General features: G+C 46.4%; 2 protein-coding genes and 1 long non-coding RNA gene across 8 annotated transcripts; 2 read left to right on the forward strand and 1 right to left on the reverse strand.

Annotated features, from left to right (window-relative positions):
* Window positions 1-5,168: 5,168 nt before the first annotated feature.
* SURF1 (SURF1 cytochrome c oxidase assembly factor) lies at window positions 5,169-152,379 on the reverse strand. 6 transcript variants are annotated; one of them, XM_069609346.1, is made up of 11 exons: window positions 151,949-152,020; window positions 115,438-115,518; window positions 115,011-115,086; window positions 85,686-85,825; window positions 83,214-83,296; window positions 39,347-39,538; window positions 39,191-39,263; window positions 37,629-37,791; window positions 31,747-31,828; window positions 10,540-10,582; window positions 5,169-5,743 (listed from the first exon to the last, which is right to left on the reverse strand). In XM_069609346.1, the coding sequence occupies exons 2-10, from the start codon at window positions 115,504-115,506 to the stop codon at window positions 10,573-10,575; spliced, it is 888 nt and encodes a 295-aa protein (XP_069465447.1). In that variant the 5' UTR covers window positions 115,507-115,518; window positions 151,949-152,020; the 3' UTR covers window positions 5,169-5,743; window positions 10,540-10,572. The 6 variants fall into 6 exon arrangements, with proteins under 6 accessions (XP_069465447.1, XP_069465444.1, XP_069465443.1 ...); XM_069609343.1 differs by lacking the exon at window positions 151,949-152,020 and adding an exon at window positions 151,559-151,700; XM_069609342.1 differs by lacking the exons at window positions 10,540-10,582; window positions 151,949-152,020 and adding an exon at window positions 152,244-152,379.
* On the forward strand, window positions 152,311-222,376 carry SURF2 (surfeit 2). Its single transcript, XM_069609347.1, has 6 exons — window positions 152,311-152,446; window positions 169,144-169,298; window positions 172,112-172,215; window positions 185,533-185,721; window positions 186,736-186,899; window positions 222,220-222,376. Exons 1-6 carry the CDS (start codon window positions 152,369-152,371, stop codon window positions 222,301-222,303), a joined length of 774 nt encoding a protein of 257 aa, XP_069465448.1. The 5' UTR covers window positions 152,311-152,368; the 3' UTR covers window positions 222,304-222,376.
* LOC138473532 (uncharacterized) lies at window positions 189,679-190,913 on the forward strand. The gene is made up of 3 exons (XR_011268768.1): window positions 189,679-190,141; window positions 190,253-190,331; window positions 190,442-190,913. It is a non-coding gene; the product is annotated as an uncharacterized lncRNA (long non-coding RNA).
* Window positions 222,377-288,358: the final 65,982 nt, after the last annotated feature.

Genomic DNA, 288,358 nt, shown 5'->3' on the forward strand with positions numbered 1-288,358 from the left:
GTTTCAATTCAAGAGGTTTCTGCCTCTCAATTCTTGGCATTTCTCCTGCTGTGTTTCCATTCTGGCATGTCTACTCCACAACTGCTTGCAATTTAAGATGTTTTTCTGGTATATTTAAAAATCTAGGTTTTCTATCCCATTTACAGCTGTTTCAATTTGAGGTCTTTCTAGGTATTTCCCACCGCTGGCATGCTTCAAATCTGGGTTGTCCCATTACCACTGTGCTTCGACACTAGGTGTTTCTCATTACTGCTAGATAAGTAATCTAGGCACTCTTCTCTTTACTGCTGCTGTCACACAGGGTGACCTAGCAGCCCTGTCCTTTACCCCTTCACTCCGGTCACCCACCCAAGCCACATTCCAAACACCACAACTGCCAAAACACTCAAGCTTGGCACACAACAACCAATACCCCTCCCCTCCCCAATTCTAACCCATCAGAACCATCATTGCAGAGCCAGTCACTCCCACACATGGCCACACCCTCAAACTCCCAAACAAGGGAAGCTGTTAGGCAATTCAAAAACACCACATCTGTTCTGCCTCCTTAACCCTCACACTGTCATTCAAGAACCCTCCTGAAACAACACGAAGTTCATCTCCTGCCCCAACCCTACCAATAGATGACCACCCCAAACTACCTTCTCTCACCACACCCTCCATTCTGACAAGTCTCTGGTGCACCTAGACATACCCCAACTCTGCCCCTTACCTCCGCCAACATCTTCCTATTCTCCAACCCCGCCTGCCCTCCTCAATCATGCTTAACCTACCGGAAGACCTACACTCACACACCGCAAAGCTTCTAACTCTCAGAACAAAGGAGCTCTCTGGCGCACCAAGAAACCCCAACCCTGCACCTTACTCAGCTACCTCCGCCTACCCGATCAGAAGACTTACACCCCCACACCGTAGAGCCAGACCAGATGCGCGCCCAAAACCACGACTGCCCTGCCACCCGCACACTCCTTGCACCAACTTTAAGGAACTAACCTTCCACTTCTTTCAAATACCCCCGCCCCGTCCCTCTCCTCCATAGCCAGAACCCCAGGGACCTCCTTGCATCATGTTGTCAAACTCTCATACAAGAACCTGGCACCCCAAAAGACCCTAAACCTCCTCTGACCTTGTACCCACTATGCTGTTTACTTCTGACTCGTCCCCCAGTCTCCAACCCCACCCGGTCCCCCTCCATAGAATCCTGGCAGTGCTGAGTCCGCCAAAGCCCACTTCTACTGCTCATCACTGCTGCCCCTACCAGCACAACTTGCAGAACATCCACTTCCCCTGCCACACCTCCATCGACAAACATGGCCCATCAACCACCACCACCCCCTCCGTCACTCTTTCCCCTTCTCTCAGAATGGCACGTCTTGCCCTTACCAAAGCATCTTAACCCCCTTCTCCGCTGAACCCCCCACCCTCTTGCACACAAACACAAAACTCAAGAGGCAGGGACCACCCCCAGCTCTACACACCTCTCCTATCCTGCATCAGTCTATCACACCTTTCCTACCCTCTTTCACACGTTACCTATGCATTCCGCTTCCCTCTTTGAACACAACATCTCCCACCACCACCACCTCACCCATCCTCCGGGCACCAAACACAAACAGCACCAAGCACGCCACCACTGAACGCCCCCTCTCTCCACCTACCCTCTGTCCTCCAAGCCAGGCACTACCAACCTAACCTCTCATCCCACACCAGTCCTCTCTAGGGCCTGTGATTTTCTGCTCTCGATCCACCACCCTCACTCTGTGCTCGCACCAACAGAATCCCACCTGCTGACTAACGCCATCCCTTCAATCACACCGACTGACTCAGTCCGACCAACCCCACCAGCCAGGGAAGCGCAGCCCCCGCTACTTCTCTCAAACTCACCTGCCTCCTTAATGCACGCTCTGTGGCCATAAACAGATTTATGACCTCCAATAATCCTCATCTCAATCACTGAAGCATGGTTCTCGGATGATTTCAAACCAATTGCACACAAAGCATTTCAACCACACTACTCACTCATCACCCGCAACAGACCCTCTAGGGGAGGTGGAGTAGCCAACTGCCACAAACCTCACATATCCATCTTCTTTACTGAAACACAGCCAACTACGAATCAATAGTCAAACTCCCAATCTCTCCCACAACGTCCTACTCATCTACAGGTTCCCCGAATTCAGATATTTCAGCAGCACCCTATGCGACTCGCCATCAGCCACATTAGCCACCCAGCCCTTACCCTAGTGGGGGACTTCAATATCTGGTTTGATGTGCCCAATAACCCCATGACTCGACCCCTGGTCGACAGCCTAGAAGCACTCAACCTTACCCAGCAGACAACAGGATTTACCCACAATGCCGGCCACACCCTTGATGCCATTTTCAGCTCATCCAACGACTCACTCCTTCCTCTCACCCCTTCCTGTACTGCACTGTCCTGCAAAAAAGAAACCTGCACCTGAAGGCATTCAAAACTTGAAACCACTCAACCAAGCGCAAATGGCGAGCCTCTAGAATCTCACAAAGCAAATCGGTGTACCCCCACCATCACCAAAGCTATAAATCAATCTGAAAGGCCAAAAAAAAAGCTATTACAATAAAAGAATCCCGAGCTGCTGAAGCAGCAAAGAGCTCCACAGGATCATTGAGTAATTCTGGAAACCTTCTCGCACCTCTGCCCTGACCACCTCCTTGCAAACGCTCTGCAACTCCCTCTGGACACTTCCACAAAACTGCACTAGACAGGATGGCCACCTTCAACGCCCAACTTTCCAACCTCACCGCCCACCCAACACCCACTTCCCAAGAATCAACCCAAATAGATTGCCGATCCTCACTCTGACCTAGCAGCTTGTCTTACAGACATTGACCTCTGGATGACTAGTAACCATCTCCTGAACCCAGAGAAAACGGATCATGGTGTGCAGCAAAACAACCCTATTCCCAACACCATCTCCTTGGACACCCTCCCTTGCCCCAACCACCACCATCAAAACCCTTGGCTGCACAATGGACTCTAAACTAATGGTCTCACCACATTAACAGAGTATACAAATCCTGCCACTTTCACTGTAGGCTTCCCTTACTGCAATAGACTGGCAGCAATTATGTCCATTGTCATGTCCAGACTTGACTATGCAAGCTCCCTTCACCGGGATGAACACGTCGAATGTGTTTATCCTATACTTGTCTGGAAATGAATGCCTAAACACAGGGCATAATAGCACTTATGCTTGTACACTATGACTGAGCTTTATCCATCTTCCACCAGGTATGCACTACACTCTCAGACAAGGCAATTTTTGCCCTGGTCTGGAAATTAATGTGCAGAACTCCAAACCCAGGGCCTAATAGCTCTTATGTTCCAACGCTATGTTTGGGCTTGATCTTGTCTTCCATCAGGTACTCCCTGTGCTCTCTGAGCAGGTATTGCTTACCTTTATTTGTCTGGAAATCAATTACCAGAACCCCAATACCGGGGCCAAGTAGCACTTATGTTCTGAAGCTATGATTGTGCCTGGTCTTTGTCTCAATCGGGTAAGCACTACGCTCCCCGATCAGATGAGGTCTCTAGCACGTTTAGCTCTTGCAAGGCACAATGATGTGGTGTAACTCACAACTCAAACCATAAACCCAGTACGGGAACACCTAACCACTCGCCTTAAACAAATAACCGGGACTTGGAGAGAAGAAAATAAAATTGGCCCACTAGCACTTATGCTCTAGGATTAGAAATGGACTGACATTGTTTCCCCGTCAAGGTACTACACCTCTTAAATAAGGTTAGGAATCTGGCAAAACAAACTCCTGCAAGGGACAACGATGTGCTGTCACCCGTTATTAGTACCCAAACCATACCCTAGACCTGTAACTCCAACCTCTGCTCCAAGTTGCCAGATGGGCACAGCACCAATATGGCCTGATTTTGATGCTTGACCTTCAGGTTCACTGAGTAAGAGCATGCACAACTGAACGTAGTCAATCCAGACAACAAAACTGGATGTAACTGCACATCAAGAAGGTCAATTGGACACATGGATAACCATAGACCTGCAATTGCCTGGCCCAGTAAAGGTCTGGAATTGGCCAACTAAACAGAGGATACTTTTAAGCTGGGAAAGATCCAGCCAAGCGTGTTCTTTTATGTTAAAGGATATATACACCACAGGAACGGTTCCCCCGGCGGATCCGAAAACCAGGAGGCAGGATCGACTAGTAGGGTGTAGCAGGATAAATGTAGAGCAAGATTTGTGATGTTCTGTGTGTGCCGTTTACGGATCTATGGGCTCCCATCTGCTGTTGTGCGAGACTAAGTGTGGTCTGGCCTGTTGCTGCAATGCAGTGAAGCACCTGCAGTGCAAGAAAGTGGTTTTGTTTGTCTAGGTCCCGAGAGGCGTGTGCATAGACTCGTGGTTTTAGCAGATGGGTTAGTGGGTGATCTCGTTCTTTCGGGCGTCTGTGTTGGGTGTCTTTTGGCCTTGCTGTCTGCTGGAGCTTTCCTCTGCGGTTCATTTGCTTGGTTCTGCGAGGCAGTGGCGTACCCTGTGGCTGTCTAGTTATCTGTGAGCTGGAAAGGAGGCAAGGGCCACCCCCACCCAGGGTTGAGATTGCTAAGGTTATGGGTTGCTCTTTGGTCATAAATGGGTTTGACAAATCAGATCATTTGAAAGCATACTATCACCATTTCCACTTCCTGTAAGAGTTTCATCTATGTACACAAGATGAAACTAACTCTTGCATCTACTTTTATCAAGACAAGCTAGAGAGTGACTCAGTGACAGGCATGAACAGTCACTGCACCTGGCATGTATGGAAAATCGGAGACCAAGTGGTTGAGATGGCACAAGAGCACATGGATAGATTGGGATATACAGTGGGGCATTGTCATGGCCATGTCTCACGCCAGAACCGTTTTTCTCGCGCATTAATTTGTGAAGGCAATCAAGAACTAGTCCAGGATCGCACTGGAAGGTCTAGGGCATTCCCACCACCACCACATTGAGTCTATAATAATGGCAAAAGGCACTATATAAATGACAACTACAATACAAACTCCAGATGAAATAAGCCAACAACAGATAAGAATCAGACAGGCTAATCAACGTAACTATGTCCATCTGGCAGTGTTTTCCAGTGGGTGCAGCGTGAAAAATGTAAGGCTTCATAAATCATATAAATGGAGATCTTTAATATCCGATCTCCTCTTGGCTATATTTTGTATTTTACATGTTTAATTTCCTGTGTGATTAATCCAGTAAATCTTTACAGATATATGTGCAATTACAAAAAACACACAAACGCCCCGGCTTTTTCCGCAGATTCATAAAAACACCACACAGCGAATCTACATTAGCAACGTGACCTGTCAGGTCGTTTCAGCCCAAGGAGAACACCCCAATGCGTTCTGCAGGTACTTTTCCATAGTCAAATCTTCATAAAGTCCAACTGTATAGGGACAGTGTCTGAAATTTAGAAAAATGACTGCTTGTTTTTGTGGCCAGGGCAGAGAGAATCGTTGGTTCGTAATCTATAGGTTTCCTTTGAACAGGATTCAAATCTCCAAGGGGAGAAATTTGAGCATTCGCATCTGCACGATGGTGCAAGCACACTTGCAGTGTTTTATCAAAGTGCAGGTTTCAGTCAAGTTTGCCCCCACTGTGGTGTTCCATGTGCCTTCTATACTGGTAGCCTCATCAGGAACTTCTTGCACCACATGTAGGATGTCGCAGCACACAGCCCATACCTGCAAGACAAAACAAGGGGCGGTCAAATGACAAAGAAATGGGGATAGTGCATTTGAAACAATTCCTTTTTTTACAGTTTGTATTTCTAATTTACACCAGTAAAATGACTCCGAATGGAAGTAAAAGGACACCCATCGATTAACAGGCCATTATAAACTGCATTTGGTGCTTGAATAAGTGAGAAATTAAAAATAAACTTGATTCCCATACATTTGTGGACAAGAAAACATTGTAAAAGTGAAGCATACAACTGTACAGAGGTAGCAATTCTGACATACCCATCCTACACGAGTTTGATCATCAGCATGACCTGGGCTTACCATTTCTTTTATAAAACATTTATTTTAAAGTTTTAAACCACAGAACAATAACAGACACTCTTCTTAATTCTCTATAACAGCCCCTAAACCTCTCAATGAAACAGATGTCCCAAATACCATTTCTCAAAAGACTTGACTGGCAATGAGCAACAGTAGACCAGAAAATGTTTGCGGGGCAACCACTTAGTTCATAAGTCAGTCTTTAAAAAAGTTATTGTGACGCATCCACCCTCATGCCCCATTCTGAAACCCCTTGGGCCATCTGTTGCTCTTCATTTCTTTGTAAATTAACTCTTGGCTGTAATCAAAACAATTGTAAATAAAGGTTTGCCCTGCCCCTTCCTTAACTCCTAGTTCAAGAGCGTCTCTTGCTCAGGCATCCAAAGTGAAGGACAGATGAGGAAAGGGGGCAAATCCGGTTTGGACCAGAAGGACCAAATTTTTTCTTAGAAAGTCTTGTTTTGAATTTTTTCAAATTCAAAACAAGACTTTATAAGAAAAGAAAACAATTTCTGCTCCTTTAACATCAGCTACGTTCCCTACAATATGTTTTTCACCCCTCTCTCCAAACAGGCCACCCCTACCATCACCAACCACACTGCCTCAATCTCCCTCACATCACCATAGACCACACTAGCACTCCACAACTACAAGAAAATGAATGCGCGCCAATGTCCATTCAGCAACCAACCATGCAGCAGACATCACTGATTTCCCCTCCCCCTGCCCCACCCCATTGGCTACAGAATTCCACAAAGAGACCGTCTAAACAAGATAGACTGAGGCCTCGCCATCATTCACAAAGCTTCACAGCCATGCACCCAACTGTATGTTGTCACCACTGGGTCTTCTGAAAACCTTTCCTGCCACTTCCCACTCTACCCAACGGACACAGTCACTTTTCACCTCATCCACAGACCACCCAAGCCCAACACCTTCTTCGAAGACTACATAGACTTGGTCACCACCATGTCTCTCACCCATGCCAACATCTTCCTCGGATATATTTTATTTGTATCGCGCTCGTACGCAGGTGTTTCAGAGCGCGACAAGGGAGGGGAGGGGAACAGGGGAGAACAAAACAACTAGGCCCAGTGACATTGAAAACGTGCAAGTGCACGGGAAAGGGGAAAAGTGGAAAGTGCGGAGCAGAGGCTAGACAGATAAATAATAATAAATACAAAATGAAATAGATAATGGAGCAATAAGCAGGGGTAGTGCAGCCGGCAAGTGCTGTGTTTATGGCAGCAGAACTGGGTAAGTCTGATCAGTGAATAAAAAGAAGAAAGTGTGGGGGACTGTATGGGTACGGAGGCAGTGCAGAAGGGTGGCAGGGTGAGCAGGTACCTGGGCCAAGGGGACAAAGGGTGACCAGGTGCACAGTGCCGAGAGAGAGCAGATCAGCACAGGAGAAAGGGAGCAAAGGCAGATGCAAAGAGGAAGGTCTTGAGGTGCTTCCGGGACCGGAGATGGTTATCCTCAAGTTTTAGAGTGGCAGGGAGGCTGTTCCAGAGGGAGGCCCTGGCCGAAGACCGATCTACCCACAGCTCCCAACAAATCTGTGACTTAAAAATCCAAGTCAATGAAATAAGATCTCCACTGCCTACTCAACACACCCACCATCACAGCTCCCCAATCCCGCTCCACTGGTCAGACCGTGTGGCAAACCTCTTTAGTCACACCAGTCAAGCAAACCCATTGGAAACCCTGTGAACAAGCCTTACGATCATTCAAAAACATCTCAGTGGAGGGCTCACAGAAAACCTTGCCAAACTCCACTTGGGTCGATTGTACTCGGACAAACCAGGACTGTGACTTGCTCCTCCAAGAACTGAACACCACCCTCACAAGCAACATCAATCACCATGCCCCAGTGAAACAACCCACCATCAAGCCTAAACTATCTGCACTCTGGTACACTCAGGAACTCAACTTCAATAAACGAACCATCAGAAAACGCAAGACATGGTGAAAATCCTGCAGTGCATCTGACCTCACACTGCTCAAGGAACTCCGTGCTACACACAGACCACCTGCAAACTACAACCAAACTTCCATAGCTAAGGGCAACAATGAAAGCAGAACCTTCTTCAAAGCCATCAAGCACTGCATCAACCTTCTGCCCGACCCACCCGTACCTCACTCTATTGAGAAATCCACCACCATCAACTCTCTCTTCTTCAATAAGATTAGCATGAATTGCCAACACAGACACCAGTGCTACAACTGACTGCACACTACACATCCCAACTACCTGGACAACTTTCACGACCCCTCACTGCCATTCTAGCATCCCTCAAGGCCACATGGTATGCAGACAACATCCTCCCTGCCTCCATACTCGAGACACTTCCGACAGAGGCACTCCTGCTTTACCCGACAATCATCAACAGCTCCCTAACTTAACGTACCTTTCCCTTGACCCTCAAGACCGGACACATCCTCCTGCTTCTCAAGAAACTAACACTGAACCCTAACGACTTCAGCAACTACTGCCCCAGCACAGATCTTCCCTTCCTAGGTAAAATCCCTGAGAAGGCAGTAGTCACACAACTTCTATAACACATGGAAGCAAACAACCTCCTTCAGTCCTACCAATCTGGCTTCAGACCCAGATGCAGCACAGAAACTGCTACCATCAAGATGATCGACGATGCCCCTAAAATCCTTGATGATGGCCATCCTTGCCTCCTGGTTCTCCTTGACCTCTAAGCAGCATTTGACATAGTAGACCACCAGCCACTCACCGACAATCTACAGCACTCCATGGGGATCAGTGAGCTCGTCCTCGGCTGGTTCAAATCCTACCTTGCTAATCGACATCAGTTTGTACAAATGCATTCCTCCAGATCACCAACTCTACCCATCTCCTGTTAGTATCGATCCTCTCCCCCCATGACCTTCAATCTTTACATGAAAATGCTTGGAACCCTCCACACACATCCACCAATACGGGTTTATGGTAATTCCATTGAATTTATACCATCAAAAGGACCATTCCATCTAAAAGAATGAATCTAAAAAATTACCATCAAATGCATCTCTTTTCCTTTTTGTTTTTAAATTGGGGTCCCCCCTACCCCCTTGTTTTTTACCCTTTAAAACCCATTATAAATAACACTAAACCCTTTACCTTGAAAAAACATGCATTCAATGCATATTTATTCAATGCAATTTTGTCAATGGAATGGCATTCAATGGTAATGTTTTAGATGAAATGACCAGATACCACCAATACGCAGATGGCACACAGGCCTACCTCAAGATACCCTTTATCAAAGACATCCACAGGTTCAAGGCCTCCCTCTGATTGACCCAGTCATGGACGACCAGTGTTTACCTGAAGCTCAACCCATCCAAGACTGAATTTCCTACTGCTAACCAACAATACAAACACCCAGAACTGGCACTCTGCTATGCACCTCGAGAGATTCACAACCCAGCTGCCCACCTATGCCAAGTCCCTTGTTTTGGAAGGAGAGGTGTCTGTTGATGTCAAACAGCACATAGTAGGGAAGACTCAAACGGCTTGGTACCGACTTTCTCTCCTCTGGAAAATCAAGCCCTTCATCCCAGAAAACAACCTCAGATCTGCTGTCCAAGCCTTGGTCCTCTCCCACCTAGATGGTGACAATGCCCTCTTGGAAGGCCTTCTGGTGACTACCCTGGCTCCAATGAGATGTACCCTGCATCCTGAAACATAAATCAAAGGACTCCGCAAATTCGACCACATCATAGTGTATTGGCTTCCGCTGCAAGCCTGTATAATCCACAAATCCTGCTGCATCATCTACAAGGGGGTCACCCTGAAATCCCCAAGCTACCTCATTGAGAAACAGCATCTCCAGAGCCTTATAATCCACCAGAAGTAGGACACGTGCAGACTTGAACTCTGCTGGTGCAGGAGGAAAGAAGACATGCCTTCTCTGTCTAAGCCCCAAGACCCTGGAACCTCCTCCCCGTCAGCATCCGACTTGCCCCCTCGCTTCTACTGTTCAGGAAGGGGCTCAAGACCCTCCTCTTCAAGGAATGGCTACTCCCTAACACCGATGTCCATACACCATCCATTCCCAACCATACCCGAGACTGGGTGATCTGATCCCTACTGTTACCTCCCATGGTTACCTGCAGATCGTTGCCTGACAATTCCCTACATCCCCTGTTCCAAGATCCCCACTCCCTTGTTTCTATGCTCCCTAAACTTGTCCCCCCTCCCTACCCCTAGGATTGTAAAGCGCACTGTTGCTTCCTGAAGCTAGGTATGCGCTCAATGACTACCCTAATAATAATAAAAGTTTCTCATAAACGGTTCACGTCAATTCACCCCAAATACCTATAATGGCCATCTTGGGGTTACGGTCCAACCCCTATGGAATCACTATAAATGTAATTGCGACATTAATTTTAGGCCCCTTACCTGTCTTGGCTTTCCAATTGTCTCGTTCCAGAATTGTCTGATTTTTTATTTTATTTACCTGTCTTTTTGTGGCGCCCCCGATGCCTGCGGGCTATCGGCGCCTAAAAAATAAACAAATTAAGTAAAATAATGACGAGACCCGAGCAAACTAAGAAAAGTGCTGGTCAGCCTCGTGCACTTGCAGCAGAAGTCATCAGCTCTCCTCCCACCCTATACAATTTAACAGGGGGAATAGTAAACCCTAGCAAGAATTTTAAATCTGATAAGTCTAACATTAATAGCCGTCTCTCTGTGCACCTAAGGTGCTTCTAACCAACCCTATCTTCCAATGCTCCAAAATCTTTCTCCAATGTAGCCTGAAATGCCGAAAAGGAGCCCTTGTTGTTATTCAGTAACCACTAAAATGAGGAATAATCTGGCGGTGTTGGGCCTCCGCAGTGAGGTGAAACTGAGCCTTTCTAAAGCACAGTGAGCAAGGTGTCCATGTCTGCATTACCGTGTGTGACATGGAGTGAAACCACAAGTTTCACAAGAGTATGGCAACTTCTCTACTGAAAAGGAACATTGTTTAAATAACCTATTCTATGGAATTTCTTCCACTCAGGAGGGTCTAAAACCACATTTGAGCTCACTGCACTCATCACAGAGGAGAACAACAAGGCCGAAACACAAGTCTGGGGTTGCTGTTGGTACTCTTGTTCAGAGGAGAATTGTCTAGCATTTCAGTGCTTGACAAGCCCAAGTGGGTGGGACCACACTGATATGCAAATGGTTATTTCTCCTATGTGAAAGGTACAGTGAGCTAAAACATGGTTGTAGACCCTCTTGAGCGTGTACCTTCCCATAGAACAGGTCATTTGGTCTTGTTAGTTCTCAGTAGAGTGGCTCCCAGACCTCTTTGTGAGTGCTCATCATAGTCACTATTGTACTCCTGGTCCATAGTTCCCCTGCCTCCACACTAAGATAATACTCCTTAAAGGGGACAAAGCACCTTTGCTCAGCCTGGGCCCATTTATTTTAGAAGTTTGAAGCCTGGCCGTGTATAGATGATTGGTCCCCACCACCAAACATGCCCATGGCTTCCAGAACTCAGCTTAACACCTTAATGTCAGGGTGGTCAAGGAGGGTCCCTTTTATTACGAGGGATTCATGTTGCGCACACCCTATAGATGATGGGGGGGTGACAGCAAACTGGTATAGTGGTACAAATCCATATGAATTGAATGGAGTTCATTATGTTACTTCTAGTATTACAAGTATTTATAATTCATATATATTATATCTTCACACACATAGAAAGATACAATATTAAAACTGCAAATGCAACAGGAACACAAATCTATACAATGGGGTGCTTTTCTCCACGGTTAGCTGTTACACATGCATTCTAAGTAGCAGGGGCATTCTTGATGGAAAAGAGAATTAGCTATCTAGTAATAAGGTTGTACGAACAGGGCAAAGTTCACAGTCCATGCAAAGGAACAGATGTTATCTTGACCTTTGTATTAAAATCTTTAGAGGGGATTAGTCATTTGTTTGGTGGTAATAAACATGAGGCCCGAGGCCAGGGTCCAATGGTTAAGTATTTTTCCAGGTCATCAGGTTGTATGTGGCCACATAAATTAGGTATTTTATTAAGGCACCAGGAGTCTGTGGAATGGAAATCGCAATCTGTAGTTGAAAGAAAATCCTGTGTATGCAACCTTCCTCTATTTGCCAAAATACGTCAGCAGGACCATGTGCAATCATACTTAAAAGTCAAAAGGCTAAGGCCAGTTATTGCTAGCAATCAATTATGTTTTCAATACTAATGTTTAACCATGCACCAAGGTCATGACCTACTACAGACAAATCCCAAGAATTTGATCCAAAGATAATAATGAAGCTACTGGCCAATGAAAATTGAAGAATTCGGAAAAGATGGGATTTCTTTGAAGGGGTTTTGTCCAATCATATTTGGCGGTGGATGCTAATAAAAGTATCTAGACGTGTTTTAAATTATTGCAAAAGGTATATAAAATGTCAACTGACGTATTGTTGAGACTTGGGGGTTAGTTTGGTCCTGCAACACCATCTAACCGCTCCCCTGGAGCATTTGTACAATAAACTTTATGCACAACCGTGTACTCGCTTCTTTACTGGTGGGCCTGTCTTGGGTTAATGCAGGGGTCAAGTCCTAAAAATTCAAGTGGGGGGGGACTCCTCAACAAATGCAATGGGATGTGACGTTGCCAGAAATTAGCATATCAAGGTGAAATATGCACATTTAATTAAATTGGCTTTGCATAACCACCCAAATTGAACAGGACGAATGGCATTTGCCTTTCATAAAATCAACACACACACAAAACCAAGGCAGGATATTTTCTTCCAATAGTGTTTTTGAAAACATTAAAAGGTGTGCATGTTTTAAAATCCAAGAACCAATACAAATAATTTCCCTGGGACTTGCAGTAACGAAATGGGATATTTCACCTTTAGTTGTTGTTATTTTTTAATTTTTTATCAGGTTATGTAGTGCAGTGGTGAAGTGTCTGGGCTACAAACCCGACGACTGTGGTTTGATCCCTGAGGTCTGCATAATTTCAAAGAAGACATCCAATGTTTCTCTTTTAGCTGGGGGGACTGCGTCCACCCTCTGAATAAAGTGAGTGGACTCCCCCCCTGCCCCCCCCAATCCCCTTGCGTGTACTCTCCACTTGAGCCCTGGGTTAATGTGATTAAAGACCCATCCCCACACTACCCACACCAACGTTCAAAATTATTAGACCGAGAGGGAGGGCAGGTGTTGTTTAAAGGAGGGGGTCAGTAATGCATTAATCAGTACAAGGAGTGAAATGAATTTATATCCAAGTTCCTCCTGCCTTCCTTAATAGCAGTGGTCTGCAACCTCTAGTTCGCCTAATGTTTTGGACTACAACTCCCATCAACACCGGCCAGCATAGACAATGGTGAGGGATCGTGGGAGATGTGAGATTATCTCAAAAGAAAGACCAACTTATCCTGGCTTGCCTACTCCCGTTGATAACATTGATGTTCAACATAAGTGAAGTGACGCTCCCTAGCATCACAAATACTCTGGTTGGAGCAGACACACAGCCAGTTACTGTTAAACCAAGTGAACAGAAGACACTGACCTCTGACAAAACGGCTTCACAGAGAACAAAATCCATTGTGGCGGACTAAAGACCAGGTGACTAGATGTCACAAACCAACAATGCTGGGGAATGGGGAGATGAGAATTCATGGGACACCCCAGAAATGGGCTGGAATCACGACCCTTAAGAGAAGTGGATGAGAAAAAGCAGATGGATCAAAGCTATGGAGACCTGCAAGAGGTGCAACACAGCCTATAGGAGAGATTAGCACAGAGTGCTGTGAGAAGCGGCGAAATGACCGATTGGGTTGTGCTTATATGGCAGAATAGAAGTCAGCAATCTGATGGCGGAAACCCGTGACAGGAAGACAGTCCAGGAGAGAGAATTGTCTGAAGCGTAAGGGACGTTGGAAACACCACCGCAAGATTTGCGGGAGCTCTTGTAAAAGCTGGAGATGTGAAGGTAGCCATGACACCATCAAGAAACGTCTTGGTGTAAAAATGAGGTCAAAGGGTCACAGTTTATATTGGCAAAGCCCTGTCCTTCTAAAACACAAATGAGGAAAAACCTATGAGGTTGCTAGATTTTTGTCAGCTACTAGGCAACCTTTCCATTGACTTAGAGGAGCCTACTTTGGCCCGAGTTCTATACCAAGAATTCTGCATATGATGCGACTGTAAAGGCATGGCATTTACCCAAGATGCCGACACAAGCACGATTATGCCAGCAGATCAAATGGTCTAGACAATATTTTGTCTAAGGGTACACACTATTTGCTACCCAGCTTCTTGGAGACTGATCATATTTGTGTTTTACCACATTTCTTTTGCCACATTTAGTACTTACTGCAAGTGGGCCAGAAATGAAGAATTGCCATTTGAATGGAAGTCAGAATCTCTTTCTTGGTAGGAGAAAGCTTTGCTGGTAGTAGTTTAAAGCAAACTATTATGTTTTTAGCAGGGGTGTAAATATCCGATTGTGCCCAAGTAGTCTTCTTCGATACCTCCCTCTGTACCTTGATGAGAGATCAGTGTCCCTGGCCACATCCATATTTGGAGTGGAATAAACTCAGTTCCCATGAGGTGTCTGGGGTGGACTATGTGGTTTGCATGATTGGTGAGTAGCAGAATAAGATACCTAGGAACATTAGCAATGAGCAGCGACTCAAAAGAAGAGGCCACATTTTAGACATGTGTTCTTAGAAACAAACCTCAATGACAGGGCTCTATAAGCAGGTGTTGAGTTTTTCAGATAATTGTACCACTAGGCAGTAAGCCATTGAAGTATGATAAGCTTTGGTGTCCATGGTTGGACAGCACCAACTCTGAATGACCGACTACTGTTAAATATGTTGCATATGACTCCGGAAAGGGCAGGGACCAGCAACCTCTTTGCTCCTCATCGGTTTCCAAATCTCTTCATGGTAGTCTCCCGCTGTAAGAATTGGGAGCACCTGGAAGGGTGTCCCCAGTGTATCAGAGCTGCTGCAATACCTCAGACCCAAGGCAGGTGTAGGGTGGAGCACCATATTAGGGCCCTAGAAGCTCCACAGGCCTACAACACCATGGACTTTGCCTGCATCTTGCCAGGAGACTGGGAGCAGCCTCGAGCAGTTTGATTGCCTCCAAGAGTGTCATGCGACATGCTTGGTCACTTATTATGGAGTCCCCAGTCAGCATCCAGCCCCAGTGTTGGCAGCAAAGGGCCAATAGCAGTTATGGGCAACTTCTGGTTAGGGCCATGCTTGTGCCAGGACCTTTAACTGTAGTCACCTCCGTGCAACTTCTGCTCCCCACACAGAGGGATCCTTCAACGCAGTGACTCTCCACTCACTCTGCCAACTGTCTTTTGGTTGCCTACAAATGCATTCTCTAGCCGAACTCAAATGTTATACCTGCTCCATCTCAGCCAGCCCTTCTCCTTTCCTTTCTGCTCACCCACCCACGTTCTCCCTCTTGGGCTGCACCATTCCTCCAGACTTCACTTGCCTTTTTATTTTTACCCTTCCATCGTGCCCCTTGACTTTGCTCCCTTCCTCCTCTTACTCTTCTCCTCCCGTTCTCTTGTAACCTTAAAGCTACACATTGGTCTAAATCTAATCCACTCTTCCCCATCTGCCTCCCCCAAATCAGATGCTCCATTCTCCCAGTATCTTCAACCTCATCTATGCCGTTGGCATACGGCAAAACGCAACTCTTATGTTGTGAATCTAGGTGCTTTTTAGGTGTATTAGATGTTTTGAATCCTGGTGCATTTTTAGGTGTATTTAGATGTTTGAAATCTAGGTGCTTTTTGGGTGTATTTGGATGTTTTGAATCTGGGTACATTTCTAGGTGTATTCAAGGTTTAAAACTAGATGCATACTAGATACAGGAAAGTCTTGAATCTAGGTGCTCTTGGACACAGCAATTGCTGTGAATCTGGGTGATATGCAGGTGTAGTACATGTTTACATCTAGGTGCATATTAGGTACAGGACAAGTTTTTCAAATCTAGGTGCATTTACACATATACCATTCACTACCCAGACACTTTGCATTGCATCTCTGCCGCTAGAATGCAGCTATCCCCACAATAAAATTTGGTCTGGTTGCACACGTTAGGTCTTTCCTGTGTGATGAAGCCGATGATGTCAACACTCCTTTCTCAGAGGTAGCCTCCCCTCATGTGGCCAGGGGATGGCAGCCGCTACTTGATCCTGACCTTGGGGATGTTACAGGTTTCACTTTTTCCCACCTGTTTTCGCTGCTTGGCGGAATCCTTCGCCGGGGTTTTCTTCCATGCTGTTCGGGTCTTGTATAAACCCGCTCGGCCGTCTTCGGATTCCAGGATTCGTTCACCTTCTTTGCCCGGGATCAAGGAACTCCAGGAAGACCAGGAAGGAAGCCAACCTTCGGGGGCGGACCGCGTGGAACGCGGAAGGATGAGGTACAAGGAGAGGGAAGTAAAAGGAGTAAAGAATGGGTTCTGGGAATTTGGGAAGCAACACAGTTCCAGGAGCACGAACTACGACACACGTCAAGCCACAACTAACGGTAGCGTTGAGACGCGCGGAGCCGCAGGGGAGTGGCTAATTTATAGAGCGTTTATAGAACGTGCTGCCTAGGATGTAAAGGTCGATAGACCGCGTTCCGTGTATACGGCCATGTTGGGTGTACTACCGCGAGTAACCACCAACGTGCTAGGGACCAGGAAGACCAGAAAGGGTGTGATCGATGGATCATGACAGGGGGTGGCTATGCGAGGGTGGATCACATGGGGGGGAGGTGACCATTAAGGGGGGGGAGTGAGACATTGACAGATGAGTCATGGTATCCCCCTTTCCCCTTTAGGGATATCCCCCCCATTCCTCATGCATTTACCGGAGGCAGCAAACACGACCGATTGTTCCCTGGTTGTTGACGACTCTAGCTACATGACTGGGACGAGGAAGAGGGATAGAGGGATGAAGATCTGCAAATCCAGAAAACCCACAACATGTTCTAGTTTGAAGAAATGGTGCCGTGAGCTTTAAATCCTCAACAGCTTTTACGGAGGAGAGAGAAACTGAAAGGAGCAGGAAGCTACCATTGGAAGAAGGAATGGCTCGGCTAGAGCCCCGCTGCACGGAAGGCCAGCGGAAGAGGGCGTAGCCGACCGAGTGCGGCCCAACTCTGAAGGGTGCGGCCCAACGCTGAAAGACTGCCAATACCACAAAGGAGAATCAGAGCTCTCGTGTTGCACAGGTAGTGACACCAGAATGCTGCCCACACACCTCGGAAGGCAGACGAAGAACGTCAAAAGGACGGATGCTTTTCTGACCTACAAGCAAAGTGCAGTAACCAGGGAAGCTCGCGAGGGATGCCGAAGCAGCCGCACAACCGGTGAGCCAAGCCGGGACACTGGGCGCTTCACTGCAGGTACTGTAGCCGTAGAGCTGTAGAGATGATGAAAAGTAACAAGCTGTTGAGAGCAGGGTCACGGACCCATTGGACATTAAAAGTATGGCAAAGGCTGAAGCCTGAAGTTCGGTGCGAGTCTAAGACCTGCACCCCAAGTTGAGCGACTTGTGAATCTTTGTAGAGAAGTGCTGGCAGGATAATAAACAAGGCACCTGTGAGTCTTTGGGGGAAGAAAAGTCCTGACTGGAGAGTATACAGGCATTTGCGAGTCTGGGACCCGCACCAAAATTGTGTAAAGGAACTATATGAAAGAACCTGGCAGGGGAGTATACCAGGTGTTGTGTGATTCATGCCCTTAGGATTCCGAATTGCATTCCATGTGGAAAGGACCTGGGCAAGGGAGGCATTTCCCTGGGGGTGAATTGCAACACCAAGAGGAGAGGGTTATCCTCCTGGGCTACCAAGAACTTGGTTATTCTTTTGGCACTTTTGAGAAACCTGGGGTAGTGAGCCATTCCCTAGAACTGTGAGCACTATCAATTTGAAATCTCTGTTGGATTTATACCTTTTTGTTGAACTTGAAGATTTGTGCACTTTTTGAGCCAGACATTACCCTTAGCACCTTATAGTTACTGTATAGCATCGAGTCAGGAAATTGCCACTATTATCAAGCAGCTAAACAAATCAAGAGCAGCAGGGCCTGATGGCATCTGCAATGTAATTATACAAGATGAACCTGACAAATGGGCGGTATGCCTACACCGGCTATTCTCTACGATCGAAACAACCGGAATACTTCCTCCCTCGTGGATAGAGCGCCATATCCTGCCAGTACACAAAAAGGGTTCCTGGAATTTACCGGTCAATTAGCGCCTATTAGCGATGCTAGACGTTCCTTCAAAAATATTCACGAAAGTACTATTAACAGAACTCAATAACAAGATTGACACAAACAAGATCCTCCCACCAATACAGATGTGATTCATAAAAAAATAAAAATAAAACACCATTCATAATCTTATAATAATAGAATACGCATGGACCAGACGGAATTTAAAAGTATATGCAGCATTTATAGATTTCTCTGCCGCGTTTGACACGGTCATAAGAGGACAACTATGAAGAAACCTTTATCCTGGAACATACCACTGGGCCTTCTCAAAATGCTGATGTTACCCCACACTGAAACATCAGTAAAAATAAGGCTTGATGCAGACGGAAGGCTAACAGCGGCTTTCCCAGCCAGTCAGGGCGTAAGGCAGGGATGCTTAGTTGCTGCAAAACTCTTCAACCTCTATCTCTCTGACCTCAGTCTTGAGTTTGATAGTCCTTCCCTATGTCCAGTAAAGCTAGCTCGTCTAACCACTAGTTGGATAGCATATGCTGACGACCTGGTTTTACTGGGCCACACTCCCCGTGGGCTGCAAGATCTGATAAATGACCTGGATAAGTTCTCTGAAAAAAATTGATTACGTATGAACATAGACAAAAGCAAAACCATTATCTTTTCTTCAACAGCTGACAAGAAGCGCAAATCCATCTGCTACCTAAACAGCAGCATTAAGAATGTGTATTGCTATAAGTACTTAGGCATAAGTGTGCAAAATAATCTAAAATGGGACACCCACTGGTCAGCAACTAAAATAAAATGCAACACAGTAGTAAGAACCATTCAGAACTTGATTAGTAACCAGAGTGGAATGTCAATTGAAACAGGGCTGCTATTGTACCATACTAAGCTATGATCTATGATGCTCTATAGGGTCAAAGTATGGGGAGGAAAGCTGGGGCATTTGCTCCTGCGATATGAGGCTGTCATATTGCGGCGATACTGTGCCTTCCACTGTCACTTCAAATCGAATACATTATCTAGAATTCGATTTAGCAGGAATAGTATTAGATGTAACATTGAAAATCATTTTATTCTGCGACAGATTGATGAAATCCGACCCGGAAACCATGATAGGCTGTTTTGCCAATGCTTTCTGCTCAATAGATAGTTTCCAAAAAATGGGCGACCTTTGGCATTATGCAGAATCTACGCTTAAAATGGCAAGAATGCTGCTGCGGCCTAACCACGAATGGTGCAGTGTACGTGAGTAAGTCACGCTTGAAAGCTAAAGTGTCAGAGTTTAGTAAAGAACAGAATTGTATCGACCTATTCTCTAGCAAACAAAGCCCTGATTTTTGCTGATGGATACTTAATCGGAAAAGTAAACCACTGTACATCACGGCATATCCCAAAAGTGCAATTATTAATCAATACCTTAGACTAAAGTTCAACTAACAGTGTAGCACTGATGACCAAGGTGCCCATTTAGGAAATGCACGGTGCGACCATAAATGTTGGTTATGTGGCACAAATGAAATTGAGACTATTGAGCACCTATTACTAGGATGTGAAAGTCTGAACAGCCTACGCATTAGCTATTTTAAAGCATTTAACAATAATGCCAACGTGGATGAAATAATAACTATCTGGGCTAGGTTCCAAAATGGTGATGACATCAATTTGAGATTTTATATTATTGGAAAGTAGTGGACATTTTTAAAATATTAGCTTGATACAGACTTTCTAATTATGACTGTATTACTTGTGTGATTTTATATCTTTTCCTACAATGAGTCCTATTTTAGAAAACATTTCCGTGCATACGCCGTTGTAATTTTTAAACCAATTAATTGATATGAAATCTATCTTTATCTCTACCTGTGGTGTCCCCCAGGGGTCTACCCTCTCTCCCCGGCTGTTCAACCAATACCTGGCACTTCTTACCCACCGCATTGCCGCTCTCTGCCCCAATTTTCAGTGCTACGTGGATGACATTCAGCTAATTTTCAGGCTACCTTTGGCCACCTCTTCTCCGTCTCTCATCTCTGACTGACTGTCTGCTATTCAGGAGTGGTGTGCCGCCAAAGGATCTCTGCCTCAATGCCAGTAAGACAGATTCTCCTCATCGGCACACCCGCTCCCTCCTTTCCTGTCACTCTCTGGCCGGCCTCTCTTGGCACTCTTCCTGCTCCCACCTGCGAGGCGGGGTCCTCTTCGACTCCACACTCCTTCTCTCCTCACATCTCTGACGTCTCCAAGAAATCACACTACCAGCTGCACCTCCTCAGAGGTTTTCTTCCCTTCCTCTCCTTCCCCCAGAAGCTCACTGTCTCCAGAGCTCTGGTCCTCTCTAGGCTGGACTATTGCAACAGTCTCTTTCTTAATCTGCCTGCCTCTACTCTCCACCCTCTGCAACTCATCCAGAACAGGACTGCGAGACTAGTCCTTGGCCTCAAGCCCAGGGATCGTATCTCTCCAGGACTGAAATCTCTGCATTGGCTCCCAGTGGCTGCGAGGATTAAGTTTAAAACCCTCTGCATTGTCCACAAGGCCTTCTGGGTCCTGGGGCCTCAATACCTTCAACTCTCTCTTCCTAAATATCTTCCTTTCTGAGCTCTTCGCTCATCTGCCTCCAGCTCCCTCAAGGTCAGTCGCTTCTGCAAGCAACGGGTTGGTGGTAGATCTCTTTATTCGGCTGGGGCCTCCCTCTGGAACAGCCTCCCTGCCACTTGAGGAGAACCCCCTCCGGTTCCGGAAGCACCTCAAAACCTTCTGCTTTCTCTCCTCCTCTCCCCTGTTGAATTCCTGGCTGAAACTGCACTGGTTACCTGGCCACCCTCTGATCTCGGGCCCAGGTTCCCTCCCCCACCAGTTACACACCTGCACTGCCTCCCTGGCATCCCCCGCACTTGGAGACTGTTTCTGTACGCCTACAGTCCCCCACCAGCACTTGACACCTTATGTCTGCACTTACCCTTGCACTTGCCACCAACTGGCCATACATCTCTTATTTTTTTATGTATTCATATCCCATGTACTGCACTGTCCCACCCCTCTCCCATTCCACACTTTTCCCCTTCTCCTGCACTTGCGTGATCAGAATGACACTTGACCTAGTAGGATTGCTGTCACTGTCTTCCCTCTGTTCCTCCTCCCTTGCTGCATCGTGCCTTGTAACACTTGTGTATAGGCGCGTTATAAATGCCTGGATGCCCACGGGCTTTGGCACGATAAGCTCAACAACAATAACAACAATCATATCATCGATATCTTGTATTAATATTATGCACATATGTCATGTATTGTTTGTTGATGTCTTGTTTTGTCATATATACAAAGCCATGTGGCTGATGGTATATTAAATAAATAAAATAAGGGATACATTACTCACCGTAATCGTATTTCTGATGCTTGTATCTGCTTAGATTCACATGCTGTGCATAGGCCGACATCTAGTGGAAGCTGCGGAGTATTACAGTTTGTCGAAAATGGGCGTCGACACAGGGCGTGCCAGTAATACTATCCCTAGTGTGACGTCCACTGTACCCATGATCCCTCACGCGTCTAGGACCCTCAGATTGTATTTTTCCTGACATGAGGTAGCATGAGGAGTAGCGCGAGTACAGATGATCCAAGCAGATAGAAGATAGATAAGATAAGACTACAAGCATCCATGCGCCTTCTCTCAGAGGGGAGGAAGGGTGGGTCGCATGTGAATCTAAGCAGATACAAGCATCAGAAATACGATTACGGTGAGTAATGTATCCCTTCTGAGGCTTGTGGAATCTGCTTCGATCACATGCTGTGCATAGATTAGCGAGCAGTGTTAGAAGGAGGTGAGATTTGAGAAGGGTCATGAGCAAATAAATGTCTTGTCCCACTTGGGTATCTGTCTTGGAATGGGTGTCAATGCAGTAGTGCTGAGTAAAAGTGTGAATAGAGCTCCAAGTAGATGCTTTGCAAATGGTGTCAAGGGGAACATTTGCAATGAAAGCCAGAGTGGTCCCAATGCCTCTTGTCGAGTGGGCTCTGGGCGTAAAAGGCAAAGTTTTGTCAGAAAGAGAGTAACACAACTGGATACAGTTGACAATCCACTTGGAGATTGCACCCTTACAAACGCGATCTCCCTCTTTGCCTGTGGCTACGGAGACAAACAGTTGATCTGTTTTCCTAAGCGGTCTGGTCTTGTTTACATAGTAAAGGACCGCCCTATGCACATTTAGGGTGTGTAGTTTAACCTCAGCCGAGCTTTGTGGGTTTTGGAAGAAAGCCGGAAGCTCGATGGACTGGTTTACATGAAATTTAGAAATAAACTTAGGTGAGAACCTAGGGTGTGTCCGTAAAACCAGTTTATCCTTATGAATAGTAAAGAAAGGATCCTGCACTGACAGAGCCTGAATTTCACTGACCCTTCTTATGGATGTAATAGCTACTAAGAAGGCAGTCTTATAAATCAGGTGTTTGAGACTTGTCTTATGCATGGGCTCGAATGGGGGGCCCATGAGTTTAGATAGCACCACGTTCAGGTCCCATCCTGGTGGTGGGTTAGATATAGGGGGATGAAGTCTCTTTACTCCCTCCATGAAGGCTTTAACCACGGGTACCTTCCACAACGACACCTTGCTATGTGAGGTGGTGTACGCTGACAGTGCTGCCAGGTGTACCTTTAGTGAGTTGAAAACCAAATCTGCGTCCAGCAGGTGGAGCATGTATGTCACGATTGTGGAAGGAGTGCAATCAACTGGGTTGATTTGTTTATTCTGGCACCAGATAACGAATCTCTTCCATTTGTCGAAGTAGCAATGCCTTGTGTTCAGTTTCCTAGACTCTTTTAGGATGTCCATACATCTCTGTGGTAAATTGAGATGTCCAAACTCTATGACCTTAGGAGCCATGCTGCTAGGTTCATGGAGTTGGGTAGAGGATGCACCTTCTGACCTTGGTGCTGGGACAAAAGATTATACCAGCCCGGAAGTTTGATGGGATCGCACACCGAAAGTCTGCGTAGGTGTGGAAACTACGGTTGTCTCGCCCACATGGGTGCAACTAGGACAAGCGTCATCGACTCTTTGTTCATCTTATTCACCACCTTCCTGATGAGAGGAGTTGGTGGAAAAGTGTACGCAAACATCCCTGACCAGTTCATCCACAGGGCATTCCCCAGGGAGTCTGGTTGGGGAAACCTGGATGCGAATCCTGGGCACTGTCTGTTTTCGCTTGTGGCGAATAGGTCTATAGTGGGGAAACCCCACTGAGAGAAGAGATCTTCTACGATATCTCTGTGTAGACACCATTCGTGTTCCTCCGGAAGGGGATCTCTGCTCAAGGCGTCCGCTAGAGAATTGAGATCCCCTGGAACATGTTGAGATGACAGAAAAATGTTCCGTCTGAGCGCCCATATCCAAATTTTCTGGGCAAGTCTGGACAGATTTGGCGAACGAGTCCCTCCTTGCTTGTTCAGGTAGAACATGGCTGTCGTGCTGTCCGTCCGGATCTGCACCAACAGGTTCAGTAGGTGGGGCTCGAACGCTTGAAGTGCTCTGAAAACTGCCAGAAGCTCTAACAGGTTGATGTGATTCTTAGCCACTGTTTGAGACCAGAGACCCTGAGCTGTGTGGTGGAGATGGTGAGCTCCCCATCCTGTCATGCATGCGTCCGTCGTGACTACCGCCTGTATCTCGAGATCGTAAAAGGGTTTCCCCTTGGATAGATTGTCTCTTGTCCACCAGTGGAGGCTTTGTGCAAGTGTTGGCGAAACAACCACTAGATCGTCCCACTGACCACTTGCCTGAGACCACAGTTTCGCCAACCATTCTTGGCGCGCGTGGGGGACCAGGTAAATATATGACACCATCATGCCCAGCAAACGCATTGCTTTGCGTACTGTTATCTGGCGACCGGTTTGATGTTGCGGAATTTGCAGTAGTATATTCCGAATTCTTTCCTCTGAAGGAAAAGCCAACCCCTCTTGAGTATTTAGAACAGCTCCTAGGAACTGCTTGGAGGTGCTGGGCACCAGGCTTGATTTTTTCTCGTTTATGGAGAAGCCCAATTCGAAGAGGAGGTCGATAGTTCTTTGAATGTTTGTCCTGCAAATTACTGGGGTCTCCCCCGTGATGAGCCAGTCGTCCAGATAAGGGTACACTGGATTGCCTCCCTGCGTAGGTGTGCCGCCGCTTCCACCTCCAGTACCCTTGGTGAATACCCTTGGAGCCGAGGCTATCCCGAAGGGCAGTACCTTGAACTGGTAGTGCTGACTGTCCACCTTGAAGCGATTTTCTGTGCGCTGGGAGCATGGAAAAATGAAAATAGGCATCTTTCATATCCAATGTTGCCATGTAATCCCCCTTTTTTAGGAGGGGAATTACCTCTTGGAGAGTGGTCATGCGAAATTTTTGGGGCTTGACATACTTGTTTGCAGGCCGTAAATCCAATACTGGGCGCATTGTCAAATCTTTTTTTGGCACAAGGAAGTAAGTTGAATAAATACCCTTGTTTACCTGGTGTCCCGGGATAAGTTCTATTGCGTCCTTTGCAAGAAGAATTTTGATCTCTTCGAGTAGGATCTTCTGGTGGTCTAAGGAGTGTATTCTTTGTCATGGAGGGTGGTTTCGGGGACGCTCTAGGAGTTCTATGCAGTATCCTGCGGACACTGTGGACAGCACCCATCTGTCTGATGTGATCCCTTCCCAAGCTTGGGTGAAGATGGAAATGCGTCCCCCTACTGGGGATGCGTGAGAAGGGACCCTGAACGGAGCGTCACTGTTTTGGTGGAGGCGTGCCCCCTCCTTTATTGGTACTGCCTCTACCCCTACCACGACCTCTTTTGTTACCCCTGCCATAACTCTGGGTAGACTGCTGGTTAGTGTTCCATGTAGTACCCTGGCCTTGGGAATAGTTTGAGCCTCTTTGGGAGTTTTGTCCGCGAGGCCGACGAAAATTGCCATTCCCTCTCTGGTTTGGGGGTTTGTTGGTTAGTTGCCCTAGAGACTTGAGTGTCTTGTACTCATCCTTGGTATTCTTTAGCGCGTCCTCGACCGCCTTTCCAAATAATAGATCCGGCTCCACCGGCTTATCTATCAATGATACTTGGGTCTCGGCCTTGAAACCAGACTGCCGTAGCCAAGCATGCCTCTTGATCACCGTGCTTTCAGCAATTAATCTGCCGGCGTTATCCGCAGCATCAAAGGTTGATTTTAAAATGCAACCTGACATGGCTCTCCCCTCTGCCGAAACTCGTGCCAATTGACTTTTTAAGGGTTCTGGGGCAGAGTCTATGAGAGCCGCGACTTCTTCCCACTGGTGGCAGTTGTAACTAACCAGCAGGGTGGTGGAGTTGGCAATCCTTGCCTGGTAAGCGGAAGTGGAGGCTAATTTCCTGCCCAAGCCATAAATCCTCTTGCTCTCCTTGTAGGGGGGGAGCTTCGGACGATGGCAAGGGTGTTCCCGCCCTCTTACGGGTGTTTGTAACAACCAGGGAGTCCGGTTTGAGATGTCCCCTTATGTACAGTGGGTCAGCATGGGCTGCCCCGAAAAGCTTTTCAATTCTGGGGTTTACTGCCCTAGTGAGATTGGGGTTAACAAGGGAAGGGTCTATCCCCTCCTTTGTTTTGACTTAAGGATAGGGATGGCCTGAGCAACAGGTCTCTTTTCTCCCACCAATTCCTCTGCAAAGTCCCTCTCTTCCTGAGCACCTTGGGTGTCAATGTGGAAGTGCTGTGCCGCTCTGGACAGGACCTCATTCAGGAGAGGTTGGTTGTCGACAGGGGAGTCGGTAACCGCGGGCTCTTTCTCTACCGGGGAATCTACCCTGTATGTATCAGGGTCGTCCTCCTCCTCCTCCTCCTCCTCCTCCTCCTCCTCCCCATAATAGCCTGTCCCAGTTTGTTCTTCGAACATACCCACGTCTGGATCCTCACCAAAGGATGGATCTTCCTGATATTGAGAATAGGGCTGTAGATAGAAGGGGTCTGAAGACTGAGTAGGTGCTTCAGCCGGGGACTTCTTACTTGGGGGTATTGGATCCTTGGAGCTTGAGGGAGTTGACCCTTCTGGGGTATAAGAGAGAAAGTGTTCCAGGTTTTTGGCGTAGAAATCTGCCAATGATGACATCCTTGACATTACTCTGTCTATGCCATCACTGGACCATTCCCTTGAACTGGGAATAACTCTTTCCTGGAGTGCTTTACCTGTTTTATCCTGACTAGACCTTCTGGCCTGAACAGGGGCCTTATGGACAAGAGACTTGTCCATCTGTTTAGGTGGAGAAGAATGTAGTTTAGGAGTGGAAGTAGGCTGGGACTGCTTACTTCGTTGTCCCCCTCCCTCCCCGCAGGTTGAAGAGTGTTTCCCCGATTTTTGGGCCCCATCAGAGCTTTTCGGTGCCTGGCGCTGAAATTCGGGGGTAGAGTCCCTGTCTCTAGAGAGTGTAAGGGATTCGGTAGCAACCTTCGCGCTGCCTGCAGACGCCGACTCCTTGAGTGCGGCCTGGGGGTAGAGGTCGGCGTCGTCCTCCGATGACCGAACCTCAGTCACTAAGGGGAGCGAGGCGCTCTTAGCAACAGTGGAGGGTTGCCTGGTGTCATGCGGCGATCTCGAACGCGAATGCCCAGAGGACACTGACTCGGTGGACCGTTCTCTTCGTGCCTCTTTCCGAGAACTCGACGTGCGCGTCGAGTCTCGGTTGGACCTTTGTTTGCTGGAAGTGGTGTGGGTAGCGCTCGTGTCGCCGGGGGTCTTCCCCATAGCTGCCCTGCCGGACAACCTTCCGAGGTCGGGGACTTGCACTTGGCTGTCCATCGACGCCACATTGCCCTCGCCGTCCGAAAGTACGGCGTCGCTGCCATCGCTGAAGGCACCCTCCGCGGCCATGGCCTCTTGTCGCCTGGCGTGGTGGGCCCAACGCTTTGTCTAACGGTCCTTAATGGTCTTCGGTTTAAACCGACTGCACGATCTGCAATTCGCCTCAGGGTGGTCCCTCGGCAAGCAGAGGTTACACGTGGCGTGTCTGTCAACCCAAGGATACTTGCGGTTGCACTTGGGGCAAAATTGAAAAGGGGTACCCTCCATACGCACCATGTGGCAGCGGGCTGGGAGTGTAGGAATATAAGTAATGTACCTTTATTAATCAGAGTGTAGGATATGTGCCACCCCCCACTCTCCCTACTTGCAGGGCCGAGGCCAGAGGCCTCCTGAGGCCCAAATCCGTCGCTGTAGTCCGACGGTTGAATTTTCTCCGATCCGGCGTCAAGTGTCGATGTTCAGAGACTCGACGCATAGGTGGAATAAACGGGGAAATATATAACAATATTTGCAAAATCTGACTAAGACAGGGAACTCGGCTCAGTGCTTCCGACCAGCATGGCGGAAAAAAACAATCTGAGGGTCCTAGACGCGTGAGGGATCATGGGTACAGTGGACGTCACACTAGGGATAGTATTACTGGCACGCCCTGTGTCGACGCCCATTTTCGAGTTTCGAAAAACAAACTGTAATACTCCGCAGCTTCCACTAGATGTCGGCCTATGCACAGCATGTGATCTAAGCAGATTCCACAAGCCTCAGAAATATAGTTACTTTTAGAGAGGGCTAGGATAGGATTTTGGACACAGGACATTTTTCCCTTGGACATCTTGACACAGGACAGACCCTTTTGGTTGAGATAAGGAAATACCTCCTAGAGTAGGGACAATGAGGCATTTCCCAACCCCTTTATTTGATTAAAGGTTTGTAACCACATACATGAGTACTCTGTGTCTGCGTCTCATGCCTGGTTCCTCACACCAGCCTCACATACTTTGCAAAGCACCTCTGGCACTAAAATGCAGCCATTCCACACGATAAAATTTAGCCTAGCACACACAATCTCTACTGCTACACGCACTTTGCACTGCATCTCTGCCACTAGACTGCAGCTATCCCCCACAGTAAGATTTGGTGTAGCTCCACACATAATACTCTCGAGGCTACCTCTCTGCACCCACCAAGATGCCTGCCTACTCAATATGGGTGACTAGCAGGGATTTGGGCACCCCTACTAACTTTCATACTGGCTAAATACACACTTGCACGCTATATCTCTCCGACACATTTTCCCATACCTGGACGTCGGTCCCTTGAGTGCGTTCATCCTACAGCGCGTGTTGAGGGCATACCAATAGTGAAAGGCGCTATATAAATGCCCATTACATTACCTCCCATCACTCATCTGCTTAGCCTCTAGAATGGACACGCCCTCTGCAACAAGTCTTCTTACTTCAGTGACCACTTCAATTCTTGCACCCTCAACTTTCAGTTCTTGCTATCACCGAAACCTGGATCTCCTCTAATGGCTCGGCTGCATTAGTGTCTCTCCACACTGACTCTGTTACATTCTTCCAGACCTTTTGGGAAGGTGATGGAGGTGGTCCCTGATCAATAAAGCCCTAGCCACTGCCCCCTCTTCCCCCCCCACCGGGACATCACCTCCTCCGTATTTGAATATACCACTATACAACTCCTGCCTCATAACTCCTCAGTCGTCTGGCTCTCTATCGACCCCCTTATCCGCTAAACCTCTTCTTTCCTGGCCACAACCTTCCCCTAGAGTCAATTCCCAGTGACATTGTCGTGCTGGGGGAATTTAACCTCCCCAAGCCCTCTGCATCCACCTTCCATGAACTGAACTCCTTCTGATCTGACCACTCCCTCTACTCACTCGATGGCCAGGCTACCCACACTGGTGGAAACTGTGGCGACCTTGTTTGTCTCTACTTCACTCCCTCCTCAGAACACACCCACTCTCCCTCTGATCACTCATAGTACACCTTGCCTCAGTCCCTCCAATTCCTCCTCTCCCTGCTTCAATGAGCAAGGGGAAATTCAAGCAGGACGCTCTTGCCTCTTACCTTGATGATGTGAGACCTCCCCCACCCCCCGTCTCTCACCCCTATCCATGCATCTTCCATTGGCCCTGCTTTTTCTCACTTTCCCTATGCACTTATGACTCTCTTTGACCAACACTAAACTACATGCACATTAAAAGCCCTTACTACCCCAGTTCTCAGCCCTCGATTACATCGAAGATACAGACCCTCAAAACAAGCACTGTGACCTATAATAATTGTTCTTTTTTTAATACAGGAGCCAAGTTTCTAAGCGCAAGACCGGGATTCGAACGGTGTTGCTATCCATTGTCTTGCTTCCAAGACGTAGGCGTTGCTCATGGGCTATCCTTCCTGCCCTTTATGATGCTAGTGTATATCCCGAATCCCCACCCTAGTTTAAAGCCTACAAAAATATAATTGCTGCCCTCTGCTCTGACCTGGACTCTGCCAAATCAACCTACTTCACAAACCTAATCTCTGCCCTTCACAATTATCCCCACAAACTCATCTACCCTCCCAAGCCAATGTCCACTGCCTCTCTGTTAATGACTTTGCTTACTACTGTCCTCCAAAATCTTAAAAAGGTTCTGCTCTCACAGCCCTCTTCTATCTCCATCCTACCTTGTCCACCACCTCTCTCCCTACCCTTTCTACTCTCTACTGCATCTCCTACTGAATTAGCACCCATCTTTCAAAGCGCTAACTCATCTTGTGCAGCTAATGACCTGTTTGCTTATCAAACAGGTCAAAGAGATTAGAGGTTAAAGAGCTCTAAGGGCAGGTGATTCGGACTCTCTCGGGTGGACTCTTCCCCGCTTCCTTCAAATCTGCAAGGGTTCTACCCCTTTTAAAAGAAACCCTTTGATGACTGAAACATATGTCCAACTGTCACTTGGTTTCACTTCAACCACATTATTCAAAGGCCCTTAAACGGGTGGTCTTCGAATGGATCACCTTGATGATAAAGGCCTTTGAGATCCACTTCAATCGAACTTCCATAGTGAGACCACCACATAGATTGCACTCATGCATGTCTCCAACTTTCTCTCTGATGCTCATTGCGCCAAACTCTGTTCTTGTGGACTTCTCAGCCGCTTTTGACACTGTTAACCACTCGTTCTCCAGGACCTTGTGTTTCACAAATTTGCCCATGCTGGGATTGCCTCCAACCAGGAAGGTGGAACTTGTAAACATCTGTCCCCAGCCCTCACCCTGTCAGCATCCCCCAAGGGTCACTCCTTGCACCTATGCTCTTCTATCACTATACCTCTTCCCTAGGAAGACTTCTCTTCCTTTGACTTTCACTTTTATCTCATTGCTAATGACACGCAAATCTTTTCCTCCTACACCTCCTTCACCCTAACCCTATTGGAACGGATTGCCAACTGTCTCACTGCAATCACTCACTGGATGGCTCTCTGCTGCCTCCAGCTGAATTTTCCGAAAATGAATGTCACAATTCTCCTGCTTTCAACACCACTCTCCCTTCTCCTACCTCCTTATTGCTCCCTTGCCCAAAGAGCTCTCAGCCTTGGGGTTCTCTTTGGAAGCATCACTACAACCGCCTGCTCGAAGGAACTTTCTCAACATTCGACAATTTGTTCATTTCTTACACACCACTCTATGAAAACTCTAAATCGCCACGCCAGTGCCCAGTAAACTAGACTACTGCTCATATCTACTGCAAGGCCCGCCTCTCTACTCCTTCCTCCCACTAAATATCAGCTTCACTACATGCATGCTCTAAAACCTGCCCAGATCATCCCCTGCTTCTACGTACTGACACCATGCTGTTTGGCTCTCCATACACAACTGCTCCCATTTCAGGTTCCTTCACCTAGTCTACAAAGCTTTCAATGGTTTTGTTCCTCAGTACCTCTATGGCCGTATCTCTGTATACTCACCATCTCGTTTCTCCTCTTCATTCAATCTCACTGTCCCATGCCATCCTCGCCCAGGCCTCTTCACACTTCCGCTGTCTCCCTACTCACCTCATTACATTGGAATCAGCTGCCCACCACTGACAAAGCCAGGCAGTGGATCCCTTTAAAGCCAGGCTTAAACTTCAATTACTTGCCAAAGAGGGAGCACCTCCTCCCGCCTCCCCATCCTCCTCACCAGACTCCTCCACTGCTGAGTAATGTTGTTTAGCATTTCTGCAACGTACTCCTCTTTAGTTTGAAGCACTTGCCCTCCCCTCCCAGATGAATGTTACCTTTGGAAGTCACTGGTTTCTTATATTTTGTCTTGCCCCTGGTCTATGGCCCACTTTGTTCACATCCTCAAAAAATGGCTCACCACTTGTCATCATTGTGCCATCGTAGAGGCACCCTTCTAGGGAATGCTACTGCCGTCTGTAAATGTGTTATTGCAAGCCATTTCTGATCAAAATGGATATCCCAGTTCTTCAAATAAATACAAATACAAGGCTGCATGGGCACCAAGGGGAATGTTCCAGGTCAAAGCCCTATGGAGCTTCCTCCATCACCCAACTTCACCTGTTCAGTGCCTGCGTCATTTACTGTCAGCAAGTCAAAAACATGCACTACATTATAGTGGGGGGAGGAGGGGGCATATAATTCTAACATACCAAGTTATGATGTACTGCATATGTTCATTCCTTAGTGTCACTCTCGTCTGACCCCCAATCGGACCTCCTGGAACTGTGCTTTCTGCAGTGAAAGAAACACAATTTTAGGGGAATAACTCAAGCACTGGTCGCAGCAACCGTCTATGTAGGGTGTTCATATGGAACCCACAGTGTTAACTTACAATTCAACATACGGAATGAAAACTGAACACCAATAATCACAACGTGGAAAAATGCAGAATAACTAACCAGAAGATGACGGGAAATCGCGGTAAAGCAGAGAAATAGTGCCGTTGGGCAGGGTTTGGGTAAGGACAAAAGGGCTATTCCCCCCCCATTTGTAAAGATTTTGATTTTTAGAAAGTTGAACAACAAAAAAAGAGTATGCTAGAAGTAGTGTGGCGTAAGGGGTGTTAAAAAAGTAACAGAACAGTTTGTTTCCGGTTTTGAAAGCCAATCAATTTAAACATTTTCATTTTATTGCACTTATTTGGAATATAATAGACATATCATGTGCGTCCACCTTTTCCATTACATATCACACCATTGCATATTTTTGCCTTCATGAATGTGAAGCAGCACTCCTCATAGGTAGTGAGTTTGCATAAACCACAATACAGCTGTATGCAAATGAGGAAACAATTACTTATCTGAAGTCAGCATTTGTTAAATAATGCTAATAATGGCTTTAATAATTGTGACATGATGGTTTTGCAAGAAACCTGGTTGACGGAAGCTCCGGTCTGGGATAGTCATGATGTTCAGCTGGTTCCAGCATTAAGAGGGCCAAAGGGTCGACCAACTTCTGGACTTCTTACGGGAGTCAATGTTAACTCAAACCGAACATTGACTCCATGGGTCTCCCCTAATGCTCATATCCAGTGGATGAAAATGGCAGATCACATGATCACCTATGCATTAGTCAACTTATATTAGAATCCCAAGGCAATTCCCGTCGGTCTCTTTTTCCACGATTTGAATGATGTCTTTGATCAAATTTCACTCTCACCGGATGTGTGTCACACTATAGTTGCTGGCGATTTGAATCTGCATTGCCTAGACACACCTTCCCTTCAAAATCAGCTCAGAATGTCTAAATGGAAACACTTTGCAACAACACATAGTCTGCACATGGTGAATGGAACATGTATGGATGATATTCCACCCAAATATACGTGTAAAAGAGGAAAATCTAAAGCTATCATCGATTTTATATATGTAGACGCCGACTTATTTTCCAAAATAACAATTTCAAGTACTTCCCACCTTGCAAAGTGATCATAACATCCTTAGGATGGTATGGCAAGTATCTAACACCAAGTGTTCCTCGCACCAGCTACAAAGGACTATGCATCTAAATAATGCTCTGAATTGTATAAAATGGTCAGAAAGCACACTGGTACATTTTGATTCCATATTGGACAAAGCTTTCTCCCAATCCGACCCCAATACAAATGGGCAAATTACAAACTATTACGATCTTATGCTACTGTTTTGCAATTATAGATCTGCACATTCACACAAGCACAACCCTCGGCATACTTTTGATCCTGAAATCCAATACAGAAAGGCTAGCTTTCGTGCATTTAAAAGGAGGGCAATGAAGCTGCCAGCTAAATTAAGGGCTGGTGCATTAGTTGCAATCAAAACCAAGCATAAGAATTGGATGAGAGCCCATGAAGCTCTCATGTATCAACAAGATGGGGAAAGGATGTTGGAACTAATTCAAACTAAAAATACAGCTCGAACATGGGCGACACTAAATCAGTTGGGGGTTCGCCTCTCAAATTAGTATGCAAATAAATGGGGTTTCTGAATCTGAGTGGATAACTCATTTTAAACATCTTTATGCCAAACCTGGTGATTATATCCCTATTTTGGAAAACGCAAAGTCCCAGCTGTTTAGTTTGAATTTTGACAAAGATGATATTCTCAATTTCATACAAAAGGTGAGCAAATCCAAAGCCCCAGGCCCTGATGGACTTTCTATGGTACATTGGGCCAACATTTTATTTAAAATCGTTACCCATATAAAACAAGACACAGCAACTACCACATTCCTGGAAACACTCAATTGTAATACCTATTTATAAAAAGGGAGACCGTACCACACCTCAGAGCTACAGACCAATAGCTCTCCTTGATGCACCAGGGAAAATCTATAGTCGTATTATGCTGAAACAATTAAATCAATGGACCATAGATTCTGGTAATCGAGACCCCTTTCAGACAGGTTTTGTGGCAGGACTCGGCACCATTCCCAATATCATAACATTGAATATGCTAAGAGCAAAAGGGGCCACGTGGAATCAGCCACTATACCTGGCTTTTGTAGATTTCTGCGGGCCTTTCACTCAATTGACCGACAGAAAATGTTTAATAAATTAACTTCCTATAAATGTCCTCCCACACTGTTCACCCTGATAAAATTATTACACACAAACACTTCTATGCAAGTGCGTCTCACCCTTCAGAGTTTGCGGTCTTCCTCTGTACAAACATATCGTGGTTTGCGCCAAGGTTGTATTCTGGCATCCACGCTGTTTAATCTTTTCCTACGGATATTGGGTGGAAATTAGATGAGGCGACAGCAGAAGCTCCCAAACTTGGTCAACAAAAACTGGCCTGGCTGCTATACGCAGACGATTTAGTCCTGTTGTCACAAACACCTAGGGGTTTGCAGAATCTGCTTTCAAAACTTGAGGAATATGCAAAAGATAACAATCTTATGATCAACATAGAGAAAACTCAAGTTGTCATATGTGGGGCAAAAGTGGGGAAGAAAGCACACACATTTCAATGGAAATTACAACATTTGAATTTAATGGTCGCAGAGCAGTATAAATATTTGGGTGTGCTCTTTAGTGGTAACATTGCAAGCTCAACTTTCCAGACACCTGTTGAATTAAAACTTACACACGTAACCTCACAAGCTAAGATTCTAGCCTTTAAATATGGTAAATTCTCATTCTCCAACATTATGATGTTTTTCCAACAAAAGTCATACCCACTATTACATATGGGGTGGAAGCTATGTTGCCGTGGACCCCTACTAAATGGGAGTCAATGGAAGCTTGTTTCTGGAGGGCCATTTTGAAACTTCCTAATTCTGTACCCATGGCCTTGGTGAGGTTCGAATTAGGTTCAATCTCCTTAACTACGCAGGTGGCCTGGAGAATATGTGCCTTTTTCAGAAAATGCATGCTGGGTGTTGAATCACAAACGGTTTTAAGTACTGTGGCTTGTTATTTGTTGACATCAAGAGATAAATGTCCATCTACATGGAGAAACAATGTGATAGATATTATCACTTCTGCCGATCTATCTATTGATGAGCTATTAACTAGTCCAGACAAATTCAAGCTCAAATTGTACAGATATGACTGGGTATGTACAAGAGAGGAATGTACTACATACCGTGATTTTAATGCCCTAATATTTGGTCATAAAAGGCCAGGAAAGATGGCGGATTATCTAATGCGATGCCCGTCTTCACATATTCGCAGTCAGTATTTGAGACGTAGGATGAACATATGGCCCACAAATGAAATGCGTGCCAGAAGAGGACTAATACCCAAGGGAATGAGTCATTGATGCTTTTGTAAAGACCTCAAATATAAAGAAACCATGCAACATTTGGTAGTAGACTGTTTGGCATTGAAGACAGAATAAGAACTGCATTTCAAGAATCTCATGGCTTTGACATGCATTGATAGTAGTGATGCCATTTGGCAAGCTCTTTTCGCCATTGTAAGAATGTAGGTCAAAATTGCCCTACTAAAGTTCTTGGATATGGTTCTACCACTAACAAGCAATCAAAATAACTATCAAAAGACTGCAACCAGTGGCAACCTATCTACTTAATCGTTGTCTGGCAAACTCACTCTGTTGTCTCTTACCCAAGTTTACATTCTCACTTTTCTTTCATTTGTCTTTAGCTTGCCTGTTGGTACAATGAATTAATGTACTTTTAATAATACATGTGAATGTTTTAAGAGTCATCAAATTATTTGTAAATATGAATTGTAAGAAAGTATTTGAAAGGTTGACTCGGTCAGCCAAACAAATAAAAAAAATTTAAAAAAAGAAGTCTGCATTTCAACCAGAGAAGGAAAACACAACCCCACCCATCTAAACCTGTCTTCTGCAGTCGGAAGGAAAGCAGATTGGATGGGGTTGACAGTTCTTCCCATTCATTAATTTTGATATATTAAATCTAGCACCTTACACAGAAGAAAATATGTTTTCGCTCAGATATCAATAGCACTACACTCTCGCAGCTAGGCCCTGACGTTGGTCAGATTCTTTAGAAGCAGAATGTGTCTGCTAGAGACCCTCCTTTCTCAGGCGTTGGGATGCCTTCCTGCAAGGGGTCTTTCCTCTAAGCAGAGGACTGCTATAGGGTTGCATGTTTATCTGATTGATGCTGGGAGACTAATTTTTCGTTAGACAAAGGAGGCTGTAAAATCACTTGAATATCACGTACATTCTGGTGCAGGTCTGTCCACGAGACAGGATTTAAGCTGCCCTCAAACAACCCTTCCCCCTTATTCTTCAATACAGGTTGAAGCTCTGTAGTGGTGTTGCAGTGCACAGATCTTCAAGCTGTGCCAATTTAACCCATACTTACATTTTAGAAACGCTTTACAAGCCACATGTTAGCAGCATTTGTAAAGACGGTTCTCTACAGAGTAAAGGCAATTCTTCGGGCCTCTTGTATAGTCAAAATCAGGACAGGCTTTGCTGTGCAAGATCACACCGGTCACGTGCAGCGGGTCCAGTGTCTGGCGTAGCACGCTACAAATATTACTATTAGGGTATTTGAGCACGGACTTAGCTTCGGGAGCAACAGAGTGCTTTACAATCATAGGGGGATGAACAGTGCAGGAAGCAGAAAAAGAAGCAGTGGGGAGCTAGCGGGGGGTGGGCAATTGGCAGCATGGGGCGTGAGGGGAGTCAGCGTCAGTGGGGGAGCAGATCACAGTCTCACGTATGGCAGAGAGTGCAGACTGACCGCAGACCCAGAGTCAGCCCAATCCAGGGATTGTCAACTCTTGGGGGACCGCCTATTTTTCAGGAGCTAATAGGGGTACTATAGATAGAATTTCTGCCGCCTATGACTCCATTCTAAACCCATTCACCTAGTTGTAGGTCTGCAAGTAGTTTGAAGATGTATCCGCCAATGTCAGAAATGATCTTGTGCCCTGTCTCTCCAGTTAGATGTTCTGCGAGACACTGTGCAGGCTCTAATAGGTCCAGAATGCCACTATGGAGCAGAGGGCCCATGCAAAGCATGACATTTGAGTTGATGGACTTGGTTCATGTCCAGTGTGTATTTCTGGTCCGTTTCGTTTCATCTCCAGCAGACTTTGCAAATGCTTTCCCACTTGCTACATGGGTTTGGAAAACACTTGTGGGTGAAGGTCTGGAGTTTATAAGATATGCCTACTCCTGACCGTTATGTTTTTTTTTATCTGAAGATATTGTTTACAGAGAAAACAAACGAAATAAATGCAATAATAGTGATCGTTGACAGGTGGAGAGAAAAGGCAAAAGTAAATGTTAAAGTTTTAACAAACACATGAAAATAAGTAAGGACGACAAATAAAAGAAGGATTTCAGGAGGGTGGAGGCAAGAATAAATGCATGAACTTGGAACGTTGTATCGCACAGGAGTAAAGGCTGATACAGGACAAAGACACAGTAGAACTACAGCAAGATGGGTCATTAATTAAGTGGAATATACAATTAAGGGTCATTGGAACCGTAGGTAGACTCTAAAATAAAATGTACATTTGTAAAGATTTGGGTGAAGTTGTAAACAAATCAGCCAGCAGAATGTTTAAAGTCCTGATAGAATTGTGTAATTCTCTGTTACTTACTCAGGTCTGCGTCGATTAATATGGGCTCTGCCCCTGTAACTCGCCCCATGGCTTCCAGGTCACGGTAATGCCAGTGATTCCTCTCAATGTCGTTCTTGGGAACGAAGGGCTTGCGGGTTTCCGACAGTCTCACAATCCCAACAAGCTCAATTTCATCCTCAATCTGTGGAAAATAAAAAATATGATTTCAGTGATCCTGTTAGTCTACAGAGTGATATGATTTCAGGCTTAAGAAACGGCTAATCAATTGGATCATAGAGTATGGGAGGGATGTTGGGAAGGGAAAAAGGCCATAGCTACAGCAAGATACAGACATATACGTGACAGACAGTTTTGGTAGTTCTCCATTGGACTAAAGCTTAAACAACGTTCCTATGGAGAGATGATCAAAAATGAATATATAGACCGGAAGATGAAATATGGGATAATAGACGCATTTGGAATGCTATTGGAATACACACAGTACAAGATTAAAACTGCAATAGTGCTACTGACAATGTTACTATCTTAGACTAAACATAGAGGTATATCACTGTATAATGTTTAGAAAAAAATGTTTATCATGGTGTGTGGTTGACTTGAACACAACCTTAAATTGAGTCCAGGCAGCTTTAGAAACTGAGGAGCAAAGTAACCAGAAAGCTAGGTTAATTCTAGGGACAATGTCGGACCTATGGAAGGAATAGACAGAGGACTGAACATATTGGATGGGCCTCATGTTCCTCCTCCTTCATCACACTCTTTCTTTGACTGTAGATTGTCTTCCTTCATACTCTTGAAGTCATCCTTAACTGTAGCCAGACTGTGATGAGCCCCTTTGCTTCTCAAACAGAAAGCTGGCCTCTGCTCAGCAATGCAGCCTCAGTTGCCACAGGATGCCAGATGAGCAAAATGCTTTTCCACCGATACAGCTTCATACTTAAACATTTATCAGAGCCTCCCCTCCTGGATCCTACAGCCCCGTAGCCGTCACTCACACACTCAACTGAGTTCCACCAAACTACAGTCTCCTATGCCCCAGACTAACTGAGCAAACTTACCTTGGTGGTGCAGGCTCATGGCCTCTCACTCAATGCTACCAACCTGAGCTTGCTTCAGTGGTACAAGCCCATGACCCGTTCACAAAGCAGGACAAAGCTGAACTTGACGCACAGGTCCCAAACATATTGACGCCAAGCTGATCTTGCCAGAGTCCTGCTGACACCAAGTTGACCTCTCCTCAGAAGCCCACTATAAAGGCCCCACACTCACTGACATAAGGTCAAGCTGTTCCTGTACCAAACCCTTATGGACACTATCTTACACCAAGCTGATCTCTGCCAGTTATAGGCCCCAGGACCACATGCCTACTACAAAAGCCAAGGTTGCCTTACCACAACACCCATTTATGGGCTCCGGCCCCCCAAAAAACCTTAACTTGCCTCAATGCCACTGTCCTATGACCCTTCACTAACTGAAGACCTGTAACGCAACCTTAAAATGTCAGACTATAAATTAGACTTGATCGGGAAAAAAACAATTCTTTCAGGAAAACAGTCCATTTGTCAGTGTGGTCGTCCTACCTGTCCTCTACTTCTCGTGGCTGGATTCAGCTTCCTTCTTGGAACAAACCCTCTGTTGACGAGAATTGTAATTCTGCATGAAAAGAAACCAAGATTACCAAAACAACTTCTCCCTCACAGCCCTATCTTGCAGCATTTAGTGTAAAGACTCCGTACCCAAGATCTGTGCAGTAAAAAGGTGTGATGACATTGGCACCACTCTCTGCACTGGATGCCAGTTTTCCTGCTTCTTGAGCCTCTCGCTCAGGGTCAACCATTGAGCGAGGCTGAACGTACAGCTCCTTGCTGTGATCAAAGCGGCCTCTGACCGTCACAGGCATGTACTCCATCGCCTTGAGTTCTAGGGGACTAAATAAAGACACAACACCATCAGAAACAAGATATTCTTAAGGTGAGTTGTTGGGAGATTTTTGCACAACCCTCTACTGAGGGGTGTACAATCACTGATCCTAAGGGGTTTCAGGTTTTCATCCCAAAGACAGACCCAGACCCTCTAATTCTGGTAACTGCAGCAGAGCACTCCGGCATCACTGAAAGAAGGAAGGTAAGAATGATGGCAGAGCGGTACAAATGGGCTCCCAATAGACACACCAAGAGAGTACGCCACACATACATATGAAAATATATACTCTTTTATACACATATGAAAATATATACTCTTTTATACACGGGATACACATGAAACAAATATAATGAGCATGTGAGTCCTACATTCACAGAGCGGAATAGATATATAACAGTAGACCTTCACAGACCTTTCCCATTCCTAAGAAAAATAGACAATGAATGCCTGGTGGTAAATTCAGTATATTAGTATTAAGGGATTGGGAGGAAAATGGGGAAATCCCTAGAAAGACACGAGTGACCTACATTATTGAATTATTCCACACACAGGAGTTCCCCCAAAACTGCTTTTAGACTAAAATAATGTATAGGAATGTAGACCATAGCCTCAGTACAAGGTACAAGGTTGGGGGGGGGGGTAATTCACAACAGAACCCAGGGGGAAAACCAAGATGCAGAATTATCTTACAGTGTTAAGACTAATTGGTCTCATTAAACCCCTGGAAACAGTTTAGACACAACGTAACCATAGGCTGATGCAGTATCCTAGCTCATTTCAATAGGCCTAGGGGGAAATCGAGTTCAATGTCACTAATAAGGCAAAACAACCAGCTCCAATTCTAGTCCTTGGTAATAAACTCCAGGTACCTCAAGTGGACCCATGAACATTTCACTGTTCAGGTGAGTACCTTTAAAAGTACATCTTCTAGAAGTTCAGTGTTGAAGAAAAGTTCCATAGGAAAGGAAATGGCAAATCTAATGGGCAGAACTGAATTTATGGGATACAGTCTGATAAGTCAGTATCCCACCTCACAAACGCAGAGGGTGTGCAATGAGTAAAACATCCTAGATTAGGCCATTGGACATTTGGTAGACTCATTTTGCGTGAGTTGTCCCAATACATAAATAATAAATAACACAAATAAATAGGCTAGGATTTAGGGGCAGGGGTAGGAACATAGGAAAAAACATCCTCCATAAGAGAATAAAAGGGGCGTTCAAAAGAAGTTGACCAAATGGAAAATTACCTAATGAGGGTCATTTTAATCACTTAGCCCATGTGGAGAAAGGTGCTACCAACCCCAAAGTACTTCAGCCCCACAAAGCAGCTGTGTAGAGTGAGGAGTGTCTCGACTGACGTAAGGTCCTTTGCTCTAATCCTCTTGTGAGGAAACGCAGCGCGAGGAAGGCAGCGAGGAGTGTGTTGAGCGAGGGGGCTGTGCCTGCAGAGCTGAGCTGAGGAGCTGTGGGCAGCGCTGTGCTGGAGGTGCCGGAGATATTGCAGTATTGGCGGCATACAATTCGCGTCAGATAAGTTTTTCGCCTCAGATACGTTTTTCAGGGCTCTTAGGTGGTGTAGGTGTTCCTTTGATGCTCTTTGAGTTTTGGAGTCTGGAGTACTAATGAGTACTAAACTAAAGTTTAAAAAAATACATTTTGAAAAAAAAAGTTTAAATAACACCCCGCTATTGTATCAACGAGGCATTGGTCCTGGTTGAAGTCGCCACTGGGGGTGAAGGTGATTGCTAGCCTCTCAAAGGGAAGGAGGGACTGTGTAGTTTGCTTTTATAAACACCCTGGCCCTTTCCCTCAGCCTTATATTGGGTTTACTGCACCCCCTGACTGACAGTGATTGGTAAAGGGAAAGGAAAGGGTAAAGGAAAAGCTTTGAAGAGCAAAGAATTGGGTAGTTGGCTCAATTGGTGGTTGGTTTCAAGTTTCCACCACTGAACTTGATCGCCCTTAAGCGCTCAATTTGTCCCCCATTTAATTGGAGTTTAAAAAGGGCCCACTAACTGGTATACCCAAAACAATAAGACATCAAGAAGAATGAAGCTTCGCAGTACACTATTACAGGACGACCTCAGGTCCCCAGAATATGATGGGGCTGGAAATGTTTTTACAGGATCATTAGTAGTTGAAGGCCAGGAAACTATCATGGAATCTCGGGGAGTAGATAATAATCTAACTGTCCCTTCCACCAAAATTGTTCAGGCCCAACTGCATTCAATCCCATCCCCTCAAACACCTGCAAGGTCGCGTATAGATCATGGGCAGCAAACCATTCTACATTCCTGGAAACGTTGGTTGGAATACACATTAACAACCAAAAATATCCAAAGGAAAATAGAACATAACTTTGGAAGAGAAAAAAAAAGAAGTAGGAGTGTGAACGGGGAAGTGGTCTTACTTGCTAATTTCACAAACACATTGCAGTTAAGGGAAGAAAGAAAGGCTTCTGGGGAGGAAGGAGTTGTTAATCCCTTACTGGAAGAACAAGGTGAGAATGTGCTACACAGGGACCTGGTCTCAGGGAGTCTTTCCCAATCAGATCCTATGGATGCAATAAGCCCTTTTGAAGAGCAAGAGGAAACCAACCCTTCATTGGGATCCCCACAGACCCTGGTTGGCCCCCAGGTCAATGAAAAACAGTTTATCTGCACTTAATTTTGTCTTGAACTCCCTGAGGTCTGTGTTTGAAACCCTACGAGTAGAGGCCCAATCTCAGGCTGGGATTATGTTGAAACTAACAAAGGAAATCGGGAGACTTGACTTGTCGGTAGTGGGTTGTAGCAATGCTATAAAGTCCCCACTAGATCAAACTCTGAAAGACCTCCGGGTGGAGATAACTAAGCAAGGGTTGGAACTTTCGGCTGTACAAATTTCGCTCTCCTCAAAAAAACCAGAAGAAGCCACAGGAAACGCACTTATGCGGGATCTTCTAACTCAATTGAAAACCGCAATCTGTGGTAAAGTGGAAATTGGAGACGGCGATAGAGTAATTGAAGTAAATTCCCACTTTGATGACACACCTCTCTCGGATTCAGTCCTTGAAGAGTTATGACGAATGGCCAACGTAGTAGAGGGACTTCAGGATGGAGATATCCATATGAGACAGACAGCAGGAGAACTGTCTCAACCAAATCTGGGCCCATCCAAGCAAATCTGCTCTGAAAATCGACATTGCATTTCCAAAGGTGGAATAATAAGAAGGAGAGAAGTGAAAAGGAGAAGGAGGAACAAAACCTCTATGCCATCTCGGGAAGAACACCAAAAAAAACCAAAAACTAAAAAACACATAAAAATAAAAAAAACATACAAATAGCTTTTTGAAGTTAGTAACCAAATCCGCTTCAATGGTCATAGAAGAGGAAGAGGACGTCCTAAACTCCACCATTACTACAAAGAAACGCCAAGAGAATAAAACAACAAATGAGGCACAGTTGGCACAAAGGAAGAAGATCCCCAAGGAAAGAGGGAAATTTCGGAGGAATTGCAGAGGGACGGGATCAAAGTTATCAATGTAAGTGTGGGGCTTCAGACAGAGGGGCTAGGGCTGGAGGATAAGAATACAAATAAGCAGTCAAAAGGAAATAAGATAACCGGCCCCATTCGGATACAGAAAGACGTTTGTTCTGGGGAGGCCCCTGAAGCTCGATGGGTCACCAACAGTCAGCCAACAGCTTGGGCTCCGATCTTGAAGAAGAGTAAATGCCAACTAGTAAAAGAAGGGCCCCGCTCTACTGGAGACACAGTACCATCATCTGGGCTGAAAATGAAAATTGCTCCCATTTTTTTGCATTCTGTATCCAAAATGTCTGAATTAACATCGACTATGGAAGAGGCGAAACTGGACCAAGGCAAGCATCAGATGCTGGAAATGATGTGCAATGGAGCGTGGAAAGCCGCAGGAGCAGATGAAAATGAACCCGCTCCAGCCTTGACCCGGGAAGGCCAACCTCAGTTGCAGGAACAAGAAAATCAGAAAGAAGAATTGGAGTCAATCTTTGCAATGCCAAAGATTTGGCTCACCCGGACTGCAAATAAATACAAAATAAAGTCTCTCTGCAGAAGTGAAATCCTTTCAATTCTTAAAGAAACCTCAAGCCTTTACCTCCTGAACTCACACGATATTGACCCTGGGAATGAGGGTGCAAAACGGGATTCAACAACAATAGAAGGCAATGTAGAAATGCAGGTTGAAGGGGACCTGCAGAACCAAGCAGCCACGGGGACCGTTTAGGGTGTGCATCTTGAATAATCCACCAGCTCCTTGCCAATAGGTGTGCACTAACTAGGTTGGATCCTGAAACACTGGTTCCAGGAAGGCAAAACAATCTGGCGAGTATGGCTCTCCTCTTTCAGGTCAGGCTAGCGGGTCTGACCATCCTGGGATTTGAATTCCAGACAAGTGACCCAAATGAAGTACAAACGGCCTTGAATGTGACCACACCACCAGTCAGGAGCAGAAGCAACAATGGAGATGGTCCACAAGAGGCATGGAAAAATAAAAAAGGAGCTAGCCAGCAAAACTCCTTCAGAAATTCCAGCAGAAACAAGTTGAGAATTGAACGGGGTCTCCCCTAAATAGGCTGGCCTAATAGCTCTTCAATCGCACACAGTGGCACCTAAAGGTTCTTGGTGGGCATACAATCAGGTTAGCCCCAAAAACTACCGAAAACCCAGGACCGCCTAAGCAGCTTCAGGCTTGGCAGGTCTGGGAACAGGAACCTATCCAATCCACTTCTGGGGTGCTGGGTTGGGCCCAGAGTGAGGCAAGTTGAGCACAACTGACACTTTAGACCAGGCTTGTGGTTTCCCAAGACAAAGTAGAAGCCTAAAAACAAAATAGAGGAGAGTAGGACTTAGTAATCCAATGGCTACCAAACTGGTACATTGGTTACTTATGCAGTAAAACAGATGGGGCAAGTCAGACATAGGAGACGGACAAAAAGATGTGATAACAACTTCAAATTTATGAAAGGAAAGCAATGCCTATCCTATCCCTACTTCTAGTGTTGGTGGTTCCCCATTCCAAAACATAACATAAATGGCGCTCGTCAGGATGTCTTTCAAAACTAACATTCATCCTCTTTCCTAAACCTATTCTGTCCTATTGCCAGCCCTGCCACTAGCAACACATTTCTATTGTATTTATTTAACATTTGTATGGCGCCTATAGAGCAGAAAGTGTTTCCAGGCGCCACAGGACAAAAAATAAAGGGGGATCGGGGGGGAGAAAACATTAATGACCCTACTACGCCTTGTGATATTCGGATCGTGCAAGTGCAGTAAGAATACAGGGGGAGGGGGCAGATAGGGCGAAGGGATGGGATGAGGAGAAGAGGAGGAAGTGCAGGAGGAAGGGGGGGGGGGAACCAGTGGCTGGGAAAGTGCCAGGGAGGGCAGGGGTAGGGGTAAATAGTGCAGGGGTGGACCAGACTAAACGCTAGTCAGTGAGCATATCCGAGGGCAAGTGCTGGTAGGGGACAGGGGAAGAGTGGTAGATGGAGGGCCTGGCTGCAGTAAGAATCATATGGGACACAGGCAACCAGTCACAAGGCAGGTGGAGAATTAGCAAGGGAGGAGAGAGGGAAGGAGGAGGAGAAAAGTAAGGTCTTGAGAAGCTTCTGGGACTTCAGGAGATCCAGATCAAGTCTGAGAAGAGCAGGGAAGATCCTACCGACTAAAGATCTACCCCCACTCTCTGCTTAGAGAAATGTCTGATCTGCAAAGAGTTTGAGCTAGAGGACCGAAGGACTCCAGCAGGGAGGTATTTCGGGTGAGAAAGTTGGATGTAGCGAGGTCCCAGGTCCCAGAAAGCCTTGTGGATGATGGAGGGTCTTGAATGTGATCCTTGCAGCCACTGGGAGCCAGTGGAGAGCTTTTAGGGCTGGAGAGATGCGGTCCCTGGGTGGCTTGAGGCCAAGGATAAATCTTGCAGTCATATTCTGGATTAGTTGAAGGTGGCGAAGGGAGGAGAGGCAGATTAAGGAAGAGGCTGTTGCTGTAATCCAGCCTGGAGAGAACCAGAGCTCTGGAGACGTGGAGATTCTTGGGGAAGGTCAGACAGTCTGGAGTGGGGGAGGTACAGGAGGGAAGCTTCAAGGAGAGCTGTGCGTCATCAGCGCAGCAGTGGAAATGAGAAGAGCAGGTGGAGATCAAATGGGCCAGAGCTGTGTAGAGGTGCAGTCTGGGCAGAGCACCTTTTTGTTTCGCTGTTGCTGCTGTGTTATTGCTTTACAGTGCGGAAAAAACATAAAATGTCTTTCTTTGCTGGCTCTGTAGGAGGCTCACGGCAGGAAGGAGGAGGATAACTTTAAAAACACCAGCATACCGCAGAGCGACACGGAGCTGCGCAGAGGTGTAGTTAGTCTGGGCAGTCCAGGCCAAGGGGTAGCTCTGTTGTGCGACGAGACCTCCACTAACTTTATGCAATTCAAGCGAACCCCTTTGTAGATGCCTCCTCATTCGCTTTTATACAGATTAAAGACAAAATTATTGCAGCAGTGAATCTACCACTGCTTCCCTTGCCAAATACAAGCACCCTTCCTTTTTTAGGTTTGAACCTTTAAAAGGGGCTTGTCGGGAGGCTGTGATAATGAGCCCTGAGTTTAGTAAGAGACGGCCACAGAGGGGTCCATCACAAAAGCATTACTTATTTTCCTGCAAAAGGAAGATCAGTGTCTCCTGTATCAAGGCTAGACGTCCCCTCTCTGGTAACTCAAGATATAGCTAAGAATTTAACTGAGTTGGAGGACATCTCTTTCACACAAAATCTCTTTCACACAAAATGAGTAATTAAGTGGATCAAGTTTTGAAGATATTCCGCCGGAGATGGAACCTCTTTATGTTCCGGATTTTGAATCATTTATGTCCTCGGCTGGGCCCTTATCCCCAAGGGTGCCCCTTTAGACATACTGTGAAACCTGTGCTTTTCAATAACGATCAGGACACTTCGGCTGTACAACCTCTTGTGGAGATAAACCAAGTACTATGTATTTTGGTGTCCCTCTACAAGGGTTTGAAAGCGCAAACAAAGGCCAATTCGGTTCTCCTTGGTTTAATTTTGAAAATATCAAGCTACATACAACTGTGAAAGAGTTTTTGTTTAATGGTTGTTTAATGAAGCAGGGGCCATCTTCTGAGGGCCATGGTAATCTTAATCCAGACTTGGGAGCCCGCCCCTGTGACTTGGGAGAGATTTCGGGGTCAGGGAGGGGTTGCATCGATATGATGACGTGTAAAGGAAAGTTATTCCTAGGTCTAATGCTGCGATGAAGTGCCCATGGTGTGGATGCCCGATGTATCTATGCTTCATAATATTCCCTGTATGGTAAATGCTCCAGGCTCTGCTACTGCGGGGGACAGGGTGACGATTATTGTGCCGGACACGCCAGTTGAAGGAGATGACTTGACTCTGTGTGTGAAGCATGGAGGTAGAAAGGAAAGATGTATGAACTACAGGAAAAAAAAAAGGTTTGGGTTTAAAGCGGAACAATTGCTTAACTCATCAGTTTTTGAAAAATCTATTTAAAACTGTCCTGGTGAGATAGGTCGATAAATATCTGTGTACATTTACCCAGAGGGATTGTAAAAGGAACACCCTGGCCCAGGAGCCCATAATTAATATTGCTCAGGAGGCGAGGGGGGGAGGTTTCAAATGGAGTAAATTATTCTATACTGGCAGTCTCCACCTTGGCACGAAGTTGCCATTCAGAATGTGTCTCAGTGTTCCACTGCTGCAATGGGTACCCAGTTAGACTTGGTCCCGGCCCTAATAGTGGGACAGCGTGGGATTGAATCTTTAAGAACCAATTTCACTCTGTCTGGCCCATTCGTTACGCCCTGCTTATTGGACAATGGGTGCCAGCACGCTGTATCCTCAAATCTTGTTCAGGGCTTGTTGCCCTTGGGATTGACTAAGGGGGATGTGGAGGACGGGGGTGTGTAATCCTGTCCCTGGTGGGTGGTTGGGAGGGCAATGTGGGCTTATTTAAAAGCTGAACTATGGTAAATGGTCCTGCTGATAACTTTCCCCGGGCCTTGGCTGGGGCATCGAGTTTCAATAAGAAATCTACTTGAGAGAAAGATAAGGATGGCTGCAATATAATCCTCCTTGAAAATCTACTTGCCGAGAATAGGTCGGTGATCTTGAATTGATCGAACATTATCTATTCTGGGGAGTACAGGGGTTGGCACTTGGAATCTTCAGTTTGGTGTCCTGATCGTGCATGTACGACTTAATGGCAGACTCCCTTGACAGCTTCTTATTCTTAACAGCTATTGGCACAATGGTATGAGCGGGTTAGGGGATTTGTTGGGAAAGCTTGCAATTTGTATTGAGGATTGGAGTGGTGAGAATAAACATGGAAGGATTACTGTTGTGGGAGAATTGAACTCTGAATGTGTAGATCTGACTGTTCTACAGGGTTGTGATCTTATAGATCCTGTGTTTTCTTTTAAACAGCGATACAGACGTATGTGGCTGGGCCATCTGGGAGGACTGGATCTGCATTCCATTAATGGTAGTGTTTTGGGGGACATTACTGCCTCTCTCACATGGTCAATGGTAGAGCGGAGTCAACCATTGATTATATCTTTGTGGATGTTAAGACACATGAAGATTGCTCGGAATTGAAGGTTGTCCATTCTGCATTCAGTGATCATCGCATGCTACAGGCCACTTTCAGAATAGATTGTGAGCCCACTACTGTGCATGAATAGGAGCCTAACGATTTGTTGGTCAATCCTTGAGGTAATAGAATCTCTTGGAATGTGGTATCGGCAACAAGGGTCAATAAAACCATGGGTGACTATTTAAATTCCACTTCTAGATAATGGAAAATGAACACCTTCTCGGCTGTGCACTTTGAGGATTTTGCTAAAAACTGGTGTTGGCCGGCTTAGGGGGGTCAGACGGTATGCAAAAAAAGCAAAGCCACACGCATGTATGCAGTCTAGAGGTTGAGGAAAGAAAACGGGAACATGGTTCTAACTCTGTCTAGGAATAATCTTTTGATTAAAAAAGTGTGTTTGGCATATCGTAATTGGTCTTGACAGGATCGTGCGAAAATGAGCCAGGCTGATGCAGAAGATATTACAAAACAAAAATGCACAAGCATTTTGGAGGGTGATTAATAACCTGGATTCCCCTCAATTTCATAGACAGCTGAATGTTGTTGTAGGAGACAAATGGGAGCTACACTTTAATACCTTGTACTCGCTTTCGACGGGTGCTACCAATAACACGTGCGTTGATGGAGACTTTGAACACGTTTTGGGTTTCTCTAACTTTAAGGAAAAAATAGTTTTTGACGTGATTTTTCGCATCATCCTGTCTCGTGCCTCCGGTAGCAATTCTTTATTATTTTTTTTAAACGGTCAGAGCATGAAGCATAATGCAATTCTGGTCCATACATTACATGTCACTGTAACATTCTGGTGTAGGGGGTTTCGGATGCATTTGCAATACAAACCAGTTCTTAAGAGACATTTGGGGACACAAGCTCAAATTTGGCAAGAAAAGATCTGAATAGTGACCAAATGTCTTTCGGTCGGGTAGTGGAAGAAACAGTTTGGATAAAGCCTTCTTCGTATTCATTACATATATCATGTCCTTGATCCACCAGGTCAGAATAGGTGCAGTTTTAGATTTCCAGCATTCAAGTGTTTCTTTTTGCCACAGCGCAGGCCCTATTGAACAACCTCCAAGTAGGTATTTAATAGGAGCAAGAGGAATGGGGATATCCAGGATGTTATTCACAACACTGGCCACAGTCACCCAGAATTCAAGTATTAGAGGGCATGCCCAATACATATGGAAAGAGTATGTATGGTCGGCCGGGCACTTAGGGCAGCTAGGTGATACATTGGGGGAGAATTTCACCACTTTCGTGGGAGAGAGGTGTAAATGGTTCAGGATCTTCAATTGAATCAATCTCATGTTAGCAGTGATTGACACCGATTTGGTAAGTTGGCAGCATTTAGCCCACTGCATTTCATCAATAGACAAGTCCAAGTCCCGCTCCCATATACCTTTCATGTAGTTGCGAGAGGGAGTATGGGCTTGTATAATTTAATACAATTTAGAGGTTCCACAGCTAACCCCCTGGGCCGCCAGGATGGCAAATATGAATGGGAGTGTTATTGGTTCTTCTAGAAAGGAGGGCCACCGACTCCATAATGCTGCCCTCATCCGATGGTATGAAGGGACAGAGGGTCTGTGGCCCAACTTAGCAACAAAGTCAGCCAATGACACGTACTTCCTATCCGGGAACATGTCTCACAGTGTTAGTTGGGCATGGGGGGTCCCAGGTATTCCTAATGGACAGGTCATATATGATATGATATATGTTTATTTATATAGTGCCTGTACACGATGTGTTTCAAAGCGCTTCAAGGCAAAGGAGGGAACAAGGGAAAATACAATGACATTCTTTTTTTTAATATAAACTTTATTTTCTATTTTCTTCTCAAGAGCCTAGGTTACAAGCATGCTTAAGAAAACCAGTGTAGTATCCCAAGCATTCTTCTTATGGTCAGTGTTCATTTCTTTTACAACGACATTCTTACAGGCCATGAACAGTAAGGATGTGAAATTAACTATCGTACTCGGCCTGACGACATTTCAGATAGTGCAAGAGCTAAGACATAGATAGGGAAGGGAGGGGAAGAGTGGGAAGGAAATGGGAACAAACAGGCTACTACCGTACTAGGCCCAACGACATTTCTGGTAGAGCCGGAAGAAAAAAAAAAGGTGAGGGAGAGGGGTGCAGAAAGGGAGTGGGGGAATAAAACAAGCGACTATCGTACTAGGCCCATTGACATTTCAGATAGTGCTGGAGGTGGTTTGGGGGAGGGGGAACAAGTAAGGGGAGGGTGGAGGAGACAGACGAGGTTGCTATCATACTAGGTCCAGGGACAATTCTGATAGAGTAAATGCATAGAAAAAAGTAAGGGGAGGATGGGAAGATATAGTAAAAAAGGGAGAAAGGGAGAGGAGGGGAGAACAGAGAGTAAGCAGTCAAAAAGAGTGGGGGCTATCCCAGGACAATGCCACAAGGCAGAAGTGCTGTTATAGGGGGAAAACAATGCCAAGCCTCTTAAATATTCTGGACCACGCATTCACTGTGGTCTTAACCAGGTCAAAAGAGCTAGACTCTGCATAGCGTTCAGTAAATAAGACCGAACAGAGATCAGTGGGAGATGCAACATATCTCTCCACCCTGACACTGGGGGGGGTGACAAAGTCAAACATATTTTAGTGGAATGTCCAGCTGTCCAGGGGCAAAGATGTAAATATTTGGGGACATTTTTTGGCTAAAGGTTTGGGGGATGGTGATCAGATGTGGACGCGTTGTCTGGCTGGCCATAACACCTCCACGGGACCTGTAGTTGTGATTTCTTTTTTAAATCTTTGCACTTGGATGCTTTTCAAAAATAATTTTAGATGCCTTTTTTTCCTCTCTTTCCTTTTTTCTCTCGCTTTAATTCTTTTTTTGAATTTGTATTATGTACACAATGACTGATTTTATATTGTGTATATTGTATATACTGTATGTAATATTGTTTTTTCTTTTGTTAAAAGGTTAAGGTTTCTTAGCCATATGACAAAAAATAAAATAAGCCATCAGAGCAAGGTAAATGTTGAGAAGCTACAGTGAGAGGATAGGGCCCTGAGGGATGCCGCAAGTAGACGATAAGGTGGAGGAGAGAAAAGGGCCCAGTTGTACTTAGGAGGGCCGATTCGAAAGGAAGGAGGTCAGCCAATGCAGTAACCGGTCCATAATGCCAAGGAGGCGGTGAAAGCAGCTACTGACACTTGCTTCATCGGTCCAATGACGGAGGAGACTGGCAGTGTGGGTAGAGGGTTGGCCGGGGAGCCTAAGAGCTACAGCTGGGAGCAGAGCATCATCAGATCAGGAGAGAGGAGTAGTCAAAGGGTTAGAGAGTGAGATGTCAACAGCGATGAGCGCATCCAAGGTGTGTCTGGCTGCGTGGGTTGGACCAGAGGGAAGAATGGTGAGGGAAAGTCGCAGAGGTTACGGAAGAGTAAAGTGGCCGTATCAGAGGAATCAAGATGAATATTGAAGTCTCCAAGGAGGCGAAGCTTAGAGGTAAAGGTCAAAAAGAGAAGAGAAGAGGTAAGACCACTTCGAGAGGAAGAGGGAGATCGGCCAGGGGTCCTGTAGTTGGTGGAGCGAGAGAGTCAGAGAGTAGGAGACACGCAGAGCTTGCAGCCAAGATATTCAAAGGAAGATTAATTTTGAGTGGGTATGATAGAGGCAGGGACCCATTCAGGGAGGATGAGGGCCACTCCGCCTCCAGACCAGTTAGACCTGGAAAGGATTGTATAGCCCTGAGGAAGGAGAGAGTCAAATGCAGTGACAGAAATGGCATTGAACAACATCTCAGTGAGAGCAAGGATGGTGAGGTCCAAGTCTTTGAGGAGTGTTTGACAGCAGAGCGAGAATTGAGGGTAGCTAAGTGAAGCTGGTTGCCACCTTTAAAAGGTCTTCCGAGGCAGGGTACAGGGACGAGGTACTACTGTTGGTGGGGTCAAGGGGCCTTGGGGTGGCAGAAGGAGGAGTGAAAGGAGAAGGGAGGAAGTTAATGAGAGATGGACGGCACCTGTCAAGGAGGAGGAGGTTGGGCTAAGAGCCACGGGCCATGTTACTGCCATTCTGGTAGACATTAATGATGCACCTGTAAAATAAGAATTGTGCTAGGAGAACTTCCCATCTGGTATCACTGTTAAACAGTGAGGAAGAAAAAGGGGAGAGGCTATGGGGAGTCCATAGGTCAGGAGAGGGGACAGCAAAGAGGAGGTCAGTGATAGTGTGTCTTTTGGAAGCATTGGTGTAGGTGTCAGCAATGGGGGAGTCCTGGGTTGGAGACCAGGAGTGCTTCCTTAAATGTATTCCTTCCAGACCTTGAGAGAGAGGTAGGAAAGGTGATAGCATAGCAATTTAGAGTAGATAGGGGAGATGGAGAGCACCATATTTGCAGCGTGGGCAGGGGGGATGGAGAGAGATAGCGGGATTGCACAAGCACAAGGAGCTCTCCAGGCGGCCTAGTGGCTATTCAAGTGACCAAGGATCAGATGAACAATAAGGAAAAGGGAAAACCTAGGTTACAGATGCTGTGGAGGCATGAGCAATTCAGCATTCAGATATGGAGGCACAACCAGTAAAGTGAGACATCCAGAGATGACAATCAAGATTAAGGTAAGTGGCATAGCAGTATACTCAAATAGTACTCAGATTTAAAAATTCCCAGTATTTCTGAAAGAGCAACGCCTTTCGCGCAGCTTGGTGGCCTAGAGCAAGTATACAGTCAAAATGTCGACATATAAATAAGCAAGCAAATTTAAAAATAGCCAGATTCGATTTTCAGAATGAAAAAAATGCCAATATTAGAAATAAGGCAGGTGGATTCAGTGCACGCAGGCTGACTGTCAATAAGTGCTACACAAGTTACATTATAGCAGCTGTAGGCCAGCACATAATTGGAGGTCGAATGACTCAATATACAAGAGGACAGGAGTGGGGTGGAGTGTCAGGGGGGGAAGGGAGTATTGGTTGGGAGTTATTTAAATAGTCAAGTGGGAGGCAGTTCCAGTAAGAGCACATAAAGTGGTTGCAGGGAAAGGGTCTTAAGCAGACTGCCAGCATGCAGAGCTCAGCGCAAAAAGTTGGACCAGCCACGAGGCAGGAGCAGAAGCGCTCTGGGGAAGCGCTTACCTTCTGGTCCGAGGGCTAGATTGCCAGGCTGCCAAGGGGGGGGCCAGAGCTGCAGAATACCAACAGAGGCAGTCAGAGCCAGAAATAGAGCAACAGAGTGCACAAAGAAGTGCAGCGGCCATGGCCAGACAGACCACACAGAGGCCTTGTATGTGGGTACCAAAGTGCAGTTTAAACTTAAACTGAAAAGTTTGTCACTTTTGTGCTCTATCATAGTCATTTTGGGTCATACTGCCCACAACCAATAAGCACACCTCCCTTAGCTCCTCCCCCGTCGGCCATCCTCAGATTTGACAGCGCACGTGAAGGGCAGTAAGAGCCTGGGTTGGTGTAATGCCTAACTGGCCCTAATACTAAAGGGTTGGTTCCCTTAACTGATGTTTCTAAGGGCCGTCTATGTCTGAGAGTCCAAAATAAAAACCTGTCTGTGTCTAAACCTTCAGATTGGAATTGCCATTGTATTTCGGTGCTGGACTGCCCCTGGGCAGGACAAAGACTGATATGCAAATGGATATTTCCCATCTGTGAAAGGCACAGTGAGTAAAAGCAGTGGCTGCGAACTCTCAAGTGGTTAATAACCACTGAACAGGTTATCATGTCTGTTCTTGCGAGAGAGGGGCGCCCGCTACCTTTCTAAAACTATTTGTTAAGGAACCTGGGATTGGTAACCCTAGGTCTCCTGGGGGCAACCAGACGTGGTCTCCCTCTCACTGTGCTTAGAGAGGCATCAGCTTCACCTCACTGATGATCCCCAACAAGGGTGAAACACGTGTATGGGGTTGCTGGTGGTACTCTCGTTCAGATTGGAATTGCCATTGTATTTCGGTGCTGGACTGCCCCTGGGCAGGACAAAGACTGATATGCAAATGGATATTTCCCATCTGTGAAAGGCACAGTGAGTAAAAGCAGTGGCTGCAAACTCTCAAGTGGTTAATAACCACTGAACAGGTTATCATGTCTGTTCTTGCGAGAGAGGGGCGCCCGCTACCTTTCTAAAACTATGTGTCTAAACCTATGCTTGCCCTCACTCTTTGACAAAAATGTGTTAGGAAGTCTTTCAAAAGCAGAAAGTGGTGGTACAACAAAAATAGGAAAACAAAGATTTGTTTCAGGTGGTCTTCTCACCAGGTGTAGGTTGGTCAGCTTCAACAGAATGAGTTCAATCAAAAAGGGACTGTTCATAGGACCTTCTCCATGGTTCAAACAATGTCAATGTCTTTAATGCCTTCGGGCTCCCTTCCCCAAGCTTTAGTCCTTCCAGGTTCAAAACATAACCAAAAAAACACAGTTCATCTTTAAGCGTCTAGGCCCGGTTCCCTTCCCCAAGCTTCAATTCCTTCAGTAACATAGAATAATCAAGATTCCCCTTTGGTAGGCCTCTTAGGGTTCCCTTCCCCAAACGTAGGCCCCTCTTGAGTTTCAAAACACGAGTTCAGTTTGTCAGAAAGTACCTTTCTTCCATATACAATTCTTTCAACAGTTAGCATCAGAGACTTTCTAAACACCAGGTTCTTTGCTCCTCCTAAGCGCGACCACTCTGAGCTTTAAACCATCCATTTAATTTCCTGCTCTTCCTTCTCTGCCTTCTCTTAACCTTTTGCCTTCAGGGGTTTTCTGCACCCCCTTCCTGTGCTCCTCCGTTTTCTTTACTTCTTTCTTGTGTCCACTGGCACCTTCTCTATCTTGCTCCGGTGCACCCTTGTACCTTCTTTGTCCTTCTTGTGCCCCTGGCACTTTCTCTAATTTTCCCGTGCACACTTTCTCTCTCTTTACCTTTAAGTGCCCACTAGCACCTTTTTCAGCTTTCCCGTGCACACTTTCCACTCTGCCCTTCTTTCTCGTTTCAGGTCGCTGACGTGCCGATTTAGGCATTCCTTTCGCCTGCTCCGCTTCAGTCAGCCGCATGCACCAGAGTCTGTCCCTCTCTCTCTCTCATTTCACGAGACTCACTCAGGCAGCAGCGCATTGCCAAGTGGTCAATTCTGGTTGCGCAGGCCTGAGGTCAGGGTCTCACCACCTGGCCCTCATATACCCTTGGGGCTGGCACAAGTCCCAAGGGACCAAGCAATGTTCTGACCACCAATAGCAGCCTGCATGGTGCTTCGCTCTGATCCCTGGGGACACGGCTCCGTAGCCACGCTGCAGCCCCTCACCAGCACCGGGTCAGCGCCTCTGCATGCCGTTCTCCTCTGCGCCGTAGATCCTGCTGCTCTCTGCTCCTTGGCTTCTCTGGTCCAGACAACGTCCCTAGCTCGCTCTGTCACCTGCGTAGAACCACAGCTTTTGTAGGTGTGAAAACAGTCAAGCGGAGTCAGGTGCAAGTGATAATTAGTAAATGCCTGACTATCAATGGGACAACTTAAGTTCTTACTACAGCCGGTTTCCCTTACACGACCCATGTTATTCCTATGGGAAATCTTCACTACTGCTGGTTGCCTCTTCCTTGTCCCAGTATTTGTTGGAAATGGAGAGGGGAGATGGAATAGGTTTGTAAATACCTCATGAAAGCTGAGGGAAATGGTTTTGAAGTAGAATGGGAAAAGGGGGAATACTATGTCTCGCCCTCAGAGGTTCTCCTCCCAATCCCCCGTGACCCTCCACTGAGGTGATCCTCCCTTGCTTGTCCACCCCCAGGATCGGGATCCAAAAGCGATGGCCCTTCCCTGGCCAGCTGACTAGAGGATCCCAGAGGAGTAGGTGGGAGAACACTGTCAGGTTTCTCACACCTGACATAGGGCATTCGGATGGATACAGTGGAGTCATCACGGATTCCTCAGCAGGAACCTCCTCCCATGTGGCCAGGGGACCTGATCCTGACCCTGGGGCGGCTATATGAGTGAGGATCATATGGGAGGAGACAACTACCAGGGAGATGCCATGACTTCTTTGGATGGGATACGGTACCCCCTCTCCTTTCCCATGAGGAAGACCCTCCGACACCCAAGACCTTAATGGCATATTGTCAGCTAATAGTTCCCCCTTGTAGAGTAAGTCAAGAAACCGCTTATCTACATTCTCTGGCTGGGCCTCCACCTTTGAGCCAAACACCCACAACTCACACATAACATTGTTTGTTTCTGATGTGCCTTTATGTGAAATCTCTGAGAAAAACCACCTAAGAGTTAAAAGTCCAATGACATCCATGGACTCCAACTCCCATACCCACCCAGGTACCGAGATGAGGCGGAGGATGATGATGGAATTTATGGAAAGCGGCAGGAGCTTGAAGTGCAACATGCAGGCTAGTTTTTCCAAGTCTTCTGTGCATGGGACCGCACTACTAAATCAAGTAGTGCAGGATAAAACGAGCCCCATGCTGAGGCTCACAAACACGAGGCACACAGAGGTGTGGTGGAATGGGGAAGGCTGCTGGGACAGGGGGAGAAAAACTGTGTGTGAGCTAGAAGGGCTGTGAAGATGCTGGGAGCCACGCAGGCGCTCCTTGATGTTCAGCCGCTCGAAGAGACAGGGTTCTCCAGACCAGGCCGAAAAGGAAAGCTGGCGTGGGACCGCAGAGCCGCGCAGAACGCTGGAAGAAAGTCTGAACACTCAAAAGTGGAAAGCGGGTTAAGGAACCACACTGCAGAGACGCTCGAAGGAATCAGTGAGTCTGCCCAAAGTATCTGGTGGGGACCCCAGGGCATTCCGACAAGTGTGTCAACAAATGTTTGAATGGTAAGAAATTGCTGTTATGATATGATAGTTTATTTATATAGCGCCTATACACAATGTGTTTCAAAGCGCTTCAAGGCAAGGGAGGGAAAAAGGGAAAATACAATGACATTCTTACAGGCCATGAACAGTAAGGATGTGAAATTAACTATCGTACTCGGCCTGACGACATTACAGATAGTGCAAGAGCTAAGACATAGATAAGGAAGGGAGGGGGAGAGTTGGAAGGAAATGGAAACAGACAGGCGACTACCGTACTAGGCCTGATAACATTTCTGGTAGAGCCGGAGAAAAACAAAAGGTGAGGGAGAGGGGTGCAGAAATGGAGAGGAGGAACAAAACAAGCGACTATCGTACTAGGCCTGACAACGTTTCAGATAGTGCTGGAGGGAGGGGGGGGGGGGGACAATAAGGGGGTGGGGGAGCGACAGACGAGGTTGCTATCGTACTAGGTCCAGGGACGATACTGATAGAGTAAATGCATAGAAGGAAGTAAGGGGAGGGGGGGAGGAGGTAGGAAAAAGGAGAGGGGAGGTCGAGGAGAGAACAGAGTAAGCTGTTAAAAAGAGTGGAGAAGAAAGAGGAGAGAGTGAATACAATTACAGAAGTCAGTAGTAACACATAATGTTGCAGGCCAGGATACAAGATGAAGATGGGAACAACATGATTCAGGGCCACCATGTTGTATTGCTCTCCCCAGAGTGCACGGAAAAACATAAATCACCAATGCAATTACAGAGCAAATACTTTGAATGCAGACAGACATAATAACTCACACCCACACATTCTTAGAAGATAATCAGCTCTTATACGGCTATTTATTCAAAGCTTACAAGCAACCAATAATAACATAGAAATAACTCACAGAAGTAATATAGACATAAATCACAGAAGAAGTAAAGAATTCAAAAGGAAATACATCACCGTGAGCATAACAGGATTTCTCATCTCGCCCAGAAGCGGCTTGAAGATCCTGGGAACAGCCAGGCCGAGAGCACCACAGCTCACAGGAGTGCCGGACATAAGCGTCCTTCTCCGGCTGAAGTCTCACCTGACCACCTCCGAGTTTCAGCGTATATACACACTCCACAAAGGGGAGTCAATTCTCGAACCTTCTGGAAATTGCACTTGCGCAGTTGATGAGCAGCCGTCGGTTGCCATCTGGGTCAATCGAGAGCTACCCTCAAGGAGCAAAGTGCCTCCCTTCTCTAAAAACACGCTCCACATAGAACAGTAACAAACCATAACAAAGTTAGCTTTCCCAGCAGAAATGTCCTTGACCGCATACCAGGTTTGGAAAGCATATTTTTCTCAGCACCATGAATCTAACACTCAGCAAAATGTGTGCAGCTTTTCACTGCGGCATGAAGTAAATATCCATCATGGCTCCGAGCGCTCCCAGAATGCATTCCGCACCGGCGTCATTTTAGTTCAAGCATAACACATGTGTACAAGATGCAATGGAATTCCAGTTTGAGAAATGATAAAGGGTGATGCTTCGTCAATCAATGAAGTCCATAAAAGTAAAATCCAGCATTGGCCACAAGACAGTGATGGTGAAACCAGAGTATCAGGACAGACTCCTGTGTGCGGGAAGGATGGGGGGCACAAGGGAACAACACGGGGGGGCAGAGAGGGTGGGGAATCGCCTGTGGAGACAGAAGGTGTAAACACATGTTGGTGCATGCTTACCTGCTGTCTTAGCAGGGGGTCGGACCCTGGATCCTCCTGGTCCAAACAGATCCAAACAGGAATTGCCCTTTTCTTTGACTGCCCTTAATTTTGGATGCCCGGGCGAGATACGCCCTTAACCTAAGAGTTAAGAGCAGGAAGGAAGAGGCAGGGCTAAGAAGGTGGGTAGTGCTTAGGCCAGGTGACCTCGATCCACTTTCACCTGCTCCCCAGATGCAGAAAATACCCAATGTTTGTTTGAATGTAGTCATGGCAAAGTACAAAGGCAAACCCCAATCATGTAGAGATGCATGAAATGCAAGTGTGGCGGAAATGTATGAGCAAATTGTACCACAGACAGATATACCAAGCACCTCACGGTATATGCTACTGTGGTATAGCCATAGAACTGTGAAATACATAAGAAGTCCTGGCAGGCGAGTACACCAGCCAGCTGAAATTGTATAAAGATTCCTGGCAGAGGGGTATACCAGGCGATCTGCAAAGTTACAAAAAATACTACTGAAATACTGTTACAGAATGTATTGCTTAAACAAGAACTTTGCGAGTCCAGTGAAAACACATAGGAATTGTTAGCTAAAGAGACATTTTTGCCATCCTATTTAAGAATCCAGGGGAAGAGTACCACCCTCTGAATCCAAGTTTACCTTGTAGAACATTTTCATTGGTGTCATTATTATACCTTTGGCTTTGAACACTTTTGCCAATATCAAGGTAAAGATATTTCCTTGCACCCAGTTTTTTGTTTTGTTTGTAGTGTGAGGGTCACGGCAGGATGTTTTGGACACAAGGACGGTTTTTCAGTTACTGACATCCTGACACAGACGGATCCTTAGTTTTTGGTTTCTAGTTAGGGAAGTTCCTCTTTAGAGTAGGGCCAGAGAGGCATTTTCCCAACCCATTTTTATATAATGAATGTCTTTAACCAAAAACATGACAACTTTGTGTCCGGCTTTCATTTCTGACTCCTCACAACATGCTTGTCCCATTTGGGGTGAGAGGGAGAGTCACCCCAACACGATCCTGCTTGCCCTGTCCACTAGGGAGTATCTTGCGTAGCTGGCTCACATCCTTAGTCCCAAAGGTGGTGGCTTCCCCTTGAAAAGGGTCCAAGTCCCTTGACTTGTCACACAGATTACACCTCTGGTGAAGCCAAAACTAAATTACAGCTGCCACCAGCCTACTCCACCACATTAGTGTGGTCTGATTGGATCACCATAGGGACAACATGGGATGTTTAATAGGCACCCCTGTCAAAAGGGGTTCCAGTAACAGGGGATCGATATCGATGGGTTTAAGCACTAAATAAAATTAAAATAACCTTGGTAGAAGTCCCTCTGACTACAAACAAAAATAAGGTCAAAGAGCCATGAAAGCCAGCAGGAAAAAGCAAAAAGTTTCCACAGAATGGGACAGTGGAACTCCCAAAAAGGAATTCTGCCCTTACAAAAGTGAATGCGAACAGCAGTAAATGTAATAGAACATGTTGATCATAAAGAAGTGTAGGTATAGGACGAAAATGTCAAATCCCATTACTGCAAGGCCAAAAATGTGTTTTCTTTCTTCGTTTTTATCTTTTATTCGCACAAAATGATGGTACGTGGGGTAGGGGTATTAATTAGACATGGTGGGGCTGAAGAGGGTCTCTCTTCACATCTAACTGCAAAACAATAGCGCAAAAAGGAAAAAAAAAGAATTCTACATTTTGGGCATTGATAATTTCTTTGCAGTGATCACATAGATCAAGAAATCTATAATCACAGAGAAATTCAGCAAATGAAAAGAGGAGCACTATTATCCAATAACAAGGCAGAGCAGGCCAGGCCATAGACAACAAACCCAAGATCATGCTCCTAACACAAACATCTGGTGTTGCAATGCTTTACAGTACGCATCTTAGAAATAAAGTGGTGAGTGAATTTTCCAGGACCACGCGACACTGCTGTGAAAGTGCACACTGTATTGTCAGTGCAGACACAAGTACTAATTTCAAGACTTCATGCACACTGAGGGGTTAGCAATGTGAGGTGGACAACTTTGTAAAGGGTTTTCAAGTTTAGCCAATTTATTAAATCAAACGTTTGGATGAATGCCTCACTATCCCTACCCAGACGAGGATTTCCATGCCTGAAATAAACTAAAGGAAACACTCCAACAAAAAGATATCTGTCCCTCACACTTGTACATTAAATAAAATAATAAGGAAATGCATGGCAGATCAAATTCAACAAATTATTTATCATACAGTCGAGTTCACAATATGATCACTATCTCTTCTCTTACCCTGGGTGAATTCCCCTTCCCCAGATCTGAACAAGGTTTTGATCCACAGTTAAACATAAATAAGGAAATCCTGGTTTTCCGCAAGTTCCAACAAGGTTCTTGAGGATTTTAAACTTGATGACAAAACGTTCAGTTGTCTCAATAGTGTACTAAAAGAAATAGTATGTTCAAACTCCTCATGTAAGAACAAGTTTCACGTTTGCCTTTTCCAAGTAAACAACAACACTTGTAGTGAGGATGATTTGCTACAACTTTGACTTATGAAGAAATGTAACACCTTTAGAGAAGATTTACACAATTTTTCTTTCAGTGTCACAATTAACATGGGTTTTCTTTGTTAGAACCACAGTTCAGCACTTTTATCAACTACTGCCTGGTTTACTGCCATACCAGGCCTTCTACAGCAACAACTTGCCATTCGAGTATACTCTCCTGCCCACTCCACACTTTACAAAAGAACAACAACTTCACAAGGTTTCTTTGGCATCAACCTTTACACCAATTTTCAGGGAAACAAGGAATCACATTAGTGCACTGTATGATTCCTTTGCAACTATGCTCCTCTCCCTCTGGATAATCTTCTCCAGAAGGGTAGCCTATTTGCCACCTTTCTTTCCCCTCTAAACCAACAACCAAATAGTGGCCCGGATATGGTCTTACTCTGCTTCTGTCTTGGCTTTGGCAATGTGCGTTTTTTCTTATGATGATTTGCATTTCACAACACATAAGCAGCAAGTCTTACAACTCTTGGGTTTCCCAATATTCCCCTCTCGTCTTGAGCAATGTTTGTCATATTGGTATTGCTGAGTTTTTAAATACTCTTGGCTTGGCTATTGCTTGTAAGCTTTTGTTTTTTACTAAAACTTCCCCAAAGGGGCTTTGGACCTTCCGCCAACTTACACGCTTGCTTTCATAGTCACTTTGGTTAAATTAATACAACCTCTGTTGTTTGTACGTTGTAATTACTGCTGCTTTCACCCACACGCATGTCAAACTGCCTGCTGTGAACAAGTGGACAGTGTCAGAGCACTCCGGAGTCACTTGCAAGCTGTGAACTCACCGGGAAAGCTGCTCGCTCATGCTCCGCTTGGTCTTCACAGGTCTTCTGTCTTTGTGGCTCTTTGCGATCTGGCGAACAACCTCCTCTGGGTCCACGTCTGCTTGCACTAGTCGGAATTGGTGCTTCCTCCGCTCCGAAGAGGCTTAGGTGCAACCCAGCCACCTGAAACCTCTGTAGAGGGCACACTTTGCTCGCTACTTCTGCACAACGAGCCTTCATGGGCAAGCGTCTTTTCCTCATCCTTCCCGCTGAGCAACCTCTGCAACAGGGACAACGTGAGGCAAAGTCCCTCTCGGGACCCGCCACAGCTTTTGGCGTTACGGTGGTCCTGGCGCCTTCTCTTGCTTCACTCTCTCTGCATACACGGCCCGTGCTGCTTTCTCCTCTGCTGCTGCTTTTCCAATGCCGGAACCTGAGAGGGCTTTTTAAGCCTCTCAGTCTCCCTCAGGTGTAGGTCATCTAAACTAATTCTCCTACAGCAGTGTTCCTCTGCATCCATCTTCCTCGTCCCAGTACTGAGGGAATTATGGGACTTGAAGTGCCTATTAACAAAGTTAGTTTGCCTAACCTTTTCTACTTTGAGGTTTTGTTGTCCGCTCTCTACAATATTTTTTGAAGGAGTATCACACAAACTAGTCATCAGTTTTGTTTTGAAAGAGAAATAAGGCTTTCTAGGTGTTTGGCGGTTATTATTCACAAACTTTCTTCCATTACCCCCTTTGGAGTTAGGGAAGTTTCTAGCTCTATGGGTTTGAGAAGGGGTTTTATTCCTTTGTATAACACAGGAGTGCTGGCTGATTTCACCCACATTCAGGTGTTCAACATGCAGAACAGTTCGGTTATTGTGGCAACAATCGATTATATGCTTTGGCGTTTGTGATAGGTCATCCTCAGAGGAAGGCAAATACTGTGTCTCACCCCATGGATTCCTCTCACCTCCCTGAGCCTTTTCTACTCCCAGGCGATCCTCCCGCAGAATACCAATCCCACGGTTAGGATCAGGAAGGTTCTGCCTTTCCCTGGCTACCTGGGAGGAGACGTTAGGCAGGGGTTCAGTGAGGGATCCATAGGATTTATCACAACACCCACAGTAAGGCAGACCAGAGACTAACAGAAAAGCCTTAAATGGATTTAGAACTGATTTGAACAGACCATTACATGAAGATCAGTGGTGCAAAGAGGCAAAGTTCATATTAATATACATCTCCTAGGCCAAGATTATGCCCAATACATTACAAAAACAGTCACAGGCTATACCATGGCTACACTACAGCTCTAAATTGGATGCCCGTCCCAGATGAGGAATACGATCGTCAGGAGTTTACCACCTAACATGGGAGTGTGGGAAAATTCTGTGGATAATAGAAGGCAGTGCTCTAACTTCACATAATACCATTAGGATACCACCTGTAATCATTTGAGGGAGCTCCTAAACATAATTCTAGATTTCTCAGGCAGGCTTTGGAATTAGCAGGACACAGGGTGGCTATTGACTGGGTACAGAGGTACGACCCAGATCCAAGGGTCCGCTTTCATGACCTGGTGTAACCAGTTAGGTCCAAACTGATTTGTGTAGCCTTTACAAACCCAAATGCAAACCTCTGGACATCCACACAGTGCATACCTCACCTTGAGATGATCCTGAAGATAATGACTAAACAGCTTGGGAACATGCTACGTCTGGTCCATTATGCCTTTAGGCCAATGACTGGACTATGGATGTTGGCTACCAAATATAATGACATTTGCACTGTGTGACGACTTGCAATATAGTATCCTTCTCTTTTACTATTGGCTTTCATTTTGTGACTAATGTTTACAAACAATTGTCAAGGTAGTCAGAAACATGAGATCTAATGTTTAAACTACAATAAACTTTTTTTTTTTTTAAATGGATAGATCGAAATCTGCACCTACCGGTAATAAGAAGCAAAACAAAATGAAGATGGAAAACCTATGACCAGCATGAATATCCAAATGCAAGGCAGCGCTGGCCTCATCCAAGACCAAACTGGCCACAGTCACTGCACATTAATATTAAAAACAAGCTCCTGCGTACTGATATCGGAATGCAAGACCATGCAGGCCATGGGTAACAAACGCCAGAGCAAAACCTGTGCGTAGATATCCAAAAACAAGGACCTGCCAATCAAGGACAACAGACTGTAGCGCAAAACTAGTGCCATCTTAAGGCACAAAAATGCTGAAGTCCAGCAGCAGCCCCAGTAAGAACAATATGGAGCCTCCTACCAACATGAAAGGAGCTGCCTTTGCAATATCTAAAGTGTGTGCGGGAGAACACATTCACATTGACGATGACGGAATCTAAATGCAGGACCAATCTCTTAACCAAATGGGGAATAATTGAACTGTAAATGGTAGAAGCCTGCGGTGGCTTAATTACCGTTTCCACAAACCTTCACAATACACTCTCACCCAAGACGCTTTTTCAAATACATGAGGAGATTACACTTAATTTTTGGTAGCAAATGTAATGAGCGTCTACTCATACTCACTACATTTGTTAGCACCCAGACCAGGCCAAGCAGTATCAAAAGGATTGTTTTGTGGGCGTTATTCAATAAGATTAAGGACGGCTCTTTCAACGTTATGAGTAAGCAATCTAAGACTGTGCTCATTCAATCAATCTAGAGTGGGTGTGTAATGTTGCAGCTGCAACTACTGGGATGGCACCAGAATCTAAAAAACATTTTTTAAGTTAGGCAAAATGCAATCTTCCACAAGAGTACCCTTTCCCTCAATAAAGAGGCACTGCAGAAACTGAGGAATTTGGGAAACTAAGAGGTGATACGGGTCCATACTGGATGGCCACCTACCCATATCACTAGCTAGGACAGGGAATAATCATGGTCTTCGACACAGGCATATCTGCTTCAAAGTTCTATTATAAAACGTTCATATCAGTAACTCTTCCAGAAACTGTACCAAAAGATTCAACATCGATGCAATCACTTTAAATCCTTCATCCAAACTCCGGACCTGCAGCCATCTTCAATAAGACAATTGGGGCATGGCTTAACCATGTACCAAGTTGGCCACTCCATTTGAATCTGTATTGTGAGGGGTCAAAAATGAGAGCCGGACACAAGGTTGTCATGTTTTCGGCAAATGTGTTTATTAAATGAAAAATGGGTTGAAAAATGCCTCTCTGACCTATGCTAAAGTGGAATTTCTCTACCTATAAACCAAAACTAAAGAGTCTGTATGTGTCAGGGTGTCAATAACTGAAAAGCCGTCCTTCTCCAAATCATCCTATCCTGACCCTCGCACTACAATACAAATGTGTGAGGAAATATCTTCAACTTGATACTGGCAAAAAACTGGTCACAACTGAAGAAAGAATAGTACTAAGAGAAATGTTCTCCAAGGTGGGAGCCCTTGGATCCAGAGGGTGAAGCCCTTCCCCTGGATTCTTAAGTAAGATGGCAATAGTGTCTTTTAATAAGAGTTCCTTTGCATCTTGCCTTCATTCACAAGGTTCCAGTTTAGGCAACAAGTTCTGCAACAGTCTTTCTTTAACACCAGTTTTTCCTTGGTTCAGAAAACAACCATCTTTCTTAATATTTCTGGAAGCTTTGCAAATTGCCTGGCATACTCCCCTGCCAGGTTTCTTTATGCAATGCTGACTGCCTGTTGTACTTGCCTGCTAGGTCTTCACTTGTGGTTTTCACTTGCCTGGTATACTCCCCAGCCAGGATTTCTGATGGGTTTCAATTGCCTGGTACCTTGCTTTGCAAGGGCTTCTCTGTATCACCAATACTGTATGTATTGCTCTCGGTAAGGTTTGTTCAGGATATGCCCCACACTTGCACTTCATGCATCCATAGCTCATTGGGGATTCAAACAATCTTCTCTTAGTGTTAACAATGGCATTAGGTTCAAATTGCTGTTGGGGCGGTCACCGGAACACCTCAGGTCCCCACTGGCTTCGGGTAGACTCGCCAGTCTTGTCCAGCATCTCCAGTCCGGTTCGCGCTTCTGTGGTGTGTTGTTTTCACCTACTTTCCACACTGGCTTCTTTTGCGCCTCCCTTCAGGCCCCAGAAAGAAGAACACTGCCTTCTTGACTGCCGAGCCCCCAGGATTACTCTTGCGGCTCCCAGCATCTCAGCAGCACCTCAATCTCCAGCTCAGCGTCTCTCCCTCAGACGTGGTGGCATTCTTTGCTCTGCCACACCGGTACGTGATCTCCACATTCATAAGCCTTGGAACAGGATCCCAGTTATTCTCCTGCACTGCCTTTCTCAATAGTGTGCAGGCCATGTTTAAATGCCCAGCGCAGAGCTGTTTTGGAAAACCAACTGGATTGCATGTTGTGTTTCAAGCTCTTGGCACCTTGTTCAAACTCCTTCCTCATCTCAGTACTTGGGGAATTCTGGGAGTTGAAGCCCATAGATGTAATTGAACACATGGTATTTGAACAGTTCTTCTCAGTGATTTTTCATAAAGGGATTTCAGAAGGAAAAGGTGTTGAGTTGGAGCTGTATGTGTTTGTGTCATAGGTGGGTGTTTGACCAGAAAAACAAGCAGTTGACAATATGCCACGAGAGTATTGAGAAAAGGGTCCTCCTCGTGGAAAAAGGTCTTGGGTATTAGAGGGTCTTCCTCATGGGCAAGGGGGAGATACTGCATCTTGTCCAATGAAGTAATGACATCTCCCCAGTAGTTGGCTTCTCCTATGTGATCCATCCTCATAGAGCCGCCCCAGGGTCAAGATCAGGTAGCAGCTGCCATCCCCTGGCCACATGGAAGGATGTCACAGCCGAGAATCCACGATGACCCCATCGGATTCATCACAGTATCCAGTGAAAATCTTGCTAAAATGGTGTGAGGACATGACATATCCCCGAATTGTGCACCTCGCCTAAAATCACTTTCCCCAAGTATTCTAGGATTGAAGTTTAGAATCATAAATTACACCCCTCCTAGAATATTTGGGGAAAGTATTTTCGGGGTCAGGGAAAATAATTGCCTCATTTTTCAGAAGAGATATTCACGTGGAACTTCTGACTCCATTGAGGCTGAATTAAGAACAGACTCCTATTGTGCATCTCCCCCGCTGGTCTTGTCCTACCGTCCATGGCCTGGAGAGGACATAGGGGGTCTTCTGAATATGCAAATGACCAGGTTGACAGCTGCAGGCTATTTGTATCCTCCCCTGCCCCCCCAGTCTCTCCTGGCTTCAAACACATCAGTGCAGGCCACCACCTGATGAACAGAGCACTTGAGTAAAAACCTTTAAAGATGGGTGCAAAGCTGGACAATTGGAATGAGGCGATTCTGAAGCTCGAAAATCGTGTTCCCACCATTCAGCATACTAAAACGATGCTACAGATTTGATAGTTGAACCATGCAGACGTTGTGAAATTGTTTAACGGACTAACTACATAATTAATGAAGGGCAATTGGGTCTGAGACGTTCTCACCAACAAGGCGAGAGAATTGACCGATGCCCTTGTTCAGAGCAGAATCGAGGGATCAGATAGTGCAAGAACAGTTTAACATGACAATTCTGGGCAAGGGAATATCATTAGAGGAGTGCTACTATCTGGCAAAAAAGGGGAGGTACATTGGGGAGGCGTGTACCTACAATTATAGACCCACTGGTTAGTGATGCAGTAAGAAGGTGCCTGGAAGGGTCAGGTCTAAGAACTGTCTACTCTTGGGCAAAGACTAAAAGTTTTTTCTTTTCCTCTGTGTGTCTTAGGCCATTAACCACAGGCAGAGGGAGCAGGAGTACGTTAGACAGGCCTTTAGCGATCAAAGACTGGGCACAAATGTCCGCTTTCCTACAAAACTCAGAATTTAAGGGGCATGAAACCTTTGTTCTCAACAGGGTCCTGGCTTCTACAACACAGTCTGCATGGAAGAGAATCCACTCGAATGCCACCCGACCATCCAATAGTGACTGAACCAACAGAATTCTCGGGATCAGGGCACTAAGGGGCAAGTTAGTCTGGGGGTGGAAAAGTGGATAGGGGCCCAGCCATAGCCTGACCAAAGTTATTTGCCTCGACCTGATGAGGTGGGATGAGAGATTAGATGGCTGGGGAGATACGCCAGAAGGAAAGGTTGCCACAGGTGGCATTAGCTTTTGATGGGCATTAGTCCAATGGTAGAAGTTACTGCCCTCATGAAATGGACCGAAGATGCTAAAAGTTGGTGAGAGACCACATCTTGTTATGTTGCAATGTATGTGTTTTGCGCTGGCAGTCGACACCCCGCAACTGACAGTGGTTTCTTTTTCCTCATAAGAAAAAAAAATGCACTACATTATGCACAAATCCTCCCAACATAAAGTCCCCAACTACATTCAGAAACTGGCCCTACACTACAACCCCAATAGGGAACATTTTTAGAATTCTTGGTAAAAATAAAAGTGCTATTTAAGGAAGCTATTTGCTCAATTGCGATTCGGAGGGACTTGGTGAATGAACAAGCTGCCACAGCTGTGAATTAGTGAAACAAAATACTAACTGATGACCATCTGTGCTGTGGGAATTGCTTCAAAATGCTCAGTTTTAACCCTTTCCACCCCTCTCCTTGAACCCTCACACTTCTGCACCGAGAGCCCAAACCCATCTTCTAAGGAACCTACTGCACACTAACCCTTCCCACTCCCCATGAGATTGCTGGACTATCCTGCCTCCAAACTTTCCTCTTGTTCTACATACAATTCCATGCTGAAGCAACAACATGGCAGTATATGTGGCAACACCCTAGACTTATCACCCTGCATCACCTGTGCAGACCGTATCCCACTTGACTGGCCTGACCACGCTGCCATCCCATTATCAGATAGCCACTCGACTACGGCTCACAAAGGTCAGGCTAAACGCCCCCCTAATCAATGTCGCTCATTCAAAACCTTCCCGGTCAATGAGCTTGAAGCAAACTTTGCAGAACTCCCCACCAAAGGGAACGCCTCGGGCTTCCTGGAATTCTTCAGCAATTCTGCTATGAACTGGTGGACACTCATGCCACCCTAAAATCCAGCCGGGCTAAAACCAAACCATCCGCTCCATGGTACACCCCCCAAGCAAGCCTCCAACAAACGCTCAATCAGAGCCCTAGAGAAACGGTGGGACAAAAAACATAACTTGGGAGAGCTCACCAACCACAAATCTCTTTGCGCAAATCGTAGGATTCTGATTACTGTGGCCAAAGCTTCTTACTACTCCACAACCATTGCTGCAGCCTCTAACAGGAGCAAAGCTCTCTTTAAAGTAGTAAAGCATTGTACCAAACCCTCATCCATCCCCAAGGTACCAGCAACTCCAGGGAAATGCAACTGAATCAACAAAATAATGATTGAAAAATAGACAAAATCTGAGAGACCATCAAATCAACCTCCAACAGCATTAGCACATCTTCACCCTGGAATGCACACTGCCCTTCTGGACCGAATTCTCTCCTCTCTTTCCACCGGATATCCTAAAAATGGTTGCCTCCCTAAAACCTACTTCTTACTTGATGATATAATTCCGGCCTCCATCATTAAATAATTGACAGGCCTGGAGCTCAATGAGCTCCTCAGCATCATTAATGCCTCCCTGGCAGAAGGATAATTCCTGGACACCCTCAATAAGGTCTCATATAACCTCCTTTGAAAAAAACAACCCTAGTTCCGTACGACCTGGCCAACTACAGGCCCATTACGAACCTCCCGTTTACTGGCCAAATCTTGGAAAAAGTAGTTGCTACACAACTACTCGCCAGAATCGAACAATTCCACCTCCTGCAGGACTATCAGTCAGGGTTCCCCCCAAAGTGTAGCATCTAGATAGCCACCATCCAGGCACTGTCCTGAATTGGTTTACCTCCTATTTTACCAGGCTGTCCAGATGAACTAGTTGCAGTCTAACCGGCTCCAGGTCCCCTGCCGAGTCCCCCAAGGCTCCATCCTCTCACCAATCCTTTCTAACCTTTAGATGGGGCCTCTGGGTACTCGCCTCAACGATCCAAATATAGCTATCTGCCAATATGCAGACGATACTCAGTTGTACATGAGTAAATAGCGCGCAGGAGATCATTCGTCTCTGTGATTACATAGCCATCATCCAGTTCTGGATTTCAACTACCTACATCAAACTAAACCCATCCAAGACTGAATTGCCGCAAAATCCTTAGGCTTCACCATTGACAGCAATATGTCCTTCCAGAAACACACAGCCAAGAAGGCCCAAATAGCCTGGCTCAGAATCTCTACCCTTCGGAAAGTCAAACCCTTCCTCCCACCGCACGACTTCGGTACTGTAGTGCAGGCTCTTGTAGTCTCGCACATCGATGGGGGAAATGGTCTCCTCACAGGGCTCCGAGCTGCTCACTTGGCTCCTCCTAGAAGCAGTCCACCACGCTGCACCGCGTCTTATTACGGGAGCATATAAATTTTACCCAATTACCCCCATCCTACAAGAACTACATTGGCTTCCACTCCAAGCCAGGATACTGTTCAAGACTGCATGCATCATCTACAAAGCAGTCACGAGTAGCACACCAGCGTACCTGGCGGCTAAGTTCCACATATCTGGTGGCACACACTCGTCGCCTAGCAAACTGACCAACCAGCTTGAATCTCAACAAAGAGAGGACCTGCAAAAATGTCTTCTCGTGTCATGCACCCACCCTATGGAACTCGATCCCAGTGTCAGCTCGGAATGCTCAATTCTCCAATTTCGCTAATCCCTCAAAACATGGCTCTGAACAACACCTGACCAAGGACTAATTCCAATGGATGCACATACAGACGCACAGACCTCACAGTGCTGCGCTAACGTTAAAAGAGGCCAGCCAAAATGCCGGCTACCCACACTGTCCAGCGCTCTGCTGCTATCTAGCTAGGTCTGCACTTTAAACAATAAAATAACATTAATAAATGTGGCTCTATGGCAAACAAAGGAAAAATAAGTAAACAATGGTTTAGGACAGAAATCCATTTAGGCGTTTCCTTGCACCGTTTTATAAGACCCGTAAAACGTTTTGCTTCCTCCCTTCTAATTTTACCACACGTTTTAGAAACAGATGTAATTCCACTGACGTGCCCTGTCACTGGAACCCGTTTTCATAAGCTGCCTACTGTAGAACATATGGTTCGTGGGACAGTGATGCTTTTTAAGCACCACATTTTGGTCTCAGGGTGATTCTACAAGTGTTCAGGGAGTAGGCTGCTTGGCAGCTGTAATTCATGGGACCATTCTTTGTCGGGTAGCTGTCCAGACTTGCCCCACATTCTGCCCTGATCCCTGTGAATGGGTGCCTCTGTATTCCTAGTGCCTTCCAAGTCACTGCTGCGGTTCTTGGCTGGTGGGTCATCGTCCTGCGAACACAGATTCGTATTCCTTTTGTCCGTCTGGATCATTGCTGGGATGGGTTCAAGTCCCACGACATAAGACCCTTGTCCGAGCCCTGTACGCACTGCATTGCCCCACAGTTTATGAGACAACTCTTCAGTGACTTGTCAGGTAATGATCTATCCTTTGGAATCATCTTCAGAGGTGCCACAAGTCCTGGAGTAGTGGGTGTTTTGCAGTCTCACCTCAAACATGTATTGCCATTGACTTCCTTTGGCCGAAAACCTGCTTGGCATCCATCCTTCTCCAGGTGGCTGGGTCTCGAAACTGAAACAGGAGGTATTCAAGGGTGTTTCTTCAGGTATTCCCTGGGCTTGACTGCTTCTTTGGCGACACCTGTGTGGTATAACTGGGACTTACCTAGCTTTAACCTATAACCACATTTTGCCTATGGGCTCCGTCCAGATAATTCCAAAGGGGAAAAGGTCTACTAACTTCTGAACTCCTGCAAAGTACTTACCGGACCTCAGACATTGTTCATGGGGCCCAGAGGGCCCCTGGAGTTTACCACTAAAGACTGAATGTTTAGTACCTATCCGTGATTTATTAGGAAATTAAATGTATTGAATAACAGCCTTTAATTTCTTCCCATAGGATACTATACTATAACTATATTATAACAATAGCCACTTCTGGTTTAGGTGTTTCCATTGAATTCTAGGTGGGACATATTAGGCCCAATACTGATGGACACATTTTTACTCTAACTTTGGGTGGCACTCTCAGGAATGTTTAAATCATTTAACACCGTCACTTCCTCTAGTTGCTACAGACTTTAGAATATGGTTCACACAATAGTACCCTGTTTTACTCTACACCAGAGGTTATGAGTAATAGTTAATGGCCATACATTGGCTTTTGTGGGCATTGATCATAACTAAGTAATGTGTGTTGCCCAGGTCTAAGGATTCCTTTTACTCCCCACTCCTTAGCAGTATAATACCCTGAGCTTGCCACCAGGCATATCCATAAGAGTGGCAAGGGTCTGACTTAAGGCCTTTTGCATTTGTTGATCTACACTGTGAACTGTTTTATGTGTTCTAAACTTCTACTTATTTGAACTTAGTGACTGTTTGTATTACTAAGCAATATTGTGTGACAAAATTACTTCTGCTCTGCAGGAGTGCAGGGTTGAGTAGTGAATTAAATTCTTATGACTATTACTAGAACAGCCATGATCCAACTCAAAGGTGAAACAGCACAGCCGGTGTGTACCTCCTATGCCTATTGTGGTAACGTGGGCTGAGGGTTGACTATAGTCTTCAGGAGGGGTCTGAGCTAGCAAAGCAGTTTCCAAACAACAATATTACTGGCATACAAGAATAAAAGAATGTCCAACCAAGGTTCTATAAGAATAGGAGACTTGGGTGTGTTTGTACGTTTACTTTAATCAAAAACACTACAAGAGACACACAATATATAGAATATAAGATTTAAAAAAAGACACTCTGGATCTGAAGACAGCAGCAATGTTCGAGTTCGAAGAAGAGATTTTAGAATGGTAAGGGATGGGTTCTAAAATGTCAATGGGGCCTTTAGGCAGGTCAGGGGGGACAGAACCACTATACAGATCTTTTATGTTTGCCCTTGAATATCTATAGCATCAAGACAGGCTTTTGGGAGCTTTTCCACAGTTCAAGACAGGTCGAGTTAGCATTGAGATGATTGCTTCCAGTGGATCGAGCTGGTGTTAGAGATGGGGCGAGTCAACGGCTTCCATTAAGTCGAGTCAGCGTTGAGAACGATTGATTAGCAGTTTGCAGCAGCTCCAAGAGCGTAGTGTGAAAAAGGCAGCTCAGGGGTCTTGCAGTGGTTCATAATGACCAACACGATAGAGTCGGATCGAAAGGCAGACACAGAGCCCAAGGCGGTTCCATTGCTTCTTGGTTGATGAGGGACCCAGACCAAGGTCGCCAGAGATAACGAGAGTAAGAGAGAAGCTGTAGGGACGGTCATCTCCATTGAGCAGGATCATGGTTCTAGTGCTCAGCAGGCAGAAAGGCCCCGTCTACACAGCGGTTTATCGCATATGTTCCTCTGGGATGGATGAGGCAACGGCCCTTCTCAGAGCCTTTATATTCACCTCTATGGCAGAATACTTTGGGCAGATTATGTCTCGATAGTAGGTCCAGGCAAAGTCCTTCTGCTGTCCAAAGATGATTCAATTAAAGGAGAGGGTCTCACCCGCTTATATAGACAATCTGTTGCAGTGGATTGATCCATTCCAAGTCTTCTGTAACGGTCCAATTCTTGCTGCTGTAATCAGCGTTTTTTCCTGGTGAAGTCATTCCCATAGTGCTTTGTCTGCAGTAGGTGGGGAGGGGGACAATGAAGTGTGCAAGCCCCGACGAACAACAATATTGATGGAACCCTTCTCTGGACTGGTACACCACCTCTCCTCTCCACCCCGCATCAGAGACTCTAGTAATTAACACCCTGGTGTGACTTCCGTCTTGCTGGCAGAGCCTATCTTTTGCCCTGAGGGCAGATCCTGTACTCCTGAAAGATGACTGTTTCCCAGAGAGAACAAAGACTTTGCTGGGGCGGATCCTTAATGGTCATTTTTGGGTGAAACCCAGTCCCAGACAGCGAATACACAAAAGGCCCTGACAGAAGTGGTCACTAGAAACCTAGCTGGAAATAAAGGATATCAACGTCCAGTATCATTGTAGATTCCCAGAGCCCACAACTGCCAACAATGGCCTATATTTAGATATTAATCTGCCACTATGCTCTGCAAGCACACAACTCTATAATTTGGATAAGGGCTGCCCATGTCTAAAAGCAGCCTGTGACTGTTGGAACGTTAGGTTCCATCAGGCTGTTTGACAATATGGCATAACGTGCATTCATGCAAACTACAGGACAGTGGCTGAGAGGTGTCAGGAGACTGGCTCAGCAGAGTTACATGTTTGCACTATACTTTTTAGAGTGGAGCATTTATGAAAGAGTCCGATTAGTGTGACACGGTCATGTTTATGAACAAGTCAATCCAGAATGGACAAGGACCCTTCTCAACATGGGGTTGCCAGCCTACCAGGGCAACGCCAGAGCCAGACCTACCACAGATGTGGTACAAGGGGCGCCGAGAGGCACCCCCATCCTTGGCTCGCCATTATGTATGAAGTCATGTGCGGGTATTGATGCCTCTTTTCTCTGACCAGATTCCGATCTGCCTTAGTCCTGGCCAGGCCAGGCCTTTCTCTTCTCTTTCAGGTTGATCCCAAGAGACTATGATTCCCTGCATACACCAGACTCCTCAGACCGCCATGAGATGGCAGCACCATCGAGAAAATTAAAATAATGCACTTGGCCACACTAGATAAAACTCAGCCTGGAACAGGAGGAACAGACTGGTTGAAATGGACTATGCTTCCCACTTTCAGGAGCTGAATGAGAGACACAAAAGCTACCCTACAAATCCCAGACTAGCAATAAGGGAGCATTGGGGCTCTGGCAGCAGAGCCTGAACCAACAAGACTGCCCAGGAAAATGGCAGACCTAAGAACACTTCCCAAACCCACTTATAACAGTGAATTACTGAGTGAAGTGAGAGACACAGAATAAAATACCATAGTGACCGCATGACAAAGAAGGAGGTTGAAAATGGGACAGGGAGAAAGGCTCTAATGAATACTTATAGGGGAAGTTCCAGTCCAGAAGGAGAGGAGTTGGGACTGGAGAAGCTAGATATTGGCTCAGGAAAGCAGCTGACTCGGGTGGCCAATGGGAGCAGAGAAAAGTGTATAGCAGGAGGGAGAGGGGTATTAAAGGTCAGCAGAGTCAGTCTGCAATGAGATGTGTTTGGATGAGGTCACAAGCGCTGGAGGAAAACCAAGAGACCAAAGAGGAGGATGCATCAGGTGGTGGAGGACTTGGAGGAGTTGTTTGGGTAATTTGGAGAGAGTGAAGGTAAGGTGTCGGGGAACGACAGGGTGGTAACATATTTGGTTGTTTTTCTGTAAGAGAAAAAGAGCAGGAGGAAGGTTGAGGGAGAGTGAGAGAGCGAGAGCGAGGGGAAAAACAGCATAGGGTTAGGAGAGTGAGGAAAAGGTTGAGAGACGGTCATCAGGAGCAAAGGCACACCGGGGCAATCAGACTACCACACTCGGCCACCAAGGAAGTCTCTGTGGGAGTTGGATAGATATGGTTATGGAGATTTGGGCCCCCCTACAGTAGGGCTAGCTTAGAAAGTAGAGGTCACCTGGGTACAGAGAATCTATTTGGTTACCAGACCTGTTTTCAGTGGTCAAAGTGGGTGGGAGCAGAGCTCCTCTACTTTTTTTTTAAAAAACATGATTATTTTTGGTCGACACACAGGAGAATCATACATTACAGATTATTAACTCATAATCAATTGTCCAGCCCATTAATCCCCTTTCTTTAAGCTATCCCTCCTCCCCTTAACCCTCAGTCTAGATCCAGTTCTCGTTCTTCCGCTCGCCGCACCATGTCCGTGCTCTCAGCTGCTAGAGCGTTTGCCACTGAGCGTGGCTTATATGTTAGGGCCGGATAACTCCTGTCGTAGTCTATCAATGGAGCCCAAATGTTTGCAAAGCGGTGAAGGAGGCCTCTGCTTGCCACCATAATCTTCTCCGCTATGAATATGTCCCATATTTTCAGCCACCATAGGATCACCAGGGGGCCTTCCGGAGATTTCCATGTTCGAGCCACTGTGATTTTAGCGGCTAGCAGTAAATGAGTTAGGAAGGCCGCCGCTCTACTAGATCTTGGGTATATGCCGGAAATCGGGGCTCCTAATAGGATTGGTTCTGGCTCCAGAGGTAAAATTATCTTTGTTATGTCCTCTATGGCCAGGATGCATTGGGACCAGAAGTTTGCAATCACAGGGCATGACCACCACATTTGTATGAATGACCCCGGATGGCCACTGGCGCCAACATCGGGGGTCTAAGGCTTGGTTAATGTGGTGTGGTCGGAGCGGCGGATAGTACCATCTTAGAAGTAGTTTATGAGCGCACTCTCGGTTAGTGATGCAATAGGAGGAGGACCGAGTGCGGGTCCAGATGTCTATCCACGCCTGGTCTTCTATTGGGTGCCCTAGGTCCGTTTCCCATTGGGCTGTGTACGTTGTTCTGGCCACGAGGGGGTTTGTCTGCAACAGTTTGTAGAACGTTGAGATTCGTCCTCGGTGTGGGGGGTCTGCAATTGTCAGCTCTGTGGGGTCTAGATCTCGTGTCGCTGCAGTGCGAGTGGATAGGTGGGAGCACCAGTGTTGTAATTGCGCATATGAGAATCTATCCGTTTCCTTTAAGCTGAAGGAGCTCTTGCATTGTTCAAATGTGAGTGGTCTATCCCCCTCATACAGCTGACCTAAAGCGCTAAGGCCTCCAGCAATCCAGTTCTTAAAGTTCGCGGGGTGGGCTCCTGGCGAGAATGTCGGATTATGAAATACTGGGGCTGAAGGGCTCAGGTCTCGGGGGATACCCCTATGCTTACGGGTCCATCCCCATGCTTTCAAGGTATGCTTGGTGGAGGATAGAATGGTCGGCCATGTTCTCCGTGAGGCTGGGGAGAGATGTAGGAGGAAACGGAGAGGGAGGGGTAAGCAGGATTGCTCAATCTCTGCCCATCGTGGTCGGTTTGAGCTAATAATCCAAGCTTGAGTGCGGGCTAATTATGCCGCTATCTGATACTTCTGGAGATCCGGGACCCCTAGGCCTCCTAGGTTCGAATTGGCCAGCATTGTTCTGCAGTGGGATCCTTGCTTTTTCCCCCCTCCAAATAAACCGCAAAATCTTCCTCTGGAGGCGCTGAAGCGGGGCAGGGGGATCATAATTGGGAGGGCTGAGCAAGCGTAGAGGAGTCGGGGGAGGAGGTTCATTTTACATGCCGTTATGCGGCCTAGCAGCCATATCTCCTGTGGGAGCCAGCGATCCAGGTCCTCCTCAAGGGTCTTGAATAACAGCTGGAAGTTCATCCGATAGGTGTCTTCCGGACGGGCTGGGATCAGGACACCCAGATAGGGTATCGCCTCTTCTGACAATTGGATCGAACAGAGGGTTCTGAAGGATGCTTTATCGTGTATGTCCATTCGCACCCCTAAGGCTGATGATTTCGTAAAGTTTACGGCAAATCCTGACACCTTGCCGAAGGCGTGAAGTTCTGCTAGGGAGGATCTCAACGATTGGGCGGTATCCGTTATAGTTAGCATTACGTCGTCCGCGTATAACGCTATCTTATGTTGGGAGGGGCCTACTTGTGGGCCTTTGATTCTGGGGTTGAGGGGGATTCGTTTGGCCAAGGGTTCCATGAACAGAGCAAACAGCAAGGGGGATAGAGGACATCCCTGCCTGGTTCCACATGAAAGGAGTATCGGGTTAGATAGCAGCCCGTTAACTCGAAGAAAGGTTTTTGGAGCTTGATAGTTTGCTAGGATATATTTCTGGAAAGTAGGACCAATGTGGAACGACTCCAGGGTGAGCCGGAGAAACGACCAGTCCTCTTTGTCGAAAGCCTGGTCCAAGGCCAGAACTGCCAATTTTCGTGAGTCTCGCTTTGTAATTTCAATTAAGTTCAGGACTCTGCGTATGTTATCTACTGCGGCTCGGTTCATAATAAACCCCATCCGGTCTGGGTCGATGATGTCTGGGAGCACCTTCGCTAATCGGTTAGCCAGGACTTTCGAATATATGTTCGCATCCATGTTTAATAGGGAGATTGGTCTATACGCTGTGATGTCTCTTGGGTCTTTTCCAGGTTTTAAAGCGAGAACCGTAATCGACTCTTGCATTGACGGAGTGATTGTCTCAGAAAGAGCAAAAGAGTTGAAAAGCGTCGTCAGCGGGGCTACCAGCTGGGGGCGGAAAATTTTGAAAAAGTGGGTCGAGAATCCATCCGGGCCCGTGGCCCTTGGTTTTAAGCTCTTGATCACATTGTCGACCTCTTCGGTTGTGATCGGGGTCTCTAGCTCATCTCTGGTCGTAGGGGAGACCTGGGGAAGGGCCGCATTCCGTAGATAGGATTGTTGATCTTCAAGGGATCTCGGGGACGCCGTCATCGTATCCGTGAGATGGGTTACTACAATATTCAGTTTATCTTCCTCCGCAAACTGGACAGTAACCTGAGAATCACGAAGGCCTAAAATAGCGTTCCTCTTCCTGACCTTCGCCAGCTTGGCCACCAAGAATTTGTTAGCCTTATTTCCCTTGGCATAATAGCTTTGTTTAGTTCTGGCTAGAATCTGGGCTGTGTCCTCCGCATAATGTGCCTCCAGCTTCTTTCGGGCCATCTGCAGGGTCCGGTGGGTCTTAGGCGTCCAGTTCTTTGCCTTACACACTGCTTCCGCTCCCTCTACTTCATCCTGTAGGACCTGGCGGATTTGCTTTTTCTTCTTACGATAGGCTGCCCCTTGCGAGATTAAGACCCCTCTCACAACTGCCTTCATCGCGTCCCATGTGGTGGCCGGAGAGGTGTCCTCATTCTTATTTTCCTTAAAGAAATCTTTAATGGCTTTCGCTGTTACATCTCTCAGTGTCATGTCTCCCAGAATCGGGTCGTACAGTGGCCATTTGCGCTTTGGGAGAGGTTCCGGATCGTGAGCTCTTAATGTTAGGATGATTGGGGCGTGATCCGATAGGATTCTGGGGCCTATGGTCACATCGTCAATATGGGCTAACGCTTGGGGGGTAGCCAAGAGGAGATCGATGCGGGAGTAGGTTCTGTGCACACCGGAGTAAAATGAGTAGTCACGGACCTCTGGGTGCAGTACTCTCCAAGTGTCCACCACATCCAAGGTTCGAAATAATTTGAGCAGGGCCGTAGCAATGCTATAGTGTTGAGAGTCGGGGGGTGGGATTTATCCTTGCTTGGGTCCGGGGCCCCGTTGAAGTCACCTCCTATTATCGTCTAGCCCTCTACGAACAATGGCAAGGCTTCCGCTAAGGCTGAGTAGAACTCTTCTTGTTTTTCGTTCGGGGCGTAAATCGAAACAAGTGAGTACAGTTGGCCGTAAATCCGGCATTTGATCGCCACGAAACGGCCTTCAGGACAGAGCAGGGTGTCTAAGATTTGTGGCCTAAGGCCCTTGGTGAATAGGACCGCCACTCCACCTTTCTTGGTACCATTTGATGCTAGAAATTGTAACGGAAAATGACTATCACGCAGCCTTGTGAAATCTGCTGGGATCAGGTGGGTTTCCTAGAGGAATACGACCGAGGCCTCTTCGTTCTGCAACCGTCGCAGCATGGATTTCCTCTTCTGTGAAGCATTTAAGCCTCTGACGTTGATAGTTAGGAACCCGAGTTTGCGGTGTGGTTGTGAGGTTACGCTATCATCCATCCACTTCTGGGCCGACGTTCGAGGGGAGGGGCAGTGGGTATCAGGCAACATCTATGGGCTTGGTGACTGTGCAGTTCTCCAGTGGTCGAATTTTATGAAACCTCCAACGGGAGGGTAAACTTGTCCTCTTGAGGGAGGCCGATTTTTCCTGTTCGGCGGTTCCCATGGCCAACCGGGCCTTCTTTGTCCCCTTAGCCAACCGGGCTGGGACTATCAAACATAACTGGTTTTGTCTCCAAGGGTAGGGAGATGACATACACCTTGTAGCAGGGAATGGACCGCTCGGGTCCCGCGGCATTATTATTAACTTTCTGTACTCAGCGGGCAGGTAAATTTTGAGCTAGGGTCTTCATGGAACTATCTCATTTTCGTCGTCTCTGTGCCTTTGACGAAGCCGGTTGAAACTGTTTCCGTGGAGGCTGATTTAGGTCGTCAGGCGTGGAGGCCGGGCTACGAGAGGGCGAAGTTCTCGGAGAGGTCGGTGGAGAATGGTGTCAGCGTCTTCCAGGTGTCTTATCGAACGCTGGGCGCCTTGGTAGGTAAATTGGAGCGCAGTGGGAAAAAGCCATCGGTAACGGACTTTCTGGCCTTGCAGGAATAGGGCCAGGGGCTTAAGGGCTCTTCTTTTTTGTAGAGTCGTCAGGGAAAGGTCCTGGTATACCTGAAGCGGGTTACTCATAAAGGAGAGTTCGTCTTTAGTGCGGCTTATTGCTGTGATAGCTTCCTTAGTAGTGTAGAAGTGGACTCTAGTTATCACATCCGGCGGGGCATCCCCGTCCACCCCACGTCTCGGGCGTAGTCTGTGGGTGCGATCAAGGAGCAGCTGGGCTGGTTCCATCTGTGGGAGTAGAGCTTGAAAGAAGTTACCTATGTATTCAGGGAGGTCTTTATCTGGAATAGATGAGGGTACCCCTCGGATGCGAAGGTTATTTCTCCGAGCCCTGTTTTCCAGGTCCTCCTGCTTAAATTCTAATACTTCGCTCCTGTTCTGGAGAGCCTGGATCTCTCGTTGCATCTCTATTAGGGTAGCATCATGACTTTCGGTCAAGTCCTCAACCTCTCCCAGCCGCTGTTCCGCCTGCATGACTCGTTGGTCCGTTTGTTCTAATTTCGCGGTGAACTCAGCCATGCAGGATCTAAATTCTTCTTTGATATCTAACATGAAGGCCTGTATATCTCCCTTCGTTGCCAGACTTCCCAGTTCTTCTGGGGATTTCTGCGGGGTGAGTTTCAGGGGGTCCGGCTTCTTGGATTTGTCAGCCGCCAACAGCATAGTGGAGATATCGGAGTGCTTGGTTCCCTTGACGGCCCTTGCCATTGTGATCATCACCGAGGGTTGTATCGGGTGTCAGGAAGGAGGGCTTTCAGCGGGTTGATCCGTCAGCTTCTCGGTAGCTATAAATCTGGTGATCACTCATGGGAAACGCCACAGAGTAGGTTAGCGGAAGGCTCTCTGGGCGGGGTCCTCAGTGGTGTTTATTTAACCGTGGCGGAGAAGGAAGGCTCAGGATTTATAAGTCAAGTTTGGCCACTGTGCAGGCGGCCTGGAGGGGGGAGAGTGGGGCAGGGGGCGCCCCAGGGAGTGGGTGGGCTGAGAGGCCCCAATCCAAGTACCATATTTTGAGATCAGGCGGTTCGAGGGTCGGATTTCCTCAGGCACACCACCAGATGGGTGGTGGGGAGTCCAAGTCACCCCCCCGGACCCGTCCCAGAGGCCCCGAAGGAGTGGAGGCCCCCCGAGGCAGCTGCCAACTGCAGGCCCAACGATTGCCGCTGATGGTGAAGGGGGATGTTCAGGCCACTCCCTGGGCACCTCACGGGGATCTGGGGCGCTCACCTTGGGTGTAGAGGGAGTTCCCCAGCTTCAGTGGCTCAGCCGCGGGTGCGGTCCGACACCGCTCCGTCCACGCTCCTCAGGACCTGGGGATCACGTACGATCTTCGCTGGTGCCGTCGTCCCAGGCTCCGGAGCTGCACTCTTTCGGCCTCTCCTCAGGCGGCATGGATCCCCAGCGCCTCACGATCCTGCTGACGTTGGGCGAGAGTGAGGTAGGAAGGCTGGGCCTCCCTACGGCTGTTTGCCCCTGCTGCTATGATGGGTTACAGCCCGGACAGGGCTCACAGGATGCGGGCGCGGGAGCCGTCAGGGCTAGGGGCCAGGCCTCCACTCCGGCTGTATCAGGAGATCACGGGCTCCGCTGGGCTCGCCTCCGGCGCGGGCCGTTCCCCGCTTCAGAGGAGTCCGCAGGGACCCCAGGGTGGCATATGCCTGTTCCTCCTGGAGCTGTGGGGGCCTCACGCCGGAAAATGCGGAGGCGAAGATCTCTCCGGCCTCGCGCCTCCGTGGCCTCCCCTATTTCGCGGCAGACCCAGCGGGAGACGGCATCTGCCGCGTCGGAAGTGGGTGAGAAGGGGGGAAGCCGCTGTCTCGTTGCTCCGCCAGCACTCCAAAGTCGCAGGGGATTATGCGTTTAGCTCCCCCTCAATTAGGTTGCGCACCCGGCCACTCCGGTAGTCACTCTCGCCGTCGGAGGGGGGTTGCCTCTCCCGGCGGCCATCTTCGGACTGGGGGAGGAGGGAGAGCACCAACTTTGTCCGTTTCCGGGGTTCTCGGGGGGGTTAGGCGCCCCGCGAGAACACCGTGGGTGCCTCAACGACTCCATAGCATAGGGAGTGATCGTTGGATGTCCGCAGATTGTTCAGTTTGTAGCTCGATGCCGCGGGTCCCGATCGGAGGCCATTAAAGGAGCAGCCGCATCGCTGGCGCTCCAGGCCACGCCCCCGCTCCTCTACTTTTTTTAAATTAAGTTTTACTGTTCGTATACTTCTATTTTAAAAAGAAACTGTTCCGCAATAGTTTCGTTTTAAAAGTAAAGTGTAGGAAGAAGTTGAAACTTGCACTTTCAGTGCACTGCACTGAACGTTCCCTTAAACAGCAGGCGCGTGTGTTTGGGGGTTTGTATTGGGCGTGGCGATGATGTTTGTGGGGCGCGGGGCAGGCCAGTAGGGAACATAGATTTCATTACCTCTTTTCGTACACTTAGACCACTGCCTGTTTTAGTGGAGAGCCTAGGGTAGGGAAGTGGGAACCTCCTTTAAGGGACTAGGGAAATCTATATTGACCACCACTAGACTTGGAGCCACGACTGACTCCTTAGTATATATTTTTGTAAGACAAATTGAAACTCTGTTGACCTAGTCTTGTGACCGATTGAAAGCCTTACCCAAAACGAAGAAAAGCAAGAATGATCGAGTTATGCCCAGTGAGAATGGCAATTCCAGCTAAAGACAATGAAGCTGGCGTTCTCCAACATTTTTCCTTTAACCGAAAATGGCAAAATAGTTGAAGCAGTGATTAAATAAAGTAATAGGAGGCTCTGACCTGCAAAAGGGCCAGCTTAATAGCCTGTCCATTCTCTAGACTCTCCCCTTGCAATTAATACAAAGTGACCATGCCTCAAGGAATGCATAACGTGGTGCAATAAAAATCTCCCATCAGAGACAAAGAAACGCAGAAACAGGATTCCCAAAGACCAGGCCGCGTCAGGCTACTCACTCTACAGGCAGTGGAGTCGGCTTCGCTGAAACCCTAGACTGCAGATCTGAAATTAGCTGAAGTTTCCAACGTCGTCGTTGAACCTAAGGGAAAACAGATCAGACTGAATAAGTCAACCTGATTCCTTGGCCGTGTGAGACAAGTGTGCTATGATCAGAACATGGGAGGTGATCATTAGGAAAGCTCAGTGAAGCAATAGTCTCCTGGATGCTGAGGCTGCAGCTGCAGGAGGGGCCTGCTTCACTGCCCTCAGATATTCATGCACTCTGGTAGGTGCTCACCACAAAAAAAACAAGGAGTGTAGCCAAGAGCCCACCACCCCACTCCCCCACCGCAGCAAACACTAAGCATTAATCAAATCTGCTGAGCATACATTTCAGCTACAAGCACATCCTATATACATTAGCAACAAACACAGGGTAGGCCAGCACAGGTCCAATTGTCCTTGTCTGAGGAACATGCAGTTGTCAACCATGAGATGGGTCTGGTGGATTCTCCCTTCTCACCCCCCTGTACGTCTTCTCACTGCTAAACTCTTTACAGTTTCGATGCAGATGCATAACCTTAGAAGAACTCCATAAAGAAAACCATAGAGCACCAATGTACCTGCAGGCAGTACGTTCACTGTTTCTAGAGCACTACTTCTAGAGCGCTCAATGAAATAGCCCTGCCTTTACCTTGCCCCAAATTGCCCTTTTACTATCCTCAATGGGGTCACAAGTCCTTTGTAGGATGTACTGTCCGTTTCAAATCCAGATTTCAGTCATCCCATCTTTCAAATTCTACCACACAAAGGTTAGGGAGAGAGTGTTTGCTCTTAGAGAAGACTGCTTTGCCTTTCCTAACAGAATATTAGTTGGACTGAGGGAGCGGCTGTCCTCTAGCCTGGCTCAGGGCATTGCCAATAGTTGCTTCCTAGTACAGAACCACGAACTAAACACTCTGGGATTACTACAAGAGTCACATTTCAGCTTCCTAATAGTGCAAGCAATGTGCACTCAATAGCATGGTTTACACATTACACATAAGACTCTATTGCCCAGCAACCTACTAACTTACCACACGACGGCGGAGGCTCCGTTTGTGCTGTAACGCTATTCCATTTGAATACTGTAAATTCAGATTTATTGATCCTGGGATAAACTTATAGGCGTGACTTTTGGAACTACAACTAATACACATACTTATCTGCAGATATCAACACGGCCATGACAGATGGGTAATGTGAAGAACTAGGCATCGCCATACACGCTAGAATCCACTAGGTGAGTAGCCTATCTGCGCACTACCTGATAGCTACCAGACTAAAATATTGCACACAAGTAACAAAACTGCAGAGCACCGATATTACATATAAATATATAGTCTTGTTTATAAGACGTGTGCTTTTCCAATAGGGTTGGTGCATAACTAGACCGTTAAGCAGCGCTTGCTGACGTACTTCATACATCGCCCTTATCGGCACTGCCACCTAGTTAGCGGGTGAATAATATGATTAAGTATCATGACCAGTGAGCGTATTATTTCGACTGCAATTAAACGCATTCAAATAAAAATATTTATATTTTAGGACACTGCACTCCTTTGACGAGTTAATGAAATGTTGGCATCGCTGACAGTATATTGAAGTCGAGTCCCAAAGACAATAACCTCATCAAAATGTCTAGATGTCTTATTTACTTTGACCACTATCAGATTACTAAATATTAAATGTCGCACTGCAGACTTCTAACACAGATCTATTATGTATTCTATAGGTTAAACTTTACTTTGGCCCAACACTGCCGCCATTATCTCAAGGACAAGTAACCATTATCTCACATCAGTAACTGAGACACCAGACACAGTGATTTCCAAAAAATGGAAGAAGGACTATGATGAACGCACTAGAATTGTGTACCTTATTGGATTATCAAAGACTGGGAATTACTTTTTTTACACCTGAAAAAGAGACCTCTCTAGAAACGTGTAGAGCTTTATTCCTAAACATATTGAACACAAATGTATACTTTGAAAATGATGTTGCACAAATCAAACCAAGGTTACACTTGAACTGTGATATATAATTTGCATTTGATGAATTTTCATGATGTACATGATTAAAATATGCAATACTCTCCTTTGAATAAATTACTTTAGTTACAATAGATGATTTATATAATTTACAAAACTGGTCTATCTCTTGAATTTATAAAGTATTTTTGCTATCAGATTGAAAGCACTTGTTGAATCCTGACTGAAGGCTTACTTTCAGTCTCTGTAGCTGTGCAGGGGACGGGAGTGTCCATCAACCATGGGCATTTTGTTTGGTTCGCACATAGATCACTGACTTCCTATTCTCCCCAGCACCATCTACACTCAAAAATTAAGAGAACCATTGTTTAGCTCTGAATGAATGAATATCAAACTACAATTTACTACAAACGGTGTGCTTGATCTCTTTGCTATTTCTGAAGTGCACTGTACACTTACCTGCCATGTACCCAGTCCAAAGGTGGTGAGTGGAATCAGCAGAAGGAACCACTTGAGTAACGTGTCTTCCTGGGACTCGGTGGCGTTTTGAGCACCGGCGGCTGAGGTGCTCTGGGATCGGCAGAACTTCAGAGGAATATCTGGAAAGCAAAGCAGGGGTCCTCATGAAGTCACATTTGGGCCTCCGTTGTCGTAATCCAAAACTCTGCCTGATAAGCACCAAGCCTCAGCAGACCTACAACTCCCATAACACAGCAACAAACTCGCATTTTCAACTATGCGATATTATTATACTTTATTTGTTTTGGTTTAGAAAAACCTTTACAAAATTCATTTTCGTTACAAGGATACATAGTCAAAAGAGAGTAACAAAACAGAGATAAAATTACATTCTCACTAGAAAAAAGATAGTATTTCTCTTATATCTAACATAGTAAAAACTTACACCAAGAACATTTCATAGATTTACACATCGTTGCTTCATATTCACTTAATTACAATCCAAAAACCAATAATCCTCAAAGCTCTTACACGGTAAGAAAACCAAAGCCAAAAACAATAAAGGAAGATATTTAACAGTTTGAAAACGGAATAAAAAGTAAATTTAAAACAGAGCACAAACATTTCTCAGAAATGTTGCTACCCTGATATTCAAATTGCCCTTACTGTTATGTAACATTTTATACCAAATAAATTCTCTATTTACTTCCGCCGTGTTATGAACAAATTGCGCAAAGTATAGGAGCCTTTTTTCCCTCAGCGTCAAACATACCAAAAGTATGTGTTTCAGGTCCTCGACCATTCCTTCAATACCACAGAATCTGCACCACGGCCATATTAGCTGAACAGTAGATCGAATTGAGAGTATTTGGTTAGTGGGTAAAACATTGAACCTAAAACGCATAAAATCGTTATGGATTATTTTATTTGGATATTTTGTTAGGTAACTTTCCATCCCCGGTAACCATTTATTTACGCCACACACTTGTTGGTACAATTTTGTATTCAATATTGAATTTTTCGTATGGATCCAATCGAAGCCCAGCACGCTTTCTTTAACCCTTCCCGGGTTATTCCTGAGGGAGATAGTTGAGATACCCATTAAAGTCAAGTTTTTGTTTAGATCTTCATTTAATTCCACTATGAAAGGATTGCAAATATCGCGACCTGCATGATAGTATAAAGAGTTAGTCTCAGAAGAATTGCATTTCCTCCATAGCGTCATTCTTTTCCAGGTCACAAGTGCCTGGAGTGAGTTTAGACCCATTTCATACTTGATTAAATTGTACGGAATACATTTTGGTAAAAAATACATTACAGATTTCCAAATGTAGCTTTCTACCGCGGACCACACACTTTCACTGGATAAGGAGTGAAATTCAGCCCCGTATATTAAACGGGGAATTACTTTTTTGTATAAAATTCTCTAAGAGGGGGTCATAGAGAATTTCCCAAATCTTACATCTAGAGCCCGCATTTGTGAAATAGCTATGTCGGCAATAAGTTTCAATTGTGTCCTAAGTAGGGGTGTGGATTGTGCACCAGCTATAGAGAAACCCAAATATTTAAACTCCGATTTTGGTGTTCCCGGATACCCAAGATAACATATTTGATTTCTTATTCTTCCTCCCTAGGCGCACAATCACTGTTTTGTCCGGGTTCACTTTAAGTGCAATAGAGGTAATAAATCCCTCAAAAGCTCTGAGCATATGTTGGAGTCCAACCTTAGTGGTGTCAATAAGGAGGAAATCATCCGCATATGCCAACCAGGACATAGAAATTCTCGGTGATACTAGTCCCCTATTTAATAATGCCGTATTAGCGCCACTAACATATAGGTTAAAAATAGTGGGGGCCAATCTACAGCCTTGGCGCAGTCCATTATGGATGGTAAATTGATCCGAAAGGGTACCTGCTGAGTCCAGTCTAACTTTCACATCTGTCTGAGAGAAAATTGCCAACACTATGTCCAGCAAAATTGCAGGCATATTTAAAGTTCTTAATCTTATCCAGAGTATATTCCTGTCCACCAGATCAAATGCTGAACTCAGATCCATAGACGCAATGAAGACCGAGGTATCCACCTTTTTCATTGCCTCAGCTCTTAAACAGTACAGGATCAGCCCCCCACATTCCGTCCCCATATTCCTCCTAAAACCAAAATGTCTCATATCCAAAATATGTTTTTCATCGATCCATTTCTGGATATCTCTTAAAACAAGCGATGAGAATAGTTTGGATTCCGGGTCAGCGATGGCTATTGGCCTGTAACTTTTTGGACATAGTCGGGAACCCTTTTTGAATACAGGAATGATAATCGATACCCTCCAGGATGACAGGAAGGACTTAGTAATATATTGAAAAACAAGGTTGACAATATTTTTGCCCATAATTCGGGCTCTGACTTAAGAATTTTGTTGGACATGTTATTGGGGCCCGGTGCTCCCGAGTTTTTGGATTTAACAATAAGGTTTTTTATGTCCCTTGTGGTAAAATTCAGGTGCCAATTTATTTCCTGATTCAATGGGGCCCCGGCCCGCTCCTTAATTGGACCGAGCATGTTTGAAAAATGTCCCTTCCACGTGGCTTTGTTGATTGGATTCACTAATAGCTCTTTCTGTGGTTTGTCCCAATTGTTTATTAAGTACCAGAAGTTTCCTGAATTTGTGCCTCTTAATGAACTCAACATTTGTTCCCCCTCACTCTGACCTTTCTTTATTCTATGTTGAATGGACCAGTTTTTGTACCTTTGTTTGGCTTTTTTAATTCCGTCCACCATATTTACAAAAGAAAGTCACGATTTCTTAATTAGTCTAATTTCTTTTCTCATGTCCCTCTTTTTTTCTCTAATTTCTATATCAAAATTATGGGATATATCTTTCTTCCGTCGGTTGTCCCCAGGGTTAGTATCACCCAATTTTGCCACTGCGCTACCAATGTATTTCGTAAAATTACTAGCCGCATAGGTCTTATTTCTCTGTATTTCAGTAAAATTCTCAAAGTCTGCTACCATTAAGCCAGTAAATTGTCTACTTTTTTTCCCCGTCCATGAAATACGATTCCCTGTGTGATGGACATTTATGTTGTAATTAAACACAGTTTTGGGTTCATTAAGAATAATACTACATATTTCCAACGACAAGATACAATGATCGCTAAAGGGAGTCTCAATGCAATCAAGTTTACCAGAGCGATAGAACAAGTCCCCAGAGCAGATGATAGTCAATTATTGATTGACAGCCTCTAGCTTTCCAAGTTGGCAGATTATTTACCAAAATTTCCAAGCCTCACGTCTCGGCAAAGTGCGACCACAATCTCCCCCTACACAATTGATTATCACCACGTAGGGGAACTTCCCCCAACTTACTAATCAAAACGTCCCCATTGAAGGAGTCCCCATGAATGACTGCATTGCGGTCACCTGCGATTACTATCTGGCCACCTGTATTAATTGCCAACCAGTTCTGTATAAGGGATCCTAAGTTACATAGTTCCAAGCACAATTGCCTATCTGATAACTCAGCCAGATTCCAATATGAGTTGACCAACAGAAAAGGTGTGTCCATATCATTATACAGTAGTGAGAAGCCCACAGCCAAAAAGTGATGCGCAAAAAGCCATTCTCCCCTAATTATAGGGTTCAAATGGCTTTTCGCGGCAATAAGGAGGCCACCTTTCAGGCAACCTCTACCTCCCCATTGTGCACATATAGATAGAGGATACCGTATAACCCTCCCAACATAAAGGGACCCTTGACCAAGTTTCTTGGATGAAAAGTAAATCATATTGTGCCAGGTCCCTCATTAAATTCACATTATGTAGGAGATTAACGGAGCCTCTCGAGTTCCAGGTTAACAATTTCAATTTACATTTTACCTTGACTAAAGAGGCTTCCCTAACTTTTTGAGGCTGTCAATGGATTCTCTCAATGTAAGTGTGAGCCATCTCCAGTCCTGTGTCTCCTCCGTATCCCTCGCTTCACCCCTAACACCTTCCTCTTTGTTTGGAGGATCCTTCTTCTTTGATCTGCCCACATTTCTTGATGTCTCTGTTAGATAGGAGTGATTCTGAACATACTCAAAGATATCAAAACCCCTACGATGAAATTCTTCCACTTCTTTCATCATCAAATTTCTGACCAGAGGGGATGGTATAACTAAACGGACATAGTCCAGCCTTTGCCTGTGTATATAATCCACCAGGAAAATGTCCATTGAATCAATCAGGCTTAAATTTGGAATCTGACCCAGTAGGGAAAGAATGTATGGTCGATTGAGGGAAGTGAGGGAAGTGAAGTTCTGATCTGCAAATAATGTCGTCAAAACAAAGCCAGGTAAGTCTGGTCTCACCGGGCCCTTCAGATCAAGTATCTGGTTCCAAAGAAGCTGGTCCTTCTCCATCAACTCTGTTCCCCTCCCCAGATCCTCTTCCCTCCCTCCCGCACAGTATTCTTCATATGAATCCAGCCTCCTTTGGTTCTGTCGCTGTTCGAACCCATTTTTGGGAACCTCCAACTGTTGTTTTTCCCTTAGCACTCTAAGGATATTTAAATAAAGTGCCTCATCATTGACATTCTGATGGCTTGTCCCTTCCTGTTTCCGATTCTCCTCCTGAGCCCGATTTCCCCTCTTAGCCCCCCCATTCTCCTCAGGGTTCAGTTGACATGGGTTATTAGCCCCCCCATCCCATCTATGGTCCTGGACACCGGGATTTGAATTACCCCTGATCCAGTTCGAGTTGGATTCCGTTTCATTTCCCTGAGGGATTTTCCAGTTCCAGGTGCCCACACCATTATTATCAACAATGGGGATCAAATTCCTTACGGGACCCTTATTAGTTGGAGTTTCATTTGTCTCCTTCTGCTTACTTTTAGTCATAAATCCTTCCCTTCGAGTAGCATGGTTAAACTCGTTCGCTATTACAAGCGGCCCTATGCTAGTCATCACTTCCTGCTGGGGAACTGCATTGATAATTTCATATACCTCATCGCTTTTTTTATTTTTCATTACTTCACATAATTGTTGATTTCCCTGTGTGTATTCATTGTGAGTAGCTTGGTCCTTACCCTTGTTAGTGAACCAACAATTCTCCTTCAGTGAATTTTTTTTCTGTGGTTGTATGTTTACTCTGGGTGGGAATTCCTCATTCACTTCGCCCTGAATAACGTTTCTCAAGAATTTTCTAGATGTTTTGCCCATTCCACCATTTTTGGTCATATTTTTCTTGTTTTGCCTTGCCATTTTTTTTACCTGTCTTTTCAACATTTCAAGTTCAGGCATTTGGCCCCCTGACCCAATTGCCCCAGTGCTTACATCTAGACAGTTTGGGTCAGTATCCTCCAACAAGATAATTCCCCCCCCCTATTGAGCCAGGTGCATTTTCTTGTGAGCCATCTACCAGAATTATCTCTTCCATAAGAGCCTTAGTAGAATCCTCCACCCTGTTCTCCCCTACCCTCTCCGTAATTTTCTTCTGAGTGTTAAGGTAAACTTCCGATAATTTATCAGGTAACGCTCTGAAATCAATGGACAAGTTATTAAAACATTCTGTTTGCTTACGCAATTCTGACAAGATAAGGCGATTAAAAATTGTCATCATTACAGTAAATTCAGAGGGAGAAGAGTTAGAGCTAGTTTTCGTTGAATTCTCCTTTCCCAATGTACTGCCATTAGAGAAATCTAACAATTTGTCATAGTTCAATTCAACCTGCACATCCTTGTCATCAGGATTTTGATAGTTCTCAAACTCCGTATTTGTATTAATTTCCATCACTTTAGACTGAGTGATATTCGCTATATCCTCATCTCCAAACAGCGGTTGAGAATTATCAATACTGTCCTCAGACTGTTTCTCAAGAAGAGAACGTTCTTGGGCAATTTTTAGAAATTCAGCCTCTTGAGAGGGGTCAATAATATCATCCTGGTGTTTTTCCTGCGAGGAATATGGTTGTGCATATTGTAGTAATTCTACCTCCTCCTCGTTAGCTACCGGCAGCGGTAGCGCAGCTGCCCGGGCCAAACTTGCCCTTCTGGTGCTTACTGCCATGAAGAAGTCTGCCCTTGCATCTTTGCGGGGCGGAAGTTTTACTTTCCCCATTACTCAATTTCTCCCGGTTATACCCTGCAGCAGTGTACCCTATACCAACAAGTAAGCCCAATCAGGCTCCCTGAAACCATGTTTGGGGATGCTTGTGGTCTCGTGCAGAAGGGATGTGGCCTAGCAGTTCGGGCTGGACTGCCCCATTTGGGGTGGGGCCAAGCCTGATTTGCATATGGTCTTTCCCTTCTGTAATGGCTTGGCAGGCGAAGAACGGTGGTCTGGAGGGTTGCCCAGAGCATTGCCAGTGGTTGAGATTAATTCTAAACCTTCCAGCCATCACCTCTTTGTTTTTGCTATGTCACCCCGAGTGGGACGGGTATGCCCAGACGTGGGTCCCGTGCCTGCTGGGCCTAGAGACCCAAGCTACTCCTCACTGATGAGCCCCAACAAGGGCGAAACATGTTTGGGGATGCTTGTGGTCTCGTGCAGAAGGGATGTGGCCTAGCAGTTCGGGCTGGACTGCCCCATTCGGGGTGGGGCCAAGCCTGATTTGCATATGGTCTTTCCCTTCTGTAATGGCTTGGCAGGCGAAGAACGGTGGTCTGGAGGGTTGCCCAGAGCATTGCCAGTGGTTGAGATTAATTCTAAACCTTCCAGCCATCACCTCTTTGTTTTTGCTATGTCACCCCGAGTGGGACGGGTATGCCCAGACGTGGGTCCCGTGCCTGCTGGGCCTAGAGACCCAAGCTACTCCTCACTGATGAGCCCCAACAAGGGCGAAACATGTTTGGGGATGCTTGTGGTCTCGTGCAGAAGGGATGTGGCCTAGCAGTTCGGGCTGGACTGCCCCATTTGGGGTGGGGCCAAGCCTGATTTGCATATGGTCTTTCCCTTCTGTAATGGCTTGGCAGGCGAAGAACGGTGGTCTGGAGGGTTGCCCAGCGCATTGCCAGTGGTTGAGATTAATTCTAAACCTTCCAGCCATCACCTCTTTGTTTTTGCTTTCCCTGAAACCTGCACCCACCTGCTTCGTAAACTCTTCTTCCCAGATGATTATTCCCCCCTCCACCCTCTGCCAGCCAAACAGCCCAACAGCCGCACTTCCGAGCACTTCCGGATGCGTGCGCGAGATGCGCGTGCACCGGTGCTTATATGGAAGTGGGCTGGCTGTGTGTCGATGGGCCGGCGCTAGGCGTGTCCTTGGGTGTAGCTAAGTGGGAAGGGAGACCAAAATAAGTAACACTCCTTCCGTGAGCGAGACCCGCGGTAGACCCGCGGTCAAGTTAAGGCAGGGAGAAATGAACATAAATACCCTCAATGTCCACAGAAAGAGTCCTTCTCAAAAGTTGCGCGTTTCGCGCGACGAGGAGACCTCGAGCTTCAGCTTGCCGACGATGCCGTTTACAGCAGCGCTCACGGGTAAGGTGGAGGTATCAACACAGCCACACGCTGCTCTGTGTTTGATCTATGCGATTATATAATGATCATGTGTTTTGGGAGAGAACAATTAATGAAATCCAAGTATTTTTCTTCTCATAAAAGTGCATTGGGAAGATAACACTAAAAAACACCAGGTTTCCCAAAAAAAAAAAAAACTTATTTCCAAAGAGGCACACTTGGCAAACAAAGAAAAGTATAGGTTTGCCTGCTAAAAATGCCAAGGAAAATGGGTTTTGTAATTTTCTAGCTGGAAACTGCAGTGGACGAATAAGCAAACTAAATTCTCTGAAGCAGAGAATGGCACCTACAATATGTGAAACCAGCAGAGAAAGTGTGGGTTAGGCTGCAAACATTTCAAGTTAAGTGCGTCAGTCACGCCAACTGCACCCCGTCTTTCTACACTCGCCGGTCTGTATCCTGGCATACTGCAGAGCGGTGCAGTAGCTTCCACAGCGAAACAGAAAATGCCACAGCCCTTTACCATCCCAAGCAGCAAACTCTAAAAAGTACTGGGTAAATACATCGCAATCCAAGCCAGCATGGAAAAAGCAACTCCTGCTGTCAGCCAGCAAAATAGGAGGTTAATGTCAGGATCACCTGGTATTACCACATTATTAGGCTGCATCCTCAGGGAACGTTATAGCAAGTGCCCTCTTGGCGCTAAAGTGGGGTAACTACGATTCATCCTTGAGCCGAAGAGTAAGGTTCGTTTATTAGGAACTAGAGTGGATGATCTAAAGAGTAGTCGAGTCTTTTTTAGACTTACTGAGTAGGGCGTTTATCCAAGGGTGACCGGAACAGCGTTCCAGTGCAGGTTTTCAAACAACCAATGAGTGGCCTCGGGTATCCCTGTGACAGATAGGAGCATCCCGCTGCCAATATATTGCCAAAGCTTGTGAAAAATAAAGGGGTTTCCAGCCCACAATCGTCCTGGTGTGCTGTTCCCAGAATCTAAAAGGTGACGGGTGCAGAGACCGGAAGCCAGTGCAAGGTTCAAAGAAGGGGAGAGATGGATTCCCAGAGCCTGCTTCCGGTGACAGCACAGGGCACAGCATTCTGGCGTCAGTGAGGGCATGGCAAAAACCTGCTTGCAGTAGAAGGGGGGGGGGGGGGGTTGATTTTATTTATTACACCGCCAAGTTAGCTCCAGAGCAGCAGAGTGCTTTAAAACAGGAGGGGGCCACCCTTGGGCTTCGCGTTTTATACTGGCGAAGAGAGGGATTGTGCGTTCGTCCGGCAGGTATTGGTGTCATGGTGGGGGCATTTCGAGGCTCTAACAGGATGAAGTTCTAGATGATGGGGCGTGCCATGAGAAGGACTGCTTGAGCGATGTAGTGTGTCTGACAATTTACAGCCCACTAGCTATGTAGGTGAAGGGAGACAGTGGGTCAGCAGGGCAAGGAGATGGCTGGGTTGGCGTGTGGGCCTACAATTACAACCTGTGATCTTGCACGAGGTCGTCATTCTCGCACAGGTTCATTGATGCCAGAGCCGGCCTTAGGGAGGCGGGTGGGGCGAGCTGGGCGACCGCCCGGGGCGCCTTTTGCCCCTGCCACGCCAGCTCGGGGGAGTCTTTCAAGGGCTCCCCCGAGCTGGCGTTGTTGGACAAGGCGCAGCAGGCGGCCTTTTACTGTAAAAGGTGCCCGCGGCGGTGGGTGCATTTAAATGCGCCCCCACACGTGGACACTTTTCACAAGAAAAGGCGCCATTAGCCCCCCACCATATCAGCTCCAGAGAGTCTTCCAAGCCCTCCCCCGAGCTGGCGTGGTGGCAGAAGGCGTGGCAGGCGCCTCATTGCCATTGAATGAACCCGCAATGGCGGGCTCATTCAATGACAATGGGGTGCTAACGGCACCTATTTAACCTCCTCGCCGGAGCGAGGAGGTTAAAAAATAAAAAAATTTAAAAAATTGCCCATCCTGGCCCGCCCCCTTCTGCCTCGCCCCCTGTTAGCCAGGGGGGATGGGGGGTGCCAGTTCGCCCAGGGCATTGCTGGCCTTAAAGCCAGCCCTGATTGAAGCAAACAGCAGCATGGGGTGGGAGAAGAGTCAACAGGGTCAAGCAACTTCACAAATGACATTAGAATGATATGATATGGCATTTATAACCCACCTATACACAAGTGTTTCAAGGCGCGACAGGGCAAGGGAGGGGGAACAAAGGGAAGACGGACAACGATCCTTCTAGGCCAAGTGTCATCCAGATCGCGCAAGTGCGTGGGAAGGGGGAAAGGGAAAAGTGCGTGGGGGAGGGGAAAGTGCAGTACATGGGATAGTAGAATAAATAATATGAATAAAAAACAGCCAATGGGTGGCAAGTGCAAGGTAAGTGCAGACATAAGTGCTGGTGGGAGACTGTAGGGATACAGAAAACAGTCCCCAGGTGCAGGGGTTGCCAGGGAGGCAGTGCAGGTGTGTAACTGGCAGGGGAAGGGGCCTGGGCCCGAGATCAGAGGGTAGCCAGGTAACCAGTGCAGTTTCAGCCAGGAATTCAGCAGGGGAGAAAGCAGAAGTAAAGAGGAAGGTTTTGAGGTGCTTCCGGAACCGGAAATGGTTCTCCTCGAGTTTCAGGGAGGCAGGAAAGCTGTTCCAGAGGGAGGCCCCAGCCGAAGAGAGAGATCTACCACCAACTCCTTGCTTGGAGAAGCGACTGACCTTGAGGGAGTTGGATGCAGATGAGTGAATAGCTCAAGAAGGAAGATATTTAGGAAGAGAGAGATGCAGGTATTGTGGCCCCAAGCCCCAGAAGGCCTTGTGAGCAATGCAGAGGGTTTTGAACTTAATCCTTGCAGCCACTGGGAGCCAGTGCAGAGATTTCAGTCCTGGAGATATACGATCCCTGGGCTTGAGGCCAAGGACAAGTCTCACAGTCCTGTTCTGGAATCCATGGAAACTAATGTCTAGATCAATGGGCATCAACCTTTAGGCCACGCCTCCCTGGGGGCTCAGGGTTGCCACTGGAGGGCGTACATCCCATTTATAAATCGCCAGCATCTCAACGGCTTCAGAGGTGGGGGGCATCGTGTGAGAAAATGAAGACAGCTGGGAAGCAACCCCGACATGATTTCCCTTCGCCAGTACTGGAGTCCGTGATCCTCTGGTGCGGAAGCTGGCAGGCCCTGTGTGCGCTGTGCATTTTCATTGCTTGTTCCAAGAGGAAAGAAACAAGCAACCGTCTATTGCATTTTATTTTTAGAGGCATGGGTTTGTGCAAACTTCAGAAAGAGCCGACCGAGCTTAAAGAACATGCAAGCGGAAGGGCAGGGGTGTTGCTAGATCTGGAAAAGATCAGGGGCTGCGCTAATGTCTGGACTGGGGGGGGGGGGCGGGAGCTAACCATTTGGTTGTAGCCTCTGAACTTCCGCCCACCTAGCAACGTCTCTGCTGAAGGGTCGCCAGTGGTTACCCTCTGCAGGAGGATTAAATGCGTCTAACATTTTACATCAGAAGTGGAGGCCAACGCATGGACAGGGCCATGAGGTAGCTATGCCCCGCATGCATGCACAATGCTCAGTAACATGCGTAGGAGGACATGTACTGCGAGATAACTAGCTGCAGCAACATGCGACTATTGTGCAGTACCAAGGCCTTGCAGAATGTGCAGAACCATGCCCACGCACGGGTGGCATCGAGATTATACTTCTAAATGATGTAAGGAAGATACGACAGCGGGAAAGTCGCGTGTGCATTCCTTACAGAACATTGTATGCAGCTTTCGCCCCTTACCATGTGTTGGATGCCTGCCCACCCCCGAGCGGTTCAGATTCAGAGCACTACGTTAGGCGTGTGCGCACCGAATGGTACATAGTGCGAGGTGGGGAACGGGGGAGGTGTTTATCAGGGAAAATGTATTTATTTATTTCATTTGAATAGCGCGCAAAGCAGCCCCGAGGCATCGTGGCGCTGTTACAGGTGAATGTCCTTACTCTTTATACAAGCAAGAACATAGGCCCTTCCGGGTGTAGGCAGTGGTTTGTGCCATTGTAACACAGCAACCGTCTTCTATATTACATCACACTGTATGCATGCAGTGCGCAGCCTCCTAGCAAACTCTCCATGCAACCTTTAATTCTTTCTTCGCCTTCCGTTGCTCCATTCCACCCGGCCATCAGCACACATCCCAGCGAGAGAAGAGGAAAAGAGAAACAAAGATGGACGTATGGAGGGAAAAGCAGAAAAAAAACGTAGGGAGTGAGGCAAAGAACCTGACACAGAGCCAAAGAGACAGGCTAAGGCAGCGAGACAGAGATAGACTAGGAGGCAGTCTTAGTAATTCAGTCTTCTCTCTGCCTGAGAGACAGACACTTGGCATAGAGGACCACGCACACAGAGTACCAACCAACATGCGAGAGGTCACCAAGTGCACTGTGCATCATCTACACATGTTTAGTGCATGTAAATAACTGAAAGAGTGACTCAAAAACGGAGCTAGAGAACTGCTCGCAGGGCTTAGCGGGCTGTGATCACCGTGCACTTTGTGCCCCAGGCAGGAATGCTGACATTATTACACTGGAAACAGCCTGGGGGAGCGTGGTGGCTCCTGTAGAAAGGAATGTGGCACGAAAGACCCAAGGGTTCCAGCAACTAGGTGTGGGAGTCCAGCCCCTCGGAGACCCAGCGTGACGAGGGGTACTACATCAGGAAGAGAAGATTGTCAGGGCCCGCATCTCCCGGCTGAAGGCTCGAGGGTGCAGTGTTAATTATTTTACTGGGAGTGTGTTCGGCAAAGTTGGTTTCTCTTAACTTATTTTTTGGGATAGCCAGCCCAAGCTCGTCACGCACATGACTTGTGGCAGGTGGTCATGAAAGGCCTTTGCAGTAAAAAGTGAGAAGGAACTACGGGAGCCAAGGCTACTCCCTTTCACTAATGTTCTGAGCGAATGCGTTTCCTAGAACACTGCTCCACAGAAAACTTAACTCAATCCTTCGAAATAGAGAATTTTTGGTGGGAGCTGGAAAAGTGAGGAGGCTCTTCCCAGTGAGTGCACCAGAAGGGCGCATGCATTACGCGAGTACACTGAATTTCAGTGTGAGCAGAAATCAGTGTCACTTGCCAAGAAGGAAGTTTATCAGTGATCCCAGGTACCCTAATCCTTTCCCCTGGCAACAGTTAGACAGTTTAGAGATATTGGCTCCCATCAAAATACATGCACGTCCCAGCGCACAGCAGAGCAACTCTTAGCCCAGGCCCAGCAGCATCTGCCTTTGAGCAAGCAAAGGCCACAACTATCTTCCAGACCCCAGCATTTACAAGGGCAGTGTGTCTCTGCCCGCAGCAGCAACACCCGCATTACAACAAATGCATAGAGAAAAAGTGAGACAGCCCTTTCATTTTAACATTCCTCCACCAATCAATCAGACTGGAAACTATCTTCCAGCATGGACTGGGCTTATGTAGTCTCGGTAGGGACTAACACAATCTGTAAATGGGAGAGGAGGCGGCAGTTTGTGTGCTGCGTGCATGCAGAGAATTGAGAGGGGAGCGACTTCTGGCCAGAAGCTTCTAACTTGAAATATTTACCCATGGTTAACATATAGCAAAGCAATCCAAGGGGAAAGAAAGAGGTTCACCTAGAGGAACCTCGGCATGGTGCAGAGATTGCCAAGCAATGAGTGGGTCAGTGAAAGTTAATAAGTAGAACAGTTGTCGCAGGTGATGGGCAAGACAGTAGACTAGACCCATCAGAGCCAATGGCTGCTGCATTTATTAGGCTATGCTCATCCCATCTTCCCACAGGCCAGTGAGTGCATGTGTTATGAGTTCCAAGGGCCCAGAGGGAACGAGTAGCTCCCAAGGAAACCAGAACCGTGGAACCTGGACACAGGGGGGGGCGGGGGTTAGGGGAAGCAGGGCGAGAGGAGACACCCTGGACTATATATCTAAGAGACCAGGCACAACCATTGACCAGGGGCTTACTCTTTAAAGAGTGCCCTCGGCCCACTTCCAGACCCACCCATGGAAAGCATAGGTCTGCTGCTTTTGAGGAGTCACCCGAGAAAGTGACTGTCAGGGGTTACTCCTCGTGGAACTTCTGAAGGGACCTTGGCACCCAGGTGAGGCAGGCCACTAATGAATGAGGGGAAGGCAAGTAAAGAAAGGGAAGAATGTGGGGGAGAGGTGAAGTAATCCTCCCTAAAGCTCTTCCTCTGGCCTGTCCATTATATATTGTCCGTGGAGATCTGGGTCCTTTCCCAGTGTTCGGGGTTGCAGTTCACCTTCGTTCCCCGTCCCATGCCCTCACAGAGGTCTGCTAGCAGCTAGCTTCCTTTGCTCACCTTCGGGCATCTCCTGCAGAGGTTTGATGCGTCCTTCCTTGGAATATGCGATGGAAACAAAACACAATCTCCCACAGAGACTTGTAGTAAAAGGGAGAAGAGAAAAGGCAATAACCTAATGGATTGTTAATTACATTCGCGTAAACAAAAGGTGGATTCAGTAAAGACTTTGCGCAATATCGTTTCTTAGGGCCAGTTTCCGCAATCCATTTCGGAGTTGTAAACCTATTGACGTTTGAGACCCCGCACTATTTTGCTGATAAATGTATGGAACCAATCGAAGAGATGCACCCTCATTGGGAAGAGACCAGGAAGCAGCAAGGGGTGTGGGCATGCACAGAAACTCGGGAGGGCCTTAACTCTGGGTGGCACTGAGGGGCTGAGAGGCAGGTGTGCTCACCGGTGCTCTGCAGTTTTGTTTACTTGTGTGCCCCAAGACATGATGGCAACATAAAACCGTGGCATTGTAGTTTACATAGAACATTTCTACATTCTAATCCTAACCCTGGTACACATTTACTACAAGTACCTACCCCACATTGGCAGAGACGTAATTTGGGGATTGCTAGGGGGTCACAGCTGCGACCCCTGGTGTCTCCTCTGCAACCCCTGGACTGGAGCTTGCGTTTAAAAACAAATAAATCGTTTGTTGTTTTCAACAAGAGACCCCAATTGTATTTTTTTTTTTTTAAAGCACAAGCTGGGCATCAGAGAGTTGCAGTGGGCGCCACAGTGTCTGCACTGGAGGGTTCTGGAGCTCATGGTTGCTAAGCAACCACAAGCTCATCCAACGTCCCAGACAAGGCTCCTAGAATTGGGCGCGGTTAGCAGCAATGAGGACTCACAGCAGGATATAGGATAGGTTATTTATCACGCACTTAATACCCAGAGGTTTCTAAGCACGGACCCAGAGATCGAACCTGTGTTGCTCCATGTCTTCTTGCTTCCAAGTCGAGCACGTTGCCCCTGAACTATCCTCCCGAGACAACGGATGGGACAGAAGAGACAAAAACTGCTGAAAAGTACCAAAACAATGGGAATGGATAAAGTGGCAAGCACGAGTGTCTGTGCGGGTGTCCATTTAGGAAAGTAATATGGCACTGCTGCCCAAGTGTCTACACATTTATTAGAAGAGCGAAACTGCCAGCCACCCACCCTGCTTCCACCTCTTAGCGGCGACGAGCAGCAGCCAGCCAGCCATTGAGGTATCTATAATAGGAATGGAGGTGCTCTGCGTTTGTCTTTAGGTAATAATTAACAGTTGCCTGGGAATAAAGTAAGACATTACACCGTCCTGCTTTTCCTTGGGGCCAGTAGTTTTTGAATGGCCTGGCAATTTGTATTTTGACATATTGGGGGATGAGGCATGTTTTACACTCCATATCGCGCAGGTCTGTAAAAAAAGCAGCTTGCAGTCACAGTGAAGAGAATATTGCTTACGATCAGCTTTTTTTCTCATGTTGCAAAGGATTGCATGCTGCCTTAGCCAATCCTGGCATGTTGGTGGCCTGTGTGGTTTATTATATTTGAGCCGTGCGCGTTTCACAGTAGCATACATGCCAACTCTCCCGATTTAGGTGGAAGACTTTTTTTTTTTTTTTTACAGAAAAATGAAAGTTGCTTTTTTACTTTCTCCCTCCGAAAACGTCATTACTCACAATGCAACTCAATGTGAAAATTCACATCGCCGCCTTCTTTCCATAGCAACATCTCCCTCAGGCGAGTTGGCATGTACGCAGCAGATTTTCTTTGGAAGAATCACAAAGTGAACATACTTGGATCCCTTACTGTACACGATCCTCCTCCCCCACCATTTCACAATATGGCGTCACACCATTGTTCGGTGTGAGGGGGCGGGGGGGGGGCGGGTGGTGTGTGTGCGTGTGCGTGCGCGCGCGCGCATGTGTCGGAAAGAGCGCAGTACTAGCATGAAATATATGAGGCGCTGCCAATGGGGTTGTGTGATTAGGCTTCTAACGGGTTTGTTATGAGAGCGACAATATAAGAAAAAGGTTGCGAGCGCTGCCACCAGAGGATGGACAGGGGCATGATAAGGGCGATACACGAGTTACTGAACTATCCCCACTTATACAAGGGGAATGTGCATACACAGCAATTGAGGAGCCCGGCAGGGGCACAAGAGCAGTGTGGAGCACAGCCATGTTCTGGGCACCAATCAGTGAGGGATTCAGGCAGACAGACAGGCACCATCCACCCCCGCAGATCTGGTGAGGAGTGCCTCAGGACACATGGATGGGCACAGTTAATACACACGTGAGTGCAGTGGTCCGAATTGAGGTACAATAACAGTCCGCGCAGCGCAGTGTTTTGGTGGATTGCCATGGCCGTGTTTGGGCCCCTGTTTGTGCTGCAACAGCAGCGCTTACTGGTAATGAGGGTTTGTGATTGAGTTTTACATAGCGCGGTTGTCATGACCGGTTGGCGCTCGGAGGAATGGGTGCTGTGTTCGGCTACTCGTAGCAGAGGGAGCAGTGCAAGAATGTATTTTTCTGGTGTGTTGATGCACGCGAGGGACCCTAGGCTCTGTGTTCAGGGCAAAAGAAACCGTGCTCTTTGAGTCACATGAAATAACTGATACCACGCAGCAAACCCATTAACCAGATGCTGGCATTTATTTAAGTGCTATTTTATGGCTGCAACCACTTTCATATAGTAATCGCTCTTAACTCAAAATGTACATTCGTAACCTAGCAACTGTTCCATAACAAATCTAGAACATTACACAGTTCTGAAGCCTTGACAGCATATAGGAATGAGACAGGGAAAGAGAAAAGCGTTGTTGGGAAAGAGCAGAAGAGTTAGGAGAAATGCATCATAACATCACACATGCCAGAATTTGAAATGTTTTGCCTACCATATTTCTACAATGGTTTATATATTTGAGTGAGTACTTTACTATGGTTTGTGTACTTTTCAAGTTCTCTTTATAAAACAGTTGAAAGCCAAACGTGGGGGTGAGAAGGGTAAGAACGCGAGAGAGCAACTATCAGCAAAGCACATATCTCCTGTTTGGATTCTGTTTTCCTTATAAATAGCTGGGTTTAAAAGGTGGGCACCTTTCATACTTTGCCAGCATAGTTATTGGAAATTCTTCTCAGGTTATTTTTCCAGTGTTGATTACTTTTTTTTTTTTTTTATTTTTTTTAAAGGCAAATACTCATTTGTCTTGTGCACTTTCTTCTAAAGGGAAAGGTCAATTGAACTAAGTTTGCATATATTAATGGGTGGCAGCTTTTGATTTTTGCTGTGGGGGCAGAGATTCCCACAATGAGTGATGCCAGGGCGCTGTACTCATCCCCGCGTCGAAAACAATGCATTTTGCAATAAGAATAGGAAAAAGCCATATGATTTAAACTCTAAGAGCTATCTTATTGTGACATCATATGCTGTAGAATCAATTGTACAGTTAAAAAGAAACATTTATGAGGATATCTACCCACCAACCTCACACGTCCTTTTAAAAAGATATAGCACTACAATGATCAGGTTTACTAGTGTGCTATGATATATCCCTACTGCCTCTAAGCACTGTAATAATAATTGGTAGGTTAATAAGAAAAGTAACCCCCATAGCCAACACATTACCAAATGTTGTGGTATGCACATTCGAGGATGAATAGCTGGTAAAATAGCTTAGTGGATTAGGTACTCACTGTTGGGGTTATGTGGGTTCTCCCTGTCATAGGTTTGAATCCTTAGTATATACAGAAGAGGAGCTCCCACACGTTCAGGAACTTAATGGAGCAGAGAACTATCTGAAAACACAAGAGTGTTCCTGAACGGACTTAGTTGAAAAAATGATTTATGTAGCTATCAGTAGTTAGTCAACTGGTAGTTTGAACAGCAGTTTATAACAGATTGTCAATAGGTATCTCACCAGTCACAGTAACCATAAGGGAATGAAATAGGTACACTAATATGAAAAAATAAACTTTCTTTCGTTTTATTGTTTATGGCAAAAGGTATGCCAATTTGATAAGTACATAATACAACAGAGAACATACATGAACAACACAATTTGTAAAAACAAAAAGCATTGATTTACCAATTACATCAATGAAAATAGGATCATGGAAATTAAATTATACACAAATTAGCAAAAGTAGGGGTACAGCCCCACATTAGGTTATGCATATGCAAACAGCATATGTATATTGCCGAAATAAAGATTAAATGGTGGCAAAGAAAACGGACCAAGGTAAAAAAGAAAAAACTAACCCTGGCTAGCCCTTACTTGTCTAAAGGGTAAAGTTAATAAAAGTAAATGACACAGATCACGTATCAAGCAATGAGAGCTGTGTATAGGGCCTGATTTCAGCTAAAAAAACATCGACATCAATATTATGACAAAAAAAAATATATTGTGTATTTGGCTTAATTTGGACCAATAACACAAGTCGTGCACTAAATAATGAGTGCTGTGTGTGAAACAGTAACATACAGAGTACTATGAGTTGGGCCTAGTTTTTGATTGGGAAGAATAACAACATTAGTAGTGTCACACAAATATTCATTTGCAAAATGGAAATGTACACTTATTATTTAGTTTGACAAAAACCTACATAGTAGTTTACAAAAGCTGCCATGAATTATGACACAGGCTGAAAGGGGTGTACAACGCCTACCGCTATTGAGCGTGTAGGGCCACAGTGACAAGAAGCACGGACGCACAGGACCTGCCGTTATCACACGTGGTGAGTTGGCGTTTCGGTGGTATATAGGTAGATTGAAACCACCTTCATGAGGTACAAGGATCTTGACAATCAGCTTTTAATCACGCAGTAGCAAAAGTGGTGTCCCTGAAATGACAATTGCAGGGAATACTTAGAGCTCACAGGTTTTACTACAAATGGGAGATACAGCAAGAAACATGCCATTGGATGGTGAACGCATCAGGCCTCAGTCCCCCAACACCTGGCAGGCAGTGGACCCCATTGGTAAGTAAAAAAATGTGAATATGAAAATATTAAAAATATATAGAAGAACCGCAACGAGGGACCGCAACGTGGCTGAAAGCACAGACACGAGCTATTTAGGGAAACTATTATTTAGGAAAGACGTCACATTAATGGAACATGTCGTGTACCAAAACGGGTGCAGCATTAAACTTACTGCTAGGGTCTCCTCCATAAACGTGCATCCAAGGGAATACAGCACGGAGCTTGCTACTGGAGCCACCTACCAGTGTCAGCTGTTTGCCGGCAGCCACGTTGCGGTCCCTCGTACTTTGCTGAACTATGTTTTGATGCAAACAACAGGCGCTGATCTTTTGAGTTCCTTTGCACCTCATATGTGCCACGTGCCTCTCCTTGATAAAATCGGTGAGTTTTTACACTCTTAGCATGATTAGTGTACGGTTTTCAAATTGTGCCGTTTCTTGCTTTCAAATAGCCACTATACCCCTTTTTTCCCTTTCTTTCCCAATTTAGCTTTCCATTGAGAAGCATCTCCCCTTGGTATGTCATTGCAATGCACTGCAGCATGACATTCCCCTTTTGGCAAGCACATTATGTACCATTTACGGTACACCGTGGTATGATATGTCCTCCATGTTTACCCTCTGCACTGTATATCCTTATGCATCACTGCATACTTTCTTCTCTATAAAAATATAAATGTTTTTAATTTCTTCACATCAACAGGGTTCTTCTATATATTTTAATATTTTCATATTCACATTTTCTTACTTACCAATGGGGTCCACTGCCTGCCAGGTGTTGGGGGACTGAGGCCTGATGCGTTCACCATCCAATGGCATGTTTCTTGCTGTATCTCCCATTTGTAGTAAAACCGCTCAATAGCGGTAGGCGTTGTACACCCCTTTCAGCCTGTGTCATAATTCATGCCAGCTTTTGTAAACTACTATGTAGGTTTTTGTCAAACTAAATAATAAGTGTACATTTCCATTTTGCAAATGAATATTTGTGTGACACTACTAAAGTTGTTATTCTTCCCAATCGAAACCTAGGCCCAACTCATAGTACTCTGTATGTTACTGTTTCACACACAGCACTCATTATTTAGTGCACGACTTGTGTTATATTGGTCCAAATTAAGCCAAATACACAATATATTTTTTTGTCATAATATTGATGTCGATTTTTTTTAGCCGAAATCAGGCCCTATACACAGCTCTGACTGCTTGATATATGATCTGTGTCATTTACTTTGATTAACTTTACCCCTTAGACAAGTAAGGGCTAGCCAGGGTTAGTTTTTTCTTTTTTTTACCTTGGTCCATTTTCTTTGCCACCATTTAATCTTTTTTTCGGCAATATACATATGCTGTTTGCATATGCATAACCTAATGTGGGACTGTACCCCTACTTTTTCTAATTTTTGTACGATTTCATTTCCATGATCCTATTTTCATTGATGTAATTGGTAAATCAATGCTTTTTGTTTTTACAAATTGTGTTGTTCATGTATGTTCTCTGTTGTATTATGTACTTATCAAATTGGCATACCTTTGCCATAAACAATAAAACGAAAGAAAGTTTATTTTTTCATATTAGTGTACCTATTTCATTCCCTTATGGTTACTGTGACTGGTGAGATACCTATTGACAATCTGTTATAAACTGCTGTTCAAGCTACCAGTTGACTAACTACTGATAGCTACATAAATAATGTTTTCAACTAAGTCCGTTCAGGAACACTCTTGTGTTTTCAGATAGGTTTGAATCCTAGCAAGGTCTACTCACCCATATATGCCACTGACCATAGATTGATATATTTTATTTGTATCGCGCTCATACACAAGTGTTTGAGAGCGCAACAAGGCAGGGGAGGGGGAACATGGGAGAACAAAAACAATATAAGATAGCTCAGACATGTATGGTTAATGATAATGATGTGTTATTTATTTAGCGCCATTATCCAAAGCGCTTTACAGAGCATATATTTACATACAATATCACCCAACCGAAACTGGTACTCATTTATCGAACTCAGAAGGATGAAAGTCTGAGCTGGCCTTGCCGGTATTTGAACCTGCCACCTGCAGATCGCAGCCGCGAGCGCTGAACCCACTGAGCTATCTTACCGGTAAAATAAAATACAAGGTCAGCGGCATATAGGAGTACAATGTTGTGGTGTCAGCATCTTGGTCTGCTTGATGATGAACCACGTGTCTATTCCTTTTCAGTTTGTGTATGACATTTTGATTTAAAATGCGACAACCTTGACCTTAATATTTTCTTGATGGCATTGCTTTTTCAAAATTCCCCACCAAATCCAGGGAAATTACAGATAGTCAAAATTTGCTGTCGCTTTTGCTGCATGCTACTTTGCCTCTTTTTTCGTTAGGTGCATTAGTTTACGTGTAATTCTGCACCCTGAACACGCGTTGCCATTTTCCTCTATGACAGGTTTCTGCATCCTGTGGCACAGGACCGGGAGCAGAACGGCCGGAGCACACCACCACAAAAGAAGGCTCAGCTTGTATTGCCTTGTCCTGAACCTTGAGATGACTGTAACTCCAGGCAAGCCAAGGTAAGTACAAATGCTTACATTCACAGTAATTAGGCAACATGGGCCTATACGCACTGATATTAACGCTACATATGGTGATCCAGTCGTGGATGAAATGTGTACCATATTTCCGTCATATCGTAATCATATGTTTCTTAGTGTACTGAGGAACAATACTATGTGATGTCACTTCCTGTTTTGTCAAGGGGTGAAAGGTCATGTGCCATCACTTCCTGTGATGTCACCAGAGGTTAGGGGCCGTGTGATGCCAATTCCACTACTCCTGGCATTTTGGTGAAATGACGTCCCTTGCTCATTGGGTAAAGTGGATGAAATCAAATACAATAAAAGATACACCAGCCAAGGTCACAAGCAAAGCTAGTTGCTGCGTCTACCAAATATTATGCTCAATACCGTTACCGATTACCTTCACTGTGGCATTGTTTTAGCTACAACATGGTGCTAAAGCACCAGAACATGCGTCAAAACCAAAAACAGGAGGAAGCACGGAGGAAGCTGAAAGGAAGAGCGAAAGAACATGGAATTGAGGAAGACGACAAAGAAGAGAGTAAGAGAAAAGTTGAGACAAAATAGGAAGGGGGTTTAATAGAAAAACGAAAGACAAAGAGGAAGGAGAGGAGAAGAAGGTGGGGCAGAATGAGGGAAAGAGGAAGATGGGTCAGAAAATGGAGAGAGAAAACAGACAAGAAAGGGGCAGAAAGGAAGGAGAAACAGAATCAGAAGGTGAAAGATACAGAGAAGTGAAAGAAAAGATGATTAATAATCGGGTGGAGAGACGGATGAAGGAGAACAATAGACAGAAGAAAGTAGGTACGGGTGACGAGTAGTTAGAACAGGGATGACAGAGACAAGAGAGACAGAAGAAAGATGAAAAAATACAGTTGGAGAGAAAGAGCAAACAGAACAGGAAAGAGTAAAGGAGAGGTTCTAAGTTATTATAATAAACTAAATTACTTCTGGCAATTAACTTCACATTTATTTTCAGATTCTTTTTTTGTTTATGGGTGGCACCACCATTACCTCTCCCCCTACACTACGACCCCCAATGGAACCCCCTTATAGCTCCTAACCCTTAATTACATTTACACACTTACTTCCCGCAAAGTAGTGACAACGAAGTAAATGACCACAAAGTAATTTACTTTGTCAAAACAACACAATACCAGGAGACAATGCGGGGGATAGAGATAAAGGTGAGGAAGAGATGAGAGATAGGAGGAGGGACCACACGCAGAGAGCAAGGTAAGCAATACAACAGAGGAGAGAAGTGGAGTTAAAGAGAGAAAGACATTAGTAGAAGAGGGAGGGAAGAGACAAGACAAAAGAGGGCAGCAGAAGAGAACATTTTGAAACGAAAGGGGAGATACGGAACTAGAGGGAGAAGAAAGGGGAGATACAGAACTAGAGGGAGAAGCAAGGGGTAGACAAACGGGAGAGCGAAAGAGGTCCCAGGTGAGACACGCTAGGTGAGGAGGAAATGTGAATGGAGACGGAACATGGACAGGAGCTTGATGAAGAGAAAGAGAAGGGGATGGAGAGTGAAGGAAAGAGGTGGAGCGGCAAGAAAGGCAAGTGAAGACGGCAAGGATAGACAAGGAGGTAGTAAAAGTAATACATCCAAACCACAAAAAGACCAGATCATGTTGTGCAGGGCGTGGGGACTGCAGGGATGCAGCAATGTGGAAATGCCATCCATGGCGAGCTTTGAGGTGGCCCGGTTGGGACCTATGCTGCCTCCATTCCTCTTAGAATTGAACAATCTGGGACACCGGGCTCCTGGAGCGGATCCCCGTTTCCAACCCCACCACATAAACCCACCTCTCAAATTATTCTAGAGAAGGAGCTGCATTCGACTGTGAGGGACCGGAGGGGGGGTGGGGGTCTGTACATCCGCTCTCTATTTGGTAGAGGAGAGGCACAGAGGACCCCTGCCAAGATTCTCAATAAGGTAGCAATGGACAAGCAATCAAGGCCTAGCTTCTCAGGAAGTGATGCAGGCTGGTTCTTAAGTACAGTGTAGTCCCCAAGCACCCACAAAGGAATGTCCGCACACTGTATCGGTTAAAACACAGTCTTTATATAATTAATATTCAGGTTATATACAATATCACGATAACGCACTTTGTACTCGGTTATCTATAATGGCAAATATACAATTCTATGTGGTACCACAATTACTAATAGATCTCTTTAAAGTGCATCAACTGTACGGTTAAATGGCACACAAATCAAGTCGTAAAGGAAACCAACCATAGAGGTAAGAGGAAAGCAGTTGGTTAAGACAATTGGTAGAATACTGGCCCTACCGAGATACAGTTCTGTGTGGAGATTCCCCCCCCCCCCACCTGGCCAACCTGTAGAATAAAGATACAAGCCCAGTCCATATATTGTTCACCAACGATTCCCCAATAGTTCTGCAACCCCAAAGTTACCTGGCGTTGTAGCGTTCCTCGTCGGGGAATCGACGGCCCTTCTCGAGTGTCCTCCCTTTAAGGCAGGAGTCACGGGTCAAACGTCCGATGGAGAACAGGGTGAGCTACGACGGTGAAGTGGTAGCTTCGTTCCTAGCGGTGCTCGTTGACGAGGAAGCGTAAACATCCTGCAAGGAAGAGGCGTGCAGGGCACCTTGGTGTCGATAGATCTGGACCGTGTTTGAAGAACTGTGGCCCAGCAAGGGCAGTGAGTTGTCGGCGTCTCTGGGGTCTTTGGGTGGCAGGAAACCCAGCGGCGGATTCTCCTCGGCGCGTCGACGGTCAGGCCAGCGGGATAAGACAGCGGCGAGGCGATGAGAGCATCCTTGGATTCGAATGTTCTTAGGCAAACGGGAGCACGGCGGCGACGGTGGTCGTCGACAGTGGCGGACAACAGTCCGGGCACTTCTCCTTGGATTCCGCGGCAGTCTCCGTCTCGGGTCAGCAGCCTGTCAAAGATCTGTCTACCAGGGAGCTTTGGCAAAGATCAGCTGGTGCACGATGGTCCCTCGTAGCTCGGTAAGAGGGCACCTTACCAGGTCCTCTCTGGGTCAGTCCTTGGAGACACAGCAGCTTTCAGATTGTGAATGAGAGCAACAGCAATTCTTCTCGTCCAGCAGGACTTCAAGGTTAAGCTTCAGTTACTCGTTGTAGTGGACTTCAGCTTCTGAACACGACTCCTAGCAGTGAGAGGTCCCCAGATATACTGTTGATCTCCCATTCATTCCGCTGGGTCATACTCAAGCATCCAATCACGGCGAAGGGCATTGCATGCAGGCAAGCAGCCAATCGGGCACGCAGGGCATTCAGGCCATTCACTTCTCTCCAGACACTCACAACAAGATATGTGTATTGGGACAAGTACCAAGCCATTCAACACTCCACACTGCATTCATACCAGTTTCGGGCAGGGCTGTCTTAGTCATTGTGTCAAACACCAGATACTAGACATCCACAACATAGAATGCGTATTCGTCACACACTCCATCCACTCAGGTCCCACCCACAGGCGTGCCCACAACATACGGTCGTTGAGAAGGCTCCAGCCAGTATGGTCAGCACTTCCCCCCCACTACCATGTATGGAACTTCCACCCAACAGCCAGTCAGGGGGAAGGGACAGGGTCAGGGCTTCCCGGGACTTCGGGAAGATCAAGGTAACAGGCGATGGAAGGCAAGAGGCCACGGGGCCATCTTGTCTCCATCAGGAATCTACCGATTCCAATGACAGGGCCTGGGCATCCCAAAATGGAGGACGCTCAGGGCACCAGGTGCCCAAAAACATACACTAGGGGCACAGGGTTGTACCCCCTTCCCATGGGTGCCAGAAGGGTATCCCATAGGTCTGTTCACCAAAACCAAAGGAGAGAGCTGCACCGCCAGGAGTCCCACATGAACTCCTGTGCAGAAAACACGACGGAACACACGATAAAAAGCATTAAAGCACAAGGATACAGAGGCTTCGTCCCTCCGATGCATTTCCAGCATCACAGTCACCCCCCCACTGAGGTTAGGGTGCCTAATCTCCCACGAGATAGACACCCTCATCCAGAAGGTCAACATACCTTCTGGAAAGGCCATCTGCATTATCGTGACTCTTCCCTGGTCTATGCTCTATGATGAAGTCTAGCCCTTGCAGGCTAATGGACTACCTGAGCAGTTTCGGGTTTTCACCCTTCATCTGCATAAGCCCCTTCAGGGGCTTATGGTCGGTTCGGACTTTGAAGGTAGACCTGGTAAGGTAGGGTCAAAAACGCCTAAGGCTCCAAACTATACTAAACATTCCTTTTCAACAGTAGCCCACCTAAGTTCCCTACCCTTAAGTTGTCTACTGATGAATATGATCGGATGTGCTCTTCCTTTGTCATCTAACTGGGACAAGACAGCTCCAATTCCGGTGTCGCAGGCGTCAGTTTGAACGATAAAGGGCTTGCTGTAATCAGGCGCACACAACACGGGTGCCCTACACAGACTTTCTTTCAAGCCATCAAAGGCCCTCTGACAGTCTTCAGTCCAATTAACCTTCCTAGGCTGCTTGGGTGAAGTCAGAGATGTCAGGGGTGCAGCTATGGTTCCATAGTCTGCCATGAAATTGCGATAATACCCAGTGAGACCCAAAAAGGCTCTCACTTGGGTTTGAGTAGTGGGAGTCTCCCAGTCATGTACATCCTGTACTTTACTGGGGGGGGGGGGGGGAGGTTGGATTTGACCCCCTCCTGCCTCTTGACCAAGATACGTGACTTTCCCCTGAGCTATCTGGCACTTGGTGGCCTTGATAGTGAGGTTAGCCCTTTCCAAGGCCTGCAACACACTATTCAGATGAGTCAAATGCTCTTCTCAGGTGGAACTGTAGACGGCGATGTCTTCTAAGTAGGCCACACTAAAGGCCTCCAGCCCACTGAGCGCATGATTGACCAATCTATGGAAGGTGGCAGGGGCATTTTTCAACCCAAAAGGCATGACCCTAAACTGGTAAAGTCCCTATGGTGTTGAGAATGCCATCTTTTCCTTGGCATGGTCCGTCATAGCTATTTGCCAATAGCCCGAGTAAGGTCAAAAGGTGCTCACAAATTTGGCAGCACCTATGGTGTCCACAAGCTCATCAGCCTGGGGCAATGGGTGCGCATCAGTTTTGGTGACGGCATTGACTCCTCGGTAGTCCACACAGAACCTCCAATCCTTGGTACCCACCTGGGAACTTGCCTTGGGGACAAGGACCACAGGACTGGACCAGGGACTGGTTGAGGGTTCAATAACACCCAGATCCAACATCTTGGCGACCTCAGCCTGGATGCGGTTCTTAATTTTATCTGACATTCGGTAGCACCTGCTTTTGACAGGCACACTGTCACCAGTGTCAATCTTGTGCCGACACCACGGTGTAAGGCCTGGTGTCAGTGAAAACAGAGAGGCATACTGCCGGAGCAAAGCCCTGCAGGCTTTCTGCTGCTTTGTCATCAGATCGGGAGAGAGATGTACTCCCTCCACTGAGCCATCCTGAGGGTTGCTATGCAGCAAATCAGGAAGGGGCTCACTCTCATCCTATTCTTGCTCTGAAGCTAGCAAGAGACATGAGACTTCTGCTCACCGGTGGAAAGGCTTGAGCCTGTTAACATGGAATACCTGAGGGGCTACCCCAGAGGCTCCCTTGTCAACCAGATAATTGACCCCGCCCATCTTGGAGATTATCCTGAAGCGTCCAGTCCCTTTATCTGCCAAAGCCAGAGGTGTGGTAGGCTCCATCACGAGGACCTCCTGTCCCAGACTCCTATCCACTTGCGATGCTTTAAGGTCATGCCAGTACTTATTCAATTCCTGGCTGGCCTTGAGATTCACTGTTGCTTGACCCATCATCCGTGTCATCCTCCGTCTGAGGCCTAACACAGTCCCCCACTTGCTTGGCGGGACCTAGAGAGGTGGCCACAAAACCTTGTAAGGCAAGGGGCCCCCTTACGGGATGGCCAAAGAGTAAGGGGCTGAAACCAACACCCTCTTGAGGTACCTCTCTGTAAGCAAACAGCAGGTATGGCAGGAGAAGATCCCACTTCTTCTTTAGGGACTCTTCCAAAGCACCTAGCATGCCCTTGAGAGTTTTATTAAATCTCTCGACCAGACTGTTTATCTGGGGGTGGCAAGAGGTGGAGAACGTATAGGTTACCCAGCACTCTTTGCACATGGTTTTCATGTAACTCGACATGAAGTTGGATCCTCGGTCAGAGACAACCTCCTTAGGGAATCCAACATGGTTGAAAATGCCCAGGAGAGCCCTGGCACCCACCTTGGCAGTAACAGTCCGAAGGGGTATAGCCTCAGGGTACCTGGTGGCATGATCGACCAAGAACAGGATGAACGTGGGAGGGTCAAGGGGACCGACAATGTCGATGCCCACCCTCTCAAACGGTGTGCCAACCACTGGCAATGGTTTCAGTGGGGCAATGACACTGCCTCCAGGCTTGCCAGACAACTGACAAGTTGGGCAGGTCCTCCAGTGGGACTCCACTTCTACTCCCATCCGTGGCCAGTAGAAATGGGCAGAGAGCTTCTGCTTAAGTCTTCTTGGTCCCACGATGACCAGCTAAGGGCACCTCGTGAGCCAACTGCAGCAGGAAGGGCCTGCAAACCTGGGGTACCACCAACCTCTTGAGGGCACCAGGTTCAGGCTTAGTGGGCTCACTAACAAGGAGCTTATCCTCCCAACAAATCCGGCGATGCATTTCCAGCTTCACATCGACATGTAAGGTGGATAATGTTATCGAACGCGCACAGATGCCTGATCAAGGGGTCAATACCGCTCACCTTCTCCTCATTTGGACACTGTCACACTTCTTGGGACTCATTTCCGCATTTGAAACAAAGCAAAGACCACATACTGACTACATAGGGATCACCTCATCTGACATCCCACCCCAAGGTTGAGAGATGTGCACAAGGGGAATAGCAGGTGGCCCCTCAATGCACAGCCGAGACTCAGCCCCTTCACACAACCAAGGCCAGGGGGAACAGAGATCCAACCCTACTATCCCCTCTGGCGGGCACTCATGAACAGGAGTAACAGTCGGAAGATCACTGGCCTAGTTTGGAATTGTAATACTTCATTTGGAAGGAGACCTTTCAAATGGATTAAGCAAGTGTAATTATTGAAACACAACACAATCGCACTCCAATGCTCAAGAGTCCACTGTGAAGAGTACAAAAAACGCCACTCTGGATACAGCACACATCACTTATTGAATTGTCACCAACCCCTTGATTTATAGGTGGGATTACATCAACCGAAAGGTGTTCATTTGATTAGCCTTGTAATGGTGAAAGGCTGATGCAGCCCATAGGGCTAGAACCTATTTCAATAAACAACATTATTACAAAATGTTCTAGACTTGCAAACAGAGGGTAACCTCAGTATAACACACTTGCCAACCAGTTCTAAGAAAACCACCCCCAAACAATGCTCCAAAATTGAGGTGACGCTATGGCATTGAACACAACATCTTGGCCTCCCAGTAAATGAGTCCAACCTGTTCTATATCTCCTCTGACAGCTTCTGGGGAAGGAGCAGGTGAGCTACAGGCGAGTGCATTCAAAATCTGGTCATTTTAGTTTTGAAAAACAATACATAAATTACCATGTAGATTACAAATACCAAACCCCTAAACTCTCAGGTTTCTTCTTAGGAAAAAACGAATTTGCATCCGAGTTTTTAATGATGCAATCTGCGTTGGTTGTTTATTTCTGAAATTATAGCATTTCTAGGTTAATCTTCAACCTCACATATGCTGTTGGCTCTCCCAAACCTCTACATCCATGGTCATTCATGTTAGCAGGCTTTTTTCTGATACCAAGTGCCCCGAATGGAAGCTTGTGTTGTGTCACACTGATCACATCACAGTGGGTCCCGGTGGTATCAGCACAACAATTTAGAAGGCTCCTTGGAACGAAACGAGCATCCTCAATGGGAACTGAATCTGGTCCTTCCCATTCAGCGCCCCCTCACAAGGCGTTAAGGGGAAATGGAACCTATGGATTCCATAAGAAGGCGTTCGGAAGGTGACAGTTTTAGTTGCAGGCGCCTGCATGTCTACAGCTTACCTGTGTTCTTACTTGCGAGGCAATATGTTGCTGTATAAGACCTCGGACGTATTTTGCTGAAGCAGCTGTTTGGTACCTACAAGAAACATTCAGATCATCATTAAAACAGCTGCAACAAGGCAACAATGCTCCAATACGCATGGCTATACCTTTTTTCAATATTGCTTATAGCAATCTAAGGCCACTGAACTATGTTTTGACAGAGGATGTGTGATTGAAACATCTTGCTACTGTATATTGGTTATATTTGTAATGTGTCAACTCAAAACTAGAGGCGTGCATTCAAGGCACAGCACAGAGCGGTGCCATTCAATGGGGTAAAGGAGTAGGAGTGTGTGAGTGCACAGAGACAGAGAATGAGAGGATTCTACACCAGACGACAAAGAGTCAGAGAGAAAATCTTCACAGTACCCCTGGTGTTACTTACGCAGCGCCCGACATTCCGCAATAGGAAACCCTTTACTCCCCCATTCGTAAGAAGTTTCAGCACAGACATGGCTCTGGGCAGCTATGAAAAAGACAAAGTATACATACATCGGTCATAAAACAATACTTGTGAGTTGTATTCGCAAACTTACAGATATATAGCGAAGTGCATGAAAGTCTAGCGTATTTCATGGCATCGTTAAACTGCACATTTAGATAACAGCTGTCTCTCCAGGCCTATTCCATCCCCTGCGAGCCACTTGGGGTAGGTAGCTCAAGGCTTTCAATACACTCAGTTCCTGTGTCCTATGTGTAAACATAGATTACTATAAAGCCATACCTCAATGCATTACTTCCAGTCTCATCTTTCAGCCTCGAGCAAACAGACGAACAGACGTAAATCAATGCTCCAGATAGGATTTTGAGGTGGGAATGTTTTACTCCCGATTTTTTGAGTTGCAGAGTAAATCCAAATCCACATGATTTTTCTCCTTCCCAAGGGAGTAAAACGTATCTGATGACCTTCAAGTTTAAAGGTTTTTTTTCGAAACATTAAACAAAGCCCTTTCCAGATGCCTCCTACCCATTTGCATCTTTATGATTCACAGGAGCTCTGTTAAAAGCTGCTCCAGACACAGAACCAGCTACTAACTAGCTACGTTGGGTGTCCATAAACCAAGAACCTACCTCTGCCTGTATTACTTCTCTGCCACTACTTCTGTTTCACGGCTTCTCCATCATGGTCTTACTCTCTTCTCCGTCTTGTTGCCATTGCTACTCTGCCTCTCGCTTTGTTACTCTGCCCCCACTACCAAGTCTTGCTATGCCACCTGTTAGGGTTTGCTGCTCTGTCACTCTGCCCCCCCCCCCCATCTCTGCATTTTATTATTGCGGTTTCTCTCATTTGCCTTGTTGCCTGCATTGCTGCAACTCCTTTGCGTCTCTCATGTCATAACTAGCTTGCTTTCCTTTCTCATGCTCTCTGTTGCAGTCTACTGTTCATGATCTTTCTTCCACAGTCTTAGATTATTTTCCTTCCTTTGTACGGTGTTGATCTGTTTCCTTATTGTCCCGCCTCCCAATTTCTGTTTCATACATCACTCATGTTGCTGGTTTTTGTGCGTCTCTCTTACCTGTTATTTGCCTCTGTTTCCTTACTCTCACTTTCTTTGTTACTGTACCTTCTCCTTGGTATTTTCCTCGTGTTCTTGCTCTTCCTTCTGTTTTGACACACCTATTAGCGCCTTCAGCAGGTACATGAGCCAATCAGGATGCTCCGAACCCACTCTGAATCGACCGACGCAAGCACGGGTTCAGAGCAACCCGAGTACTTTGCGCACCGCTCTCCCCCGGCATCTGCTGTTTTCACTCCTCCCCTGCCCCCCGCCCCCTAATCTAGCCAGCCCTCCGAATACAACACTCCTCACATCAGCACATCAGGGGCTACTCCGCCCGGGCTGCACACGCTTCCTGCTTCAGTGCCATGGAAATGGGAGAGGGGCTGCGAGCAGATGCCTGCCTTCCATTTCCATGGCAACCCTGCCTGACTCTCCTCGGCCGCTGCTGCGAATGAAGCAGTGCAGCCAAGTTTTCTTTTGTGTAATTGCTATTAGCACCTCAGGGTTTGCCTTGGAGTGCTTCTGAGGGATACACTGGCCTGGTAATGGCACCAGGGCCAGGCGTTACAGCCCTCGTTTCCTTTGGGCCTGTCACTTGTGCCCCCGGCTGTTACTGGTCGGTGTAGCCTGCAGAACGCAGAATTATTGCTAAATGATGTTCTCTGTTCTGCCTGTTGCCATGTTACTCTTGGGTTCAGAGCTATTATTCAGTTATTCTTCCTCGTGTGCTCTTTCATTTGGCTAGTGCCAGAGCAATACTAAATATTTTTCATTTACAAATCCAGCTCAGCTTGAGCATTAAGGGGTCCCTTCACATGTAGGCAAACCTGCGTTTGGGAGTTTGACTGGACATTTGTCTCAGCAGATGCTGCCCTTGCTTCCATGAATATGCTTTACTTGCAGTGTATACCAGCCCTGATGATAAGTGGAAAGCGAGGGCAGCTCTCCTACAATTCAAACGTGTTATGTGCTCTGTATTTTAAGCATATCTCTTCTGCAGACATCAACTCACTGAGCAATGGACAGGACTGCTACCTGCAGGTTAAACATTGATCTACGCAGCAGGATTAAACAGCAGAGCTACATTTCCTGGTATGCTATTGACTCTGAAAGCGCCCATAGGATGGTGGTGGACTGCCAGCCTCATTGAAGGCTCCCCTGACATGACTGGCTCGTCCAAAGCTCTAAGCCCGCTTTAACTGGCTATCCTACACATAAATCAGGAGAATTATAAGGAAGATGGTGCCAGTGGAATGGGATAGGTTATTGGCAGTGTCACTCACTAGTCAGACATATAAGAGGGAGAAATTGCGAGAAGCACAAGATTTAGCCTCATCACACTGTCCATCAGTGTGGATCACTCCCACTCTGGAGAATGGAGGGAAGACCTCAGACACGGCCCACCAGTGTATATCACTCCCATTCTGGAAAATGGAGAGAAGAGCTCAGACATGGTCCACCAGTGTGGATCACTCCCACTCTGGAGAATGAAGAGAAGAGCTCAGACACTGCCCACCAGTGTAATATCACTCCCACTCAGGAGAATGGAGAGAAGAGCTCAGACAAGGTCCACCCGTGTATATCACTCCCATTCTGGAGAAGGCAGAGAAGAGCTTAGATGCTGTACACCAGTGTATATCACTCCCACTCTGGAGAATGGAGAGAAGAGCTTAAACAGTGTTCACCAGTGTTGATCACTCATTCTGAAGAATGAAGAGGAGCTCAGACATTGTCCCACCAGTGTACATCACTCCCACTCTGGAGAATGGAGAGAAGAGCTTAGACGCTGTACACCAGTGTATATCATTCCCACTTTGGAGAATGGAGAGATCACAGACACTGTTCTTCTACAGTTTGCGTGAACACATGGTGGTAATGTGCCATTGCAGCAGCTCGGTTGAGAAATTCAGGTATGTTCACAAAATACAGCAATATGCATTAGTCGTGCTGTGAATAGTTGATATTGTCCCATGAAAAGGGTACAGTAGCTTAGCTAAGACATTGGCATACTGTGCCTAAATATACAGCACAAGTATTAAGAGGTATCAGTACGATCATTCCCACTAAAAGTATATACAGAACTGCTGAGAAGCGTTGCTTCTGTTCATTTAAAACTATCAGCTAGTTCTGCTGGGAGGGGTTTCTACTGTTCCATTATACGTATAACGTTCCATCAAAGAAGTGCTGGTAGATTTTCACACTTCCCATCCTTGTGCATTATTATATCTTGACTGGGGGAGGGAGTTTTAAGGTAAAGTTCAGACCACATGCCCAGCCATTCCTTTCTCTCACTTTCTCTGCTGGGGCTACCGACTATACTGACTGGGCCCCATCGCGCCAGCACACACAATCACAAGCAATCTTTTAAAAATACTTCAATCCTTTAAACACATCAAAAGCCTCAAGCAATTAAATTCCTAACACGCTTCTGTAATGGAGAAAAAACAGAATGAAATGCCCATGCGTCAACTTTGCAAACTTGGCGAAGATTCTGCTGCAAATGAGCTGCCTTCATGCTCCAGTCATCCAAATTGGCCTCAGTAAAATACCATTATGACATTATTTTCCAAAGTGTCCTAAAGCATGTGCACAGCACATTTGTGATGCAAAATGCTTTGAAAGTTAAAAACAAAAAAAAACATTAATTCTCTCTCAAGACCCACACAGAATCTGAGAAATCGACTAATTTTACCAACACAAAGTATTTTCTATGTAGCATTATCAAGAGGGCAGAGTGTTAGACGGGGCATGAATCATTGCGGTTTGCCATCAGTATTGGACACCATGATTTATTGCCATGAATAACATGTATAACTGATACGTGTGGGAAAAATAAACATGTCGTTTTCACAAGATTTAGTTAAGGAAAAAGGCTGAATACACACCTTATCTGGAGGGCTGAGCATAATGTCAGGCCAAACTTTAAAAGATGGTGTGATAAACAAAACACCATTGTAGTTATATTTGCATTACACCAAAAGCACTCAAGAACAGGTATTTTGGAAATGCCATATCAGGTAATGAGACAGAGCATTCCTCAATGACCCACGTCCTGTCCCTGGAATTCTGGAAAGTTTAAGATTAGAACTAACAAAAGGTGCTCTCTCACTCACCTCTAAGAAGCCCTACGACTGGGAAGTTTTTTGATTCTTGCAAAGACGGTAGAATCTGATGGTTCTAACCCCAGCATCCAGATCAAATGTGGATCTGCCGTAGCTGGCTGACTGAGCACTCCCTTGTTTGCCACCAAAACCACATGCCTTTGTTTGATAGTCTTAAGGTTTCACTTATGAGCAACTCAGTCGATTCTGCACACACGTAACAGTTGGGGAATGCATATGGAATACATCCTTTTGGTCCTGAAGGCGGTGGCCTCCAACCGATATGTGTACGCCGAAACAACTGAGTTGCTAGTTAAGCTTCATTTACTGCACATTTGTAATAGATCTCATGACTTACAGCAAAAAGAAACTTCTGCATCTTTTTAAGCTCTACACTTCGGGAGCTAAGTCGTTGACCATACAAAATAAAATGCTCTATGCCTACAGTGATGGACACATCGTGGTGAAGTACAGTAAACCAATATGCATGCTAGCTGGTCTGTTTCAGACATTTTAAATATAGAAATCACCTGGCCTTCCTTTTAGTGTGAACCATTCCGTCTTGGCTACATTTGCACTTGGGGGTACTATTGCACCCTTACACTTTATTATTAGATACATTATTTCTTTCTTTGGCACATGAGATATGCACCAGTTGTGCGATTGTATCGATTGCCCAGTCATGCTGCTAACTGAGTCCCCTTTGTTGTAACCCCAAAACATTGTCAGACACACATTTGTTCGTCATCACTGCCAACTTGTTATATTTGTAATTAGTGGAATAGCACGTGTACACGGGCCAAAGTACGTGAAGAAAGACATTTTCAGAGTGTAAATAGAGACATTATGGAGGTGTGATATGATAATTGTTTTAACAGAAAAGCCTTTGGTATGGGCGAAAAAAAGTAATTTATTTTGTTGGAGAAATGGTGCTTAATCGAATGAATTTCTGTTTACATGTTTTCTTAGTGTATGCAACTTAAAGTATGCTGTTCAAGTGGTATTCCTGTCTTGGGCCTTTTCTTCAGCTAATTGAAGGTTATTGTTGTAATACACATTTTGAGTATGATTCATGGAACTTTTTCCTATGGGATTGTGCCATTATAAAACACTTCCATGAATCAGGTCCTTTGTTTGCCTGGTAGATAACTTGAAGTCGTAAGGCAACAGCTCCCTCTAGCGTGGTAACAGGCGAAGCGGGTGCATGACGGCTTTGAAAAAAGATACATCTGGCCTGTTAAAGAAAGGAATGGTTTGGTAAAAAAATGTTATTGCCCCTACGGGTCGGCCATGTGTTTTTAAGCCCAAGTCGCTCGATTTTAGAAAAATTTCCTATGGACCTTACCCGAGTTTTCGTCCATTAAACGCACGCGAAAACAGGCATCAGGGAGCTGCCATTTTGTGATAATCCTATCACTTGCCGCATCGCCCTGGCTGACCTGCTTTTGCAGCAATAAATCATATCCCCCGCCCCCGAGCCTGACATTATCAAAACATTCATATTCCCCGCCTCTCTCCGTGACGTTACTGTGCTGTGTAGGCAAACGTGCCCAGTCGTCTTCTACGCGACTTCACACAGAACCCGGAAACCAACACAGATCAACTCACAACACAGCGCGCCACAATTCGGAATATGAAACTGTACTTTAAAATCAAACAGCAACACGGTACATTTGGTAAAGTACATTTATTTGACATTAAATGTTTATAGAATATTCAGCAATTGCCATATTAACTCGGAATGCCATTTATTTACCTTTATCTCTATCCGCAAAAACTGTTCCGTTTTATCGTGAGTCACGCGCTGTTCCTTTATGGTACACAGGGTGTTGGTTTTCGTTAAAAGAAGCACTTTGGTCGCACGGTGAACCGCAAGGCTGTTCCATCAACTAGGCACTAGGCCAGCGTAAAGGTTGATATGTTGCTTCTAGCCGCTAGTACCGCGTAAGGGCATATGGGCCCTTGGCGATCATCCCATAAGATCGTCAAAGTGGTGCAGTTGTTGACAAAGCCATCTGCCGTGGTCTGAAACTGGTGGCAGTAGTAGTAGGGTAGGATATACCTGTTTTGAAAACATAAAAATTATAATTAGACTCGCCAGCCGATCTTTATTAATATTATTCATTTTATTTATTACGGCCTATCTGAAACTATTTGCTTGCAAGGATAGTGCAATGGAGTATGTTCGGCTCTAAAATCAATGCGAAAAGTAACAAAATAAATCGAAGTTAGCACACAATGAGAAACGACTGCCTACATGCGTGTGGGCATGTGGACCTGCATGCCCATGTGCCTGCCACAAGGACGATCCCACAAACATTTTCCTAGCTCTTCATTCATTCATTTATTCATGCATCCATTCATTAATTCTTCATTCTGGTATAAAAGCATCTAAAGAGTTACTTACATTATATTTGCAATTTCCATTGTGTCTCTGCGTAATGCAGTCCGTAAATCCCACTGTGCTCTTGACAACGATTTTTCGTATACTGAACTAACATGAAACTCGGTCTAGTTTCATAATTTTCTGCCTTATCGTCGCTTATGTTATTGCACCCCCCCTTCAAATGAAGTTCTTTCGGCATGGTCCTTGTCTCTCAAGGTCAAAAAACAATAGAACCTTATACTGCCAGTGCGAGTTGTGGGCCTCTTCAGGCTGCAAGCTGAAAATCAAAGCTGCTGACCTTCACTAGAAATGAGCATACATTCTTTCTTTGCAACATCCCGTAGTAAAGCCATCTGTGAGAACTTGAAGTTTCGAATCCATCTATGTACTGCGCCTCAATGTGCAAATGCGAACTGGCTTATCTCCCATCTGCAACGGCTCGCTTGGCACGTTCTAAGGCCCCCAATTTTGTCCTTGTTGTCTGCGAGCTTTGCAGCCCCAAAGAACCATAACTATGGAGACATTTAATTTTTGGGGGGAAGGTCAGGGAAAGTATAAAGTACCCGCGGAGTTGAGTTGAAAGTGAGATTTATTGTTTGTTTTATTATTTGCAATACGCAAGCCTCCCCTCGGTTAACAGTGCGCAGCATTTACATGAGATTGTGAAAATTAGTTACATCAACAAAAATATATACATACACATATAGACAAGGTCAGCAATATGAGGTGAATAGAGAGAGAATTCAAAGATGACACCCAGGTTGTTCGCCACCCAGGATGGTGAAGGTAGGGGTTAGGGTTAGCATACTTTGTCACTGTAAAATAACATTTATTTACAAAAAGACAATCGTATTACAATTATTTAAACCGGGATTTGTACTTCACAACCAGCTCTCCTTTGGGTGGACATGGCACAGTGGCAATGTTTGGTGGCAATGGATCAGTGCTCCGCAAAGAAACGTTCAAAATTCCATATCTGTGCTTCTCTCATACAGCAACAATAAGGCTTTTGAACTCCATTTCGTCATAGACTGTTTTGATCACCCATTGCTTACTTCTTTTTGAAAAGGCCTTAGTGTAGCGAGGCATCCTTACATTACCCGTAGTCCTAGATTGTTCACGGCCGAGATTCTCGTTATGGGCCAAGACGGCAAGTAGAATCCTATGTCTCAAGCCCTGTATGCTGAAATGCAAGCGCTTTGGCCTGTACTTTAGGCACATATGTGGAACACCTCCAAACCTCCTGTGTGATAGAATTCTGTCAGTCCACTCAAATCTCTTGATAGAGTTTTATCGAAAACAATCTTCTCAATGGCTTTGTGTGTCGGTGAAGATGGATTCAACCACTTCTTCTTCCGTGCCTCCACTGGGGACAAAGGGCCATGTTCACATTGGTGGAAATGTAGGTTTTCTGACCAGCGGTGCACGTTGGTACAGTGGTGCATCAGTGACCGCCATTTTTCAAGTAGTATTTCCACTGACCCTTCACAAGTTTTGGAGCTCCACCAAAGATGGTTGCTGATAGACTGAGACTACTCTGAAATACTTTCCAAACCTTTTTTTTCCCCCTGCAGCCGAGATTTTCTTATTGATTGATTTAGCAAGATGCCATACGTCAAACTGATGCTTAACATGTGGGAACTGCTCTCTCATTGTCTTGGCAATTGAAACGTGTCTGTCCGTGGCTATGAGGTCGATGTGCATTCCCCTTGATTGTAGATATTCCACTGATTTTATAAATCCTAGTTTCTCCATGGCCACTGAGGATGTACATTGTGTTACCTGCACGACCACCGAACTCACAATTTTCTTACTATCCATGTCCTGAAAGTGGTAGGTGCAGTACTTGGCAGAAAATCCAGGGCTGCCGCACTGTCCATCGCCGGCTAGCCTGAATCGTTTGCCTTCGAATGTACTTGCTACAGACAATCGTTCAATTTTCCAAGCATCACTAATGGCCGGAAACAGATAATCATGTTGGTATTTGTAGTACTGCGTTTTTTAAATGAAATGGAGTCCCACAAACTGAAAGAAAGACTCCAACTTTCTAAAACTGGACCCACTAAAAAGTGATGCAGCTGCACACAGTAGATTGCCTGCTGGCAGTTTCCCCAGCATCGGTTGTGCAGACAATGAGAACGTATGATTTAATCTACAGGCGGCATTTATTTTGACGTTACTGCCTTTTTTTTGACGAGTGACATAAATCCCACATACTTTCCCTCTAACGGAATGCCCACATTTCAGCATACTTATAATATTCATCAAACAACTGTTGAATACTATGTATTTGCCCTCTTTCATTAGACTGTCATCCGGCGTCAAAGTTGATTCGGCCTGTGACGTTGAGGACATATCATCACATTTGAAAGAAATATCGCTGCTATCAAGTTCTGATGCATCGGTGAATGCTGCTGCTGGTTCATTCTCTGTCATTTCAACATCTGCTACTTCAACATTGATGGGAGAACACAACAATGTCGACAGCTTTTTTGGTGGCAATTTTTTGGCGGGTGTAGATTGTGTGAATTGATCTGCGACTACTTCAGAGCTATCTTCAATACATCCAATATAATGTTGTTGTGGTGGTGTGGTCGCACTGTAGCAATGGTCCAATACAACTTTGCTGGATTCTCTGGACACATTCATTTCATGTTCTGGCCATGAGCATCTCGAGTCAACACGCCGCATCTGAATTAATAGTTCCTCCATAGTGTAAGTGGTCTGGCAAGCAACATCTCTCATTCGCTTCACTGTCTGTGTATGTATAGTTCGGACACCCACGGGTAACTAGAGGATAGATTGGAAAAGGGATGTTCAGTTTAAACACAAGATAAAGTATAGTACAATTGACTGGAAAAAAAACATAAAATAGTCCGCAGCACAAAAAAAATGTCTAAACTTATGAACTGTTTGTAATTAACCTTATTGTCTCTTTTCTTTGCAACATTTTTGACTCGAACTTCAACATCTGCACGCTGTAGCTCCGATTCCTTTCCGCATCTCTTCCCTTCCTGTTGCGCTGCAACGACTATATTTTCTGTATCTGCATAGACAGCGCGGAATGAGGCTCCATCGACTCCCTGAAACATAGTACTTTCATTACTGTGTATCAAAATATTGTTAGCATAAAACACACGTGAGGAAGAACACACAGGTACATCTCAATAGCCAAACACGATTTAAACATTGTGTGGAACAATCAAACGACAAGTATTCGAGCTCTGATGACCTAGTTTGATGTAGCGGTCAGTATCCATACCTCTGGCTCTGCATGGACTGCCACGAATGATTGTATTGAAGAGGAGGCATCAGCAACTCCCTGAAACACAGTACTTGCGTTAGTATGGTTTTCAATATTGGAAACATAACACACTTGGGGTCGACGGCACAGGTACATATAAAGAGATAACAACAAATGTTGCATTGTCTAAAAGAATCAAGGAATATTTAAATATGATCAGATTTAATCAACTAATTTCTCCGATTTCTTTACATCTGCATCATCTAAATGGGATCTTGTGATTGTAGTCGAAGTTCCATCGTCTCCCTGAAACACAGTACTTGCGTTAATAGGGAAGAAAGTATAGCAAATGTAATCATGTTATATGATCACGGTCAATGGAGCTGTCAATATCCATACCTCGTGCTGCTGAAGAACATCTAGGGCTGTTGTCAATGTGGTGGACGCTTCAGCATCTCCCTGAAGGACAGTACTTTCATTAGTATGGATAACACTAGTTATAACTGAAAACAAACACCAGGGGACGACAACTAAGGTGTATATCAATTGGAAAGCACTAACCAAACAATTGGTAAAATAATCACACGATACATAAAGACTGTTACTTGACATGCATAAAACAAGTCTGTAGCGGAATAGCCAAGTATGATTACCCGATACGCGCTAGAAGTGGTTGATAACTGCGGGCACGTCACAGATGTAGAATGTTCTTGCTTCAGATTCATTGGATAGTCAAGCAGTTGTAAAGGTAAATTATTGTTTGATAATGAAATGAAAATATTAAAAAATTGCCATGTAAACCAACGGAATACTTGAGAATAATGCTATTGAAAATGTGTATCATAGTACAGTTCCCTGTGCCCATAAATAGATTTCCTTTGGGGGTTATAAAATTGAAAAAATAATGTATTGATAAATGTCATTATTCAAAAAGCTATACACTCATATCAATATCAAAAGTATTACAAGGGAGTATTACAAGGGACACAACACCTAAAATATCAATTAATCCATTCGGCTACCTACACACTACCGCAAGGCCTAAAGCTAAATCCGGACACTTGACTCACCAGTGGCGGAATGTGGACGAATAGAGTTAGAATAGCGTTTGCAAGCAATTTTCGTGTCGTTCGCCGTTTATTCTTCTTTGTTACCCAAGATGTTGCGTACATGTTCGAGGAAAAGTGCCGGCTGCAGATGCGGCATCGATCACCCCTCTTGTCCTCTAAGACTTGTTGGACTCTACTTTGCAGCTCATCCAGTGGATATCCGCAATGTCTGACCCATTCTCTTATTCGATCAACAGTTTTCGGGATTACATGCATTGTAGTGCCTTCAGATTTAGCATGGGTCTTCGAAGGGCAACCGCTAATCGAACAGGCAGGCATTGTTGAAAAGTAAATATCAAGATTATTATAAAACCTTGATGAATAAAAATGTCATTAAAAAGTAAATGAACCATACCATGTTCAATGCAAGGTTTGTTGTGGTCGCCGGAACTATACCAGTTCATCATGTGCGGCTTTGTATTTGCATAAGTTACAGAAATCTTTTAAATGATGTGACTAAACTCTGAACATGTGACTCGTCCCTTGGATGTTCTGTCTTGCACGAAAAGGAAACATGCTTACATTATAGACTGGACCCCCGAAGGATGCAATTCGATGACAATTGACACAGATGAAAATAAATAGATCTATTGATAGCATAACAATTGAAACTCAAGTCAATAGCAATGAGACCAATGACCATAGCACTATTGGGTACTGTAATCGCAAATAGATAGAAATGTAAAAATGACTGAAATATGACTAGGATACATGGCCTTACCTTGACCAAACAGTTGGATTCAGCAGGCCGAGCTGTATGTTGCAGGAGAACAGGTAGATGTCCACAGGTAGCACATGGACGAGTTTGCTCGAAGCGGTCACAGATAGCTCGATGACGAGCAGATTAGCATAGATCTCAGTGCTTCTCAGGTAGAAGGTTCAGGAGTTGACTTGCAAAACACAAAGATGTTCTCATGAGACATATCAAGTGGTTTATAAAGTATTAGAAACAGGGGTGTGTTTGTGAATGAATGACGTGTGTATGTCGTGGTATTATGTGGTTTGCAGGGGGGTGGCCTGCCTCAGGGGAGGCCTGCCTGGAGACACTGGGTCTGAGGAGGCCATGTGAGCGATGGCACCTGGGCATGGGATACCTTTTGAAGTGTACATGCTGTTTGGCACCTTGGCCGTTTGCACCCGTGACAGCCCCCCATGCCAGCGCTCATCCCCGGGTGCGAACCGCCTTTGATAGAGGGGGGTGGGATGGATGGGCCTGGGGCGTGCAGATAAGGCACAGGAAGACTGCTGAATGGAGACACATTTATGTGGATTGCAGGGGGGCGGCCTGCCTGGAGACACGGGGTCTGAGGATCCCATGTGAGCGATTGCCCATGGGCGTGGGATACCTTTTGAAGTGTACATGCTGTTTGGCACCTTGCCCGTTTGCGCCCGTGACAGCCGCCCATGACAGCCCCCCATGCCAGCGCTCATCCCCGGGTGCGAACCGCCTTTGATAGAGGGATGGATGGGCCGGTGGGCATGCAGGCAAGTGTGTGGGAGCAAGGGCCCATCAGGCCCCTCTCATCCTTTACTCCTCAGTAGAAACTCGGACCAAGTACCTCCAGTAGTGGGTTCGCCCCTTGCCCTTATGTGATGTTAACTTTGGTTGGCATTTGCGTAGATGGGACCACTGAGCAGGACACGGGGCATCCATTTTTGTACCCCATTTCCACTCCATCTTGGTGACCAGGCCTCACTGCGCAGAGCACATGTCCCCCACCCTCGTTCCGACTCCGACTGGAAAACTCCAGAGCTATTTGCAACAGCTAATAAATGTAACACATCACTCTTCCTCTGAGATCACTGTCCTGCATGTGAACCAGCCTGAACTAAGCACATAGCTCGTTCATCTCCACAAATGTGTCCTTGCCCATGCACCCTCGCCAATGGAAACTTACTGCCATTCTGACATTTTGACCCTGTGTCCCTGCAAGGTATTCTCTTCATGTGCCAGACCACTGACCACGCCATGATGCCCACCTAGCAGATCCCCAACTAACATTAGACCCCTACTGCAGTATATCGTTGCCTATCAATAACAAATGCCACATACCGGAGATTCTTGTGAGCACAGACCCACACTTCAAACATTGCATTATAGTGGTCAAGACCCTTAACCTAAGGCCTGTATAATCCAATGTTAATTGATAGTATAGATATATGTGTGACTTTTATAGAGACATAACCGACTGAAAGACTTTGAACAAGTGTTATTTAGTGCATGCATTATTGAGAATATATTATGTTAGCTTAGATAGTGACCACCCTGCTTCACAGCGACCTGACCTTCACCCATTCGGAGCACAGATGTCTGACGTCCATCCTTGAATGGAGACACACTTGATTAATTTAAAAAAATCGAAACAATCGTTAAAATATATGTGGTGTTTAATTTTGTATTTTATTTTGATGACACAAAAATACAAGACTTTACACATTGTACAGGTCAGGTTGCAGCACAGCGAGAGAAAATCCCCTGTACTGACCGCTGTCACTCGGGAACGTTTCTCTTATGGCATGAACGGCACAGGCGGGCATTACTCTTCGAACGAGGTGTCCAAGCCTCCCGTGAAGCCACCATGTAAAGGAACGATAGGCCACCAGCCGGTACCACCTGTGAAAAAAATGATACAAACTGTTTTTAAATGAACAAGATAAGTTTAATAAACGTTTGTTGTCAATGACAATTCTTCTAACTAATGGCATTCTGCTCGGACAAATGCTATCTAGACACTGCACACTATTGAACGTCTTTCACGCGTCACAATGATATGTACATGTAATTTTGGATATAGTAGAAGACCATGAAATAGGAGTGGCATGACAAGCAGAGTATACTTACTCGTTACTCGGATTACGAGGACGAACAGTTGCGAAGTTCGTGCATAAGCACTATCATTATCCTCAACACGGACCGTGTGAGGCAGGCTGCCCTGAAGTCTGGCAGCTCGGTGATGCATTGCGGTCGTGGCTCGCCTTCCGAAATGTAGGCCACGCATCCCGAGTTTTCACAGCAGCAGCAGTTCTCGTCCTCGGTTGGCATTAGCTCACACATTGCATGTGCACCAGGTGAAAAAACCGTCCACGCGACTAGGTCCAGGCTCTTCAGCTGTTGGATCGTCCTCCCAACTGCCGTCCGAAGCCCCATCGTTTTCGCGCGTTTCCCTTTCCAGTAGTTCTTCCTTGCTATACTCTGGCTCGTCCATGTAGGGCATTATTGTAGCCATTGTGTGTTAAACAAACTATAATTTATAGCGGTGGTACTGGTATCTGTTCACACGGGCTACAAGCAACGAAGGTAGCTGACCAGAGCACAGAAATGAGTCACAGAATACTCAAAGTAACACAGAGAGAGGAATGGAATCGAAAATCTGCTGCTGTGCGTTGTGAAACTGTCTTTATACTTATTGAGGAAAGAGGCGTCCTGCTATTTCCATTGCGACACGTCATTAGCTGAAGCGCAGCGAATGTTGACACGAGACGTGCTTTGGCGTTGTGAAATGGGCGGTACGCGTCTGCTGATGACAGGCTCAGGGGCGGGGGATATGATTTAGTGCCGCAGAAGCAGGTCAGCCAGGGCGATGGGGGAAATGATAAAATGGCAGCTCCCTGATGCCTGTTTTCGCATGCGTTTAATGGACGAAAACTCGGGTAAGGTTCATAGGAAATTTTTCTAAAATCGAGCGACTTAGGCTTAAAAACACATGGCCAACCCGTAGGGGCAATAACATTTTTTTACCGAACCATTCCTTTAATACTTATGATGTAATTGGGAATGCTTATTTTTACGTTAATCATATTTACTGTATTTCTCTAAAAATTCATTTTTTTTAATTGATCTATTAACACAGAATTGGCTCAATTATAAACACTCTAATTTATGGGCTGTGTTCTGACTATTACATGAAATCTATGCTGCTTTAAAATTCATGAAAATAATCACATACTTGTTCCAGAGAATACATTTTTCATTTTGTTTGTGATATAGTATTGACTGCTATTTGGTGGGGGAGCCAAAGAAAAGAGATGTCAGAGTGAAGGCAAAAAATAAATAGTAAAAATGAGCTTTGGAGAAATAGGCGCATCAGGGGAGCAAGGACAAAAGGAAGCCCGCTGGAATGTGCACATTCCTTACCCGTCAGCAGCACCATTCTGGGTTAATTCTTGCATATGAAGGCAAGGTAGGTGTGTCACAGGATCCCACTTCTGCCTGTCTAGCCTCAACATCTTGCGTTCCGCCAAGAGGGGGCAGCAATCGCCTATCCCACTTGATGTAGACCGGGCTCAGTTGGAGCAGGGTGTACTGGCGCGGCCGGTTCGGCGTGGGCCGATTCGGCGCAGCTATTTCGCCGCAATGGACGATTTGGCGCGCCCTGTTGGGTGCGGCCAGTTCGGCGCGGGACGTTACGACACCAGTATGTTTTGGCGCAAAGACTGTCATATTGTTTTAAATAATGTCAGTATCGCGACCAAAACATACTGACATATGTAACTGTTTATTGAATAGACGGGGATGGCCTGTAATAGTGTAATAATGCAATACTTTTGGTGGATTTGTGTCAACTTAGTGTTCTGCATTCTGCTACGATCACACAATCTGAAAGCAAAGTGGCTAAGGCCAGTGTGCAGCCATGCAGTGCGCCGAATTCGCCCTTTGAGTGATTTATGACACAATTTGCTTACCTAAACCGCTGCGACTGGAATGAAAGTAGTGGCTCCTTGCTTGTACTTAATTTCCGCATTTGCAATTTTGGGGGAAGAGGTCCGAACCATTTACCTTGCGGCAAACATTACGGAATGTGACACCAAACCTGCCACCCTTTGGAAAGCACGAAATTAACACTGAATGGGAACTAGGACGGAAACAAAAAATAGCAGCAATGAATTAAACACCCACATTTCTTTTCAAATGCACCGCGTTATCAGGCGCAGTACCCATCAACGTGTTGCATTTGAAAAGAATTATGCTTTTGAATTTGGCGTGAGGGATTAGACGTGGCTGCAATGTCAGCCACGTCCAAACGTCCCTCGCGCCAAATCGTCTGCGCCAGAAAGGCCCCTGCGTCCAATTGGGCGCGCCAAATCGGTCTCTGCGGCAAACTGGCCACGCCGAACCGACCCGCGGTGAAACGGCGGCGCCAAAAGAGGGTGTACCGGGCTCAGTCAGAAACCGGAGTCAAAGGAATTTGCAAAGTTTTCTGCAATTTGGCTTAAAGTTGGCCCTCCCATCCTATTGCAACTGGATGTGCACAAATGGGTCTACCTGGCGGGAGGTTTCTGGGAACATTGGGAACCTAAACTGTGTACCTTCTGAACCCAGAATCATGTGATGTGGGGGAAGAGATCACCAGAAGTGTGGAAGTCTCGCTGGCCCCATTATACCCAATCCAGGGCCAAGCTTTCCCTACATTCACTTGGTGCTGCTGCTGAATGCTACGGTCGTGATGGAGATGAGGTGCCTGTGCCTGGGGATCCACCACTATCACTGCAAGGTGGGATACCCCAGGTTTAAGAGGTCTGAAGAAATAAAATGACAGACAACAAATCTAACCCTGTACTTTCAGGCAGTGAGCAAAGACTACTCTGGCATGGTCCATCAAAAGGCCCCAGAAAATAGAAATAGAGGACAGACTGCCAGTCACTTCCCATTCAAGCATCAGAAAAAGAGGGTTATGTCACAAGGCGATAGAATAATCCCTACAAGAGGCATTACTAAAGTGTTAAAGAGCCACTGACATTCTTTTCTAGAATCGAATGCAAACTCAATTTCACTGGAGCTTGCTCGTACACTGCTGCAGTGAAAATTAAGTGCATTGAGAGGCAGGCGAAAGGAGTGCTTAGTCACCAACCTCAACTGGAAATCTTCAGGACTCTGGTTACCTTCCACGCTGTATGAGGAGACCCATGCCTCCAAAAACCCACCCTTTATGCACCAAGTGATTTGACCTCAGATGGCCAACTGAGGTGTCCCTCAACATAACCCGTAAAAGATGCTGACCCCATGCACATTCCTGCTCTATTGATCACTAGCGAAATGCATGCCTCTAATGCCAACAGTGTATATAGCGCATTGCGTCAAACTGCTCATCTTCTCGTTCACTTTGCCAAAGCCACAGACAGATGAGGAGTACTACTCAGAAGACTGCCTCCAACACAACGCAGGCCCTGCTTACAAAGATGAGGAAGAGAACTGACAGCATCAAGCAATTTAATCAGAATGTGCATGAGACCATGTAGGAGATTAAAGAAATGTCAGGCTCTTCAACAAGACAAACATATACAGGAAAAACGTGGCGGATGGGATTCACTGCTAAGGAGCACAATGAAGACCTGTTGCTGTTGAAGCTGAATATGGCAACGCAGAAGTTAAACACCTGCAGTTAAAGTCGACTAACAAGAAGAAAATCATTTGAGGAGGAGATTCCGGATGGCAAGGGGAGCCTGGATCTCACTCTTCAGAGACACCTTCAGTTAGAGAACGTGTGGGACTGTGTGATTGAGGGGGTACACAAGGTGCCTATGCAGGACAACCCAAGGGCAAGAGAGCCTGCATTTCAGAACACTTAGTGAGCTCAAAAGTGGTGCCTCTGTGCTATGTCTTTGCTCATTGCAGAAAGGACTTTAACAGTCTGGTCTCCTGAAGGGCACAAAACAATCAGCATCTGTGCTACTCGTCTGTGTTTCAGCTGCAGCATAATGGCGAGTGGCTTCAGTTCAAGATAAACCTGAATCATGGACCAAGGAAAGAGGATATATGTTGGTATTGAGAACATTTGTCCAGTTACAGGACATGAATGGGAAGTGGGGGTAGTCTAGCACTGCATCAGTATTGTTGGGAACTGTATTATTGCTCTGCATTATCTCAGCATACTACAATTTGTGTTTCTTGGTCTGCACATACCTCCCTTTTTATCTTACACTCCCGCCCATGGGTTATTTGACCCAACACTCCGGATTCAACCTGCTACTTCTTTATTTGGCCACACCTAGAATGCGGTCTGTGGGTTGCTATCTGATCCAGTACAGTTCTATTTGCGCTCATGTTGCACTCTGTTTATGGAGGATTATTTACAACTTGTCGCCCTCTGAAACACTTGTGTACGAGAAAGATACAAATAAAATATCATATAACTTGTGCCAAAGTGGAGCTTTTCATTAACACAGCAAGACCACTACATATCCTATATCCTAAGGCAACAGCTCCCTCTAGCGGTGACATCTGTGCATGACTGCATCGGACAAACAAACAGACGATACCTCCATAAAGACATCTAGTCAAACTATTAGGATATAACTTTGACAGAACGCCTCACAAAAAAAGACAATGCATCCAAAATACTGTGGCAAGACCACTCCTGGGACTAAACAGAAGAGACCACATCACACCAGCTCCGAGACATCTACACTTGCTACAAGTAAAAAAAAAAGAAAACCGCCTCAACTTTAAAGCCCTATGCTTCTCCCACAAATCATTACACAGACAAGGAGCTGAATTCCTCTAAACTAAAATAAACCGCTAACAACCAGGACGAATCCTAAGGTTCAGTAACGATGTCCAAATAGAAATAAAAACACTGCAAGAAAAGGACATTCGGAGCAACCACATTTTCCTATTTGAGATCCAAACTATGGAACTTGGTACCAAAGGAAATAAGAACGACAGAAGATCACGTAACTTTCAGAAAATGACTGAAAACTTGGCTTTTCAACTCACTGGTACAAGCATAAATACAAACACCTCCATAAATCATACTCTGGGACCAAAGCAAACCGGGAACAATACGAATCGAAGAACCAATCAATAAAACCACCAAATAACATGAGAAACAGAAAGCAACTAACCACCCCCCGCCTCTTTTTCACTCCCACATACCTCCAACGCACTAAACACACCCAAATGGACAGGCAAAACTACACACAAATCACACATCCGCTGTTAACACCACAAGACAAACCAATTGCAAACAACAAACAACCCAGAAACTGGACGCTACCCCTATGGACACAAACAGCCCAGTGCACACAACAAAGCACATCCAGAAAGACGACGCACACAGACGCCAGTTTCTCCCGGATGTCCAAGCATCAAAAGAAGAGCACAACCTCCATCCTATCCCTCTTCACTCATTAATTAACCAACCCCATCCAATTTTTTACAGTGCCACGTGAGCGCCTGGATATCATGCAAATGGCAGCAGTGCGTGGTATAAATCATCATAACATAACGTAAAATGTATCCATAATTAGACCAGTAACAGAGTTATGGCCTGAATTTGGCATTCTAAATGGCCCTCATACCACAGACGATATGATCCTAACAGAAGGCATATAAACATCGCTATTAAGAGTCTACAAAAGGGAAAGACGCTGGACTCAATTAAATACCTATTGATTTTGGTTACGGATTATTGTCACACCGGCACCCAGTGCTCCAGATAAGATTTTGAGGTGGGAGTATTTTACTCTCCATTTTGAAACTTTGAGAGTAAATGTGATTTTAAGAGAGTAAAAATGACTTTTCTCCCTCGCAAGAGAGTAAAATGTATGCGACATCCAGCAGATGCGGGTGAAAACTGCATGGAAATCATTACTATGCAGCAGCTTTCTGCATTGTGACAGAATACAACTTTCATTATTTCTGGCCATTTGATCTCTCCAGTAAATATTTAAATGTTGAAATCACAAAAACCTAGCCAATTATATAGTAAAGCATACATGAATTTGTATTGTGTGTTTTGAGATTCGATAGCAGAATTGTCTTTTGATGTTTAATGAAAGTCCTAATTTCCTGGAGCTATTACTACCTAATGGTATGCCAATGTTATGATACAACAGTGCAGAGAGGCAAGGACTCCATGCTAAATTCTATATCTAATCTGGTGGTCAAATGGTTATTTATATAGCTCTTTTGGCAAAGCGCTGTACATAGAACATATTTATCACAATTACCACCAAACCAAAGTCAGTACTCCTTTACCGACCTCGAAAGGATGAAAGGCTGAGTTGGACTTGCCGGGATTCGAACCCGCAGATCACGCAGAGATTGCAGCAACGAGTGCTCAACCGGCTGAGCTATCTTATTGGCTAACATCCTTCAGAGGTTGGTTAACTGAGTATCGACTGAGGTATAATGATCACAGTACCTAGATGTATGACAAACCATTTATGAAGTGCTACATAAAGTTAAATACCTATCTGGATTATCACAGGGACAGGTTTTGCTGAGTTTCTATTTCAATTACCAATGTAACTTTCATTTGTTTGTTTTTTAACAGCGCTTGCACTTTCTTGAGAATCAGGTTTTGGATGTTTTATTTGTAGTCTTGAAGATTTAAGAGGCTAGAACACCTGTGATCATTTTAATGACAATTACTCACCCTTGAGCAAAGACTCTGCTGCCACTGACCATTTATAGTAATGTACCCCATTGACTGCAAGGTTGAATGGATGTAGAACTAGACTGTGCATAGTAATCATTTTACACACTGTTTTTATAATTAGACTGTAAATTAAATTAGAAGTGTAAAAATGATCTGCCTCTGCATAATTATGCACACAGCACGAGAACTCTGAAAAATACAATTGTGCAATACTGGTTTGCTTTCACTGGGAAAAAAAGCATAACTTGTTAAAAAAAAAATAAAAGAAATCTCAATTGCAACTTAGTTTTCTATCTTATTAATTATACAATCCTAAAATTCTAGGGCAACCTGCACAGTGCTTCTGAAGCTGAATAGAAAGAAGCCATTCCTTTTATTAGTGTGCAGTTTATTTTTTTGAAAGGCTTCAAAGAAATACATTGTTTCAGAGGTGGCTTGCAATTACATCCATGTAGATAAACATCAAAAGAAGCCTTCTAGTTTTTGACAAGTAACCTGACCTTTGCACTGCCCTCTTCTCTAAACCTGTGTGTAAATGTACCCAGGAAAATAATAAAGCTGTCGTATTTATAAGATTTTCATGCGTAAAAAGGCCTGGTACTTGCCTTATCTGGAGCCCTGCCGGTACCCAAAGTTATGTACATGCCAGTCCTGATCTCTCCAAACTGCTTTGTAAGACAACAATAATTATTTTTCCAAAACCAGGCAAAGATGTGACTCATTACTCCCATCAACCCATTTCATTGATCCTTCAGACGCCAAGAGCCATGGGCTTGATAACCTTCTCCCACATGCGCTACAGTTAGCACAATTCATGAAATTGTGGCCAGCCACGTCTCACAAAAGGCCCCTAGTGGTGTTACTGTAATAAGCCCACGGACTAAAAACTTATCACACAAATAAAGAGAAATAAAAAAGCACCTCACCATCCATCCCCACCCACCATAAACATGCAAGGCCATCAAGTCATTTTCAACCCAGAGTAAAAAATAGATCCTTTTCAGCTGCTGGAATTGGGAGCTGCTTTTTCATTTCTTTGTATTTGTGCAATGGGCTTTTAGTTGGTGAATTTCTGTATCCAGCTACTAACCTTTAAGCTGGGTTACCGACTACAGGTTCATGAAGTGGGCCAACAGTAGCCAATGTATCTATGATAACTCAAGTTCGACACTGCGCTGCATTTCTATTTAAAACGATATGACCATTTGCAGTACATAAGTACCATGAAAAATACTATATTTTAAAATTATCACAATTAGTCCCACCCTTTCTTGTTGACTCTAAAAAGCTCACAGACTGTGATAATACATGAATGAAGGTACGGGGAGAGGGTTTACGTGAGACTAATAATTTGTTATGCAAACACTCCTTCCTCACACTGCCAATACCATTTCTCATTACTTTGAAAGAAACCAACTTAGGTTTGCATCCGACACAGCACGATGAATTCACCTGCCCCTCCCCCAGCATTCTAGCCGAAGGCAATATCCATCTATCCCAATGGGGCTATAATGCAACAATCATTACCTTTCTAGTTTGCAGACCCCAAATTGAGAAACTTGGGATATGCGTCCCCAATGTTCTAGCTTCCATTTAGAATACTAGTTATATGCTTCCATAGGAAAATATGATATGTGACCTGGATAGATGGAATGTCCTTCCGGTAGCCCTCTCAGGGCTCATCAGTGACCTGAAAGGGAATACTATGCTCCACATTTAATACCCGACTGAAATGCTGCCATTAGCAATCTCAGCAACAGTGAAAATGGCGGGAAGGGTTATAATTAATCATAACCACGTGCATTGTTCTGGGAAATGTTCCAGGCCATCGCTTTTCAGCCTGCCCTGCCATTACAGAAGGGGTTTGCAACCTGCAGTTCTCTAGATGTTGAGGACTGCAATTCACATGCCCCCTTACCATTGACGATGATGGCTATGGCTGATGGTAGTTACAGTCGAAAACGGATGCAGAGCCAAAGGTGGCAGAACACTGCATTACAGAATGGAAACAACCAGGTGCAAATCAGGTTTGAGCCCATGATCCCATGACCTCCATGCACCTCTGAAAACCAGCCTTCAGAAAAAAAGATAACAAATGGTTCTGTGACGCACTACTCCACCTTCATAGACACAAGCGCGCCCTTGAACACCTCTGAAAAAAGAACCCCAATAATGCTAACAAAGAAGCCTTCTTCACCTCAGCCAGATAGACAAAGCGGCTAGAATTACAACCAAATCTAATACCTAGAACACTGGAATCTTGGAAGCCAGTTCTAACACAAGGGAACTATTCAAAATACTTAAATAACTTGAATCCTCAGTATATCCCCCCTCCAGCAAAGACAAAACCTGGTGTACAACCATCCAATCAGCACTGGCAGACAAAACCTGTAAGCTAAGAGATAAAACCATCCCCAAGAAGTCTTTGCTAATCAAAGTTTCTCATTGTGGGATGCCCTCACCCGCTCAAACTACCAGACCCTGCCTTTGCATCTTTTTCCATCGACGGCAACCCAACCCCCGTCTCCAGCCATGTGAAAACCTTGGGCGGTTACCTCGACGCAGAAACCTCCATGCAAAAGCAGGTAAACGCCATGGCCTCATCCAACGCTAGACCTCGCTGTCTTCCATGATCATTGTCCCATTTACACCCAGATACAATGGAAAGCGAGCGGGGGAGTGAGCTTCCAGTCACTGCCCCCACATTATGGAACACCCTACCACCGTCCATCCAAGAAGAAACTTCGTATACCCTCTTCAGGAAACGTCTGCAAACCTGGTTGTTCAATAAATACAATTAAGACTTTGCCAAGCTTTGCCATCACTAACATAGTATACCTGCTTATGACACAATTTGCTTCCTGTGTTACTAACATTGTAAACTTGCCTTTGACACAATTTGCTGCCTATGTTACATTCCCATGTACTCGCGCTATGATACCTACGGGTCTGGGCGCTGTAAACAAATGAAATAAATAAAAATAAATCCCATCGCAAAAAGAGCCATCCAGCCCGCTATGCACGGCCACATCTATTCTGCATGAGGCTACAAGCAAGTTGTGGTCATTATAGCAATACTGATATGATATGACGTCGCATTTATAACGCGCCTGTACACAAGTGTTTCTAGGGGGCGACAAGACAAGGAGGGGGAAATAAAGGGAGGACAAAATAACTATCTGACTAGGCCTTGTATCATTCAGATTGTGCAAGTGCGGGGAAGAGGGAAGGCGAGAAGTGCCAGGGGGGGAAGGGAAAAGGAAGTACAGTTGACTCACAAGTGCAGCCAGTGGGTGGCTCATAAGTGCAGAGAAAAGGGACTGTAGGGTTGCAGATACAGACCCTTAAGTGCTGGGGAGTCCGGAGGCAGTGCAAGGGCAACTGGACATGCAGGAGCCTGGGCCAGAGTTCGCAGGGTAACAAGGTGACCAGTACACGGGGTAGTCAGGTGCATTAGCAGGGGAGAGGAAGAGAGAAAGCGGAAGCAAAAAGGAAGGTCTTGAGTTGCTTCCGGAACCGGAGGTGGTTCTGCTCAAGTTTGAGAGGCAGGTAGGCCCCAGCCGAGGAGATAGATCTGCCCCCAACTCTCTTTGGAGAAGCTTCTGTCCCCCAGGGAGTTGGAGGTGGAGGAGCAGAGAGCCCGAGAAGGAAGATGTTTTGGAAGAGAAAGTTGGAGGTAGAGCGGATCCAGGCCTTAGAAAGCCTTGTGGATGATGCAGAGACTCTTGAAGTTGATCCTTGCAGCCACAGGGAGCCAGTGAAGAGATTTCAGAGCTGGAGAGATACAATCCCTGGGCTTCAGGCCATAGACAAGTCTCACAGTCCTGTTCTGGATAAGTTGTAAAGGTTGAAGAGTAGAGGCAGAAAGATTGAGAAAGAGGCTGTTGCAATTGTCCAGCCTGGAAAGGACCAGAGCTCTGGAGACAGTGAGCTTCTGGGGGAAAGGTGAGAAAAGGAAGAATACCTCTGAGGAGGTGCAGTGGATAGTTTGACTTCTTAGAGACATCAGAGATGTGAGGGGAGAAGGCGAGGGTGGAGTCGAAAATGACACCAAGGTTCTTAGCCTCATAGGAGGGAGCAGGAAGAGGGCCCAGGGTGGGGAAGGGGGGGGGGGGAGAGAAAGAGAAAGAAAGAGAGAAAGAGACCCAATGAGGAGGATCCAAGTCTTTCTGGCATTAGACTGAAGAGTGAAACACATCTTGGGTACTTGCCATACAATAAACCACCAAAGTTCTTGGCATCTAGTTTCTCTCACTGATAAATGGGTTTTCCAAATACAGATACCTCATAATGGTCGTGGGGGAGGGGGGCTATGGAGCACCAAATGGAATTTAGGTGGGGTCCTTTTGGAATAAGTAGACTAGTATAAATATCTAGGAGAGGGTATTAGATCAAAAATGACCTCGGTACATCTATCTCAATCCATTTGTAGCAAAGCATGGAGGAAATGGATGGTATTAAAGAAAACCATCCACTCCCACAGCAGCTGATCTATGGAGGGGAAGATCAGAGAATATAAGGTGTTCAATAGTCCCCTGTATTCTGTATGCACTGGAGGTTTTTCCAATGAGACTAGTTGATTGGTTACCAAAATTGGAGGCGAAGATTTTACGTTCTTTGGTGGGTTTAACGGTAATGGTTCCAGTTGAGGCCATACGGCTCGAACTTGGGCTTCCTTCTGTGATGTCATTGGTTGGCGGCATGCAAGTTGTGGGCATGAATTCAGTTTAGTGAGCCACAGGAGGTGACGTTGCTGAATTTGACAGCTCCCCATGCTGGGCAATTTTCCAAAAGTGGACGGTATAGAGAATTAATCCAGCTGGTTTCTTCCCACTTCAATGAATTATGTACAGATACCCCTCCCCAATCATGGCTGGACTTTTATCTAGCTGGAGCAGAAAAAAAGACAATTGGACACGTTGCAAGCAGTTAACCATCTAGCTAGGCTCCATCAATATGTAGTTTATGCTCAGCAGGGCTTTATTATTGACTCTCCGAGAAGTTTTTTAATTAAATGAAGTACCCCTGCTCAGACTAGATTCTTCCTTGCCTTACGTTTACATTTTCTTCCAGTCTTTGAAAATACGGGGCCGTGGCTGGGGATGCCAGATGTGCAGAATATGTACGAGCCATGTTGAGACTCAAAGGCACATTTTTACCAACTGTGGTGCACTTGAAGGGGAATATGAGAAAGTTTACAGGAATTTTAGGTTAGTGCCATCAGGCCAATTCTGGGCTATGATTATGGCAGCAGAACCATTGGTGATCGTCTCCGCTGCTTGCCATATTTGGCAACGGGCATTGGTCAAAGGGAACATTTCAACTGAATGAATTATATCTTGGACACTTCGATTTAATTATTTTTAAAGCATGTTTTATGTATTTTAGCATTCATTACAGAAAAAATGTGAGATGAATGAATTGAACGCTTGATCGTTTCTAATGTGTTTGGTATTATGAATAATTAGTAGTGTGAAAGGTTGACAATGTTCTTCCAAATGCACTAACAATTTCTTTTTAACAAAAATACAGATACCTCCATGCTAAAAGCTAATTTTATCGGGGATTTGTGTAAATAATTGATCATTGGGCGACTGCTGGGCAGTGTCATCAATGAGCGGTGTTCACATACTTCTCTGTCTATAAGGGACATCCATTTCCCTATACTTGATCTCTTATATCTGCTTGTTACTAGTGACAGATTATTCTCTCTACAGCTATTAGCTAAGTACAATTTATTTCTTTATCATCCTTATCTTTCATGACAAATTGTTCTGGGCAAGTGTCTCTACAATGTTCCCAGCTCCTTGGATCCTATTATGCGATTTTAAGCACCATAACCGTACCCTCTTTGATCGGAGTACTAAGATAACAGCAATAAGTAACCAAGATAAGATACTTTGTCCTCGTCTTTTTAGGGATTTGCGTTGTTTTACTGAGGTAAAAATAATTGCGGCGAAATTGACCACTGTCAATTTCGCTGCAAATACGTTTTTACTTTGGTAAAACAAAACAAAAAACCTGTCCCCCCCAAACTGCCAGTAGCCCCACAATCCCCCCTACTTAACTTTTGTCAGTCCCTCACCAAGGCCGCCTCTCCTGTACCCTGCAGCGTCAGTTCCTTCCCTCTAACGTGGGTTGGATTAGATGCTGAAGGATCCCTTTTTCTATGACGTGGAAGCGGGGGAAAACCTGCCTAACGCAGAAGCCAAAAATAGCAAACATGGGGACCCCTACTACGCATGTTTGTTATTTTCGGCAGCGATCGAATGGTACTGGCGGAAATCGGTCAAATGTACCATTCAATCGTTTTTTCCGATCAATTTGGGTATTTTGGTTTTTATCACCAAATGTATTACTGCAGATTTTTTAACACCATTTCCTTTCAACAGGTAGTCCTGATGGCCTGGCCCTGGTCTTTACTGCCCTCCGCACCATTTTCCTGAGTTTGCCGGATGGATACCTCGTGTTTTGCGTGGAGTATGATCATTAAAAGGACCGTAAGTACATAGGCGAAAGAGGGTGACTGTGCAGACATGAATCAGGAAACGTTACCTAAAGTTTACATCATCAGCGCTGTACTAATGGACCCTTTGTAGATGCGGAGCAAATTAAAGATGTGGCCAAGCTGAGGAATTGCAGCCAAGCACAAATGTAAACTGTAAGGAACTCATGGTGGCAACAGTAAAGACAGACACAAGTAATCAAAGTTCAAGGGTGTTTATTGAACTTTATAATGGGTGAGATAAATGCCTAATATAAACCTAAATCTAAGATGGGATTAAGCTACGACCATCAAATAATAATAAGGCAGTCGTAGTAGCGTCTTGCAAATTAAAAGGGCCTACACTAAAAGAAAACTATTGGAAATCCTTACTAGTAATTACAAAAGAAGAGTGTGGCATAATGTTCACCAGAAAAGAAAGAAGTGTTCACAAAATGATAAATCAGGATGGTATGGCTTGGTCTCCCTTCCCCACGTTTGAAGCACGGGACAAGGCGGAACTCTCGAGGACAGCACACTCCTGTGCCTCGACAGCACATGGTTCATAGTTCAACCACATCAAAAACCTCTTCTTCAGAGGCTAAGTCTCTTTCCTGCAAAAGTCTCTCGCCTTAGAAGGCTTGTTGATTATAAGTAACAAAGGTTCTCTGGGCGATTGCTCTTCGCCCCTAGGATCTTCCTCTGCCGGGCTCAGATCCTCCTTGTAAAAACTGGCCCCTCCGTCAGGTTCACTACGGCCTCTCAAATATCGCTCGTAATCTTTAAGAGCCTTAATGTCCATTGAGACAAACAACAAGGTGACACTTTTGTTGATGCACTGTTTTCGGGTGCATTATTCTTCACCCCTTGTCGTAAATATGGAAAACAAATAAACAAAAGTTCTGCGGGTGATTGCTATTCGCCTCTGGGATTTCCCTCTGCTGGGCTCAGATCCTTTCTTGCAAAATCGGGCCTGCCTCCATCAGGTTCACTACGGTCTTTCCTGGGATCACCCTCTGCCAGGCTCGGATCCTTTCTTGCAAAAACGGGTTTCCCTCTGTTGGGTTCACTACAGCCTTTCCTCAACACAGTTCATGCATTTCTAATACCATTCATGTATTGCTCAATTTTATCAGAAAGCGGGGTTCCTTTTCCCTTAGCTTTCTTTCAGCATCCCCCTGTCAGGTTCACATTTGCCAATGATCACAGTTAACAATTGTAGTAGAAAGCGAAGGGTCAGAGACTTTCGATTGTACAAGGGATTTGACGTGACCCTTGTAGGACCACTCTAACGATCCACGCCACTTTTTCCTAGGGCCTTCTGGCTGTTGTAGTTTCAAAAACAGGTCCCGGTCAGGGCCATTCAAATGAGTGCCCACGTGGCGCCAGACCCCTCTGCACTTGGACATCAACTGGGCGTTCTTTAAAGTTCAAACATACACACAACTTTCTTCTTGCGTTCAAAATGTTGCTACTCGCAACCTTGGGCTTAACACAGTTCGGTTTGATATCAGCTTCCTCCGACTCACCGGCTGTGCTGAACCTGTTGGCTTCTTTGCTCTCTGAAGACAAGGATAATACCAGGTTTCACCGCTTTTCTTCTCCATTACTGCCATTTTGGTGTAGCTGTCTCCTCGTGCGTTCGGCCTTGCTCAAAGTGAGCTTTTGTGCTCTGCCTTTTCTCCCTGTGGGGAAGGTAAAGGGCCATCAGGTGTAGGTGGTTATTGTCTATTGCCTGACTTTGCCTGATCCTTGTGTTGGGACAGGTCTGGTAAACGGCTTTGGTTTTAATCCGCTGTTTATCACAGTGGGAGAACTTGTTTGTATCAAAAGAGATGGGTGGTAACCTTTCCAGACATCCTGCGGGGTAAGGTTTATGGAGCAAGCAGGAATGACTGGGATTATTATTTTGAAATGAACAAGGGGGATTGTGGGAACTGTAATGTTTGGTTAAAGAAGACGAGTCCAGGAAATAATAATCAGAGAGACAGTAAGAAGAATGACTGGGAGTGCTCGAGTAGACAACAGGGATTCTGTGAGATGTAGTTTGCCACGCCCTCAGGGTTTGGATACCCAATAGGGTTACCAGCAGTGGAGGGGTTGTTGGATTTAGTGAAGGGAGATTCATTGGGTGTAAGGGAGGTTGATCTGGAGTTACCTATAAAATTCTCTGAGATTTGTTCCTCCTCGTCGTCTTCCCGGTGTTATACTGCGTCTCACCTGGGGCGTTTTACAGAGCATGACTCTGGGTTCCCCTACCTAGGTGATCCTGCCCCACCAGTCCACCCCCAGGAACTGAATCCAATAGAATTGGTCGTGTCCTGGCCACCTGGATAAGGGATTCCTGGGTCCTACTCAGGAGAGCACACTTGGGTTTCTAACAAAACCGACTAAGTCGGGTGAGTTGTGGACATCAGTGCTCCACTTTGATTTTAATGGATTGAATACTTTTAAGTCGGTTTGAATTTAGTGTCAAGTTTTGACATTACGATAGGTTTGTTTTTTGATTTTCGATAATTGAACACAGTGATACATCAGTGAGATTTTCAGGTGTGTGAAATAAACATGCAAACAAACGAGTTGGTTCTGAATGGAAATGTAGTAAAATATACATTTTGATATATACTATTTCTCTTGGTAGAATACAAGACATTGAGAAAAAATGTATAAACACATCAGATTAGCCCAGGAAGACGGATATAACTGAATATCCGAAACGCGCTGGCAACAACATTTGAAAATGAAAATATGTTCTTTTGTTTTTTGATGTAAAATAACGTTTGATGTGGGTGTTGAGAAACAGTGTTAGCACAGCAAACACAGTAAGAGTATGTAATTACTCTACTTAAGTCGTTAATTACCACAAACGTTAGATCCGAGTTAATAGTGTAACTCGGATTTGGGGTTGTATTCTTTTTTATGAATTTTGTGATAACGAGAGGTGTGAAAACATTAAATATGCACTTTGGAAAAGGAAATGACTGTACATGGTTTTAACGTAGTAAGTTTGAAGCAAGATACATTTATTGGGGGAATTCCCTAGCAAGAGAGCATAAGGACTATCTGTTGGCAACAACGGGTTTTGGGCGAATGCCCTTTTCCTGAATGACCATATCTTGTTTTACAGGAGAGCAGTGCTTTCCGGTTCCCAGTTTCTATACCCATTGATAAGCTGTTATACTTGTAAATAGCAGTCTTGGCTCGCTATTTTTTTTGTTCCCTTGCCCTTAATCTTTGCCACATGGGCAAGCATCTGCCTGTTGGTTTACCTCGGGTCGCCAACTCCACCTCATTCCGAAGGACGGTCCTGAGCTGTGTCCTGCATTGAGGCTGTGCAGGGTGGGAATTCTCTCCATCTGGCCCACCTTCAACTCTCGTGCACAAGAGCACACCTAACCTCCTTGAGTGCTAGGTCCCAGTGGGGAGGGCACAATTGCCTTATACAGATGTAATCCCCCTCTTACAAATGTGCAATGTTATGCTGAGCAGATTGAGTAAAATTCAGAAATGCTCTCAAGAAGGCGTCTTCTCTTCATCCGTACTGGAGACTTGGAGCAAGGTTGTGAGGGACTGTGATGCATTAACTCCATAAAGGGTGATGCAATCCTTGGCCCCATGCTACTTGGAACGTTCTTGCAGCGGGACAGAAAGTTCTAGGCCAGGAAAACTGTATAGATCTGCTGCAGAATAAAGCACACCTCAGTATGCCTAGCAGAGGAGAAAAGGAGCATGTAGATGTATGGTCGCGCTCTTCGCCGTTACCAAGAGAGGTGTTGCTGTGGGTAGAGGCCCTCCGTGAAGTCCAGCGGCACCAGGCCTCGTCCACGAGGCCGAGCCAGCCTGCCGCCCAGTCCCTGCAGGGGCTGCCATGTTGGAGAGGGACAAGACAAGAGCTAAGAGGTGAATGGGGCGATCGAGCCCGTGAGGAGAGTGAGGAGGAAGGAGTCTGGAGGACCCACACCACTCTAGGTCGGCTACCCGTGCAGAGGAAGCAACCTCGGAGCACGGTGGCTCTACTGAGAAAGGAGATGTTCAAAGAAAGTCCACTCTACCGAATGGACTTCCGGGAGCCGCACTGTGCTGAAAGCAGAGTTCCGGAGCACTGCAGCAACCGGTTGAAGGGTTTAAAGCAGAACAGCACAGGGCAATGCTTCTATCGAGGATAACCTGTGTGGAGACACTTCTATTTCTGCAGCTAGTTAATAATCAGAAATACCTTTTATATCCTTATGGATACTGTACATCCTACTGTTCAATTCAGTTGCTATGCCATACTCTGTTCCCAAGTGACGGCCAGGGGGAAAAGGGGCTACACGGATGGCACAACCAGGGAGTTAAGAGAGCACACACTGTGCACTGCGTTCCCGCATCTGCTTCTGCCCGGCTACCAAAATCCATGCAGAGACACTGCTGCTAGAGAGTCCTGCCTCTGCATGCTCGCCAAGTCCATGATGCTGAAGATCAGGGCAACCAATATATATTCTCTTCACAAAGTCCGTATCAAATCATTTTTTTTTTTAAATGCAGAGATTGTAATTAATACCTAATGAGCAGGCGTTAAAAGCAGCCCCTGGTTATCAGGTATCACCTGGTGCGAGGTGCACACTTTAAACATATGTCCATAATATATGCTGCGTTATGGCACCATTTGGCCTGGTACTCAAAAGAAGCTCATTGTTTCTGTTTGCATCAAGCTAATAAGGCTCTTCTAAGAGTTGCAACCCACCCACGCTTCAAATTACCCGTCTCTTGTGGTGGTTCTCGCTTGCTTACAAAATTGGGAGGTTTCTGTTATGGTGCCAACAAAGGAGATGGCCGTGGTATCAGATGGACCCTGGTGAAGGGGGCCGTGTGGCTGAAAGAAAGAAGGGCTGCGGGAGAGTCCTGTAGCCCATCCAGTGAGCAGGAGGAAGCTCGGACCCGGGTGAGAGTTTGGGGGCCAAGTGGCAGAAGGAAGTTGCCACAGGTGAGCAGCCAGCGTTTTTATTTATGCTCTGAGCGCTGTTGCGCTCCTGTGGGGCAAGGACTTTTGGGACCTGCAGTCCGTGGAGGATTGCGCTGCAGTGAAGGTACTGAGAAAAAAAAAAGAATATTAATTTCGGCGGTTTCACTTTCTCCCACCTTGCCCTCTAGCTATGGAACTCCTTGCTTACTGGCATTAGAGCCATTACTTCCTTTCACGCTTTCAAGAAAGACATTACAAGATGGCTCTTCCAACACCAACTAGAGTACTTGAACAATTAAATATCTGAACCGGACAGCAATTAACCACTGGCTCCAACATCACGCAAAGAAATGCTAAATACAAGATCTGATTTACCAGCCCCAACTCTTGTTCTCTATTCTCTCAGAACTGAACCATTGAAATTGCTGTTATTATTTGAAACTTAAGGCTGCTGTTTTCTCCTAGAATAGAACCATGTGATGTTTATGTTAAATTGCTGCTAATCCTTTGTTACTAAAATTGCATCCCACTGCTGTGTTAATATACACGAATTGTGATCTGAAAGGTTTATATGCCTTAAATAACTATGCATTTACAGCATCTCGCCATCCCTTACATAATTCTTACCCCCATTTTGCATGATTTATCTAGGATATGTGCGAACCCTCTCAAATAGTTTTTGACCTACCTATTCTAATAACGAGACTTCAACCAATGTGGAGACATTTAGCACATCCATGCAGAATTCCGCCACGGACTTCTACGCACCTCAACAATGTTTCTCTCACCAAGAGACCATGATGGGAGTATTGCTAAAGTCCCTCTTCCAGTTTCCCTTCCGTGTCCGAGCCTTCCCCTTTCTCACATTCAACTCTTGGCCTTATCACCTCTGATCATTTGGTCTGGCAGACCCCAGAACCTATATCTGGCCAAACGTGGTACACCTATTAAAGCATTCTTGGACAACACACAAATACGCAAAGCTCGAGCATAGCACCCATGCAAATGGGTCCACCGTGCACCCATTTTCCACCAATAGCGCTGCCTCCCTCCTCTTTAATTCAAGCGCATTCTCCAAATAGTCACTTAAATAAATATTCCGGTCTCTCCTCCCTTGTTCTCAGCCACTTTTTCTTAAAACACATTGTCATGTGACCTTCCTCTTCGCTTCTGCCCCTCTTCTCCCCAGCTAATCTGTTTTCTCTCTCGGCACCGTGCACCTGGCCACCCTCTGTCCTTCAGGCCCAGGTACCTGCTCACCCTGCCACCCTCCTGCACTGCCTCCAGGCCACCCCTTGCACTGGGGTCTGTATCTGTACCCATAAAGTCCCCCACCCACTTCTCTTCGGCACTTATCAGACATACCCTATCTGCTTAACGTAGCACTTGCCACTTGCTTGTTGCACTACCACCTTTATCTAGTTATTTATTTTACTTTTTCTTTATTCTTACTCTCCTCTTTTCCGCACTTTCCACCTCTCCCCCCTTCCATGCACTTCCCCCTTTTCCCTTTCCCATGCACTTGCGCCTTCACAGTGTCACTGGGCCTAGTAAGATCGTTGTTTTTGTTCTCCCCTGCTCCCCTCCCTTTGCCTGGTCGCACTCTGAAGCATTTGTGTACGAGCGCGATATAAATGAAATATATTATATCATAGCCCCCGGTTTGCTTTTTTGATACATCATCTTCTCTACTCCATTTACTCTACACTGCTTTCAGGATGGTATATCTACAATACACATTGGCTCAGACAAGGCCTTGGTGCCGTAAGACCACTAGTGTGGAGATATAGCGCAGTATAAAAAGATGATTAACATAAGCAGAAACTAAATGACTTCCAACCCTGAACCTTTTGCTTGTTCCCCTTCCCAATCTTGACAAAATGACCATGATTATTATATTAGGCAATAAAACAATATAAAGTAGATATAGTTATTGAACACAATTCTAAAACTGATCACTTTCGACATCTGAAAATTCTAAAAGGAATTATAGCACTCCAAAATTGAAGAATGTTTTTCCAGTTAGTTTAAATAGAAAAACACTTTTAAGTAACTGACCTATGGGATCAGTGGTGGAACTAGCCACCAAGCAAGTTACAAGGCAGAATTCTGCAATGATGCTCAGCCCGGCACACTGGTGGGAAAGGGGTGCTGCAGTAAGAGCCTGCCAAATCTCTCACCTGTGGGGGCAGAGTGTTTAAACAATCATTAACAGGCAGCAAGTGTATAGTGGCAGAGGAGACACCCTGCCCCACCAATATCAAAATACCCACCATGAAGAAGCCAAAGACGGAACTGCTTTACTCAGCTTTTTTTATGGCTCACACCTCCCAAAGATTAGCGTCTCTTTTTAAAACTGAATATCCCCACATTTTGGGTGGAAGATGGATGCAACGGGCAAAAGCAAGGCAAAATAGATTAAGGAAGGGACGAAGAAAACATTCAACCTCCTGGTCTCATAGGAATACCGTGTGCGCACGTGTGTATTTTCAATCTCAGGTTTGCAATATGCCAAGACTGCCCAATGGCAGGGATGTCATTTGGGTGGCGCCAGGGGTCTCCCTTGCTACCCCTGTGGTCACCCTTGCTACCCCTAAAAAAAGAAAAAACCTTTTTTTAAATTGAAGCTCCTGGGCTGTGGCCAGTGCCATGTGGCTCTTTGTTTCTGGAGTGACTGGCTTTTTTAGTTCAGGCCTCCAAAAAAAAAAAAGGGGGGTTCCACAAGCGTAGCATTTTGAGCAGTGACCCTAAATAAGTAAGAATGGGAATAACAAATAATGTGTCTTCCTGGAAGTCTATACAATAATTGCTAGACTCATTAAAGGTTTATTTCAAACACACTTCTGGGGGCGAGTCAATGATTAAGTCTGTTCTTAAACACCTCAAATTCACGATGCAGAAAAACGTCCAAAAAGTATTTAGAGTACAATAAGCATCCATTTCGGACTATGTATTTTGCTTTTCGCAAGTTGCAGTTGTAGCATTTATTTTCTGCAGTTGTCTCTGTTACGATCATCACAAGACATTTCATCTCGGTGTCATAGTTCAATTGACAACATCCTTGTGCCTAAAAGCTTGTGTATAGTGTAGAATTGTTTGACCATAGCACATAAAAAGGCCATGATTTCATTGTGCCACAAATAATGCTTTGTTGTAATGGGTCTATCTTTTTTAACTCCATAGCATGCAGTCCAGGATGTTTGTTTGCATGTACGAGGTTAACGAGTGCCCAGAGTAAGGGATATCTGTAATACACAGTTATGAACCCTCCAATGGTGTGTATTTTGCAACCCTCTGAAGCCTGAAAAGTGCTTGACATGTGGCCAACTTTGCACAAGACCTGCAGATGAATTGGCCTGCTGTTAAATCTCAGTTACCAGTTTAATGGTATCAACTACAGAGTAATTAGCCTTCTGACGTTGAGAACATTCAGACATGTAATTGCTCATTTTACTATAGCCAGTAAGATAGCTCAGTGGGTTGAGTGCTAGCTTCTGCGATGTGTGTGATCTGCAGGTTGCAGGTTTCAAGTCTCGGCAAGGCCAACTCAGCCTTTCATCCTTCTGAGGTTGATAAATGAGTACCAACACAGGATGGGTGATATGGTATGTATATTTGCTCTATATAAAGTGCTTAAGCGTAAGCTCTATATAATACATTATCATTTGGCCTTAGACGTCTGCTTGCATTCACAATAATTTGGTAATATGGGCCTAGACACACTGATATTAACGATACATATGGTGATCAATTCTTGTGTGAAATGTAGACCACATGGTGATATCGTAACCATATTTTTCGTAGTGTTCTTAGGAACAATGCTATGTGATGCCACTTTCTGTTTTGTCAAGGGGTGAAAGGTTGCGTTTTATCACTTCCCGTGATGTCACTTCAGGGTGGGGTCAAATTACATAACTTCATATGATGTCATCAGAGGTAAAGGGTCGTGTGATGTCACTTCCGCTACCCCTGGCATTTTGTCGAAAAACGTCCCTGCCCAATGGGTAAATATACCTACTGCAACAATCTGTATGTAATCTGCTGGCCCCACATACAGTTCCTGATGAGATACAGAAGCGATTGTTTGCTATGCTGGGACATGTAGTGACTTTAAGGAGGTGCCTGTTTGTTTCCAGCACAACAACGTAGCAACACTGACTCCTACGCTTCACGCGTTTTCCTCGGGTTAGTTGGGAACAAAGACTGCTTATGCATGCTAAGGGTTACCAAGGCCAGAGTACATAAAGCAGGCACAATTGATAGTGGGCATGAAGGTCTGGAGGGGATTGCTCATGGCCATACTAGTGACACGCTTTTTACAACAGTGCTAAAAAAAATTGAGGCTGGCTCCATACCTTTATGGGAAGCACAATTTGGTTCAGAGCCTCTGCTACGGTGATCATTGGCAGCAGTACAGAAACGTGCATTTTAACACACAATTTCAGTTTGCAAAAAAAGCATAGTCATGAAGCCTGGCATCCATTCGCGACATATATGGTGGACTAGTTTGGCACTCTTATTTTCTCTGTGGAATACAGTAAGAGCCCGTGGCACTTTGGGGGTCTGGTACAGTTAGTTCGGGCTGGTAATATAGCAGCACGGCGCGCTAGGCACTCGCTGCAGATATCGCTGTTTAACCTGTCGGCTTCTCTGCAGGGTTGTCTCTCGACCTTTCAATAAAATAAGCATCAATAAGGTAATAGTAACAGCGGTTTCACATGCACTAATAAATGTACTTCATGCACCTGGCCTTCACCTTTCCCTCTTCCTGCTTGCCCCTGTCACCGGGAAAGTCCTCACTTCCGGATCATAACAAGACTGCACCGTGGACATAGAAAGCGGACTGTGACAGGCTACTGACTGAATGTGGCGGCCATCTTGCTACAGGGCTCCGCTTGATCGCTAACATTGGATTCATGGGGAAATGTCAGGGCATTGGGTTTTCTGCTTTACCACTTTTTAATTATTTCTCAAACTTATTCCTCACATCATCTTATAGTGTCGGTAATTTGTCACGAGAATGCTTTCTTACGGCAGTACCTCTTCGGCGCTCATGGTACATCAAGTTTGTCCTCTTTCTGTGTTCTGTATTGGTTCTACTTCCGGTTTCCCATGTGGCTGTATGTAGGGTGTCAAAGTAGGGACCTCGTTGCCTGTCTCTTCCCATGATGAACGAGCTCCCCGAGGATATCCGGAGCTTCCTGCTGCAGCACCCCACCCTAAAGCTTGGCGAGGGCAACAAGGTACAGAGTCACACGTGAGCAGTGTTGCCAACTCCTCAGTGAAGAAAGTAGCTATTGGCTCCCCTAGAAGTCGCCAGAAGTAGCTAGATGACGTCACTACCTAATTTGCATAAATACCTCCTCTTTCCCCCTAAGATTTGTGGCTTTTACTTTGGCCCCCTCCCCTTTTAACCATTTTGTTTAGGTCCATCCCCTTAACATACAGTTCCCTAGAGCGTTTCTGGGGGCGGGCTGGCTACTTAAAGAACAATAAAATTGCTATGATTAACACTGAACACCTCCCTTTTAAGTTCACTGTGTTTTTGCATTACTCCCATCAGAAAACGGGAGAATGGCCACACTTTTTTCAATTGGTTTGGAAACTTGCATAAATGAGCAAGTTTCCAAACCAATTGAAAAAAGTAGCTAGATTTGTCGCTAGCCGCTTTTTAACGAAAAAGTCGCTGGGGGGGTGTACTTTCTCGCTAAATATAGCGAGAAAGTCGCTAAGTTGGCAACACTGCACGTGAGCCCCAAATAAGGGCATATCGAAGTAACAGTAATAGGAACTACGAAAGGCAGAGCAAGCAGTAGTGCAATGTATCCAAGCAACAGTAAAGGGAGGTTAAAAGGAAGTCATTACCCTGCCGAGAGGGTATCACAACTGAAAATTGGCAAACAAACCTATCCTATGGCACTCTTCACTGATGATATAGCTGAGCCAGCCCATGTTCTATTCTAGTCTCAAATCACTACTACCAATTGCTCATATCCACGTAGAGATAGTTACTAAACTGGCCAATTGTCTCACACATCCATTCTCCTAAACTTAGGGTGTGGGGGGAATTAGACATTGATGGAATGGAGGGCGACTATTACCAGGGGCTTTTGTCCCTTAAGAAAGGTGAATGGTGAGGGATGAGAAATGGGAAAGGTTCGTATTAGGGTCGGATTGGGATATGATATTGTCTGGGCACCAGTTAAATAGTTGCCCACGATCACACATTGCAATACATTATCTTTCAGAACAGACTGTTTGAGTCCTACCCAAGGGGGTGTTTTGGGTAAAATGTGTTGTAAATAAAGCATTTCGAAGCATATTTGCTTAGTAACATTGGTCAAAACTAGTGCAGTAACTCATGAAACTGTCCCACACTATAGACATGGGCTGGCAATTTGGACATCGCCCCATAGGCCAGTCCAAGCCTGGTCCATAATGCTGTGTGAAATAATGTAGGGACTAAAAAATTGAAGGGTGCTGTTTAGCGACTGGTAATATGTCAAAGCAATCGCTTCCTCTGCAGCCTATTCCACCAAACTCATTAACCTCTCCAGAAGATTCCTTACTCCCAAAAATTGCCTCACTTCTAGCCAGAGCCATCATTGGCAGCAAATTAGACTACTGCAATGCCATGTTAGCAGGGACCTCTACAAAAAATATCAACAAACTTCAACTGCTCCAAAATAATGTTCTCAGAGCTGTTTGGGGCATGAAGCGCTCTGATCACAATTCACAAATCGGATGGGAGGCTCATTGGCTCCACATCAAAGCTCGTATTGACTTTAAACTCCTCACTATCACCCACCGTTGCCTACACAATTCTGTCCCCCCTTACTTCATGAACCGTATTGCTAAGAAACAAAACGCACACAATCTGCCCCGCCCCCTGTTTCCTCACCTGCTTGCTTGTAGGTTCCTTCTGCCAAATTGCTAGTTTTCCTGCACACCCATTGGCAGCTCCCCACTCTGTTGCATCTTCCCTTCCCTCACTGTGTCACCCCCCCTATGACTTGTAAAGCGCTCTGTTGTTTCCCGAAGCTAGATCTGCACTTAGAAATACCCTAATAATGTTAAAATGCCATCTGCACTAATGTTACCAAAGAGTTGATTGGGGGGGGTGGAGGGGGGTCGGTAGTGTGTGTTGGATCAACGTGAATGACACTGTATGGAAATGTGTACAATGCATGCCAATTTGATGCGCTAATACATCGAAAGTGTTCTGCTGAACCATTTTCTAAACTTGGCCACACTAATACTAGTACTACTTGTGTACCCTTTCTCACCCAGAAAGACCCATCTAGATTTCTCCTATTCTCTCTCCATCCTCTCTATTCTCTCTCCATCCTCTCGTGGGTGCTAACAATGCAGATGGCAACATAAACCCACCTCCCTTTCACCACATACCCATGGTTCTTATATAACACACCAAAGAAAACACCAATTTTCCTACTTAACAGATGCGTTGGAAACTGCCAACTCCTTTTCACTTACCCATTGCTTTGTATTTGTGATCCTCCCCTACCCCCTCGTCCTTTACTCCCTAACGCTTGCTGTCTTCTCTCAAAGTTTGCTAATTCAACCTCAATTTAAACGTTATTCCAGCATAATTTAATACTTTTACTATTATTATTATACATGTCCTGATCCGTCTACAACTATAACTGCATACGTTTGACTTTGACTTGAACACATTGCGAGCAGTATTCAAATGCACAAATCTATACTCGCCGTATGTTTACAACTGGATAGGTCTGTTGATACATGTCTTGCTAAATTCAATAACCAATATTTGAATTTCAACAGTAAGGAAGGCATTACTGAAACAGATTGGCGCATGACTAGAGGGCACTAATGCCAAGATTACTTACTTGTAATCCCTATTAACATTAGCCCTCTCCCCACTATCTCAGTCCTATATTGTTTGTATGTACAGTGTCTATATAGCACAATCCTAGCTAGAAAGAAGCAGACCAATGTACAAAGGTAAATACAAGCTTTACAAGAGTGATGCTATGTGTCCATGTCCTAGGATGACTGTGAGGATCTCTTGGACCTCAGTAGTGATGAAGTTGTGTGATCGTTTTGCTGTATTGATGTGAAACGGGAGTAGGCCTGTTCCCTAGTTTTCGCTTTCTAGCATTATTTCCAGTCTCGCAATGTTGTGACTTTTGGAGTTGCACTGGCCCCCAGAAATGGCACGCTTTTCTGTCATGTAAGGGGACACTTTAATTGATGTAGCCTTGAATGAAATACAGGATGTTTCAAGGCATACAGTCGCATAGCAATTGGCTATGCAACTGTAGGTTTGCCAATTAAATTGACACTTGTGTAGCAAAGCTAGCTATTTTACCCTGTTCAATGAAAGCACAGCTCACCCTACATTCCTCTTTTCCCCCTCATGGCTCTCTCCACCCTCTTTTCACTGTTCACTGCAAGTTCAAAGGAGCTAATGCAGAGAGAGTGCAATCATAATCCTCTCAACCGTCCTTGAGTGCCAAAGGCATTAGTCGGAGTGTTAGGCAACATTTCTTTATTCTTCAAATAACTGCGGACCAGAAGTAATTGGGATGATACTTTTATTGAGCTAACTATACTCTGTCTGGCAAAGACTTCCATGTGTCAACCTATTATTTTTTTAAAACAGTCATGCAATTCCATTCCTAAATGCTTCCGTGGTCCCCATTCCCATAGAGTCCCAAAGGACTCTATGGGAATGGGGATTTACAATTTGCCGGCGCCTGACTTCCAGACCGCCAGGGTTGTAATCCCCCTGGTGTTACCGGGTAGTCAGGCACTGGTAAATCATTACAGGTCTGGTGGCAACCCGCCGGTAGCACCGGCACGGTTACCGCCGAACCCATAATGAGACCCATTATGCATATTTATTTTCCTAGAAGTTTAGGAACTTATCGTCAAGAAAATGGAAAACTGAGTTATAATTGGGAAGTATCCTTTGTAACTAATTAAGCTTTTTCAGTGACAGCTGGCCTGTATTGCACAAACTTGTTTTTTTAGAGTTCCTGTGTGAATTTATCCTCAATATGCATCCATATGGTGTGTTGTTGCGCATTATTGTGTAGGAAAGGTTTTCCATAAATGTAATACACTGTTAGGATGTTTAAGCAGCATTGCATATCTTTGTATGAAAAGCAATTCAGATTGATGTCTGAAGCGGCCTGTTTAGCTCGAGGTGCATCTTGACGTCTGGGCATTGTGTGGTGCTTTCCGTGCGAATGTCTGTGTTCAAGAGCCAATCCAATACTACGGCTGAATTGATTCTAGCATTGGAAGTGACACGACTTATAATCCAAATTTTGGATTATTAAAACAGAGGCTGAGCTTCCCTGCACCTGTGGGTACCTGGACTGGTAGGGCGCGCAGTGTTCTGTGAGAGCCGGAGGGGGTGTAAGGAGTAGATAGAATCTCTGAGCGTGTTGTAGCATGTACAACACAATGGAGATCTATCTACTGATTTTCCATGCGTTGCCGGCCTGGCTGCTATTGGTTTTCCTCTGCATTTTCAGAGGTTGTGTTTGTTTCCGCTTTGTTGGACGGTCGGGGTTGCCCCCTCACTGTTCCATTAGTAGGTGCTTTTATGTGCAGGCTGATTTGGAGGTGCCAGTTGTCGGGGCTGAGAGCGCGCTGTGGGAGCAGCGAGAGCAGCCGGAGCTAAAGAGCAGCTCCTGAGTGCAGCTCAGCAGTAAAGGAGTGAGGGAGCTGGAGCTGCAGGACTAATGGCAGCACATAAGGAGCTAAGTTTATCCCCCGAAGTCGGTAGGCGAGTATTACTGTCAGAGTAAGTGCAGTGCAAGTGCTCTTGGTAGGGTGGACCTGATAACAGGAGCATGGAGTGACTGACTAGCTCTAAGGAGCTCTTCGCTGTCGTGAAGTTGGTATCTTTGGCTCCTGAGGGCTCTGCATCAGTAGTACCAACTCAGGATTCACTCTCGCTCTATTTTTTTATCCCAAAAATTGAAACTATTCGTTTACAGATCAGCTCCATCGCCTCCTTGTGCCCTGCACAGGAGTCTGCTAATACGGAACCCGGACATGTGTGGTCTTCCTTCAGTGTTTCCCACTAATCTCTTTACCGCTTTCTCTCCCTCAACACTGATAAGACTGAAGTCTTATTCTTCCCTGCCAACACACTTCCTCCCCCCTCCCCTTCTATCCTCTTTCCACCCTCCAATCTTTCCTTCTCATCCTCTGCTCGTAACCTTGGCCTCTACTTCGACTCTAACCTCTCATTTACTCTCCACATTTCTATAACCTCACGAGCCTGCCGCTATCACCTCTTTAATGTTCGTAAAATCCGATCTTCCTCACCTTCCACGCTACCAAACTCTTAATCTCATCCCTCATCTTTTCCTGTCTATTCTACTGATCTGCTCTCCTCTTCGGCCTCCCTGCCTCTTATCTTGCTACCCTCAAATCCCTCTATCACTCTATCTTTTCACAACCTTGCCCCTCCCTACCTCTCCACCCTCCCCTCTGTCTATACTCCCTCTCGTGACCTATTCCTCCACCACCCTGTGCCCCTTCCTGCTACCGTTCCTTTCAGCTCCTCGCCCCCCTAAATTGGAATTCCCTACCTCTCCATATCCGTTCTATCTCCTCCTACCCCTCCTTCCGTTCCTCCTTAAAGTCTTATCTCCTGGCCTATAGGGCGATGACCGTACCAAAAATGCAAAATGCTAGTGTAGGTCAGTAAAAATGGGCCACTTTTTTGGCCAATGTGGGCCAGTTTGAGGAGTTACTTCACTATGCAGCTAGTAGTTTTGACCATTGTTGCTGAATAAATATTCTTTAAATATCACCATTTGTTTACATTTGAACAAAAAACAACCCCTTGGGTACTGTTCAAACAGTCTGTGACTAACACTGAATAATCATTTGCAACTGCTGGCCATTTTTTCATTGGTGCCTAAGACCGTTTTATGGCCCAGTCTGACCATGTGAGCTGGCCCTTCCCATTTCCTCCAATCTTTTTAAAAAAAAAAAAAAGGGGGGGGCGCGCCCCACAGTTTGAAGGCCTCTGCCCTAGGGTAACAGGGCAAGAATATGCAAAGCTTAGTTACACAGGAATATGTACAGTTTACATACAGGTAACAATTACCAGGGTGTATATACAGAGGGTGCTTATTTACAGGCATAGTGTACAGCAAAAGACTATGCAGACATTTTCCATAGGGAATTGCATACAGACAAAAAACCGATTGAATGGAAATAATTATCCTCATACTAGCATAAGAGTAAAGATATCATATGATATGGTGGGTACCATGGTGGTAGCCATCAGTTCAAACTGTATCCTAAGCAGGGGTTATTGATGCAAGTTATTAGATTTCAGCCACATGATGATGTTGGATCTAAACTTGTGGTAAGATTGGTCTGTTCTCAAACTGGGAGGCAGAGAGTTCCATAGTTTGGCCGCTTTCACCGGGAAGCTGTTACCTCCAATTGTGGATCGTTTGAAGCATGGTATGGAGAGTCAGTCTCTGTTGGCTAGTCTCACTGGTCTTATGGAGGTCTGTTTGTGGAATCCCTCCGCCAAGTAGATAGGTGCGGCATTGTTGAGAGATTTGTGGGTAAGCAACAGAGTTTTTAGGAGGACTTTGTCATAGGTTGGGAGCCAGTTGTTCTGTCGACCAATCTCTGAAATGTGGTCTCTTCTGGTGATGCCTACGGCCGCTCTAGGAGCATTGTTTTGTAGAGTTTGTATTCTTTTGATGGTGGCTTTAGTTGATCCTAGGTAAAGGGCATTACAGTAGTCCAGGCGCGACAGGATGAGGGCTCTGGCCAGGGTAATGCAGCTGCTATCAAGAGGAATGGTTTGCCAGTGCGTATCAGTTTGCATGTGTAGGCCGTGGCGGATGTCAGGGAGTTGACCTGTTTAGTGAATGAAAGGTTTAGTCTAGATAAAAGCCAAGTGTTTTTACTTTGCGTTCTACTTTTATGATGTTTCCTTCGATTATGAATGAGGAGTAGTTGGAGTCTAGTTTCTTTAGGCTGGACGGGGTGCCCAGGATGATTAGTTCAGTTTTATCATCATTCAAGCATAGACCATATGTTGCCATCCATGCCTGGATGATGATATACACTCTATTCACCAAGGCCAAATCCTTTTCATAATCCCCTGAAAGCGGGAGGAGGATCTGGGTATCATCTGCATAGTTAGTGTAGGTGATACCAAGATGATCCAGATCATCGAAAAGGGGCTTTGTGAAGATATTGTATAGTGTAGGCGAGACGCATGATCCCTGGGGCACACCGCAGGTGATGGGTATGGGGTCTGCAGCTGCTAGCGGCGAGAAGACCCTCATTGTTCTGCCGTTTTATGAAGGATCTGATCCAAGTAACAGCATCATCAGAGAAGTGTGCTGCTGTGTTTAGATGGTTGCAGAGAATAGTATGGTCGACTAGATGGAAAGCAGCTGAGAGATCTAGGAGGAGTAGTAGTGCTGACTTGCCACTATCTTTGAGCTCATTGATTTGGGTCTTAAGATCGATGAGGGCAGTTTCCATACCATGCTGGGGACGGAAGCCTGATTGTCTGGCTCTTAACAAGTGGTGTAGTTCCAAGTGCTTTTGTATTTGTGTATATGCTATTTTATCCAAGATTTTGAGAAGGAAAGGTACAGTAGTGATGGGTCTATAGTTGGTCTGTGTGGATGGGTTTTTTTTAAGAGTGGGAGTACCCACGATTGTTTATGGTTAGTGGGAATGATACCAGTGGAAAAAGACGCATTAATGAGTTTGGTAATGAAAGGAGATTGATCTCGGGCAGCATCCTTGATAAGCTGTGCAGGGCATAGGTCTCCCTGACAGTTCGAGGGTTTAAGGGACAGAATAATTCTTTCCACTTCCAGGATGGAAACTTTGATAAAGTTGAATCGGGTAGAATCTGTGTTGTCCTTACCAGTTGTTTTAGATGCAGGAGGGTCATTTAGGGCAGTTCTTTTACAAGATATTTTATTTTGTACAGTGGCTATTTTATTGGCTAGGGCGTGTTGGATATATTCACACCATTTTTTATCTTTCATACATGTGTGGGGTAATGCTATCGGAGTCTCTATTTCTTCAAGAATGGTGAAAAGTTCCTTTATGTTGGATTTGGCGTGGGATATACGTGTGTCAAAGGATATTCGTTTTTCTAAGCATATTTCTTTTTTGTAAAGGGAGGACAATTTAGTAAGTTTGAGCTTATTGGCTTCTGATGGATGTTTTTTCCATTTAGCCTCGCAATTTCTTTTTTGTTGTCTTAGATTTTTTAATAGAGGTGTAAACCATTTATTCAGGTGGGTTTTCTGCTTGCTTGGTCTCAGTTTGGCGGGGGCGATCTGGTCCAGGGAAGTGGTCATGATTTTATTATATTCTTCAACCAATCTCTCAGGATCAGTGTTGTCTGGGAGTGAGTTGAGAGTGGGAAGTAGTGCCGGGATAAGCCTATCCACAGTAATACTCTTTTTATTTCCATTAGTGTAGGTGGAGCCCTAAGGACAGAAGGCGGCGAAGGTCTATTGGTGGAAAGCATAAAGGACACAAGGTGGTGGTCCGTCCAGGCTAGTGGTGTGATAAACAGGATATTAGCCTGGCAATTATGGTCTGCCACCCAGTCAAGTATCCTACCTTTGTTGTGGGTGGCGGTGTTACTTCTTTGGGTGAATTCAAATTCTGATAGGGTGTTAGCTGTAGTTGTGGCGAGCTGGTCTGATTGGTCGTTGAAGCCCATGTTCAAGTCTCGAAGTAGAACTACTTGCGAGGAGCTTTTAAGGTTGTTGGTTAGGATGGTGCCAGATGGGCCTGGAGGGCGGTATATCAAATGGATATTCAAGGTTTGGCCATCAGCCAAAGGGACTTTGACTGATAGTAGTTCACACGAGTGGATGTCAATAGGGGTAGCTAGTCTCAAAGCAAGGCAACATGTGTAAATAATAGCGATGCCTCCTCCTCTGGATATTAGTCTGTCATGTCTCAGGATGGAGTAGCCATCAGGGACTGCTAGCTTGAGCATAGGGCCTGCAGCTGGGTATAGCCACGTCTCGGTGATAGCGAGGAAGTCTGTCATCTTTCAGGATCAAATCGGCTATTTCCGTAGTGTGTGCTACCAGTGATCTGGAGTTTATTAGGGCTCCTTTTATCTGGGGGCTCGTAGTGGTTGGTGTGGCCGGTTTGGGGGGTTTGTAGAGGTTTAGGATTACTGTACTTAACTATACTTTTTGTAAGCCTAGGGCAGCTATAGGGAGCTAAGGGCGTACTTGGAATCCTTAGTCCTGGGGCGATAGGGAGCCCTAATTGGGGGCTCATATATTTTGGCTAGTCTCGCTCTTAGGCGTACGTTTCTGTCCGTGGTTGGGCAGGGCTTGCATAGGCAGTAGTTTATAGAGTCTATCATGTCTGTGGATGATGTAATGGACGAGTTAAGCAGGGTAGTGGAGGTCAAAGTGGGCAGCATCCTGTTAGTAGGAATGGTAAGTGTCATAATGTAGAGCGTGGTGCTCAGAGTAAGGACTATCGTGTAGATAGTCTGGTTAGTCACTGAAGGGTACATACTGGTATTAGATACAGTAAGGACTAGACGATTGTGTATGGGCTAGGTGCCACAGTGGTGTATTAAGCAGCAATGGAGTAATAGACCATGGATATACTAAATACTACAGTGAGATCAAAGAATGATAGTATAGCTAAAAAATGCAGAGTGCAAACAGGAGGTGCATATTCAATAGTAAGGATTCACCTTAATTCAAAAATCAAAATATAGGCTAAAATGCAATGTGCAGACAGGAAGGTGCAGATTCAATAGAAAGGTTCACCTAAGTTCGAAAATCGCAATATAGGCTAAAATGCAATGTGCAGAAAGGAGGGTGCAAATTCAGCAGTTAGGGTGCAAATTCAACAGTGTTCACCTAAGTTCAAAGACACAGTATAGGCTACAGGTGCAATGTGCAAACAGGAAGGTACAGATTCAATAGTAAGGATTGACCTAAATTCAAAAATCACAATATAGGCTAAAATGCAATGTGCAGACAGGAGGGTGCAAATTCAGCAGTTAGGGTGCAAATTCAACTGTTAGTGTTCATCGTAGTCCAGGTAGGTATTTCACTTTTTTATATAGTGCTTCATACAGGGTTCTTTCAACTTCTAAGCACGGTGGTTATTTTTACAATCAGTCGATAGTCTGTTTAACCAACCTTTGAAGTGTGTACGTTAACTCTGTCCAGCCAACCTTTTGATAATGAGATTCGATTCGATGGAGACTTTAACATTGAGCCGTTACCTCTCTCCACTATTATATCATAACGTTTCCATACCATTAAGTAGTACTAGTTCTAGTCTTTCATTTACCACCAAGAGACAGTTCTACTATCTCAAAGCACACAGTACAAATCATGTTTGCTTTACTGTGTAATTGGCCAGGTTTTTTGTGTCTTAAAATATATACAGAATAGATCAAATGTCCAGACCTTTGTAGTGGAATAATGGAATGCGTATTGTGAGACTTAACCCCTTGTATTTTACTAACATCACCTTCTGCAACATGCTTTAGTAAGTGAACCAGTGGCTGGAAATTGGTACATAAATCATTTGTCGTTCCACAGTTGAGTTCTTTCAAATTATGATTGACTGAATTCCTTCTAGTTAGAACTTTAGGGAATCGAATTAGCATTAGTATTTGCACTAGTCACTCACAATGTTATATTAGTTCCGTCTGTGAGGAGCTTGCACTGCTGAGTATATTATGGCTGGTGCTCCCACTGGCTGTGGTAATGCTGTCCCTATTCTATGTAAGGGAAACTTGGATCTCAAAAGCTCATGCTGGGCATGTTCTTTGTGACAGGAATCTGGACTGCTGAGGCTTATGATGTTCTAAGTGAGTGAAGAGGTAAATGAAGGGTCTCTGTATTGCAAGTGACAGTGTGGTGGTGTTTCCACTGATTCCTCCCATGGAGCTCTTTCTCTATGCGAGTGGAACTATCCCGCTGTGACCGACTTATCTGTGGTAAGCACTGTTGAGACCCACAACGTTCCTGCTCCTTGTGAGGAAAGAATGATCTACTGAAGTCCATAGGATACCTTTTCTGTATTCGGAGGGGAGTGTGCACTCCTGAAGCCTATGCTGCACCTGTCTTATGTAAGAGGAGCTTCTACTGCGGAGACACATTTCCTAATCTATTCTCCATATGGGAATCTTCTCCCCTTGCTTTACCTTGCACTGATCCACTCCACCTGTTCTACACGATGAAAGCTTGCATTGGGGTTGCCTTGATTAGCCCTTTTCTATTTGTGTGGGGGACGACATCAAGGCTCCCACACAAGTCAACCTGTTCTGTGTGAGAAAAATGTTAAACCGCTTATGCTGCGGATGTAACTAGTCTTTGCGTGCAGGGCAAGCTCAGGGTGTTGGTGCTCATCTGTTCCATTTGTGAGATATTTGTGCTACTGCACCCTGTGTGTTATCTGTTAATTGTGAGTGAAACCTGTTATTCTGTCACAATGTGGCCCGCGGCCGCATGATGATGATTTCCATACAGTTGGAACATTTTGCCTATGTCGGCTGGATATCGCATACATACTTTCTACTCTCTTGCGAAGGAGAAAAATCGTATTTACTCTCAAAGTTTAAAAATAGAGAGTAAAATACTCAAAATATTGTCCAACAAATCAAAGTCTAGGCCAAATTACATGGAGGGAGGCAGGGAAAGAGGATGTGCTGAGGAAGAGTAGGACTCTGGGTAATGTGGACTATCCGTAAGTAATTTAGGCATTACCTCATTGACCTCCTCCCTACGTCCAGTTCTATATCATTGAGGGTATATCAAGGGTCCTGACTATAATGATAATTGGAACTGTGCTATGCTGACAAACACTCTTTAATTGGTAAAGCATTAATCAACAGCCCAAAGACCTAAAACGCCAAACGTTGCTTTAGTAGAGACAACAATAAGTATACAATGGAGAATAAAAGTAGAGGGAGACCATTTTAGAAACCCCTTAAACCTCAGCCTGTGAGGCTACCATGTCTCTGGTGGAGCCCCGCTGGACAGACGCAGAAGATCCTGCCGCCACTCATAAACCAGAACAATCATCTACCTGGTCGCCCATGGATTGGAGTGGAAGGTTTGCAACTTTCATGTCTTACTGCAGAAGACACAAAGAGTTCGACTTCCTGACAGGCACAGTATGGTCCCGCTATATACATACTTCCTCCACCCAAATCTAGAAGTAGAAAGTTACAATTATTAGGTGAGAAGTTTGGTAAACATATTTCTGGATGATGATGAAACTGGGTTCAAACTTTAGGTGTGAAAGAAGAATTAGGGCTTAAAAAATCTCCTCCAACAAGAAACTGAGAAGGGTCAACACAAAAAGCTCACAGTTTGGCAGATGTAATGTCCACTAGAAAAAAAACATCTTCAAGGACAGAGAGTCAAACCGATCTTCCTGCCAGACTTAAAAAAACAATGGATGGTACCACGGGGAAAAAGGTGACTTGACAGGCAATCGAGACGTTACTTCCCAATGGTCCCTAAAAGACCCAATAGCTGCAAGTTGAGCCCCCAAACTGGATGCAGCCAGACCCTCTTTAAAAATGTCAAAGCCATTCCCAGTTGTTCATTGAGTTTTTCTATGTTCACAACTGTACAGATTCATACACCGACAAGGAGTGTTATTGAACTATTAAAACCTTCCTGAAGAACCACACAAATTGTGGGGAAACACGTGTCGATGGAACTGTGTAAAGTAATCATGAAAATATCAATTTGAAAATATTGTCCAATAACTATTCACAGCCAAAACTATTTTGGAGCGCTAGACTTTTATTTATTTTTTTCCGAGTAGTTCTGGCATTCCAAGGTAGAGGCCGTTTGCGTACTCTAGTCTCCATGATACCAAGGAGGTGATTGCATGTGTGGTAAAGATTGTGTACCATGTGTTGTGTGTTGTGTGTCGAAGGAGTGCGCATTACGGATGAGCATTATGGATGAATGTGCAGTGGGAGTGTGTAGTAGGAGCACTTGAAGCTGCACGTGTTATATGAGCCCATGTTATAGGAGTGCAGTTGGAACATGTGTCATAAGAGCACACATCGTCTATCCATATGTTGTGTAGTACGCGCCTGTCCAGTAGGTGTGCTTGTCATCTGAACATGTGTTACAGGAGTGTGTGTTGTAGGAGCACATGTTATAGCAGTGCATGTCGTAGGAATGTGTTTGTGTGGTAGGAGCACGTGTGGTAGGAGTGCATCTGGCAGGTGCATGTGAGCAATTGTTTGTGTAGTAAGCGCGTGTGTATAAGGTGCACGTGTCGTAGGAGCATGTTGGTGTTTAGATACACTAAGTTAGTATCGCAAATGTATGTGTTGGATTTTAATATAACATGCACCTCCATTCTGCTCAGTGTATATTTTTTAAAGTGTAAATTTATTCCATCACCTTAAAACTGACAGTCAACTGAAGCTTGCCTTTTGATGTGAGATTTTAGATATTGAATAATGTACGAAATGTAAAACTTATACGCTGTGCACAGTTCGTAAGTATGCACATTAATTCTGTACATGCATCATAAATTAATTTTCGATAAATTTTCAATCCTTAATCTCTCTAAATTGTTGATTTCATATTTTATTATGTAAGTATTATGCATTTGACAGGCAGTGCTATTAGATGCCCAGGTACTCGCATCATTTTGCCCTTACTACCATCAATTGCCAGTTAATACCACTAGGACAGTGCCTGGCAAGTCACTTGCCCCATGCCTTCATCAAAACCCAAACTGTTGGAATTGCTAATGCTTGTTTCGTAAGTTATAAAGTGTTCACTGTGTCTTTGGCCACCCTACTTCTTCGAGTGTGGCACACCAGGTGTCTCGGGTAAACTTTTGGGCAGCAGAACCCTGTTGCCCAGCTATGGGTCGATTCCTCTTGCACCCTGAACACAGGGGCAGAGAGTCGTCCTACTAACAATGTGCACCTCCCATCTCTGGAGTCGCTTCAACAGTCCTTTCAATGTCTACAGAAAAGCGAGGCTCAAAAGAATCTCCAGGAATAGCTGGTGCCAGAGCAGCAGTCGCAGAAGGGATAGATACTGCTGGAAACTGGGAAAATGTGCAGAAACAGCAGCTGGGTTTTTATCATAATGCTTTTTTGTATTTGTGTCTCCTATGGGGAGGTGGAGCCGATAAAGAAAAAGCCTGTGTGCTTTTTCTGCTAACACTTCAAAACCAAAAACAGGTCAACGTTTATCTCTTCCCCGGCCAATGGTGCAATGCACTCAGCGCTAGAGCGTTGGCGCCCTGTGCTGCTTTCTGGCATTGCTCCGAGGGATTACTGTCCCAGCAGTTACTATATGAAGAGACCTGGCCAACGGTGCAATGCACTTGTTGGCGACCTGTGCTGCTTTCTGACATTGCTCTGAGGGATTACTGTCCCAGCAGTTACTATATGAAGAGACCTGGCCAACGGTGCAATGCACTCAGGCCTAGAGTGTTGGCGCCCTGTGCTGCTTTCTGACATTGCTCTGAAGGATTACTGTCCCAGTAGTTACTATATGAAGAGACCTGGCCAACGGTGCAATGCACTCAGGCCTAGAGTGTTGGCGCCCTGTGCTGCTTTCTGACATTGCTCTGAAGGATTACTGTCCCAGTAGTTACTATATGAAGAGACCTGGCCAACGGTGCAATGCACTAAGGCCCAGAGCGTTGGCGACCAGTGCTGCTTTCTGACATTGCTCCGAGGGATTACTGTCCCTGCAGTTACTATATGAAGAGACCTGGCCAACGGTGCAATGCACTCAGGCCCAGAGTGTTGGCGACCTGTGCTGCTTTCTGACATTGCTCCGAGGGATTACTGTCCCTGCAGTTACTATATGAAGAGACCATCCCAACGGTGCAATGCACTCAGGCCTAGAGTGTTGGCGCACTGTGCTGCTTTCTGACATTGCTCTGAGGGATTACTGTCCCTGCAGTTACTATATGAAGAGACCTGGCCAGCGGTGCAGTGCACTCAGGCCTAGAGTGTTGGCGCCTCGTGCTGCTTTCTGACATTGCTCCGAGGGATTACTGTCCCAGCAGTTACTATATGAAGAGACCTGGCCAACGGTGCAATGCACTCAGGCCCAGAGTGTTGGCGCCCTGTGCTGCTTTCTGGCATTGCTCCGAGGGATTACTGTCCCTGCAGTTACTATATGAAGAGACCTGGCCAACGGTGCAATGCACTCGGGCCCAGAGCGTTGGCGACTCATGCTGCTTTCTCACATTGCTCCGAGGGATTACTGTCCCAGAAGTTACTATATGAAGAGACCTGGCCAACGGTGCAATGCATTCGGGCCCAGAGCGTTGGCGACTCATGCTGCTTTCTCACATTGCTCCGAGGGATTACTGTCCCAGAAGTTACTATATGAAGAGACCTGGCCAACGGTGTAATGCACTCTGGCCTAGAGTGTTGGCGACCTGTGCTGCTTTCTGACATTGCTCTGAGGGATTACTGTCCCAGAAGTTACTATATGAAGAGACCTGGCCAACGGTGCAATGCACTTGTTGGCGACCCCTGCTGCTTTCTGACATTGCTCTGAGGGATTACGGTCCCTGCAGTTACTATATGAAGAGACCTGGCCAACGGTGCAATGCACTCGGGCCTAGAGTGTTGGCGACCTGTGCTGCTTTCTGACATTGCTCTGAGGGATTACTGTCCCAGAAGTTACTATATGAAGAGACCTGGCCAACGGTGCAATGCACTCGGGCCCAGAGCGTTGGCGACCTGTGCTGCTTTCTGACATTGCTCCGAGGGATTACTGTCCCTGCAGTTACTATATGAAGAGACCTGGCCAACGGTGCAATGCACTCAGGCCCAGAGCGTTGGCGCCCTGTGCTGCTTTCTGACATTGCTCTGAGGGATTACTGTCCCAGCAGTTGCTATATGAAGAGACCTGGCCAGCGGTGCAGTGCACTCAGGCCTAGAGTGTTGGCGACCTGTGCTGCTTTCTGGCATTGCTCTGAGGGATTACTGTCCCTGCAGTTACTATATGAAGAGACCTGGCCAACGGTGCAATGCACTCGGGCCCAGAGCGTTGGCGACTCATGCTGCTTTCTGACATTGCTCTGAGGGATTACTGTCCCAGCAGTTACTATATGAAGAGACCTGGCCAACGGTGCAGTGCACTCAGGCCTAGAGCGTTGGCGACCTGTGCTGCTTTCTGACATTGCTCTGAGGGATTACTGTCACAGAAGTTACTATATGAAGAGACCTGGCCAACGGTGCAATGCACTCGGGCCCAGAGCGTTGGCGACCTGTGCTGCTTTCTGACGTTGCTCTGAGGGATTACTGTCCCTGCAGTTACTATATGAAAAGATCTGGTCCAGAGACCTGAAAGTCGTAACTTCTGCTTCCTCAGCCTTACTTATTTTAGTATCTTTCCTAACACGCATCCACCAGCCCACCTGCCTCTTATCTTTCCTCTTACTTCACTCCTGCTCTTCTGCCAGGAGGGACCACGATACTCTGCAGGCATGGATTGGTGCTTTGAAACTAGTACAGTGGTGAGTCTACGCATTGCAAAAGTAGAGTGACATAGGGGCACAGACTTCTGGTTTCCCTGGTGGGCGGGGAGTTTATTTACTAGAAGGGTATATGTTTTGAAGTCACTGGTTGTGGATTTTAGCTGTGCACAGGTCACTGCTGTTGGACCAGATTAGCAGCACTGATCTTTGGAGGGAATTAATCAAATATGTCTGATAGTATTACAAGGCCTGCCAGACATGATGCGGAGGTCTTTCGGGCATGGTCAGTGAAGACAGACCACTCCATCTTCTTAATCACAGACTTTCTAGAAAGCATTTAAGGCAGTGAATAAAGGGGATCCCTTTGGACAACAGGGAGAGGTAATAGGGTCTGGAGTAGATGATCAGAGGAAACTAACGTGTTTGTTCTCTTCGTCTTCAGGTGAAGTGCAGGCTGACCGGCCACGAACTGCCTTGCCGACTGGCCGAACTTCAGCTCTACACCAGCGGAAAGAAGTACCTGCGACTAATTAAGAACTCGAAAACCTTTGATTACTGCGAGTTCGAGCCTCACATTGTGCCCAGCACTAAAAATCCGTAAGTTTCTGCACTTGATTGCGCCTAACCGAAGTTCTTCTCTGATTTTAATATACACCCCATGATTTAAAGCCTTTTAGTAATCTGGTGATTACTTCTACTTTTCCAAAAACACGTTTAACTAACACAACATTACAATAGAAACAGCAGGTAAAGGGGGGCGGTTTCCCTGACAAACCCGCCCTTGCTTGCACAGACTCCCTGCCCGCACTACCCATCACTCCTCCTTTCTGTTGAGCGCATGCGCTTTGGCTTTGCACGTCACCCACCATGCAGTGCTTTGCTGGTGGAATGGTGCAGGGCCAGTGTGTGGTTAGTGAAAGGGGGGATTCGGTCTGCGCAGAAGCCCATTCTATCCCATCCCATTAGAGCTCTCCCACACTCTGATCCGGGATCCCTAACCCAGATATTTATGTTCCCTGTTAGAAAGAACGTTTACAAACAATTGCGAAGCCTTCCAAAAGTTGTCCCGGATTAAACCTGTATATACAAGTGACACTCAATCAATTGCACTGTTAGTCTCTGTGTGAGGCACCCTTTCTCCCTTCCTACACCCCAGTGGAGCAAACAATCGATGACAGTCACTTGTTAACTACTTCCCTGAGTTTTAAGTGCACCGTTCCAGGACATGGCTGTCAACTGCAGCCCACAGGTTGTTCTGTGCCAGATGCTAGTAGTGTTCTTTGACTTCTGCTCCTTAGTTCTGCATTTTACTATTGTAAATTCAGAATTAAATGATATGCAAAAGAAATGAGCATTGGCAATGCCAACAGTTTGGGCATTTGTGTAGGCATGTGAAAGGCACTTGCCAGGCCCTTGCATGGTGTTATTAACTGGCCACTGATGGTAGCAGGTGAACAATGGTGTGACTGCCTGAGCATCTATTTGCAATGCCTGGCAAATCTCTAATACATATACACAAGCCAAAACATTTGGCTGTGCCAATGCTTGTTTTTAACAGGACTCTAGTGAAGGACAGGCATAGTGCTTCTAAATCGAGTGGCTAAAGGCAGACCTTGTTACATTTTTGTGACACCTATAGTGGGTTTACAACTCCAATTAAGTAATTGACTCTCAGAAGAATGCTTTGATAAAACACTGGCAGGCACTTCAAGTGCAAGGTATGAGGTAAGGCCTGAATAAACCGAGCTCAAAGAGTTCCCATGTGGAGGTATTTTGGGCTAGGAGGGTCTGGGACTGGGTGGGAATGCCCATAGACATTCGCATGGCCATAGGCAGTCAATGGGTGGCCTAATGACTAAACACCTACAAGACTCTGTCCCTCCTCATATGCCATTTCTCCCTATCTGTAATCTAATGCAATAGTTTCGGTTTATAGGTGTCTAAAACGCAACTGTGTGCTGCTTGACATGGGGCAACTGGTGACCTGTGAGCAAAGTTCAGAGCTTCTTTGGAGGCCTGCAGATGACGCACATCCATGTTGCCCCTCCCCCTCTAAAAAGTATTCTTTTTTTTGTTTTATTGATTGTGCATTTGGTTAAAATACAAACCTTAAGCACACACAAAGAAAAAGTAAACCTATTAATTGAAAGTGCATCACATGATTTACATAATACATTTTTAACACAAACTAAAATCGCTTTCCCAAAATGACCATTAAACGTAACACAAATGGACCAAGACAAGACTTTTCATCAGATAAAAAAGGAATTTTCCATCATTCACATTATACATTTTTTTGTTTCCAATTCATTCCTATCTAATAAGGTAAGAGATTTCATTCATGACAACTTATATATATGCATTTATAACTGGATCCTAAAAACGAATTATTAGATTATCTATCAGTCCACACTGAGCATTGTTAAGGCCACCTTCCAAAGGTGGCTGCTGAGATGACTAATGATTCAACCCCCTGGAGGGAACTCCAAAATGGATTGGTCCCAATGCGATCAATGCCTTTGTCAAAACCAATGTAGTCCCTTCAAATAAGCAGATTTAAGACATAGACAGTTGGTTAGAATACGGCGACTGGCCTCAACTTCCATACTACAAAGTAGGCAAAGCCTCTCATTTGTAAGGTACCCTCTCCCATCCACCTACGTTTTTGAAGGTCGGTAGTAAATTGAATCGTAAAAGCACTATGGAAGTGCATAGAGGAATGCCAGGCAGAGGGAGTGGAGGGTATAGCTGGACTACACAATATTCTATAGCCATCCAGACTAAAAGGCTTAGTTCTACAAGTGTCTTGAAACAAGAATACATCACTGGCTGTAATAAGTGTGATGCCCAAAGGATTATTCAGACGGATAGCCTCTGAGTTCCAGGGAAGCCTGTTCAAGGTACCAATTATGTCAGAATGTCAGTTGTTGGAAACCACTACTGCCTCAGGTATCCATTGGGTGACTACACTAGATGGTTTAGGCTTCTCAGCAGGTTTAATAGCTAAAGGTAAAAGAATAGTACTTTCAGCCATCTCATGGTATAACAGTGCAGACCCAGCATGTATTGTCCGAATGTCCTGAGGATCTTCCTTGGATTGCATATTACTAGTAGGTTTTCCACCTAGTACAAGTATCATCAGTGCATTTTGCTGGACAATCTCTAGTGATGTCACAGCGCTGCAGTCGGCATCCTGCGGCTCTCCAGATGTTTTGGACTCCAACTCCCACGATCCCTCATGATTGACTGTGCTGGCTAGGGATGATGTGGGTTCTAGTCCAAATCACCTGGAGAGACAATGGTTGCAGGCCCCTGATCTACGTGAAAACTACTTCTTTCATATCAAATTTACTGACTAGTACCGTCTACTGGTCCAAGCTTTCACAGCTCTTCTCTTTTCCCCCTTACAGACATCAGCTGTTCTGCAAGTTAACCTTGCGCCACATAAACAGAGTGCCCGAGCACGTGTTCCGCCATGTCCAAGGCAGGCGGTACAAGCAGGCATTAAAGAGATGTGAGTATTTTCTGTTGTTCAGCTGAAAGTGGCTATCCTGACAGAATGGTTATGTTTGCACCGAAAACAATTGACCAGCCTCCCCACGGTATGCTGAAGAAGGTTGCATTAGACTTGATGAGCGAAACATGAGTTCCTGCAGGGCTAGATTCTGACTGAGGCCAAGGTAGAGGGTGTTCGAATAATCTGAGTGGGAGGCACCAACCATTCAGTCTTTCCACGTGGGTGGGGAATGCCAGAAGTGGGTTATGGTGGCAGGCTGTGCCAGAGAGGTTGATTCTTTCAATTGACTTTCTTCATCTCTCCAAGTGAAGAGTTTTCAAGGAGTTTACCTGGCAGACCAGGCTCATTGTTGGGAACATTTTTAGACTGTCAATTCTTCTTGGTAGCATTGTATTTCCTCGTTCCTAGGAGTGTGTGTACTTGTAGGCTGATAGGTTTTGAGAGCGGGGTAGTTACAGGTTTGCATATGATTGGTCAACCTCTGTTTGGACTCAGTCCCGGGTAATGACTGATTTGCATGCCATTGGTCCAATTCTGTATGGGCGCAGACAAGGAAAAAGGATGGAATGGAATACCAGCTAGCAAAATTGACAGTGCTTTTGAAACATTGACTCAGACATGTCTTTGCGTTGCTCCTTATGTTTCTGTCTGGACCTGCAAAACTGCAGGAAAAATGTATTGTCCTAGGTGGTTACCAGGCTGCAACTAAGGGTCATAGCCCAGGGCATTCACTCTAATTAGTACCCAGCGGGGGCAGCCTCTCAGCCAATGAGAAGGCTCGGAACAAGGGGATTACCAGACGGTAATCCCGCCCGCCCTGAGCCGCCTCATGGCTGGAGTCGGCCTTCTTCCCCGGTGGGGAATGAGGTTAGTGGTCGCCTCCCCATCCATACATTTCCCTCCCACCCCAACGTATATCCATTTCGGGAGCAGATGCTCTGGGTAGACTTGTGTCCCCAGCACGTCCGCTCCCGATCTACGACAAGGCACCATGGAAAGAACTAAGGGACTACACGTCCCTTCTTCCTTTTCATGGCGGCCATATTTTTGGTTTATCTTTTTCCTATTTTTTGAATGGCTGCCATGGAAAGGGAGAAGAGACTACATTTTGTAAAATTATATTCAATGGCAGTCATGGAAAGGGAGGACTGGCTTCGTTTTCCCTTCCACAGTGGCTATATTTGTATTTATTTTTCTTCCTTTGCTAAATGTTTTGCTGTGGAAGAAAGAAGCTTCTAGTACCGTGGGGCAATGGACCGGGGTACTAATAGCAATACTACCCTCGTCGGGGGGCATTACAGAGTCAGGTAAAGCCCCAGGGCCTTCGTTAAGACCTGAGCATTACCTGACTTGGTAATGCCCCCCCCCCCCAGTCCCCACCTCCAGCTCGGGAATTATTGCCTAATTGGCACATGGAGATCGTTATTTTCCTCCTTTCATCCAATCAGAATGTTTGGAGTGCAAGCCATAACTGTTGGTATTGACTGCATTCTGAACATTTTGTCTTGAGAGGCAGGCAGATAAACAATACAATTTTCAGGCATGATTTTTTAGAACAGGGCACTTCCTGTACGGGAGCACCTTTGATGCAACATGCTATTTAACAGGTTAAAGAGAAAGCTAAAATATCGAAAAATGTGTTCCCATTCTTGAGAAACCATTTTTACATTACACCTCGTGCATGCTCATGTTAATCCTGTTCCAGTTCAACCAGTTTGTAATTTTAAAGTATGAAGACAACCCTGTTATTTAATTAATACATCATCAAATATGTTTTACTTCACCACCAAAACTCCAGAACATGTGTTCCTACTACCACCATGTGCTAGTAGCCTTATAGAGCTCGGGATCCATCGTTTGGGCTAATGACCGGTCCCCAACTTATGGCCCTCAGCTTCACCTCGTGCCATAACTTGTTGGTGGGTCATTAACCCGCGATAACTACCCCTCACTCAGTCTATAAAGCTATATTACTTCACTGCTCGGTTACTGCTATTATTTTACTGACCTGCCCATCTAAGATGTTAAAAAGTTTAAACCGCTTTACAAAAATATTTTAGCGGCTTTCCTTGACTGGCTGGATTTTCCCAAGTAGTTGATGCTCAAGGACATCTAGGTACCTAACCAGTGACCGTGCCAGATAGCCTTCTTCAGTTGCCCTAGACCACTTTCCCTGAAATGTTCGATCCTGGAAAAGTCATGTTGGACTTCCAGGGGTACAGTGCTTTGATACTTTCACCTGCAACCAGCTTCCCCTCTTTCGAGACGGGATTGTGTGATCAGGACTGTTGTGGCTGCCAAGTGACACCTGCCAGTCTCTTGAGTGTGTTAAAGAAGAGTAGATAAGAGAGAGACTGGAAGATGTAAGCAAAATCGATGGATTTGGAAACAGATTTCCATCAATGCTCCCTCCAATACTGGAGTGTCCCAAATAGACCTGTAAGGAAGCAGCCTTCAGCCTTCTTAGGTTAACTTGTGAGGTTTATTACCAGCTCTTCAAGATACTTTACAAGCAGTTACTCAAGTTACATATAGGTTACTAGTAGGACAATAACACTGGCAGCCCATCATCTAGGCACAGGGATCACCAACCAACCTTCACTCATACATTCTGACATTCAGGGACCAACACTCCACATGACATCATAACATTCCTTCGAGGGGATTGGGTCCTCCGACGTATTCCATATCTATGACAGTAATCACCACAGCTGTGCTGCTTCGGAATATTTTCGGCGCCTGCGTCGATGACGTCGATGCGCCGTCCTCGAGGACCTCCTCCGACGGCTGATGTCACTGGATGTTATAAGTAGGACGCACGACGCCCGTAGCCTCAGTTCTGTTTTTTCTGCAAACGTGTTCGCTTCGTGAATCTCGGTACGCCTCGACTCTTTGGAGTTTCTGTTGTTCATCTCGGTTCTTCGAACCTGTTTGTGTACGATTTCTTCGTGAAGATGTCTACCTTGTCTTCCAAAAGTTATTGGTAGGTAAGGTGTCCAAGCCCCGGAAGTCGAGGTCTGCGGGGCTTTCGACGGACGACTCGAGGGGCGACTCTCCGCGTCGTCGTCGGAAGTCCAGTGGGTCTCAGTCCTGGAGTCGGTCTCGCCACTCCTCTGCCTCTTCGAAGCGCCATCATCGGTCGCCTTCCCCGTCCTCATCCGAGGACTCCGGCCATCGGCATGTCGCTTACGCCACCAAGCATGAAGAAAAGAAAATGTTGGCGATTCTCGAATTGCAGGGCACCGGTCCGTCCGCGCCTCCGAGTGGGGTCGGTCGTGATCAGCCGAGAGACGCCGCTCGCATGCCTTCGGGCTAGGGTCGTCGTCACGATTCGCGGGGAAAGGTCACGCTTGGACAAGGGGAATAGTTTTCGGCATGCCGGTCCTCGACACGCTCGAGACCGCGTGAACCTGTGAAGTCTTCGAAGAAGAAATCGACACCTTTTGGCACCGAGGTCGTTGACGGACTCTCGAGGCTCCGCCTCCGAGGAAGTCGTTGACGCCTTCGGTGCCCAGGATGTCGAGGGACACGCTCGGGGCTCCTCCTTTGAGGCCTGTGTCGATGCTGTCGGCGCAGCGTCTGTCGCCGACGCCGACTCTCTCGACGCCTTTCGGGGCTGTGTCGACGGGGGTACCCCGTGGCCCGGGGGAACCACCTAGGAAGCCTTTGGCCAAGGTCAAGCATGGCTTTGGTTCCAGTTCTGTGCCTTCTTACCACCATCTGGAATTCATTTCAGAGGTGGATGAGGGTACTGATGATGGCATGGTGCCTGACACGGTGCCTGACGAGATTCTCTAAGGACATAGCCAGTTTGAGGACCTGCGACAGTCCCTGCATGATGCTAATGGGCTGGACACCTCTCTGGAGGTGGAGTTTTGTAGGCCTGAGCCTGACACTCATGCCGATTCTTCGTACCGGCGCCTTATGTCACGGGTCACCGAGTACTTAGGATGGTCTGCTCCCCCAGGGGAGTTTGTTCAGGATGACCTTACGGATATCCTCGACATTGGTCCACCAACTGACCCGGTACTGCCATTCCATATGGCTCTGCAAAGAAGGGTGGCAGCGGCTTGGACTGCTCCGGAGAGTCTCCCGGCAGTGAGCAAGTCTTTGCCGTGAAAATACCGCCCAGCCAGTAGTGACCCCTGCTACTTGTCCAAGCACCCTACTCCGGAGAGTTTGGTGGTGCAGGCGGTTACGGCCCTGGCTAAGCAGGCGTCGTACCCTACCATCCCTCCTGATAGGGATGACAAGCGTTTTGACGGCTGGGCGAAGAAAGTGTTTTCTGCTGGGGGTATGGCGCTTCAGGCGGCCAACTCCATTTGTGCCTTGTCTCGTTTCACGCACACTCTGTGGAAGTGTGTTTCCTTGGCGGCTGAACATATTCCCGAAGGGGATGGTTTCCTTGCCATGGTTCAGGATGGCAAGGATGCTATGTGTGAGGCCGTTCAGTCGGGTTTGGACATGGCAGATTGCATCAGCCGGTCCATGGCGGCGAGCACCCTGATACGCAGGTTTGCGTGGTTGCGGAAGTCGGGGTTTGCTCCTGATGTGCAGGCCCGGCTCCTCAACATGCCCTTTGACTGGGAACATCTTTTTGAAAACAAGGCTGACGAGAGCCTTGAGAGGTTGCAGACCTCCAAAGCTGTAGCAAAGTCGTTGGGCACTGCAGTTCGACAACCTCCGCCTTTTCGTCCTAGGGGACAGCAATGGAGAGGAGGTTCCTTTCGTTATTACTCATCCTTTGGTAAAGCGAGAGGAGCTGCCAGTCAAAGGGGCCACCGTAGGAGTGCCAGAGGTGGAAAACAAGGTACTTGAGATGCCAAGGCCGCTCGGGCTGTTGCCTCTTTGCCCTCAGGCAACGCCGCAGCCACTCCAGCTCAGTCATGAGGCCATGTCCCATGGTTCGCCGGTTGGGGGAAGGCTGGCGCAGCATCTTGCAGAATGGCGCGCCATTATTTCAGATGTGTGGTTTCTGGAGATCATAACCCACGGCTACTGTCTTCCTTTCCGACAGAGGCCTCAAGACAATCCACCGTGGAATCTCTCTTTGAAGAGTCCGGATCTGCTCCTTGCGCAGGAAATTCAACCCCTGCTGGAGAAAGGCGCCATAGAACTGGTACCTGTAGCGGAGAGTAACAAGGGATGGTATTCCCCTTATTTTTTGATTTCCAAGAAAGACGGGGGATTGAGACCCATCATGTACTTGCGCTGTTTGAGCAAACTCCTCAGGAAGGACAAGTCCAAGATGGTTACTCTCTCTCAAGTCCTCCAGGCCCTTCAACTTCAGGACTGGTTGGGGTCTCTCGACCTCAAGGACGCTTATTTTCATGTGCCGATCCATCCAAAGCACAAGAAGTACCTGAGGTTTACGGTTGGCGACTCGCACTTTCAGTTTCGGGTCCTGCCGTTCGGATTGACCTTCGCCCCGAGGGTCTTCACCAAGCTCATGGTAGTGGTGGCAGCGCACCTCAGGAAAGGGGGGACTCGCGTCTACCCCTACCTGGACGATTGGATGATCAGGGCGCGCTCTCCCGAGCAAGTCCTGGATCATCTGTCAGTCACCTGCTACTCCCTCCACCAGCTGGGCTTCTCCCTCAACTTAAAGAAGTCCCATTTGACACCAACTCAGAGGCTCCAGTACATCGCAGCAGTGCTCGACATGTTCCTGGGGCAGTGTTTTCCTTCCCAGGTGAGGGCTCATCACATTCAGCAGATGGTGCACAAGTTTCAACTTGCCCAGATTCTCCCAGCGTTCGAGTTCTTGAGACTGCTCGGCCTCATGGCATCCTGCATTCTTCTCGTGCCGGGGGCCAGGTTGCGGATGAGATCTTTGCATTGGGCACTCAAGCTCCAGTGGTCTCAGTCCTCCGACAGGATGTCGGACCCTGTTCAGGTGCTGTCTTCGGTCACCCAGGACCTTCTGTGGTGGGCCGACGAAGGCAATCTGATGAGGGGGGCTCCATTTTGGCTGCCCTGGCCGGAGGTGACGATCGTGACGGACGTATCCCTCACGGGATGGGGAGCTCATGCCAACAAGTTGACAGTCAGCGGTCGTTGGTCTCCGTCGGAGTCCAGACTCCATATCAATCTGTTGGAGATGAGGGCTGTCAGGCTAGCCCTGAAGGCTTTTCTGCCGACTTGCCGACTGTGCGAGGAAAGAATGTCCTGATCCTGACCGACAACATGGTGGCCATGCACTACCTCAACAAAATGAGGGGTGGGGGGGGCGCAGGGTCACTTCCTCTGTGCAGGGAGGCGATGCAGCTCTGGTTCTGGGCAATCCAGCAGGAAGTTTCGATCTCGCAGTTCATCTGGCAGGAGACAAAAACAAGATGGCGGACGCTCTGAGCAGGCAGAGCGCGATCTCTCACGAGTGGGAGTTGGCTCAGGAGATTCTCCTGGAGATCTTCGCCCTTTGGGGGACCCCTCAAGTGGATCTCATCGCCTCCGGTGTCAACCGGAAGTGTGAGAGGTTCTGCTCGCGGGAATTTCCTCCAAACTGAGCCTTAGGAGACGCGTTTGTGGTGGAGTGGTCATTCTCACTGCTGTACGCGTTTCCTCCAGTCCCCGTAACCCCACAAGTACTGCAGAGGTTACGGAGGTTCAGTTCTCGGATATTCTCATTGCTCCGGCGTGGGCCCGGAGGACGTGGTACCCGGACCTTCTCGACTTGTCCATCTGCCCTCCACGTCGTCTTCCCTACCGAGACGATCTGCTCTCACGGGAGGGGGGGTCAGGTTCTCCATCCAGAGGTCGGGTCCCTCAACCTTCACGCTTGGTTTCTGAAAGGTTGAGGTATAAGGATTGCTACCTCCCTGAGGATGTGATGGAGGTGTTGCTTTCGGCCAGAAGGCCCGCAACAAAGTCCCTGTACCGTTGCCGTTGGAGAAAGTTCTGCGACTGGTGCAGGGTTAAGAATGTGGATCCTTTTGCATGTGAAATTCCCATGGTTCTGTCTTTTTTGCTTTCTTTGGCCCACAGGGGCTTTCAAGTGGGTACCATTAAAGGTTGCCTGGTGGCGCTGTCCATATTTAAGCGCTCGTCTGACGTGTTCCTATTTTAAAATTCCTTTAATTTCTCAGTTTCTGAAAGGGCTCACTAATGTGTTCCCTCCGTCACCTTTCCAGGTACCCGGTTGGGATTTGAACCTTGTTCTCAAGTTTCTGATGGGTGCTCCGTTTGAGCCTTTGCATTCATGCCCTTTGAGACTGTTAACTCTGAAAACTGTATTTTTAGTTGCGGTCACTTCCGCTCGCAGAGTGAGTGAGTTACAGGCACTTTCAGTTAAGCCACCTTTCACTGTGTTTCATAAGGACAGGAGAGTTCGTCCTTAGAGTTCGTCCTTCTTTTCTTCCGGAGATGGTGTAAATTTCATTTAGGCCAGAAGGTTGTTCTTCCGGCGTTTAAACCTCCTCCACATCCTGGTAAGGAAGAGGAGAGGCTCCATAGGCTTGATCCTAGGAGAGCGTTAAGCTTTTATATTTCACGCATGTCCCGGGTCAGAGTGGACGATCAGCTCTTTGTTGGTTACGCTGGAAAGCGTATGGGACAGGCTGTGACGAAACGGACTCTGTCTCGCTGTTTTATTTTGGCTATCTCTGAGTGTTACTGCTTGGCGAGTAAGGACCCACCGGTCGGCTTACGGGCCCATTCTACCAGGCATATGGCTGCACTACTGCCCTGCAGAGGGGTGTTCCTATTCGCAACATCTGTGATGCAGCCACCTGGGTTTTCGGTACATACTTTTGTATGTCACTATTCCCTCGATTCCATCCCGGGGCAGGTTCTGGCCTTTGGCAAGGCGGTCCTTTACTCCGCAATTTGATTAGGCATGCTATATTTCAGTTTTCTGAATTCATTTACCACCACCTTGCATTGGTACTGCTTTGGGAGTCTGTCATAGATATGGAATACGTCGGAGGACCAAATCCCCTCAAAGAACAAGTTACTCTCTTACCTGGTAACGTTCTTTCAATGGGATGGTCCGACGACGTATTCCATATCGCTCCCTCCCTACCTTCCCCGCTACAGAATTTCTTATGCGATTGCAGCTTATGTTTCCGCAAGGCTTTGTGTGTCAGACTGGCAGAAGACTGGTGGCACACGTTCTGGGAAAAAACTACAACTGAGGCTACGGGCGTCGTGCGTCCTACTTATAACATCCAGTGACGTCGGCCGTCGGAGGAGGTCCTCGGGACGGCTCAACGACACAGGACACAGACGCCGAAAATCTTCCGAAGCAGCACAGCTGTGGTGATTACTGTCATAGATATGCAATACTTCGTCGGACCATCCCATCGAAAGAACGTTACCAGGTAAGAGAGTAACTTGTTCTTCTTGCCTAAGCAAGCCATGCACAACACATCTCCCCCCTTTACATTTACACAACGATACGCGTCACAACACATCTCCCCTCACACACGCAGCAACCATTCACACTGACTCCGATCACCACGGCGTGCACCAAAACCTGTGCACTTCCACTCTTCCACACACAAAACACCCAATGCGCAGGCCAGGCACATCAAGGCCATCAACCAATAACATTGAACATCTCTGCACCCTGATAATGATGGAAGGAGTCGTAATGGCTCACACAGTACAGCTAATGGCAGCTGCCTGTGTGCAAGAAACAAAATAGACGTGGTGCAAAATCACTAAAAACAAAAACTAAGCACATGTATGACCCTGATTGACTTCAACCACAGTCACGCCCACACCATAATTGGAGGTGCTACCACCCAGCACACATACTCTGTTTAACCCTGCATGACTTCTACCACAGTCACACCCTGACTTTAACTGGGGCGCTACCACCCAGAACATATGACCCTGCGTGTCCATACCGCAGTCACACCCGCATACTTACTGGTGGCACTACCACCAATGGCAGGCATACGACGTTTGACCCTGCGTGACTTCGACCACCATCACGCCCATACTCTGACAGGGGTCGCTACCTCCCTGTTACCACAACACTACCTACACTGACCTGGTAAATAAAGCACCATCAGTGAAGCCACACTAATAAGTACGGCACACACCAACAGATGCTATACATGCTGACCTGGCACTCACATACCATCAGCGCAACCACACTTCTACACCCAGCACACACTTCCTCCAAGCTTACCAAGCAATATTGGAGGTGCTACCTCCTAGACTACCTTGTGGAATACTCATCCACACCCTTACTATATAAAGAACTGGGGTAGCGCCTCCAGTTTGACCTATCACCCACGTCACAATGGGGAATCCATACTTTACAAAATACATCACTGACCCTTTGCCATACAGCTCATGTTGCAATATATTATACATTTACCATTGTCGATCCCCACTCTACGACATTAGTCATGAGCCCCATTCCAACCTTTTAATTTCTAGACCACTGCGTCCATGTTGCATCCTTGCAACTTACCCTGCAAAGCCTCAAAATTGTTACATCTACATGCATATGTTATAATACCTCATATCCCTCTTTTGCACCATACCATACCAGACATTAGTTTACTACTAAAAGTCCATGTCACGTTGGCACGACCTAAAAGCTGCAAATTCCTCAAATAAATTAGAACTGATTGTTTCATTCAGCTTCAAACACCAAAAATACCCATACAGTCCCACACCAGCAGGTGCATACACGTACCCACATCTTCATCTAGCATTCACATCTTGCTCGACAATTAAAACATACTGCTACTCATATTGCAGAACTCATCCCTTAACAGAATATGTTGCATAAATATGCACAGTTCACTGGTGCAGATGAACACCCAACCACAGCATCAGAGCGCATAGTGTCCCTGTAGCATACGCGCTGCGCCTCTCCTTTCCTGCCGTCCGACATGATATGATATGGCATTTATAACGCGCCTATACACAAGTGTTTCAAGGTGCGACGAGGCAAGGGAGGGGGAATAGAGGGAAGACAGACACCGATCTTACTAGGTCAGGTGTCATTCAGATCGTGCAAGGGAAGGGGGAAAAGGAAAGTCTGGGCGGGGTGGGCGGAGGGGAAAGTGCAGTACATGGGATAATAAGATAACAGGCTAAATAAAAGAGCGGCCAGTCGGTGGAAAGTGCAGGGTGAGTGCAGACATAAGTGCTGGTGGGGAGACTGTAGGGATACAGAAAACAGTCCCCAGGTGCAGGGGTTGCCGGGGAGGCAGTGCAGGCATGCAACGGGCAGGGCTTGGGCCCGAGATCAAATGGGTGGCCGGGTAACCAGTGCAGTATCGGCATCAGCCAGGACTTCAGCAGAGGAGAGGGGGGAGAGAAAGCAGAAGCAAAAAGGAAGGTTTTAAGGTGTTTCCGGAACCGAAGATGGTTCTCCTCAAGTGTCAGGGAGGCAGGGCGGCTGTTCCAGAGGGAGGCCCCAGCTGAAGAGAGAGATCTGCCATCAGCTTGTTGCTTGGAGAAGCGACTGACCCTGAGGGAGTTGAGGCAGATTAGCGAAGAGCTCGAGAGGGAAGATATTTAGGAAGCAAGAGTTGAAGCTATTGAGGCCCCAGAAGGCCTTGTGGACGATGCAGAGGGTTTTGAACTTGATCCTTGCAGCCACTGGGAGCCAGTGCAGAGATTTCAGTCCTAGAGAGATACGATCCCTGGGCTTGAGGCCAAGGACGAGTCTCGCAGTCCTGTTCTGGATGAGTTGCAGAGGGCGGAGAGTAGAAGCAGGAAGATTTAGAAAGAGGCTGTTGGCAATAGTCCAGCCTAGAGAGAACGAGACCTCTGGAGACAGTGAGCTTCTGGGGGAAGGAGAGGAAGGGAAGAATACCTCTGAGAAGGTGCAGCTGGTAGTGTGACTTCTTAGAGACGTCTCAGATGTGAGGAGAGAAAGAGAGTGTGGAGTCAAAGATGACACTGAGGTTTTTAGCCTTGCAGGTGGGAGCAGGAAGAGGACCAAGAGAGGCCAGCCAGAGCTACATGAAAGGAGAGAGTAGTTGTGCCGATGAGGAGAATCTCAGTCTTACTGGCATTAAGGCCGAGGTCATTGGCGGCACACCACTCCTGGATAGCAGAAAGACAGTCTGAGATGAGGGACGGAGAAGAGGTGGCCGAAGGTAGCCTGAAAATGAGCTGAGTGTCATCCGCATAGCACTGAAAGTTGGGGCAGAGAGCAGCAATGCGGTGAGCAAAGAGGGCCAGGTATTGGTTGAATAGCCAGGGAGAGATTTTAGACCACTGGGGGACACCAAAGTTAGAGGAAAAGATAGCAGAGAGGAAGGACCCAAGTTGGACCTGAGAGGGTTGGTCAGAGAGGAAGGAAGTCAGCCACGCCAGGGCATGACCAGTGATACCTAGGTTATCCTGGAGACAGTTAAGCAGGTTGACAGTGTCAAATGCAGAAGAGAGATCAAGCAAGATGAGGACACAGGGGGTCTTTAGAGTCCAGGTTGGAGAGCAGATCTTCACTGATGTTCAGGAGAGCAGTTTCCGTTCTTCTGGCAGCTCTGAAGCCAGACTGATGGTCATGAAGACAACCAACAGATTCAGTTTGTTGATTAAGCTGATGGAGATTGGGCGATAGCCAGGCAGGAGGGATCGGCAGAGGGTTTGTTAAGAAGAGGGTGCACATGGGAGTGCTTCAGGGGGGATGGGAAGACTCCAGTGGCGAAGGAGTGGTTGCAGAAGTCAGCCAGGGCGGGAACCAGGGTGTCAATGTGGTCCTTGATGGTTTTGGAGGAACCGGGGTGAACCTGTTTTGACGAGGCTTTCATAGATCGTACTTGTCTAGAAACCTTGTCAGCGGAGAACAGGGGAAAGGCAGAGAATGAGGGAGGAGAGGTGGCTGCAGAAGGACCAGAGGAAGAGCTGGAAGCATGAGGCTCTTTAGCAGACTGACGTAGCACTCCAGTACCCATGAACTCTGTTGTCCGTCATTCCGAAAAGAATCTCATTCTGCAAGTCTTATTTCCGACATTAAGCACGTCTGTCAGCTCCATCATCATGTCCACGTCCCATTAGCTTGCGCAGGCAACACCATACCAGCCATATCAGTGCCGTACGCTGCTCCCACGTCACAAGAGATGTGCACTGACACAGCGCATTCACTCAGCAAGTGACGTATTTCTCCTAGATGAAGCATTCACTACTTTCTGATCATGCTTCCACACGCCTTGTGGTTCCTTCGTTCCAATGCCTCTTGTTGAAGCAGCGTAGCCCCTTATGCCAAACGATCACAGCAGGCGAAAAGTTCTTGAATTCGGTGGGCATTCCACACCTTCACCACCACCCTTGAGTGCCCAGTGAAGTCACCATTGACATGCCGACCTCAGGCTTTCACGGACTCCCGTTTCCCCCAAACGTCACTGGTGCCGTGCTACGCATCCACAAATGGCAGCACCACCAGCTCCTACTAGCGCTACACATAAGCAGAGATTGTATAAAAGAGCTTTCAGTCCGCGCTGCACACCACTCCTTATTGGTGCTAAAGACTTATTCATGAGATATGTCCCATTCAGCTACAGCACAATAGTACGTTTTCCTCAGCTGCGTCCTAGTTAGGCTCACAGCTTCTGCATCTCACCTAGGACAGCTTTGCCTTCCTTGCTGTCCATAGAATCTCAGTTTCTGATTCTTCCCTCCTCCAGCTTATAGGGCACTTCACACTCTAGGCCCCTAGGCACAGCACTCCTTCCAGATGTGGATAGCCTATCCCTCCAATTAGGGGCGCTCTTCCTCCCCCTTTTTACCACCCTGGGTGATGGGCCTTACTTGTTTTGGGGGCCGGTTTGTCCTTCTCCTTCTTCCTCCACCCATTGCAGCAGGTTTACCAGCTTTTCCACGCGTAGATCCTTCTTTGAAAGACCCAGCTCGTCGCCAATGTAAGGAAGCAGCCTTCAGCCTTCTTAGGTTAACTTGTGAGGTTTATTACCAGCTCTTCAAGATACTTTACAAGCAGTTACTCAAGTTACATATATGTTACTAGTAGGACAATAACACTGGCAGCCCATCATCCAGGCAGAGGGATCATCAACTGCCTGAGTTAGAACCTTCACGCATACATTCTGACATTCAGGGACCAACACTCGCAAGAACCAAGATCAATGAAACCAAATGTGTGTGTACAGCAGGAGGGCGCTTAATATGCGTTGTTGGACATTCTGCAAAGCATAGTTGGGGGCACGCAGCAAGTGGGGCTGTCACACCAAGCCACTCACTGAGTATCTAGAAGATGATTTCCATAGCTATGTGGAAAAGGTGTGTCTGTCTGTCTGTCTGTCTGTCTGTCTGTCCGTCCTCCCCACCCCCCCGACCGACCAAGACCTGGTAGGCACATGACTGTGCTTCTGCTTCTTACTCTAGACGAGGAATGCCAGGCAGAGGGAGTGGAGTATGTGCCACTCTGCCTGCTCCAGAAGAAGAGGAGGCAGGTGCCCCAGGAAGAGCCATTCATCGGAGAACGGGTACACAGCAAAAAGGGGGACATTTGGGAACCTGGCTCCAGTGAGGAAGGGGAGGATTCTGACGACAGCCTCAGCGACCTCTATCCAGGTGAGCATGAACACCCAAAAGAAGGCCCTCAATGGTGAGGTCTAAATAAGCTGCAAGGTGTTTCTTCTTTTTTTGTACAATACTTCAGTTTAGCACTGTCTCTTCAGGCTGAAGGAAAAGTCGAGGTTGGGAGTTAATGAGATGCTCTCAATTCAGTGTGGGTCAGTTGTACCATTCTTGTTGTTCGACCACAAATTTGTGGATACATTTAAGAGCATTTGTCACTGGATGAATTACTTTGCAATAAGCTCCTAGCACCTACATTTCTAAATTGGCTTTAAACCCTTTGTCTCTGGTGCAATTTACAACCCGAGTAAAAGCTATGTTATCCAGCACCCCATTAACCGGAACTCTGTTAACTAGCACCTGCATTTCCGGTAACAATAACTGTTCCGGTTAAGAAAGTGAAGTTTAGCAGAGTTTCAGCGTCGGATAACAGAGCAAACAGGCAAGGAAGCTGGGTTATCTGGTCTGTTTGCTTTGTTATCTGGCTTGGACTACTGACATTCGGTTAACTGGCATTTTGATGATCTGGACTGGTGCCATTGGTTTCCCAGTGATGACAGATAACCAGCCTTTTCTATATTGCATTAATTACTGTATTAGTCCATTGCTCCAAACAATACACACAACCCTTATGTTCAAAAGTGCTGGAAAATGAATGAAACCATAGGGAGAGAACAGAGTTGGTTACGCTTTTTAGACTCCTGCAAATAACTGATATTTTTAGGGACGCGGATGTTTGTCAAATGCAAGCACTGGTGAGACTCTCTTCCTAGCCAAACCATTTGTTGGCCACACACCTTCACTTAGGGATTCCAATTTGCAATTGTTTTGTTGTTCACTTCATTTATGAATTCCACAATCAGTTGAAGAAGACTAGCTTTCCTAATATAGGGAAACTTGATCCAAGCCAGACCCCTCCCCCCGCCAAAAGAATACAAAGCAGTTGGCAATTTTCTGCTAGATGGCTGATCACCAGAATGCCAAGTAACCTAACATGTTTGTTTCTAGCTGAGGTGTTCATTGAAAAAGGGAAAGGTCCTGCACTGAAGGATAAAGACCCCTCAGTGGTGAGAGAGGAAGCCCGCGCCATGGAGGAAAGTGACAGTGACGCGAGCAGTGAGAAAGGCGTCAGCATGGACATAGAGAGACCAACTGCCCCAAAGAGACGACAGGTGAGTAGTTCCATCACTAACAGAGCAGAGGGGCTAAACATATTTTCCAACTGTAATGTATATTTCTCACTTCAGTGCTTGTGTCAGAGAAAAGGAATGTTACTATTGTACATTAAATGGTGAGGTGGGAAGGTGGGAGTGCATTCCACACCGTGATAGCCGAGCAGAGAAATGAGCAGGGCTATCATTCATTTTTTATTTATTTTTAAACCATTTTTATTTTGTTTTGCACCACAATAACTGAGTCATTGCATTACGAATTACAGTATATCACAGTACACTTTTGTTTTTCCCCCCCTCTACCCTCCAAATCCCCCCCCACCCCAGCCTACTTTGCATCACACAATTCTACATCTCTTGCTTACTCCCCCCTCCACCACTCTGGTAACTGCCCCATCTTGTGCGGGACTGTGTTCCGATTCCATTTTGTCTCATGTAGACGTGGCCAGCTCCGCAATCAACTGTCTTCAGGCCTCCAGCCCCTCCCGCTCTTGGTCCGAGTTTCTGCTTACTGCTTCTTGCCACACCACCGTTTCAGCATTTGCCCATTTCAGCAAGTCCTTCCACCATACCTGCACCAGAGTCCTTGTCTGCGCTTTCCATCCCATTGCTATTCTGCATTTCGCTAATATGTATGCCAAATCCTTCAATTTACTCACATGTTAAGCTCTATTGGGCCTTGTAAAGTACCTCAGTAAACAAGCCAGGGGGGATCCGATTTCCAAGTTAATATTTACCTTTGCTAGCGTTTGAGCCACCTCCTCCCAGAATCTACTAATCTCCATGCAGGCTCAGAACATTCCATGCAGGCCCAGAATATATGGACCAGGTCTGCCTCAACATACCCGCCCTTCAGACACGATTGTATTGCTGTTTGGCCAAATATTGCTATTCTATTCGGAGTCAGATATGCTCTATGGGTTATATATAATTGTATCTGTTGGAGCCTTGTGTTCCTGGACATCTTTTTGTGGTACACCATAGCTCTATCCCACACCGCATCTGACTTTGGTACTTTCAGGTCCGCCTCCCATTGTTGTCTCGTCTGTCCCAACTCCTTCACCACCTTGGACATTAACAGCTCATATATCCGTGAGACTTCGTGCCCACCTTCTAATACATCATAAAATGTCTCAATCTTCTCATCCGGCTGTAATGGCACTTCAGTCTCCGGCCAGCTGTTCCTTACATTCCTCTGTAAGCAGGAATATGTGAGGTGCTGTCCTGTGTGCACCCCGGTTTCCCTCATCAATACCTCAAACCCTTAAGGCGAACCACCCTCCATCAGATCTCCCATCGTAGCCACCCCTTTAGGTTCCCAGTATTTCCGCACATTCAGCCGCAGTTAGTCACTCATCCCTTCGAACGCCACTAGTGGGATCTTTGGGGAATATGGTGTAGTGTTCCCCATCAGTTGGCCGGCTCTGCACCACATTGCACACCCCAAACTCATCAGCCTGGGCGCTCAGGTTAAAAGAGAGTCGGTTATCCATATGACTTCGTTCAGAAAGAACTGGGTTCTTGTTCTTTGTAACAGTCTCGACTCATGTGTTTGTTCGTCCGATAGCCATTTAACTACAAATTGCAACTGGCTAGCCACGAAATACACTTCCAAGTTTGGTTGTTTTATCCCCCCTAGTTCATAAGAGTTTTGAAGCTTCCAAAGGGCCACTCTGCACCTTGAGTTATGCCATAGGAAGTTTCTGCATATGCTATGTAGTTTATTGAAGAACGACCTCGGTATTGCAAATGGGGTTATTTGTAAAAGAAATATAGGAGTCTCTGGAGCACCACCATCTCCAGCAGTGCCGCCCATCCCATCATGGACAGTGGTAATGTAGCCCAAAAGGACATGGAGTTTTCAATTCTGTTCATTGCCTTCACTGTGTTCCGTGTATGTTCTGTCTGAAAGTCATGCTAAATGTCCACCCCGAAATAGCGGAATGTGCTCTATTCCCATTTAATTGGCAGCACCGGCAGCATGCGCTCTGTCTTTCCGATATATCCCGCTAGTGGAAACAGGCTTGCCTTCTGTGGATTAATAGTTATGCCTGACAAAGCAGTGTATCGCTCCATCACGTCTAGAACATATTGCAGATTCGTCTCAGGATGTTGCAAGTAAAGAAGCATATCATCTGCGTACAATGAGATGAGATGCCCTCCCCCCCACAGCGTGTCTATTCCTGCCTCACCATACTCGTACCTCAGATAAACCGCCAGTGGCTCTAACGCCAAGATAAAGGCATCAGAGACCACAGGCACCCCTGTCTTGTACCCTTACTTAGCTGCCATTGTTCTGACATAACTGCGCCCGTCTTGACCATAGCCACTGGTTCATTGTACAGCAGCCACACCCACTTAATATATGTCGGTCCCATACCAAATCTTTCTAACACCGACAGTAGCCATGGCCATCTAACCGAATCAAACGCCTTAACTGCATCCAATGCTGCGACCACGCATTGTTATCTCTCCTTGGGTCCATCTTATCACGTGATGCAATCTACGCAAATTAATGGTAGTATTTCTTTACGGAAAGAAAAAATAAAGGGGTAGACCTGCGCTATAGTTCCTGATCCTCCTAGTATTTATTCTTTATTCTTTATTATTTATTACTTATAAATAAGATACATATTTCGGCAGTGTCACTTTCCTTCACTTGTGTTCGTTTTCAACTTGTGGAGGGGCCAGACAGTGGTTCGTCGGCATGTAGTCCCTTGTTTGTGTCTCTGAATGAGGATATGTGGATTGTCCTCTGTTTGTGTCTTTCGCTTTTGACAGAGTTGGCGGGTACGCGCGAATTGAACGCCGTCCGGATTAATGTTTCTCTTCCTTTTGGTTGTCAATCTATTGGACCCAGGTAAGATACGAACATATAACAGGCACGATCGAGAATACGGGAGCACGGTTAAGGCATACGCAATTAAAACAACACGGAAATCATGCTGTATGTACACGTGTGGTGTGGAATAGTGTATTACTATTAGGCTAAGATGGTCACGGTAATGGCACTTGGAGTACAATGTAGGGTATAGATGAGTCCAGCACAATGGGGATTTTCGTTAGGGAATGAAGTGACAGCTTGTGAGGTATGGGTGATAACCCGAACCGTATATGTTTATTTTGCTACAGTTACTGAGGGGTCCAGTGACGATCTAGCGACTGCAGCACATATAGTGCATGTCCTGCTCGTACAATCGTGCAGGCTCCGCACAAGTTGCTCTCTGTGCTATCAGATACATGTAAGTGGCTTTCATATCACTTCGAGCTTGATACATGCACAGTTATAAGTCTTATTTTGACTTATGAATTAAGTACTAAGGTTTTGTTTTTCATGTATGTTGGTTCCACAGGCTCGATATAAATACCGAGGCCAGTGGAGGATTAATCCCTTTGGCCCTATCTCACGATCCTAGGAATTGTTACTTGGGGGTGAGTAAGGCGAGTGTCTTCATTTAATTCTGACATTAATGTGACATTAATGTGTCACCTTCTAAAAGCAATAGGGTTGACATTCTGGCTTTTTGTATTATTGTTTTTAGATCGAATTCTGGCCCATACAAGCTTACAATAGGGCGGAGCAGTGTCCTCTTGCCCTACGTCCTGAAGAAGGTCTCCGACCGAAACACGTGTCGACGTTTTTTCTACAAATATAACATCTGGTCAAACACCATATCAGCCACATAACGACACTTGATGTTATGGACTGGGTCATTGTTAAATATGCCACCAAACAAACAACTGATGCTCTGCTAAAGTACTGAGTGTAGGACACTATTTGGTGTGTGTTTTTTAGATAGACATGTTAGAATGGGGATTGTATTAGGGAATGAATGAGTTGATGAATTGTTGAATTTTTTTTAAAAAAAAGTACCTAAAAAATTAAAGTTATATTTTTGGAATAAAGCAATTTAAATTTAATGTGATATGTTCTAAATTTTGCCAGAGTCAACCCGTTTCACTGATCCAATATATAGTTTTGCGCTGTATTTCTTTACGGGACATATCCTGTCTGGTCCGAGTGTATAAGTTTGGCTATGATCGGTCTAAGCCTTAGCGCCAGTACTGCCATGAGTATCTTCCCATCTTGATTCAATAATGACAGTGGTCTATGCGAGCCGCAGTCTGTGTGTGGCTTATTCCGTTTCAGAAGGGAAACAATGACTCCAGCAAGGATCCGGGCAGTCTGCCCTTTTCCAAGGATTCATTAAAGGGATGGTCTAGTAAAAATGTTTATTTAAAAAATAGATAGGCAACATAAAAACAAAATACTAGCATTCTCCGTTTTAAAACTTCCTATGTAACATTTTGAGCTATTCAAGCTCAAAATTCACAAAAGCAAGCACATGGGCGCATCCATTTTGTGAAATGGACGCCCCCGCCTGTGCTGGCTTTTGCTTTTGCGGCACTAATGAAGGAAAAGCCAGCCAGCTGTAGTAAACAAAAGCTACCGCGGGGTGGCTTTCCCTTCATTAGTGCTGTAGGCGGAGGACGGGGACCGGAGACCAGAGCAGGAAAGCTGCAGCTGAATCTCGGTAAGTGCTATTTATTTTTTTTTAAAAAATAAGCACTAGCTGCGTTTTTTTTTCTAAGTTTTCCCGGCTGGAGGAGCCCGGAAAACTTAGAAATAAAACCGCAGCTTTAAAAACGTTGTATTTATGTTTGCGGTCGCTTTTGAAGCGACCGCAAACATAAATACAACATTATTGTGTTGGAAAACGCTGCGGTTTTATTTCTAAGTTTTCCGGGTGGCGGTTTTCTTGTCAGGGCCCTATGCGCTTTCAACTGTGAACCCCTGAGTGAGTGAGTGAGTGAGTGACTCAGCTCCTGTGTTGCAGCAACATCATTTCGATAAAATGTGTCGTGTTCGAGCCTTCTTTGTCTTCCGGAAGCCCAACAATGCATACATTATTTTTGCAGCTGCTCGTATTAGCCTTCACTTCATTCTCCAACACACCCGTGCTTTCTGTCAACGCCCTGACGTCCTGTCGCAAGAGATTCACATCAATGCTGATGTGTCAATTTTAAGTTTAATTTTTCCAGTGATGTCTTCAACTCTGCTATCGCCTCTAGGATCTGCTGATCGCTTCGCCTGGGCGCCTCTTCCCCTTTTGCTTCCTGCCCCTTTGTTCTCGCATCGTCCATCGATTGCGCCGACTTGGCGTCTAATGATGACTGCTTCTCTTTGATCTTGTTGGGCTTCGATGCCATTGTTGTCTCTACTGGCCCCACTGCCCACTCTTGTGTTACAAGCGGTGTAATACACTATCTGTTCTGCTATGATACCGCATTGGGCAGGGTCCTAGTTGGTGCACTTGTTTAGCACACCGTGCTCTCAATGCTTCCTGGTGATTGCATTGATTACCAAGTCTCTTCTTTGCACTGTTGTCCCTTTAAGGCACCACTCTGTGTTCCTTGCTCTTATTTTGTCTGTGGGGTTTCTAGTGGGTGCTATTAGACTGGTGTGTTCACTGTCGTTATTCTTATCCCGAGTACACTAGCCTTAACACCTCCCCTAGGCACCACTCCGTTGTACTTTGTAATCGCTGTGCACTCTGAACTGCCCGGCCAGGTACTCCCCTCCTGTGATTTACCTTGTATGCAATTGGCACTCTGTGTTTAGCTGTGGCTGCTGTGTGCTCCCAACGGGCCTAATGTGGCCTTCTTATGGGGGGAGGGGTGATAGTTCCCAGCAATCACCTCCAGGTTCACACCACCCTTGTTGTGGGCTAGCTCTGCATCTCCAGAGTCTCTGTGTATCGGGCACCCAGAGTAGTTCTCAACCACTGGAATGTCTATTCCTCCATTGATGTGGTTGGTGCGGTTCTCTTATTCAGCGGGGGTATCCGTTTGGCCTGTGCTGTTCCTCTCCTGCCAGCATCCGCTCTACTGGGCCTGTATTGTGGTAGTTGTAATTCAATGGCCTAGTTACAGTGTTCGGGTTATCTTAGATCATGGTGTCTTTCGAGCGTCATTTTGACATGGCTTCGCTCGTCTGCTTCAGGTGCTATCTGTCTGCCCCTCTTGCTCTTCTTAAGCAGTTTGTTCTATTCCGGGCCGTCTTGCTTGTCTTCCATACGCGCCTCAAAGTCTTAATTGTCCTATATGGCTCCTACTTTCACTAGGGCCGGGCCTCCGTATTTCCACCTAATCCTCTTTATCACGTATCCTTATTCGGCTTTGTATTCTTTGCCCACACCCTATGTTAGCCCTTCGGTGGCCGAGCTCCTCAGCAGGCGTTTGGTGTATTCCTTGTTTCAATAATATTTTGTTTTCATTGCCAGCCTGCTTGTGCTGTGCCTCTGCCTTTCATCTGCTGTGTGCAAGCTTTCAGGACTTCTATGATCATGTCAGTTTCCCCTTTTCGGAAGGACGATCTTCACCCTTCCCTTGATTGCTAACGCATCCCTCGCACTGGCTCTGCATGCAACAATGTTCACTTCGTAATCGGAGGGATTCCGTCGCGGGCTGCACGCTTTCTCTGGACAAAGGCTGCCACACTAGATTGCTTTGATATCGTCAATTCCTTCCGCTCGCTGAGTTGCGATTGATGTAAGTGCAATTAGGGGCTATAAATGTAATTTTGCAATATTGTATCCACTCTGGGTGGCTCTGCGAAGTTGCGAGCTCTTTTTGGAACTCCTCCACTGTGTTTTCTTGTAACACACTATGTTCTCCTCTCCGGTGCGCTCGCATTAGTCTCGCGTACCTCCCGTTGAAACTTCGCCACTGCGCATTCTGTAATTTAGCTTTCCTCTCTGCTACTGCAGTGACCACCGTGCCAGACTGGCTCATGCACGGCTGTTGTGGTCTCTCCTCTCCGTCTGAACCTTCTTCTTTTGCCAGTCAGGGTCTGCCTTTGTTTGGCTGTGGGGCAGCTCTTCCTTCTTCGTTGCAGCTGTCCCTCGGCTAATTCCTTTGTTCCCCACCAGCCGTCATCTTGTTTGTTCAAGCGATCCAATACCGCAAACTTCTACAGCTCATACTTCACATCTGGTGCTGCTATTTTCCCGAGAGTTGCGACCATTATATGCAACAAACCTTCATACTTCTGTAGTGTCTAATTTCCCCGTCACAGCTGCCTCAAGGCAAGTTTAAACATCAGGATCAGGAAAGGATCTGCAGGAGCACCTCAGGACGACGTCCTATTCCGTGGCCATGTAGCCACGCCCTAACAGCTACCATTTATACGTGGTAATGGCAACCTTCTTTTCTTCTGCCCTGATCCTGCGGACTCTCTTGGTCCTGGCTCCCTACCACTAGCTATTTTTATCCATATTATGTAGCTCTTTATTGACATTTTTTGGCTTTCCTTCAAGGTTACTGAAAAACACTTTTAATTGAAGATGTGTTTACTTTATTTCTGCATTTTATGCCATAAAAGTATACAAAGCAGCAGTTCATATACAATACTAGCGAAACTACTTCCTTCGCCCGGGATTTCAATTCTCAGATTTTTAAATCTCGGATCTGTAAATCTCACTTCAGTTTCTTCAGCAGTTTCATTCCTTTGTCATTCAACAGCACTAATTCTCTTAACACCAAGCAGTGTTTCAGTTTCCCCAGCAGTTTCATTGCATTGTTTTTTAGCAGCACAAATAAGTCTTGCTTCAGGTTTTTGAGCACTTTCATTGTTCTGTCTGGAAGCAATGCTTTCAATCAGCTTCATGGTCTTGAGATCTACCTTCTTCAGAATGTTGATCATGTTTCAACTTTCAATATTTTGTATTGATTCAGGTGGGATTAAATGCTGCTTTTTTTTTTTTTGGTGGCATTTCTGTAAAAATATATTTGTGGGATTAAAGCATTAATGAAGGGAGAGAATACAGAAGAAAATAGTCTTTTTGTTAAACATCTAACCTGATTCCAATCAACGGATTCAAGTAAGTCAACTTCATAATATAGCAAAATTCCATTTGATGTCATGAGGGTGAAGTACCTGTCCTTTATAAAAATTTTGCGATCAAAATTAATCAGGTGTTTATAATGTTTCAGCTTCGATGCGCAATGATGAGCACTTTCTAGAAATGATCTGTAGATGGCGGTGCAACACCACAAAACGTAATGCCGAATATACACATACATATACACACCCCGGCCACGCGCTGTTGTGGCTCAGTCTGGTTAAATGGAACAGAAAGAAAAGAGCGCAAAACAAACCCCTCCCTCCCTCCCATAATCCAGGAGTTGGGTACATAGTCTTTCCCCCTCTCAGTGGTGCCAGTGGCGGAGACAGTGCAGTTCCATTCCCTCCTTGCTTGTATTCCGGGTTTTGTGCCCCTGTTTATCCCTCTTCATGGGTCAGAGTTTGCATTGTGCTACCTTGCTTGCTGGAGGATACACACAGCATGGAATGATACTTAGCTCAGTTAGTGTTCCTCAGCCCTCTGCCATGAGCATTATAGCTCTTGGCAGTTGCTACACCCACCATCCAAATTAATACATTAAATGAGATGCGCGGGATCGGCGTGCTCGCAACCATGCATCCTCAAGTCTGGCTGCACGTCGCTCTGGTGCTTCCTCGGCACATATTTGAGCCATTCTAAATCGGAAACATTGAAATGGAATCGTAAAATATTTAGTATAGCGTGTGTTGCTTTTACGTCCAACAGATGGCGCTGTTTTTCCCAAAAAACATGTTTTACCTGTCACAGGTGTGACATCTATTTATAGTAGGTATATAAAAACGCGCGCCTATTTGAATGCAACGTTGTGTCAAAATTTCAAAGCAATTGGTGAAGAGCTTTCTGAGATATAAGATTGTGAACACACATTTACATTTTTATTTATATAGATTACCATTACAATAATAAAACAAAGCATAATTAAATACATTAAGAAGTATCATATCTTACAAATTTCTCTTGCTTGTTTACCATTGCCTTTATGGAATAAAATTGATCTCAGATGGAAAACATTGCACACATTTTGGTCTTCTATAAATAGATCACCACAGTTAAACTACCACAAGGATCTAAATATGACTCCTCAATCTATGAATCGAAAGTACGTAAAGTGAAATCATTCCCCAGCAGCAGAATTCAAAGTAGGAAATGAATTTCAAGACCAAAGGGGTTGGGGTGAGCACAAGGAACGTGCATGCAAGTGCAGGTTAATGGCCCACAGCAAAAGTTACAAGCAAATGATATATTCCACATTCACAGGCGTATCGAACTATGCATGGTCCACCTGTTTAGAAGTGCAGGTTTGCAGCCAGTTTTAGAGCAGGGTAAACTCTGTTAGGTGGTAATGTTAGACTGAACTGACAACTTTAAATAAGTTCTCCTTTGCCATGCCCTGACCAGATAGCTGGCCAGGGCAAAAGCCCCCCCCCCCCCCCTCCGGTCCTCTGAGCCTGCCAAATAAGAAAGGGAATGCGGGGCTCTAGTGCCACGCATCACTTTCTCTTAAAATACCCCATAAGCACCTCTCTATAGTATCTGAATGAAATGGGCACAAAAGAATAAAATGCTCCAGGGTCTCTGCCGACCCACAAAGACAGCATGGGTTTGCACCCACTTTCCATCTATATGTTCGTTCTGCCAATGGCAGAACATTAAACCTCGCTTTAGTTAGAAGACTCCTGTGCTGGAACTTTGTCATGGTGGATTCGCATCAAGGGAGCAAACGGCAAGGCTGATCTGGCTTGGGGTCCGGTAGCCATTTCAGCCTCCTGGAATTCTGTGGAAAAAAATGGAAGGTCAAATTAAGCAAATATGGAGGCTGCTTCCTCCATATCACTCTGCTGCAGCTCAACTACCAGGGCTGCTGGCTCCGTCAAGGCCTCGTGCTTGACTGTCGTTTTTCCAGGGGAGGCTTAAGGCAGCAAGGGAGTTGTGCAGTGGTTCAACCAGTTATCCAGAGGACACATTTGGGGCTGTTGTGGCCAGAGCCTCTGACTCCCCATAACGCACTTAGCATCTCAAGATGGTGGCGCACGCTCTATTCCATAGATAAAAGGAAGGGACATCAACATTGAGCCAATGGGGCTTCCTCAGAGAAGCATGGAGACCATGGGCGACTCGTGCCCATTGGTGAGAGCAGAAGGAAGCTGGCGGCGTGGCACCAGTGGATGCTAAAGGGTGTTGTGCTGCACAGGACTGCTGGGTGGTTGCAGAGTCCTGACTCCTGGGAAGCGAAGGATATGCAACCGGGTGCCAGAGAACCACATTGCAGAGACACACTGGCAAGAGTTGGGGCCGCTTGACAATCCCCCCTCCAATTTTCACAGACAATGAAAGTGGGCATCGAGCCCGGAGGATGGTGACTGCCAGGTGTTGATGCCTGACAACTGAGGGTCACAATGGTGACCCCCCCCCTCTCCCCCACCAAAAGAAAAAATGTGCCAGCCGTTTTAAGACTGTACATCAACAGTAACACAACCGCTGTGGCACTCCTCTCAGATGGCGGGTCGCGAGGATCTGAACCTCGCCTTGGGCTGGTGCAAGGCTCCTCCTGGGGTCAATGGATGCACTCAGTAAAAAGCTTGGTGGTCTAGAGACGAAACTATCTATGGGGGATTCCAACCCGGGAACTTACTGGGTGAGTGGCTGCGACAGATTCTGCTGAAGCAGACGGCAGACTCCAGAGGGTCGAGGTGAGGGCAGCCGGTGGAGGGGAGAGAGATTTCAATGATATGTGGCGCAAAACCAAGTAGGAGTGGATTTTCCTTATTGAGCGTCTTGAGGACAGGACAAGAGTCAAATAATTGCTTTTTGGGTTTTCCTTTACCTGAGAGGATGATTTACAACCATCTTTTGTCAAGGCCTTCCTTAAATTGGGGATCTTGACTGAGCAAGTGGGGGGGGGGGGGGCACAGAGAGAACTGAGGCACAGGCACGTTATTCAATCGCAGTCTCAAAGTGATTTCTTTGAGGACAATTCAATTGTGCTTTCTCCCTGATCTGTGCCAGGGAAAAAAGGAGCAGCTGCCAGCCAGGTTCAAGTTCTCAGCGAGTCTTTGTTGTGAATAAGGGAAACACTTCGCAGTTGCCAATGAAGGGACAGCAAAACCTTGGAACTGGAGAGGATGGAGGGATAGATCTTGCTTGGATCCTATATTGGCTTTCACTGCTTTCGTTGTGCACTGGAAAGTCCAGTATGATTGTCTGCAGCATCTCGAAATGTCGCATCCATGGGCTGTGGGATGTGACTAAGCACTGTGGCAGCAAGAAACCACAAGTGACATTGTCATGAAAGCTGACTGTCTCTCCTCCCTCCCTTCCATTCCAACGTATGCTCCCCGAGAGGTGAGGGAGTGCTTTCTAGTTGATTTCAGCGATCTGTCTCTTGGCATAGTCATTTTTCTGGGTGGGGTGTTCAAGACAGTGTTTTGAACAAGGAGGGATTTTTTTATTTTAATTTGGTGCTTTCAGACGTTTGCACATCCTGTAGTCCTATCAATAAAAAGATGTTGAAAAGATGGTAATCGTGTGCCTGTTGCCGCCTTCTCACTTGCCACCGCCATAGTTTCCCAGAACAGGCTCGCGAGCTTCAATCAATAGATCAACTCACTTCGAACACTGAATTTATTGCTAGAAAACGATTGCTTTTTGAAAAAATACTTTTAGTTAAATCATTCTTATTAAATATTGCTTGCTGATGTAAAGGAATTGCTATTTAAATTATAATATTAAGTTTATTTGGAAATTAAGCATTCCATAAAACACATACAGAAATCATTGTACATACACATCAGAAAAGAAGTATAAAAAGCAAGTGCAATCAAGATCGGAATAAAGTGCAGAGGGATAAACAATGAGTCTGAATTGTAAAAGCATGTTAAAGATAGGGTAACAGTGGCCAGCCCATTATCTTAAAATTAAAATCCCATGTTTTAGATGTAAAATATGAATAAGCTAGACAAATCTTAATCTTCACAGGCTGCAAACTGTTTTTCTCACCCGCTGAGCCTGCCATTTAGCAGTAGCATACAATTAAATCTCAGCCTAGTAATTAAAGAACCTTCAAATGAGTATTTAGTCCAGTTAGCATTCTTGTACAGCATTGAGGTGAAATAATTCACGGTGTTCATATTCTTGAAAAGCTGCTTAACGTGCTGGAGCCAAGCGGAGAGTACTTGGTGCAGACTTGCACATCATAGCTCTAATGATGTCTTGAGTCAGGTCTGCCTTGGAATTGCTCCAGGTGCGTAGCCAATGAAGTGCTAGTTACAAAGTTCGGTCATCCACCAAAACACACTGGCCCGGCCCAGCTCAGCATGCACTGCAACATTGGAGGCAGATGGACGAAAACCAAGCAATTTCTTTAAATACGAAGTGCATTCTCCAGAGTCTGTAATGAGGGTGCGTTCAAAAAGCCTCTGAGATGCCCCATATTTAGACAATGGGCCTCATTCCGAGTTCGTAGGTAACCACGCCGCTATTTGCGCCATGGCTGCCTCCAAACTCGTCCAAACTCCGGCCTGGTGAATGGAGTAATTACCGGTCCATTCTGAGGTCGGAGGGACCGGTAATTCCCCATTCACCAGGGCCATTTCCCATTCCCATTTGAGCCCCCATAGGGCTCAATGGGAAGGGGGAAAGCGGCAATAACGGTACTGTAAATTATGGTACCGTTATTGACCCCGGAGTCCCTTTGCGCGACCCGCAAAGGGAACTCGTAGTAGGGCGGTAAGGGTTTAACGGCACCGGTCTCGTTACCGGTGACCGTTAACCCTTACCGCCCTACTCGGAATGAGGCCCAATGCCTCATAGCCACTTGGTCACAACATTATCAATTGAATCCTATTTTACAACCCCTCAAACCATATTCATGTAAACTCAAGGTAATCAGTTACCCATCCCAGTTAGGCACTTGCTAGTCCTGGGCGGGTAGAACTTTCCAAAATGGAGTTAAACGTAAGGTACACATTTGGAGTAGAGTGGGGGCTGCTCATTGGAAACCCAGCATTGCCAAACACGTTTTGCTGTTGTTTGAACCCCAATGCTTTGTCTCACCTTACAAAAGACCACTTTACATTACGTTAGCACTTCAGCTGATGAAGACAAAGGGCCTCATTACACGGACGGCGGCGGACCAAGGTGCTAGTAAAATACCGGCACCGTCTTGGTGGAAAGGGGAATTACTGCCGTATTCCAAGGTTGATGGGGCGGTAATTCCCCATTCCCATTTTTGCCCCATAGGGCATAATGGAAATGGGGAAGGTGCTAATTACGGCACCGCAAATTGCGGTACCGTAATTAGCTCCCTGGTGCCTTTTGGGGGTTGGTCTTTATTCTCCAACCCACAAAGGGACCTCGTAGTAAGGCCGTAAGGGTTTACCGTTACCGGTAAACCCTTACCGCCTACCGTGTAATGAGGCCCATAATGTCCATCTTCTCTGTTGTACCTCCTCCCCTCCATTGGGGCCTCTCGTGGTGCATTATGGTTATTTAAATTCAAAGAGGAGCTGTTTATAGTTTTTTTATTCCATTCCAAGTGCTCTAGGGAGCTAAGGAGTACCATTGCACAGGGGGCGACAATAAAAGCTTAACATGAGCAGGCACACGTTTTTGTAAGTCTGACTCCCATCAGTATCAGAATGGATTTAAACTCTGTATTAGAATGCAGACCCTAGGGGGGCACAGGTGAGCCCTGCAGCTCACAACGGAGAGATGAAAGGACTGCGAACATGGTCTGGGGATTGCTCAGACTGTCAACAAAGCTGCCTGCAATAAATACAGATAACCAGATGATAATATATAGTTTGACATTTTTTTAGACAGTATGCACAACATGGGGGAGGAGGTGATCCAGAGGAATGCATAATGTGCTGGGTTAGGACAGGATCTCCTCCTAGGGAGAGGAGATAACATTTCAGGACAGGTGTCTAGTCAAAGGATCGAATCAAAAGGGTCGACAGGAAAAAGGATCGACACCAAAGGGTCGACAGGACAAAGGATCACATTTTTTATTTTAATTATATATTTTTTGTAGGTTTTCGTTTTGGAAGAAAAGTGGTTTTTAGCAAAAAAAGGGGGTTGGGGGACCCCCCCGCCCAAAAAAAAGAGTATGTGAAAAAAAAAACAAATTCAACCCTTTGGTGTCGATCCTTTGACCTGTCCACCCTTTCACTGTCGATCCTTTGACTGGCAACCTTCAAGACAGGTTTCATTGCATGGTTATGTATTTAGAGTAGGGGGCGTTCCAATGTGCAGGGCAAGGAGAGAACATTTGTCAAAGCACGAGACAGGAGGATCAGGGAAGAGGGATTGGGTGGGACAAAGGGTACGAGGTGGGAGAGTGTGCCAGAGTTAGCTAAATGGTGAGGGGTGTTGGACAAGATTTTCATATTTATGATGAATCTTCCTGACCTGTGTCAACCCCAGAACGTTTTGCTTGGACTAGGCAACTATTTTACCTTGTCCCTAGGTGAAAGGGAATCTTTTTCTCCTCTCACCTAGTCTTTTACTCTTATGGGTGACCTTTTTATGTCTCACGATAGTGTATGGTTGAAGTTATAGTTTCCTACAACTTTTGGGATTAGGCTGGGTTGCCCCTTTGTGCTCCCCTGTTATTTCTCTTTCATGTACTTGTGTGAAATGCTATTCCCAAGTAGTAAAGAGGGATTTGCATCCCCTTTACATTTTGTGTAAGTGAGCCAGCACACCCCACCTTATGTGGGGTGCTGGGGGATGCAATGTTTCCCCTCCTACTTACCTGCTAAAATATTGTTACAATTGCAAGTTTACTTGAATGGCTGCTGGGAGTGTAACTACTTGTATGACTTTTAGTCACTACTAGTCGCAGGCTGTTAATACAGCCTCGTTAATGCACAGAAGGGCCATCATTTTGCTAAAATGGTGGCCTCCTTCCTTTGTTGCCATTTCTTGTGTGCTTGCTGTTTGAGGTCTTCATTTGCCATTCTAGGCAGGAAAGACCTCAGTGGAAGTTTTGTCCTCAGCGGGAATCCTTTGTATTCCCTGCCCAGGCTACAGTGTGTCTGAAAAGGCAGGAAGCGAGGGAGGAGTCCAAAACTTCACAGCCCTTTGTCTTTCACCTTGCCAGAAAGGAACCCAGTCTTGATTGGACTGCCAAACAGCCCCTTTCGGTAAACTGCAGGGAGCGATTGCGGAAGTTGTGCTGTAGTTCCTGATAAATACTCTGAACCTGGAAGCTGTTGACAAGTCGACCACTGGAGGTGAAACCGAAAAGGAAGATTAAGAAAAGATGGATGTATCGATTTCCATCGACTGAAGAGCCTGCTGTGTAACCAGAGCCTGCTGTAACCCTTCCTTCAAATCGACACAACTCCTACCTAGAGCCTGGTGAGATCCACTAGTCTCAAGAAGACCTGTATTTTGAGTCATCCCACAGTGTGCTGCGACCTTGCTGGGCTGCAATACCCAGTACCCTGGGACCTGACCTCGAGTCATTGTGTGGTGCAAAGTCTTCCAAATGACAAATCTTGCTGAAACTTTGGGGGCATCCTGCTGGACCTCCAGAAACACGTTTTGAGTCCTTGAAGTCCCTTCGCCAGAGTGCTGGACCAGATTAGTGATGAGAATCCAGCCAGCGTTATTCAGTCTTCTCATGGCTCCTGAAAAGGGTGCCAAAACCAGAGCCGCATCCAGCCACAAAGAAACTCTTGCCTGGAGGGTTCCCCGTAGATCCCTGCTGCAAATTCCATTCCAGTGTCCTGTCTTCAGTCTTCACGACAAGGAAATCATCAACCATGTTTTTGGCTGCAGATCCTGAAGGCGTCCTGCTGCAAAACTCTTCTTCTGTGCTGAGGCACTGTGTTGGCTGGGGTATTAGTTACCTTAGGCCTTTTGTGATTCCTGTGAAGCTTTGGGGTTGATTCATGTGATTGAAAGTCCTCTCGTCCAGTTCACCCATGCTCAATGCTGGGATCCCTATACAGTGTCTTCTCTGAAATCCCTGGACCCTTTATAACTCTAAAGTGAATACTTACATGTTGACGAATATCTCTTATGGAACTTTGACTTTCCTGCCACTGAACCCTATCTCAGCCTGCTTACAGCTGGCACCTAGACCACTAGGGTCCCTCTTCTCCCTCTGAGAGAACTCGTGCACTAGAATAGGGAAGGACTGGATAAGTATAACACGTGTTTAAAAGTTACTTACTTGTGAATGAGTTGGTTGGTAACTGTCCCTCTGAAATATCAGTAGTTGCAAAAGTTCTTATTATCCTTTGAATGTGTTAGGCCATTCTGAAAAGTATATATAAGGTTATGTTACCCACCTGTGAATTGATTCCCCCACTTCCCGGAAGTACTGCTGTTGGCTTCACCTAACTATGTCTTTCAGAATATAAGTGTATATGTTTATCAACTGGTCTTGCTCCGCCTGACCTGCTGTATGGCGGTATGCAATGATTATATTCAATACAAAACAACTAATGAAAAAATTATGAATGAAAAAACGAATACCAAAATAACTAATTTTGAAAAAAACTAAAAATGGGTTTGTGAGGGGGAATAGTGGTTTTGGGGGTGGGGGAAAAGTATTATTAAAAAAGTGGGTGGGGGTTTGGCGGGGTAAACCCCGCAAAAACAACAAAACATGAATTGGTTATTTTGGAATTAATTATTTTGTATTTGTTATTTTTACATTAGTTATTATTTCATTAGTTATAATCACATGTAACCAGTTAGAGAATTATTGCTTACCTTTTAATCTGTGTTTCACTTATATGAAAAGCAACTGTTATCGTTTTACATTAGGTCACAACATTTGGTCTTACTCACCTAGTATAACTGAAAGGTTATCCTAAAATTAGTTGTACATACTGTACCAAGAATTTGTGTTCCACTCTTGAAAAAAGTATATGATATGGCATTTATCACACGCCTATGCACAGGTGTTTGAAGGCGTGATGAGGCAAGGGAGGGGAACAAAGGGGACAGACATCGATCCTACTAGGCCAGGTGTCATTCAGATCGCGCAAGTGCGAGGGAAGGGAGGAAGGGAAAGTCCTGTACATGGGAATAGATGATAACAATAGTAAAAAAAGAACGGCCAGCATGTGGCAAGTGCATGGGTAAGTGCGGACATCAGCTATTGAGGTCTGGTAGGGGGACGGTAGGGATACAGAACAGTACCAAAGTGCAGGGGATGCCAGGTGTACTTGTAACACTGGGTTGTGCCTCCCCTAAATCTGCTTAGAGCATTTACAAAATAGTCACAGTGTCCATTACTTACCTTGGAATACTGCTGTCGTTATTAAAAGTGTAATGGGGTTTTATTGTCCCTGATTTGCTTGGTGCATTCTAAAATAGTTGGTGTGTGTTAATACTTGTCACTGAGTAGTAATTTAAGCCCCCCCCCCAGAAAGTATAGGAGTTGATTTTACTTACTCTGAACTGAGTTCTAAAAGGCAGGTTACAAGGAATACTTGTAACTGTAACAGAATTGGTTTGTTATGTGATTTCATGACTGACGGGGTCGACTACCCTTGAAATACTGACTGTATTCAAAAAGTATATATACACTGGTTTTACTCGTCAGAAATAGCTGATAGGTTAGACTTGGCTTGACTACTTATTGTATTTTTAATAAGGTTATACTTTGGGTTGTATCCCTTAAGTATTGAGTTGGTTTTTTATAATTTGTGTTTATGTATAATGTGATGGTACTTATTTTCCCAAGATTCATCTTGGCCTACTCGTATTTAAATGAACCATTTATTTTTTCAATCCGAAGTGTTTCTTTGGACCATACGTATGCTACTATTTCTTTGTACCAAGCTACAGCTCTCTCTCCCTCCTAAGATAGGTCTGGCTGTTCTGTCCATGCTACCTCATTCTCAGGTGGTACAACTTTATACTAAGAGTGGAGCTTATTTACTGCCTCAGATATATCGTTTTATGAAGCCCTTAGGTGGACTTCAGAAAAACTGTCCTAATGGGGGAGTAGAGATAGTCCATGAATTGATGTAAAGGTGGTGAAAGGAATTAGGAGAGATAGCACTGTTGCATGAAGAGCTACATGGCATGCAAGTAGTGGGTAGAGGTGGAAGAGGGTTGGGAGATGGACAGAACGTGAGTTGTAAAGTTGATCATTGTTATGGGGGCAAAATAGTAGGTGGGGAGAAGCCTATTCGGAGGCCAAAGCAGAAGTCAAGTCTACGAATTACAAGGGAAGAGATGAGTTTTAGTGGACTGACCGGCAAGTAGAGGATGATTTTTCTGATGTTTACTAGGTCGAGTCTAAAGGAGGTGATTAATTGGTGAAGTTTGAGATTACTCTCAAAGAGGACCCCAAGGTTGCAAGTCTTGAGGGGATGGCGAGATACGGTCTGCTGCAGAGGATAAGATGGGGAAGAAGTAGGGGTCGAGAATGGTATTCCAGGAGGTTGAGAACTTTGGTCTTAGAGTTCAGCAAAAAAGTGTGCTTGCTGTTTGGGTCTTCACCTGCCATTCTAGGCAGGAAAGACCTCAGTGGAAGTTTTGTCTTCAGCGGGAATCCTTTGTATTCCCCGCCCAGGCTTCAGTGTGTCTGAGAAGGCAGGAAGCGAGGAAGGAGTCCAAAACTCAACAGCCTTTTGTTTTGAGATTGCTCTCAAAGAGGACCCCAAGGTTGCAAGTCTTGAGGGGATGGCGAGATAAGGTCTGCTGCAGAGGATAAGCTGGGGAAGAAGTAGGGGTCGAGAATGGTATGCCAGGAGGTTGAGGACTTTGGTCTTAGAAGAGTTGAGCAAAAGACAGCAAAGTGCCATCCATTGGCAGATGGCTGAGAAACAAGGATGGGGGGAGGAAAGGAAAAAAAGATCCGGCAACATCAACAAATTCATGGTAGGAACATCAAAGGATGGGGTCAGCTTATCAAGGAAGAGATGTAGAAGGTAAAGTGTAGTGAGGTAAGGACGGAGTCTTGGAGGACTGCCATAGCGAGATGGTTAGAATTTGAGTATTTTTGTTTCAAGCGATGGAGATTGAAGGTTTGAAATGTAAGAAGCAATCCAGGGATGTGGTGGGTCTTGGAAGCAAGGAGTTAAGAAAGACAAAGATGTGGTAAACTGAGTCAAAGGGCACTGAAAGATCTAGAACAGGGAGTATGGAGGAGAGGTTAATGTGATGGGCAGTGGTAAGAAAGCCTGAGATCTGGGTCATGTTTCTTTGAAGTAACAGCTGCAGAACACCGATTTGAGGGAGTAATAGTGATTGTGGACTGCAAAGTAGCTGTTGATCTGGTTAAATACAACCATTTGAAGGACTTTGGAGTAGTGAGGGAGGTGGGAGACAAGGTGATATTTGGCTAGGATATTCGGGTTGGCAGAGGGCTGCGAGTAGCAGAGGGAGCATGTGGAAGTGCATGAGTGAGGCTCAAGGGGCACTGGTGTATGAAGTTCTGGGGTGCAATGAGTATCTTTGAAAAAGTAAAACCTGGAGATCCCTTCCGATGAGTGCAGACACCCAGTGAGAGGTTGCAGTGTGAGGGCTTTGTTGAGTTCTAAGTTCTGGTTCCAGGTTTGTTTACTTCCAACCTGGAACATTCTGAGTCAGTTGTCCGTTGCCTGGGTGAGGGCCTGCGGCACTCCGCAGGTAACCACTTCCCTTGCGTCTGCCTCCTGTAATCCTTTTAATGGCGACACGCAGGAGCTGGTCCGTGTAGGGGGGAGATACGGAGAACCACAAAGAGTTGGACCTGTGAAGGCCCCCCAACGGCAGCAGAGGGGTCTCGTTCAGCCGTGGTGCAGTTTCCTCAGGGCCAGAAGAGGCTTGAATCGTGGTGCCTGCCAAGCATCGAGCAGTAGGGATGAGACATCCCTGCCCTTGTGGACGAATTTGGTGTACACGAGTCGCAGGATTGGCCACAGTGGTGAGCGCGAGCCGTCCTGGGGGCTATGAGGAAAGGGCCGCAACCTCACGGCGCGTGAGCACTCGTTCATCCCCGTAGTTGTCAGGCCAACGGGGCACTCCCCTGATGCTGCACTTCTTCCCAGTGCGCTCGGAGTGTGGCGCAGGTTTTGCTCAAACCAGCAGGGAGCTTGATCCAGTATTTTAACATTTGATTTAAGGATTTGGACTGGGCAAGCTTTGCCTAAGCCAACAATAGTTGGTTTGTGTATCTTGACAAGACTTCAGTTTTGCTATGCCTGGAGGATCTTGGAACTGTCTGTACTGTGACCTTTTGGGGCTTTCTAGCTGAGGAATTGGTGTTCGGCTGCTTGCTATAGCCGTTCAATGGTGGCTGCTGGAATTCCATCTCCTCCCCCGTTTCTAGCTTGAGCCTGGTACCCCCCCCCCCAAATCAATGGCATGGTACCAGATGGGCACGGTGGAGAAAAATGTTTGACACACATCTGGATGGCGATTCGGGCAATTTTGCGCCTGCTAGGAAGAAGGCAGTGTCACTCCACAATTTTGGAGCTGAGGGGGTACAGCGTTTACGACAGCCTTCCATGACCCTTCCAGAACCGCTGGGAGTAGGGTCTGGAGACTGTGAGAAATCTAGGGGTAGTCTCCCTTTAACACCCAGAGAATGCTGTATACAGGTGGCTAGGGGAGAGCCATCACTCTTGGATCCCAACCCTGGGGGTGGACGAGCAAGGGAGGGAGGATCACCTGGGTAGGGAAATCCGGGGTCGCCTATGTGGGAATGCCCCAGGCGAGATGCAGTATTCTGACAGAATGACAGAAGAGGGGGAGGAGGAAGTCCTGGATGCCTTCATGAGATACGTTGATTCCTGTCACCCTAATCCAGGTCTCATTTTCACTAAATCCAATCCTGTCATTAATGACCCATGGGAGGGAAAGGGAAAAGTAAATTGCCCAAGGTGAGGAAGCAAGGGAAACCACCTAAAACCAAGCCAGGAATCTGGTGTTAATAAACATTCATCCACTACCAATTTAAACCACAGGGAATGCCATCAAACTGCAGTCTTGTATAATCAACCATCAGGAAAATGCAACGGGGCAACCATTCCCTTGAGGGAAAGCCAGGCTAAAGAATTTCCCTATGTCCATTGTCGTTTTCCTGATAGAATAGCAGGAAATAGATCTATTCTCCAAAACCCTTCCATCACCCTCTCCCCATTTCCAAAAAATAGTGGGACGAAGAAGAGGCAACTGGCAATTGTGAAGATTTCCCATAGCAATAACATGGGGAGTGTAAGGGAAACCGGCTGTAGAAAGAACTTGTCCTATTAATAGGCAGAGACAGGCATTTACTAATTGTCACTCACACCTGACTCCACTTGACTGGTTTGCCACCTATAAAAGGTGTGGTTCTGCACGGGTGAGAGCGCAAGCAGGGGACGTAGTTTTTACCAGAGAAGCCAAGGAGCTGAGAGCAGCAGGATCGACGGTCCATAGGAGAACGGTGTGCCGAGACGCAGGCCCAGTGTTGCTGAAGGGCTGAAGCGTGGCTAGGAAGCCGTGTCTCCAGAGAGCCACAGCGAAGCAGGCTGCTATTGGCAGTTAGAACATTGCTTGTTCCCGTGGGACCTGTGCCGGCCACAAGGGCGTCTGAGGGGCAGGTGGTGAGGCCCTACCTCCGGCCCGCACAATCAAAAGGGACTGCTTGTCACTGCGCTGCTGCCCAGGTGAGTCTTGTGAAAGTAAGAGAGCGACTCGGGAGCATGCGGCTGACTGAAGCGGAGCAGGAGAAAAGGAATGCATAAAGCAGCACGGGGAGTGGAAAAGAGGACAGAACAGAAAGGAAATTGTTAAAGCGATAAAGATTGAAAGAAGCGTGATAAAGTAAGAAAAAACAAGAGGCGCAAAGTAAAATAACTGTAATAAAAAGGGTGCAATCAACCGAAATGAAAGACCCCCGGCAGAGTGGAAAGTGTGTACAGGAGATCTGGAAAAGGTGCCAGTGGGCACGGAAAAGTAATGTGATTGCAAGTGTTAACGGAAAAGGTGGAGAAAGTGCCAGGGGGCACACACTGAACTAAAGAAGGTGCAAGTGTGCAAAGAGGAAGTTAAAGAAAGTGCCAGTGGGCACAAGGAGAGGAAGGTGCAAGCGTGCAGGAGAAAGAAAGGTGCCAGTAGGCATGAGAAAGAAGTCAAGAAAACAGGGGAACAAGAAGGGGTTCAGAAAGCCCCTGAAGGTAAAGCATTAAAAGCAGAGAGGGCTTAAAGCTTGGAGTGGTGGCGCTTTGGAGCAAAGAACCTGGCGTTTTCAAAAGTCTCTGCTACCCCTTGAAAGAGCTGTATATGTAAGAAATGTACATCCTGACAAACTGATCTAGTCTTTAGAAACCCAAGAGAGGCCTGAGCTTGGGGAAGGGAACCCTAAAAAGCCTATCAAAGTGGAATTTTGATTGTTTTGTGTTACTGAAGGAAATGAAGCTTGGGGAAGGGAAGCCTAAGACGCTTAAAAAAAATCTTTTTTTCCGGTTATATTTTGAACCTGGAGAGACTGAAGCTCGGGCAAGCGGTCCCCCAAGACATTTAAGAAATTGGCATTGTTTGTACTACGAAGGTCCTATGAACAGTCCCTTTTGATTGAGACCATTCTTTTGAAGCTGACCAACCTACAGCTGGTGAGAAGACCACCTGAATCTAATCCTAGTTTTCTATTTTTGTTGAACCACTACTTTTTACTTTTTGAAAGACTTCCTAACAAACGTTTGTCAGAGAGTGAGGGCAAGCATAGGTTTAGACACAGGCAGATTTTTATTTTGGACTTCCAGACTTCGATGGCCCTTAGAAGCATCAGTTAAAGGAACCATCACTTTCGTGTTAGGGCCAGTTGGGCATTACACCAACCAAAGAACCTTTAGTAAATAAAGGTTTTGAAACTATTATCTTTTGAGTCTGTCTCTCTTGGTACCATGCCTTTCTCACAAGACCTTGATGACTTTGCAATGGCTATTGGGAGACGTCAAGAACATTTTGAGCCCAAGAAAAAAACATGACGCTTGAGAGGCACATATTTCTCCAGAATATCCAGGAACCTCAGGAGCCTTTGAGTTATGTGGCTGTTTTGAGGACATTGAGCCACACGTGTGACTTTGGGCCTCTCACAGGCGCTCTTATCCAGGATCAACTGGTGCGATGCACCAACAGTAGTAGGGTACGTGAAAAACCTCGGGCTAAAGACCTTACCTTTTGGACAAGCTGTTGAGATGGTGAGAGGAATGGAACATTGTAACTATTGTAACAGCCTCTTTCTAAATCTACCTGCCTCTACTCTCCGCCCTCTGCAACTAATCCAGAACAGGACTGCAAGACTTGTCCTTGGCCTCAAGCCCTGGGATCGTATCTCTCCAGCTCTGAAATCTCTCCACTGGCTCCCAGTGGATGCAAGGATTAAATTCAAAACCCTCTGCATTGTCCACAAGGCTTTCTGGGGCCTGGGTCCAAAATACCTTCAGCTATCCCTCCGCAAATACCTCCTCTCTCGAGCTCTTTGCTCCTCTACCTCCAACTCACTCAGGGTCAGTCGTTTTTCTAAGAAACGATCTGGGGGTAGATCTGTCTTCGGATGGGGCCCTCCCTCTGGAACAGCCTCCCTGCCACTCTAAAACTTGAGGAGAACCATCTCCGGTTCCGGAAGCACCTCAAGACCTTACTCTTTTCTTTTGCCTTTGCGCCCCCTCTCCCCTGCTGATCTGTTCTCTCTTGGCACCGTGCACCTGGCCACCCTCTGTCTTTTGGGCCCAGGTACCTGCTCATCCTGCCACCCTCCCGCACTGCCTCCGGGCCACCCCTTGCACTGGGGTCTGTATCTGTACCCATACAGCCCCCCCCTTTTTCTTCCTGCACTTATCAGACCTACCCTGTCTGCTGCCTTAAACCTAGCACTTACAAATTGCTGGCTGCATTACCACTGTTTGTTGTCTTTATTATTTATTTCTGATGCTTGTTAATCTGCTTAGAATCACATGCTGTGCATATGGTCCGACATCCAGTGGTAACCGCAGATTATTGCATCTTGTCTTTCGGGGGACTGAAAGGGGACATCGGCATAGGCGTGTCTGAAACACTATCCCTATCGTGATGTGTGTAGTTCCAAAAATTCCTCACGCGCCGAGGTCCCTCAGATTGTTTTTTTCCGCCCAGATAACTGGTCGCACTATAGCGTAGCTCTTCATGAGACATTGTTTATCTTACTGAATTGTCGGTTTAATCCCCGTTAAGTCACTTCGTCTATCAAGAACATCTTCGACGAAGACTACGGGGGAACCGCCTACGGCTGTGGATTCCGGCACCTAAGATCCGGCGTTCGGACCTCCACGTGGTCGGGCCTTCTGGCCGGCCTACATAGTAGGGAGAGTGGGCTCGGGGTTTGCCATACTGCTATAAGATGTCTTTCCTCTTTTCCACTTCTTTCCTTTTTGGTCTGGTCACCCTTCCCTTCTACTATGGAAAGGGCTCCATTTAGATTCTGCCCTCTGTGAAGGGTCAGATATCCGTGGAAAGACGAGCACACTTTGTGTACGCTTGTCTCCCCCTAGAGCACTAAAGCGGTGTTCGGCGTATAAACTCCTAAACCTAATCCCTTAAGGAGCGCCGGTTGAAGCGGTGGGCCGCAGATGGTATGTCATGAGTGGAGCCTCCCTCCCCTGCCGCGACGCCAGCCGAGAGTGACGGGGGTACATCGGATGACCAAACGTCCAACGCGGATTGTAGAACCTTGAGGCGGACGATTCTAGAGCCGCCACGCCTGTCCCCGGCCCTTCTAGGCTCGACTCTGGTCTTGCTACAGGGACCACACCCGGTGACAGGGGCGTTCAATCGCACCACACAAAACACACAACCCAAGCGCCCTCCTCGACGACGTCGAAGAAGGTTCAAGCGCCATCGAATCGATCTGATCCGAAGCCTTCCCCGCATCCGCAGCAGCGCATGACGACCTTAGGGCGGAGGACCCGGTTCCTGCTCAGCTGGGTCCATTTGGGTCATCCAAGTGGACCACGTAGCAATTTGAGGGGTATATGGATCGGCTGCAGCAGGTTTTCGTTGTTTCTGTTCAACCTCCGCCGAGAAAAGCTTGGGTAGACTCTAACCCTCATACACAAGTAGCCCAACACCTAGGTGATTATCAAGAAGATGTCAGAAGGACATGTATAGAGACATCTATACAGAAGAAGAGGAGACTTCTTTTCTGGACAATTATGGGGAAGATCAAGGCGCAAAGGACAACTGGGAGGACACCCAGCAGGACGATCACAATTTTGATATCGTTTGCCTCGACTCTCCCCCATCCACACTGGTTAGGCAGGCTCCCCCGGTGGATGATCAAATGGCTTTCAACAACACGTTGAAAAAAGCAGCGGAATTCTTTAAAATTGCCACGCTTGAGGCATTGCCTGTACACTATTTCGCGGAAATTAATGACAAGCCTCCGGCTAGCCAGTCTATCTCCCCTATTGAGCTCTGTAAAGAGACGGCTGGCCCCTTCTTTACTCACACCCGCTCAGACGAGGGCTGTGAACCCAAGGGTCGAAAAACCCTTCCGGCCCTCCCCCACCGACCTGCTTTACATCAAAGGGCACGCAATCCCAGACTCGCTGGTGGTGACCAACACTCGCAAGAGAGCAGGGGTTCCCCTTGCCACGGGAGAGTCACCCTCGGATAAGGAGTCCAAAAGGTTATATGCCTTAGGCAAACGGGTCACGTCGGCGGCTGCTTATACCGTCCGGATTGCCAATAACACTACGTTACTGGCAAGCTACGTCGACGCCCAATTGAACCTACTCCAGGAAGGCCTCCAGAAGGTTCCGGAACCAACCAGAGCCAAGCTTCTCGCCATTGTCTCGGAGAGTAAACTTGCCAATCAAAATGTTGTAAAGAATACCCTGGACTCCGCAGAGACAGCAGGCAGGTCTCTCGCACAGGGTGATCTCCTAAAGAGACACGCGTGGCTGCGCACGTCGGGTTTCAGGCCTGAGACCCAGGCATCCATCATCAATAAAAACCCATAGAAGAGGCCAACCTCTTCGGGAAGGCGGTAGATGATGCGTTGGAGACAGACAAGAAGGAGCATGAGACTATAAATAAATAATTTCGGCACGGGCAACTTCAACGCAAGTCAACCGGTGCAAGCCCCACTTACAACCTCCCATTTCTCCCCGGTCGGGGGGCGATTAACATCTTTCCTCAAGGCATGGGAGGGGATATCTTCAGACCAGTGGGTATTAAAGACCGTCGCCCGCGGTTATTGCGTGGAATTCGCCCGACCCCCCCCCCACAATTCAGACCGCCGAAGCATCGACACCTTTCACCGGAACATCTGCAGATCCTGGTCCAATAGGTGGAGGCGCTGCTGGGAAAGGACGCCATAGAAGCCGTCCCGATTCTTCAGGTAAACAAGGGTATTTATTCAATTAACTTCCTTGTACCCAAAAAGGATCTCACCATGCGTCCTGTTCTAGACCTGCGCCCAGCGAACAAGTTCATAAAGCCCCAGATGTTTTGCATGGTTTCGCATGGTAACACTTCAAGAGGTGATCCCATTGCTAAAACAAGGGGACTTCATGACAACATTGGATATGAAAGATGCATACTTTCATATTTCAATGCTGCCAGCGCACAGAAAATTCCTAAGGTTCGTGATTCAGGAAAACACTACCAGTTCAAGGTACCCCCCTTCGACATAGCCTCGGCGCCACAGGTGTTTACCAAGTTCCTGGCAGAGGCAGCAGCACACCTGCGCAGACTTTCAGTTCCAGTTTACCCTTACCTCGACGATTGGCTCATCACGGGGGGCTTGTTCGACGTTTGTTTTTCGAACACCCAAAAGACAGTAGACCTACTGTTCAGCCTAGGATTTTCTATCAACGAAAAGAAATCCAGCTTAGTCCCCAGCCAAGTAAAACAGTTCCTGGGAGCTCTAATTCGCACGGAAGACGGTCTAGTCTTCCCTTCCAGCGAGAGTGTTCAGAACATGCTCTCTCAAGTTCCTCAGTATGTAGCCAGTTGGAAGGTGACGGTACGCAAAGCTATGTGTTTGCTAGGGATGATGGCGTCATGCATATACTTGGTCCACCACGCGCGGCTGCGCATGCGTCCCATGCAGGAGTGGCTCAACAGCCAGTGGTGTCAGGCCAGCGGACAGTGGGAAGATCTGTTAGTTGTCTCGCCAGCCCTCGTTCTCTCTCTGCAGTGGTGGTCGAGGGAGAACCTCTTGAAGGGGAAAACCTTCACCACCCCTGCAGTGGAAGCCACTCTCACGACAGACGCATCTCTCATAGGGTGGGGGGGCTCACCTGCTTCAACAAACAGCGCACGGAGTGTGGTCCCCCTCAGGTAGCGTCCAACCATATAAACCTACTGGAGCTACTGGCAGTGTTTAAAGCATTGAAGGCCTTTCAGGAGCAACTGCAAGGGAAGACAGTGCTGGTCCTAACCGACAGCACAACAGCAATGTATTGTCTGAACAAGCAGGGGGGGCACTCACTCTCCAGGGCTATCCAAGCTGTCCCAAAACATCTGGATATGGGCTCTCAAACGCAAGATGTTCCTGATATCCCAACATGTTCCAGGGGAACTCAATCTTCTGGCAGACGTACTGAGCAGAGATTTTCCTCTGCCAGAAGAATACGAATGACGTCTACACGAAGACATTGTATCCAACGTCTTCGCAGAATGGGGGTTTCCAGAGATCGACTTGTTCGCTACTCGGGAGAACGCCCAATGCCCAGATTACGCCTCCAGGTTCCCCCAGAACCGATCCATGGGGAACGGTCTCTGGATAACTTGGTCGGGGAAATTTGTTTACGCTTTCCCCCCCGACTCCCCTTCTGAACAAGATAGTGCACAAGATGCACCAGGAACCAGTCACCATGATTCTGGTGGCTCCCATGTGGGCCCGCCAACCCTGGTTCACCCACCTGATGGAAATGTCCCTCTCCTCTCCCCTCCAGTCAAGCTGCCCTGCCCTTACAACCAATTGTCTCAGGACAGGGGGGAGACCCTGCACCCATGCCCACAAACTCTGAACTTAGCAGCCTGGCCCCTAAGTCATAGAGTTTGGACATCTGCAACTCCCTCAAAGATGCATGGAAATACTGAGGGAGGCAAGAAAGCCTAACACACGTTATTGCTATGCCAGCAAATGGAAACGTTTTGTCATTTGGTGCAGTTCCAAAGGTGTCAATCCCACCGATTGTTCGCCTTCACACATTGTGTTATATCTAACCCATCTGTTGGACTCTGGGTTAGTGTTCAATTCCTTAAAGGTTCACCTAGCGGCGTTGTCAGCCTACACCAAGTCACAGCAGAAGGTGTCGTGGTGGAAAATTCCCATGATTAAAGCCTTTATGGAAGGGGTTAAAAGAATGTATCCCCCCATCACTCACCCAGCCCCTGGGTGGGATCTAAATGTGGTTTTAACTAGGCTCATGGGACCGCCTTTTGAGCCTATGCATAAAGCTAGTCTGAAAGACCTGACTTACAAGACAGCCTTTCTAGTAGCTATCACTTCTATCAGAAGAGTTAGCGAACTACAGGCCCTCTCGGTCTTGGACCCCTTTGTTACAGTCCACAAAGATAAGGTAGTTCTGCGCAGTCATCCCAGATTTGCGCCAAAATGTATTTCGAAGTTCCATGTGAACCAGTCAATCGAACTACCCACGTTCTTCCAGAGACCTACTAACATGGCCGAAAGAAGCCTTCACACACTAGATGTGCGCAGGGCAGTCATGTTCTACATGGATAGAACTAAACCACTGAGGAAAACTAAACCATTCTTTGTTTCAGTGGCAGCTGGTAGAGAAGGGGACCCTGTCTCTAAATCAGCAATATCAAGGTGAATTGTCAAATGCATCACACTATGTTACACTCTGGCAAAGAGAGAACTTCCCTTCAAGCCTAGAGCACATTCTACTCGAGGCACTGGGGCATCCATAGCATTCATTGCAAATGTTCCCCTAGAGTCCATTTGCAATGCGGCAATCTGGAGTTCTGTACACACTTTTACAAAACACTATTGCCTAGATACTCATTCTAGGTCTGATTCTCAGGTGGGACAAGCAGTACTAAGACATCTTTTTTCTACTGTTCCTTCTCACAACCCACCACCAACTCCGGGTACTGCTCGCTATTCTATGCACAGCATGTGATTCTAAGCAGATTAACAAGCATCAGAAGACATGCCTCCCCGCTCGGGGTGGAAGGAACATAGACTTCTTACTACTTTCTCTCTTCATGTACTCACTCACTATAGCCTTGGGCTCCCTCATGGCAGAAAAAATACAATCAGAGGGACCTCGGCGCGTGAGGGATTTTGGGTACTACACACGTCACGATAGGGATAGTGTTTCAGACACGCCTATGCCGACGTCCCCTTTCGGTCCCCCGAAAGTCAAGATGCAATACTCTGCGGTTACCACTGGATGACGGACCATATGCACAGCATGTGAATCTAAGCAGATACAATCATCAGAAATGCTTTTACGGTACGTTATGCATGTCTTATTGTTATTTATCTGTTTCTCCTCTGCTTCGCACTTTCCACCTCTCCCCCTTCCGTGCACTTTTCCCCTCACCCTCTCCCATGCACTTGTGCGTTCTCAATGTCACTGGGCCTAGTAAGATCGCTGTTTTGTTCTCCCCTGTTCCTCTCCCTTGCCTTGTCGCACTCTGAAACACTTTTGTACGAGCGCAATAGAAATAAAATATCAATCAATCAACAGACGGCTCAGTATATGAAGAACATGAGGTTGGACAATCGGGGCCATGAGGTGTGTGCCGTCAAACCTAAGAGGGCGAATGAAAGCAGCCAGGAGATTAAATGTTTCAAGTGTGGAAGTACGAGGCATTTGTGGTCCAGTTTGTTCAGCCCTGCTAAAAATTAAAATTTGCATTAAATGCAAATGCACTGGACATTTTGCTCACATTTGCAAGGTGGGGCGGAATTAATATGTTTGAACAAGGGACAACACGTGCAGAGCAGTAGGTGGCACAATCATCCGAGTCAAACAGCGGGGAAGGGAGCACTCGGCATGTCTTTGAGATAACCGCTGTTACCGGGGGCAAGAAAGGCCCACTGGACAATTTTACAATTGATGGGGAAAGTCTTGAGCATGAAGGTGGACAGTGCATCTCCGTGGACGATTGTTAGGAAATATTTCATTCATGTGCAATTTTCCCTCAATTTATGGACCCCTGAACTTTTTGCTTTTGTGTGGCTATCCTAACCTGACTTTTTCCAGTGGAGCTCAACCTTCAGTTGAACTCCCCTGGACTTTTGCTCACTTGTAATGGGGAAACCGACACATTCTTCAGACTGTCGGTACTGGGAAACATTTTTTAATAATGTTTTACTTCTTTTTACCGAGTTAAACCGCGTTTACTGTGCTTGGATCAAGACTGTGGCCAGGTCTGAAAATGGCCGAGCCACAAAGTCTTTTGTTCTGTCCCAAGGCCATTTTGTCCCCTTCACCCAGGTCGAGTAACCTAGGTTTCCCTTATTTGGGCATGCAGGCTCCCGCAAAAAACAATCTCTTTTCCAGGCTTCTGCCTGTCACGTATGTGCACCCAGAAAGAGGCCTAGGACTGTCTAGTCCCAATCCACACTGCTGGCACCAGGTGTCTGGAGTGCCTGAATGACTGAGACCACGTGGACTGTGATGCCTGCAAGAAAGAAGATCTTGTATTGGAGGTCCTCGATTTTGGCGCAAAGCTAATCTTGGATAAGAGAAGGGGCTCTGCAGCCATACCAGGTCGATCCCCTCTGTTCTCACTGAACTACAGAAGGAGCCAAGTCTCCTACACGAAGAAACAAACTTTTGAAACTGCCGGCAATTCTTTGGTAGGTTTTGGCACCCTTCGCCCTCTGCTGTCCCATCGGACCCCTGCTTTCTTCTTCGATCAAGAAGGCCTGCCAAGGTGCTTCAACCCTTTGGAGTAGTGGGACCAACTATTCTGTGCCCCCTGCTTGCCCACCTAACAAGCCCCTTTTGGAAGTGTTCCTTGGCTATCTAGAGAACTGTCCAGCTCTACCTCAGGGTAACCCGCAGCACCCCTTCCGCCGTCTCGAGTGCAGACCGGGGACTTGGGACATTGCTTGTGGTCCTGTGCATTCTCCTACCAAGTTTTGCAGGCCTAGCTCCTCTGGGTCCCGAATAAGGAGGGTGCATAACGCTGATCGCTTCCACGATTCCTGCATCACTACCTCTCTCCTGTGCCCTGAAGCCATCTGCGCCAGAATTTTCTTCATACCTCCTTCCAAAGCTGAGAAAAGGCCACTGTCCCGTCAAGGACGATCGTTCTCCACCGCAGCCGCTGAGAGCCAGAGCAACGCGAAACTGCAGGACTCGAACCTACTAGCGACCTCGACTAAACTGAACGAAAGTTTGGTCTGGACTGTGCAGAGGGTCGGTGAGTACTTGCATAACTTACCAGTAGCCCCCTGGCAGAGCAAAGTGTTTTTATGCACGAGTATCACTTAAAGCTACTCTAACTTGGCTGGGTTAGCTTGTGCTCCCTAGCTATTGTCAGCACTTGAATACTGCTTTGCCGCCAAGGGCAGGGCCTACTCGAATACTGGGAATTTATTCTTCATTGCCTCAGTCCCCTTCGTGACTTGCTACAGCCCTACAAAGAAGACTCCCTTTTTGTTTCATCTGCGCATTCGTGCATTTCTATGCACAACTGTACTGTTGAGCACAAGGCTCCCCTCTTCTTGGGGTTGGACTCGAAAGTTAGGGAACGAACTCTGAAGGATTACCTATTGCCATTTGTGTACTAAACTTAACCCTTTCTTTGCAGGTTGTGGTTGTAGCTTATTCCTAAATCGCACTAGGTAATGTAATGTATTTATACTGTATAGTTTAAGGATTTGTGTGATGTGTTTTTCTCATTGCTAAAGTTACTTCTGTCTATTTGGTCCGGCCGACAAATTTATAGATATTTTTTATATACACTTGTCTAAGAGTCATTTGTGGTTCATTGCTGTGTGTGCTAATTGTGGGTATCCGAACACACTCACCCTCCTGAGATTTAGTCTTGACCGCCTGCCAAGCTACCTAGATTGGTCTATCTTTCCCAGAAGATTCCCCTGTTTCACTAAACCGAGGGTGACCTCATAAACATCTGCCCACCAGGTAACAACGATTATTTTGGATGAAACGTGTAGCGGTCCTAGGTGATCGAAGTCCAGATCTAGAGGAACATGATACCCAGCCATGTGGATATGGAGCTGTAGAGATTGAACTCTTGGACAAGTTTCAGGCATTGATTTGAACACAAGGGGAGAAGATGCTCTGCCAAGGTATATGTTGCCAAAAACGGATCTTCACTTCGTGGTTGGGTTGAGCAGGAAAGTTTGGGCATCCGCATTCACACCAAGCTGAGTGAACCAGTGACTGCGACAGAACTTGAAGACAAGTGGGCTGCAGAGTTCCCGGAGGTGTTCTCTGATGAATTGGAGAGACTTAAGGATTTTAAACACCTAATTAAAGTCGGAGCAAATGCCGCTCCAGTGTTTCACAAGGTGCAGCCAGTACCTAATCACATTAAAGAGCTACTCCAAGGAGAATTAAATGTTCTGTTGCAGAAAGGGATCACCGAGAGAGTGGAGGGTGGTGGATTGGTGGTCTCCCATTAATATTGGTTACCAAGGGTACGGGAAACCTTAGGGTATGTGTCAACCTCAGAGACCTCAATAGGAACATGTCGGTGGATAGTCATCCTTTGCCTGTTATTTCCGAAGTACTGTCTATCCTTCGGGAAGCAAACCTTTTCAGTCATCGATTTGTCAGCAGCTTATCACCAGGTACCTATGGCACCGGAGTGTCAAGAAGTTACGGCGTTCGTTACCACGGAATATGCCTTCAAGTACTGTAGGATGCCGTTTGGTGTGGCTTCATCGGCTGCGGTATTCCAACGTCTAATGGGGAAAGTACTTGAATATCAAAAACATTGCAATTTTTCAGGATGATGTTTTGATATATGCGAACTCGAGGGAGGGGCATGATCGAGTTTTGAGGGAGGTGTTGTGCAGGCTGAGAGTCTGGTCTGACGGTTCCACGCAATAAGTGCAAGATTAGTGTGGGGGAAGTTGAATACTTGGGGCATCACATTTCTGCTGAGGGGGTTTGCCCTAAGACCAGTTTAGTGGAGGCCAGAAGTCTGGACCTGGAACCCAAGGATAAGGACCAGTTAAGGTCATTCTTGGGGGTGGGTGGAATTCTATCACACATTTGTGTGCAACTTTGCAGTGTTATCAACGCCTCTTAAGTCATTACTTAAGCACATGAAGTATGTCTGTTCGGAGGAGTGCAGGAATACATTTGTCACTATCAAGAAGAGTGTAGCAAATGCCCTGTCAAATTCTGTGTTGATGGGATGTATCTTACATTGGATGTCAGTATTTTGGGACTGGGGGCATCGCGAACGCAAATTGATGGTGGTAAAGGGGAACGTGTGGTGGCTTTTGCGTCTTTACCTTTGAGGGGAGTGGAGAAGAACTATTCTGTGGTGGAGAGGCCCTTGCTGTGTATTGGACGATTCTTCAATTTATTTTTGTGCAGACAACGTTTTGTGGCGAGGTCCGATCACAAACCGTTGGTGCAAATGCTGGCAGGTGTGGGATGGAACAAAGGTTCACCAAGAATATCTAAGTGGCTTCTGGTTTTGAAGGGGTATGACTTTCAAATTTAATATCTACCGGGTAAGGAGAATTCTGTAGCAGATTGTCTGTTGAGGCTCTCCCTTGAGTGTTCCAAGGGGTAGGCAGAGACCAATGGGGAGGAATTGGTGGTGGCCAGTATTGAGCATGAGGCGTTAAGTGGGAACATGTTGATAGAGAGGATGTGGTGTTGAAGTCGATTGCTGAATGGACGGTGATAGGATGGCCTAGAAGGGATGTCCTAGGGAGGGAGTTTGTCGAAAATTTTGAAGTAAAGGACGAGCTGTCTTTGGCTGGGGGAAAAACCTAGGAGAGTGGTGAAATGTATATGGCAGAGTTATTGGTTGCTGATGATGGATAGTTGTGTGGAGAGGAATGTCGGGGATTGCGGTGTTGCGTTGGGTGTGTGGCCACTGATGAGAGTAAAGTGGTTCGGGAGATTCTGCTTGTTAAGGTTCCGGCTCAGCCTTGGCATAAAATGGCTATAGATGTTATGGGTCCAATTCCAGGTTTGAGGGGTGGCCTCAAATATTTCTTGGTAATGGTGGACTACCACTCTTAAGTGGGTTGAGTGGAAGGCTGCGAGGGATGCCAATACCGTGGAGTTGATTTACATTTTTTGAGGTTGTTTTTTCGTGAAGGGTTTCCTGCGGAGTTGGTTACTGAAAATGGTGTTCAGTTTTGGAGACCATGTTTTTGAAGGAATACTGGATTGCCCATGTGCGCACGGCCCTCTAACATCCCAGGGCCAATGGGTTGGTTGAGTTTGTCAACAGATTCTTGAAGGGAGGTGTTCAGTTGGTGTTTAGCTCGAGGTTGCCATGGCAGACTGTGCTAAGGCAGATGGTGTGGGGCTATTGTACCACGCCACGTTCTGTGACAAAAGTGTCACCTTTTGTTTTATTGAAGAGGCGTGAGCCAGGCACCAAATTGTGTCCAGGATGGTTTGTATATCAGTGCCTGTATTGGTGGACTGTGAAGAGATTTTAAAAGTGGTGTAGGAAGGGCAGGCACATTATAGAAGGGTCTTTGATGATCGTTCCAGAGTACAGTCCCGCGATTGGGCAGTGGGCAATTTGGTGTTGGTGTTGGTCAAGGATCCCAGGATGGGCTACAAGTGTCTTGAGAGCAGTTTTTGGGTCCCAAAATGATCACGCTGTCAGTAATGGTGTGGCTATGGTGGAAGGTGGTGAAGTGTGGTCTATGGATAGGTTACCGCCTTATAGAGGTGGTTCTGAGAATGGTCATGTGGAAAATGAATCAGGTCATGGGGTCAGAGTAAGTGAGAGTTTGAGGAGAGCTCACTCGTTTCAAAGATTTTAAATGAGGCATTGTTTTCAGATTTAAGCAATTTCCTAACCTTTTTGTAGAACTGTTTTAGCTTGGTTTGTTTGTACATTGCTTTCCATTCCTGTTCATCAACGTTACCATCTTATTTCTTTTCATTTATTCTTTGTGAGACACTCATATTGTTGCATTATGGGGAGAAGATGTGTTGAGTTCTAAGTTCTGGTTGCAGGTTGGTTTACTTCCAACCTGGAACTTTCTGAGTCAGTTGGCCGTTGCCTGGGCGGGTGCCTGCTGCACTCAGCAGGTCTTGGTTAATAAACCACTTGCCTTACGTCTTCCTCCTATAATTCTTTCAGGCTTGCAGCTCAAGACTAGGTTTGTAGAGTGGTTTATGCATCACAGTCTAATTGGTGACTGAACCATAGAGCGGGGGCTATAAATGCACACAATAGTCTGGTAGTGATGCTCCAGAGGCTGTGTGCTGATTATGCACTCCTGTGGCTGAATAATGAAATGTACTCTCTCTCTCTCAATGCAGAAGCAGACGGGGTCCCTGAAGAAAAAGTTCAAAAGCCACCACCGGAAGCCCAAAAGTTTTAAGCAAACTGTAAATGGGAAGTGATTTTGTGCAGCTTTGGTGTATAAAGATGTTTAAAAACTATTGTATAATAAAGCCCCTTTTGGGGGGAAAGTAACGTTTTTGTATGAGCATTACTGAAATTGTCCTTTTAAAATGTGCTCTGAAACTTTACATATTGAAATGGTTACTGGTGTGCAGTGTGCGACAAGGCAGGATTGGCAAGAGGATGATGGCCTCCAATAAATACTTGAATATAATATAATACATTTTTATCGAACCCTTCTTGCTACGTGCTTTGCTGTTAATGTTAAAGGATACATATACTAGTGAGGGGGAATCCCAATTTCAACTACTGAAGTGACAGGACTCATACATGGGAGACGGCAAACAGTTGGAAGAAAAAAAGAAGCGGGTCAGAATACGAGTGCCCTACTGAAAGAGAGGCACCTAGCTTGCCGATACGACCCCAGCGATGCCGCATTAATCCCCAGAGACTGACTGAAGAAATGGGGTTCGACTAAGTGAGCTGGCATGTTAAAAATGGCGGAGATGTCATGTTGTGATTAGGGCTTGCAGCCCAACCTCATTGTTGTGATGGTAGGCTAATCTTCAGGACATATTTCATTGGGAAATGACGTTGGGATAGGGAGGGGGCAGGACAAGGGAGAAAGGGGTTGGGTAAGTTATGACGGTTGGCGTGCAAATAAAGATGAAGGTTGCATCAGTCTGTCTCGCCTCATTATGTGCAGGAAATAGTCCCCCTGCCTGAGAAGCCCTCGCGGTGGGACGACCACCGGTTGACAGTACCATTAGGAAGTTTGTTGCTAACGTAACTGACTTAATATATCTTATTGACTTTCTGTACAAGGCTCATTCTATAAAACCCTAAAAACCCAGCCGTTTCTGTGTTTGGCGGCCACGTTTTTGGGACTCTGCCAGCTTCCCCATCCATTTCTGCACAGCTGTATGGAAATAAATGCGGTCTCTACGTTTGCTGCCTGGCTTTCCTATTGGATTACTTCATGATACTTATCCAAGAAAATGTCAAATAGATCCATGGCAGTGGTCAAAAGTAATGTGTGGCAGCAGACATCTCAACAGTGGCCGAATAATCGCTTCCTGAATGACTCGAATCCTGGAAGGTTACTTTAATCCCCAATACCATCAGGGGGAAGGAGGTAGCTTACAGAGATCTCCATGACTGCACCAGCATGTCCCCATTTCAGGGAATTGTCGCATAGCACATAAATGGGGTTGTCAGTGGCATGGATGGAAAAATGCATTTTAGGGTTTTTGCATATTAATGCTTTGATGCCAGATTGTCCAACAGTGGCTGCATAAACAAATGTAAAATTAAAAAGTAAAGCATTATAAATGGACTTCAGAATGATTACACAATAGCCTCTTAATGAAGAAGTTTGCTTGGTTAGATGTCTTTCCAATTAAGTGGTTACATTAACTTCATAATACAGAACCGAAGCACGTTACTAAATGTCTTGCGAGAGGGGTAGAGCACATGCCTGATCCACTCACTTCTCATCTCACTTTACATTTACACTAAAAGTTAGAGCTTCCAAGACATTTTAAACCAAAAGGGGCAATACCAAGCAATATGCACAGAGACAAACAAGTGTGGTCTACTCCCTAGGAAGTGACAACCACCCTTGATGTTGGTGCCACACCAGGCTAAGCATGCACGGTGTGCTGCAGCCCCGTACCGCAGGAGCAGAGAAGTCAATGCGCTTTAAGATAATTAACTATTCAGGCTCTGGCTTTTCTTCTTATGGGGGTGTTCAAGAATATTTTTAGGTGGAGGCAGGGGTTGGGTAATTAACATGCACAGGAAATCTCTCACAAGGAACCCCAAGATTGTTTGTTCTCTGTCCAGGCTCTTTAACATTTGGCAGGCTAGAAGGGCATGTATGCCACAATAAAACAATAAAAAATAAGCACTGAAGGGGGATGGATGGGAATCTTTCAATGAATCATAACCACTGGCTATTGCTGTCGGTAGTTTTCCAACCTAGTAGTTCTGACTCCAGTTAGGTAGGACCAATACTGATTTGTGTAGGGCTGGTCTCCTTCTGTAATGCACAGCAGCCTTAAAAAGAAAATGGTAGCATGCAAGTTCTTATCAACTCATAGCTTCCAGTACATCATTTAAGTGTTGCAGTGAAAGTAAACCATCCTTCTCGCTTTACCCATTAACACAGAATGTTGCACACATTTCAATCACAATCCTCCCTAACGACGCAGCTAGCTCAGCAAATTAAGCGGTCACTGCAGACATCTTTGTTCAGCCCACAGTCACAGCTTTGAATCACAGCTGGTTCAACTCAGAACTGAATCCATCCATGGAAGATAAACAGCGCCATTAAAATGGATAACAGCATCACCTATTAATTCTGCACTTACAAGAGCAAGAGGTGTGGCCTAGGTGGGGCGTAGAGCAATCACTGTACTACGGAAGCCCTACCACTCTACCTACCCTTACAACATAGCACACCAGGCTATTGATACTGACCAGCTTCACAAGTGAGAATTGTGAACGTTACCAGAATCACATCTGGAGAGGACTTTGACCATTAGCCTGTACCACCTTGAGATCGAACTGTGCTGCGTCATACTCCGAGAGAATAGTAAATGTTGCACTGAGTGGCATCTAGAGAGGACTGTGACCACTGGCCTGCGCCACCTTGGGATAGAGCTGTGAATACTGGCCCGCGCTGCTCAAAAATGGAACTGTGAATACTGGCCTGTGCCACACGGGGACAGAACTGTGAATGTCGTATCTAGAGGGGAATATGACCATTAGCCGGTGCCACACTGAAATAGAACTGTGAATTACTGGCCCGCGTCCAATTATGAATATTGCACTGACCCGCATCTAGAGAGGACTGCGACCATTGGCCTCTGCCACATTAGGATAGAGCCGTGAATACTGGGCTGCACTACATTGAGTTAGAGCTGAGAATACTAGCCTGCGTCACACTCAGAGAGACTTGTTAATCTTACCTTGAGTCACATGCAGAGAGGAATGTGACCATTAGCCTGAGCCACAATGAGAGGGAACTGTGTATACTAACCAGCGCTAGACCAAAATAGAAGGGTAAATAATAGCCAGTGTCGCGCTAAGAGACAATTCTTAATGCTGCCCGAGTCACTCTAGGGAAGACTTGGAACATTAGTTAATTAATCTGCCTCGTCCCTGGAGAAAAAACACTGAATCTCAGCCTAAACCGCTCCCAGAGAGTATAATAAAAATCTTTCTCAAAACAGCTAGGGAGTTTTCCCTAGCTACAACCCCCCCCACTCCTTCCCCCGATTAGAGCACCCAGACAGCCACTAACCACACACAGTTGTGTTCCCCTTAGACATACATAGAACCAGATACAAAGTAGCTAGCCAGCCCCACCCCAGACAGCCCGCAACCTTCACCGGACAAAACCGCCTTACACCAGAATAACCCAGCGAGACAGCCAGACTAAGCCCGAAAGACTGACCTTGGGAGACGACAGCTCTCCGCCCGTAATCAAACACACACGGAAGCGAAGAACCTACCAAAACCAACCAGGAAAAGCACCTACAATTGTACAATCATAATTTTAAAAAAACAGGAAAAGCACTGCAAGTGGGCTACCGCCTCTGCAACCACAAAGGAAACTCAAAAGAAACAAACTGACTAATTTGCAAGGAACCCGTCTCCGACAATCCAAACAAAACCCCCCCAAAAAAAGCAGCAATACTCCCACAACAACCCAACAATCAGGCACCAACTAGCACAAAATGCCACGAAAACGAACAGACCATGAGAAAGGCAAATGGGAAAGAGAACAAACCCAACTGAGCACCACCACAGATCCTCAACCGTGGAACACACCCCCACTAACATCGGAAACAGAACTACAGCCGGCAGAAGTGAAAACTCTCTATACCCAACACCATACCTCGAAAACAACCACTCACCGGAATGAACCAACCCAACGAACGAATCAAGAAAAACCAACAACAGAACACAGCCACGCAGAAGAAGGCAGACAAAGCCAGAGGGAACAAGAACACGATCAACGGCCTAACCCCATATATCACAAGAACACGAGGACCCACCCTTCGAAAGCCACATAATATAGAAGAGGAACTTGAAGAAAACAAAAACCTAAGACTTAACCTGGAAGAGCCATTCGACGACGACACAAACAACTGTACCACCGCCACAACCGGAAGACCTACATGGAGGAAAACCAAAACACCAGTTGGAAGACGACACCGATAATGAAGCGCAAACCAAATCATACCATAAAAGTCCACTACAACCTAATCAATGCAAGATCGATGTCAAAGCACTTGACCGAGATATTCGACCTGCTGTGCGACAACGTTATCGACATCCTATTCATCACAGAAACGTGGCTGGACGAGAACTACAAAATCACACTCCAAAGCTGCCGCCCCATCAACTTCAAATGCCTACAACTAAATAGAAACGCGAAAAAAGGATGAGGCCTTGCAATAGCATTCAAAGAACACCGGAAAATAAGAACAGACAAACCTCTAAACATCAATAACTGCAAATTTATGGTCATACACCCATCAGTAAACCCAAAAACAAACATTAAATTCATACTGGTTTACAGACCTCTGACATACGATGTAACCTTTGTCGACAACTTCATAGAAGCCATCACCAACATAGCCATGCAACATGAACATTTGATAATCCTAGGGGACTTCAACATATGGTTTGAAGGAAAACTTGCCAACTCAACTAGCAACTATGAGACTACAACAACTGGTCAAAGGAGCAACACACACGGCACAACACACACTTGACGCACTTTGTCTCCAACTAAAAACGTATCACCACCGCACTGCTGATAGAGATACTCTGGACAGACCATCTCATCATCCCATTTGTGATCACGCAGCCAACTGAAACTACCAACCAGTCCTTCAAACTCCCAACCACCACAAAAAGAAACTGGAAAACCATCAAATCAAGCAACCTAATAGAACAACTTGAGCCGACAAAACCATCCGCAACCGAAATGGACAAGGCAGACCTCGACGGAAAAACAGACCTACTACATAATTGGATCGCTGATGCAATCAAAAGCATCTCCCCAGAAAATGTTACCCTTTCAAGAAAAAGAGCATTGGCAAAAGGGTTCACCCCACTACTGAGCGCCATGAAAAAGAGCAAGAAGTTGGAACTAAAATGTAGGAAGGAATATGACCCAGGTAAGAAAACTCAGTTCCAAAGGCAAATCCGATCATACAAGAAGGAAATTCAAAAGGCAAAGAAAAGGCACTATGACGACAGAATCACCAAAGCTACCAACACACAAAAAGAAATGTTCAACATCATAAACGAAATGAGAAACCCACCAGGTTGCGACAACTCTCCGATACATTCTCAGAAATTATGCGACAATCTAGAAGTCCATTTAAAAAATGAAATCAACATCCGACAAATCATACAAAACAGACTGACCAAACCTAACACACAACTAACCGGAGCCAGAGCCCAAACTCCAAAACGTCCCACAAATATCAGTGGAGACATTAGTCAAGCTGGTAAAACATAGCAAGAAAACTCGCCCATGGAATGGATCCCTGCCCCCCAGACATCTACGAATCAATCATCATACAAGGAACACCATCAGAATATTACAGAAATCTCTTGAATCTGTTGCTTGCGACAGGGACCGTACCAAGATACTTCAAATCAGTGTATATTAAACCACTCCTCAAGAACACAAGTGATGATGTGGAAGACCTCTCCAACTACAGACCTATTTCAAACATCCCCTACACGGCAAAACTCCTAGAAACCTATGTATACAAACTAACCCAAGAGCACGTAGAAAAACACCAGTTGCTGGACAAAGCACAAGTCTGCTTCAGACCCGCCAGAGGAACATAATCGGCACTCCTATCCATCTGGGATGACCTAATGACAAACGCTGACTCAAACACAACCTAGTCCCCGATTCTGCTCCACCTCTCAGCAGCATTCGACACAGTAAGCCCTAACACCCTCATCAAGAGATTAGAAGATATAGGTATAACAGACAGCTCTACTCTGGATAAAATCATTCCTAGCAAACAGAACAGAGACGGTCTGGATAAAACCGTTCAAATCTGCTCCACGAGTTACCGACTGTGGAGTAGCACAAGGATCCTCACTAACACCTCTGTACTTCAACATCTACCGAACTCTGCTATTCAAAATCTTCAAAAAATACAATCTGACGTGCTACAACTACGCAGACAACACTCAATCATCTATAAATCGAAGATGCACAAGAAGAACACTTAACTCTAGGAAAATGTACGACTGGATGAACGCCAACAACCTAAAAATGCACCCGGAAAAGACCGAAATCATGATTATATTCAAAAACAAGAGAACAACACCTACATACCATGGCCAACAGAATTGGAAACCGTGCCCACACCAAACGTAGTAAAAACCTTGGAGTCCTAATGGACATTGCACTAACATTAGAACCACAAGTAAACGCAATAATTAAGAAATGCTTCTTCCTCCTTCACTCAACAAAAATAATCCTACCATTCCTGTCCTTCATCCACAAAACACTGACAATGGTCACCCTCATGTCAAGAATCGACTACGCCAACAGCCTCTACCTCTGAATGCCGGAACACCTGCTGAAGAAACTAACGCATCAAAAACGCAGCGGCCAGACTCCTCCTCAAACTAGAAGACACCACATCACACCAGCGCTAAAAAGGCTACACTGGCTTCCAATCAAACAACGTATCACTTTCAAAACAATGTACATAACACACACACGGCAATCAGTGGTCACAGAGCAGAAGTCCTACAAAAGAAAATAACCATCTACAAGCCGAGACGCCTTTGATAAAGCAATGAAATCCACCTGGAACCAAAGCCATATGCCAGGAAAGAACTTGGGGGCTCCTCTTTCTCCCACTTGGCGGTAAAAACCTGGAACAACTTCCCGAAAGAAATAAACATTAAATTCCACCTAAAATTCTGAAAACTACTAAAAACCTGGCTCTTCAAGGCCTCAAACAATTGAAACAATAAAACCGAAAATGAAAAGAGAACCAGTTGACAGAACCCATGACGCTACAGAGAACAACCAGAACCAACAGAGAGGGGGACCTCCCGCAAGAACTAAAGAGACAATACAAGGCGGAACCGACCACAAGCAACAATCCAATCGGGACAGAACAATAGCTAACAAGGCAGACACAAACAGGCACAACTATCAACCCTACCCACCACCAAGCATCCCCCTAACAGACATAACATGAACCATGTGTAAACCCCAACCCAACGCAATTGTGCATCCACACTATCCAACTATTACCTCACGCTCACAAGACAACCATCCTCAAACCAACCCCTCCATATAAGCTAACCCGCCAACCAAAACGAGACCACTAGTGCCCCACTAAGAAACCCACGCCCAAGCTAGTAAGTAAAGATGGAACGCACTAGACTGACATACACAAACCCCCACAGTATTCCTGGAGATGTACTGACTGCCTAAATGACTAAACCAACACACAACAAATCATCCGAGACATGGGTATGGTGATTCACTTGCGCACAGTCAAAGCTATGGGTATGGGCATAGATCACATCTAGATAGATCCACGGGGACCAACTTGGATAAGGCACAGACTGGGATGTAGTGTCTGGCCTGAGTAACAACAAAGAGTTGTAGTGATTAACTAGCGCAACATATGGACAGAGTTGAGGGACAGCCTTGTCATGCTGAAACTAGATCACTGTAAGGAACAAATGTTGTCTAAATCTTGAAAGACATACAAATGAGTGTTCGTTTCTCCAGACAACAATGCTAATAACCAACCCTGCTAAAACCTCACCCGTCCTCAAACCTTAACTAAACACAACCGTACCTCTTAAACCACAGCAACCCGCACGCACTTCACTACATCGCAACAACAAACACACCACACAGAACCTTACACAACAGCTCATGACGGACTCCAACTGGATACCACACCGAACGGTAGTAACCGAACTCAAGCTGCCAACAGCACATCACAGCTCCCTTGCTCTTGCTCTAAGCTTTGCCCTACTAACGCACCCTAACCTACACCCCCCTTTGTTTCAGATCCACAGAGCACCAGGGGACCACTACGGTGGCGATAGTGCGCGGTATGAATATCTTTTAACATAATTAAGCTACTATGTGTTTTTCTAACAGATTTGAATATTAAAAATCGAATGAAGTACTTGTTTTACAGCGCCATTTAATGAAATATGTCTGTAATATGTTGATAAAAAAACTATCTACCTCTCATGGCTAACAAGATTGTCTTCCCAATAAAAGGTAGAGTAACTACTTCAGAGCACTGCAGGTATGACTTCTTTGCATCCTTTTAGGATCAGATGGTCATCCACAAGTGTCAATTCATCCTTGCTTAATGAGCTCCAGGCTTTTGATATCCTCCTGCACTGGTTCCTCCTCACCTCTCGCTTGGTCTTTTAAATATTTTGTTTTTCCTGTTTTTATACAGTGTGCTACTATTGCCAGAGTAGGATCTTGCTCCAATTCTTTTATCAGAGCGGTCCCGTCCACAGGCAGCGGTTGTAGGTGATGAACTACATAGTTGATATATGCATCAGCGAAGGAGGGGCCCGCTTGTGCGGGTTCGGTAGGATGTCTCGACAGGTAGTCGGCTGGGTTGTGTTCTCTGCCAGGGCAGTGCATGACGTCAAATGTATAGTCTTGTAACCTTAAACCCCAGCATGCTATTCTTGGTGGCATTCTTGCTCGTGGGTCACAATAAATTGTCAGAAGCACCTGGTGGTCGGTGACCACCATAAAAGTCTTGCCATATAGAAGATGAAAATATTCACTGGCCCAGACAACTGCCAGGCTTTCCTTCTGGTATTCTACAAATTTACCGAGTTTAAAAGTCAGACCACACCAAAAGACCTCAAACACACTTCACGAAAAGGTGAGACTACCAAAAGTCTGAACTTTTCGTGTTATGTGTTTAGGTGTTTCGGTGGGGTTGGACTTGGGGCTGGGGGCTGTTCCCCGCAACACCCCGCTCACTACAGTGAGCGGGGGTTGTGTGGGCCCGCCCCCCCCAGTCCCCTGCCAAATGAAGAAAAAAAAAGAAACTGGCCCTGCGGGGGTGTCCCACAATTACCGCTCACTATGCTATACAGTATAGTGAGCGGGGTGTTGCGGGGGACAGACACCCCTGCAGCGCACCCGAGGAAAGAGGGGGGGAAAAAAAGCAGGGGTTGCGGGGGAAACCCCTGCACCTTCAGAAATAAATAAATAGGAACCTGCAGCACCGGTTCCCAATCACGGAATTGAAAGGGAACTGGCAACGTAGGGACACAGCACGTCTTCCAAGGTAAGTAGGGTGGGGGTATGTTGGGGGCGTGGGTGGGGGTGTGTTGTGGGTGTGTAGGGGTTTTAAATGTGTGTTCGCATGGCAAATGTACAAACCTTTTGTGGTTCGTACATTTCACATGCAAACTTTTCCGTCGCAGACTTTTCCGCGACGGAAACATCACATAGAACCTTCTCAGCCTGAGAGTACACCCGCTCTGTCTGGGTGAGGCTCCAGCTGGCATAAGCCACTATAAATGTGTTGCTCGGGTCAAACGGCTCTTTCTGTGTCAATATGGCCCCTAAACCCACTGGGCTGGCATCAACAATTACCTCAATTTTTCTTTCCGTGTTACAGTAAGCCATATCTGCGGCTTTGGATATGTTCTCTCTGATGGTTTCAAAAGCTTGATTGCAGACCCCGGTCCATTGGAAAGGCTGATTTTTCTTTTGTGTGAGTAGACGAAGGGGGTTGCTAATCATTGCATAGTCTTGGAGATATCGCCAGCCCTAAAAACGAGCGAAGTTCAGTAACTGACTGAGGTGGTTGAGCATTGTTCAGGGCTGCCACCTTGTCTGGGTCAGGACACATTCCCTTTTCTGAAAATATATGGCTGAAAAATCTGAGCGATCCCTTTTGGAATTCACACTTGCTCTTGTTGAGTGTTAGCCCGGCCGCTGCAAGTGCCACGCACACATGGTGGAGTGCTGCATCATGTTCTTCCTTTGTTTTACCAAACACTAATGCATCATCCGAGTAGTTGAGGCAGTTGGGTGCATGGCAAATAACTTTGTGGATTTCATCTTGAAAGATCTCTGCGGCAGACGAGATTCCAAAACTAAGCTGCTTATATTGAAAAAGACCCATGTGAGTTATGAAAGTCGTTATGTATTCTGGGGCGATTTCTAGTTGGTGGTAACCTTTTGTGAGGTCTAATTTAGAGAACATTTTTGCACCATGCAGTAAAGGAATCATGTCTGTTATCTTGGGTGCTTGGTGTCTTTCCCTCTTGATAGCTTTGTTCGCCCTTCTCATGTCTACTCACAATCTGAATGATCCATCTGGGGATTTCTTTGGGATGTGAACTATGGGTGATACCCAAGGGTTGGGAGCTCTGACTGGTTCAATGACTTTCTGTTTCCGTAGTTGGTCTAGTTCTTCTTCTACTTGTCGATGAATGTTAATGGGAATGCCCCGATAATGTTGAGCAATGGGCTTTACTTCAGGGTTGATATGCAGCTGGATTTCCCGTTTTCTTTTTTAACTTGCCTAGGCCTCTGAAGAGTTTTGGGAATGCTGTCTCTGTCTTCAGGTCTTGCAAAGTATTTGTGTGCCATTAGTTGGTATAAGATGTGCACTAGACCCCTTTCAACTGCTGGTTTGAAGCTGAGAATGCACCCGCTGTTAACTTCGGTCTTGAGAATGTGTAGTGAAATTTCCACGGCATGTGCTTTGTGGCTGCATGTGGCCGTGATAACGTTGTTGCATGGCAGTGGTGTTGTCGATCCATATGGGTAGATGTCAATTGTGTATCGCTTTAGTCTCGGGGGTCATTGTAGTGACTTGTAGGCTTCCTCACTGATTATGTTGACAGTCGCTCCAGTGTCTATAAGGAATTCCAGAGGGGTGTCGACCTGGAGTATGAGAACTGGGCTGTGTTCTTTCACTGAATTGTTTTTTAAGGCCCACACGTCTTTTTTTGCGTTAGTCGTCTCCCGACGAGGGTTAGTCAGTGCTGGAGGGTGACCTTGTTTCAATATAGCAGACGTATCATCGTTGGTGGCCTCCGTGTCTGGTTCTGTCAGACCCTCAAGTGATCTTGTTGTGGGCGTGATCTGTTGTGGTCGCGCTCCTCCCGCTTAGATCATCTGTACTTGCTGTCTGGTCTGGTTTCTTGTGAGATCACCTGTGCAGTCCTTCTTCATTCTCTGAGTGATCTTCGACTCATGGGCAGTAGTGACGAGTTCTCGAAAGTGGTCATCTCCTCCACAGACTGCATATTGTTGTCCTAGCGCTGGACATTCTCCTGTGTGTGGGTATTCATAGCCACATCTGAAACATGTGGCGTCCATGCTTCGTACCTTGATGTGCTGATCAGTGTGCAATGTGTTGACTGCCTCACGTTCAGTAGTCTTGGGTTGTATCACCACTTTCCCTAAATTGTCTAACTGTGGCTCCACTTCCATGCGTGCCAGGGCTAGGATTTCTTCTAGCGATCTTTGTTTCTGCAACAGTTATTTTCTAAATGCTTGTGAGTCGCACCCAGCTATGACCTGGGATCTCAAGGCCTCTTTGTTTGAGTATCGATGGAACTCGCAGTGTTTGAATTTTATTCTTAATCTTATGACATAGTTGTCTAAAGATTCTCCTTTTTCTTGTCTTGTCGTATGAAAAACATGCCTTTCATAATCGACATTGGTGCAGGTGCAAAATATTCTGATAATTTTATATGCAGGTCTTGGAATGAGGCTGTCTCCAAATTTAGTAATTCCCTTGCAATGCCCCTTACAGCTGGACCCACTGCAATGGAGTGTTTTGCAGCCTCTCATCGCTGAGTCCTATGACCCCCACATAGAATTTGAAATCTCTCAGCCATATCCTGCAGCTTGGCCCCAAGTTGCTTGTATCGCGCAGATCAAATGTGTGAGGTAGGTGAAGCATCTGAGTTCCGCCACCCGAGGGGAGAGTGGGACCCGAGGCCCCTCCTCCAGATGTGGAAGCAACCTTTTTCTCCGGACATCTTGTGGGCTTAGTTGCGCTCAGTTGAGCGTTGTACCTTTTTGTGTAGGTTTAGGGAGTGGTGCTCATTTATTCTGCCTTGTCTATGGTGCTTCTTTTATGTTTGTTTATTGAATTAATCTAGCGCTTTAAGCCAAAGCGCTTTACAATATAACAGGTACAAAGGTGAGAGAAGCATATTTACAAATATGTCATTAGAACAATATGTAGAACAATTTACAGGGGGGGGTGATGGGAGGGTAGGGGGTAGGTGAAGGGAGATGCGGTGTCGGATTTGAGGTCAGAGGAGGGAGGGAGGGAGGGAGGGAGAGAGGGAGAGAGGGAGAGGAAGGGGAAGGGGAAGGGAAGGGAAGGGGGAGTGATCTGGTGTCCTCAATGCCCCTAAGTGGTATTAGTTACCAATTTAAGGTCAGTGGGGAAGGGGAGAGGATGGAGGGGGGGGCAAGGGTAGAAGGGGAGAGGGGTAGGGAAGGAAAGTCGGGGGGGGGTGAAGAAGATGGGCTTTCAGGGAGTGGCGGAAGGATGGGTAGGTAGGGGTGGAGCAGATGGAGAGCGGGAGGGAGGTCCAGTGTAGGGGGGGACAAGAGTTGGAAGGAGCAGAAGCACGAGGAGGCACATGGGGCTGGGGGTACAGTGAGGCGGTAGAAGTATGCGGAGTGTGGTCCCTTTACGCGCACTCTGCGTTCAATCACGGGGTCGACATTATTATTCTGTACTGTGAGGGAGGGGAGGGGTGGCAGCTCTTTAAGGACTTCCTTATTATGCTTGGCCTGCTTGGCCTTTATTGCCCTAGGCCCAGTCCTGGTATACTATGAGGCTGTAAGCGCTTCCCTCAGGATTCTTTTTTCACTCTTCCCCCCTCCGTACCTCTTCTTCTCACAGTTGTCTGCTGCTCTTTCTTTAGCTGTTGAGGCGCGCCGATGTGCGTGACGTGTGCCCGACGGCACACTGCGTGTTCCTCTCCTCAGGCAAAGCAGCTGTTTGTGAGCGGCCTCCCGAGCGCGAGGCGCGCCGCTCACATCGCTCCGCGTGTGCGCATTCTCCCAGGGCGCATGTTCCTCTTACTGTCTCGTCGCCAGTGTCAACCTGTGGTCGTCCCACTGTGAGGGCTTCTCAGGTGGGGGGCCTATTCCCTGCAAATAATGAGGGGAGACGGAGGCCGGTGCAAAACCTTCATCTTTATTTGCATGCCAACCGTCATAACTGCTGCACCCTCTTTCCCAGGTCACGCCTCATCCCTATCGCAACGTCATTTCCATTGAAATATGGCCTGAACATTGGCCTTCCCTCACAACGATGAGGGTGGGCTGCATGCCCTAATCACAACATGACCGGTACATCCTCTAACCTTGGAGGGAATGGCTTTAGAGCACCATTTGAGCCTAGTGCAATTCCACTTGGTTTAACCACGTGTTACAGACCCGCTGCCATTAGCAGATCTTTCGATTACTCTTAATGAAGCCTGACACCCAGTGCCCACATGATTCACGCTACGGTTCTCAGGAGGTGTAGTCTGCCTTTCTTGATGTCATAGATCTGGGAGTACCTGTGCCTTGGATAGTCTCCTCGGTCACACCCGCACAGCCTTATGGGCCATCCTTGGATGTCAAACATCGGAGATCATACCACACCTTCCAAAACATGGCAATAGTGGCTGTTCCATTGCTGAGTTGTTTCTGCAGTTTTTATCTGTCCTTGGCTCATGCAGAAATAAAATGCAGCCAGCTTAGAAAGTTCTCCATCTGTAGTGCTTTTTAGCACCATTTCTCAATATATATTTATGTCTCCATCCCTTGTGTGTTTTTGATCCCTCCACCCGGTTTTTTATCAGTCCCCTACTCCCCATGTATCCAATTTTATTAATTGGTTTTAATATGTCAGTGCAAGCAATAACACCTGTCATTTAGTATGGGTAGTTTACATAATCTTGTAACTTTCAGTGCGAATGCAGTCATATTCTTCTACATCTGTCAGCATTCAGATACTATGCTGTTGATTATTAGGGAAACCATTTTTCCATTATGAATGCAGAGGGAGTTCTCACGATTCTTATAAAGGCACGAACAACAGCAGAATGAGAGATTTTTTTAAATTTTTTATTCTTGTGTTTAATCAAGATTTTTACAAGTACTGTAGGAAAAGAAACATAACTATTTTGCACTTAGAACACCACTTAGTAAAAACGCAGTCTATTTAGAAAATCATAGACAAAGTGGAGACAGTAGAATAGAAGGAATAATAGAAGTGAAGGGGTTGGATCAAAGGGGTGAGGTTTCTGGCAATGCCATTTGTTGTTTAGTCTTTTTAAGGGCCAGATCCAGTAGTTTTGCGGTAGTCGTCGTCCATCTGGCGTTTTCGCCCGCCATCAAACGGCTCCAGCAGACTTCCTCATCCATGATGGTCAGGTCTGAAAAAAGTAGTGCCAAGTATGCCTCGCTCTCCTTTCTCATTTGGGGACATGACATGAGTGTCTTATACTTTCTGGTCGTTCAGGAATTCCGCACAATCGACACTCGTTTGAGGCCGCCACTGATGGCTAGGACTTCCTGAGTTGGAAGTAAATTTAGGCGTGCTCTCATAAAGAGTTTCCTCAAGGATTTGTCCGGAAATCTTTCACAGTACTTCAAAAGAGTTTTTAGTTTGTTAAACGATGGAGGAAGATGTTTTAACAGCTTGTTGGCTATGGCTTTTTCATTCGTGGTGATCCAGTCTTGATGCTCTATTTTGGACTTAACTCTTTGGGGGTTGCCAATAAGTACGTCTTCCGTACAGGCTAGATTTCTTAGTTTGTCTTGGAGGATCTTTGAGAGAATTATAACAGGCAATGCAGCTCAGCCAATTCAAACAGTTTTGTTGCATGATGCATCAAATCGAAAGTAATGCATAGAGCAACTGCTCAGTGAGTTTATTCAAAGACCTTCTTTTCATGATTCAGTGCTGCTTCTGTCGCCTATAGAGTTTTCTTCATCTCTGACATTTTTTGTATTTATGGCAGCAATATCTTAAATTCTTGAATTGGTAAGGAATAATAGTAACCCCATAAAATGTAATTTGATATTATAAATGGAGTAAATTATTTTTTTCAGTGGGCAAAACAAATCTCACTTGGTTTTAGAGGTGTATAAATCACATTCGAATTTCATACTTCCCTTTGGGTGCACACAGCCGTCATTCACAAGAAATATTCTTGTACCATTCAGCATTAGTCCCTTAGCTCCTTCGCAACAGACTGTCAGTTTTTACTTTTTCTACACACTGTATTTGTAGATGTTATTTTGGCTACAAGAGTCCAAATGTTCCCAATCCTGAGACACAGGCCTGGTTTCATTTTGTGCACATTCCTCGCCCATCGATTCACATCACCTGGAACTTGTATTTCCCAGATATTTCAGTGTACCTCCTAGTCCAGTTTATAGCTTGCCCAAATTCCAGTCGTCTGTCGATACATTCAACTTTCCCCTCCACTCTAAAGCACTCCCTTGTGCACCTTCTCCTTAAAATGCCGTCTGCTGATCCTTCCTCTCCGGCAAACTACCGCCCTATATCTATCTCCTTTCCTGGGCAAACTGCTGGAGAAGCTGGCCATTTCCCAGCGTATTCTTCATACTGAATCTGTTGGTTGTCTCCATGACCATCACTCTGGCTTCAGAGCAGCCAGAAGCAAGGAAACCACTCTCCTGAACACCTGCTCTCTAATCATCTCTGCTCTAGTCTTCCTTCTGCCCTCATCCTCCTTGATCTTTCCTCTGCTTTCGACACTGTCAACCCTGCCATCCTGATCAATTGTTTCTGTGACAACCAGGGCATCACGGATCAGGCCCTTGCCTGGTTGACCACCTAGATCGGCTCTCCCAGGTCCAACTTGGGTCCTTTCTCTCCACCACCCCTGTCTCCACATGGCTCTAACCTCTCACCCTGGCTTTTCAACCTTTACTTGGCACCTCTGGCCCACCTCATCTTTACCTTCTCTTCTAACTTTCAGTGTTATGCAAATGACTCAGCTCTACCTCAGGCTCCCCTCAGCCTCCTCTTTCGCTCATTCCTGACTGCCTTGAAAAGAGGGTTCATGGAATGGCCCTCCTCACCCCCATGAACGGGACAGCCCGAAGAGTTAAAAAAAAACGCATAAAGTCACTCACTATTCGGCCAGTCCCCAGGAGGACCAGTGACTGACACGTATGCAGAACGATATTCTCCCAGACAGCCATTCAAAGCTTAGCCAGTGAATGTCTTTATGGATACAGGTGCTTCAACATTGATTATGGACACAAATGTCTCGATGGATGATGTTAACTAAGGCTGAGAAACCACTGTACTGACGTCATTAGTAACACCACGACATAGCCATATTAGTCATGAAGTACACTAGCAGCCATGCACAACGTTACAGAAACGCACACGAAGAACATGCTTACACAATTCTGTAGATGGATGACAGATACATATACATACTGTCAAAAGCTTTTATTATTTTCCTCATTAGCTAAGTGCAGAGATGCTGAATGCATGGCAACTAAGAGAGGCAGAGCAAACCTGCAGATGCCTATAGCAACTAACCTTATGGAACTACAGGATCACATAAAGAACCTGGAATGACCCAAATATGACTAACCTAGGAAAAACATAGCATGGTATAGATATGTAAAAATCACAGTATCAGTATAACCAGGATCACATAAGACCGCAAGCTGCAGGACGAGGGAAAGCAGAACTAGGTTGCGCTGAACAGGAAGGCCAGGGCTTGCAGTCAAGGTTGGAGACAGCAGCACATTCCAAACTTAAAACGACAAGGAGCCATCTGCAGAAAAACAGAATAAATCCTCATAAATTGCAGACCAGAAGAGCTCTATTTCGTGGTCCTCAACCACGCAATGCGGCCGAGTTAGACAATAGTTATTCACCTGCGGTGGGAAGACAAACAGTTCACAGCAACACATACATGAAGTGACACACAATCTTGTCAACAACTTTGCAAGCATGAGAGCACTCTCACAGGCAAAAGTGGTACTGCTAACAGATACACTGGGAACACGTAGTCATTCTCATCTCCTTGAAGAGGTGCACAGAGCTGGATTCCAAGGCCTGGGGAGACCAGACAATCAGGGGACAAATCCAGGGGTGGATGGCAGAAGGCAAGGGCCAATGGTATTCCTATGACCCTGCAACAATGTAATAGATAGTTTCTGGGGCAGGCTAGCCACCTGACAGAGGGCCAATTAACTAAGACTCATGGGGGCAATCTACGGTATTCCACTCTGATCATTCAATCAGAAAGTGGGATAGGTTTTTGGGGAAGGGCCCATTGTGTTACGTTACTGTGCAACAAAACGGCCTTACACGGATTTGGGAGCGGTGACTGGAGATTTTTGAATGTCCTGTATATGATCCCTATCGGTTTTTGTAATAAACAGTTCTGACTTGCCCTTGGCTGAGTCCTCCGTTTGTAGGGTGACCAGATGTCCCGGTTTTGCCGGGACCGTCCTGGAATTAAGACCAGTGTTCCCCCGTCCCGTGAGGTTTTTTAAATTTAACATAAATGTCCCTGTTTTGGGAAATAGAGGGTGCCCACTGCTGTAATGCAACAATTCAAGCTGACATTCTCTAGCATAGCCTCAAACCTCCAACCTTTTTGTTCATAACCACATGCATGGTAGCAGTGCACGGTATACATCAACATAACATCTACTGATTGCACCACTGAGACTAGTTAAAAAAAGTGTAACAAAGCATGTAACAAGCAAAGCAAAAGCTCCTCAAAGCACAACAATGATGTATAATTTTACAACCCAGCAGTTAATATAGATGAGACGTGCTGGAAATATTTATTTTAATGCATGATCCCATGGGGGTGGGAGGATGCCATGGAAGGGCAGTGTGACAGAGGGGGTGAGGGGGTTGAATGTGCTTAGAATGCTAGTGGTACTTTTATTTTTCTAACCTGTCCCGGTTTTTCATTTTCAAAACCTGGTCACCCTATCTGTTTGTTCTGGGGGAGGGTGGTGGGACCCTTGGAACTGAACGGGTAAGCTTGTAGTAACCCCCGGACCTCTGGCATACCATACCACACCAACAAGTTGGTATCAGAGAAATGGTTTACTATGCCTGTTCGGCATAAGCCGCCTCTTCCGCACAGCCCCTGTAGAGCTGCAGGACCCCTTGCGGAACTTGAGTCCAATGGGTTGTGCCCCCGCCACGTACAAAGGCCGTCAGGCGCCAGCTTGGAAATATCCTGCCTGTGGTTATGAGTCCAGCAGACCAGAAGGGTGGCGTGGCAGCTTTGCAGGAGCCGTTAGCTGAGAAAAATCACTGGATCAGAGAGTAAGTATTGACTCAGCCACACAGCAACTAAGAGGAGTGGGAAAGTAAGGCTGTTCAGTGGTGGTGCACAGAAGGTGCATTCGCGAGATTGGTGGGTGTGCCTGAGGAGGCTCAGGGTTGCAGAAGGGTAGTGCGCGGTGCACACCTGACAGTTTGTTGTGGAGCCATAGAGGCTCGAGAAGAGTTGTTGCAAACTGGCATTTGAGACATTCATAAATCTAAGTTGAAAGTATTCATTGGGCTTGTGTAATAATGGAATGACGAAAGCCTCTATTTGAGGTGAAGTAAGAATAAAGGCAATGTATCAAGGGAAGTGTGGGGGATACACCCCTGGCCCTTTCGCGATATAAGGGCAAGATTTATAAATTTAGCACGGAATGGACGAAAAGCACAGAGGGTTCATTGACTAAGCCATGGCCACAATGCAGAGGTTTCTCCAAAAATGTGCAGCAACCTTTACAGACACACATACAAGACACCTATAAGGGGAAGAAGTTGGCTAATCATATGACGATATTTGAACTCTGGAAGATGTTCCAGGAGGACGAGGGGGAATTAGCGAGGCATCAATGAATGCTGAGCCAGCAGGAGACACTGGGCACAGCGCCCTCGGGCCCGCTCTCCCACCTCCTCCTAACAATGAGAAAGAAGGAACTGCAGTAGAAGTGCAGGGGTTATACTCTATATGGAAGCTAAAGACAGTGGAGGGGTACACAAATCCAATATTTCAACCTCCACCATATACCAAGGAGGATGGACAGAAAGGGGTCGGACAGACAGATGGTGGGAAGGGAGCACGGTACCTGGACACGTCAGACATTAGTGCGATTATGGCATGCAAAATGGGGGAAGACGAAGACCCCTTACACTAAATTCAGAAGATTGAAGAGCTTTGGCGCCTTGAAACACGAGAAGCGTGGGACAGAACAGTAGCATTATTCTACCACATATTATGCCAAGGGTTGCCAGAACAGGTGGAAACGCAACTGAAGAAATTGGGGGGGATGGAGGCAAAGCCTTGGTCAGAAATACAGCTCACAGTATTACGCTACTGTAGGTTAATGCAAAAGAATGCGAGGAAAGAAAGCAGGAGGAGGCAAAGTTAGTGCAGAAAAAGCGATCTAAATATGCCATGAAAGGGGCAGTATTGACGAGGACAGGGGGAAAAGGGGCACAACAGACGCTGTACGCACAACCGCCCATGGGAGGTGGTTTCATGGGGCGGTGGGATGTGCAGCATGGTTGTTTTTGAGGAAGGGGGGGTCACCTAGAGGATGCGGGTACGGGCATCAGATGCAGCAGAATCATGTAGGATTCCGGGGAGTTCCGAGGATATGGCCAGCAAACGCAACAGGGCCCAGAGGTGTTTTCTTGGGGGTTCCAAAGGCAGGTGAGAACCACCCCAATGCTGGATGTGTGGACAGACTGGGCACATCGCAAGGGTGTGCAGAAACAAGGGAAGGGCACAACAGAATGGGGGAATGAAATACCAACCAGCATACCAGAAGAACAGAACAAGTATTACACTCGGGACCAAACACCACAACAAAGACAGACAATGAACGCATAGACACACCAGCCCATGACACAGGCACCACAAATGCAAGCGCCTATGCAGCAGTATTCACAGTCCCTGCCGATGCCACAGATGCAAGGTAATACACAGCACAGCAACTACCGCAGATTCAGAACAGCATAAAGCACAGTGGCACGCACAGACTCCATGACGACTCAGATTAGGAAACAGGGGGGGGGGGTCACCGTAGTGAGGGCGCAACCCATTCCTGGGGAACCAAATGTAATTATACCCTCAATAGGACAGGCCACAGTCAGACTTCATGTGTTCCATCCTATCGATTACACCCAACCCTGCGGAGGAACCCCATATAGGGGTGATGATAGGTGACAAGACTTTTTCCTTTCTTGTAGACACAGGGGCGACTAAATCCTGCATCCCGGAAGGGAAATACAGTATGTCAGTTTGATGCCATGAATGCTCAAGGATTCTCTGGGGTGACGGAACTGGTTCATTTTACAGAAGATATTGCACTTTCAATAGGGGAACACAATCTATCTTTGCCCCTACTCGACAGACACCTGTAAATACATGGGGGACAGACCTCATGAGCAGACTTAACATGCCCATTTAATTCACTGACAAGGGGATCGTGTGCTCCATACCATAGATTCACCTTCTAAATGTAAGGGAAATCATTGAAGCTTATTGTGGACAAAGGGTACAGAGGGGGGTGCCAGTGGACGAGGAGCTGTTCCAATATGGGACTGTAATAATAATAGTATGGCTCCCAGGGATTCAGGGAGAAATGGGGCACCTTCCGAACGAGTACTTATTCATGCCAGAGTTAGCCTCAGATGAGAAAGAAAGGGCGATAGTGCCACTAGAATTGGAGGCAGTGGTCGTGGGGTACAACTGAATAGAAATGCACGGGACAGATGACACATGGTGGCCAGTGATCGGTATAGCTGAAGGGTACAGGTTGACTGCAGTTGCAGACGAAGAGCTATTTAAAGACAAAAGATCAGATCTCGGTATGGTGTTCGAAATGAGCATCACATATTGGGTGAGAATACATTACAGAGAAGTACCACAGCGGATGGCGCTGAAAGCACAGCTGACCTTTCTAGAGAATTTGGCAAAGGTCTCCAGCATCTTATGGACCACAAGTCCCTATGATGTGGGGCCTCCGAAGGGGATAGGAGCAGTGAAGATAAAACTAAAGCCAGCAGCCATCCTGCCATGAGTTAAACAATACCCACTGTCAAGAGAAGCAGACAAAGGTATCTATGAGACCATTGTAAAGCAGAGTATCCTAGTGCCATCAGAATCACCATGCAACACGGCTGTGTACCCTGTCAAAAAGGCGAGAGGGGGGTCATGGCATTTTATACAGGACTTGCACCCTCTTAACCACATTGTAAAAGCAGAATATCCTTTAATTCTGAACCCAGTGACGATTCTGTGTAGCATCCCCACGGAAGCTGCCTACTTCATTGTCATATATTTGAAGAATGCATTCTCCTCTATACCATTACACCCAGACTCACAGGATTTAACTTCATTTCTATATAGAAATAAGAAGTGGAAACATAAAATACTTCCTCAAGAGTACTGTGAATCACCTTCCATCTTCAGCAGGGTACTCCAAATGGACTTAGGCAATGTACAGATGGAGAGCACGGTTATACAGTATGTAGATGACATATTGATTTGCAGCAAGACAGAAGGACAGTGTAGAAATGACTCCGTACATATGCTGACAGTACTAGCAGAAAAGGGATACAAGGAGAACAAGGCCAAACTACAATATTGCCAGACAGAAGTGCTATACATTGGACAGATGATTTCCCAAAATGGCTGACGAGTGACACCAGAGGGAATACGCAGGACAGCAAAACCCACAACCATTAGAAAGATGGAGCAGTTCTTGGGACTATGTAGTTACTTATTAAGTGCACTGAAGGAAGCACAAAGAGGGGAGAAGTCAATACAATGGACAACAGAAATGACTGAGGCATTTAACGAGCTGAAGGAAGCAATATGCACATTTCCAGTCTTAGAGAACACAGACTATCAAAAGGAATTCTTTCTATTCTCACACACCGACGGAATAATTATGACTGCAGTACTGACACAGAAGACCAGCCTGGGGCACAAGCCACTTGCCTATTACAGTGGGAAATTAGACCCCATAATGAGGACATTATCCATGTGAACAAGCATTGGCTGCAGCCGCATTCAAAGTGGACAAATCGGTGAGTATTACCGTGGGATGCAGCACCACATTCTACATCGAGCATGCTCTCTTTGCAATACTGGAAAGACCTAAGAGCACACTGACAGCACAGAGTGCCTCTGGGTATGAAGTGTTACTATCTAACCCAGCTCTCAAGATAGCGAGGTGCAGACTTGTCAACCCAGCAACCTTTCTCGCTGACGTTCTACGGAAGAGTGACTATGCACACGACTGCACAGCGAACCTAGAGGAATTCAGTGTACTTGCAAAGTACAGGAGGACGCAATTGAGGGAGGAGACGTGCTCTATATTGACAGGTCTTCAACAATTGACCAAACGACTGGGGAAGGACATACTGGGACAGCAGTCGTGAGGCTGAGAGGATGGGACAAGCGAGATCGTGATGAGCGCATGCCTGCCATCCCATTACTCAGCACAAGCAGCCAAATTAGTGCGCTTAATATTGGCATTGGAGCGCAACAGGGAGAAGGAAGTGACGATTTACTCTGATTGAGCCTACTTGACATCCACAGTGCATTCTGGGTTTTATGGTGGATGAGGAGGGGCTTCAGACTTGCTGATGAGTCACCGGTGCAGCAGGGACTCCTATTGGGCAGATTGGTAGAGGTCATAGATCTCCCAGAGCGAATAGCAATAGTGAAATGCCAAGCACACACAAAAAAATGAGGATCCTATCTCCAGAGGGTAATGAAGCAGCAGATGCAAAAGGCAGAACGCGCCGCCTACTTTGGGGACATTTTAGAAATGGAGGCTTCGTCACACGCACGTGATTATGCAAGAAATATGATACTAAAAGAGGGGTACAACATATTACCAGTAACACAGAGTATGGAGCTGCACCCAGGGAGGAAAAGGATCTGTGACTAAGGAGGGTATGTACAGGGTCACCAACGGACGCCCTATGCTGGTAATGCCACTTGCATTATTGCACACAGCACTGACACAACTACACTATCCAACCCATGCAGGGAAGGCGGTGCTTGCTGATCATATTGAAGAAACATGGTTCGAGGGGATTGGGTCCTCCGACGTATTCCATATCTATGACAGTAATCACCACAGCTGTGCTGCTTCGGAAAATCTTCGGCGTCTGCGTCCTGCGTCGATGACGTTTATACGCCGCCCTCGAGGACCTCCTCCGACGGCCGATGTCACTGGATGTTATAAGTAGGACGCACGACGCCCGTAGCCTCAGTTCCGTTTTCTCTGCGAACGTGTTCGCTTCGGGAATCTCGGCTCGCCTCGACTCTTTGGAGTTTCTGTTGCTTTCTCGGTTCTTCGAACCTGTTTGTGAAATATTCTTCGTGAAGATGTCTACCTCATCTTCCACACCGCGTCCGGGCTTTAAGAAGTGCGGGGACTGTGGGTCCAAGATGTTGGTCACGGACTCGCACGACGCCTGCCTCTGGTGCCTCGGGGAGGCCCATGACACGGATGACTGCGTCGACTGCCAGTCGCTCACGTCAAGCCTTGCGGGAGCTCAAAAAGAAGTTATCAATAGGTAAGGTGTCCAAGCCCTGGAAGTCGAGGTCTGCTGGGCTTTCGACAGACGACTCGAGGGGCGACTCTCCACGTCGTCGTCGGAAGTCCAGTGGGTCTCGGTCCCGGAGTCGGTCTCGCCACTCCTCTGCCTCTTCGAGACACTCCCGAAAGCGCCATCATCGGTCGCCTTCCCCCGTCCTCATCCGAGGACTCCGCCTGTCGGCAGGTCGCTTACCCCACCAAGCATGCGACACCGGAGGAATGGGCTTCCTTCGGGAAGAAAATGTTGGCGATTCTTGAATCACAGGGCACTGGTCTGTCCGCGCCTCCGAGTGGGGTTGGTCGTGATCAGCTGAGAGACGCCGCTCGCACGCCTTCGGGCTCGGGTGGTCGTCACGATTCGCGGGAAAGGTCCCGCTCGGACAAGGGGAATCGTTCTCGGCATGCCCGGTCCAGGTCCCGGTCCTCGATGCGCTCGAGACCGCGTGAACCTGTGAAGTCTTAGAGGAAGACGTTGACGCCTGTGGCGCCGAGGTCATCGACGGACTCTCTCGAGGCCCCGCCTCCGAGGACGTCGTCGACGCCTTCGGCGCCCAGGGTGTCGAGGGACACGTTTGGGGCTCCACCTTCGAGGCCTGTGTCGACGCCGTCCATGCTGTCGGCGCCGCGTCTGTCATCGACGCTGATTCACTCAACACCTTTCGGAGCTGTGTCGATGGGGGTACCCCGTGGCTCGGGGGAACCACCTAGAAAGGCTCTGGCCAAGGTCAAGCATGGCTTTGGTTCCAGTTCTCTGCCTTCTTACCGCCATCTGGAATTCATTTCAGAGGTGGATGAAGGCACTGATGATGGCATGGTGCCAGACACGGTGCCCGACGAGATTCTCTCGGGCCATAACCAGTTTGAGGACCTGAGGCAGTCCCTGCATGATGCTAGTGGGCTGGACACCTCTATGGAGTTTTGTAGGCCTGAGCCTGGCACTCATGCCGATTCTTCGTACCGGCTCCTTATGTCACGGGTCACCGAGTACTTAGGATGGTCTGCTCCCCCAGGGGAGTTTGTTCAGGATGACCTTACGGATATGCTCGACATTGGTCCACCAACTGACCCGGTACTGCCGTTTCATATGGCTCTACAGAGGAGGGTGGCGGCGGGTTGGACTGCTCCGGAGAGTCTCCCGGCAGTGAGCAAGTCTTTGCCGCGAAAATACCGCCCAGCCAGTAGTGACCCCTGCTACTTGTCCAAGCACCCTACTCCAGAGAGTTTGGTGGTGCAGGCGGCTACGGCCACGGCAAAGCAGGCATCGTACCGTACCATCCCTCCTGATAGGGATGACAAACGTTTTGACGGCTGGGCGAAGAAAGTGTTTTCTGCAGGGGGTATGGCGCTTCAAGCGGCCAACTCCATTTGTGCCTTGTCTCGTTTCACACACTCTGTGGAACTGTGTTTCCTTGGCGGCTGAACATATTCCTGAGGGGATGAACGGGATGGTTTCCTTGCAATGGTTCAGGATGGCAAGGATGCTATGTGTGAAGCCGTTCAGTCGGGTTTGGACATGGCAGATTGCATCAGCCGGTCCATGGTGGCGAGCACCGTGATACGCAGGTTTGCGTGGTTGCGGAAGTCGGGGTTTGCTCCTGATGTGCAGGCCCGGCTCCTCAACATGCCCTTTGACGGGGAACATCTTTTTGGCAGCAAGGCTGACGAGAGCCTTGAGAGGTTGCAGACCTCAAAAGCTGCAGCGAAGTCGTTGGGCGCTGCAGTTCGACAACCTCCGCCTTTTCGTCCTAGGGGACAGCAATGGAGGGGAGGTTCCTTTCATTATTACTCATCCTTTGGTAAAGCGAGAGGAGCTGGCAGTCAAAGGGGCCACCGTAGGCGTGCCAGAGGTGGAAAACAAGGTACTCGAGGTGGCAAGGCCGCTCGGGCTGTTGCCTCTTTGCCCTCAGGTAACGCCGCAGCCGCTTCAGCTCAGTCATGAGGCCATGTCCCATGGTTCGCCGGTTGGGGGAAGGCTGGCACAGCATCTTGCAGAGTGGCACGCCATTACTTCAGATGTGTGGGTTCTGGAGATCATAACCCACGGCTACTGTCTTCCTTTCCGGCAGAGGCCTCAAGACAATCCACCGGGGAATCTCTCTTTGAAGAGTCCGGATCCGCTCCTTGCGCAGGAAACTCAATCCCTGCTGGAGAAAGGTGCTATATAACTGATACCTGTAGCGGAGAGGAACAAGGGATGGTATTCCCCTTATTTTTTTATTTCCAAGAAAGACGGGGGATTGAGACCCATCATGGACTTGCACGGTTTGAACAAACTACTCAGGAAGGACAAGTTCAAGATGGTTACTCTTTCTCACGTCCTCCAGGCCCTTCAACTTCCGGACTGGTTGGTCTCTCTCGACCTCAAGGATGCTTATTTTCATGTGCCGATCCATCCGAAGCACAAGAAGTACCTGAGGTTTGCGGTTGGCGACTCGCACTTCCAGTTTCGGGTCCTGCCGTTAGGATTGACCTCCGCCCCGAGGGTCTTCACCAAGCTCATGGTAGTGGTGGCAGCGCACCTCAGGAAAGGGGGGATTCACATCTACCCCTACCTGGACGATTGGTTGATCAGGGCGTGCTCTCGCGAGCAAGTCCTGGATCATCTGTCAGTCGCCTGCCACTCCCTCCACAAGCTGGGCTTCTCCTTCAACTTAAAGAAGTCCCATTTGACACCTACTCGGAGGCTCCAGTACATCAGAGCGGTGCTCGACACGTCCCTGTGACAGTGTTTTCCTCTCCAGGTGAGGGCTCATCACATTCAGCAGATGGTGCACAAGTTTCAACTTGCCCAGACTCTCCCAGCGTTCGAGTTCTTGAGATTGCTCGGCCTCATGGCATCCTGCATTCTTCTGGTACCAGAGGCCAGGTTGCGGATGAGATCTTTGCAATGGGCACTCAAGCTCCAGTGGTCTCAGTCCTCCGGCAGGATGTCGGACCCTGTTCAGGTGCCGTCTTCGTTCGCCCAGGACCTTCTGTGGTGGGCCGACGAAGGCAATCTGATGAGGGGGGGCTCCATTTTGGCTGCCCTGGCCGGAGGTGACGACCGTGACGGACTCATCCCTCACGGGATGGGGAGCTCATGCCAACGAGTTGACAGTCAGCGGTCTTTGGTCTCCGTCGGAGTCCAGACTCCATATCAATCTGTTGGAGCTGAGGGCCGTCAGACTAGCCCTGAAGGCTTTTCTGCCGACTGTGCGAGGAAAGAATTTCCTGATCCTGACGGACAACACGGTGGCCATGCACTACCTCAACAAAAAGGGGGGGCAGGGTCACTTCCTCTGTGCAGGGAGGCGATGCAGCTCTGGTTCTGGGCAATCCAGCAGGAAGTTTCGATCTCGACAGTTCATCTGGCAGGAGATGAAAACGAGACGGCGGACGCTCTGAGCAGGCAGAGCGCGATCTCTCACGAGTGGGATTTGGCTCAGGAGATTCTCCTGGAGATCGTCGCCCTTTGGGGGACCCCTCAAGGGGATCTCTTCGCCTCCAGTGTCAACCGGAAGTGCGAGAGGGTCTGCTCGCCGGGAATTTCCTCCAAACGGAGCCTTAGGTGACGCGTTCGTGGTGGAGTGGTCATTCCCACAGCTGTACGCGTTTCCTCCAGTCCTCGTCACCACGCAAGTACTGCGGAGGTTCGGTTCCTGGATGATCCTCATTGCTCCGGCGTGGGCCCGGAGGACGTGGTACCCGGACCTTCTCGACTTGTCCATCTGCCCTCCACGTCATCTTCCCTACCGAGACGATCTGCTCTCACGGGAGGGGGGGTCAGGTTCTCCATCCAGAGGTCAGGTCCCTCAACCTTCACGCTTGGTTTCTGAAAGGTTGAGGTATAAGGGTTGGGACCTCCCTGAAGACGTGATGGAGGTGTTGCTTTGGACCCGAAGGCCTGCAACAAAGTCCCTGTACCGTTGCCGTTGGAGGAAGTTCTGCGACTGGTGCAGGGTTAAGAATGTGGATCCTTTTGCATGTGAAATTCCCATGGTTCTGTCTTTTTTGCTTTCTTTGGCCCACAGGGGCCTTCAAGTGGGTACCATTAAAGGTTACCTGGCGGCGCTGTCCATATTTAAGCGCTCGTCTGAAGTGTTCCTATTTTAAAATTCATTTAATTTCTCAGTTTCTGAAAGGGCTCACTAATGTGTTCCCTCTGTCACCTTTCCAGGTGCCCGGTTGGGATTTGAACCTTGTTCTCAAGTTTCTGATGGGTGCTCTGTTTGAGCCTTTGCATTCATGCCCTTTGAGACTGTTAACTCTGAAAACTGTATTTTTAGTTGCGGTCACCTCCGCTCCCAGAGCGAGTGAGTTACAGGCACTTTCAGTTAAGCCACCCTTCACTGTGTTTCATAAGGACAGGGTTGTCCTTAGAGTTCGTCCTTCTTTTCTTCCGAAGGTGGTGCTGGAATTTCATTTAGGCCAGAAGGTTGTTCTTCTGGCATTTTATCCTCCTCCACATCCTGGTAAGGAAGAGGAGAGGCTCCATAGGCTTGATCCTAGGAGAGCGTTAAGCTTTTATATTTCACGCATGTCCCGGGTCAGAGTGGACGATCAGCTCTTTATTGGTTACCTGGAAAGCGTTTGGGACAGGCTGTGACGAAACAGACTTTGTCTCGCTGGATTATTTTGGCGTTGAGTGTTACCGCTTGGCGGGTAAGGACTCAACGGTCATCTTACGGGCCCATTCTACCAGGGGTATGGCTGCCTCTACTGCCCTGCAAAGGGGTGTTCCTATTTGCAACATCTGTGATGCAGCCACCTGGGCTTCGGTACATACTTTTGTACGTCACTATTCCCTCGATTCCATCTGGGGGCAGGATCTGGCTTTTGGCAAGGCGGTCCTTTACTCTGCAATTTGATTGGGCATGCTAAATTTCTGTTTTCTAAATTCTTTTTCCCACCTCCTTGCATTGGTACTGCTTTGGGAGTCTGTCATAGATATGTAATACATCAGAAGAACAAGTTACTCTCTTACCTGGTAAAGTTCTTTCGATGGGATGGTCAGACAACGTATTCCATATCGCTCCCTCCCTACCTTTGCCGCTATAGAATTTCTTATGTGATTGCAGCTTACGTTTCCGCAAGGCTTTGTGTGTCAGACTGGCAGAAGACTGGTGGCACACGTTCTGGGAAAAAACTACAACTGAGGCTACGGGCGTCGTGCGTCCTACTTATAACATCCAGTGACGTCGGCTGTCGGAGGAGGTCCTTGAGGGCGGCGTATCGACGTCATCGACGCAGGACGCAGACGCCGAAGATTTTCCGAAGCAGCACAGCTGTGGTGATTACTGTCATAGATATGGAATACGTCGTCGGACCATCCCATCGAAAGAACGTTACCAGGTAAGAGAGTAACTTGTTCTTCTGTCCCAACTTGGTGGAACACATGGCCGAATTCATGATTGTTTAGTGTGTAAACAATATACTGCAGGTCATACATTAAGGGTAGTGAGAGGAGCCATACCTCCCCCAGTGGGTTAATTCCAACACCTACACCTCGACAAGATCCAAGTCTGCCAAAGGTACTGCTACATGATGGTGGTCGTGTGTCCATTTTCCCGTTGGATCGAGGCCGGTCCTTGTTCCCATCCTGATGCCCTTAGAGCTGTGAAATTCCAGGTCCGCGAGATATTCCCACAATGGGGCATGTGTGAGGTCCTGTGGTCTGACAATGGCCCTCACTTTGCCAATGAGATGTTCCAGCATATTACAACCTTGCTCAGAATCCAACACAAATTCTCCTGTGCCTATCATCCACAAGTGAACGGAATGTGTGAACGCCTCAATGGCTTGCTTATAGAAGTTATAGACAAAAAGGGTTTGAACAAAAATTGGCTGCATGGTCTTCCTGTAGCATTGTTCGCACTGCTCAATAAGCTCGGGTCCGACCACCATTTAACCCCACATGAGGTGGTGACAGGATGCGCATGCAACTTCCCCTGGCTCCTACCACTAGGGCAATAAAAATGCTGAGAATGTAGCTGATGTATTGGGTCAGGAAATGCACGAGTATACAACCTCCTTGATTGCTAGTTTCTCTTTTATTTCTTGCCAGTTGCAAAGACAACAGGAGAGGCCTGAAGCCGAAGAAGAAAGCAACAGCATCTAAAGCAACAAGGACTTACCTCAGAGGCCACTGGTGTACCCAGGAGATAAGGTTCTCATGAGGAACCTTTCCCGCAAGTGGGATGTGTCGAGGTTTACCGGCCCCCATGTAACAGAACTTGTTACTGAGAGAGCCGTTAAACTAGTCGGGAAGAATGTTTGGAATCACATCGGTGACCTCAAGCCCTACAAAGCAGTGGCCTCTCCTAGCACCAACATCGACAGGGCCAACAATCCTCAGCAAGAAGATCAAACAACGAATTTGTATCCGCACTGCCGAGCAGAGGACACCCAATGGTTACTCGCTCACAGGCAGCAGAGTTAGGGCAAGGACTTCCTACACATCCAGAGTGAGGGTACACTGTTATTTTTCTTTCCCTTTCTGCACACATTCATTGTGAAAGTGCAACTGTTATTGCATTTCTTCCATCTTTCCCACTGATCCCCAACCTGAAACAGCCCAGGGCCAATTTGTCAGAAGATCCAATAGGCCTCGGGGATGGAATCCTAATGTGGATTTCAATGTCTTCATAGCATACCTGGCCCAAGTATACCTACAATTAGAAAGAGGAAACCCCCATCTTCTCCTTGCAGTCCTCAAAGACCCTAGAATTAAAGCTGTGTGGGGAACAACTGTTCATTTTTGCCATGACAGACTACATGGTCCCTGGGGCATAAATGAACATAATACTAATACATTAAAACTACTTTTTGTGCATTTCAAGCAAGCAATTTATATTGTCAAGCTGAAGCTGCACCACGATTCAAGGGGCACAGGTAATGGAGAGACATTTTTTTAGTCTTGTCTCTTATTTCCGAGTGGTGTTTTTGCTTTCCTTTTCTGGTGAATATTCCTTGTATCCAGTGCTACCACTGTATCCTCTACTAACATTACCCCTACTCCAGCAGGTGGAACGACCGTGTCAGGTGGACAGGGGAGCACTGTAGGCACAGTAAGGAGAGGTAAGCGCAGTGCTGATACGGACATGGGAGGGGTGGATTTATATCTCACAAACTGCTTGAGTGTCTAATAATATGTGGTAGAAGCACATGACCAAAGTAGGTAAAGAAACCACTGGGGAGAACTGCTATGTCTGCTCTATAATCCCCTATGCCATAAGTGCCTCCAGCACAATGCCTTATATACCTATCCATGGTTACAACCTCAGAAAGATTTCAAGAGAAAACAGCAACAATGAGATGGAGGTCCAAAGCAACGTTCCCCTATGAAGACAGTTATATAAAAACTCTTGACATGATGAACAATTACTGGCAGTTAGTCCAGGCTATACAATACATAACTGACAGCCCACAGAAAGGAGAGACAAAAACAATAACACTGAACGAGTTACCCTGCCCGAAGAGGGGGTTCTCAGAGGGGTCAAGGAAATGGGAGGAGAGCCAGGATGTTGGAAAAGACCACAGATGCTAGTGTATGGCCAAGTATACACAGCAGAAGGATGGAGAGAGGGAGTAGTAGGAAGCAACACACGCACACCCTAGTACAAGCACTGGTAAACACAGTGCAAGGGGAAAACGAGTGCCTAAAAGAGTGGGATGCGAGCACCAAGTTGCTCACCTGGGGGGACAATGATGCTGGACCAATGCCCATAATACCACTGAAGAAACCAGCATCATGTTACCAGAATGACGGTGCAGTAAAGGTTGGAGTGTAGGTACACAGAAAAGCATCAAGCAAAGAAGGTTGGCACAGTAGTATTAATGGATCACTATTGGGCATGTGTGTTAGGAAAGATTTTCATTTATGTGTAATGTTCCCTCCAGTTGTGAACTCCCCAACTTTTTGCTTTGTTTAAACACCATAGTCTGACTTTACCAGAGGAGCCCAGCCTTCTGCTGCACTCCTGGGCTTTTCGCTCACTTTTTATGGGTAAACTGACATGCCCTTAAGACAGTCAGTACTGGGAGACTTTGTTTCCCTTAGTCATTTCCAATGTTGCAACTTTTCTGCAACATGTAACAAGTGTACAATGTACCTTCCAGTACAGTGCACTTGGGTATAATAGTCATTTCTAAAGGCCCTAGATACTCTCGAAGGATTTTTTAGGAGAAGTGCAGTTTTGCCTTGGACAGGGCTGGTGGCAGCTTATTTCGTATATTCTTAACCCTTTCCTGCCAGGTAAACCGTGATTACTGCGTTTGGCACAAACAGGTGGCCTGGCTCCAAAATGGCCATGCCACGAGGTTCTTTGTCATATACTTTGGCCATCTTGCCCCTTCACCTTCCCCAGGTCGAGCTGACCCGGGTCAGTCCTTATTTGGCCATGCATTCTCCTGCGAAACGCCAAGCTTTCCTTGTGTGTGCCTCCAGGATGTGGGCTGGAATGTCTGGTTCTAATACAAATCCTGGGTGCCAGAGAGTCTGAAGTGCTGTGAATGCCTGTGACCACCATGGTCTGTGATTGGTCCATGTATGAAATGCCTGTATGTGAGCATATCTCCCATTGGGTCCTCTTCATTTTGGCGTGAAGGAGATTTTGGATAGAAGAAGGCCCCAAACACCCATACTATGTCGATCTCTGGAGTTCTCACTGAAAGAAGGATAGGATCCAAGTATCCTGAAACTAAGAAGCCGAGTCGAGGAACCTCTGGGGACCCGCTGTAAGGTTTGGCACCCTGAGCCCTCTGTCATCCCGTGGGAGCCCTCTGCAGCTGGTCATCCTAGAAGGTCTGCAAAGACGCTTCGACCCATTTGAATAGTGGGACCAACTAGTCTCGGCACCTTCATCAAACCCTGCAAGTAAGCCTTCTAAGAAGTGTCCCTAGGCCAACCAGTGGGCTGACCAGCTTATGCAGACTCTTTGCCCTGATACTGCCACCATTTCAAGGAGACACTTGGTACATCGCCAGCACTGTGTTCATGGCACTTTCACACCGAATTTCATACACTTGGCATTCCCAGGTCTGGAGTAAAGTGTTTGCGCCAGAACTAGAGTATACATGGTTACCGTGTCGCCCATCCGCGGTGACGAACTTTGCAGTTGCGCTGCACTTATGCCCCTCCTGCCCCTGAAGCCTGCTGCAGTGAAACTGGCCTGATCCATCCACCAGGAGCAGAGAAATCTCCACTGTCCCCATTGGGAATCATCACTGTATCTTTGTCGCTGAAAGCCGCAGAGCCGCCAAATTGCCGTACTTGAACCTGAAACCGAAGTGGACTTGACTGCCGAAGTTTGGTCCAGAGTGCGGCAGGGGTTGGTGAGTAATTGCAACCCTAACCAGTGGCCCCTAGCACCTCCATCCATTTTTACGCATGAGTGGCCTTGAGGGCCCCCCTCCTTTCCACTGTTAGTGCGAACTAGCAAACTATTCTTAACTCTTGGAATCGACTCTGGCCTCAAGCGGAAGCCCTTCTCGAACAGTGGGAACCTATTCTTCATCACCTCACCCACCTTCCTGAGCTGCTACAGACCCTCGAAGAGACCCCGTTTTGCCCATCTGCATTACCGCGTGCGCCAGCATTGTAAGTACATTTGAGCAATAGGCTCCACTCTTCTCAAGGATTGGACTGCCTCTTAGTTAGGAGTGTGTTGGATGCAGAAGGGGCTCAAGACTACTTGCACTGCCTGTTTCCTTCCCCTTTTAGGTTGTGGACCCATTCCGTGCATTAACCCTTTAGACCCCATTGATCTTGCATGTATGTATTTAGATAGGATTGTGTTGGCTTAAAAGTATTAGTGTGTTGAAACTCAAAGGCCTTGAAATAAATGTATTTGTATTTTTAATATATATACACCTGACTGGGAGTGATTTATTTTGCTCTGTGCTCATTGAGGTCTTTCAGTCACCCTCATCCCTCCTGAGACCTAGTCTTGACCACCGCCATCCTACCTTGATTGGTCTGGCTTGTCCAGAAGGTCACCCTGTTCCAAGAAACTAGGCTGGCCTTCTGAACCTCTGCCCACCAGGTCAGAGTTCAGAAATCCGTCTTAACAATGTGGATCCAAGGCATATGAGAAGCTGCCACCCAACTGGGGAGGAGTTTGCTCGTTGGTACACATCAATATGCCAGAACTGGTAGTGCCACAGAAGGATGTGAAGATAAGACAACTTCCCTAAAATGGATACTAACAAGAGAAAGAAGAGATCCATAGAATTGGAAGAAAAGGGAAGAATGAAAAGGTCAGTAGAATTGAGTAGAGTGAAAAGAGACAACTATTTCTCATCAGAAGCATCACTAGACTATGTAACACCTGAGCATCGGTTGTTCAGCAGGACAGAGATGTTTTTTTGCGTCAGTAGTTCTAGCTGTCCAGACATATACAAACGTGAAATGGTTGCAGATAACAAGATGGGAACTGATGCAAACGATAAACTCTACAGTAAATGGCGTCAATGCGATAAAAGAAGAGCTCTTAGCAGTAAGGTTAATTGCGCTCCAGAACAGATATGCTCTAGACCTTCTCATAGCAATGGAAGGAGGAGTCGTGCCTGCAAATGATGGAGAGAATCGCACACTGAGAGAAGCAGTGACAAGATTACAAGATTATCGAAGATACATGCCAAGATGAAGGAGGAAGCCAAAGAAAGAGGAAAGAACCAGAGCGGGTTGTCATACATATCGTCATGGATGCAAACATGGTTAGCAGACGGGCTGAAAGTATTTCTGGGGGCACTAATACTAGTTCTAGTGGGACTATGTGTGGTCAAGATCTGCATTACACAATGTCGCAAAACTACTGACAAGACAATAGGGATGAAGGTGTTAGTGGATGTGAACATGGAAGAAGAAAAGGACAAGATAGTAGAAAAAGAAATAATCTGAGAGCAAGAATAATGGATTGCCCACGGTTACCGACTGGGCTGATAACATTCGGCAATCCCTTCGACAACAACAGATACTGGGGGAAATGGGTATGGTACAACCCGAAGGAGACTGTTGCTATATGAGCTGGAGTTTGGAATACCATGCAAATTACTGTGGAGATCTTGGAGGAGTAACGAAGATATGGCTACCAAAAGCAAGAGTGACGAAGTATGGAGGTTTGGTTGATGGGTCGACCACAGGGGGGACTAGAGAGAGGGTCCCTGGAATGGCCCTCCTCACCCCCATGAACATGACGGACCGAAGAGTCAAAAACACACGAAGTCACTCACTATTCGGCCAGTCCCCAGGAGAACCAGTGACTGACATGTATGCAGAAAGATATTCTCTCAGACAGCCATTCAAAGCTTAGCCAGTGAATGTCTTTATGGATACAGGTGCTTCAACATTGGTCATGGACCCAGATGCCTTGATGGATGACGTTGAGGACAGATACATATACATACTGGCAAAAGCTTTTATTATTTTCCTCATTAGCTAAGTGCAGAAACGCTGAACGCAAGGAAACAAAGAGATGCAGAGCAAGCTTGCAGATGCTTATGGCAACTAACCTATTAAGCTCCAGGAACACATAAAGAACCTGGAAGGACCAAATATGATTAACATAAGGAAAACATAGTAGGGTATAGATGTGTAGAAATCACTTTATAAGTATAATGAGGATCACATAAGGCCACAATCCGCAGAATGAGAGACGAGGGAAAGCAGAACGAGTCTCCACAGAACAGGAAGACCAGGGCTCGCAGCCAAGGTCAGAGACAAGCAGCACATTCCAAACTTAAAACAACCAGGGGCCATCTGCAGAAAACAGAATTAATCCTATAAATTGCAGACCAGAAGAGCTCGATCTCGTGGTGATGCAGCCAAGTTAGACCCTGTCGAATGGTTATTCGCCCGCAGTGGGAAGACTAACTTGTCAACGTTGCAACGGTGAGGGCACTCTCACAGCCAAAGGTGCCACTGCTAATGGATACATTGGGAACACAATCCTTCTCATCACCTGGAAGAGGTGAAGAGGTGCACATAGCGCGGAGAACAGGCTGGCTCCCAGGCTCGGGGAGGCAAGTTCCAGCCAATCAGGGGACAAAAATCCAGGGGTGGATGGAAGAGGGCAAGGGCCAATGGTAATCCTGCGACAATGTAATAGTTTCTTGGGGAAGGGGCAGGCTAGCCACCTGACATGAGAGGGCCAATTAACTAAGATCCATAGGGGCAATCTATACGGCATACCACTCTGATCACCCAATCAGAAAGTGGGATAGGTTTTTTTGGGGAAGGGCACATCTTGTGACGCTACTCTGCAACAAAACAGCCTGACACAGGTTTGGGAGCAGTGACTCTGGAGATTTCTGAATGTCCTATTTGATCCATGTCGGTTTTTGTAATAAAGAACAGTTCTAACTTGCCCATGGCTGAGTCCTCCGTTTGTTCTGGGGGAGGGTTGTTGGGCCCTGGGAGCTGAATGGGTAAGCTCACAGTAACCCCCAGAACTCTGGCATACCATACCACACCAACAGTCTATCCGCATTTCAGAAATGGTGCGCCTCCAATGATCTCTGCCTTAATGCCAGTAAGACTGAGATCCTTCTCAATGGTATCCCTGCGCCTGCTTTCACTCTTGCCGCGTACGCTGGGCCCTCCTGTGAGGCAAAAAAACCTTGGTGTCATCTTCAACTCCACTCTCTCCTCACATCACGAACCTCCCTAAGGAGTACCACTACCAGCTGCACCTCCTCGGAGGTATCCTTCCTTTTCTCGCTATCCCCCAGAAGCTCACGGGCTCCAGAGCCCTGGTTCTCTTTGAGCTGGACTACTGCAATAGCCACTTTCTAAATCTACCTGCCTCTACTCTTCACCCTCTGCAACTAATCCAGAACAGGACTGTGAGATGTGTCATTGGCCTGAAGCCCAGGGATCGTATATCCCCAGCCCTAAAATCTATGAATTGGCTCCCATTGGCTGCAAGGATCAAGTTCAATTCCCTCTGCATTGTCCACAAGGCTTTCTGGGGCCGGGGACCTTCGCTCATCCACCTCCAACTCTGAGGGTCAAAGGCTTCTCCAGGCAGATAGTGGGGAGTATATCTCTCTCCTCAGCTGGTGCCGCCCTCTGGAACAGCCTCCATGCCTCTCTCAAACTTGAGCAGGACCACCTAAGGTTCCGGAAGCAACTCAAGACCTTTTTGCTTCTGCTTTCTCTCTCTCTCTCCCTTGCTGATGTACTTGCCTGCTGCACCACCTGGTCACTTGGCCACCTTCTGAACCTTAATGGGTGCAAGGCTCTCTCATGACCAGTAGCCCCATGCACTGCCTCCGGGCCTACCAGTCACTTAGGGACTGTATCTGCAACCCTACAGTCCCCTGCCTCCCTGCACTTACTCAGAGCCGGCCACCTCAGCCTCACTTACTTGAGCTCTTCTCTACTGCATTTCCACCTCCCCCTTTGCCCTGGCTCCTCTCCTCTCCCCTTGCACGATCTGAATGACACAAGCCTAGTAAGATTGTTTGTTTTATCCTCCCTTTGTCTCCCCTTCCATGTCTTGTCGCGCATAGAAACACTTGTGTACAGGCACGTTATAAATAACTTTTCTGATGCTTGTGAATCTGCTTAGAATAACATGCTGTGCATATAGTCTAACATCTAGTGGTAACCGCGGAGTATTGCATCTTGTCTTTCGAGGATCGAAAGGGGACATGGGCGTGCCTGTAACACTATCCCTAACATGACGTGTAGCGTACCCAAAATCACTCACGCATCGAGGTCCCCCAGATTGTTTTTTCCGCCCTAGCCAAGTGGCCTACACCTTGATGCAGGCCGAGGGTAGCTCCACCGCCGCCAGAGGCACTGTGAGGTGACGAGGAGTTAAGCGACGGCCGTAGCTCTGATGCGGATGCCATCGACCTTTCATCAGAGTGGTTACGCACCGAATCGTCTGGCCCTGGCTGGCGGGACGATGGTTCTGATATAGGGAATGTACAATCCCGGGGACAGGGACTCACCAGCTACACATAAGAGTAAGCACACAACCCCCAGTACCATCTCGACGGATACGTCATACGTTCGGGCGGTCTAAGGTGCCAACGGGGACGTCAAGCTCCTCGACGACACCCGCGATCCACGCGGTTGGCAGCCCTTCCCGCAACTGCGTAAGCAACATGCGTCGAGGCATTCCGCAGATAAGGGTGTCAACGTCAGAAGGTTGTTGAGCTGCCTCCTAAGAGCACGCCGACCCTTAAGGTTCCGGCTATGTCTAAACTTACGGCGAATCTGCTTGAACGCCCTAAACCCCTCCCGGAGACGCTGAACATCTGCAAGAGTCTCGCAAAGATCGTTTTGGCAGCTAATAAGCCTAAGGATAGGTCGAAAGACTCGTTCACATGTCGGGATAGACAGGAAGACCATTCTGAGAGCCCCCAGTCCTTATCTAAAAACACTCTCAGATAAATCTCGACGTTCTAGGCAAGTAGATTCACAGGAGGAGCTCTTCCACCCCCTCTGTACCCCTCTGGTTCCTCATTATGGACCAGGTATAGGTGTGAGGGGTGTATGGATAGGCTTGCAAAGTTTGTAGACTTCTCAGAAAGGTTTACCATGCCCAAGAGGCCTAGTTAGGAGGAGCTTTACCCTTCAGTCTCTAAATTTCAGAGGACCTCCTGCCCTCTTCATGAGGAGGTCTTCGATCTGACAGATCAGGATGAGTTTCCTCAAGACCCCTTTTTAGAAGAGGATGATCCTTTTGAGGATTACACTGACCAGGCCACTGATTGGGGAGATGAACCACCGGTGGATAACCCACCTTGGTTATCACCTACCAACACTCCAGATCCTGACATGATATGCATGGATCCTCCCGCCTCCCCACCTCTGCGCCAGGCATCTCCCATAGATGACCAAATGGCATTTAATGCCATTCTGAAAAAGGCAGCAGAACATTTTTAAATAGCCATGCAGGAAGCGGTGCAGGACTCTGACTTCATGGAGGATATTTTAAAGGAGAAGCCACCAGTCAGTCAGGCTATCCCTTTACTAAACTCCATTAAAAGGCACATCGCATGTCTCCAATGGTATATTACTCCAGTTCACATACACTCCATTAATCCAGATTATCCTGTGACCTGCTGGAGAAACTGCGGCCTTCCAGGGGACCTTATTCACATGTGGTGGTCTTGTCATTTAGTCGAAACCTACTGGAAAGAGATTTTAAGTCATATTAAAGAAATAACTGGGGTGCAGCTTCCATTCGACCCACTGGTGATACTTCTGGGAGAGGTAGTGGAGGGATGTTATGCAAGCTCAGGACCCACGGCCACACTTATCACTCACATGTTGAATGCGGCCAGGATTACTGTTGCACACGCATGGAAAACTAAAGAGGGTCCGGTTATAGCCATGTGGTGGGTAAGATTATGGGGGGTGATGGCTATGGAGAAAGTGACAGCATTAGCCCTTGGCTCATACACGAAATATTCAAATACCTGGCTACCGCTGCATGAATTCATGAATGATAGGGAACAGATGTTCTTTAAACCTAGATTGCTCCGGGCAGTATCTATTATTTGAAAGCTATGAACATCATGTTGAAATGTGGTTCAACCAGTTGACTTCTTAAGGCAAGGACAGAGTACTTTCGTCACCTATAAGTTGGGATATGTGTTGGGGGAGAGGGGTGGTGGGGGGGGAGGTTTAGTGGTTACAGAACTGGGTTGTTAAAAGATGAGTAATGTTTTGCTGATGCCCATGTAAGGGTAAATGATTTCATATGAAATAAGTAGGTTTGTCATCACTTATGGTTATGGATGTATCTATTTTTACATTGCTCTGAAAATCTAAATAAAGTTGATTAAAAAAAAAAGGCACATCGCCCCTTCTTTACTGACACCTTCACAGACAAGGGCTGTGAACCCTTGAGTGGAGAAACTTTTTCGTCCCTCCCCTGCAGACCCCCTCTATATTCGGGCACATGCCAACCCGATTTCTCTTGTGGTCACTACGACAAGGAAGAAAGTGGGGCGTACCCTTGTCCACGGGTGAGGCACCGACAAACAAAGACTGCAAAAAACTGTATGCCCTAGGAAAACGAGTCACTACTGCGGCGGCGTATTCCAACAGGATTGCCAACAATACCACGCTGCTGGCCAGTTATTGTGATGTGCAATGGAACCTGCTACAAGAGGGCCTGCATGAAGTCCCCAAACCAGTCTATTCACGTCTGCTCACGGTTGTGTCAGAGGGTAGACAAGTAAATCACAATATCCTTAAGAACACCCTTGATGCTGCAGAGATGGCAGGGAGAACTCTGGCCCAGGGTACCCTTTTGAAAAGACACGCCTGGCTAAAGAACTTGGGGTTCAAACCCGAGACTCAAGCGTCTCATCAACAAACCGGTGGAGGAGTCCAACCTGTTTGGCAAGGATGTAGATGAGGCGCTGGAAACCGTGAAAAAAGAGCATGAGACTTTGAAATCGTTAAATCGAATCACTCAAAGACCCTTTCAGCAGCGAGGTGGGACTTCTCGTCGCTCCTTTCGCAAGACATTCCTACTCATGTTCCCCACATAACCAATATGGAACGGTTAACACTTGGTCCTCAGGTCAAGGGTCTGCTTCCTCCAATCAATATCCACCTAAAGGACAGCCGTTGGAAAGGAAGGGGTCGCAATGCCACTCCTAGAAGCTCCCTGGCCTCTAGTCAGAAATGACTTACAGATCCAGGACCCCTCCCATGCCTCCCCGGTCGGGGGACGTATAACATCATTCTTACACGCATGGGAGGGGATTACCACAGACCAGTGGATGCTCAAGACTGTCACCCACGGTTATTGCATCGAGTTAAGCCAGCCACCTCAATACAGACCACCAAAGTCCAGGCGTCTGACACTGGAACAGCTGAAGATCCTTCTGCAAGAGATCGAGATCCTGCAGGAAAAGGGAGCAATCAAAGTCATCCCTGTTCTACAGGTAAACGAGGGTATTAATTCGGTGTACTTCCTTGTACCCAAAAAAGGATCACACTATGCGCCCTACGCTAGACTTGCGCCCAGCGAACAAATTTGTCAAACCCCAAAGGTTTCGTATGGTAACGCTGCAAGAGGTAATTCCTCTACTAATGATGGGGACATACATGGCAACATTGGACATGAAAGATGCATAATTTCATATTTCAATGTTGCCGGCACACAGGAAATACCTAAGGTGTCAAGGAGTTCCCCCCTTCTCACCTGGGTCCGTTCTTTGCTGGAGTCCTTGGTCACTGCCTTCTTGCGGACAGACCTGGTTTTGAACAAGGCTGCCCAAGTCGTTTCCGACTCCAGAGTGCGTTCAGTTTCCGGGACGCGGATCCAGGAATCCGAGGAACTAGGAAAGGTGCAACTAGCACACGAGTCCAGGAAATAGGAGGAAAGGAAGGGGCAAGGAACGGGTAGATAGACAGGTACAAGGAAACAATCCCGCGAGCTATGGGACACACGTCGGATCGCTACTTTGCAATAGCATTGAGACACGCGGAGCCGCAGAAGGCGTGGTCTATTAATAGAATACGTTAAGTCCAGCGCTTGGAGCGACAAAGGGGTTTCACGCTGGATGACCATGTTGGGAGTATTATGGAGTGCACGCCCCGTTGTGACAAGGACCAGGAAGTCCAAAAGGGACGTGTTCTGTAGTTCATGACAGCATTGCTCCTCAGAAGACCCTTTCCTCCAGGTTTGCCCAGGTGTATGAGGTGAAATCCTCTGAGTAACCGAGGGGCCTTGATATTAGAAATAGGTTCCCAGGTTCTTTCACTAGGAGGGTATCCTTTCCATTCAACCAGGTATTGAAGCTGGACCCGTTTATACCTGGAATCGCAAATCCGGGATACCTCATATTCCAGTTGGTTGTCGACCAGCAGAGGAGGAGGTCTACAGGATTTCCGGGAGGATGGAATGTAGGGTTTCAATAAGGAGGTATGAAAAACTGGATGAATTTTCTTCCAGGAGTCTGGTAGTTTGATCCGGTATGAGACGGGGTTAATAATTTCCTTGATGGGAAATGGACCATAGTACCGGGGAGCCAATTTGTTTGGTCGTAGATGTCGGGGTAGTAATTTTGATGACAACCATACTTGGTCACCGACTGCATAAGAGGGGCCTGGTCTTCTTTTGGAATCCGCATATCTCTTGGTCTGCGTTCTGGCCTTCTCGAAGTATTCCTTGGCCTCCTGGTTTATGTTAATGAGGGTTTCGATCCAGGAGTCAACAGTAGGTACCGGTGTAGAATGAGGAAGAACAGAGGGTAAAACCGATGGATGGAACCCTTGACTACAATAAAAAGGACTGGTTTTGAGCGCTGAATGTACGGAGTTGTTGTAGGCGAATTCAGCAATGGGTATCAGGAGTGACCAGTCATCCTGGACCTTGGTGGCAAAACATCGAAGATACTGTTCCAGGGTCTGATTCGCACGTTCTGTGGCTCTGTTGGTTTGGGAGTGATACCCTGAAGAGAGGGCATGCTGAATTCCCAGAATTCAACAGAGATATTTCCAGAATTGTGAGACGTATTGAGGTCCTCTATCAAATATGATCTTGGAAGGAATCCATGCAGGCGGAATATGTGTTCCAGAAAGATTCCAGCTAGTTCGGAGGAGGATGGTAGTTTACTGAGGGGCGTAAAATGAGCCATATGAGTGAACAAGTCTATGGTAACCATGATAGTAGTGTATCCTCGAGATGGTGGTAGTTCCACAATGAAGTCTGTAGCGATGAATTCCCATGGCCTAGTTGGCAGTGTTGGTTGCAGTAGAAGACCCGCCGGTCTCTTGTTATCATGCTTATTTTGAGCACAGACAACGCAAGCTTGGACGTACTGCTGTACGTCAGTCTTCATTTTAGGCCACCAGAAGTGTCTCTATATAAGACGGAGGGTATTGGTGATGCTACGATGCCTGGAGTGAAGTGTGTCATGACAGAGGTTTATTATTTTCTGTTGTAATTTCTGTGTAGGAATGAGCAGTGCATTGTCCTTGAATAAATATCCTTCCGTGGCTCTTAGATTCCATTGATTTTTCCTTGACATATCCTTCCATAACTCATAGCATTGGGTTTGCGCTCGGATTTCTTCCAGGAGGTTGACTGCTTGAGCTACGAAGATCGTGGGGGAAAACATCTTAGGATATGCCTTATCTTCAGTGGTTACGTAGTCAGGATGTCGAGGCAAGGCGTCCGCAATCAGGTCATGTGATCCGGGAACATGAGTGATGTGGAACTGGGACTGGGCAAAAGAGTAGGCCCAACGCGCCTGATGACTATTTCTACATTCCAATGACTGTAGAATCTGAAGATTCCGATGGTCCGTACGGACTTGGACTGGACGTCTAGCTCCCAGAATAGATGCCGCCATTCAGTGAAGGCTTGGCGGATGGCTAACAATTCCTTTTCCAGGACGGAGTAGTGTGTTTCACTCAGAGTCAGGGTTTGTGAAAGATAAGCAATGGGGTGTTCCAGCTTATCTTCCAATTTCTGTTTCAACACTGCTCCTATGGCGTAATTAGAGGCATCCGTCTCCACTAGAAATGGTCGGTTTATGTCGGGTTGGGCTAAAATAGGAGCTTGTGTAAACTCGGTCTTCAAACGCTGGAACGCTGTGTCTTGCTGTGTGGACCAGATAAAAGGGGTGTCCTTCTTTAAGAGAGCAACAATCGGTTGAACAATCTCGGAAAAGGTGGATATGAACTTTCGGTAGAAATTGGCAAGCCCCAGGAAGGATTGAACTTGTTTCACGGACGTGGGAGCAGGCCATGCCAGAATAGCCTTTACCTTTGAAGGGTCCATACCAATTCCCTCTGGGCTAAGGATAAATCCTAGGTAGTGAACAGCGGTAACGTGAAACAAGCATTTTTCGGGGTTTGGCTAAGAGTTGGTATTCACAGAGACTTTGTAGTACTGCCTTTACGTGTTCTTCATGCTTTTGAGGGTCCTTGGAAAAGATCAATATGTCATCCAAATATACAATGACGAAGAGGAACAACATGTCAGAGAACACCCTATCCATAAAACGTTGGAAGACTGCCGGGGCATTAGCTAGTCCAAAGGGCATGACCAGGTATTCGTAATGGCCAAAGGGTGTTCTAAAGGCGGTTTTCCACTCGTCTCCTTCCCAGATACGGATCAAATGATAGGCACCCCAGAGAGCCAACTTGGTGAATATTACCGCGCCTCTTACGGCTTCCAGGATATCCAAAATCAAGGGTAGTGGGTATTGGTCTTTGAGGGTGCATTGATTTAGGCCACGATAATCGAGGCAGGGTCTGAGTTCCTGGGTATCCTTTTTGGGAGCAAAGAATAACGAAGCACCTGCTGGAGATTTTGAAGGTCTTATGGTGCCATTTTCAAGGTTGGTAATGCAGGTATTCTTTGAGGGCCTTTTTCTCGGGTTCAGAAAGGATGAACATCCTGCCGAAAGGAATCAATGCTGAGGGTTCCTTTTCTATTGCGCAGTCTTCAGGCCTGTGTGGGGGTAAGGCCTGGACTATGGCAGTCGAAAACACATCAGCGTAACCTTGGTAGGCCTCAGGAACTTGTATGATATTGGAAACCATGAGTGGTGTTTCTTGGTCTTTATGCGGTTGTTTAGGGGGTGTTAATGAAGGTTTCAGGAATAGACAGTGAGACATACAAAACTCTGAGCCTAGGAATAGTGATCCTGCTGTTCAGTTGATATACGGATTGTGTTTTTGTAACCAGGGCATTCCCAATACCATGGGGTAGTGGGCTGACTTAATGATGTCGAACCTAATCAGCTCTTGATGATGATTTATTGAGAGCTGGATCTCCTTGGTCTGCAGGCTTATGGGCCCTAAAGTGAGGGGTCTTCCGTCAATGGCTTCCACAGGCTGCAAGGTACTTCGTGTCTCGTACGGAATCTGGTGACTATCAACCCAATCATGATCAATGAAGATCCCCATAGCTCTGCAGTCTACCAAGGCCAAAATGGGATAGGTCTTGCTCTTGGAGGGTGATCGAAATGCCTGTAGTATGACCAATTTGTTTTGTCCAGGAGAGTTCAAGGATGGAATTGATGTGGAGCAAACATCTCTCTCCCGAAGCTCTGCTCCATCTAGGATCGGGAGCTGGCGTTTCCCGAAGACCGAGGGGGGCCTAGAGGACATTCTCTAACCAAATGTTTGTCCGAAGCACAATACATACACAACCCTGTGTGAATCCTTCTCATCCTTTCTTGCGGGGATATGGGTCCATGGAAGGCTCCTATCTGCATGGGTTCTGGTTCTGTGACTGAGCCTGGGTTTGTGTCCGTTCTGACGGTGCTCTCAAAGGACACCTTGGAAGAATTTCCCCTGGATTTCTTCTTTTCAGCCTTTCTTTCCTGGATACGGAAGTCTATTTGCATGGCAAGGTCTATTAGTGCCTGGAATGAGTTTGGTCGAGCCACTCTGGCCAACTCATCCTTAATCTCATCATTCAGTCCTCTCCTGAACAGGGTGAAACTCGCCTCAGAGGACCAATCAGCTTCCTTGGCCAATTGTTTGAATTGGGTCACATAAGTGAGCATATCCTGGGAACCCTGCTGAAAGTCTAACAGACGTTCCTGGGCACTATAGAGCTGCTCAGGGCGATCAAACATGTTTCAAGGGCCTGTATGAACCCATCATAGTCATCTAGGAGGGCATCGCCGGAGTTAATGAGGGGTGTAGCCCATGTTAAGGCATTCCCAGAAAGGTGGGAAATTATGAAACCCACCTTAGCCCTGGGAGTCGAAAAGTAATCAGGCTTAAATGTAAAGTGGACCATACATGAATCCAGGATTCCACGAAGGGTTTTTGCCGACCCATCGTATTTGTCAACAATGCCGCCCAACAAGACGCTTTCTTTCGTGGCCGAATCCCGGGATAGGACCAATTGTTTGAGTGCGGCGTTTTCCGCCTTTAGATTTTGGACCTCGGTTGATAGTTCTTGCATGCGACGCATCAGGTCCTGAACAGCGGCTTCCTTGTCGCTATTGAGTTCGGTCGGGTGGCGTCTCAAACTGTCAAGGAGTTCCCCCCCTTCTCACCTGGGTCCGTTCTTTGCTGGAGTCCTTGGTCGCTGCCTTCTTGCGGACGGACCTGGTTTTGAACAAGGCTGCCCGAGTCTCTTCCGACTCCAGAGTGCGTTCAGTTTCCGGGATGCGGATCCAGGAATCCGAAGAACTAGGAAAGGTGCAACTAGCACATGAGTCCAGGAAATAGGAGGAAAGGAAGGGGCAAGGAACGGGTAGATAGACAGGTACAAGGAAACAATCCCGCGAGCTATGGGACACACGTCGGATCGCTACTTTGCAATAGCATTGAGACACGCGGAGCCGCGGAAGGCGTGGTCTATTAATAGAATACGTTACGTGCAGCGAGAAAGGGGTTTTACGCTGGACGACCATGTTGGGAGTATTATGGAGTGCACGCCCCGTTGTGACAAGGAAGTCCAAAAGGGACGTGTTCTGTAGTTCATGACATAAGGTTCATGATAGAGGACAAACACTTTCAGTTCAAGGTCCTTCCCTTCGGCATTGCCTCAGCCCCAAGAGTATTTACAAAGGTGCTGGCAGTTGCAGAAGCTCACCTGCACAGGTAATCCATACCAGTTTATCCTTACCTCGACGACTGGCTCATAACAGGGGACTCCTACGGAACATACCTGTCAGACACCCAAAGGGCTATAGACCTATTGTTCAGTCTGGGATTCTCCATAAATGAGAAGAAATCCAGCCTCGGCCACAACCGAGTCAAGCAGTTTCGGGGGGCTCTAATTCGGACAGAAGATAGTCTCGTCTTCCCCTCCAAAGAGAGGGTTCAAAACATGCTGTTTCAGATCCCTCAGTATGTAGCCAGTCGAGAGGTGACGGTACGCAAGGGCATGCGACTGTTACAAATGATGGCATCCTGCATTTAATTGGTTCCTCACGCACGTTTGCGTGTGCGCCCCATGCAAGAGTGGCTCAACAGCCAGTGGTGTCAGGCCAGCCAACAATGGGATGATCTAGTGGTTGTCTCGGCAGTCATCGTTCTCCCTCTGCAGTGGTGGTCGAGGGAAAACCTTTTCAAGGGAAAGACCTCCACCCCCCGCAGTAGAAGCCACTCTCACGTCAGACGCATCCATTACTGGGTGGGTGAGGTCACCTCCTTCAGCAGACAGTGCACAGCGTGGTCCCCAGCAGTAGCATTCAATCACATAAACCTGTTGGAGCTGTTAGTGGTGTTCAAAGCACAGAAGGCCTTTCAGACACAGTTGCAGGGAATGACAGTAGTGATCCACACAGACAGCACCACGGCCATGTATTACCTGAACAAGCAAGGGGGCACTCACTCTTCAGGGGTTTCCAAACTGTCCCAGAACATTTCGAAATGGGCTCTCCAACACAGGATTTTCCTATTATCTCAACCTGATCCAGGGGAACTCAGTCCTCTGTCAGACATACTCAGCAGAGACTTCCCACTGCCCTTAGAGTACGTATGGCAACTACAGAAAGACATTGTCTCCAATGTCTTTGCAGAATGGGGCTTCCCAGAGAACGACTTTTTCGCAACTCTGAAGAACTCGCAATGCCTAGATTACGCCTCCAGGTACCCTCAGAACCGATCCAAGGGGAACGGTATCTGAATCACATGGTCAGGGAAATGTGTTTACACTTTTCCCTCGACTCCCCTACTCAACAAGATTGTGCACAAGATGCACCAGTCACCATGATATTGGTGGCCCCGTTGTGGGCCCGCCAACCCTGGTTCTCCCATCTGATGGAGATATCCTCCTCCCTCCTCCCTCCTCCCTCCTCCCTCCTCCCAAACTGCCTTGCCCATACAACATACTATCTCAGGACAAGTGGGAAACACTTCATCCATGCCCACAAACTCTCAATTTAGCGGCCTCGCTCCTGAGGTCATAGAATTCGGGCATCTCCAACTTCCTCAGAGATGCAAGGACAAACTTAGAGAAGCAAGAAAGCCTAACACCAGACATTGCTACTCCAATAAATGGAAACGCTTCGTCATCTGGTGCAATTCCAAGAGCATCAATCCTATTGACTTCTCTCCTACTTATATTGTACTATACCTGACTCACCTAGTAGACTTGGGTCTAGTTTTTAATTCCCTAAAAGTTCACTTAGCTGCGCTCTCAGCCTATACCATGCCTCAACGGAAATTGTTGTGGTGGAAGATCCCAGTAATTAAAGCTTTCATGGAAAGGGTTAAAATAATTCATCCCCTATTTCTAACCCAGCTCCTGATTGGGACCTAAATGTGGTATTAACCAGACTTATGGGATCTCCCTTTGAACCTATGCATAAGGCTAGTCTCAAAGCACGCACTCACAAGACCACCTTCCTAGTGGCGGTCACTTCAATAAGGAGAGTCCTTTCAATTCTAGACCCTTTTGTCACAATTCACAGAGATGAGGTGGTTCTGCACACTCACCCTCGATTTGCGCCCACATTTATTTTCTAAGTTCCACGTGAACCAGTCAATAAAACTACCCACATTCTTCCAGAACCCCACTAACGTGGGGGAAAGAAGCCTACACGCACTGGATGTGCGCAGGGCAGTCATGTACTATCTGGAAATAACTAAACCACTAAGGAAAACAAACCAGTTTTTCGTTTCAGTGGCGACTGGTACAGAAGGGGATCCTGTGTATAAATCAGCCATCTCAAGGTGGATTGTCAATTGCATCACACTCTGCTACACTCTTGCCAAGAGAGACCTGCCCTTCAAGCATAGAGCACACTCTACTCGAGGCACTGGGGCTTCCATAGCATTCATTGCAAATGTTCCTCTCGAGTCCATTTGCAAAGCGGCAACCTGGAGTTCTGTGCACACCTTTACAAAACACTATTGCCTAGACACTCACTCTAGGTCTGATTCTCAGGTAGAATATATAAAGGGCACCTGGCTATACCCTGACAAACCAAGGTGGGCATATGTTTGAATATTCATAGAAATCAGGGTGAGAGGTTACAAATTGCTTGACTTTTACATGGGAAACTATACTGTGAGTTGAAGAAGGGAATTAATCACAAAAAAGAGTTTCACCCCGATTCCTTAATCGCTCCAGTGTTGATACTACACGCTGTCATCTTTTTTGTTATGTTCACTGAAAGTTTGTTCTGTGTTCACAATGTATTTGTAAAACACCATATGTCATTGTATGTAAACAAAACATTTCAATTGTTCATCCAAATCCAGTCCATTTGACTGGATTGTACCAACCTGTATTTTATGCTTTGTGTAACCAGTTTTGAATACCTCCGGTACTTTGTCTCCATATTTGTTTTTAAGAAAAGATTCAAATTAAACACACCAGGTTTTTTGTAATTAATTCCCTTCTTCAACTCACAGTATATTTTCCCATGTAAAAGTCAAGCAATTTGTATCCTCTCACCCTGATTTCTATTAATATTCAATGATTCTCAGGTGGGACAAGCAGTACTAAGACATCTTTTCACTACTGTTCCTTCTCACATTCCACCACCAACTCCGGGTACTGCTCGCTAGTCTATGCACAGCATGCGATTCTAAGCAGATTCACAAGCATCAAATGACATGCATTACTTACCGTAACATGCGCCCAAGCTTCCTCCCCGCTCGGATGGAAGGAACATAGCATCTTACTACTTCTCTCTTTCTGTACTCGCTCACAGTAGTCATAAGGCTCCCTCACAGCAGAAAAAATACAATCGGAGGGACCTCAACGCGTGAGGGATTTTGGGTACACTACATGTCACGTTAGGGATAGTGTTACAGGCATGTCGACGTCCCTTTTCGATCCTCGAAAGACAAGATGCAATACTCCGCGGTTACCACTAGATGTCGGACTATATTCACAGCATGTGAATCTAAGCAGATACAATCATCAGAAATGCTATTATGGTAAGTAATGCATGTCATGTCCAACAGGTGCTGAACAAGCATCCCACTGCTTGGACGTCACTGTGCCAGCTGTTGAACTGCCATGTGCTCCTCCACGGCAGCAAAGTTGCTGGAATACCTAAATCCTTTGGCGCGCCAAGCTAGGACTGGTGTCTGATTATAATTGCGGTTTTATCTAAGCTGGTTGTTTAGGTGGTCTTGCACCTCTCCACATGCAGTATCCTAGTCCATCTTCTGACCTGTGATGTTGTACATGAGACCCATCAGCACATTTTGCATCATATTGCTCAAGTCTTTGATAATATGCACTTCCCCTATGCTTGCATCTACATTGATCAGCTGCAACTCTGTTACAAGTCCTTTTACTTTCTCTAATTCTCCTAATTTCTCATTATGTGTGTTTTGTTGGGATGCACGTTCAGACCATCGCCCTACCTAGATGATTTAGATTGCGAAAAACATATTGAAACATGTAGAATAAGTACAGGATTGTGTAGGGGGTTAGGGGGCGCGTTATGGACTGTGATAATTGGTGGGAGTGGGAAATCGCATAGGGGGGAGCTAACTAGTAGTGTGGCAATCGAACTATGTAGGATACAGCATATAGGTATGCATAATAGTTATAACATGAAGTAGTGCCACATTTATGAGAAGGCCTGAATCCTCACAGGCCATGCTTACAAAGAACACTGAACAAGGAGACTTTATCTTTCATTTGACCATCCCATTCCGATTCCCAGGTGCGGCAAGGGACACGCATATACCCCCACATCAGTTAGGGCTTTGAACCAATTAGGTAGGAATGCGAGTAGCTGAACAGGCAAAGGGCTCTGGCCCTGTATTAAGGTTATATTCCTGGGGGTTAAGGCAGAGGTCTTGGGATTCCAAAACGCAAAACAAGATTTAAGACGCTAGCTCCCCCCAGAAGAACAGTCACTATATTTGAACTACCAGATGTGCTGGGAAAAGAGCTTGAAAGTCCTTGATTAGTGGGACACCAGGCTAACTGTCGGGGAGGGGAACTGATAAAGGGGAAGGGAGAACAACATGATCTATGATTTGTGCCAGGAAGAGCTAAGAGGTATGTCCATACAGTGGGGAGGGCACGATGGGGGCGCTGACGTGTCTGGGTTGAGAAAAGGGCTGCTCTGTTCACAAGGACCATGCGGACCTCGAAGTTGCACACTGAGTTCAGGCTGCTAACCAGGTATTTGTCACGTGGTTAGGATCGAACGTAGGGTGGTGCCAATTGTAACCAATTACTTTGCAGTATTTCAAGACGGACAAGAACAGCGGAACCAATTGGAAGATGTACTATATGTAATCATTAGCATGTATATAGGTGGTAGCCAATGAGGGTGGGGGGATTTACACTGTATATTGAGTGCATCATGAGTGACGATATTTGGGTTTATAACCTGAATCTAGTACGAGGGACGGCAGAGAGCTCTATGGCAGAGGATTCATAATACCCGGTCACCTTTTTTTTGTGTATACAAAATAAAGCTCTTGTCTTTCTCGAAAAAACGGTGCACCTAGACTTTTCCCAAGTGGGTTGTATTTTCTTGGTCTGATCGCTGGGGAGTTACCCTACATTTATGGTGACCTTGAGGTGATCCCAGTAACCTCCGCAAAGACAGAGGATTCCTGGCCGCACATCCGGAGGGGCAGCGACCAGTCCGTCTTAAGCACAACCTTTGAGAGGTTTACAGGAGCCGTGTTATCAGAATTTACTATCTGTTCTTTGGAGAAGGCGATGTCCCCGGATTTTACAGGCCGATGACGGGACCCAGTGACGGTGGACTTCAAGTGAACATGCAGATGTAAGTGCACCCTTCTTGGAAGAAAAATAAGTAAGGTATGAGGGGTGAGTATGAGTGTCAGGAGGTGAGAAGGAGCATGGGTATATATGGGTGGTGAGGAGAGAGTGGATTGGCGAGTTAGAAAGCCACGTAGTGGTGTATATAGTTTTTTAATTAGGTTTTTATATTGTGGTTTGTGGAGTAACGGGATCCTTTTCTTGGGTAATACGGGATAAGACAGTGCTGTATAAATGAAAAACATGTCTGGGATCTCTCCGCCCGCTATAAAGGGTGAGCATTAGCACGATAAGTAGTTGTGGTAGAGGCCCTTGTTGGCCTGGGATCTCCTCACCCGATATAGTGGGGGTGTTGGAATGAAGGGTAGGTTTTGTTGTGATTTTATTGTTTGCAATTTTGTGGTGTGGCCGGTAGTGATTGGAGTAAGGCTGATTGGGGTGTGATGTAGGAAGAGTCTGAGAAGAGTGTGTAGGTGTGTATGTGAGTGAAGGGGGTGACTGGGGGCTGTAAGAAGGGGACATTGGGGAGGGGGGCATTGGTAGCATTGTAATATTTTGGTGGGGAGCTACCATGGAGCAGATGACCCCTTTGGATTATATGTGTAAAGCCCGTTCCTAGTACCGAGACAGAATTCTCAAAGATCACAAGGAATGGTGTACAGAAAACAAGGGGAGTGATGTATAAGCCATGGCCCGACCGAGGAACAAATAACAGAAAGATATTAAGTCATGTATACGTTTTTAACAGCTAAGTACAAAGAAAAGAAACAAAACAATTGAAAAGAAGTATTGGAATTATGGAAAATCGTGGAAGATTTGGATGATGGGTCTACAGACTCTGAAGGCGGTATGTGAGGTGATTACTCTGAAGAGGAATGGGTAAATTCACCCCCTCGTCCCCTCCTACAAGGTATTGTGAACGCACATACTATTTCGGACCAATTCATAGTTCTCCAATAATTGATAAGTATTTTGAGAGGTACCCACTCAGCCAGCCCTAAAGACCAGGTGGGGTACAAGTCTACCCCAGAGTGGACGAAGAGCCTCAGATTGCAACTAAAGAGACCTCAATTGACAGTATTGATTAAAGTGCCAAGAAGCCACGTTACTGATGTCGTTAGAAACACCACGACATAGCAGCGTTAGACAGGAAGCACACATGCCATCTGCACATTGGGACACAAACATGCACTCGAATACACGAAGAATACGAGCGTACAGTTCTATAAGTTAGAGGACAGATACATATGCATACTGTCAGTGCTTTATTGTTTTGTCATTAGCTTAATGCAGCAACACAGAAACTGCAAGAAGCAAGAGATCCTGAACAAAGCGTGGAGATGCGTATATGCCATTAACCTTATGGAAATGCAGGAGTACTTATGGGACCTGACAGCCAAGTGTGAATAACGTATGGAGAATATCGAATAGCATGGACGCTGTAGGAACTGCATAATGGTTTAGATACATTACAGCAGGTTACAGACTCAGCAAGAGCTGAGCTGAATTCAGGCTGAACAGAGAGCAAACATGTGAGACAGGACCCGCTCCCAAGGCCACCAAATATGCACAACATTCCATTCCGTGAATGCAGTAAAACCAGCTGCAATAAAAGCGAATAATTCCCCATAATTCAGAGCTGCAGAAGCTCCAAATCATGGTCTCTGAACACGCGACCCGGCCGACTCGGATGATGAATAGAATCCAGAGCTGGGAAAGAGAGTTGATCTCAAGTGTTGCACAGGATGAACGGGCACTGCCGTAGTCTAAGGTGGTGCACACAAGTTACAATGCAGACACATAGTCGTTCTTATTACCTTGAGAAGGTACACCAAGAGCTGACAACCATTGCGGATCCCTCTGTGGATTTCTTCTACTCTTGTACTGCTACCTGTTGGTTTTGGCTGTAATAAACCACAGTTTGAACTTACTGTCTGGCTGGGTCTATGTTCTTTTTGGGGGAAGGTTTTGGGCCTTCCAAGAGTCTGCAAACTCCTAGTAGCCCTCGAACCTATCTGGGAGTTTGTCCCCAACAAGTTGATAGCTATAGGATGGTTCCCTGCACCAGCCCGGCACCAAGTCGACTCCTTCGCCGCCGAACCCGAGAGGCTGCAGGACTTCTCGCATATTTTCAGAAAAACAGAAAAACACGTGCCAGTTTAAAGGTCGTCAGGAGCCCCTTGGAAATTATCCTGCTCGAGATCAGCAAGTTATCCAGGCAGACCAGGACGGGGAGGCGAGCACCTTGGCGGGGATCCGGCTGCCGAGCTGCGCCAGCTCAGCACGGAACGTAAGTATTGATCCAGACTAACAGCAACTGTGAGTATGAGGGAGGGTACTGAGTATTGTGGAGTATTGTTTAGTATTGTCAAGTATTGGTGAAGTATTGTTTCGTAGTGTTATAGTATTGTCTGTAGTGTTGTAGTGAGTAGGAACCGGAGCGGAGGTAGAAGTCCCTTTTCTATGTTTAGGGCACATTCGGTCTTCGAGGTAAAAGGTTCTGGTGAACAACCTAGACTATTAACTTAAAGGCTTTGATGACAAAAGTATGTAAATCGGGTATTCCTGTGGGTTGGGCGTTTTAGCTCAGGTTACAGATGATGGTGTTCCTGGGAGGGTTAGCAAGGGAGCTACCCTAGATTGCGGAAGGTGAGTAGACTGGTTAAGTCTCCTGGAGAGAGCCGTTTCACAGATTAGGCGACACAGCCATCGCAGTTCGATCACAAGAGAATATTGGTATACTCTGCCTTGAGAGCAGGAAGACAGCTATGGGGTTTTGTGTGGGTTTGGGAGTAACATGCTATTATTGTGTGCTCGCAATATTTGATTTACCTATATTGTGTTGATAGCTTGGTGACGTCACCCTTAGGTTTGCACATAGGACACGGAAAGTTTGAGGTAGTGAGGAGCAAGTATTGAGAACTTGGGATCGACAGACGAGGTGAACCAGTGGCGGTGCGCAGAAGGCGCATGTGCAGGATTGTGGTTGTGAGCCTGAGGAGGCAGCGATTGTGAAGGAGGGGCGGTGCTTGGAGCACGCCTGATAAGGTGTTGAGCCAGAGAGGCTCGTAGAAACTGGAACGTATCATCATTGCATTGTGACCTTTTATCCCTGAACAGCGAATTGTCGAAAACCTTGACTTTATGTTGGGTAAGAGGTATTGAAATGTATCAAGGCAACAGTGGGGGGATGACTCCCCTTCAGCATCTGTGTAAGACACTTCCGCCTTATAAGGAGAAAATATGTAAATATAGCATAGAATGGTCCAAAAGTACAGAAGGTAAATTAACAAAACCATGTCCACCTTGTGGCAGTTTCTCCAAAGACGTGGAGCAATCGCTATTGACACACGTACAGGGTGGGGGAAGAAATTGACCAAATACATGGCCATATTTGAGTTGTGGCACATGTTTCAGGAGGGAGAGGGGGATGCTGCGAGGCGTCAGTGGATGTGTTACGCTCACCTGGTCTCCACAGGGGCGCCGAACAAAGCTGGACTGCAGCGGTCTCCACCAGCGTGACTCGTAGCAAAGTGATGACTGCCTGCACCCGCCCACTCAGTTTCGTCTTTCTGGCACGAAGGAAGATTTGCCTAAAAGGTTGAAATGGTATGTTAACTAGCCGTAAGAAGGAGGACCGACTTCCACCTCCCGTGACCTCCTTGTGCCCCCTTCTACTATGTCTCACCTAAAGTCGCTCTCCAACCTGCGACTGTATGCAGGGGTGCGTCGAGATACAGGAATCCAGTTAACTTCACTTATCCTGTAGGTTGAGTGTGGAGCTACGGACAACGATGACTGAGGTAAGTCTTTATGCCAATACTCGATAGTATGGATTGCTTAAGAGTTCAAGTTGCCAAAGTTCACTCCTGTGTCTTTTTTTTGCAGATTTCCCTTTGGGATGCACCAGATGAAAAGCAACTCCTCTCCGGAAATGGTGAGTAGAATGCCAAGGTAAGTGTCTATACTTGCACGATGCAATAATGTCTAACATGTAATATTGTTCTTCTGTGCAACTAATCTGCTGTCCCTTTTCTATTCTGGAGGTGCGGTGCCTCCGGAGCGAAGATCGTGTGATGGTGACTCGTGGAACCGCAAGCGAATGCAGGTTCAGGTGAGTAGCTATGCTGCGTGAGATTGAATGTATTTAGAGAGGGGCAGCTCACCTGATGTTTTCTTTTCGTTTCAGCAGGTGCGGCAGCTCTGGGACGGTGATCGCGTGCGTGGGCCTCGTTGGATCCAAGAACGAACAGCATTCAGGTGAGTATCACGCTGCGCGATGCTCAATATCTTTAAAGTGGTTCTTACTCTGCGCAGTTAACCTGGCTTTCCTTTTCGGCAGATGCGGACGATCAAGACGGAGAATCAGGTAAGGTCTTGTTCTATTCTTTACTCTCTCCTTCCTTTGCAGGCACGGATCGCGATGACCAGGATGGGCGTGGCTGAAGACAGGACTGGAGCTTGCAGACACAGTGAGCGTTACACTGCAGGAGTGCAGAATAACGCGAAGCGTGTTCTGTTCTACAGGCGTGGTTTAAATAGCTTCCCAGAAGTAGTTCCCAGGTAAAGTAGTCCCTTCAACCACACCCTATCAAATAGTCCCCAGATAAAGTAGTCCCTTCAACCAGCCTCAGACTGGGCTGCACGTGGTTCTATTACTCAGTAACCTGCCTTACCTAAGAAGGCAGTATGAGCCTGGCACCAAGACTGAGTCCAGGAAGCCCTTAGGCAATCCTTTGGGGCCTTAAAGGTCCCCATGGGTGCCAGTACCCTTGGCAGGCTGGTCTGCTCCTGATGTCTGGGGTCAAGCACCGTGACAGCACTCCCCCTCCCCCCCCTCCCAAGGTGGTTTGTCTCACTGGTCCAGGCTTGGTCGGGTGGTTTCGATGGAACCGGTTTACAAGACGAGGTGCATGAACATAGTTACTTGGCTCCCACGATCTTTCTTGTGGACCATAACCTTTCCAGTCAACAAGATAGAAAAGTTTCAATTTGACCAACTTTGAGTCCAAAATGTCTTTCACCGCGAATTGTGGCTCACCATCTACCAAGATGGGTCTTGGTGGTTTTGTTATCCTAGTTCCTGGTTGTACTGGTTTCAAAAGAGAAACGTGAAATACGGGCTGGACATGCATGTTCGGAGGTAACTCCAATTTAACTGCCACTGGATTGATGATGGCCTTAATGGTGTATGGTCCCAAATATCTGGGATAAAAATGGGTGGGTTCCTTTTAGCGGTATGTGTCTTGAGGCTTGCCAAACCTGGTCTCCGATCTGATACCTTGGAGCTTCACTCCTGTGTTGATCTGCGGTTTTCTTGTATCTTTCCTTCGCTTACTTTAAATGTTCTGTCGCCTTTTTGAAGGCTTGTGTAATGGTAGTGTGTAAACTGCGTACGGCTGGCATCTCCAAGTGTTGAGGTGGGTCGAGTTCAGAGGTCAGTGGATGCATTCCATATATTGTGTAGAATGGACTCTGTGCTGGAGTGCAAAGAGTTGTTGTAGGCATATTCAGTTATCCATAAAATGTCCTTCCAGTTGCCTTCCGTTTGGTGTAACATGCACCGTAGGTATTGCTCTAACGTTTGGTTGGTTCTCTCGGTTTGAGGATGGTGGCTGGTCGAAAGTCTTATGTCAGTTTAGGCCAACTGGCAACATTTTCTTCAAAACTGGGAGATAAACTGACTGCCCCGATCCAAAACTAAGACAGAAGGGAATCAGTGTATTCGGACAACCTGTTCTAGGAATTCTTTCGCCAGAGTTGAAGCTGAGGGTAAACCTTTTAACGGTATGAAGTGGGCCATTTTGGAAAATAAGTCCACTACCACTAAAATGGTGTTGAATCCATTACAAGGGGGAAGATCCATGATAAAACCGAGGGATAATGTATGCCAGGGTGTAGGTGGAATGTCCAGGGGTTGTAGTAGACCTGATGGTTTCTTTTTCTGGGCTTTGTTTTGTGCACAAATGCCACAAGATAGCACAAATTGTTTAATGTCTTTACGCCATGTGGGCCACCAAAAAGGTCTCTTGATCTTAGCTTCGGTTTTTGCAATTCCAGGGTGGCCTTCTACTAAGGATTCATGGTAATTGGAAATAACCTGTTTCTGCAGTCACTTACTAGATAAGTACAGGCGTCCTTGAAACTAAGGTAAATGATCAGTGATTGAATGATATTTGCTTTTATTCGACCAGTCTTATAAAGCTGTGGAATCGAGGAGATGCATAATTTCCTTGTGGATGTCGTCCAGGGTTAGCAAGGTAGTTATCCCCAGAATTCTCCCTCCAGGGATTATGGGCACTGGGTCCAGATTCGAGTATTCTTCTTCCATTCCTATGCAGGATAGAGCACCTGCCTTGCTGTTTCGACAACCAGGTCGGTAAATAATTACGAAATCGTATTCCGCGAATAATAACGCCCATCTGAGCCGACGAGATGATTGGGCCTTGGACGTCTTTAGAAATTGTAAGTTCCTACGATCCGTAATTACTGTAATGGTGTGTCTGGCTCCGAGGAGGTAGTGTCGTCAAGCCTTGAATGCTGCCTTGATGGCTAGAAGCTCCTTGTTGGTGACAGCATAATTTAATTCAGGTGCTGAGAACGTTTGTGACCAAAAGGCCACTGGGTGGAGTTGACCTGTCTCAGGGTCTTTTTGAGAAAGGACCGCCGCCATTGCCAAACTGGAAGCAACAGTTTCTACCACGTACGGGAGTTCTGGGCGTGGATGTTTTAAAACTGGGGCTGAGGTGAATTTTCGTTTTAGGTCTTAGAAGTCCCTTTCTGCTTCATCCGACCACTCAAAGTGTTTTTTCTTCCGTAATAATGATGTGATGGGATGTACCAAATGTGAGAAGTCTGGAATGAATCTGCAATTCAAGTTTGCAAATCCAAGCATGCTCTGAACCCCTTTGATTGAAGTTGGTGAGGGTGTCATGATGCCTACCCCCGGGGACCCAGACCACGTCCAGCAACCCCGGAAGCAGGCATCAAGTTATCCTAAGCAAGCCCAACAACCCCTGCTAGGGGCTATTTGGCACCAGGCTCATATGGAGAGTCAGTCCTGGCGCCATAGGCGTTGGGCTCATAAATTAAAACTCACCTGATGCAGACCATGCTGCAAGAGCTCCAAGCTAAAAGAGGCTTGGAAGGGACTATTTTACTTGGGGACCTATTTTTTACTCGGGCAGGGCTGGGGAGGAATACTTACCTGGGACTACTTTGGGGGCTATTGAAACCACACCTGAAGAGCAGTGTCATGATTTCCCAACGAGTTCCCTGATTTAACCCATGTTTCTGTAGGTTATTATTGCTCTGTCATTTGAGAGAAGGTATTGTTCCCATTCAGATCCATATAGTAAGTCATGGAAAATTGGGATTCCAAAATGGCCGCCTAGTGGTGTAACCAGGAACTAATCTGTAGGTCTAGTCTTTTGCGACCTCTGTTATAAGTACTCAATTTCTGAGGAGACTCGCGCTTCGCGTTGCTGACTGCCTTGCAGTACGGACGCTCACCGCGGTCTCCGTCGAATTCCAGTCAGAGTTTCCTCGCCCTTCATATTTCCAGTCAGAATTTCCTCGTCCTGTCCCATAGTCTCCTTCACTGCTCACAGTCAGTAGTTTTCTTTCTTATTTGATGTCCCCTAGTTACCGCGTCCTCAGTTCCAGTCCGAAGTTTTTCCTGTCAGAGTTTCGTACGCAAGTACCAGTGCCTAGTTGTTCTCTGTTACAAGTGTTTTAGCAACGGATTAGTCATTGTGCATTTTCGCATTTTTGGTCTATACTATACGTAGTTGTTCCTTGTGCCAATGTTTGAAACTCATTTGCTGTGCCAGGTTGTTGTCACACTGCCCAATATGTGCCAAGTTGTGTAGCTGTTGTAGCTAGTTGAACATTCTTTTTGCATATCATTCCGCATTACACTTTGCTGATAGTTATTTAGTCAGTTCCCGATAGGACAGCGCTACACCTCTCATGTCATCTATATTTCCACTATTGCCCTCCAGTTTGATTGTACTAAGGTCTTCTCACAGCTACACTCATATATGACTATGACTAAATAGGCATTATCTTCCCCTTGTCACCAGTCTCCTTTATTCCTTTATATAAGAATACTAGTGACATCTATACTACACTGTTTTCTTCAGGACATGCGCCCCTGTATGAATGCAGGATGGAGGGCTCACTAAAAAAGCATTTTAGGTGAGTTTTCCTGATGTTGGTTATCATTCTATTTTCAGTACTGGAGAGTTTTCTCAGAATAGGGTAGGGCCATTATTAAGGAGGGTTGTTATCTTGTCATCCTTTCTACAGGGATTGTGATTACTGAAGTTCCAGGGAGTTCTTCTGGCGTTCCCGCAGATTGACAGGTGAGCGTTACAGAACGCGAAGCCGCCATTTTGAAAATATCTGCCTGAGCGTCATGGAGACTCCTGAGGTGGATCAGCTGGCTCAGTTATTGGGGGAATTGAGGGCGGAGGTTCATGCCGCACGTTCTGAAACGTGTGCATTGTATAGGGAGTTAGTGGGTAATAGGGACCGTACAGATGAATTGGCACGCCAACTTTTACAAACACAGGCTGGTCAAGTTCCCTTACCCGCAGCAAATCCATCAGCCCCTGTTCCCGCTACACCCCAGGCTCCAGTCCAAGTAATTGTTCCTGGAAGCATTCCCTTAGCTCCTCCGGAGCGTTTTCTGGGGGATTCTAAGAAATTTGCTGTGTTTATGAATCAGTGTAGGTTACATTTCCTCTGTCGTCCAGGAGTATTTCCCACTGATCAGGCCAAGGTGGCCTTTATTTTATCTTACCTGGGTGGTTATGCTGCGGATTGGTCAATTCCCCTAGTCAATAGAGACGACCCAATCTTGAGGAATCTATCAGAGTTCCAGAAAGAAATGGAAAAATTATTTGCACGACATACCCAGGGTCAAGCCCTAGATAATGAGCGGCTCTCTCTCCGACAGGGAAACCAAGAATTGTTGGCTTATGTGGCAACCTTCAATAGACTAGTAGCAGAATCCAATTGGCCCAATGAAAAAAGAACAACCTTGTTTCACAGAGGATTGCGAAGTGAATTAAAGGATGTCTTGGCTCAAGTAGTCAATCCGCCAGATGGTATTGCCGACTTTATTGACCTTACTATCCAGTTAGACCAGCGACTGCAAGATAGAAGAGTGGATCGTTCTCGTTCCGAAAGTCGGACTTATTTTGTGCGCCCAAAAGAAAACCCAGTAAGAGCTGGCCCGGATACTCACCCAGAACCGATGCAGTTAGGCGTTGTTAGGGGGCCCATTTCGCAGGCTGAGAGGGACAAGAGGCGTCAACAGCAATTGTGCCTTTACTGTGGCAAACCTGGACATTTCCTAAGAGATTGCCCTGTGAAACCTCCAAGAAAACCTATTGGAGGCATCAACCAGGAAAGAGCGAATCAGATTTCGGAAAACTCCAGTGCCCGGCAAGTATAGAGGTCAGCTTGTCGAGCATGAAACAGGGAGTAATGACCTCTCACTTTGTCTTTCCAATTATCTTATTTAGTCCAGAACAGCCCACTAAGATGCATGCTTTACAAGCTTACATAGATTGTGGTGCCATAGGGAACTACATGGATTCTAAACTGGCATGCAAGTTAGATCTCTTCCTTGTGGACAAATCCGAAGCAGACAATGTATCTACAGTAGATGCTACTCCTTTAGCTTCTGGGCCAGTCACACAATGTACGAGGGACCTTATCATGCTTTGCCAGGAAAGTCATAAAGAGAGGATAACATTCGACCTTATAAGTGCTCCACAATTTCCAATCATTCTAGGTATGCCTTGGCTCGAGAAGCACAATCCCACTATAGATTGGCGCTCCAGATCCCTCACCTTTGCTGCTGACTGTGAAGACTCCTGTTCTATGGTTGGTGACCTAAAGAAATTTGTTATCGAGAGAGTATCTACTGACTCAACGCTTGGATTGATTGGAAGTTTACCCTCGGATTATAGGAAATTTCAAGAAGTTTTTGAAGAGAAATTGGCTGAGGTATTACCTCCTCATCGTCCCTACGATTGTCAGATTGACTTACTTCCAGGAGGTCAACTTCCTTGTAATCGAATATATTCATTAACAGAGAAGGAGGATGCCCATCTGAAGAAGTATCTAGACCAGTATTTAGCAAATGGGTTCATTAGGCCTTCTAAGTCCCCTGCTGCCTCTCCTCTTTTTTTTGTACCGAAAAAAGGAGATCTCAGGACTTGTATTGATTATCGTGCCTTAAACCAGATTACAGTCAAGAATCGGTACCCCATTCCCCTTATTTCAAATTTGTTAGATCAAATCAAGGGCGCCCAGATCTTTACAAAATTAGATCTTCGAGGTGCATACCATCTCATTCGAATAAAAGAGGGTGACGAATGGAAGACTGCTTTTCGCACCAAATATGGCCTGTTTGAGTACCAAGTGATGCCCTTCGGATTGTGCAATGCTCCGGCAGCATTTCAATGTTTTATGAACGATGTCTTAAGGGATCTGCTGGATGTATGTGCAGTGGTCTATATTGACGATATCCTGATTTTCTCCAGAAACCACCAAGAACATGTGAAAGATGTTACAGCTGTGCTTCAAAAACTACAAGAAAATTCTCTTTTTGTGAAGCTAGAAAAATGTTCTTTCCATGTTTCCGAAGTCGAATTTCTGGGTTTTGTACTATCCTCCCAAGGTGTCAAGATGGACATGCGAAAGGTGGAGGCTATACCCACCTGGCCGGCTCCAACGTCTGTGAAAGGAGTCCAAAGCTTTTTGGGTTTTGCTAATTTCTATCGTCGCTTTGTGGATAATTTCTCCCAATTGGTACACCCCATTACGTCCTTGCTTAGAAAAAATAAAAGATTTGAATGGACCAAGGAGGCTGAGGAAGCCTTTCAGAAATTAAAAACCAAATTTACTGAGGTTCCAGTACTAAAACATCCTCAAGCTGACTTACCATTTGTCGTGGAAACTGATGCCTCAAATGTAGCTATGGGTGCTGTCCTGTCGCAGCGCAATCCAGAAACCCAGGTCTTGCACCCAGTGGCATTCTGGTCGAAGAAACTCTCTCCAGCTGAACGCAATTACACCATTACTGACAAGGAGTTGTTAGCCATCAAGAATGCCCTGAAGGAGTGGAGACATTATCTCTTGGGAGCTCAGCACACGATTACCATCCTCACTGATCATAGAAACCTCCAGTTTTCTTCCGTTAAGGCCCAATCTGCCCGCCAACTGCGATGGGCCTTGTTCTTCGCAGAATATGATTTCATCATCACGTTTAGACCTGGAGTACGGAATGGTAAGGCTGATGCGTTATCTCGAATTGGCAATGGAGAGGAAGCGTTTGTCTCTTCTGCTCCCATGAAGGTCATCGCCGGAGAAAGAGTCCTGGGTTTATTGCACAATGAAGAACCATATTTCGAGAACCTGAAGAAAGAAGTTAAAGAAATCGTTACTCGGGAAGAGCTGCTAACATGGGTTAATCGAGGAAATCCATTCAAGGTCCAAGATGAATTACCTTACTATCAAGATCGAATGTATCTCCCTACAGAGACAATGAGAAAACAAGTAATTTCCAACTACCATGGCTCCCTCATTGAGGGTCATCCCGGAGTGACCAAGACCTTAGAGAAGATCAAGAGGTACTACTGGTGGCCAACTTGGCGTAAGGATGTGACTCATTTCATTCAAACTTGCGGAATTTGTGCACAAAACAAGAATTCAAAGAAGAAACCAGCCGGTCTTCTGCAACCTTTAAATGTTCCCCCCAATCCATGGCATACTATATCTATGGACTTTATCACGGATCTGCCGTCATGTGAAGGTTACAATACCATCCTGGTGGTGGTAGATTTATTTTCGAAGATGGCTCATTTTGTGCCCCTACAAGGGATTCCCACCGCTGTTGGCCTGGCAAGGAGTTTTTTAGAAAATATTGTCAAACTACACGGGTTTCCTTCCATAGTCGTTTCTGACCGGGGGAGTCAATTTGTTTCCAGATTCTGGAGAAAGTGTTGTGACCTGGCCCAGATTGATGTTAGACTATCCACTAGTCACCACCCACAAACGGATGGTCAAACGGAGCGCACTAACCAGACCCTGGAACAGTACTTACGCTGCATGCTTCATCAAACTAATGATTCCTGGTTAGACATTTTGTGGGTGGCAGAATACGCTTACAACAATTCTATCCACTCTTCTACTGGTCTCACACCGTTCTATACCTTGCATGGTCGACATCCTCGAACATCTGCATTTGATCCTCCAGATCCACTAGAAATGCCGGCAGTTAGGAACCTTCACGACAAGATTATAACCGCAACCAGGGAGGCCCAAACTAACTTAGTGACGGCTAAGGAATCCCAAAAGAAGTTCGCTGATCGACATAGAAGTACTCCTCCTAGTTTCCAAGTTGGTAACTCTGTCTGGTTGTCTTCCAGAAATCTGGCCTTAAAGGGTTCTAAGAAGTTTCTTCCCAGATATTTAGGACCATTTGTCATTGAAGCTGTTATTAATCCAGTGGCTATGAGGTTGACACTCCCGAAGAAAATGAGAATACATCCAGTTTTTCATGTCTCTCTATTGAAACCGGTAGAAGCAGAGACACGTTTGCCACCAGTCCCACCCCCAGTGGAGGTTGAAGACGACCAACCAGAATTTGAAGTCAGGGAGATTTTGGACTCCAAGATAATGCATCATAAATTATTTTACCTGGTAGATTGGAAGGGTTATGGTCCCCTTGAGAGATCTTGGGAACCTTTGGATAACATTCATGCCCCAAGATTGGTAAAAAGATTTCATCGTAACCACCCAACCAAGCCGGGAAGGAAATCTTTGAGGGGGGGTACTGTCATGATTTCCCAACGAGTTCCCTGATTTAACCCATGTTTCTGTAGGTTATTATTGCTCTGTCACTTGAGAGAAGGTATTGTTCCCATTCAGATCCATATAGTAAGTCATGGAAAATTGGGATTCCAAAATGGCCGCCTAGTGGTGTAACCAGGAACTAATCTGTAGGTCTAGTCTTTTGCGACCTCTGTTATAAGTACTCAATTTCTGAGGAGACTCGCGCTTCGCGTTGCTGACTGCCTTGCAGTACGGACGCTCACCGCAGTCTCCGTCGAATTCCAGTCAGAGTTTCCTCGCCCTTCATATTTCCAGTCAGAATTTCCTCGTCCTGTCCCATAGTCTCCTTCACTGCTCACAGTCAGTAGTTTTCTTTCTTATTTGATGTCCCCTAGTTACCGCGTCCTCAGTTCCAGTCCGAAGTTTTTCCTGTCAGAGTTTCGTACGCAAGTACCAGTGCCTAGTTGTTCTCTGTTACAAGTGTTTTAGCAACGGATTAGTCATTGTGCATTTTCGCATTTTTGGTCTATACTATACGTAGTTTTTCCTTGTGCCAATGTTTGAAACTCATTTGCTGTGCCAGGTTGTTGTCACACTGCCCAATATGTGCCAAGTTGTGTAGCTGTTGTAGCTAGTTGAACATTCTTTTTGCATATCATTCCGCATTACACTTTGCTGATAGTTATTTAGTCAGTTCCCGATAGGACAGCGCTACACCTCTCATGTCATCTATATTTCCACTATTGCCCTCCAGTTTGATTGTACTAAGGTCTTCTCACAGCTACACTCATATATGACTGACTAAATAGGCATTATCTTCCCCTTGTCACCAGTCTCCTTTATATAAGAATACTAGTGACATCTATACTACACTGTTTTCTTCAGGACATGCGCCCCTGTATGAATGCAGGATGGAGGGCTCACTAAAAAAGCATTTTAGGTGAGTTTTCCTGATGTTGGTTATCATTCTATTTTCAGTACTGGAGAGTTTTCTCAGAATAGGGTAGGAACATTATTAAGGACGGTTGTTATCTTGTCATCCTTTCTACAGGGATTGTGATTACTGAAGTTCCAGGGAGTTCTTCTGGCGTTCACGCAGATTGACAGGTGAGCGTTACAAGCAGCACATGCTTCGCGTTATTCTGCATCCAGCAGCGTAACGCTCACCGTGCCTGCAAGTCTGCATCCAGCCTTCTGCCACGCCCGCCTCGAGTTTGGAGCTCCTAGAAAAAGGGAGAAAGAAGGAGAAAAGGTTAGAACAAGAGCAATACCTTTAATCCTTACCTGAATTCTCGATCCCTTGCGCCTTCGAGCTGGAAGAAAGAAGTTATTTTATGCGGGTCGACTCGCCTGCTGCAGCGCCGCGCTGAACTCACCGGCCTTCGCAGCATCTTCACATTCCACTGCATCCTCCTGTATGTTCCCGCCGCACTCCGGCACCTAAGGAGAAGACAAGAACAGCAAGGTGAGCCAAGGGAATACACAGAGGATTATTAGTTACCCTCCCATAGACTTACCTGATTTTACCACCGGGGGTACTATTCCTCTTCACAGGTCGGCGCAGCTTCCACTGCATCTTCGCCGAAACCCAGCCCCTAAGGGGAAACAAAAGGACAGCAAGGTGAAACAAAGGGACAAACAAGGGGAACCCTCCTCACCACAATAGACTTACCTGATTTTACCGCCGGAGATATTATTCCCCAAGACTTCATATTTTCTCTCAGCGCCTGAATAAGGGAGAAAGCAACATGTTACATATTGACATTATTTTATCGAACTGTGTTGGAAAATACAAATCCTTACCAGAATACTACCAGTTGCCACGAGGAACTCTTCATTAGGATCAAGCTGCAACCTGCAAGGAATCGG

The sequence above is a fragment of the Ambystoma mexicanum genome, chromosome 8 (assembly GCF_040938575.1).
Source record: "Ambystoma mexicanum isolate Mex_15411 chromosome 8, UKY_AmexF1_1, whole genome shotgun sequence".
NCBI lineage: Eukaryota > Metazoa > Chordata > Amphibia > Caudata > Ambystomatidae > Ambystoma > Ambystoma mexicanum.

Bases quoted from the DNA above. Each gene is read 5' to 3' on its own strand.
- SURF1 (XM_069609341.1), bottom strand. From the start codon at position 151,630: ATGCACGTTTCTGTACTGCTGCCAATGATCACCGTAGCAGAGGCTCTG. The intron at 85,826-115,010 runs GTAAGCTGTAGA...TTTGCTTTCCAG, and splicing joins CCTCGCAAGTAAGAACACAG to ATATTCCTCTGAAGTTCTGC. The intron at 39,264-39,346 runs GTACGGAGTCTT...CTTTTCATGCAG, and splicing joins TTTTACTGCACAGATCTTGG to AATTACAATTCTCGTCAACA.
- SURF2 (XM_069609347.1), top strand. From the start codon at position 152,369: ATGATGAACGAGCTCCCCGAGGATATCCGGAGCTTCCTGCTGCAGCAC. The intron at 152,447-169,143 runs GTACAGAGTCAC...CTTCGTCTTCAG, and splicing joins AGCTTGGCGAGGGCAACAAG to GTGAAGTGCAGGCTGACCGG. The intron at 172,216-185,532 runs GTGAGTATTTTC...TTCTTACTCTAG, and splicing joins CAAGCAGGCATTAAAGAGAT to ACGAGGAATGCCAGGCAGAG.